General features: G+C 41.9%; 1 protein-coding gene across 1 annotated transcript; it reads right to left on the minus strand.

The window, feature by feature from the left end:
* Window positions 1–2,092: 2,092 nt before the first annotated feature.
* Window positions 2,093–213,790, minus strand: LOC117475418 (cadherin-4-like). Its single transcript, XM_034121602.1, is given in 18 exon segments — window positions 2,093–2,855; window positions 3,847–4,011; window positions 6,461–6,481; window positions 6,483–6,601; window positions 6,695–6,928; window positions 7,680–7,916; window positions 11,535–11,677; window positions 17,098–17,351; window positions 17,860–18,045; window positions 23,136–23,273; window positions 32,262–32,434; window positions 41,614–41,758; window positions 48,843–48,998; window positions 71,111–71,293; window positions 78,984–79,210; window positions 124,990–125,013; window positions 212,407–212,518; window positions 213,622–213,790. Coding segments are annotated over 18 exon segments (2,778 nt in total). The 5' UTR covers window positions 213,676–213,790; the 3' UTR covers window positions 2,093–2,648.
* Window positions 213,791–288,358: the final 74,568 nt, after the last annotated feature.

The following is a 288,358-nucleotide window of genomic DNA, read 5'->3' on the forward strand; positions in this document are numbered from 1 at the left end:
CGCATACCCAATAGAGAGGTGAAGTCCCTCCCTTTCCGGTGGACCTCCATGGGACCTTATTTCGGAGAAAGTATGTATTGAAGTCAATGGTGAGAGAAAGATTATCTTTCGATCCCGTTTGAATTGAGCCACGAATTACACATATGATGTTTGTCAATCTAAAAGATAATTTTGCAAGTCAAAAAAATAAAAATGTGTCACTTTTTTTTGTGTGAAACCGCTCAATGAACTACATCTCCCATCTCGCACCACACACCAAGACGGCCGTCACGTTGGCACATTTCACTTCTTTCTTTCAGAATGAGGCGAAAAGTATTAAAAGAGGTGAAAATCACTCCAAGTCTGGGCGTGTTGAGAGCTGTACATACACACAAGGGGAGTTAGTCGGTTCGTAAGAGCCAGCATGCGGGACCGGGATTCTGGGATTTGTAGTCTTTCTAGTTGCGTATTTTTCATAGTCTTATATTTCAACAGTTTTACGACAAACTGTGACTTTTTTGACATGGAAATTATTTTTGAAGATTGACAAACATCAAATGTGTAATTCGTGGCACAATTCAAACGGGATCGAAAGATAATCTTTCTCTCCCCATTGACTTCAATACATATTTTTTCCGAAATAAGGTCCCATGGGTCGGAAGTAGATGGGCGTGACTTCGCCTCTCTATAGAAGCACAAGTGTTATATAGTGATGTCACTATGTTTCGGAAGTAAACCAAGGAGTCCAATGGAGGCGTTTCAGGCAGACCATTTACATGCACAAAAACCTATTTAACAAACTACAGGAAAGGGAAAACCCCAAAATCATAATAGGGCCTCTTTACATTCCAACATATAGCGGCGTTAAGTCTAGCCTGGTTGAGAAAACCCTTTAGAAATTATAGACTTAATAAACAAATCTAAAGAGGCCCATGATCATTTAAAGCTTGTGATATTATATAACATGTTGCAATTAGCATACACCTAAAGATGATGAATGTATAAAAAAAGAGCACATTTTCAAAACATGTCTTGTTTATTTTCTGAAGCACACATCCAGTATCTAGATGAATGAATAAAATAATTCCAGGACACTGAATAATAGAACAACTATCAGCAGGCATGGCTAATGAACCGTCCACTGTCCCGAGGCCAGAGGCCAACAATCTGTCCGAGACGATACAGAGTGAAGGGAAAGGCTGTGTTTTCACATATAAAAGGAGTATAACAAAGCATTTTTTAGAAAACAATCCCAGAAGAAGAAAATAATAGCAAAAACTGAACAAAACATGAATAAGCAGGCATCTTAAAAAATAATTATGGTTTAACAAAAGACTCAAATATCCACATGACAAATGAACAGGCCAAAAATCCCCTAAGCTCGATGAAGAGCCGGAGAAAGAGCAGCAACTTTTAAGTCATCAATACTTCAAAAATAGGTATCTTACAGTATTTTTCTTTTCTCAGTGTCTTTATACAGAGTATATTCATATAGCTTCCGCTGACTATTTTCACATTCTCACCACATAGTAACAAGTGCTTTGAGTAAAACATTTTTCAAAAAAAAAAAGAAATCATGCACCTTTTTAATAGCCTATAAAAAACGGGAATGTTCAAGGCGACAAAAAAATCGTTCTCAGATGCCTTTTTTCCAAGTCTTTTCAAGTTCCACTCTCTTAACACTGTCTGACTACTCAGATCATGCCGACATAAGCTTTACACTGTGGAGAAAGCAACACAAAACCATACAGGGCAGGCAAGCATCTCAACATAACGGCTCCTAACTCATGAATCCACAGAGGAAAGGCAGGCATCCTCCACTAAATTAGAAAACCCCCACATGTATAAAAATGGTTTCACACAATGTCAGCGTGTCGACAGGTGATGCTTGTGAAAGTCAAACAGAGCAGGTCCTTGGAGAAAAACTGTTATTGGCTTCTTTTAGGCCATAATTCAGTGGGTTATGATATCCCGTAGTCTGCCCTGGTTGTGTCCTTCCCTCCTGGGACTGGGGGTTGTTCATCTGCACCACTTTGAAGGAGGGAGGGAGGGAGGGGGGGGGTGACAGGCAGGTGTGAGGAGCGCAGAGGGGTGGGGGGGGGGGGGGGGGTGAGAGAGAGCGCGCCTCCACTGTACTGCACGAATGGCAACCGATCCTGAGATAGCAGGAGTCTGATACAAAAACACAGCACAAAAGGCACTTTATAAAATGACAGTGCTTCTGTTCTAAGGAAATTCAAGTTGACAGAGTGACAGAGAGTCAGAGAGCGTCTTCCCACAAACATTCTCTTCAGTGTGAGACTAAAGCAAGAGATGGTGTCGTTTTTAAAAATCAAAGCACAAAGTCACTTCTCGTGTCTCTCACGACCGCCTTGATTCGTCCCCAGAGATCCGGGTCCAGCGCGGTGAGAGAACGACAAAAAGAAAGAAAAAAAAAAACGTCACACTACAAACTCGCCACTACAAAATATAAAGCCAGAATACAGTCGCGTTGCAGCGGAGTTCATGTTTGTGAGCTCGGTCGCTGTGAGCAAACCAACGCAGCCCGTGTGAGGGTCTGTTCCTCACACTGCGTGGTGTTCGTGGCCCCTGCCAGTGGTTTTTCGAGGAGCATCCATTCAACCGACCCGCCTCTCCCTCCCCTGCCCCCCCCGGCCCCCGCTCCGCTCTCAGTCGTCGTCCCCTCCCCCGTAGAGGTCGGCCAGCTTCTTGAAGCGAGGGCCCCAGTCGTTGAGGTAGTCGTAGTCCTGGTCCCCTGAGCTGGTGGAGTTCAGCGAGCTGACGGAGCCGGCGGTGGAGCCGCTGCCCTCGTAGTCGAACACCAGCAGGGAGTCGTAGGGAGGGGCTGTGGGGTCGTTGTCCGCTGCCCTCAGACCCTGGAGACATCAGGACAGACACATGACAAATGAAACATATTCAACCTCCTCTCTACAGTTACAGCAACACATTTAGGTCTGAAAAGAGCCACAGAGGAAGAGTCTTGAACCTGCTTTGTTTCTCACAGCCAGCAGGCTCGGATTGCATAGAACTCTATGAGACCCTACTTTTCTTGATTTATTACCCCTATCCCTCGATTTGATTATGGTCTGAATTAGATCAAGACTTTTCAATAGAGTGTGATGTTCATTTTGTAAGTTACGGTCCTATTACAGTACCAAAACAGTAAAGCAGGCTATGCTACCATGCTATCCAAATTAGCATCCCGATTTACAGTTAAGGGAATTATGGATTCACCTTGCCATCTAAGTAAGACAGCTATTTCTAGCGTAAACTGGTAATTTAGTGAACCTAACTGTTCTTCAGATCCATACTAATGTCCAAATATGGTCACACTGGCTCTGAAAAACAAGATGGCGCGGAACAACACTCTTCAAAGTGGTAATCCACAAACCACTGGGTGATGTAACGGTGGCTACATTCGATTATTATATCCAGTCTATGCAGTTACAGCATTCCCTTTGTGTATGGTTGGCCCTATATACTGTATCAGAAAGGTATTTTAGCAACATTGGCTTCAGGCCAGTCATTGTACACCAACACTATCACTGAGATGATGACGTTTCACAGGGCTACAGCAGGTTCAGGTGGCCAGACTGTAAAAGATGCAGTAAACTCGTCTCATCTTGCTCTCCCACCCATTAGGGTTTTAATGCTCCATCAAGGTCTGAGCTGAGCTGTTTACAAGGCACAAACACTTTGAGCAGTAGCCCTACTGACGGGGACAAAAACACTGAACCCCTTTGTGTTGTGTAAACCTCTGTATGAGTCACATCAATGAAGTCTCCGGACACTGCAACAGCACACTGTTCAGAAAAGTTGAGGAAAAAACACAACATGAAACCACTCTCCATCCATTCTTGTACGTACATCGTTAATGAAATCTCCGATATCTCCAGGGTGGGGCAGGCTGGGTCTGACGGGGTACTGTGACTCAGCGATAACGGGTCTCTCGTCCACCCGGCGCACCCCCGCCGGCTTGTTGATGATGTGCTCTAAAGACTCGGGCTGCTGCAGCTGGCTCAGGTCGTAGTCCTGCATGAAGCCCAGAGAGAGAGAGAGGGTTGAGAGACAGCTCATCCATTACTTCCTTTATTGGTCATTTATAACTTGTGTTCATAATTAGATCTTCTATACTCTTATTAACCTTTTTCTTTTGTCTCTAAATACAGCGCTGTAAATGCATTGTGCTTTGCTGAGTTTCTAAGTTGGTACACACACTTTCTCCTCTGTCCACCCTCACACACTTTGATGTGCCTTCTTGTTATGTGTGCAGGTCTCAGGGCTGACCTGCATGAAGCTGTGCTGCAGGGCTTTCTGCTGGACCTTTGAGCTCTTTGGTAAATCTGCACTGCTGCAGTCTTTGCCTGAGGGAATTACCCACAATTCATGGTGTTTTATTGTGTGAACAAGTCTGAAATGCTCAAAAAGCACCATTTTCGACATATGAAGTTGATGTTAAGAAGTACAAAGTGTACTGTGAGCCAGAAATGGTACAGATTTTGAAATGCCTGGGGATATATATATATATATATATATATATATATATATATATATATATATATATATATATATATATATATATATATATATATATAAGACTAGATCTCTTTAACAGTTTTGTGATACATGTAATGTTTTATGCATGTGAAGTATGGGTCTTTTCTGTCATTTTAAAGAGATTTCATCTTAAATGTATTAAAAGCTAAAGTTAAAATGTGGAGTAAGGACGATACCCATAGCGTTTTGGGTGAGAAAAGAGAAAATATGAATTACCGACGATGATATTTGTTCAGCAAATATTAGGGGAATGTAATTTTGTATAGCTTTGGTTGGAACAGAGGTGTGGTAATGTCACACCGCTGAAGCTATCAGTGGAGCAAAGGGGGCACTTTGAGCTCCACAGTATGTTATCATGTGACTTATATCATTACATGTTACTTGTTAGTCGCTTTTATCCAAAGCGACTTACATAGTCAGTACTGTGGACACAGGAGCAATTTGGGGTGAAGTGTCTCAGGGACACAACGACATGCTGACTGCAGTGGGGTTTGAACCTGTGCCCCCCTCATCCGAACACCAACACACTAGTCCGCTGCGCCACACGCCTCCACTTATATCAGGATTTAAAGAGGATTTTAAGTTGAAAAAGTACTTTAAAATGTCTTGTAATCAATGTAATGAAAAATGCCTTGCTTTGCTTGAATGTAAAGACATTGTTGACATATAAAGGAGGGACTGTCCAAATACCTAAAACTCAATCCAGCGACCATCAATTGCTGTTTTTGTTTATGTCAATGCTTTTAGTCCATTCCATAATATAAAGTGGTTAAAAGTAATCTGACATATGAGCTTCAGACTGTGCTCTCTAAGTGACATCTTTGACAGGTCAGAACACACTCTGCCTGTCTGGTATTAAACCTCAGAGGAGCTTCAGAGTGAAAACACACACGGCAGCGATCTGATGGTAGTGTGTGTGGGTGTTAGAAAATAGCAAGAAATAAAAATGGCATAATTAATAATACTTTTCTGGATTAATCAAAGCTGTTGGAGCCTAACATTGTTGAAGGTTAAATTGAGCAAATGTTATGAGATAAGGAGAGGGGGTGTGCAGTAGGCGTAAACTTATATTGCTATTTCTTAGAGGGAAAGGGGCTCCTCGTGTGAAAAAAGTTGAACATCAAGCAGGCAGCATTTTCATCCAAGGCACGAGTTTGTAGGGCAGAGTGAACTCTGAAAACTTTTTATAGTCTAACTCACTTTCATTCTCTACAGACTCTCTCTGCGGCTCAATCTGTCCACACTTACAATTCATTTGACAATTTTGGTAGATGAACTCATTTTCTGTGTTCTATCACATTAATTGATGGCATGGAGCTAGGTGTTTAAAAGTTTCATCTGATATATAACCTGGTGTATTGATCATGATTTTAGACACCGCACTTACACTTCGCTGTAAACTATTAGTAGTTTAGCTGCACAACTCAATTAGACAGGCAATGAATCAGGAATTATTATGAAGAGAAATCTTCTTAATGAAAGCCAAAATACCAAACACTTACTGGATTTTCTTTGTGATATATGATAAAAGTATGGGGTTTTGGACTGCTAGATGAATAAAACAAACAATCTGTCACCTTTGCAAGACATTGCATTGACAATAATGAGAAAATAATTGGCAGATTAGTTGAAATTCTAAATTGCAGCTATAATTCATTGAAACATGACATTGTTTTGAATGTTGTGGCAGGCTGACTAACTGTGCTTTTGTCCTCTTGGAATAATTGTTGGTTGGATTTCACTGTGCATGGCCAAACTAGTTTCCCTACATAAGGATTAATGAAGTTATCTAATCTTATCGATTCACACATTTCTGATCTTCTATAACAGTAGAAGTCAAAGCGTTTTTTCTCAAAGAGGTCACTGCGGGTGAACAGCCTTTTATGTATTTTGTTAATGATGTATTATGGTCTTCAAACGTTACCTGGTCCTCCTCTCCCCCCCCCCTCCTCGTCGTACTTCAGGATGTTGTCCCTGACGTCGTCCTCGGGGTCGATCAGCAGCGGCTTCGCCTGCCGCTCCTTCTCTCTGCGCTTCATCCACACCACAAACAGCAGAACCATGGCTGGGGAAAAAACACAGCAGAAAAGTTTGTTTCGTGATACGCCACACACTGATATAATGATGCAATAGCGCGTAGGCTTGATGCTTCACTCACTGAGCAGGATGATGATGCAGATGAGGATGGCGATGATGGCGCCGGTGCCGAGGCCGGCGGCGGCCACCGCACCCGTGGCGCTGCAGTCCCCGTTATCATCACAGGGACAAACTTTGACTCTGATCAGAGAGCGGTTGGACAGAGGAGGGTTCCCCGAATCGTGCACGATGATCGGGATCTCATACACCGCTGCCTCCAGGTAAGGAATCCTTAGCCTCAGCTGGGTGTAATCAGCTGGGGGTGGAAAAACAGGGGAAAGGGGGAAAAGGGGGACATAGAAGGAAGTGAGTAGGAGGGGAAAGAAGAAGAACAAGGGGAAAATAAGATCAGACAGTGTACTCACATTTTGTTTACTGAAGTTTATCATGTCGTCATGTGCGTAGGTACAAGAAAACGACACGCCAAATAAAAGTTGCCACCAAACAAACTGCACAGTAATCATTCTGACATGCATGTATGCAAGGAGGCAGTAAAGATATATAAAATAAGCACCCAGAACGCATAACCTTCAGCATCTTTCACTCAGTCAAGCTAAGACAAGAGTCTCAGTGGGAGAAGGATCCAGGTATGTGATCAGATTTGTCCTCAAGACAACTGCTGTGATACATCCATCTGGGTGGATTAGGTGACAGATCGGCTGCTCGGGGGACAGAGAGATGAATGGATCTCATTTGTCACAGGCGATAGATCGTACGTCAACACTGGATGGCACCCGCGTCTCTCACTGTGAGCTTTGTGAGACATTTTGTTAAACTTGGACTTCTCTCGCAGCTTACAGCAATCCCCGGTCCCCTGATTGATGTCTCCAGTTACTCTGCTGAGGGCTTTTGCATCCCATCTGTTACGTTTATGGTTTAATTCGGCTGGAGATGCTGAATATATCATTCCCCACATACATCCTAAATGTAACATCACCAGAGTAGGCAAAAACTATTTGCAGTAAGAATGGCAGCTGCAGTAAAGACGATGTACAGCGTTTAATTACCGCTGATCCTGGAGATAGTCCAGTTGCGTCGAACGCTGGCGGGAAAAGAAGGCAGCTCGAAGACGAAGGGCCCCACGTTGGGGTCTGCGTCGGCGTCTGAGGCCGTGATGTTGACCCTGGAGTTGGGGCGCGCTCGCTCGCACACCTGCGCCTCCCGGGGCACCAGCACCGGGGCGTTGTCGTTCACATCGATCAGGTAGATCTGGAGAGTTCCTGTCCCGCTGGCTTGGGGCGAGCCTGAAGGAAACGTGAGAGGAAACGAGATCAGAGGAGGAGATGGTGAGATAATAACGTAGAGATAAGGAGAGAAGGAGGAAAATTGGAGATGGAGCAAAGAAAGAATACAAAATGGAGTTACGATGTTGAGAAAGCTCCAGAAAAAACAATCCTTCAATTTTAATTAGATTTTTCTATCTTATTTGTGTGTGGAAGTGAGAACATGTGGCAAAGAAACAATTGTGTAGACATAAGTTTTGTTTACTGACTGCTGAATGGAGGGGCAATTCTGTGTATATTTCTACAAAGCACCCAGAACAAACGAAAAGGACACATACATTTTGTATTCCTTGTGTTTAGAGCTGGCTGCTTTCTGAGAAGGCTGAGGCGAGACTCGTATGGGAGGGGACACACTCACATAAAGATTGCTGTTATCTGCGCTCTGCAAAGCCCACTGGGAAAATGACTCAAACGCTAACCCTTCAGTGCATCCAGCAACACAAGCTCATCATAACTTATTCAGGGTTTCTCACGAGTGCCAGGCCTGAACAGAAGCATCAGGTTGGGCGACACATTTGTGATGTTTTATGCATCAGCAGCAAATCTCTAATGTGCTTGGATAACAGAACATAACTGAAGGAGAAATGTTGTTTTTCTGCCACACTGTTTCTGTTGCTCTTGGACGACAAGGCGCTGGGAATAAGTGTCTAGTTGTTTTATTTTAAGTGCTCTGCCTGCTTTCAGAGAAGGGAACAGGAAGTTGTTTCTAAAGCTGAGCTACATGGAAACATTTGTAATGAGGCTGACCTCTAGTGTGAGGTTAAGTATTACATATCTTGTGCTGAAAGTGATATTAAAAACAAAATGCTGTCTTTGTTGAATAGCGTACTGTTGGGATGGTTTTCTAGGACATTTCAGATGTTAGCATCGCTCTGGTTCCCTTGACTAAGAGCCAATGGGGTTTTTTCATCAGACTTGAGATTATTGCTGAAAATAAGCTCTGTGGTAAACACAAGTTTATAATACTTAACACGTTTTGCTCAGCAAGTTGTAGGCTATAAACAACCTACATCACTTCTGCATGACTAATGGTGGACTTCTATTAAACTTGATGACATTAGTAGTCTGCTTTTCTGATTGGTCAATTCGGACATTCAAGAGGTTGTTACTTCTCGCTAAAAGATCGCTGCTAAGGATAACAGACTGTTGCTAGGGAGGATCAAGGGACTATATGCAGTCATATCAATCCTCTGAAAGAAGGCCAACACATTATATAGGGAGGCTGTGGCTCAGGGGATAGTGTGATGGACTTCAAATCAGGGGATAGCAAGTTCGAGTCCCACTACAGTCAGCATGTCGTTGTGTCCCTGGGCAAGACACTTCACCCCAAATTGCTCCTGTGGGGATTGGCCACAGTACTGAATGTATGTAAGTCGCTATGGATAAAAGCGTCTAACAAATGACATGTAATTTAACGTCAGCTCTGAACAATGTGAACAGACTTTGGCAGTTACAGAAAACCTCGATAAGTTCTAGAGAAGTGAAACCACTTCTGATCTTAACATAAGATCCCTGAACTACGGCTGAAGAAGTGTGCTGCTCTGTTGAACAAACAGACTGCAGTGATATACTGTGGCCTTGATATCCAGTTGACAACTCCCCGCACTACGGCTGTCAGCGAGCCCAACACACTTCCTGATGCAATGCAGCATGTATAGAGTTTACAGCAGTAGCTCATCAGGGCTGTTTCTCAACTTTTCCCCCCATATCCCACAGTAGCTTGGAGCATCAACTATGTAAAGGTCTGTTGCCCCGGGCCCCAAGGCCCATCGACCGTCTTGTCGGTTATGATTGGCTGGGTGCTTCGTTGCTACATTCGCTTTGCTTGAGTAGAATAAGCAAAGAGAATTTCAATCAAAGTGGAATATATGCCCTTTGTTGACACTGGGCTCCTGAATCAATAGGGAGGCAACACTTTGAGCTTAAGTTGGTGTGCTTCGGGGCAACCGATCCCTCATTCCTCTCTGGAGTTAAAACACCTGTGTCCCTCCCACTTACACAGAGAGCAGGCACCTCTATTTATACTGTAGAGCTTCATCTCCTCAGCTTCCTACGTTGTTGGAAGCTGAGGATGACTCTAAAGACCTTCATTTACAGATCTATTTTTATCACAGAGGGCAGTGAAAGTCAATATTTATGTACAGTATATTATGTATGCTAGAGTATATGCACACAACGCCTTACTCATTCGAAGTCTGCAGGGAATCTGACTGGAGAGTAACACGGCTCTGACGTATATACAACTTCCATTCATCAAATACCTCACTAATAATCTACAATATCTCTGCATTTGTGAAGCTTTGGGCCATAAAATGAATTTAATATAATGTAAAAAAGGGAGTTGGCCTTGTTTTTTCATGAATGAAGCAAAGTTCAGTCCTCTTGTGGACCTTTCCTGTAAATTGCGATGAGTCTTTGTCAGATAGAGAAAAGTACCAATGTGTAGAAATATCTTAATTTGTTTTTTGTAACAGCTAAGAAGGACATTTTCCAGTGTATACACACAAGTAATCCTACACTGTTATGTAAAGTAACAGCACGACACCTTCCTTGAAGCTAAGGACACGATTACGGGGGGTCAGGCTCTTAAATCACCATGCTGGGCTCAGTGGTCGATGACTGTCAGCCAATGGACAATCGCATCGTTCACAGGCCAACCGTAAACCCATATATTATATAATGCATTATGTTTCCTAATGTGATCCTAGTTTTAGTGATCAGAGTAGTGAGGAATATGCCAGATAATATGTTTTGTGATTATCTTGTGGCCCGAAATGCCCACTACCTTCATCTGTAGCCTGTGCAGCACTCTCATTTGGATAATGAATGATGATGAAAAAATATGACAAACAGCTTCCATCTATCAGTCAGATGATGATTGATGTGTTGTAAAACAAACTAATGGAGCTTGATAATAAAAACCAGTGGCAGGGAAGTGTCCCCTGCACCCCCTGACAGAGGGCCTGGTATCCAGTCATTTTGCAAAAGTGGATCCTTGGCAAAGCAAGTTGAGTAACCCTGTGCTATTCGAAAAGTGAGGGGATCACGAGGGTCATTAAAGGACTCATCTAATGGGATAACATACATGTAAAACTACTGGCTATCTTTCCAATGCTTTGGTCTGCTGATGTGACAAAGAAGTGCCAACTCTTTGTAGGGATGAGTATTGAGATCAAAAAACTAAAACTGTTGAGTGATGAATTGATTCTGATTTTGGGGTTGGGCTAAATAAAACAGATGCTATCCCAAATCTTTATTCCTTAAATGTTATTTCACGTTTTTTTCATCTATTACTTTTTGGTGTTAAGAAGCTCAAGGACTATATTATACATTTATTTATGAGAAAAAAAACTGTTATTGAATCTTTTCACCTCTGTTCATAACATTTCTTAATTGTTTGCACAAAATGATGGATGAAAGTATCGATAAGAGTGTGGATAAATACCAGCATCAAGAAGTAGTTCCAGTATCCATAAAATCCCAACGATACCCATCCCTAACTGTATGTAGTCCTGAACGTGCCGTACTGTTAATCGAAGTGTCACAACACACACAGTCATCCTGACTTACCGGACTTACCATTGTCGAACGCCAGAAACGTGGCCTCGTACACATTGTTTTTGACGTACATGGACTCCCGGTCGAGCAGCGCCATGGTGGTGATCTGCCCGTTGGTCCTGTTGATCTTCAGCCAGTTAGCAGGGTCTGACAGCTTGGAGTACCTGCACACACACATCATCAAGAGAGAAAGCCAGATACTTTAGTAACACAAATCCACGGAAACACATCCACATGTAAACGCCCACTGTTACTTGAATTCCAGCAAATTCCTTAATTTGTGGATCCAAAGCACCCATTATCAGGTTGAATGTTCATTACCATAATAAGCAACAATACCAGCCAAGCACCTTTGAAATATTACAATGACATGAAGAGCGGAACATATGCTCACGAGCTTATCATAGCAGCGGCTCATTAGCATGAAGAGCGAGTTAAACCTGAGCCCATGTGCTGAACAGCCGAGCTCTTCACAACTTCACTGCTCTTTGTACTCCCACACCGCCGCCCCGGCAACTCTCATCGATGTCACCGATCGATACGTCAACTGAGTGGAAAGTGACAGTCGCAATTAAAGTCTATAAAACCCATTTACAACTATGACAAGACTTAACAACTGGCTAAGCGGAGGTGGCGGAGGTGGCTCTCTCAGCTCCTAATGACAAATGGTTAATTGAGGACAGGCGAGGAGTCTCACAGGTGGGGAGATGGTCAGCATGGTGACAGGAGGTGGAGGTGAAAGACCAAAGCAAGACAAAGTGAGAGATATCCGAGGCGTGTTTCTGAATGTAAGCGTGGTCGGAGGAAACCGTGCTTAATTAAAGCAGTGCGTTGGAGGCTGGTTATCCAGAGCCTCACAGGCATGGAGAAAGCTAATTCCACCTCCAGCTGAATACACAAACTGCTACACACCAAGCTAATCCTTCAACATATCCTTCACATTTTCTTTCTTTGAAATAAATAGATGAAAATAAATGTAATTTCTAGTGAAGGAGATTGTCATGCAGTGTTAGTCAGGATCTGATGCTCCCCTGCAGGTTAGACTCTAGTGTTCGCACGTCATGCTGCTTCCTGTGCCAACAACATGTCCCTTCCTGCTTTCTTCATGTGCCGCTCGCAGAGCAAAAGTGTCTCACTCTGTCTCACTCTGCTGACGCCTGCCGTGACCTTTAACCCTTCATGTTCTGTTCGGGGTCCTGGAGACTTTTTACATCTCCAAAAACATGCCCTGCGTTATAGTTTTATCAGCTTTGATTCTATATGACATGTCCTTATTTGATGAAAATTGCCTATAAACATGATTTTCAACTGACGATAGAAGATAACGCTGCATTTATTCTGCTTTGAAAACATTTTATTTGGGACTTCCCTTTCCAGATTCTAAGTCTATTTGGATTTCTGTTAACAAAGTTTGATAATGGTTTGTTTATAGGAGGTGTAACAGGGATCAAAACCATGTATCAAAACCATGTACATACTGTAAATGTCAACACAATTGTCAAACTATTTTGTGCTAATCCAAAGGTACTTATTTGGTGTAATATCATGGCTTTGCATTTAGTTAACAATGGGAAGGTTAACCTTATGTCAACCTAACCCGGGGAGTAATTAAGAATGAACTCTTAGCTTAAACTCCATATGAATTCTACCCTTAAAAGGCACTGTGCTGATTCTAACACAAGTGTTGCATTACAAACTGATGGTCTGTGCTTTGACAGAAGTGGGGAGCATCAAGGAAAATACGTTGTTAATCACAATGTGGGAATTGTGGAATAAACCTTTATTGACACTAGAGAAGGCTCTTTTAAGAAGACCGTTTTAGTGAACCTTATTCTGTTCAAGTTTATATGAAGAGTGGTTTATGATGAGTTGACAAGGCCGCACACAGCTGCATTTGATCAGCCATTGCTGGTTGGAAACTTTAACTTCCTGCTGAACCGTAGGGTGGATGCATCCTGAGAGACTCTGCCTGAGGACTGAAGCTCAACAGGCTGCAGAGACCTTGTGTAAATGTCAGAATGTCTCAGCCTACGCTGTTTCGATTTTGACCTTATTTTAATATGTCTCTTTTGAGTCTCCCTACTTCACGAAAGTGCAATACTTAATTGCTGGAGTATTACTGAAATCAAAAGCATAAGCCCTAAACTAAGACCTTTATTACGAGCATATCACTTCACAAAAATGTCATAATTCTGTCGGGTTAATATTCTAATACCAACAGAGAAGCACACATAAATTAGCTGCCACCTGAATCCCATCTTACAGTGAAATCAGCAGGCAAAAAAGGCTCGATCATCTTAAGAGATAATGTAAGAATTTCTGAAAGCTAAACAAATCTCCAGCTGGCTCGGCTCCAAACCTCTGCTAACTCACAGGCCTCTCACTCCTGCTCTGTGGGAGCTGGTGTCTGTGTTCACGTGCGTTTGAGAGTCTCCCGCTCTACATTCGGGTGTCTTTTTGTGTGAGCTTCAGCGAGGGTTCAAGCGAGGTCACCTAAAGGGAATACAGCAGCAGAGATGAGGCTGTCTGAGCATGAGCTGAGCGTCTGCTGGCACGCTGCTTCGGAGAAGAAGACGGCAGCTCTGAGCTCCCGTCAATAAGAAACGCACAGACTGACAGGGAAGAAAGTGACAGGGTCGGCGGGAGCGAAGGGGAGGGAGGGATGAGAGAAAAGAGAGTGAAAGAGGAGATACTTCTCTCAAAAGGCAGAGCAACTCAGCCAACTTGCATGTCTTTGTAGGAATAGAAACCCGGCCGAACGTCTCCCACTACCTCCCTCGCTTTCAATTCAGCACATTTTCCAGTGGAAGAGGCAGTCTCTCTGACATTAAGAAAAATCAATCCCTCCTGTTGCAGCTGCCTATGAAGTGGAACGGTGCCGCTGGACCTCAGTAGGCATGGGGGGGGGGGGGTTTCTGTCACAGGAGGTCGATGCCTGGATGGCACAATGCCCGCTGTGTGTCACCCTGGTTAGGAAGGATGTAGTGGGGGATCAATGAGGAGGAGAGAAGAAGAAGATAGGGATCCAAGGAGGGCAGATACACAGTGTCTGACTCATTACAGGATGACCTCTTCACACCAGTCGCCTGGCAACGGGGAGGTAACCGGAGATCGGGCTGTGGGCGGAGGGTCGGTGGAAAATGTCACGGACGACGGATAAACTGTGGAGAAACTGCTCAGCACTGATTAGACACTGGTGACACACAGATTGAGAAGAAGATACATGTAGTACGCAGAGGGGACATATTGGAAATGCCTCGCTGTAAGATATCTGACCATCAAGGTAGTATTTGGCCTTTGAGAAGCTTCGGTCCATTGTCAACGACCGACTGCAATTCCTTTTCTAATTGTATTTTCTTAAAGAAGTAACCAACAGAAGGTGGTTCGTACTAAACAGATAATGCAGACTGTAGGTGCCATTAATGCCAGAAAGTGGGGAAACTGTTTTTCATTGTTAATATTTTGGCACTGGTCTTTGTTCATAATATTATTACCAATTATTTAGTGATCAGTCATGGGTTGGATTAGTTCAATCACATGGTTATTGGCAGCACTCACGGTAAGTAAATTCACTGGTGAGAGGGTCGCTGTCATTTTTGTCTAACACAACTTTATGATAGCTGGATAATTCGAATGATATGTTTGTGCAATCATTAAATTAAGATTTTGTTCAACGCATTTTCGGGTCTCAACCAGGCAACCAGGTCTGACCTCAGCCTCTCAGAGACTTCTTGTTTGTTCCTGAAGTTGCTACAGTAAGAGCTGCTAACTTTGATGCGTGTCACCTACAGAAAATAAAACTTCTTCACAAAATCCAAAGGTACATCAATAATCAAAAACAAATGATCTCAACATCCTTGAATCTGAAGATTAAGTGGAGATTTAAAGACACAGGGAACATATATTATTTATGAAGGTTTCAAAATCCTGTTTATAATATGTGGTTTGGTGATGCAATAAAGTTATTCGATTGATACTACATTTCCTTCATCATGCATTTTATATTAACTGAGGCTTCTTTGCCTCGTTTCTTTTTATGAAATGTTTTAATGGGTTGAGTGGGAGGTAATTCTATATCCCTTTAACTTTGTGTTAAGAGTGTAATTTGTTTCCGTTAATACTCTATTTAGTTACATTACATTACATGTTACTTGTTAGACGCTTTTATCCAAAGCGACTTGCATACTCAATACTGTGGATAATCCCCACAGGAGCAATTTGGGGTGAAGTGTCTTGCCCAGGGACACAATGACATGCTGACTGCAGTGGGGTTTGAACCTGTGACCCCCTGATCCCAACGCCAAGGCTCTATCTACTGCGCCACACGCCTCCCCAGGGTTAGGGTTAGTTACCCTTAGTTACAATAAAATAAGATATAATTAATATAAAGACAATTTGAGATTAAAACAAATCTGACTGATTGAATTTGAGTTAAACTGGTCGCTCAGAGTGACAAAACAACAGAGAAAAAAGCCCGGCTGCAGTTCTCCTAACATCGTACAGCGATCAGGAAGGATCCATTATTAGCTTGAGCTCTGATGTTGTAACACTGATCATGAAGCAAAGGACAGCTTTGTGCCAAATGAGGATCAGATCCAGTGTTTCATGTTTTTAGCTGAAGAGCTCCTTCAGCCGGTGCTATTCAGAGACATCCAGGAAGAGCGTGGCCCTGCTGCAGTGAGTTATTTAAATGAACTGTTACTCAGGATGTTAAAATGATGATGTGATGCTTCTGTTGATTGGCGCCAAATACTAGTACAGTCATACTGATGTTTACACTATAGTGCTATCCCCTCCCCTTCATTTGTTTTGCCTTGGGATGTGTGTGTCTGTCCTATATGAATGATGGCACTCAGTTTCCCCCCCCGGAGGATTTATATGGTTAAATAATGAAATGAGAGTGAATATTGAACTTACATTCATCAGATGGAAACAAGCAATACTTGTGGGAGCTAGATGTGAACATAATGAACTGTTCCTAACCAATACAATATGTCAGTTTTTAAGAGAATTTCAGCTTAAGGTGCTGTCAAATATGGAGAGCAATCACATTCCTCTTTAATTATCACACACATGTACTGAGCACAGCACACATAGTGAAACGTAGTCTCTGCATTCAACCTGTCCTAGTATAAGGGGCAGCAGTGTGGGTCTGGTGCTTGACCAGGCAGGGCCCCACGCAGTAATATGGCTTTCAAACTACCAGAATATTCTCAGTATTTGGTCCGTTCTGGGACCAAAACCTCTGACCCCCCGGTTCCCCCACAGACTTGGCCCCTGATATGCTGATCAGGACAGTTTTCTTATGTTGTGTCAGTTTGTTGATGTAGGACATTTGACAAACTAGAAGGGTTATCAGTGAGCGTTGACCTCTGCAAAGGCCAAGTGTGCTATCTCGCCATGTTGACAAAAGGGAAATATAGCTTTATTATCCATATTTGGATCTTCTCCAAAATGTAATAATATCTTCCTTAGCCCATGCTATATCTTTTAACCAAGTTCCATGAATATCGGTAGTTTTTCCCATATCCTGCTCACAAACAACCCAACTGAAACCATAAGGTCCTTAGCGTAGTTTTAGTACCTGACGAACTGGTGGATGAAGTGGTCGGGGTCCTGAGCAGCGAACACGGTCAGAGTGGTCCCGGCCGGCACCCCCTCCTCAAAGCGGATCAGCTTGGGGTTGACAGGGAAGACTGGAGGCTCGTTCACATCCTGGACCGAGATGGTGACCCCCGCTGTGGACTGGAGCGAGGACTGGATGCCGCTGGCCAGGTGGGCCTGGTTGGAAACCACCACGGTCAGCATGAAGGCGCGATTCATCTCAAAGTCCACGGGCTAGAGAAGCACCAAGGAGAGTGGAGGGGGGGGGGGGGATGAGTATAGCTGATTGCACGATTAATACTAACTGTGCTCCAATTTGAGTGTGATTCAGTGCAAACAATGTGAGACCAAATCATCAGGCCATAAGACTGTTAAACACTGTTAAAAACAACATTAACTTTTAAAAGAACATCCATAACATTCACCTGTTTGCAACTTATATATATATCAATATTCCAATTACTTGTATATAGACTATTCTGCACTATTTCTATTATATTATATTATATTTTATGTACTTGCACTATTATCTGTTTTATTGTGCTGCACTGTTGGAGGAGCCTGTGACCTAAGATTTTCATTGTCATAACTACACTAACTATGTACATATGACAATAAAAGCCTTGAATCTTGAATCTGCCACCAGAGCAGGTAGAAACATGCAAGACGTGAATAATAATAGATAACAAAACACAATGTTTGTAGAGAAGCCTTAATGATCAGCTTGTTTTTTTTGTATTACCTTGACCACCGTCAGCATGCCCTCGTTGGTGATGGGGTTGGTGCGGATGGTGAAGTGTCCCGAGGGGTCTCCGCTGACGATGCGGTACACAGCGTTCCAGTTGGGGCTGTGGGGCTGATCCCTGTCCAACACCGTCAGGTTGGTCACCACCACATTCACCTTGTTCTCCGGCACCTCCCCTGAAAACTGCAGATGGAGAGGGAGCGGGGGAGGGAGCGGGGGAGGGAGCGGGGGAGGGAGCGGGGGAGGGAGCGGGGGAGTTAACGTTTGGATTATGTAGCTCAAGCAGTCGGCTAATGAATGTTAATACGTTGATTTATTGAAATTATTCACATTTCCTTGCGTCATCATCAAGCTTTTTCTGTTATTATGAAAACAAACCGCTTTTAAGGTCAGGTCAACAATGCTCATTACACAGAAAGTGGTAGCAAAACAAATAGAGGCGAAATTACACAAACAAGAGACCGAGAAGACATCATTGTTTCAATGTGGATAATAGAAAATCATATCTTCCATTATGTAAATGATGTCCCTCTTTTCCACGCCACGTCTTCTCATACGAAACTCTTATTTGAACTAATGGATTTGTTCAATTAAGTGTTTACCCATTTAATTTAGACTCTGTGCATTCACCAAATCTAGCTCTTAATAAGCAATTAGATAAGTACTGTAATTAAGACAGCGGTAGGAATAATCTTTGGCTAATGATCTTCATTATTTTGCAATCTCAAACAACTCCCCTCTGAACTTACTCTGGAGGAAACGTGGTTACAGCAGCTCAGCCTGAAGATGGGTTTACAGCACAATAGTATTCATGCCCTTCTCTATAGGGGTTTATCAGAGGGATGGGCACCCTGAGACACACACACACACACACACACACACACACACACACACACACACACACACACACACACACACACACACACACACACACACACACACACACACACACACACACACACACACACACACACACACACACACACACACACACACACACACACACACCACACACACACACACAACACACACACACACACACACACACCACACACACACACACACACACACACACACACACACACACACACACACACACACACACACACACACACACACCACACACACACACACACACACACACACACACACACACACACACACACACACACACACACACACACACACACACACACACACACACAAAAGAGCTCTCATTGTCAGGCGATAATCCGTGTTTCCTCTTGTGAAGCTTTAACTTGTTTGGGGGGTGTGTCTGCCAGCAGCTGTTCACTTTAATGGCTTCATCACCCGATCCAAAACATCCTCTCTTCCTCCTCCCCTCCTCCTTGCCCACTTTCTCTCCTCTCCCCTGCAGTACGACCACGCTGATAAGCAGAGAACAAATTAAATATGCACGTTCAGTCGCTTGTGTGTGGGCTATTCCATTTCATTTTCACCCCAGGCTTTTGCAACAAACACCACCACAAACTTTCCAGGCTGCGCTGTCAGACGGCCAAATGGAAAAGGCTCTCAGAGGCAAACACAATGGTGCTGACTATAGGGGAGGACGCTTCCAAAATGGCCACTCTCACTAAAATGCAATGTGGACCTGTTGATAAGCCACTAGAGACACAGACTGTAGTTTCTGATGGGTTTTGTGGCTCTAAAGCAGGGGGAACTGGAGTGTTGACAAAAAAGAACCAGTTGTAGGTAATCATTGAACGGGAGCTTGGTGAAAAATAAAAAGAATCATTAAACTTGAATTTGAGCTGCTACAGTAGGTCACAAAAGGTTTTGTCAGGGTTTCAGGATCTAGCTTTACGTGGCTTTATGTGCTTCGTCTGTTTAAACATTCAACAAGGAGAAAATGTTAGGAACAGAGCGAGCTTTTTCAGCAGCATTAAGTGATGTCGCTGTGACCACCTTTAAAGGAGTTGATTTGAGAAATAGTTTTGATATACTGACCATGAATGAACTGAGCAATAGTTTGTATATAGTTTAAATAACACCAAAGTTGGATAACAAGAACAACTTTCAAACTCGAGAAATGAGACCATTCAAGGAGCGCATGAATGCACCATTGGCCTCGTTAGTGTCTGCTTTCAAGTGCCATTGTTCTTCCATTGAATAGTTACATACTGTAGGCCGTTTCTCAATGTCGAGTAAACCTGCTGCAGAGCCACTATTTCAAGTATACTACGTCATCGAGTGGTGCCGAAGGACTGTTTAAATGCATGTTAAATGCCCAGCATTCGGCGCCACTCCATGACGTAGTATACTTGAAATAGCGGCTCTGCAGTAGGTATACTCGACATTGAGAAACGGCCATAGTCTTGCTGTTGAGAACTTGTGCAGACAAAAGCACATTGGCATGGTGTGTGTTAGGGGCACTGACCCTCCCAAGGTCCCCACCATTCAAAGCATCATCATTGAACAATTATGCAAGGTTCTTATTTTATGAATTGTCATCACTTCAAACCCATGTAACACAGGGTCATCATTACATAAAACCCATCTGATGAAAGGTTGCATCATTTCTAATTATTGCTTTTAATATTTTAACTGTCTATAAACACGGCTAGCCTTCAAACGTTTGAGCTGCAGTCCAGCGAGGGTAAATCAGTGTGGTTACAGCGCTGTACAGACCTCCAATTATTTTTGAATATGCATCAAGGTGCACTGCATAGCAAGGGGAATAAACTACAGCATTACTGAAAACTGATTGAGCAAAGGAAAACGTTCCATATCAGAAGGCATAGCTAAAATGAACTAAAGGAGGCCTTTCTTCTTCCTCACGATGTCCTCAGAACAACCACTAATGATACATGGCAGCATTACTTACTTTATACCAATGCTGCTACCAATGAAAGACTGCCATCATCACTTGAGATTACTCTATAGTGTGATAAAGATATAGTTACTGGAAACAGGTGTCTACCCTCTCTCTCATTTTTCAATGTTATGCAGAAATACCAAGATGCTTTTCCTAGCAGTCTGCTCGTTTAACACAAATCAAAGTCAAGAATAGGGAAGCAAGGGAAGAGGAAAATAATCTCTGGCACTCTGCAGCTCTACAGGTGAATTACAAATAGCAGTCTATTGAGGTCTTTAAGCCTGTGTGTGTGAGAGGTTACCATTGTTCGTGGAATCTAAATAACACTTGGTTCACTTTAGCAGGGGTTTGATACACGTAGATACTTTGATTAGGTCAATTGTTGTCTTTATCTACCACATAATAACAAACGGAGCAGTAACATTGATTGGTGTGGCCCATGTGGTGTAATGAATAAAACATATATATTTTATAAATTAGATGCTATATATCAGCTTGGTTTACACCCCCGCAAGCAATTTGACTTAATTAGCACGCTTATGTTTTCTTTATGCATCCCGTAGAGAGAAATGAATTCTTCTCGCATCTGTCATGCACAAATAATTACTGAACTGCTCCAAGACTAGTTGCTTGTGTGGGAAGCATCATGAAAAGTAGAGATTGACAAAGCAGCGGAAATGGCATCTGGTGGCGGAGGAGACTTTCTGTGCCGTGGGAGAGCTGCATCACTGTTTGTGTCTAAGTGAAGGACCACAAACACATTTATACTCATTTATACTTCTGAGTCACACACCGAAATATGGCCAACTGCTACGTTACTGACAGGCTCAGGCGAATTATATACTCAGGAGGGTTGAAGGGAACATAATGAGGCTCTGAAGAAATAACAAACATTTATCACAGCGTGTGTGAACATACATTACCTTGTCAAGGACAAAGTACAATGACGTGTTTCTTTTATGTCTTTTGAACGCTGCATGTCAATTATCTAATTCTCTGGCTAGCGGGAGGACTAGACCTGACTCTCGCTGTGAAGAGTGGTGACGGAGCGAGGCCCACAGACGGGAGACGGAGCAGTTCTGAGCCCTGACAACCGGGGATCTCTTATCAGAGCGGGCGGCTGGATCTGTACTGGCACGCACACTGAGGGCGGCCCCGCGGAGGAGGAGAAAGCATCTGTCTCTCTCTGGAATCCCAGAAATCTGAGCGTTCACGTAAGGGGCAGCTGCAGTCCTGCAGGTCTGTCAGGCCGCGGTCAGCGTTTGTTGTTTTGTCCTGTGACCATACTGAGAACAGAACTTCCCCTGGTTTCAGCTGATATCTCCTCATCAATAAGGATTTTGAATAAGGACCATCAAATCGGAGGGTCCTGCGATTTAATCAGCTTCAGCCTTCAGGTCAGACATTCTTTTGTGCACCGGTCAATCATCAAATTAAATGCAGAGGTGAAATGTACGTTAGAGGCTCTTGAGCAGATTTCTCTTCAGTGATCGTGAGGTTTATTTAAATGTTTGTTCCCTTGTATCTTGTTTTAAATATCTGTCCTTGTAAATGATGCAAATGGAGCTGCTTTGATGCAAGAAAAACTTCAGACCTGATCTGACAATAAAGTATTATTGTATCGTAATAACCTTTCCTAACTCCATACGTAACCACAGACACTGTTGTAGAAAAGTAGGCCAGCTTGGCTTCCTGTCACACCGATGTGGAGGTATCAGGGACTAGGGCCAGATGCCCTGGGCCAGATGCCTGCAGACAAACCGTGGCCCCCAGAGGCCCCACTGGCAGGAATAAGACAGAGAGGAAAGGAGGGAGCAGGACGCCTCCCATCACCAAAACTTATCTCGATGTTCTTTCAGTCACGGTGCCTTTTTCTGCCTCTCCATATGTTGTCTTGCTGGTGTTTCTTTATCTGTCTCTGTGTGGGTTTATATTCTTAATATCCTTATACTGCATCCTTGTCAGCTGTTGTATTTACATTCCCTTCATCTCAATGTTATCCCAAAACACATTTCAGCTGAGCTACTGTTGCGTGATTGTTGTCTTTGACAGGGACCAGATAATGTATTTTCTAATAATATCTGACAGCAATGTTTTTCTTAGCCTCTTCTGACTCAGAATATTATACCCTCATGTGCTACAGTATATGTAGCATAATGGATCTATGGGACAATGGGACAGTGACCTTAAAAGCAGCTGGTACAATAGCGGATACACGGTCAGTGATGGGGTGAAATCCTTGGGGAAAAACCGCAATATCCACTCAAAATATGGAAAAATAATCTATTAAAAGCAAAGGAGTAAATGATAAATATATACGGCTACTCTCCAATGTATAATTAGGAGCTGTTAAATTCATTGCTATGACAGCTGCAAAGCCAAGGCACCAGGAGGAAGCTGCTGATTCTAAGGAACAAAAACGAAATGTAGGACTTACCGTTCTGACTGTCAGCTCTGGAGGGTTGTCGTTGATGTCGGTGATGCTGATGAGAGCGGTGGCTGTGTTTGACAGCCCAAAGTTTAGGTTGCCCTCCATGTCAGTGGCCTGGACGATGATGGTGTACTGGGACACTTTCTGTATAGAGAACAAGAAGCAGAAAACACACTCAGAACCCTGACACAAGACTGATTCAGCAACTCAATATATTTACTATTTGACCATGACGTAGTGAATGAATGATAAAACTCCCTCCATCTACAAGTACACATCTTCCTTTTTTCTACTCACTCACAAATGCTTGGTTTGTACTTCCAAAAAGTGATATTGTTATATTTGTACATTTTCCTACCAATGTCCAGCAACACAAGCTATGCTGAAAGATTTATGCTAAAAAGACTGCGCAAGTGTCGTTACTTAATCACGGAGTTACCGTAACAAATAAAATAAAATGGATATTGAGCAACCAGCCGTGGTTGGTGTCTCATTGACAGTTATTTGAGATTGTATTTATATGTTATAGATCTTTACATCATAACTGAATTTAAGTCAAGGTTGATTTCCTGTTTCATTTATCGTTCCATTCCAAACTCCTCGATAGGAGGAAATATATAATCTGTCCTCTCTCTCAAGATTACATATTCTATATGCAAAAAGGCTGCATTACTTTATGTGGGTATATGTGCGTAGTGTATGACAATAGCCTGACTCACTCAGCGGAACAACAGTACAGCAGGAATCTGTTAGATAGCAAACAGCACACACACATGTACAGACATTCACAAAGTTGCAGGAAGGGAGCACTGTGTTGGTAAAAGGCCCATCCATTATTGCCTAAAAGTCTTGGCTTTCCGCTGTGGGAACAGAACAGGATCATCACTCATTTTAATGGAGGCGCCGCCACTTTAAAATTCGCCACAGTGCAGCGGATAATACCAGGAGGTGAATGGGCCTTATTTAGTCCAGTTACAGTGAGGGGGAGTCAGTCGCCCCAGAGTCTACTGCAGCACAGATATTACAGCGCCATGACAAGAGAAACACTTTCAGCTTTGCTTAGACACAAACCAAAGCTTCAGAGCGGCAGTCCAGCAACGTGACACTGTCCGTGGTGCTGAAAGTTCAGTCTGTCCCCAGACTCACCATAGTAAGAAGATTCTTTATGTGTGTGTGTATATATGTGTGTGTGTGTGTGTGTGTGTGTGTGTGTGTGTGTGTGTGTGTGTGTGTGTGTGTGTGTGTGTGTGTGTGTGTGTGTGTGTGTGTGTGTGTGTGTGTGTGTGTGTGTGTGTGTGTGTGTGTGTGTGTGTGTGTGTGTTTGCTTCCTGACAGTATAAGCCTCTCTGCTTTGTGGTCTCTTTTTCTTCATATTAATCCTTTGGCTCAAACCTCCTTTGTGTCGATGCAAAGAAAGCCAGCGTACGTCAAGGACAGGCCAGTGTTTGGCGCACATGGCCGGCTGCTTTGTTGAGCATCCACAATGCGTCACATTGATGGTATGGTCTTCGTTAGTTGCTAGGCTAGTTTCGCCACATTGACCACACTTTCTATCATGTTGACAGCCAGTGGCACTGATGGCAGGGTCTGCCTGAAGGAACGAGAACAAACCCAGGCCTTTCTTATTATTTAGTCATGGCTTTTTTTCTTCTTCTTTTGTTCTGTTCTCTTCGTTAACTCACATTCTGTTCTCTTTTGATCTCTCGCTATCTTTCAGATGGCATCTTGGTTGCTCAGTGTTCTCCGCCTGTGTCTTCTCTATCGGTCTATCTCTCCGCCTGCCTGTCTCTCTGCCAGTGTATCTCTACATCTCCTCTCCCGCTCTCGCTATTATTTCAGTCGTGAAAGATGCAGTTGATGTTCAGATCAGACAAACCATTGAGGCCATTTAAAACACCCAGCTGGAGCCATTTAGCATCTCTCCAAGTCATTATGAACAGCGCAGACATGTTAATCTGCACCAAACCAGCCCTGTTAATGAAAAGTCAATACTGGCTGTCCTTTATTAGACTCATAATGAAATATCAATACCATCTTCCCTCATAGAGCGCGTCAGTAAATAGAGCCTGCAATGAATGTGACTCTCTGCAGGCTCATTTAGATCCGGTCACATACATCAATCTACAAATACCAGCAGATGGCTTTAGGAAGCTAATAGGCTGCAGCTCTGATGGACGCCTTTTTTCTTTTTGGTCAGGTGAGGAGACATGACTGGAGCGGATCCAGCAGGTGGAGCTGTCTCACTCAGTTAGAGATGTGGCTGATGCGTCCCATCCTGCAGTGTGATATTACTCATCTGAGACTAGTTGTGAGTTTATGGCCCTTCTAGTGCACACACACACACACACACACACACACACACACACACACACACACACACACACACACACACACACACACACACACACACACACACACACACACACACACACACACACACACACACACACACACACACACACACACACACACACACACACACACACACACACACACACACACACACACACACACACACACACACACACACACACACACACACACACACACACACACACACATCCAGTAGCGCTCTAGTAAGTGGGAACAGGTGGGACACTCTTTCACTGGATGTGCACGCACACACCGAACACACACAGAGCCAAGCGCACTCTGCTGTCCAAAAGTGACTGCCCGAACAAGCCAGTAAAAGGCTCTCTAATGAGTCCTACAGAAGTGCTGAACAGAAAATCTCTCTGTTAGATTAGAGTCCAGCGCTGGCAGGAAATGTAGCCCCTTGTAACACGACCAGCAGCAACAGCCCAGTCCCCCCCACACAGGCCGAGAGTCTCACAGTCTTCATCTGCGGGAAGCTATAAGTGATCATAGGCCACAGAAACACCCGTACCACCAGCAACTCCACCAACACAATCACTTTTTGTCTCAGGGACCAAATGAGGTCTTTACCATCCGTGAGACTGGAGAAAGTAATAGGAACCTGGCTTCAGGCTATCAAGGTTAGCTTCTCAACAACTCAGGCTGAGCAGCAGTTAGGGCGGGAGGAAAGAACTGGCTGCTCGTGGTTCGTAAGTAAATGGACTCCTGTCAGACTCTGTCAGAGAACAAAGTACAGGCAATAATGGTCTGAACATGTAAGGAGATGTCAAACAAGGAAATGGAAAGGAGCGGATTGCGGGTAAAATGTGTGCAGTGGTGAATTAATGATATCTGAGCTCAGCGTGCATTTTTGGTTAAAGGACCACTCAAAAATTGTTAAAAGAACAGAGTAATGGCGAGTGAGAGACTTTGTGTGAGTGCTGGCCTGCCAGGCTCCTAGTGGCCACAGTCATTAGCTTGTCACTTACAATCTGCCTCAAACGGCCCAGCAGTGGAAGCTAAAACTGTAGAGACCAGCTGCCCTGCTTTTCCTGACTCAACTCTCTCTCTACCTCAGTGACCCTCAGTGTCAGTGACCCCCACTACAGTTTCACTTCACTTACTCGATTTTATTGATGCTATTCATCTCCATTTCCTTTGATTCCAATCTAGTTCAAATTATTTCAGTCCAATGACACACAATTGGCAAAAAAAAGAGAGTTATTTCCTATGTTTCTCCAGTAAGTACTAAAAACATGCAGGAAGACTGTTTTGTCTCTCTCTCTGGGATGTCTCTCACACTTAGCTTCACGCTGGTTCAAGACTCACTGTTCCCTAGAAGCTTTTCTCTGAATCTCATTCACTCAGATACGTAGGTAGTGTAATATCAATTCCAGATAGAATATAGTTCATTAGATACGCCTCCACATTTACGCAAACAGCCAGTCAGAGTCACATACTGGTCTAATAAAAGCTGTGAGTCACATATTAATAAAGCGACTAGAATCAAAGGCGCAGACTGGGCAAAACGTTCAGTTAATCGTCCAATCGAGCCTCACAATACAATATTTGCATGCTGTTGCCGGACCTGATGGCTATACTTAAAGTAGGAAAATGTCAGTGAGGAGCAAACTATGCAAGCAAGATTGCGCTGTTAGTCAAATGACATCTTAAAGCAAAAGAAGAAGAGCAGCAATCATCTGTAAATCTCCTGATACGAGTAATGTGGAAAGATAACCTTTCTGAAGATGTGCTAGTGGTTCTGGGAGATCTTAGATAAGCCCTGCGGTGCTCTGGACTAAATGTTTAGAACGGCATGCTAACATGCTGATGTTAAGGTTTACTTTGTTCACAAGCTTATTTTAGCATTAGTCATTCGTTTTGCATGTAACTAAATATTAAGAATGTTTTTAAGAGCTAATCACAATGCTAGATAAGAAGTTGGGGGATAAAAACAGTTATCCTACATGCATGTCTGCACACAATTTCTTAGGTTTCTTGCTATGCACCAATATGCTAAAGCAAAACTCTTTGTAAGAGAAAGACAAGAAACCCAATTCTGATTCAGATTCAGATTTATTGTGAATGGTAGAAATCTCCAGCCGTTTCCCAGCAGTTGCTGCAGCATAGTCTGAATAGGTATACAACCATTTGCAGGATGTTACTGATCTGTAAAGAAAAACGTGCTATACTGTAGCTTTCAGATATCGTGACACTGGTGTAATTGGTACACAGCATGCTTTTGCAGATCAAGGTGAAATATTTGTATATAGTTATATTTTTTTCACCCACAGAGTCTTTACAGGCTCCAACATTTGTGGACATATTGGATGAACTATATTGCAAACAGTTGAGATTAAACTCTTTAAAAAGTAGGCAGGTGTCAAAAAGTCATCAAGGGATTGTCCATGGGAAAAAATAGGAAGAGCATAGTATACAAGTTTTATCTTAGGGCAGTTGAACAAAAACCTGACCATGACCAAAGCACCTCAGCATCGTCTAAAAGAGAGCGCTGAAAAACATGGTTTGTACTAGAATGGAACAATTCAGGAAACAATACCCCATTCAATACTGGCTAGGTGCACATAATAAGGAGGACTGGATAGCAATCAACATTCACCTACATGCATCAATATTCTTCATTCAGCAACATGTTAACAATCCTCCATGGCTCTGCTTTCTGGCTCCTGGAGCTTTGGTGCTATAGCAGGGAGTTAACATAACTCAGGGTCTCTGAAACAATAAAGCCTGAGACCCATTTAGGAAGCCTGCTCTCAGCCCGTCTCCCCAGTCGGGCTAATAGTGCCAGGCTGTGGGCACTCATGTCCTTGAGGCAGTCCAGGCGATGTCCTAATCGTCAGAGAGACAGGCCAATGCAGCGCTGGCACACGCCTGGTGGACGGCCTGGCACTGGGCCATTCCACACCATGCCGCGCCAGACTGATCCCATCCAGGGCTCATGGGAGATTGAGACAGCCTGGGGTAATGAAAGACAACAGCTCTGCCTGCCAGTGGAATCAGAGCCATGGAGGGAGGGCACAAAGGGAGAACATCCACGCCAGCTGTGGCAACCTGACATCTCCCGCTCTGCTACCTGCTGCTGCACCAGAGCCGTACTTCATTAGAAATGTATTTCTTCCATCCATAGAAGACTGACAGACGAGTCTATTTTCAGAACAGCGTATGTGCAAAGAAACATACACAACACCGTGTAAACCCTAACCTAAAACTAAAGAAGCCATAAGAAAAGAGAGGCATTTCTGGTGATCCTTTCTCTAGGTCTGATCTGCTTATAACTTTATGACTTAAAAAAAGGTTTGTCAGGATTTACTCTCTTTGTTTCATAGTTATTTTTTTGTATCTTTGAGAAAGATGAAGAGAATAGTATTTGTAGGATCGATTTCTAGTTTATAAATGCGAAGTTGGAAAAAGTAGTTTTCTGTATTAGTTTCTCAACTTTGGCCACACTCAAAAAGCATCCATTTGTTCTTAGCAACACACATGAAATGTACTTTGTGTTTAGTTGTCATGGAAAAATGAAACCTCACCTGGATAAAAACATTAATGCATCCAGTCCTTACGTATTACAAAGAATAGAGATCAGACTAAGTCAATGTATCACTAGAATTATTTTTGCCTCATTGGGTTTCCATATACACCAACACCGCCTGCAATTTAAATTACGTCCCCTCAACCTTTTTCAATGTAATCCATCGCAAATACAGAACAGAAACCCACACCCACATAAAAACAGCCGTTTTAAATCTCATTTAGGTTGTATGGATTCAAACACACGTGTTTGCCGTAGCACAGCTTGTTAGCCGGTGGGCTGGAGCGCAGGGAAGCCTGGGAGGTCAGGGGAGGTCAGGGGAGGAGAGGGGTTGCGGGCGGTGAGCTAGGGAAAATAATTGGTATTCAGCGGTGTCAGAGGTAAGTCATTCCTGACTAACCTCCGTGTACCCCCTGGTCTCCTCAACACGGGAGAACCTGCCTCACCCCTTAATTAGCACATGAATATTCGAATTAGACACCGGCGTGGTGAACGAGGGTGAGCCTAATGGTGAGCAAAAGAGAGTATAAAGTATGTGCTGCGAAGGTGTTCAGTGTCCATAAAGTGAGTATACTTATTAATGAGTGGCAGCGTGGGCACACCACTCACGTTGCATTCAACTTCGTCATATCTGCTACTCCTGACTCTGTGTGGGCCTTACTGCGTCTAAACTACAAACAGAGCATCATGGGAGTGTGTGTGTGAGCGAACACGTGCCCATGTGTCTGAGCGCGTTTGTGTGTTTGTGTTGATGACCTTGACAGCAGGTGGGTGAACTCCCAGGTGTGTCCCAGTTTTAGTAGGAGGATCAGAGGCAGGTGGGACTGAGCTTGGCTTGATGTGTCCAGATTAATGAGCTTTCTCTCACGCACATCAGCTGCTACTGCTGCCGCCTGGGCCAAAGCTGGAAACAGGGACACAGAGCTGGCGCGCATTCACTAGACTCATTTATATTGTCCCACAAATGTACAACGCTATCCTGCCAGCTCAGTAAAAAAAAAAATTGGAAGAGGAAAGAGCATTGATGTAGTGTATTCTTCTTGTAATCTAAACCTGGTTTTGTTCTTGAGATTTCTAAAGTAATTATTCTTCGAATACGCTCGCCCTACTGTGAAAAATTCTGTTTTTATTTTAAGTGTTGCCTGGCAGGGTTTAGTGTCGAGATGGACCAGCGGGATTTCTCAGAATATAAACATTATGAGACACAGTCAACGATCCTTTAATGTCTGTAGTAAAACCAGCCAGCTAAATTACGAGGATGAGATTATCTTCATAATGGTGCCATATGAATTTGAATGTTTTCTTGATTTTGCCAGTTTGTTTTTTGTTAAATAGTACACCACAGAGAGAGAGAGAGAGAAAGAGAAAGAGAGAGAGAGAGAGAGAGAGAAAATAGGAGTTTTGTGTGTGTTTGTGTGTGAGAGAAAGGCTGCAGGATGAACAATCGCCCATGAAACACTAAATCCAACAGGCACCTGACGCATCTTGGGATAAACAATTGTCGACACTGCGTGACCTTCCTCATTAGTGGAGTGAGATGGAAGATGGAGCAGGGACGGTGTGTGTTGTGGTGATGGGTTGGCAAACAACCGCAGAAAGCAACACATCATCAGTGGATGAGACAAAAGACGGCAATGAAGAGAAAGCTCCCGCAACCTCGTCAGCAGAGAGGTGCAGGATTCGTGAGGCCATTATATCTGCTCTGCTTTACACACGGAGAAATACACATAATAAATAATCCTGTCATTTATACACAACACGAGAACAATCAAATGGAAAGTATGAATTTGTTTTGCGATTTTGTGTATTCTGGTTTGGTTTATATTTCTCTGAAGACTGAATGCTGCTAAAAGTTATCAGTATTTGTGAGGCAGGAAACTCTGGAAATAGCAGGTTACTATGTTATAGATCTTTGCATCCAGGCATAGCAAGCTAATGAATACCGGTAAAAAATTACATTATTTATCAGATTTATTTTGAGGATTTGACAAATACTTTGTAAAATTAAGTTGATTTAAATATTTTTTTTACTCACAATTAGATATTTTTCGGTAAAATGATGGCCAACATGAACAGACCCAATAAAGACATTCCAACTAAGACTTTGAAAGCTGACCTCACACGCCTAACTGATTTGAGGTTTCCCTGTTTATGGAGGCACAAGCTGCTGGGAAACATACTCAGAGCTGTGGGTTAGTACAATAGGTCATACACAGCATGACTATAGGTATCGTTATTATATGCTCATTCTCTTTATCCTTTTATTATAAAAACTGTAACCAAGATAAATGTAGCTAGGAGGCTGAAATGAATGAGAGGTCGCAGCGTCATATATTTTCACATTACATGTCACTTGTTAGACGCTTTTATCCAAAGCGACTTACATACTCAATGGCAATCCCCACAGGAGCAATTTGGAGTGAAGTGTCTTGCCCAGGGACACAACGACATGCTGACTGCAGTGGGGTTTGAACCTGTGACCCCCTGATCCGAACACCAACGCACAACCCACGGCACCACACGCCTCCCTTATAAAACACAAATTGTGGTCTGCACCCGAAGGTACAATATCTGATTAGGATTTTCACTGAGGTGTCTGCAGTTGGCCTTGGGTCACATGTTTTGTAAAAAAAAGTAAAGGTTAGTAGACTTAGGGATGTAAGTGAGGAGAGTGCTTTTCATAAACTCCCTAAAATGAAATCTGAATAGCCTATGCAACAAATCTTTAGTCTATTGTTTGTCCAAAACAGTTCTGTCAGGCTAAGAGCAGCACCTGACAGGCAGCATCTCTTTATTTCTAGCACCATCGGCTATAACCCTCCAACACTGCAGCTCCTGTAACATCGCCCATGTGTCCTACCCACAGCTCCCATGGGGTCAGAGTCCGTGTCCCTGCCTTCATTTAATGGCTTGGAAACAGCTAGCCTCCCTCTGTTCAAAGGTACAAAAAATAAAACAGCAGCTGTATCGCATTGGCTACTTATTTGTCTCTCTCCTTATTCCCTGCCTCTATGGCATTACATCCCATAAGACAAATAGGCAGTACATTTAATTGTGACATTTGCTGCATGAGTACCAGAAGCTTCAATTTGTGCTGGAGGGTTTAACCCCTGGATGTATAAACCGCACCGCTGAGTCACTCAACAGTCTCTTATGGCTGATGGGTGAACAGAAGATGATCAAATGGTGGGAGTCACAGGGACACGATGCACACAGCTGACACTGACCTCTCTGTCCAGGCCGGCTGCCACGGTTACTATGTCTCCAGTCTCACTGTTGATGGTGAACATGTTGGGGATGGGGCTGTGGGGGGTCTGCGAGAGGATGCGGTAGCGCACCATGCCGTTAGCGGTGGTCGAGTCGTCCGAATCCGTGGCTGTCGCCTGCATCACAGACGAGCCTGCGGAGAGAAAGTTAGTTTGTTAGAATGATCTGGAAAGTAGAGGACGTACATCACTGCACACGCACTAAAGGAGGTCAAACCAGGAACACAGCAAGACAGGAAAACCAGTGGGAGGCATTCATTAAAATACAAAGATGTGCTTTTCAAGGTCCTTTGCACACATAGATTTAGAAAAATAAATATGGCAACATGTCTTCCGATACCAGTAATGAATTTGTGGGAAATATCAAAGAGAAGTATAAGAGCTCTAAGGAAACTTAGAAGGACAACAAACCCATTTATAAACTCGAAAGTCAATCAGACTTTGCAAATTGCTATGACATTCTCTCTTCTTCGGCGAGCAACTTTTAGAGTCAGGGCTATTACAGAGCAGAGAACAAAAATACAAACAAAACCTGTTAAATAAGCCCCTATTTTAAGCTTTGCTGCCATCTGTATACTTAGTACAGCAAAGTTTCCACCTCTGCAGAGTCCATTTAGTAATGAGCAGCGCTGGTTCTTTTGCCATTTCCACCATCCATTATTTCAGCCTTCACCGTGGCTGCCCTTAATGCTCCGATGCTCTCTACCTATTTGTCTTAGAATCACGGATAAACACTGCCATCGAGGGCAGACAGCACAACGACGGCGAGCAGAGGTTGTGTGTGTGTGTGTGTGTGTGTGTGTGTGTGTGTGTGTGTGTGTGTGTGTGTGTGTGTGTGTGTGTGTGTGTGTGTGTGTGTGTGTGTGTGTGTGTGTGTGTGCAAGGAGTGTATATATACTGTATGTGTGTTTACTTGCAGGTGCCTGTGTGTATCTGTATGCGGGTGCGTGTGTGAGTCTTCACGGCACGTATTGGGGTGAGAGTCTCTGTGTCACCGCATCTTCCCCGAGCAGAATTATTGATTTGCACGAGTTTGTCAGCTGGGCTCACAAATGCGCCGGGCAATTAGGAGCACTTTGTGTGGGAAAAAGGAGAGATCACCTCGCATCCCTCGCAGGGTTCTGTGAAAATGTCACTTTCCATCAGACAGCCATTTACAGGCTGCTGCTGCAGACGGAAAATACTGTCAGCTTGCAGGGGAAGAGACGGCTAGAGCACTAACATGCTAGAATGAGAAGCTATGCAAGTAGAGAATAACTTAAAAGACAGCAGTCTGGAACATAGGAGCTGAAGTATAAAAAGCCTACGGGGAAACAGAGAAAGGGAGAGAGTGGTAATTATAACGCCTACATGTTGTAATTTTAATACATTTCTGGATGGTTTTCTGTTAAAGGGCACCAAAAAGCATCTCAGCAGCTAATGCATGAGCACTGTGGTTACCTCTGTAGGCACGACAGTGGGTGGTGGGTGCCATGCTGAGCAGGCACTACGCCAACAATGTTCAATTATCCCTTCAAAAGCAGTCAAACATTTTCATCAAAAATACAGCTTGTATGTGTACAGCAAAAAACAAGTGTGCTTCATAAATGTAAAAGTCTCAGCTAAAGCAGGAGAGCTGCTGGACTCAGATGTGGCGTTCCCTCATGGGTCAGAGCAGTTCCAGGTGTGTCTATTCCCATAATTGTGTCTAGATGGCACCATCATTCCTGTGACAGCCTGTATGGACAGGATAATTGTAGCCTCAAATTCCATTTCAAACGTCATTAAGTTTCAAAGCAGGATTTGTCACTTTGTCCAGAAAGGAAAAGAGAAGAGTCCGGGGAACGACAGGAAGAAAAAAATAACAATTATGGCTATTCCACCGGGGACAGCGTCAATATATAATCAACCCTTCCAGTCCCGTAGGGGGGGAGAGGACGTGATGTTGGATCACATGTCAGCGCTGCCACCTTTCATTCCAGAGAGGAGGATTCAGTGATATGATGATGGTGTGCTTCTGGATGCAAAGAGGGGTGGCCATGCCTGAAAGGGTTAATCTCTGAGCCTGTTTAATTCCTCTTTAATTTGAACACTAATTCCAAATCCTAATTGCTTTTTCACCCAAAATCGCTGGAGCTGAAAATGTAACTGGTGGCAGGCGCGCATACTGTTGGCCATTTTGCTCACGTGACATGCGATCACCGGTGAGGTCTATCTGCTGCCGAATTAGTCAGCCAGAGTCAACATCTGCCTCCCAATTAAAGGGAAGATGGAGGAAGATGGATAGATGGATAGAGCAGTAACAGGCTGATAGACACACAGATGAAAAGATAGGAAGCAGAGGAGGAAATTGCAAAGCCGAAAAAAATAAAAGTGAGTATGAGAATAGAGGTGAGAGGGTCTATAAAGACCACTAAAAGCAAAAGTACAAAAGGCAGTAAGTGAGCGAGCCGGCAGGGGCTGGGCGGTGTAAGAGGATAATAACTCTCATCAGTGGAGGGAAGATAGAGGTTGAAAGAGTGGCCACGGTACAGTAGATAGAGGGTGAGAAGGAGAAGTAGAGGTTGAGAGGTAGGGGAGGAGAGAGAAAAGGTTGGAACCTGGTGAATCTTGGGGGAAGTGATGAAGGGGAGACACAGGTGTTCACACAAGAGCCTCTAGTTGAGCCCACTACTCCCAGAGGACTCAAGGACACGGTCAAACCATTAAAAAGCCACTATGAATAGGGTCAGGAAAAGGCTGCATTCATAAGTGTAGCAAAGGAAAGATTAAATCAAAACGAAAGCTATGACTGAGGGTCTCCTCCTCTTACTGAAGGAACCAGGGTCTGAAGCCACTGCCAGTGTAAAGGGCAAAGAGCTGCACAGGACTCTGGTCTGTCCCACAGAAAGGTAATAGACCAACTACTGTGGATGGGACGACTTATTTCTGATGTCAAGGGGTCCGATTTCAGTCCATTTTTGGCAGTCGGAGCACTTCCGAAGCTCAAAAGACAATTATCTTGGTTGTTGAGCGACCTGAAAGAAAGATTCTTAAAGTGTGCCCTTCATGAGTGACAACTTCAGTACTCAACCTGAGAAAAAAAATCAGTTCAATGTCTTTTGTGTCTTTGGTTGACATTTTCAACACAATGTCATTAGAGTTATCAGCTTTGACTTGCACTAAGAGAATTGTAGGATCCAGTATTTGGGGGCATGACCCAGAGATTAAAGGTTGAGTTATCTTAACCTCTGCATCATTGAATTTCACTATGCTTAATTAAATCTGTCAGATTATGGAAATCTATTTTGAATTTATAGGAGCACTTTTGGTTAAAAGTCAAACGAAAAATCTCTTAAACTGAAAACCAGAGAGTTTAAAATATGTTCTTGCTTTTGAGTGGCTTTTTCCACATGGATGTCTTGGCTAAAGGTAGAACTTATTGAACAACCTTTCTCTGGGTCTAAGCAGATGTTCACACCTGCAAAATCCCAACAATGCAATATCTTAGCTCAGCATCAAGCAATCCTTTCTACAGGAGGATGTAAACACTATATTAACAGTCTGATTTAGTATAAGTGCAAATAAAGCAGCAACACAAACAACTCGAATCAAACCAAATGAATGTTTGGCTATATAAGCATGTTCCCACCTTTTTGCAAAAAATGTGATTTATCAGAGGCGCAGAGGAGAACTGGTAGCTTTAACCCTAAACCTATAAGTGTGTGGGATTATCCAGAATCCGATGAACACTGAAGATAACTTTGTATCCTTAAAGAAAAATCCAGAGAAGGACTTTTTTTATCTAACTGAGTTTTTTCACAAATGGTTTTCTGTCCAAACTAAATATCCACTGCTGTAGCACTCAACAAAAGGTCAGATGATGTTTTGCCAGCATGCCAAAGGCAAAACACACAGCAAGAGAACACTCAGTGAATTACAGACACTTGTGGAACTGAGTAGTGAAGGTAATAAGACTTTTTATCTACTTTATAACACGTATAGCTACAGGTACAAAGGATTCTGTCCTTCGCATTTCTTGCGTGTGTCACAGACACAGAAAGAGTCCTTTATACTGAGGTGGTAGTGCTAATCGCTGATGCTCCAAAGAAAGCTGCTCATGTGGCCCCGAGGTGTTATTTGGATGAGTTCTATGATATATACTAACAAAGATGAGTACAGTGAGTAACACATTCTCACAGTCAAGGCTGAATGCTGATTGAAATATCTTGGTGCTCTTCCACCTCTGCTCGCCTCCTTCACTCCAGCTTTTTTCTCCCTTGCCAATCCCTAATTACACCCCCAAGCAAGATGGAGAGGGAAAGTATGTTAAATCTCTCAGAAACGGTTAGCAAACTCTTCAGGAGTGCCATAGAGAGAGAGAGAGAGAGAGAGAGAGAGAGAGAGAGAGAGAGAGAGAGAGAGAGAGAGAGAGAGAGAGAGAGAGAGAGAGAGAGAGAGAGAGAGAGCCCCTCTCCCCCATTGGGAGGGCAGATCAACTCTGAGAGGAGGCACTCAGCTGCTGGTTTTGATCATGCTCGCTCCTTTACGGAGGCCTTTTTGAGAGAGAAAGGGAACAACTTGCTGTCAGAGTCACAGAGAAGGGGGAGGGAAGGACATCACGATGCAGATGTTCAGAGTACACTGCAGCCTCAGACTGGCAGAGCTTTTTGAGGAAGTCACGCCATGTGAGTAAAATGTTATCCGAGGACACAAAAATGCAACGCAAGACTTTCTTAAGGCAGTCTTGAAGACTTTACAGATATTCAGATCATTTTGTAGACCTTGGAAAGGCAATTTCATCAATTGTCTTGTTATAACTCTTGAGCCACAGACCAGCGTAGAGTTGTTTTTCTATAATCATAAATGTGGAGTACCAAAACACCCCATGTGCACACATTTAACAGGTTTAGCACGTTTCTCAGGATAATCCTAATTTCACATTTACTCTTCATTAACAAGAGCTGAGTGTGATCAGATAGCTCATTTCGTCATGTACTGTTTAGTAACGTGTGATTACCTGCACAAATACAATTCTATTAGTCACAGGTTTATTCGGCGCTGAGCTGGAGGCAGAAAGTGACAAATGGAGCCGTCTCAGACTGATCCTGGCTGATGGCTTGATGGGATCTCTCCCTACGTAACATCTGGTGATGGCGATAAGTGCTGCTCCCTGTAGGTCTCACTGTTTGACGGCTTTCACTCAGCGCCAGATGAGAAGATGTGTTGTGGTAATGCTTCAGAGCACCTTTGATATGTGGGTCTGTAGATACAGGAGGTGATAGTGCCGTGGATTTACACACATCCCCTCTTTACTTTGCATTTAGAAAACATAAAAGGCCAGGGATTTCCATTTAATAACCATGCACAATATAGCTTTCTGCTGTTTTATAAAATAACACACATATTTAAAGTATATATACATCTTTCTGCTGAGACAGTTTGGATATGTATGGCCTAAATTAAGTTACTAATGGTGTGATGCAGTATGAGACTTGGCTTCTAGCCAGCAGGACATGAATTCAGATATATTTACAAGCCTTGGATTCATGTAGACACTTTCACATTTCCAATACAATACTGGAACTACATATATAATATAAATAAAACAATAATGTGGTGTCTCCATGCAGCTTATTTAACTATTCCTTTCATGTTGTTGATAGGTCTGTCTTGTCTTGACAGCATTAGGAGTTTAGTGAGAACATATGTTTTTAAATTGAGTGCAGGTTTTGATTTTGGTGAAAAACTTAAAATACGTTTTTTTATTATAATACAATAATATGATAATCGTAAGCTTGTGAAATGTTGTTTGAGCTGCTTATTATTTAAACATAGTTTACGATTGATTTCTCTCTGTTCTGAAAGGAATATGCAGTGAATGGTTGCAATACATGTTTTTTGAACACCATGTGACTCAATGTCTTTTGTTGTGAAACTATGTATGGTAATATACATTATAATATTCTTTGATGTTTCACCACAGTCTGAACCTGCTGTGGACAGTGGGAGATAATTGAGATGTTCCAGCAGCATCTCTGGACACCTTCCCCCCCGAGCAGCACCTGTCAGCTGCAATGCTGTGACAGCTTTCACCACACACCACCTGTAGGCAGGGTGGAGAGAGAGTGTGTCACCGGGAGCGACACCTCAGGGATCTCTACGGTCAACTCTCCATCCCACAGAACCATCCAAGCAACTTAGACATGCTGGATGCAAACAGTGGATCTGGGAAGCTCAGCACGAGTGATTACTGCTGTAGTAGGTCAGAACAGAGATAAGTGCCACAACTAAATGGAAAAGCTGCCAATGTGTTCTTCAGGATAAGGTGAAGATTGAAACAGAGAATACCCAAAGAACATGAGGAATCCACAACCCAACAAATTATCCCTGTTATCCCTTCCACACACAAAGGATTGGACTCCTTTGTTTACATCCGTAACACAGTGACATCACAATGTAACCCTCATGCTTCTATTGGCTAGTGCTCCAACACATTGTCCGTGATAGGCTAAGGGGCGGGACATCTCTAAGCGGTTTAAACACGTCACAGTAGAGGCACAAAATACAAATATGAACCTGAAAAGAAGCATAAAATGTCCCCTTTAATTTATATATTTATATATTGAATCTTAAAATGTATGATTATTTTCCTTTCCTTTATGATACAATGTAACAAACGTTCTGGTGTGTTAAGAAAAGTGCGTCCGAATAGTTTACCTAAGTTCTATCTCAAAGTTACTGTTGATATTTGTGAAAGTATATTGACCTCAAACACATATGGTAAAGTTGGCTGTGCATCCTAATCCTTGGTGCTGCTGATTATACAAATGAACTTCAGCAAAAGTGTGTAGCAATTAACTTGAGGTCTAAACTGGGTCCATTATTAGTGAGTAAACGACTTAACTGGCGGAGGATGAATTAAAGATGAAATGGGCCAGAAAAGTATAAAATGTCTCCTTGAACCTACACTGAAGATGAATCGCACTCGTTCTTGTTTTTCTTTGACTAAACAGGCAATTAGGCCACCACAGCTTTCAGCCTTTTTCCCCTAATTAAAATGCATCAATTCAGAGACCAATGACTGCGCAAACGAAGCTCCACACACAATATGCTTTTTGACTCTCAACACCTGACATTGTGCGTTGCACGAGAAAACACTTGGCAGCGATTGCTTAATAAAGAGCAGAGGCATTAAACTGTACACAGTGAAACATATTTCTCGTTAATTGGAACCACAGATTGCCTTATGTTCAAAAGCAAATCTAAATGAAAGACTTTTGTTGTCACATGCTCTCAGTTTAAACTAAACAGAGATTATCAGAGTGAAAAACGAAGAAAGTAGCGTTTGAAATGTCTGGTTGCCCTTGCTAATTAGGAGCTCTGTATATAGACCCACGCTCCACTGAGGACACACGCACACACACACACACACACACACACACACACACACACACACACACACACACACACACACACACACACACACACACACACACACACACACACACACACACACACACACACACACACACACACACACACACACACACACACACACACACACACACACACACACACACACACACACACACACACACACACACACACACACACACACACACACACACACAGTAAATCCAATACTTGTTCATCCATACACACGCACAACACGCTTTCCTATATTGTTTACACATTCCCCCGAGATTTGACTTCGCAACAGAACAATATCTGAACGCCGTGAAGACAAACATGGGTCCTCGGGGTCTGATTGTTAGAACAAGAGTTCTTCCAGTCGAGACATGAAAGCTCCTCGCGCGTTCAGCTCTCGTCTCCGGCTCCGCACTGACCACAGAGCTGTTCTCTGATTCTGCGGGAAGGTCTACATCTCTCCATGCTCCGCAGAATCTGATAATGATGCATCAGGCCAAAGATACTGTGACACAAATATCTCACAAACTCGCCCTCCTCTGAGGCAACCCTAAAACTTCACTGCCCTTTCACAACCTTCAAATGTTGGCTGGACATAGAAATACAAGTTTATTCAAGAGAGATTGAAACATATCGGTTTTCTGAAGAAGGAAGGAAAAGAAAAACAGCATTTTATTGAAGACTAAAGTAGAGTTAAAGAAGTAAACTGCATCATCAAGCTGTAAGAGGCTGTGCATTAAAGTCATATTAAACATTTTCTTCTTGCAATACTTAGTAATTCAAAAACAATGCAATAAAACCTTTTAGTTGTTCATAAATCAGTCTTAAGCACGGCTTCCAATGGATTATTGCATTTTCCGTGCATTCATCTGAATTGTTCCATTATACAATTTAAATGGAAACGATTGTAAGTGATTGCAGGCTTGTATTTATAGGTACTTTATGGGCTCCATTAGGACTCAGACGTTCAGATTGTTAACAAAAAGTGCTCATATTGTCTGCCTATAGCAAATTACTTTCCTGTTCCCTTGTTCTTTTGTAACAATGTGAGCTGTGCTTTTGAGCTTGTGGGTAACCCTGTATCTGATAAATGTAAAACTAAATGTAACAAAACCCCACAAGTCTTTTGTCAAGGCAGTGTTTTTATTAAAATGGGGGTCAGGATACTCAAAACAAGTAATACAGATAAATGTCAGGAGGCGTGAGATGATTAGCAAGAGAGGGAGGAAGATAAAAAACCTCTTTAAAACTCTCGACGAGGAGTCGCGATTGGCTCCGTTTAAAGGGTCATAAACCAAAGGAAAGTGTGAAATGTGAATGTGGATTACTTATTGGATTCTTTCAGACTCAGTGCCCAACAATGGAAAATCAATCTTTCTTTCTCTCTACCTTTGTAAAGGTAACAATGACAGAAAGACTTTCCAAGTATTGTGGGTTTCTGATTTTTTGTTTGCAACTAAGATGCTAACGCTTACCCTAAAACAGATACATGAATCGATATTGACTTGCAACACCAAGTGGTTTGTGATTTACAGTACCCCAAAATGTGTAGTCTGAAGGACACTAGTTTTAAAGATTATGAAAGACTTGGATATCAACAGGTTCTTTCGAATATGCTCAAATATTTCAACGCCAACCTTTTCAAGAAAGTTGTTAAAGAGGACATATTATGCAGTTTTTCAGGTCACAATTGTATTTTGTTCCTATACTGTGACATGTTGACATGCTTTAATGTTCAAAAAGCTCTTTATTTTTCTCATACTGCCTATACTGAAGAACCTCTTTTCACCCTCTGTCTGAAACCAGAGCCCAGTCTGCTCTGATTGGTTAGCTGGCCGGCTCTGTTGTGATCCATCAACCGCTTAGAGATGTCCCGCCCCTTAGCCTAACACTTAGAACAACGTAGAGCTGAAGTAACCCGTACCTGGTTTGGACCCTTCAGCCACGGAGCCGTTGTACACCTGGTTCTGAAACTCTGGTCTGTTGTCGTTCATGTCGATGACGTAGATGTACAGATCGATTGGGTTCTCCACCTGGTTACCATTCATGTCCACTGCATGGGCTCGCAGCTGTCAATCAAGGCACACAAAGACATCTCATTAGTATTCAACACTGAATATGAGCTTGTGTAAATATTCCAAGTGTAGCTCAACTGACAACAGGCTTCTGGTTTGATTGATGTGAAATTCTGCTGTCTGTCTGGACTGAAGCCAACTCAGTCAGTACACAACTCTGACTTTATTCATTGGCAACTTCATTTAACTGGCACATGTTGTGTTTCTAGTTTGCCACAACGGGACACGAGTATCCTGTTGGTATTTTGGCACTGACCACAACAACACAGAGAGGGGCAAAATAGTGAAATGTTCCAGACGCTCCAACAACACCTATTTTGTTGTTAGCACAGCCAGAGGCCTGACAAAAATATCAGAGAGGTGTTTAAGCCCAAGCTGTGACTTATTTTTGTGCAGAGGGAATGTTTGTCTCCGGTTTGTTTTGACAAAGCCAGCCATTTGGATGGATGTCCCTCACTGATGATCTGTTCCTTGACAATTCACAGTGTGAGAATAGACAGTGCAAAGAGGGAGAGAATGGAGAAAAAAAGAGCGGCGCAGGGAAAAAGGCGAATGAGATGGGAAGGACAGGAGGAGAGTGACTGAGCCTTGTGCAAGTAAATGAGAGATGAAAGCACAAAGAGGAAGTGTGGGGGTGTGGGGGCTTGAACAGGGAGGACTGACAAAAGCAATCATCATCTACAGTGGGACGTCTTAATCTCCAGCGCTGCCGTTACACACCCTCCACTCCCCACCAATCTCCACTAATGATACCTAACATAACGCAAAGCTTTGTAATAGCCCTGGAACCAAACTGGGCCCTGTTCACTGCAACTTACATTACCTTTTTCAATTGCAAAGAAATCTATATCCCCTGCCGAAAATGTTATTCAATCATAGCATGGCTTGTTTAGGGGAGTAGGGCTCCCATTCTGGCTACAATTGACAAACTGGCAGCAAAATATTTCGTCTGCCACAGCACACCAGCAGAGGAGGATCTGCCTGCCAGCCTATTTGCAAGAAGTCGTGATGTATTGTGGGCTGACATGAAGGATTGAATGGCGGCACCTGCCTTCCCCGAAACACAACTAATCATGTCGGCTTTTGTGACTGCCTGTCAAGGATGTTTCAAAACATAACCCAACACGGCCCGCTGGAGCATTCACACGCACATCCAAACACCTATTCAGACACATGTTTATGCATATTAACACAGACTTTGACAAAGCATGAGGATACGCACCGGGTGGAGATGCACACAGCCAATCAAAAAGGCCCTCTTTAGCCACTTAATGATCCTCAAGATGCTAGTTTTCCATTGGCTGGAGCACAACAAACAAACATGGAGAGGAGCAACAAACAAACAAGCCCAATCTGTTTCCTCAGCTGCGAACACTGTACAGTGAGGGGTCTGTGATTGTGAAATGTGGGACTGCCTCAGTGTGTGTGTGACTATGTAATAATGATTGTGTGTTTTGTCTTTTCTGCCCGTGGATCTGTGTGTCCCTACTTGCTTTCTCGAATTTCTACATGTGTACATATCTCTATATTTGCGTGTCTGTGTGTCTCTTCCTGTGAGTGTGTGCACTGGAGTCTGTGTATGTATATCTGTGTGCTCGATGGAGGAAATGGAAATGTGATCTAAGGGCCTGGAGGAGTGTGTGCGTCTCGCAGACTGCATTATGTGTGTGTGTGTGAGCCGACATCAGTATTCTGCAGGGTGAGCTTTAGTATGACTGGACCAACCACAGAGGAGAAATACAGTTTGTATTCGGCCCATTGGTCCCCTTACCCAATATATAACCACACATGGTACTTCCAGAAGTCCTGGAGGATTTTATTCTGTATAAGGCAGTTTTATTTCTGCTCAAATATTGTAGCTATTGGTGCTTATACCAACGTATACGTACTTATGTGTAACGATACACCCATTAAAGGGGTACCAGAAAGGACACTATAACGATTTGTTTGTCTATTTTTTATTAAGATGGCAGTGAGGCTCTCTAGAGGCAATGTCTATCAGTTGCATAGCCCACATCTAATGGGTTGTTAAAACATTTAGACTGATTCTAAGAACATTTAAGATCATAAAGTTCAAGATACATCCTTATGGATTTCATGATATTTTTTAGCTTCCTTCAACACCAGCAGGTCAAGTTGATTCCCCTGACACTTCACATTTTAATCTCAATTTGTCCAATATTTTGATTTTATGGGCACATATCTGAAAAACGAAATGACATTACCATCACCCTCAGCTGTGCTTCATTTTTAATGGTAATAAACAAATGTTGTCATGCTTGACATAGGTATAACATGGTGAACAATATATCTGCTAAATATCAGCATGTTAGTAGTGCAGTTCAAAGGAAGCTATAATCTTGATTTATAATTCATATAAATAATCAATATCATGATTTTTCCAATCATTTATTTATGCAACTGATTGCCTCTGCCAAGGAGGTCTGCGCTATAATGCCTTAATAGTTTTAAATGTAATGATGTCCATTAAGTCAAATTAAGTCAATATTACTTATTGAGCGCATAAACTACCCACAAAAACGAAATTATAGAACAATTTAAAGTGGACCTATCATGCTATATTTAAGCAATAGCTCACGACAGGCCGTGGTATATGCTCATTATATCACAGCTAAGGGGCGTGGTTCGACCCGACGCGAAGCGGAGGGTCGACAACCCCCTTAGCTGTGATATAATGAGCATATATCACGGCCTGTCGTGAGCTATTGCTTTTATAAAACGGTTACCAAGTGTGGCAATATGAAAGAAAAATACACACTCTAATTTAAATAGTTTTTATTAGTAAATAATGATGTTCAAAATAAAATAGTCCCTCTGTTGCCTTCTGCACGAAACATAGTGTGAGGTGGTTGCTATGCAACAACACTAACAACAACTAGCGAACATATTAGACAGAGAGCGTTGATCCATTATTTGGCTATTTATTTACATTAATGTGTATGTTGCCGTTTATTGTGCACCCACTGAAAAACTGTCCAGCATCAGTAGCATGGCTTACGTGGTTACTTGTATAGGCTGAGGTTGTTCTAGGCTGTTGCTTGGCGTGGCGAGAATATTGCTCCACTTTCTCCGGTCCCCGAGATTCGGCTTCCAGTAGCTCTGGAGAGAGCTTTCGCACCTGTGGCCACTAACGGTCATAATTTCTCTGCTTTGTTTCAAGACCCGCATCAGAAAGCTTTTGAATGGTGATCCTTTTCCAGTTGGTCTACCTGCTCTTCACGTAGCTCTACATGTCGTCGTTTAGGTGCTTTTGGTTCTGGAGATAGGCACTCCTCAATCCACTCCTCCATAGTAAGACCCCCCCCCCCGGAGGTCGAAGTTAATCTTAAATGTTTTTGCGGACCTTTTTGATTACAGATTTGAAAACATGGTTGCTTGCTTTAAAAGTAGCACAATTCATTATATCAAACCTTGGAAAGTATCTAAATATCCCTGCCCTAATGCCAAAGGAACTGCACACTGAATATGTTTTTGCCGTTTGATGTCTATGTCTGGACCGTTGCGTAAAAAGGAGGGTTTCTGCCCCGTTACTTCTCCGCTGCTTTCTTGTTCCAGTTTGAAAAGCAAACTGCCTGCAGTTTGCTTTTCAGCCCAACTGTATACTGTTTATCTCAGACGCGGAGGGATACTGAGTTGTTGTGAAAAGTAACTTACAATTCTACCCGTGGTATACGCTCAGTATACCACGGCTAAGAACCAATCAGATTGCTTGATTTTACTTGTCCGTTTTATAATATAATAATATAGTGTAGGACCATACCTATATAAGGCATATTTATACTTTTTTTTTTTCAAAATACCAAACAGATCATGCATTTTAGCCATGCCTCATTTCGCTCAATTTGACATTTTTTAGCTCTGTTTTTGCAAGGGCAGATTCTTTGAGAACAGCACCATCTACAGGCCTGGCATATGTACTACAGCGTCTCCAGCGCTTTCGAACGGCAATGGCCGTGGCTGTCTCCTCCTGATTGGTGGAGTTGGCCCAATAGCCGTAGCGCCACCGTCCTGACGTCAGGACAATGTTCAAATCTGGATCAGTTTTTATCAGATCCGTTGCAGCCCCTTTTTTAGAGATTTGGGTATGGAGGAAAATAGAGAGGGTTGTGTTTTCTGACACTTGGTGAGTTCCCTGGAACACCGGGGACACATATTCATGTATAAAAGACGTACAAAAGTGCATTTTGCATGATAGGTCCCCTTTAAGTATAATAAATCTGGATGAAAAATGAAATATATTTTAAGAAATTGTTATCCAGGAAGATTGGGAACAACTTACACCAAACTGATAGGGATCATCTGTGTAAGACAGATATAAACACCCTCACTAGAAACTAAAGAATATGCATTCACACAAACAAGCAAACAAAAAATCACAGACTCCTCATATTTGCTCAATTCTCCTTTTGCCCGGCTGACTCACGGCAGATCCGTCTGACAAAACAGAGGCTCAGGCGAACGCCCACTTCCCCTAACCTCGCAGAGCGCCTCCCCATGGTGCTAGTCTGTCAAAAACAGCAGCCTCGTCTCTCTTTTCACTTGAACCCACAACTAACAAGCAAAGTTTGGCCTGTGAGAGAGCAGTAGTGGGAACTTCCTGTTAAGTTGAAAGAAAGTAAGCAATGGACTACATTTCCCCTGGGTCAAACTCTGGCTGCATTCTCCAACAGCAAATCATACATCCCATCACAAGCAGCACGGGCCCACGGAGTCTGAATAGAAGCCACATTCAACTTGAAGTGCCCTCAACCTAACATGCTGTTTTAACTACAGGCAGTGTCAAAAAGAGAACTGTTTATGGAGAGGCTGTCCTTTCCCAGGGACCAATATCCGCGCTGCTTTATTGATCCCAATTTAGTGGTTGAGAGTTAGAGCGGGACTGTGAGAGGACAAACATGCAGCAGCGACCAAAGCCTGTAAGGTAACAAGAAGGGCAACAAGAGGCTCATCTGAAACTAACTGGAACACAGACACACACAAGTACGGGACAAACCAATCAAGAAGCCAATCATCTGAGGCTTTGTGTTTGTTTATAGTCGTTGCACGTCCCTCACGTGTGCATTGGTGTTTATAATGTGTGCATAGTGCTCAGAGAGTGCGCTGACAGAGATCCACTCTCCTTTATTCTATTCTTCCTCCGAGACAGCAGCGTGCTTTTGAATTAGCTCTATCAGCAGCGCAGCCATCTATCATGCTGACAGGCACGCGGTGCTGTGAGTCTGACACCAGCGCTCACCTCGAGTGGAGGTCTTAGTCTTTGCTGATATTAACTGAAACCCGTAATGTGTGTTTATGAACCAATGGCTCCAGCGTTAACAGAAGTCTCATGTGGTCTGAATTTTTAATTCACACGTTCGCAGAGCTGTTTAACCCCAGGTTCCAGAGGGGCTGGTCATGAATTAAAACCCCCAGCTCCATTCCTGTGTGTGAGTGTATACGCGTGTATACGTGTGTGTGTGTGTGTGTGTGTGTGTGTGTGTGTGTGTGTGTGTGTGTGTGTGTGTGTGTGTGTGTGTGTGTGTGTGTGTGTGTGTGTGTGTGTGTGTGTGTGTGTGTGTGTGTGTGTGTGTGTGTGTGGCGGGAAGTCCTACAGGGCATATGCACTGCTAAGTGTACAGCTGTCAGCCTACACCTTTGAACAGCACAGCTGCAAAGAGCACAAGAACGACATGTGAGGGTGGTGAAGTGAAACGGGAGGACAGGAAAGTGGGGAGCACAAACAGAAAGTGAGGAGAACAGAGAGACCCCATCGTTCTGTCCTGAGAGACACTGCAGGGAAAACATGCTGTATTCAGGCACTGTTATATTTGAGAGTTTGACAATAGTGGGCTATTGAGCTTCCATAGCATAAACGTAGCATATTTACATTGAGGTGTTTATTTTACTTACTTTGGATATTGCCGATCTTAAGATTTGTTCCTAATTCTCAAAAAGGCAACATTAGATAATGCCTAATTTACTTTATTTGAATAGAACATTTCAGAAAACAACATAAATTGTCTTATTTATATAATCAACCGGGGTAATGTCTTGTGATATCTATTATTTATAGATTGTTTACCCTTTACAAGGTATGTCATTTTACAATACACGTCTTTAAAGGCAATTTTTAAAAATGTTTATTGTGTATTTTGATCATACTTTGAGCCTGACATCTCCACTTTAGCAGACATCAAACTTTCCAGTTTCATTTCTATCTTTAGTCTAAAGATTCTCACAGAATGGGTTGTTCATTTATCCTGCATTGCCTTATTTATATTACAATTAAAAAACACAAGGGTATTTTTTCCAATTCTGTGGCAGTATTTCTTATTCATGTAATGATACAAAGAGAATCCAAAATTCCCCATGGTAAAAATATTTGACTAATATCTCAATTAAACCTGACTTTATCCATGTTCATATTTTTTGTTCCAGAAATGCATGCAAATCAGCACATATATATATATATATATATATATATATATATAAGAGACTGCCTCACATGCATAACAGAATACTAACTGTTATTGCTTTTGTGTTAAAGTAATCAACTGGGAAAGTTTCATGGAGTTGAAATCTTTGCCCTATTCACCCCTAAAGTATAAACACATCATGTATCAATCAGCATTCAGCACATGTTCGCTCACACTTGAAGCTGCAGCTGCTCATTAGCTCTGATGGTGAGAACAAAGACAACAGTTTTCCTGCACACCACCTTGGATCTGTCTCTTCTTCCCTCTGTTCTATCCATCCTGCTCTCCCTGCACAGTTAAACCTCAATATAAATGCCAGCTGAAGTGGCTGTGTGTTTTGTCAAGGCATTCAGTGCTGGCTCGGGCATCAATCAGAGCCTGGAGGTGCCGGTGTGAAGGTAGGGCACTGCTCTCTGAATGCGCTCTGACAGGGTCTATTTTCAGCAGGCAACATTAGCGTTGGAATAAAAGGTAAGACAGGGGAAGAGAAAAGGCGAGGCGGCACATTTCCACAGGGGTAATGAGGAGATGATAATGAGATGGACGTTAATGGAGCTAGAGTGGAAAGAGAAACAGAGGAGACGTGCTCGGTTGTTCCTTACATGGAAGGACGCTCTCTCCTCTCGGTCCAGAGGTTGGGTGACGAACATGTTGCCGCTGATGGGGTCTATGTTGTAGATCCCACTGGGGGGCTGATCAGCGCCTGCTCCCGTGATGCTGTAGCGGATGCCGGAAGCTTTGTCCTGATCTGAGCGGATCTGAGAAGAAAAGCAGAGAAACAAGTTTTAACACAGAGGAGAATTAGTCTTTCGAGCAGGTTTTCTGCACTTGCAACAGAAAGCACAAAATGATCACAGACATAAATTGTCAGAAAGAAAAAATGCATTGTGGAATAAAAGAAGAGAGAACTACTGCCATCTTTCTTTTGTGCCGACGCTTTGAACCCACAGCCTGAAGGTAGAAATAGAAAATTGAACAAGGTGCAGCGAGGGAAACAGAGCCACTGTCAGATGCTGTTGTCTGACCTGTTGAATGTGTGGTTTTCTCTACATTCTCAGCTGACATTGAACATTGTTAAAATGACCCTACCGCCAGCTGTGATGGTGTTTCTGACGTCTACCTGTCGGGATGATGTGAAAACGATTCATGCCGCTATTCTCAAACACGTCTGACTAGTGCTTAATATCTCAATGTGCAGGTTTCACCTTTAACACCTCAGCTGTTATTTCTCACACAATTCAGAATGTGACATTTAAAGAGTGATATGTTTTTACTTGAAACAAGTTCCAGTGTGAGCGCCTCCGCCGCCACAGCAATAAAGAAATATCAATACTTTTGCTCTTGCTGACTTAAAAGAAGACAAAGGGAGATGGGATTGAAGCATTTCTTTCTGTGGCATTGATTTTCAGTGGGCTCCAAGGGTACTGTCTCAGCACACAATGCACAACAAGACGTTCATTAAATTGGTGGGTTTGAAAGTGTTACAATTACTAATACAAAGCCAGTCACCTCTGAACTCTCAGAACAGGTGTTATTAATTCATTTATTTAGGTGTTAAGATTAAACAAACACAATATCATTTTCTTAACTGAACTTTTGTTATTTTCTGTATCTATTTCTTTAACTTTCTAATCATCTGCCATTGTGTTGTGTTATTATTGTATATGTTTGTTGCCTTAATTACGAGCATAGCTTTCGACAATCATCTGAGTACAAAGAGTAATTACAGAAATGGTGTTTGTATAAAAATGCCCCTTACGATCCTAAAGTGAAATTATCAATACATTCTAGTCTGAATCCTTTGAATGAGGTTATTTCTCAATCATGGCAAACAACACAAACAATTATTAATTACCGCACACAGCCAATTATGAATTTGGTCATTAGTAACTATATGTTACGCTGTCAACGATATGGTAGAATATAAAAATGACATATAGGGATAGTGGTGGTCTAATGGATAGTGAGGTGGGCTGAAGATCGGATGGTTGTGAGTTCAAATCCCGCCAGGAACACCACCACTAGTGTGCCCTTGAGTAAGGCACTTAGTCCTTAGTTACTCCAGGGAGAATGTCCCTGTAATTGGTCATTGTAAATCGCTTTGGATAAAAGCGTCAGCTAAATTAAATGTAATGCGAGTTGAGACTTAAAGGTGGTAGGTAAGTTTGAGAAACCGGCTCGAGATACACTTTTTGTTATATTCCATGGAATGCTCTTAACATCCCGATAGCAATGAATATCTTAAGTGCTTTGACAAAAAACCATAAAAAAAATGTCATCTGTGGAAGCCGTAGCGCTGTAAAAAGCACGACCAATCATTAGAGCCCACAGCCGGCCCGGCTAAAATGACCGGATGGCCTACCTGCCTGTCAGCCTTCCATCTGTGCACAAACTTATCTCGTGCCCTCATTGGTCATGTGCGCGTTCGTGTGTGTTGGAGGAGGGGCTCTGTAAGGAAGTCTGAAGGAAGGGGCAGATTTTTTCCGGCTGTGTATTTTCAAATTCTAGCGATCTCGAGCCGGTTTCTCAAAAATTACCTACCCCACCTTTAAGATTGCTTTTATTCCTGCCACAAAATGGCTATAAGCAGAAGACAATATTGATATAAAAAAACATGTCAAAGCTAAAACTAAATCACATTTTCCACATCTCAAACACAATGCCAAACTCAGAGCTTTAATGTCAAAACATGCTTTCAAGTTCAAAAGGGTCGCACACTGCAATGGTCTTTTACAGGCCTTCTTAAAAAAAGACCATCAAAGAATCTGTGGTGTAACAGAGCCGGTTGATCATTGTAAAGTATACCTTTAATCCCTACAATGGCTTCCAGTAAATCACAGAAGTGACTTTAAAGCACTGTTGCTTGTTTGTAAATCACAAAACGGGGCAGGAGCAAAATGCATCTCAGATATGTTTCAGCAGAACACACGTGTCGGATCTCTGAGGGAAATCTGTGTGTACTACCTGCTGTCAGAGCCAAACACGGTGCAGCAGCTCTGAGCTGACATTTAGGATCTATTTCAAAAAGAGAGAATATTTCATGTTTTTTGCGGGTTCAGGGGTCGACCCCACGTATTTGGCAGCGACACAGCATGAGGGCCGCCAGCTCTGACCACTGAGCTATCCGGCGGTCCAATGGTTCTTGGTATCTGATTTTTGGAATAACAGAAACATGTTGTTTGATTGCGTTTAGGAAACAAACCTGTCTTATTTTAGGATAACAATTGAGCTATTACAGGATTAGCCAAATACGGGAAATTCTCACGATAGGAAGCCAAAGACCCTGAAAGCCCTTCAATTCAAAATAGGGAACAGAATGCTAGCTTTAGCAACAGCTAAATATAATGATTATAGGCCACTCAAAATGTATGATGACATTTTAAATAATATAATAAATCAAAAGTAACAGGGCGACTGTGGCTCTGTCAACATGTCAACATGTCGATGTATCCTTGGGCAAAATACTTAACCCTGAGTTGCTCCCGATGGCCAACGGTGTGTGAATGTGTGTGAATGTTAGGTCCTAGAGTAAGGTACACTGCTCTGTATGAATGGGTGTGAATGGGTGAATGACATGTAGTATGTAAAGCGCTTTGAGGGGTCGTAACGACTGGATAAAGCGCCATATAAGTACAGTCCATTTACCATTTAAATGATGATTGAAAGTGAGGTCTTCGCTCCTCAACTGACACAATTAGTGCCCTCGTCTCTTCGTAGCTAGAATGTAACGTTTGTTTCTTTGGTAAAAATAGCAATCTAGCTAACCAGAGACATATGAGAGCCGTTATTATTATGGCTTATGCATCTCCAGTAGCCTTCTGTAATATTCTCATAGAAGATACAAACATCACAGGACGAGTACAGAGAAACATATAGGAGTGAAGAATACATTAATCTTTTTCCTAATTGTACTGGAACCAACATACTGATTGTACCACGGGGCTCCAACCGTAGCCAGCTTTAAAGATAGAATAAACCCCAACTGTCCTCAGATGCTTTTAGTTAACAGATCGCATGTTCTTTTAGGTGATTAAATATGTTCTTTTTAATATTTTATTTATTTGAGTTCTTTTACTTGTATTATATGTATATTATATTATATGTATATAATATATTATTATGATCCTTTTATCTGCTCGTTTGTAAAGCACTTTGAACTTCCAACAACTGTATGAATATAAATAAACGTCCCTTTACAACCTTTTTTCTTCTTGTGACCTTCACAGTCAGCCATTGTCTGACTGCTCTTCACAGGTCGCACGTCTACGGGTTGTGAGCAGTTCAACTCTGAAGTATTTTTACGTCCTTTATCCTTATTTAATCTTTCCAGTGAAGTTGACATCAGATGCTGTCTCTTTCAATGCGACTGAACCATCACTATGGTTACAAGTCAGAGGGAATGATCACAGAGTCAAATGGAGAAAAAAGGGTATTTTTTTCCCTGCCCCTATCTTTCTTTCCCCCTCCTATGCAATTTGCCTGGTCTGTGGGGTTGCACATCATGCATGAAAATGAAATTACTTCATCCGTTCAGCGGTGACGGCGGTGCCGGCTTCTGCATAAAACATCTCTCTGTTTGAACATGATACCCTCTCTCTTAATTTCCAACGCATCCCTCCCACTCCCCCAGTGTGGCGCTCCGCTGCGAGCCTTCACACCCGCAATTTTCATTTCCTGAGCTCACTTCACCCGGGATCCATGGACCTCGCCGGTTCAGGTGTAATGTACAGTGTTGGTGCTCCTATCAATCAGCGCAGTCTTCTGTACATGCAATCACTGCAGCGTGACAATGATACTGTATGACTAATTACATTATTATTCACAACGCCCACCATCTGCCAATCAAGTAATTTAATCGTTCACCCTCACCATCAGTGTCATCAGACAAAATAACGCGGTAGAAAACAGACAGTTTGTGCGTTTCAATAATGAGACCATGCCTGAATAATTCTCTTTGTGATCCGTGTAGGAGGAGGACATGTTAAGGCCTCAGCGTTCAAAACAACAGCGTGCAATATAGAGAATTACATTACCTCAAGTACTGCACTTAAGTACCATTTTGGGCTACTTTACCTCAGTATCTTCTTGCTGCCACCACATTTTAGAATCCAATATTGAACTTTTTACTCCTCTACATCAATTTGAGAGTTTTAGTTATTTAATAAATTAAGATAATTAGCTAATTCAAAATATAAATCAGCTAATTAATAAACATTGACATATAAAAGGTTAATATATCCAGCAGCATTTTAAAAGGCAGTATTGTAAAGTAATTCATTAGATTTAAATACTGTACTGAGGTGCAATTTTGAGGGATGTGTACTTTACTTGAGTATTTCAACTTTTTGCTACTTCTACCCAACTATAATTGAGAGGTATATAGTGTACTTTTAATTTTACTGCATTTTTGTAATACCTTTAGTTACTTTGCAGATTGGGATAAATGAATATAATCAACACTTAAAGGTGGGGTAGGTAATTTTGGAGAAACCAGCTCGAGATCGCTAGAATTTGAAAATACACAACCGAAAAAAATCTGCCACTTCCTTCAGTCTTCCTTACAGAGCCCCTCCTCCAACACACACAAACGAGCACATGACCAATGAGGGCACAAGATAAATTTGTGCACAGATGGAAGGCTGACAGGCAGGTAGGCCATCCAGTTATTTTAGCCGGGCCGGCTCAGATGATTGGTCGTGCTTTTTACAGCGCTACGGCTTCCACAGATGACATTTTTTTATGTATTTATTGTCAACGCATTTAATGTATTCATTGCTATCGGGATGTTAAGAGCATTCCATGGAATATAACAAAAAGTGTTTCTGAAATAAATTACATACCCCACCTTTAAATATCACTTTTATTAAATGTTTCGATTTACAAGCTACCCTGCCACATATTAAAGTAATTAAAATAATAATAATAATAATAATAATATATATTATTCTTCAATGGGCCAATCTGCATAATGAGTACTTTTACTTTTGGTACTTTAAGTATACTTTGATGTAAATCATTTTCTACTTTGTACTCAATTTTAAATGCAGTCATTCTACAACTTGGTATTGCTACTTTTACTTAAAGGTAATAGTTCTTGAGTTCTTTTTACCCCGCTGCAAAACAATAAGTTATGTTGGAAATCCCATCTGCTCTAGTTGCAGGAACATACGAGAAAGTAAAATCAATAATTTAAAAAAGATCCACTCCTCAGCATTATTTGTGCATGTTGGTATTTCTTGGGTGCATAAAAGGCAGCGTGCAGCCATGTTTGTGTGTCTGGCAGGTGAGAGCTGCTCTGTGAGCTCAGCAGAGCGAGGATCAAAAGGACCAGCCAGCTCAATAATTAACTCCACTGTAATGCTGGAAACACGTGGAATGTTCACCTGCCACGGCTCTGTGCTTCTGCATCCGGATGTGTGCAGTGGTTGTGAGTGTGTGAAAGTGTGTGTGTGTGTGAGTTTGTGTGCGATCCGTCTCTTCACTGGAACTTCAAAGCTGAGCGTGTGGAGCTGGCACACAGGGAGAAATCGCCCCGAGACGAGACAAAGGAGCTTTTACACGTCATGCGGCCTCTGCTTCCTCGGCTGCTTAGCATTCCACATTAAGGCCACCTGAGACCACATGTCACATTTCCCGGTGTCTCTTAATGAAGACTCTTTATATCAATAAATTGAATAAATGAAGAAGCACGGCTTCTTGGAGTCCTGGGAATCCCATGAGTGACAACTTCTCAATTGAGCCATTTGAATTGAATGCTAATGATGAAAGCTGGGATTTCAATCCCCCCTCTCCCTGTCCATGTATCCATGTTTCCTTCTCCCTCTTACTTCACTACCTCCTGGCAGATAGAACAGCTAATAATCACACTAAAAATAGCGGAGGGAGGCAGATGCAAGGGACTTAACTGGCTGTCTGTCTGCGTCAGATCACAGCAGACATCAGATAAGTGACCTATTTGTAGCTCTTTGAGAGTGATTTCCTTGATTACTGACAACTACTGGGATCCTGTGGGACAAGCTATCAGCCTGCGAAGAAAGATGGAGAGGGACGGAGGCTGAGAGACAGGGAGGGAAAGCAATGGGGAGTGGGGGAGTGGGAATTAGATGAAGAATTAGTGTTCTGGTAAACTCCTCGGGGTGACGCCAGGCACACAAACACATAAAGGGAAAGGAAAGGAATACATTTCCATGTACCGAGCATGTCAGCTGGCTGCCCAATTAGCTCAGTGTGACGTTTCGCTCTGTCCAAATCTCCTTTAATTGATCCAACCCTGTATGATCACCCAATCTGCTTTAATAGATTGATGCATGCATAAACAGGGGACTGATTTATTTGATAGTACTCTCCATTTTTGACTTATTTGCACTGCAGAATGAGCAAAGCAGCATTTGGCGATACAAAGGACAGCCACGTCCACATGGAGCTGCAGCTTTGCTTCCCTGGCAGTGCTTTGCTTCCAGGAAACGATAATCATTCAACCAGGAAGTCATTAAAGGACAGTGTGCTGCAGGCACCCATGGGATCATTAACGGGTTACTGTGTGCTATGGGCTAATGTCACACAATAATGGGAATCTGTGGTTTACACTCTTTGATAGCCTCTTTTATGTCTTGTCCACGCTTAATAGTTGGGGCTTGTTGTAGTCCTTTGGCTTCACCCATCTCTCTCTCTTTATTTTATAGCTCTTTATGGGCTCAGTCACATTACTTTGCCTTTAGGGCACATCTAACACCCCCCACAGGTTACACATGCCCACGCAGAGTCACAACAGGAAACCAGGGGACAATTCAACACCACAGATCTATCCACCACAGTATGCATTTACAAACACTCAGCTATCGTATTATCAAAGGGGCAATGCTGCCGCCTCTTTTTTCAATTGTTCAAATGCTAGAGGAAAAAAAGGTGTCCTCCACTGTAGGTTAAAGATGTGTACATGTCGCACATTCACAAAACATGGGGCAATTGCATTTGTCTTGCAATTTAGCCACAGCGTCAATAAGGTCATGTCCATTTGACCTGCGTTGCAAAGGTCAAATCAAAATGGTGGCTTTCTGCTGAGCTGAAGCAGCACCTGGTTAATTAGTTTGAGAATGCTTCAATAGCTAAATGTCTTGTCCATCTACTTAACATCCTACATATTGCATGATCATCATAAAGAATTGGTTATTTATTGGTAATTTTCACACTCTGTTTGCCTTCATAATGGTTTTAAAATGTGGGTTATGTTAAGGAATAATTCTTCTAGATATCTAACCTTTTGCTCTGTGACGTTTTATGATCTACTCTGACGTCTGTTATCTCCTTTAAGGAAAGGCCTTGGTGCCATATGTGTTGTTGTTACCAGTTTGTGACCGGTCAACTTGTCTGGCACGAATGGTAATTGTTGTGAGAACGCTGAGGCACTTCTTTATCGGTGTTTGTGGACTCTAAGGTGTGAAATCTTTGAGGCCATGAGTGTCGGACGCAGGTGGTTCAGTGTTTCCAGCTGTTTAGTCTACTCCTTCAGATATGTTGATTTCTCTCTGTGAACCAGTTAAAAGGTCTAACATAGAGAGAGGCTCTTCAGAATTGACGTGGCAACTCTCCCGTGAAGTCAGACCCTCTGACTCGTGATTTGTGATGTGAATCCTCCGGCCGATACTCTGAATAAACCCATCAGTGTTTGACATCAAAAGCTCCAACTCTCACCGTGTCTCCTTCCTGAGTCGGTGACTCCCACTGCATTGCTACACAGAAGTTTCCCCCACAGGTTATATTTTTAAATTGAACAGTTTCAATAAAAGAATCATAGTGAACTTATTTTGGAGGGGGGTCCACCATGAAAAAGCAATACATGGTCTTAATGGTCCCATGACCGCATCAGTAGCATGGTCTTTCATCACATACACACATTATTGGCCATCATTAGATTAGATGGATGCCATTATACATTGTAAAACATTAACTTTGTATATTAGTTGATCCTTTAAAACCTTAAGTTCAAGCACATCTCACCTTTCGCCCAAAAGTGAACTTGCTAGCTAGCTTAGGCACCAGACAAGGGCATGTTTCTGTCTGACTGTGACATGGGAAATACAGCCGGAGCAGTATTCCCTTTAATTCTCATATATTCACGATACAATCTTGTTTGTACCCATGATAAATGTATCATCATTTTGCAATCCTAGTCAGAATAGATTCAATTCTGAAGTAAATTGTCCTTTAAAGTAGTGTCTGTAAGAATATAGGAAATCGAGTTGTGGTTTAAATGTAATATGTAGATTTGATTTGTTTTTCTCTTGATTGTTTTATTTGTTTTCCTCTACACTAGTGTTAGATTAATTCTGATTGTTATCTCAAATAGATCTTTTGAGCTTGCGCCTTAATAAACTGGCACTTCTTTGTAATTCTAAATGAATAAAGATGTGTTTAATATGCAATCATATCATAAGTTTAACAGAGTAAATAGAGTCACATGAAGTCAGCTAATTATATTACTGGATGAGACAGGCACTCATGGCGCCTACTACACTTATTACATTTTGGTATAAAGGGTGTAAGTATATACGTTTGAGGGATGGTTAATATGCAGTAAAGCCACATTAATGACATATCTGTGCTGAGGTGCATTATGGGAAGAAGGGATGCCAGACACTCAGGGCACACACAGGCTACGACTGAGCCCCCCTCAGTCACGCTTTAGCTGTCATAGCTGTCAAGCATAATTAAGACAGCGTCTGCCAAATATCTGGATGCCTTTAATAGAGATGCCCGGCTGGATGCCACGTAGACTCACAGGCTGCTTTTAGACTCCCACTCCCACTCAGCACTGCCTGTTTACGTTGGCACGCGAGCATGAGAGACACAACAATATGTTTTTAAACAGGGACTGAAGCATGGTTCTGAATCTTTATTGACCGGCATCTAAAAGGTTCATATTATTATTTTCGGATCAGGTGGTCACAGGTTCAAACCCCACTGCAGTCAGCATGTCATTGTGTCCCTGGGCAAGACACTTCACCCCAAATTGCTCCTGTGGTGATTGTCCACAGTATTGAGTATGTAAGTCGCTTTGGATAAAAGCGTCTAACAAGTGACATGTAATGTAATGTAATTAAAAACTCTGCCTTTTTAAGTTTGTGTGCACATACAAACAAACATGGTGTAAAACAAACCAATCAGAATTGGCTCTCTTAAATGTCACATGAGGGCTCATGGGAATATGAATACAACTCTGTGCATCCCATACCAACGGTTTGAGAACTACCTAAACAAAAGTGTGTCATGTTTTTTCAAAGACAATAAAAGTGAGCTGATTTTTCGGGGGTTGGGCATCAAAGAGGCCCTATTATGCTTTTCAGAGTTTTCCCTTTCCTGTAGTTGTTACATTGTTTTTTGCGCATGTAAATGGTCTGTTAATCCCTCCAGAGGGAGTTTCTCTCCCACACACTCTCTCCCTGCCTGAAACAGCTCCATTTGACTCCTTTGTTTACTTGCGTAACATAGTGACATCACTATGAAACACTTGCTTGTCTATTAGCTAGCGCTCCAACACACTTTTTGTGATATGCTATGTGGCGGGACATCTCTAGGCTGTTGACCAATCACAACAAAGCCGGCCAGCTAACCAATCAGAGCAGACTGGGCTCTGGTTTCAGACAGAGGGTGAAAAGAGGTGCTGCAGCACAGGCAGTATGAGAACAATAGAGACCTTTTTGAACATTAAAGCATGGAGACATGTCACAGTAGAGGCACAACATTCAACCTGAACATTAGCATAATGTCCTTTTTAAGAGATAAAAGACAGCTTTTCAGACAGTGTGAATCAGGTTTTATCTTACAGAAATTATGAGAAAATGACGTTTTGTTTTAACATACTGTAAAAGCTTTGAAAACATGTTCTACTTCAATCCAAAATACGAATATAAACCTGAAAGTGAGCCTCACATGTCTCCTTTAAAGTGGACCTATCATGCTATATTTGAATAATATATTGTAAGGCCATACCTATATAAAACATGTCTGTGAAGTTTTTTTTCAAAATACCAAACAGATCATGCATTTTAGCCATGCCTCATTTCGCTCTATTTGCTCTTTTCCAGCCCTGTCTTTGCAAGGGCCGATTCTGTGAGAAGTCTTCTTCGCTGCTTTTGTGGCAGACTACAGCGCCACTTACAGGCCTGGCATATGTACTACAGCGTCTCCAGCGCTTTCGAGCGGCAATGGCCGTGGCCGTGGCCCAACCCCCCATTCCTCTGATAGGTGGAGAGTTGCCCATATAGGCAGAGCACCCCGTTTCTGACGTCAGAACAATTTCAAATCTGTATCAGATCCGTTGCAGCCCCGTTTTTAGAGATTTGGGTATGCAGGAAAATAGAGATGGTTGTGTTTTCTGACACTTGGTGAGTTCCCTGACACACCGGGGACACATATTCATGTATTAAAGACGTACAAAAGTGCATTTTGCATGATAGGTCCCCTTTAAGTAATAAAGCAAAGGGTTCAAGGGAGCATAAGTTGGAGGTATTCATATCAAAGCACCTAATGGCTGGTTCATCATGGGGATTCAGTTTAAGCAGAAAACTATCATACGTTTTCTCACACTTCTGAACAGGGTTTAAGAGATAAATATATCTAATTTGCTCTTTGATGCCCTCATACTCTTCCCCCTGGAAATTTCCCTCAAGTATTCTGAATTTCCAGTAATTTCAGCTGCAAGATTATACATCTAATTTCTATTTGCTTTACTGCTCCTTTTTAAGCTGCAGCCTGTCAATTTGTGGAACTGCTGGCATGCTATTTAACAGTCTTAAAATATGCTTCACTTTGTTTTGTGTTTTTCCTAGTTTCTCAGCAGGTCTGGCACCTTTGTGAGTGGTTTTAAAGAGAGAAAATGACACTTTGGTGCTGGAATAGACTACAGATGTTCCTATCTTGAGCAGCCTCACTTCAGTGTTACCACTGGGTTTAAAATATTCAGATCTGACAACAAACCTTTGCACTCGTGGCAATGCTGGAATAGCTGCTAACATGAGTAACTGTGGATGGGTAAACTGATATGTTAAACAGCACTATCAAAAGCATCTGTGCAACTGCAAACTACACAGGCTGCCTTGAAAATCGCTGTGTTTGATAATGTCTCATCTTTCCCCGCTGTTATACAGTACGTGTTCTCTCTTTGTTGAACATGAGGGAAATGGCAAAACTACATGCTTTTTAACTTTCTCTTAAATTTCAGTTTTGCATTGCTTTGATACTTCCTGCTGTGTGCTTGTCACTCTTCAAAGCTAACGGGGCACAGGAATTCAAATAATCTGATAGGCCATACACACAGACGTGCAACAAAATGACAGGGGAAGAGACATAAGGCAGAAGATAAAAGACACAGAGACGCTGACAAAAAAGGAAGAAAATAAAGGACCTTACGTTATTTTGCCAGCCTTCAAACTTTCCCTCCTACAAAATACAATAACAACCTTACGAGCGGGAGTGGCGATAAAGAGGGGTAAAATCTGTCATTTAATGGTGTCATGAGAAGGGAATGGTTTTACAAATAGTCACATAGGAGGTCTGTGAAAGAGAATCTGCACAGGGCTCAGCTTTAATATGCCTCAAGTGAGAGCCAGCGACAGCCACCGTCGCACACAGTTATCCCTGATATTCATAACGTCTGGGCCTCGCCACACGGCCATGCTGCTCCATTATGAATCAGAAACCGAATGGGAAATGAACCAAGCTCCGTGGAGATTCTTCTGTACCGTCTCTTTCATTTGACGTCTTGTCCCATTCTGTCTGTGTTTGGGCTGCTGGCTATCTCTTTCTGTCTCTCACCCTCCTGCACTAACCTCCCACCAATGCTCCCAGTGGGAGGGACACAGCGAGACTCCCATCAATACCAACGAGCAAGAGTCTCCACCCGAGGAGCGTTTGTCTGCTCTGGTCCTGACACTGTTACTCTTCTCTACTTTCAAACAGGGTCAAATGAATCCTTGGAGTTCCTGAGGTTACCTGAGGTAATGCTTCTGTGAAGTGGATTTGGATTTAAGGATAATAGAGTGGGACTTTTATTTTAGCTACACAATTCAGAGGGAACAACACTGAAAGCTTTTGGCGTTGATGTTTTTCCATCCTCCAGAGGAGCTATTTTAATGTGATGTATAAGAGGAAAAGACAATCCAGTTATAGGTGAGTGTGAAAAGAGGGAAGAAGCTTAGAAGGCAACATCTGGGAAAGCGGAGGCATCCTCAAAAATATCTCTTTTAATGAACAGCAGAGAGCCTTTTAAATGCCCGCAGCCTTTTCAATAAATAACCTTCAAATTAAAGTTTGTTCTCTTTATAACAAAAATGTATATAAGTCTTAAATCCTCATATGGAGCACAGATATCTGGAGGTTTTCCTTAAAAATGTTGACCGCTATCTGTCTCTTCCCTTTAACTTGAATAACCTCCAACTCCATCCTGTCTGTCATTCGTCGTTACGAAGAATGACAGAAAGAAATTCCACCGCTTTTACATTTTGTATCTACTCTAAAATAGATTAGATGCCTTCTCCAGCGTGCGTGCACACACGCGCACCTCCCTGCCTGCACCTCAGACCATTAACCAGACAGAGGAATGAAATGTAGGATCGGAAAAAGAGGGTAATTAGAAGGAGAACAAATATTAATGGAAGTTAAGAAGTGACTCACAAACCCAATTACAGCATTAGCCAGGCAATTTAGATGAGCTCTGCGAGAGCCGAGAATCCTGTTGAAATGTACCAGCGGTCTCTCTGCATTAACAATTGCATTAATTCCCCTGATTCACAGCGTGGGGAGAAGAATAGAGCAAATACAGCCATTCTCTCCTCTATAAAGAGATTCAGCGATAGGGAATGGAGGAGGCAGAGGCCGGCGTTCTCGTCTTACCCGCCCAAAACTCGCCGCAGACCCCTGGAGAGTCTCAACTCGTTAAATAGCACCATTCTCCTGCTCTACCCAAAGGCTTACCAACACACGGAAGATAGGTAAACCACCATGCACAGAGACATGTCCCACAATGTAATTACAGTGAAGACATGGTTGGCTGCTGGAAGGCTGACTAAAGGGAAAGACAGCGGCATCAAGAGAGAGATATGAAGGGCGGGGCGGCGAGGAGCTTTCTGCAGCTCTGGCACTTTCTCTCTCCACCTACCGGTATTGTCAAATTGCATCCTTCAAACGAAGCTGCTGCCACACACTCCCATCTGGGACACGCGTCCCTGACAGCGTGGCCAATCAGCAGCACCCTGAGGCCAGTTGAAAGCCCTTCTGGTGTGCCTAAGGCTAGTGGGGTCCAACCAATCAGTTGGAGGCCAGGCTTGAAAGAAGGGCCATGCTTGGCTCAGGGAGCTTTCGAAGGCTGCCAATGAGAGTCCAGAGGGGAGCTGGAGAGGCTCGGGGGGAGGCTGCCAGAGGGGTCAGAGTGGAGGGGGCAGACTGACAGTTATTTAGTGAGAGGCTGAGCTTTGTGTCACTCACAGCAGCACACAGCCTTTGTACCGCTGGGCTGGCTCTAATGGGACTGTCACTTTCTAATTGTCCGACTGGGGATGTTCGAGAATGACGAGCACGCTCAAATACAGAGACAACAGAAAGGCACAAAGAGTACACAGACACAAACAAAAAGTGCAAGGATGTTTACACATAGACACTCTTTTTATGCTGAAAGAGAATTGGGTTTGTGGGAAAATTCTCACAAGGCTGAGATGTACTACCTTGAACACTCAGCTAAGGCCTGAGGCTAATCTATATAATACACCTGGTACGTTCCACTATGGGTGCATAATATCTAGATATATTTGCACTACCTACTTTAACAATGCATAGTGCACCTGTTGTCTGCCGTGCAATATTTTATTTTATACACTGTGAACCATGTGCAATACAACTATTTATATACTGTGCTGTTGTATTTTCTGTAAAGTGTCCTTACTGTAAGGTAATTATTATATGTACAGCACTTTGGCTCGACCAAAAATCGTTTTAAAAATGTGCTATATAAATAAAACTTGATTTGATTTGATTTGACACTATTTAAATATATTTTAAACTGCTGCTACTTATGTGCCCTTTTATGCTGCTGTCGCCTTGTGCCAAACTTATTTGTTTTTTCTAAGTATTTTCATATTCTTGTATTTTACTTGCGTAGGGTGGACTAGCAAAGTAAGATTTTCATTGTACGGTGTAACTGTCTGTTTACTGTGCATATGACAATAAATATCTTGAATCTTGAATCTTGAATATTTGCTTTAGACCATAATTGCTGTCCACTACTCTCTAACTTTGTCTGACAGCTTTGTTTGTGCCGGGCAGGTAGTGCAGAGGGTTTTTTGCTGAAGGCTGCTGGCGTCGGCTGGAAAGGAAGTTAATGAGAGAGCTGAAAGTAAAAGTTTGTGGGCCATAAAACTGAAACAGAGAGATAAAAAATCTTTACATTTCTGTAGAGCTGGGGGAACCTGCCGAGAACAAAAGCTACTGTTTTTCAAATTGCTGAGTAATTTATTCCAAGGTTATTATTAAGGAACGGTGGGATAACATTATCTCAATGCTTACAAACGATAGTCCAGTTTTACCTTTACTAAAAGAGATCTTAAAAAGCAGCATGAAAACCTCTTCTTGTACAGTAGCATTTACAGAATTTGACCAACCCTTATTATAGCCATCTCTCCATTTTCAAAGGCCCTATTGTGCTCATTTCAAGGTTAATTTACTGTATGTACTTTGTGCCTCTACTGAGTGGAGTCTACTGTGACCTGTCTCCGTGCTTTAATGTTCAAAAAGCTCTTTATTTTTCTCTTACTGTCTGTACTGCAGCACCCCTTTTCACCCTGTGTCTGAAACCAGAGCCCAGGCTGCTCTGATTGGTTAGATGGACAGCTTTGTCGTGATTGGTCCACCGCTTAGAGATGCCGCGCCCCTTGGCCTATCACGTACAATGTATTGGAGTGCTAGCCAATAGCATAGAAGCAACTTCGGGAGTTTAGCCTTTGCAGAACATTTACATGCTCAAAACCTATGCAACACACTACAGGAAAGCATAATAGGGCCCTTTTACAGTTACAAACCTTCCTAAAACCGCAGCTTGAATCTTTTCATTACAGTTTGTGTTTCAATCATATATTTCTTTTTTAGCTAAACAAGTGTTTATTCGACCGCTCTTCACTTTCTTTAGACTCAAGTTGTTTCTTAGGATTTTTGCATACCTTTGCCTGCTTACCCGTGTATTGAACCCTGCATTCAAATAAAAACGTTTTATTTCAATAGTCTGTTTTTGAGTGTTGCAATTGAGTCATGTGTCTGCTGGTGCTGCCGTGAACCTGATCCAAGTTCAGAATTATAAAAAAATGTGTGCGGAAGAAATAAAATCAATCATTTGCTAGAGCTGAAAACTGCACCTTGCTTTCCAGACCGCTCCAACTACAGAAGTTGTACTCTTGTTGTAGTTTTACCTAGACGGTACTTCTCCATCATGAAAAAGTCAAATATGTGGGACAAGATTAAAGGAAACTTTATTCCTGGAGACCTTGTTGTTTTTGTGGATGAGTCAGCAATAAGAAGCTCCTGGATTCTGGGACACGCTCTGAGGATCGTGTCAGGAGAAAAAGGAGTGAAGGGTGTCCCGATTTAAACCAGAACGAGACACGTCAACAAACTCGGTCTGCTTATGGAAGCTGACAGCTTAACTGACAGAAAGACGATGCACTTAGACTTGATAAACAACGCTTAGTTGAGATGTTATGACTAACTGATTGCATGAACTAAAGCTAAGTAGCTCTATTGGCATTAAGTGCCATCTTATAAGAACTTACAGACTGAATTATTAGAGTCATTTTGAGGTGCTGTAATGGTTATGGTTAATTAAATGATAATCTTTACCTTCTGTCAATACACAGGGGAAATGATTTGTTCATATTGTACAGCTCAGTCATGAAGATTGGGGTGGTTTAGTACGGCATACTTTTTTGCCTTTACTCATGTTTTATTTCTGTTTGATTTCATTGTGACAGAATTATACAACGTGTCACCTGAGTCCCCTGCGTTTACATATTGCAGAAATTTGGGCAAAAAACGTGAGACAAAGAAGAAGCTCTTGGTACAATCGTGAAATGACGGAGACAACTGAACCAGAAGAGTGAGTCACTGCAGAATCCAAACAGCTTGAACCCAATGAATCCACAGACTTCTGCTGTTGCAGAGTCAAACTCCCCATGATATAACACGTTCACACCTTTGAGTATAAGCGCAGACATCTTGTAAGTTCTGACATCATGTCAACATGTCATGTTCAAGACTTTCCCCTCACTAAAGATGAACAGTGTAACACGGGGTGATATGACTCCTGATAGCACTTCACTTATGGACAGTGCTACCAGTCATATCATTCTATATTTAAATGCACAACTTAAAAACTATTGAGAAAGAACATCATGTCTGAGACCACTGGAAATCATACTACCATATGAAAGAGTAACAACTCCCTGCAAATCAATTCGTTTAATCAGACAACAGATGATTTTGAGTAAATAACTACCTGCCGCAAAGAGCATTTGTTTTCAGTTTATTTGTTGCTTGTCTATTTTTCATCAGGATTACAAAGAAATTACAGGTTTGAATTTCATTAAACTTGGAGGAGCATGCTCCAAGAAAGCAGCCGTTACATTTTGGAGCTTTTGTTTGACTTTGCTTAATGTCTTTATTGAACAGAGAACATGCATGAAATACATTAATCTCAAAAAGAGAAGATATGATGTATGCAAGATTTTAGCTAATAGCTCATTTCCATATGCACTCCTCGGGCATTAATCAACAAACACTTAAAACACAGGTAACATGCATGCATCATTTGACATGTATGGAGCGGCCTTGGCGGTGGTATTATGCTATAGGTTAGTGAAGATTCATTTGTTTGTTTGAAGTTCATGCATTGGCCATGCCTTTGTTGTTTGTCCTGCACTTCCATCACTGCTTCCTTCAGAAGAGGAATGTGACTACAATTGCTTTCCAAGCGTAAACATGGTTATAAGTAATTGATGGAAAAACCTTTATTATTCGGCCGAAGACTTTTATTAAGCGTTAAGTGTAGATACATTTTGTCTTGAATAATGTAATAAACTGTACTGGTGTTCTTTTTGTGCTACTACCTGGAAACACCCATACACAAACACACACATGTGCACCCACACACACAAACTAGGCACTAGGGCACTATGAATTTCAATGCACAAGGGATGCAATAAAACTGCAGAGAAAACAAGTCGATCCAAAAAGCGTATTACAAGCTCATTATAAGCTGTAATGAAATACACTGTGCAATATGAGGTTGTAAATAAACCTCCGTGTTTTCATTTTGCGTACCAAGCAAACAGCAGTGCAGACATTACACAATCATTGAGTTAACGTGTTCCCACACACACAAATATGGTATATATCACACATATTAAGCCAAACAATAAAACCAATAGCGAGCCAGGTATTCCTCCTGTTTCTCAAGTAAGTAGCAAGTTTTTATGTTTGTGCAAAGTTTACTTGAGAGGTTAAACATTTGTTTTGGTTTTGTGTGCATATGTTCGCTTTTGATAAAATCCCTCTAAATGAGGAGCCCTCGGATATTGTGTCTGTGACACATTCAACACTGCATTGCACCTTATTATATTACCCATAAGCACAACCATAATGAGCTATTCAAAAATAACGAGGTGAACCAAATCATACTGATGTGGACTTTAATCGGCCGGTTCACCCATTCACCTTGAGACCTTTATTTTTCTACAAGAATGTGAATGTATGATAAAGACTATATTACACATATCATTACGGTTCCATTGAGCTTCATGGAAAGGACATGGAGTCCTGCAGAGACGAGAAGAAACCGCAAACACAGACTTGTGTCTTTCAGCAGGCTTTGGAATCATTTAATAGTAAAATATCTATCCACAACGGGCTCAATTATTTTCAGCTCGTATCGTCCGTTTCCTTGTCCTAACCGTGGGTCAGAGAGGGAGCCAGTGTTTGAGGCCTGGGTAAATGAAAGGAGGGCCTTTTCTCTCCTATGTTCAGACTGCTTTCCATCAGTTGTGCCTCATTGGCCCCAGTGTAGGTGCTGCAGGAGACGGTCGAGATGAGAATGCCACAAATGGCCTGAAACTAATGTTGGCCTCGCTCACCCTGCAGATTTACAGCACTACCCAAAGACTTTCTGTCTTCTCTTTTCTTTTTTCCATCTCAGCCTGTCCCCCTTTCTCCCTTTTCCATTTCCCCCCTTTAGAGTTTCTCAAAATAAGTAGTTTACGCCATCTACATCAGAATCCATTTAAGTCTAGCTCTCCATTTCCGCCGCACTTGCATCTGTCATGTCAAATAGCGTGACAGGGAAAGCTTTGACGCATATTGCATTTGAGCACAATAGTAAATCAATGGCATCAAAGCTGCGCCACTTGTGGTTTGTCATGACTGAATTGCACATGTCAAGGGGAAAATGGCCAGCAGGGGATTGGCACTCTGTTGGTGTGTCTGACTGAGAAAGAGCTTCTTTTTTCTCTTTGTTTGGAGGAAGTGAAATTAGCTTTCAGAAGCTGAACCAGAATATTTCCATCTGAGCCAAAAGAGCTGAGATGATGATGGTAGTACCATAATACGCTGGCACCTCAATAGTGCTATAAATATTACATAATGACAACGAATGAATTAATGAAAGCTTTATGATCATATGAATTAATATTTACAATTAAATCAGCAGAGACTTTCTTTTGTATGTGGAATTGGATTTGCCCAGGATTATTGAAATACCCTACAGCAGCAGAGCCACATTAGCCTCTCTTTTATACTCAGTGACATGCTGGCTGCTCTTTCTCCACTAGCAGTGAATCAAAGAGAAACACCACTACCGCTCCTCCGCACGCCATTTCAGCCTTTTGATGCTTGCTAATTACACTTCGAGGGTTAATTGGATTTTTTCAAACCCGGAGAACCCGACTGTTTGATGGCTGGAGTGTAGAAACACAGGTGAAGATAACTCAAAGAGTTTACCGCAGCGCAGGAGAGATGCTGTGTCCTAAAATGAAATGCAAAAGGTTGTTCTTGGCCGCTTCTGAGAGCAGCCAGAAAGAGCACGAAATCCCCACCGATGTCTCCTCGGCTGCCTGTCAGAACGGAGAGTTGTGTTGCAGAGAGACAGCATGAGTCACAACCCCCATGGTGCACTGCTTTCAGCTACGACCGAGGGCTTAGACACACCTATATTGTGCTCACATACAGTAGCGCTGGAAGACACACACACACACACACACACAGAGAGTACACCTCACCACTCACACGGCCACACACACAAAGGAAGCCCTTGAGGTTTAATCCAACCATCGAACACCCGACATGTGAAAGGGGGGATGAAAGAGGGTCCATTTCTCCAGCAGGGCAGCACAATTAGGTGCCTCCCCTGACACTCCACGGTCCGCTGTGTGTGTGTTTTGTGCGAGCTTGAGTGTTTCCTTCTTTGGTGGAAAATCTGTCCTCTTGCCGACACATTGGTGAAAGGCGATTTCCGTAATCCGGGAGTGTAAGCCTCGCTGTACAAATGGGCGTAAGGGACTTTGTGTGTGTATGTCAGTGTATATATGTGTGTGAGAAATGCCAGCAGAAAGCTGCACGTCTGTCTGGGCGTCTGATAAGAGGCATCGAGTGAGGAGAGTTTAGAGGAGCAGCACACAGCTCAGTGTGATGCCTTCATGGGAAACTTGCTTTAGATTCTCCTTACTTCTAATGTTTGCTGTTATCCACCGGTTACATACATGCATGTTGGGTAAAACCTTTTTTCTTTATTGTGAGAATTGTGAATAATATGCAGGAGAAAATTAAATCCTTTTAACACCCTTTTAAAATATTCATATGTACAGAAACATAGTTACTGTCAGAATACTACTACTTCTACACCCTTTTAAGTCAATTTCAGTAAGAATTAATTATTTATTGCAGTCTATACATTTTAATTATGGCCGTCAAATATGCATCCAATTCTTTGATATTTTTCCCTGTGTGCTGTATTTTCATAATTCATTGCATAATTCAGGGGGGAAATGATGTTGGAATGCTATAATCTAAATCCCTATTGACTACCTTCCCAACGTTTGATGACAATGACTATTTGTACTATAAATAGTGCAGACTTTCCACTGTAGCGCCATTTAGTTTCTCTTTCATATTCAGGCAGCTAATGAAGGCAGAGTGAGTGTCTAACTGGAGGTGAACATATTTTCCTGTCTTTAATCTTGAATCTACACCGTGATGAAGCTGCATATGATGTAACAGATTCCCGCAGTGATTCTGCCCAGGAACCTTTCTTAGTCCAAGCATCAGGCCCAACATTTCATTCATTGCTAAGGTAGGACATTCAAGTTGTTCTACTTTTCATTACAGTATAAGAAGTCTGTATCTTTAGATGATATTACTACAAGATGGAGTGGTTTTAAACGTTCAGACTGCGTTTAAATGGACATGTATAAATAGTTTTTGATCAGGTTTTTAGAGTGTCTCATTTATGTGTCTGCACATGTAAACACCTTATCCTACTTTCAGAAAACAGGAGAAGCCATCATCCTGTTTATGCAAAACCTGAATTTGATTGCCTCAGTACTCCGCGAGAAACGAATAATAATCATCATCATCATCATCACCATCGTTACTACTGTCATACTAACAAGCAGTCTCTATTGTTCATCATTATAATAATATAGTACAATAATATATTGTTGTTGGTGACTTCATAAATACACAGATATTGTGTCTTTTTCCTCTGTAACTTGTAATGTAATGACAGGGAATATACTGACTGAATGTGAACAAGTTAAATTGAAAATAAATTGTATTTGTTTTTCTCATTTTATCCCCCTTCGGTATCATCTGTTTTGTAAATGAACTAAAATGAGTATTACACCCTGTCCAAAAAAAAACTCCTCTCTGAGGATTGAAGTTGTATAAGTGTTACCTATCTCTTCTTTATCTACAGAATAAAGGCGTAAGAAATGCCATGAGAAAAAAATGTAACTAGATGTTTTGAATTGTATGTATTGGATCATAATCCCGTGTAAACTGTCCATCGACACTGTTCATAAACGTAACCCCTTGAATACTGTTAAGCAATGAATACTTCTTCTAATACTTAATGTATTGATATGTGCACATCTTAGTATCAAATCATTAGCATCTTTCAGAGCAAATCAAACAAATATAGTTAACTACTTTGATAACGAAAACACTAAAGCATTTTTCAACACTTATTGATCTGTAAAAGTGTTTGGTCTCCCCAGCCTCAAAACAATATGGATGTCATGATCACCCATCGATTCAGATCTCCAAATGGATGCACTGTGATGTGAAAAACACTTAAGCCATCAATACAGATGCAGGAACACCACACTGAGAGAGAATACTCCTGAGTAATCCATAGATCTATTTTTCTGAAACCAAGTATGAAGTGCATATTTGTGTGCTTTCCAAGCGAGGATGATTTTTTTCCTATCTGTGGCACCCAGAGGCAGAGCAGACAAATCACCTGGCATCAGGACTTAAATCGGAGACAAGAGCAGCGCTTTTAGCCTGCTGGGTGTGCTTGATAGAAAATAGCAGAACGTTGTGTCTCTTGGCCTCATGGTGATTATAAGAAATATGACTCTATATACCCACTCTTCTCCCCTGGCTGACCCAAGTAAAAACTGAGAAACAATAAAAGGGTTGTCTACCTATCTTAGTGTTTCCCTTAGCAAAATCAAGTTATAAAAGTGTTGTCTACCTATCTTAGCGTTTCCCTTAGCAAAATCAAGTTATAAAAGTGTTGTCATGTGTGGTGTTTGATGGAATTATTCAAACTGTCACTCACTCTGACAAGCATGTGAGGGAAGGGTCCTCGGGAGTTTTCAGGCACATTGATAGGCGGGATGACCCAGTCTCTCTTCTGTCGCCTTAGCCCATTGACGGAGGAGCTCCTCTGATGTTTTCGTGTGAACTTGATAACTCGGGGTTGGGAGTCCCAGGCTCTTGACAGCATTTCTTCAATGCCAACCTGAAAAGAAAAACATAAACATTTAATAAGATGCTCCATCTCGCATGTTATTATATTAAGAATGCCATGTTGCTGCGACAGGTTGGAAGATGAAGCTATAAAGTGTTGTAAAAAATAAATTCCCTCTTTTTCCCTCTGCCAAAATTGAAAATGTAATTCTGGATGTCACGCTGACAATGAGCCCGTTTTGGAAGAGCGACAGGGTGACAAACACAAGGACATTTTTCTGAATACGGCTGAATCACATTTCATGAGGCTTTTGGCAGGACACTCTTAGCCTGCTAAGACCACCCCGAGGCTACGTGGCTGGGTTCTGTCCACAGAGGTGCTTTGCTTTGTCTGCATCCCCGCATAGATTTTTATAAACAAATCAGACTTTTTTTAGACTGAATGTAGGAAGGAGACGTAGCTTAGCCACCGTTTCTTGACACACAGGTTTGAAACCTTGGCGTTTTTAACAATCTTGTTTTTTGGATCCAACAGTGACCACGGTTCAATTCTTTAGGTGATGAAAATATAACCCTCATGAACAAAAAAACACACTTTGTAAATGTTAAGGAATAATTCTTCTAGATATCTAACCTTTTGCTCTGTGACGTTTTATGATCTACTCTGACGTCGGTTATCTCCTTTAAGGAAAGGCATTGGTGCCATATGTGTTGTTGTTACCAGTTTGTGACCGGTCAACTTGTCTGGCACGAATGGTAATTGTTGTGAGAACACTGAGGCACTTCTTTATCGGTGTTTGTGGACTCTAAGGTGTGAAATCTTTGAGGCCATAAGTGTCGGACGCAAGTGATTCAGTGTTCCCAGCTGTGTAGTCTACTCCTTCAGAGATGTTGATTTCTCTCTGTGAACCAGTTAAAAGGTCTAACATAGAGAGAGGCTCTTCAGAATTGACGTGGCAACTCTCCCGTGAAGTCAGACCCTCTGACTCGTGATTTGTGATGTGAATCCTCCGGCCGATACTCTGAATAAACCCATCAGTGTTTGACATCAAAAGCTCCAACTCTCACCGTGTCTCCTTCCTGAGTCGGTGACTCCCACTGCATTGCGCCACAGAAGTTTCCCCCACAGTAAAGGTTACATTTCTAGGACGAAACACGGACTACACCCAAACAACACAGTGGTAGCGAACTGTTGTGACCTGGTGTTTCACATTGGCTCCCTTTTTCAGACCTGAAGGTTGCTGCGTGTGCCTATCCCTGCCCTCTCTGCCCTGCTGTAGACAGAAAACAATGTTACACTTTTCCCAAGGAAGGCCTAGCATCAGATAGAACAGGTATTGATGAAATACCAGTGTAATCACAAGGCGAGCAGCAGAGAGAAACCAGAGACTTCTCTGCACTTTTGTTTGGATGTGGATACTTCTTATTTCTAAAGTTGAGGTACCAACTGCATCATACAGCACTGCGGTATTATGGAAAACCTTTATGGGAACGTATGGGTGTTTTGCAATGACTCCCTCCAGCTACAGCTGCAGAGAGAAGATTGTGTTCTAACTCATCTTTCCTGGTGAAAGGAGGGTTAGAAGGGTGTGTAAAAGACTGAGTGTTTTTCCCCCCTATCCTCGATGGTGTCCTCCTGTGTAAGATGGTTGTATTGCTGTAATCCACCTAATCCTATTGTTGTCTCTGCCTCCCCTGTACACACACAAACACACACACAGTATGTGCTGCTGTCACCTGAAGCACAGCTCATCCCACCTGGAACACAGAGAACGTGTGCAACACAAGCAACTCTGGAAACGTCCCCATGCCAAAACAAAGGCCGGCAGTTCATCATATCAATACAGGCTACACCTGCTTTGCCTGTGAGAGAGGCAGAGTGGAAACTGCGCCTGAGCAAATGCAGGGATTACTTTCCATCTGTTTTGTTTTAACTCTTCACTCACAGCTCAGAGGATTGGACTGTCTGGACCTCTGAACAGTCGGGCTGAGTGTTTGCAGCGGGCAGCCGACCGGGTGGATGGTTAGAGGACAGAGAGAGGAACCAGGGGACCAGATGTCTTTCCCAGATAAGATAACTCTCGTTCCGTCTCCACTCATCCAAAACACTCACAGGTACCAACTGGCATGTGGGTGCAGTTAGTCTGTGAATCTAAAGCTGTGTTTGATCAATCGAAACAAGGGAAAACAAACATGTTTTAAAAAAAGAGAGGATAAACAACACTCTCTATGGCAGATGATGATGAATCATTAGGACTGTCGCCATGTCAGTGCATATGGACACATATCTGATAGCACTCCTAGCTCACTCCAGTGTGCTGCCTAATGACTGAGTCCGTATCTGATTTTTCTATCTGCGGAGAAACACAATTAATGAATACTCGCTCCGTACACCAACCAGCGCTCTGACGTATGCAGCCCATCAGCCATCAGGCCCGACGATAACGAGGTCCAAGCATCCGATTGGTCGAGCGCAAACATTCCTTTGGAAATGTTGCCAAAACAAGAAAATGAATAAGAGAGAGGGTGAGGCAGGGAGACAGTGAAAGGGAGACGTCCTTTATTGTGAGCCTGCGTGTGGATGATATCGACGTAGTGGCTGCATGTGACTGTCACTATCAAACAGCATGCCAGATGACAGGCTGTTGGCATCGTGACAATACCAGAATTACAAAGGGAAGAAAGAAAAAGTGGAATAAAGCTCTCCGTGGGCTGCCGTAAATCTCGGTGCTTATTAAGCTTTGGAGATTTTACTGTTTGAATGTGTGTGTATGAATCCAGTTTGTGCATAATGTTCAACCATGCCTGTGTGCACATATGGGAAATCATGTGAGCGGCTGACCTTGATGCAGGCATGTGTGTGAAATAATTCATCAACATATGTGCGGGTGTATTTGTCTGCGTGTGTCCCAGTGTGTGTATGTGCGTGAAAACATGACAAGGAGTCGGTTAGTGTGTCCCCGATGCGCCGGCGGCTCCTGAGACCCAGAGGCAGCGGGGCCAGCTGGCAGCTCCCTGCTCCCAGGCAGGCGGCACATTGCTGAGGCATTCTTTAGGCCTGCAGCCCCCGGCCCTGGAGCTGACATCTGGAGGTTATCAGTCTGACAAACAGGCAGAACTATACATAAAGAGTGTGTGCTCATCTCCCATTCTCTGTTCATTGGGGCTCTGAAACATTTGAAGCAGGTTTTTTTTATGTCTTTTGTGTTGCAGTTCCCTTTGCTGGTTTGCTATGATAACAAAAAGAGATCACAGTGGTAGTCTTCAGAAAAGCGATTGTTCTCCCATGAGATCCTCTTTCAAAAAAATGTAGCGAAGAAATTTTTTTTTTTACTTCATATAAAAAAAGTCTTCAAATTCTCATAGCTGCTATTTGCCCGTTGAGATTTGCAGCTTTCCGGAGAGGATTGTCAACAAAATCAGGCCATAATCACAGAGTTTAAGCACACAGCAGAAGTGCAACCATCCAACCCTGCCGGTGTTGCTTTTCCACGACCAGCAGACCCCAGGGTCCTACGTTCCACCCTGCTGCCGGCCTTCTCCGTAATCTACCTTGAACAGGTGAGGCTGTTTGGGGAGAGTGCGGTAAAAATGCAAATTAAATAAGCACTAAAACCCACTCTGGCAACCAGTCGACTCCAAATCCAGTGGTGCATAACTGATGGGCTGTAAGCTGGTGGAGAAGGCAAACCAACGTGCCATGAAATCAGTACGAGTAGGAGAGCACTCAACGAGAGGCCCTACCTGTGTGGGGCGCGATAGCCTGAATACATAGAAACAGCGGAAAGGGCTCTCAGGCCAAAGATGCTCCACACTTCAATTGCTGTGGTATTGTAAACTGGGAAATTAATACTAAAATGAGCTGGTTGATCATTCCAAGTATGCTAATTCCTGTGAAAACAGCGCAGTGAGAAACTAAGCCAGTTATTAAAATTAAATCAATGCACTCACGGCTGATATACAACAAAGCAAGCAGAGCAAGAGAGAAAAAGCCACTGTATATTTGCGTTGATGCCAATTCATCTGAGTAGAGATAAATCAAGCTTACCATTTGTCACACTACAACAGTTTTCTCCACACATTATCTGTCTAAATGAGCTGCAAATGGAGTCTTTTAAATACCGTGAGAGAAGAGGATATCCTGAGCTGTTTATATTCTGCCACGTTGATACTGCTGACATAGGGTTGTGGTTAGGTTATGCAATTATGATAACCTCCAAATTACTTTCAGAACATTTTGAGGGGCTCAGATAACATCTACTCGCCGTGTGTGTGTTTACCAAACTGGGTAAGACAAACTACATGCAATCGTGTTTGTGTGAGCTGTCGGTTCAGAGCTAATTAGCAACATGTTGCATGCTAACTCGGTTAATTAACTAAATATGGTAAACATTGAACTTTAGCATAGTCTTTGTGAGAAGTTTAGCATGCTGATGTTAGCATTTCACTCCAGGAACTGCTGTGATACATATTCTTGTCGCTGTTCCCAAGTAAGCATGCACCCCAGCTCACTATCATTGTAACATATTAAGAAGATCTTAATATCAAATTATCAAAGTTTTTCCAAAGGTCAAATGTTCAATATATGCTTCCCTGGATCATTAACTTGAAATCACCTTCAGCTTGTAGCCTACTGATGGTGCACTCATATTGGCAGGCAGGAGAATTTTCTTGACTTTATACATTGATATTAGATATTGGTTGAATGGGTTAGTACTATTCAAACTGCATTTGAAATGTGAAACTCTTACTTTTTTCAATTTGAATAGCCAACACAGCCCTTGTGAATATATTACAATGTTAGTTTATATCAAGAGACACAAACTCAAAACTAGGGAGCAACTTTGAGAGGGTGTAGCTCAGGAATGGTTAATTTGAACAAGGTTCAACTCACTGTGTTTGTGTGTCTCCTGTTTTAAATCCAAACATTGAAAGTGTACGGTGTAGAAAAACCTGTTTGCATAGGCCTATGGGAACATATCGACATAGGAACATATTGATGACCCTATTCTGTGTTTCTGCTAACTATTAGTGTTTTTCATCTCAATCGTACTAACTGTAAAACTGAAGAAGCAGGACTAGAGGTCAGCAGGACACAGGAAGTCCACATGGGCTGAAACAACATGTCCTTGTGAGTGAGAGCCTTTTCTGAAAGGCTGTCAGACATTATACCAGGTTACAGATTAAACCACACTCTGCTCTGTATGAAATGGCTTTCCCATTGTTATCAATGTCAAACGAAATGTTGGCTACATCTCACTAAATGTTAATTTCTGCAGCGTTCAAAATATAATAAATAATAATATAATATAATAAAAATAGAGTCAGCCGGAGGAAAAGGGTCTGCCGCTAAACTACGATCACTTAGAAATGACATCCTTCCCACTCAAGTCATAAATAGTAGATCTTAAGACAAACTGTTTTAAAGGGGGATGTTTCAGTCTTGTGGAGGTTGTCACTCAATGTTTCACTCAATTGCTTAAAAGTCATACAGTTTTAATGATCCAGGTCCATCAGAAAAGGAAGTATTGGACTGTATAAACGAATGAATAATCAAACTCAAAGACCAACCAAAGTGCTTTTTGGTTCAACCCGGTCTCTGTATCAAATTATCCTGTAGCACACATTTCATTTTAATAATTAAATGTTTTAATGACTTTGTTCTTAATGAAACAGGAATTCATTTCATCCCTCCTCAGGGCGTACCCACAGATTGAAACTATATTTGACTTGACGCAGTACCAATTATTTATACCATCCGAGGAAAACAAGAGTAGTGTGTTGTGACAGGGACGCATGTAAACAGCGTTCAGGCAGAAACACATACTGTACTGTACGTGTAAAAGCTTGTTTTCAAATTTCCGTGTGATTAGAGGAAACACATTTATTTCTTGTTCAGTTATTGAATATTTCCCCGGCTCCATGATGTGGGGAACATAATTATACAGCGAAACTACATCACCTGGTCCTCGCAGACTCCGGCAGAGTGGAACATTAGCTCAATCAATGTCAATTATTTTCCAGTCTCCATTATTGCACTACCAGGAGTGGGCAGAATTTTAATCCCTACTCTGCAATTGCTTTAGCTACATGCGTTTCAGGCTTTTTGTCATGATTAGAAACATGACTGAACATTAAGCCCAATGGCGTGCAACAAGTAGTGGAGGAAAAATGATAATGGGTGACTCGCTCCAACAAAGTGCAGCTCGGTGGTAACAGCGGCTGTACAGTACATTCAGTACCCTGTGTGGTTTTACAGTCTCTGTTAGCTAGTAGGGCCTCGGCAGCAAATAGAGCCATCTCTTGAATTGTCACGTACGAAGAAGCACTGCATCTTAACTACCGTGCATGCACTGTTGTGAAAATCCTGAAAAATAAGCAGCGTTAATGATCAGATTCATTTAGGAAGCTTCTTTACACGTTCTAGAACAAACAATGAAGCATATCTAATCAGGAGATAACCTACTTTAGCATCAGGGTTTAATAGCATTTCTTACTGAATCCAAATCCAGTTTCAAATCCTATTTTCCAGACTAAATCCTTTTGGAATATGTTAATCAATTATAATTAGGTTACGCTTCCAACACCTGCAAGTAGCTAAAGATGAGATGATCAAAAACAAGTTTCAATACCGTGTGATTATTTAATTGGAAATGACTTCCACACCTTATTTTCACAAGGTACTTGTTAAAATATTAATCAGATGTGCATACATTTCTCCTCAAATTGATGTGACGTGGTCAGCTAGATCACTTCTCGAGAGGAGGGTATCCGCTGTCTTGATGATATACAGAAAATACGTTTTTTTCTCATGTGCCTCAGGAACAATTAGGGAGGGATTTGTTTGTATTACATTTAACAGATCCATGCATAATTATTATTTTTACAGTATTGTATCAGGATGGTTATAAATTATCCTGCTTTTATCACTATCAAAAACATGAAAGACCATTTTTATGTTGTGAACATGAAGCCAATTCTAGAGACTTTACAAAGTTAATTTGTAGTAAAGTTCTGCATTAAATCATATAAGCATATTCTTTGTTTAATATTTAACTGGTATCTTGTGTGAAAACTAAGTGTAGTCTTGTAGAAAATACAATATTTGTCTCTGAAATGTAGTGGAGTAGAAGTATAAAGTAGCAAAGAATGGAAATACTCCAGTAAAGCGGAATTATGTAAAAGATAACACTTAAAGGTGGGGTAGGTAAGTTTGAGAAACCGGCTCGAGATACACTTTTTGTTATATTCCATGGAATGCTCTTAACATCCCGATAGCAATGAATATCTTAAGTGCTTTGACAAAAAATCCATAAAAAAATGTCATCTGTGGAAGCCGTAATACTGTAAAAAGCACGACCAATCATTTGAGCCGGCCCGGCTAAAATAACTGGATGGCCTACCTGCCTGTCAGCCTTCCATCTGTGCACAAGCTTATCTCGTGCCCTCATTGGTCATGTGCGGGTTCGTGTGTGTTGGAGGAGGGGCTCTGTAAGGAAGTGGGAGATTTTTTCCGGTTGTGTATTTTCAAATTCTAGCGCACTCGAGCTGGTTTCTCCAAAATTACCTACCCCACCTTTAAGTATGGTACTTGAGTATATGTTCTGAGTTACTTTACACCACTAAATGTGTTTTAGTAATAATCAACCAGTCAATAAGGTGATTCAATTGTCAGTGTCATCCATATGAAGCTATTCTTGCCCTTCCAGTTGCTCGTGTTTGTGTATTCCTGAATGTGTTACCTTGGTGAGGGCTAAAGGATGAGGATGTCCAGCCAGGGCCAGCTTCACGGTGGTCTCCCAGATGTGTGGGTCATGGAGCGCCCGGGCGGTCACCATGAACTCCACGGGCTCCGACAGGTTCCCCAGCTCCTGCTCGGCGTACACCGACCCATCGGGCCTCACGCCGAAGTTGGGGTCGCTGCTGATGAAGCCCACCTCCCTGCTGCGCTGGCAATCCTCGAACTTCACTGCAGAGACAAACAGAAAGGGAAGTCAGGGCGGTTCAGAAGTAAATAGCAGCACAGTAAGATTTACTCGACGAGGTGTTGGCAAATCCCTGACACATCTGGCAGGTTTGAGATTAACCAGCATCCATAAAGACGTATCTTGAAATATCTCATCCCATCCACTGTCGCTTTTGATTCCCTGCTTTGACGTCTTTGGAAAAACAAACTGCTTATCTGTTTCTGAACCGGAGTACACGGGGGGGGAACCTAATTCTTTTCACATCATTCTTTTTCCCCAAACTAGACGGATTGCGATGTCAGAACAGCATTTCCTTCAGCTTCTCCAGGGAAAGCATGAAGGGAAGGTCTAAAGCACATTAGGCTGACTGGGCCGACTGGGCTCCATGCTTTGCTGCCAGACTCATGAAGCAAAGACTTGAATGACATTTGGAGGGTTCTGGCTGACTGAGACAAGAGAAAGGGAGCTGTGAGGACTCTCGTGTTGGAAGACACACACAAACGAATTCCTGTAAGAGTAATGTAGCGTTTGTGTGTGTGTGAGCAGTAGTGAAGCATGTTTAGGTTTAAAATATATGGTGTTGAATGCATCCAAGCATATTCTCCAGTGACAGCTGACATGAATATACCATTACTACACAAAAAACACAGAAGAAACCAACAAAGTTAGACACAACTATTTCGTAAAAGCTTTCTTTCCCTTGCCAAATGTAATCAACAGTCAGAGTGTCATTATCCCATGATTCACAGCATGATGCAACAATGAGAATGACTGATTTGTTGTTTTCAACATGTCTTTTATCCTAACACAAACACACACGCATTTTATAAATTTGAATCGCATGTGCTTTGATTTTGTCTCCCAAACTCTGGCTGCTGATAACAAGACAAATTGATTTCATAAATCACCCAGGGAACAGATCGCCTGTTATGAGCTATGGCAGTGTGATTTTTCAAAAAATCCAGCGTGAAGGGTTCTGCACAGCAAGCTTTTTATCAAGCCATCCATTTAATTTATTGCCCAGCTTCCTGACAAAAGCACCTCGCAAACAACCGGCTAATAAAGCCTGCGATCTCTTCGGCCGCCGAGACTTAGCGTCACGCAAACACGCCAGCTTGTTTTCAACCTCTGAGTAATTGCACTCGTAATGGGAAGGTTGGTAAACACAGTTTTGACAATGTGTGCGTCTGCCTGCGTTGGCAGATGCAATCCATATTGTCATTAAAAAAATACAGCATTGGAGAACAATACGTATGTGATTGATGAGATTTGTGTGTAAAATGATGGCCTTGCTTTGGGGATCATTTGTCAGGACGGGGGGGGCGATCTAACATCAGGTTTTGACAATGTGACACAGGCCTGCATGAATTGTCCGCAGATGAATTGTGATGGCAGGCATGTATTATGTAAATGACTTCAATTAGCTTGAACTGAGCAGGCTAATTGTTGTCACTTAGACAGGTCTCTTGTGGTGCAGCTGGAGAAGCGAGGCTTAAGGACACGCGCACTGCAAAGCGCTGCTTATGAACGCGTGCGAGAGTGTGTGTGTGTTTGTGTGTGTGTCACTGACTGTGTGTGCAAACGCGTAGGAGTGAATTCAAACAACAACTTGTTCGAGAGTGTCTATCCTCAGCTGGTGCATATATTAATCTGGATGTTAATTCTACAATAAAACCAGCGAGGTCTCCGAGGGTCGGTGTGTTGCCCTGTGTATTGCGTTGCTGCCAGTTGGCATGGGAACACACACATGTGCTGGTGTGAGAGGCGCTGCCACTGTGCAGCTTTGTTAGAGGAATGTATTTGATTTTAGGGTTAGGGCACCGGGCCACCTCTCAGTTTACTATTCACCGCCTACTGGTGTACAGCCGCAGGAGGGGCGGGACCATGATCCTGATTCCTTACACTTCGCAGTGTGAAAATATTCATACATGCTTTGCAGTTCATTAAAAATCCTGTTCACAAAGCATATTCAAATCAGGTGGTGGGATCAGATCTGCCATGCAGTTAAATGGAGAGGAGAGCGGCAGAATGGGGGACGAAAGACTGATGGAGAAACTACGTGTGTGTGTGTGTGTGTGTGTGTGTGTGTGTGTGTGTGTGTGTGTGTGTGTGTGTGTGTGTGTGTGTGTGTGTGTGTGTGTGTGTGTGTGTGTGTGTGTGTGAGAGAGAGAGACATAGATGGTAGGATAAAAGGGGAATGTGGGAGACTCACTCGCAGAGAAAAGATAAAGGTAAATTACTAAATAATTAAACTTTTTTTTTTAAGATCTCAAAAACAAAAGAAAAATCCTTAGATTCAAGACAAGAGTAATGTGTGCAGATTATTTATTGCTGTCACATCGTAATGGAAACAGACACGGGGAATGAACACTGTTGATAACTAATCTGTGCTTATTTGTTGTAATTGCTCTCCGGCGCGTGTAATTCAGTTTGTCATGTTACGCTTGGCAAACCACGGCCTGCTTTTGTACGAAAAATTGAACTTGAAATGAATAAACGAAGACGAGCCTGTAGGTTGACGGCCCTGAAGGTCAGTAAACTAACAAAGTCCTTCATCAATTTAGAAAAAAAAACATATTTTACTGCAGGTTCTATCCATCCTGCCACTGAACTGAACTCCATCACCTGGTCAGCTCATTTGGAGCAGGGCTGAATAGAAGAGACAGGGGAGAGGCTGAGTGCAGGTCTGGCCTCTGGCTATGTGCAACAGCTGTCTACATTCACTGCATTATCTCTCCACATGCACTAGGTAAAGTTATTTTTAAACTGGCACTTTGTATGTCTTCAATATGCATTTATAAAAGGAAATAAAATATGTTCTTCTTCACCAATTCTCAGATGATAAAATCAAACACAAGAACGTTAGTATTTACTGCCAGATATTAGTCATATCCATTCATCCGCCCACTATGAATGTTAATGTGTTAAAGGGACAGTTTGGATGCTTTAAGATTGTATGAGGTACCTATCTAGTGTCGGTATAAGAAGGAGGTGTTCACCCCCCCACACGCAGACAGTAGTATCCATCCAAAAGGAGGCCCACCTCTAAAAATAGGTATCAGTTTAAATGTATGCTATATTTAATATATTTTCAGCACCTTTTCTGACCAGAAACTGAAGCCACATATCCACTTTAAGCTCTTTTCCAAGCCACCAGACTACAATGACAGAAACTGTGATTTTACAGCACAACTTGGGAGTTATTGGTATACGTTAGTGAATCTCAACTAACTCTTAAATCACCGAAGACAAACAAAAACAACAAAAAACGTTCTATTGGGGCAGTGGAAGCAAGCATCTCGTATGTTCCGCGAGGATAATTTACAGTTTTTGTCAATGGGTTCTTGTGGCTTTGAACAGAGCCTTTGTAACAGTTTCAGGTGACTAAGATATGTTTTGCTGACGCCATCCTTCACCACTGTTTTGCTCCTGTGCTGCTACACCTGCCTGCAAACAGGGGCATGCGGATCACCATCTGCTGTTGGTCATACACTGACTATGGAGTAGTTTCTCATAAAACCCCACTTCAAAACATCCAAACTATCCCTTGAAGTGTGTCGGTGTGAAGTTGTCGATGGGTAAAATAAAGTATACCATTTTTATTTTAACAGCGCTAAGCTAATTTTGCCAATCAACATGTCTGGGGTTATTCTCCTCATGAATATTTTATTCATCAACAAAATATCTAACAGCGTTCCCAGCATGCAGCTCTCACAGGGTGAAAAACACTGTCAAGAAAACTCATGGTCTTCAATTTTTCATCACCTCGGAGCAGCCCAGAGCTTCGGCGAGTTTCTGAACATACTTCATGCAAACAGCATGGCCAGAAATGTGAATCCATGTGTTGAAATGACTGTATAACCTTTACTGTAGATAGCACTAAAAACACACATCAATCTGATTCAAAGATCAGTTCTGTTAATTGCCTTCTCCAATAATAGGCATATCAATGTGTCTTTGTGCTTTGCCTTGACTATGGAGGAAAATTATGATTTAAATATTCATTTCTCAATCTATTTTGAATTCTTTGAGAATACTTCCCCAAAAAAAATCCCAAAAATGTAGATAATTCTTGATGAATTACAGTAAATTGGGGCAGTTTTTAACAACAGCAAAAGTATATTAAATCATCAAAACTGAAGCAGTATTTATAATCTGTCATATGCTCAGTACTAATCAAGCATTATTGTCTAGCAGTCCTCGATGATGTTTAACCTGAAGTGAAAAATGCATGCGTTTTGGAAATAGTGGGTATAAGGATGAATAAATGAGACTTGGATTAAACTGACGAAGTTGAGTGAGAGTTGGTAGTAGTAGCAGTAATAGTAAACCAATATTTTGATATCGTTTTGCTGTTTGATAACGCGGCTCTCCTCTGTTTGTGGATTATTTGTACACCGTGGAGGCATGCAAGATAAATGCAGTATTCACAGGTTCAACACAAATTCAAGGTAACTGGTTCATTACTTGATGTACAAATCATCATGGCGGGGGTAAAGTATTCTTTCAAACCACCGGCTCTGTGAGTCTGTGTCTGTGCACACTTTTACTTTTTGTAGCTTAGATAAGTGTGTCTGTCTGCCTCTGTGTTCCTTTGCGAGTTTCTCTGAGTGTATGTGTGTGTGTGTGCATGCTCCCTTGTGTGTGTGTGTGTGTGTGTGTGTGTGTGTGTGTGTGTGTGTGTGTTCTGTATATTTCAGTGTGTCCTGCCATCCACAGCGGTGTTTGGCAGGCTGCTGATGCTGGTGTCATTCTGCTCGGCTGCTCTTCTCTGGACTCGAACACAGCAGAGAACATGCTGTCCAACAGAGCGGCTAGCGCAGCGGCTAAAACAGAGCAGGCAAGCAGCCGTGACTGCCCACCACCAGGTCCTCCACACACACACACAGAGGAAGAGAGACACGCTTATGCTCTTTGTCTCTCTCTGCTTGTAGATCCGAGACAATACCCTAGGGGAGGCCAAAACCGCTCTTGTATGGAAACATTACATGTGCATAATGTATTTGGCAGGCAGTCGCTCTGCTTTGTGCCTCCGCCCACACCATGTTCACCTGTCCACCGCACACGCCTCCTCTCTCCTCCCCTCTCCTCCCCTCTCCTCCCTGCCATTCTCTCCTCTCCCTGTCACCGTCTCCTCCACTCTCTCTGTTCTCCGGTGTCATGGCTACACTGTTCTCTTATTGTCCTTATGTCCTCCCTGTTCAACCCCCCCCACCCCCCGTCCTCCTTCATCTTCCTCTCCCTCCTTGCAGACTGAGGGGAATTTTCTCCCCGGCGCACACCAGGAGGGCCCGTCTGAGCACACGGCCGAGACATAAAAGCATGCAACTTGGTGGTGGGTCACTTATTATCGTTGTTCAAGAGAGCTGAGAGCACTAAAGACCTACTATAAGAACTGCAAGAAAAAGACTTCACATCAAAGGTCAAGACGTGCAAGCGTTTATACACTTGTTAGGTGCTTTTATGATTCTGAAGATCATGTTTAAAGACTTACACAGATCTTTTTATAGACCTGCTCTCATATAACAACCTTTAATATTGTTCTTTTCATGATTCTTGCTTTTATCCTTCATGACTGGCTTTGCATTTCGCTTCTACTGATCATTTGATCTGTTGTTTTAATTAAGTGATTTTCTTTGTGTAATTTAAAAAGGTGTATAAATAAAGTAAAGATGGTAACAGCTACAGTACGATAGCTCAAAAAAGACATCTGACATGAAACAAACTGCACATAAATGTGTTGGTCTGGGACAGAATATATCTATATCCCTAAATAAGTTTAATTGAAACTGTGGATTACTTGGCGGAGGGTAAATGAGTGGGCTGAGCATATGGTTCTAGTTTTGTTAAGGTGCTGTTCATCACAGTTGTGGCACAGTGCTAAGTAAACATTCCTTCTGGTATCCTGCTTGCATCCCTCAAGCCAGCGGGAAAATAAACGCCACCCACTCAATTTGCAAATAACGGTATTTGTGCCTGCAGGCCGTGATAGACAGCAGCACGGATCCCACTGACGAGAAAACGAACACGACTCAAATACTGACATGTAGAAGCTGTAAAGAGTGCTGAAGTATGTCATGTGACTTCAGTGCAGGTACAACCTTACATTTTATAGGTCACCCTTATTTGGCAATTTTATTTGTAGTTTTAATTTTCTAGAATGACTTTTATGCTTTATAAATGACAAATCTTATCTCATTGACCAGTATTACTTTTTTTGGGGTTTCCCCTTGTGTGTTATATAGGAATTTGTGCATGTGAATGGTCACATTGTACGTGGCTAAGGGGCTATTACCGACACATCTCTAAGTGGTTGACTTATCACAACAGAGCCGGCCAGCAAACCAATCAGAGCAGACTGGGCTCTGGTTTCAGACAGAGGGTGAATAGAGGTGATGCAGCACAGGCAGTAGTATGGAGACATGTCACAGTAGAGACACTACATACAAATATGAATCTGAATAAATGAAATGTTAGTGCTCAGATAATCAGCTTCACCCGCTTCATTCACAATCAGCTGAACACTGCATCAAATGTGACTCTTTGTAACAAATTACTAAACCTTAATGTTGCTAGCTTAAAGATCCTTAGTTCCACATGACATACACGCAGAAAACCCACTCCTGATAGCAATGAAGTCAAACATCTGAGTCCCGTGAATAACCTGCACCTTCTCCCAGATGTCAGCTTTGCAGCACCAGAAAGAACCCGACTTGTTTTCAGCTTGACTGTCAAGCATTTTCAAAAGTTGTCATTGGGGAGCCAAAAGGTTTTGATGAACTAAAACAAGCCACAAAAGTCGAACCATGAAGACAGACTAAATGTTTTCACCCGACTGTGACATTATAGCAGCTACCCAAGAGACAGTGGAGTTGTAATATTCTCTCCACCTACGGGAGGCAAAAGAAATGAGAAAAGTTTACATCTTTCAGTGGGCGGTGGAGTAGCAGCGGCGGAGCGGGCGTGATTGGCAAGTAAAGATGTAAAATCTATTTTCAGATGTCGTGATTTATCACAACTAAAGTGCACCGTCTTGCAGATCTGTAGTCAAACCCCGGGCCCCCCCATGCGGTACATCCACAACCCTTGAAACTCTTTTGAAATACAGCCCCCACAGGAATGCTCATAACTAATTCAATTTACATGCTGCTGTTTTTAAAACACTGCAGGTACAATGTGACTTTCCTGAAAAGGCTTATTTTTTCTTCTTTTTTGCCGCAGTTGGAAATGAATTTCTCTGCCTCTGCAGTTCTCTGTTTTAACAAAAGCCCACACAGTTCCCTCTGACAGCTCGCTCTCACAAAAGGAAACCACTGCGACTCAAGTGTGTGTGTGTGAGTTTGTGTGTGTGTGTGCGTGTGTGAGTTTGTGCGTGTGTGAGTTTGTGCGTGTGTGCATGTGTCGCTGTGTGTGCTCAGGCATGCGAGGGACCCTGAGTGAGAGAATTGAACAGACAGTCAGAGAGTAAGAAGAGGGACATGGGAGTGGGAGTGTGTGACACCGGCTCTTTGCATATACGATTGAAACAGCTGATGCATAAATAGCTATGGGTGTCATCGACTTCCTGTGTTCCCATGGGTGTGTGTGTGTGTTGGTGTGTGCATGGAGGTGAAGGTGTTGTCAACCTGTATTTGTGTGCGTCAGTGCTGCTCATGTTTCACTTTTTAAACACCACACGCCTGTTATCAGATGCACTTATGTTGCTGAAGGGAACCATGTCACATTGTTAGTAAACTGTTGTATCTATATGGCAAACATCCACCCACAATGCAGCCCACCTTATCGCACTTTTATTAGATATAGAGAAAGTCTTTCGGCAGTTTTACATGTAAAGGATCATGTGTTGTTGTTTTTCCAAAGGTTGTCTCGGATTATAAAATATTTCCTCACTGATATTCAATTCTATCTACACAACGCCTCACTAGCATATCCCACAATAAGCTTTTGCTCCACGTTATAGCTTGAATCTTGCTGCATTTGCTGCCTGTGTGAGCGTTTTGTTTTTTTGCACATCGCCGGCCCTCCCTCTTATCTCTGCATTAGCCTGCTCTCATGGGCACGGGCATGAGGAGGCTTGAGGAATGAGAAAGGGGAAAGAGGCAAGATAAAGAGGGAGAGCGGGAGCAGAGCAGAGCGGATGCAATTAAAAGACTGGGTCACAGATCGCAGTGCCAGGCATCAGTGTGATTAATACACCACCATTCAGCCCGGGAGCTTTTCTCCTCTGTGTGGATGTCTGTGTGAAGTGTGTGTGTGTGTGTGTGTGTGTGTGTGTGTGTGTTGGGTTTTGTTTGTGAATCCTGTCAGCATACCGCAGCTAGGGGGCAGTGTGTTTCAATTTGGCTACCCTAAGGTGTGGCTAACGCTAACCCTATAGGTCAGGAGTTTCGGTGACCTATACTGACAGGTTCGAAATGATCTGCCCTTGTCTTGCCATAATTCAGATTGTTCAGAAGACAAAAAAAAAATCTACCTATTTTAATAAGAGGTAACATGGAGGAAAGGCAGATTCGGGTTTGTAGATATTTCGACAAACTAAATATTAGCTTCAAACTGTTTTAAGTAAACAATCTTCTAGAGCAGGGGTGCCCAACCAGTCGATCGCGGGGAGATTCCCAGTCGATCGCGAGATGTGTAGAACAACAATATTTTGTTTTATCGTTAATGTCCTCTAACATAATCTTCCTGTGCCAGAATAATGCACTTGAACGCATCAAAGCTCTGTGATTGGCGTGACCCCATGTGTCGGGGTGTGGCTGGTGGGCAGTGGGCACTAGTTAGCTGACGTTGTCCGTGTCAACAGGAGTGACAGTCCGCACACACACAAGACCGCAATTATGGCAGAAGCAAAAAAGCCCAAAATATATCATTTTCACTGCGAGTGGGAGGATGATTATTGTTTTGTTTATTCCAACAGAGTGGCGAAGTCACGCCCATCTACTTCCGCCCCATGGGACCTTATTTCGGAAAAATAATGTATTGAAGTCAATGGAGAGAGAAAACGTATCTTTCGATCCCGTTTGAATTGTGCCATGAATTACACATATGATGTTTGTCAATCTTAAAAAATAATTTCCATGTCAAAAAAGTCACAGTTTGTCGTAAAACTGTTGAAATATAAGACTATGAAAAATACGTAACTAGAAAGACTACAAATCCCAGAGTCGCGTAAGTGATGTCACAATTGTTTTCCTCCACTAAGAGATAGCTAAGATCAGATAGATTCTATCTATATGGCGCTGGCTAAGATAAGATAACTTTAACAAGATGCCTGAGTGCTTAGTACCAGGTTGTTATTACACCAGCAATGGGTCTTGCTCGTTCTTTCGCTTCCCGTCTGATGAAAGGACCAGCAGTGTCTGGATCATGCTAGCTAGTAGCTAGCACGTTAGTTAGCATTACAGCCTTGTCATTTTTATTAGCCTTAACATGAAGTAACATTAAGTAACCCAAAATGTTAAACAGTAAGAGTAGTAGTCATATTTCGTGAAAGAGTACTGTCACCGGTGTGATCATTCTATAATATACAATTTAAGCCCGGGGGAGAAATGCTAACGCTAACGCTAGCTTCGACGATCTTCTCTACTTCATGCTATCTGCACAAATGGTTGACATTAAACATTAAAACGACCAGGCAGTTCAGAGAGAATCAAAGGAAGGCAGGCAGGCAGCTTTGCATGACATTCTTCAGGACGTGTTTCATTGTGGTGATAGTGAGGGTAGTCAATCGTTTTGTTGACAAGACAGTAGTGACGGCCATCTTGGTGACGTGTGTTGTTGACCAGAGATGTAGTTCATTGAGCGTTTCACACAAACAAATGTGTTACTTCACAGTTTTAAGACACATTTTTTTTTTTTTGACTTGCAAAATTATCTTTTCAATTGACAAACATCATATGTGTAATTCGTGGCACAATTCAAACGGGATCGAAAGATAATTTTTCTCTCTCCATTGACTTCAATACATAATTTTTCCGAAATAAGGTCCACCGGAAGGGGAGGGACTTCGCCACTCTATTCAAAGTCCATCTGTCTCATCTGCAATGCGAGCGTGGCTTTACCGAAGAAGGGTAATTTAGAGCGGCATTTCAAAACGGTGCACAAACGCTACGAGACGGAATTCCCTCCTGATTCTGCCCTACGCTCTTCTGTTCGTTACGTGCATATGTATATATATATATATATATGCGTATGTGAGTTAAACATGTGAACACATAATTATAAGTTTGTGAATGTTCATTCATAATAAGTTGATGAGATTGTTTCATTTAATATTTTAAGTTTTGTTTCCCATGGGAACACCTTCCCGTTGCACGTCTTTGTTTACTTCCGGTAGCCTATGTATTTTCCACCCTCCGCGGACTGGCCATCTGGTAGATCTCGGCAGACTGGCAACTTTAGAAGTAGCTCTTGGTTCAAAAACGGTTGGGCACCCCTGTTCTAGAGAAACTCCATTCAAAGCGTTGTTAAACTTTACACATGCTCGCACTGTTGTGAACTTTAACAAACACCCACTATCTTTGATTTCTTTGTTTGCATGCCTTTTGGCTGACCATCTCCTCAGCAGCAGCCCACTAATTTCAGACCACGCAAAGTCAGTGAGTTCTGGCTCCACATCAATCCCCCGTCTGCCGAAAACTTGCATCAAGGCAGCAAAAACAACGCCTTGAAAATTCCACCAATTGAGCCGATGGCCGCTGCCACAGTGTTATGCTAATGAGAATTATTTTTCTTTTTAACACACAGCTAGCTGCGCAAACATATCAACCGATTATTTCTCTCATTTCTTTCTTTCGGCTCCCACTCACCAGACCTTGCCTTCAAGGCTTCCCCTTCGATTTAGCAGGAGCAGAGAAGGAGCCGCGCTTTATCACAGCAATATCTTTTTTAAGGAGGTGAAGCGAAGACACTGCCTCAAGGCTACCAATGTCTGTTCTCTCCCCGTACAATACAATAATTTCACATAGCTCAAAGCGAGGTGGTGGGACCTCAGGAGGGCCAAGTGACAAAGAGGCGAATGTGAGCAAACTAGGGCCAAGGATCAGGGGACAAAGGGGACGTACATATCCGTGACTCTCACTCGACCGTATAATGACTGTAATGAAAACCCATTACCCTCAAGTAAGTGTTTTTTTCCAACTGTAAATCCTATTGCCCATACTGCAGTGAACACATTGTACAATGCACAGAACAAACTTTTAGATAATAGTTAGACTTTTACCATAAAACTGAAAGAGCAGAGATGATGGCTAAGTACACGAGTCCAGTGCATAAGGCAGGGCCCAGTCCGTGTCCCCTGTTTATGACTGCAGCACTTCATAGCTAGTTATTTTTAGCTTCTCTTGATTACCCTGGGGACTGGCCTTAATAAATACTACAACACTAAAAACAGCTTTCTCCCCCTGCCCCTCCTTCGAGAAACTGAAGACTCACTCACAAAGTAATCAGCTTTTAATTTTCTCCCCCTTCTTCCTTCCTTCCCCCATTTGATCTCTCTCCCTCTCAGCTCTCACCATATAACTGAGCGGCCTGTTCTCTCCACTTCGTTTTATTCTTGTCTCCATCTTTTACTTACCCTTGTAATATTTGCATAAAAGTGTTTGCATCCTTCCCCGGTGATTGTTTATGTGCTGTGTTCAGCATCTTGATTTGATTCCCTACAATTGGCCTAATTAGCATTACAAATATACACTTAGAGAGGAACAGACATATCTGTTATGCCTGACAGACTAATTTAAGGGAAGAGCGGCCGGAGGAAAAGGCAACAGTACATTTGTGTGATAAAAGGTGTATCAGTGCGTCTCAATAATGAGGTGTCTTATCCGAGTCGGCTGAAACTACTTTCCCCACATTTATGTAAATCAGTGATTGGAGTGTTTGCTTTAACCGAGCAGGAGCAGCATACTGAGCGGCTGACAGTGGCGACTTATTGGATGTTCAGTCGTGATAAAAGGTGTAATCACAACAAGAAACGTCCCTCTTATCTTCTCTGGCTCCCTTTCTCTACAGCCAAGATCATGTCTTCTAAAGCCAATGATTAGACTTAAGACAGATCTCCTTCATTATCCGTTGCTCTCATCCATTTCTCTCTAATCCTGTCTCTACTCCGAAGCCCCCTGGGGCAAGCGATAGGCCAGGGCCAGCTATTAGTCTCTCGGCCCCGAGACCAGGGACAAACCTCCTCCGTATTTTCCCTGGGAGGAGATCAAGGCCCTCTCAGAGGTCAGCTACACCGACTGCTACTTATAATTGCTTTCCTGCATCTGTTTTTGACTTAATTTGGGTATGCACTTGCATTTTGAAGATATATCTTTTCCTTGCCACCAACTGGAGAAGACTCTAGTTTTCTACAACTGGCACTAACATGGACAACTCTGAACGCACCCAAGACTCATTGAGGAAGCATTGAGTTTCGATCACTCAGAGGCAATATACAGGTTGCATATAACCACATTATTTTAGCAATGTGTACATGCATGTGTCTGGGGCCACAATGAAGGACTGCCTACTCATTTGACGCCCTCTTTGTTATCTGAAGAACGTTCTTATTCACTCCAAGCTTCAACCTCCTGGTCTGAAAACTAAGTGAAGCCAACGCAGAATAACCTTAAACTTGTATTCTTACTAAGGGCCAGCAGGGGGACTTTAAATGTTGCAAAAATGTAGTCCTATTGTATAAAAGTCTATGTTAAAATGAACCAACTTCTCACTTGTTTCGTTACCTAAGCTAACATTTTCCGAATGAGGTTACTGTATAGCAGGGGTCGGCAACCCCTGGCACTAGTGTGCCACTGGTTACGGTGCCGCGGGCCAGCATTGGCACCGTAACCAGTGGTACACTAGGAATAAGTGGAATAAGTGTGCAAAATATTTAAATTGTATTTTCGGATCCAGAACGAGACCGCCGCCAGAGCGCGTCTCCCCGTTACCTGCAGAAGGAAGCCATGCACGCAGCGCAGCCCCGCTCTGTTTAACTCCAGGTGACTTTCTGCCGCTTTCCTCCGTGGTGCAGGGCTGATCGTTTCACCACGGAGGAAAGCACTTCACAAATTGCAGTACCCATAAGGAGCTGTACAAATGCCGCAGTTTTTGCGTGGCTGTGTCTTTAGTTGAAAGCCCAGTGGCGATCTGCTCATCTCTCATTGAAATAATATGCTACAAAGGGGCGGACTGGCAATCTGTGTGTTGAACTTTCCTGTCGGCTCCCAGACCGTAGTCGAGGAGGGCAGAAGCAACAAGCTTCAGGTTCAATAACCCACTTTAGCTTAAATGACTGGAGAGAGGCGAGCTCTTCTTGGGAGGCCGTTGCATTTATTTAGTTATTCTTCTGTTTCACAAAATACATCACAGACCTCTGTTTTTCTGCTGCCTCGTTTCACTTCCAGAAACATACACACGCTCCCTCACTGTCGCTCTACCATCCACACACACACATGTACATGCCACACCCCTCTCTCTCTCTCTCAAAGGGACAGCGATCTCATCTTACTCTGCCTGACCCTAATATCATAACATGTGTGTTCTGGAGAATCACAGAATGGACGATCGTCCTTATTATTATGCCGTTTAAACCAATTATTTAAATGTGTTTGTTAAATTCGGAATTATGTAAGTTGTGCTGACAGGTCCACACACTGCTTCCCCGCAGCGAGGCTCCCCCCGCCCTCCTGTTGATAGTTCACCAGCGTCAAGCTCCTCGGCCCCCCCCCCCCCGTTGATCATTCCCGATCGTTGGCACGCTGATAACAATTAATTTTTTTAATGGCACTTCATATCAAAAAGGTTGCCGACCCCTGCTGTATAGGCTCAATCACTCTTTTTCAGTCTCCTTCAATGCAGCAATTAAATTATGATCCCACTTAGGGCAACACAGACAGGTTGTGCTTTAGGGCGTGGCTACCTCATGATAGGCGTTGTCCGCCCTGGGTACTGTCCGTGTTTTCTTCATGTTTCTCGATTAGTGTGGGCTCCGACCTCTCTTGTCACTTCCAAAAAAGTGGCGACGGCCAAAACATGAAACTAAAACGGTAGTCCACAAACCAATGGGGGACGTCACAGTGCCGGCATCCACTTCTTATACAAAATCTATGATTAGTGCCAGCTGCAGTTTTATATAATGTGTCCTTGAAGTCTGAATATTTTTGAAAAGCCCATCGAGATGAATTATAAGGAATAGACCCAAATTGTTTAGATGTCTTCTCCTTTTAATTTCTGGCAAAATAGCCAAATGAAGTGCATTGACGTCTTCAGATGCTTGAAAAGAATTAGAACTAATGTACGTGTGTGTTTCAATAAAGAGCAGTACAGTGTTCTATCACAAAGGGTCTCCTGATAAACACTCTAAAGCCAGGTGTAAACTGACAGTCTTAGAGACGTCCACTTGTGATTGGATCACCAAAGAAACATGATGATGCCAGGTTTGAACAAGGCGTCGTGCAGCCAAAGTGATGTTCAAGTCATAGATTCCTGCCATGTGAAACTGTAAAGATCATTACACTGATCGATAAGCTAAGTTACCGATCAATGTAATTTGCATCATGATTGTCAGGAAGCACACACCAGTGGTTAAGGTTGGTTCCTCCAGCAGGCGAAGGCTATAAAAAGCCGATGAGGTTCAATCTGAAGAGCAAAGCTACATGGACTACAGGAACAATTTGGTGTGAGCAGGGTGCTGATGTTGTCATTATGAAGATAATTGCTACTCAAACTAGTAGCCTTGAGCCATGTGGCACAGCGTTAAAGTCAAAACAGGAATCAATGCAATCCGCTCCAGGCCTGAACAGGGAACATTGAAAGTGTCAAGCCCTCGGAAGCCGCAGGAACAATGTTTGTGAGGACACACGAGTGAAAGGGATGCTGCAAAGATGCCAAAGAACAAGCTAAGAAAGGGGGTGCGGGGGGGGAATCATAGACTGTATGGGGAAAATCCAACAACAACTATAAAGCGCAAGATATTCATTAATCATTTCGTAATCTTATATCAATAAATAAAGAATCTAGATTGTTAAAGGAGCATTATTGATTTAGGGATTAGCTTATATATACGGTATATAGTAGATCAACTCTAGTGTCAGTGTTAGCTAACTGTTTCCAATGTACACATCTGGTAAGGACAAAGTTGGCCTCCATTTGGAGTCAGGTTTTCATAGATGAAAGTCCAATATTCAATCTTCATTAATATCTGTTTTCATTCTGTCTTGGTGCTGTAGCAGTAGCAGAATTTTCCCCTATGAGATTATTGTTGCAGAGAAAATTCAACAACGTTATTAGAATGATATTTAATGACAAAATAATAATATTGCGGTCCTGCCTGGGTCTCGTCATGCTGCTTCCCTGATGGCTCCCACAGGATTGTTGTTGACATCTTCGTGGATTCATCTTCTTATTATAGACACATGCATTTCCAAACATTTGGTCTACCTACGCTGTAAAATGTATTATCTCTTCGATTTTACACACGGCATCTATTGCACGTCTGTCCGTTCTGGGAGAGGGATCCCTCCTCTGTTGCTCTCCCTGAGGTTTCTCCCATTTTTCCCTTTGAAATGTGGGGTTTTCTCTGGAAGTCTTTCCTTGTACGATGTGAGGGTCTAAGGACAGAGGGTGTCGTTTTTCTCATACTGATATTCTGCACAAACTGTGCTGTTGTATTTGCTGTAAAGTGTCTTTACTGTAGGGTATTTTTATTATATGTACAGCACTTTGGCTCGACCAAAAATCATTTAAAAATGTGCTATATAAATAAAACTTGATTTGATTTGATTTGATATTGAAAGTAATGCTATCAGTGTAATTACTCTGCTTTTGTGCCTTTTTCGTCTCTTTTTTGGCAATATATTAGATATATTTGTGTGGGGCATTAAGGGAGGGAGAAAAAGAGACAACTGCAAGAAACATGAGTAAAGAAGTACTGGATTATTTACACTAGATTATCATATGTGCTTTGTCAACATACAAATATTTAATTTCTTAAATATGACAGTTATCTTCATCACAGCTGCTAAATGTTTCTGCTGCTACATTTTCACCAGCTTGTTGCTAACCATGTGGCCTTTCGCTTGTGTTTTTATACATAACAATGTTTACTAAAGCAGCATTAAGTCATCTACTGCGTATACATATAAATCAAATGTACAGTGCATTGCATTTTAAAAAGCAGCATGTTGAGAACTAGAGGCAGATAACATGTATTAATAACTCTGTCACACCATACTGTAGCTAAAATATTTCCTCCTGTGGAACCAGCCTTTTGTACAATCCCAGTTTGAGATATGCGTAGGTAGGTTAAAAAACAGAGCCTCTCAGAGTGCAGCCCTCCCTTAAAAGCATCAAATCTGTTTTTTCTTTCAGCAGCTATTTGCTTTGAAGTCACCCTGGCCTGTTCCAGAAAATCAATTAAAAGCATGACTAAAACATTTGCACCTAACATTTTCCACTTCCCTCTCTTTAGAGTGTTTGATGTCCCCCAATGCCTAACACTGCGTAAATGCTGAGATCACAGAGATAGTGACTGGAGGATTCTTTCAAACTTGCTCCCTGCTTTAAGAGAGGCTCTAACTTAAAGTGAAATGAAATTATGAAAAATATCAGTGGACTCCTGCAGTGCTGTTTTCTCGATGGAGAAATTGAGCACACCTCAAAAGCCCTTGAGACAAACGGTGCAATATTATGCGCTGTGAATGTTCTCGTTTGTCTCTCAAGTCAGCAGAGACTTTTTCCTTCAGGATGATTTGTAAATAATAGGCGCGTTCACACCAAGTACTTTGCCGTATTTAGTGCTGGCACTTATTACTCCAGGGCATTTAGTACAGATCGCGTTCACACCGGAATAAATTCCATGAGGGAAGATTACGCAAATGAGCCGCTGACATCACTTCTTCTTCTGCTTTGGGTTCACTGGCAGGCCGCAAACAACTTCACGGCGTATACTGCCACCCGGAGTCCCCGGAGTTGGGGACTGGCTTCAGTAGAAGCTGCTGGGACTCCCAGCAGCTTCTACTGAAGCCTTCCGAGTAAATCGCCAGAACACCGACACCTCCTCATCTCCACCGCACCCATGTTTTATTTTGTGTTGCCATAAGTTAGTCTCTCTGCGTTTGTGCGCTGGGCGAATGCTAATGCTAATAATGCTAATGCGAGGATAATAAAATGGCGGCTCTACAAAACATTTCAGAGTTGTACGGGGCGTGGTTTGCAATTCGCCCAGCCAATCAGAACTGGGGCACTTTTTTCCCCCAGGAAAGTACCATCTCTCAGCAGGCACTAAAAATGGGGGGAAAAGTTCCCGAGATGAAGTGCTCTTTTTGGTGTGAACGCGACATAAGGGGTACTAACGGAACTAAACGTGAAAAGTACGGTGAAAAGTACTCCGGTGTGAACGCGGCTATTGTAATGCAAGTGTATTTTGTCTACATCCCCTCTGACCCTCCTTACATTCCCTATAAAAGTCTCCTGGAGAGAGTTATCAGAGAGATCTGCAGTGGTCCTCCATATGAGCATACGGCTGTCGCTTAAGTGGGCACTACTAAGCCTTATTGTCTGCTAAAGATGTAGGAAGCACAATGGGAGAGGCCGAATCTCAGCGCTCAACTATCTACCGGGGGGGAACGGGAGGTCGGTCCCCCCCGGGCCATGGCGCCAAAACCATTATTCTTATCACTGCAGGACAACTCACCGTAGGGCAGGAAAAACCCTTCTGAAAGGTCAAATGAGTGTGTCTCTCAGTGTGTGTGTTTACCCCCCCCGCCCCCGTCGCCTCTCCAACACCACACATTTCTGAATTTCTCATTAACTGATAATACATCACTCATGACCTTGTGATAAAAATACATTAGCTGGAGACAAGTCATTAATCTATAAAGAATCAGGCTGTTTAGGTTATCAGGTAAGAATGGGTATACGTGTTATCGCACAAATAATGGGGAGGCTTAATTGCTCTTCTTAAGCAATGCACTATATGAAGTGGAAGTGTTTTGTGCGTTGTGGAGCAAAGTTGAGTTCATGACGTTCGGCTGTCATCGAGCGATGTGGTTTAGGATTGGCCGGTTTGCAAAGGGGAGGAGATATCCGCTGACCAATAGAACTGAACAAAATGCAGGAAGACAGCTTGGTCATTGCTGCTGTTGAAGAGACAAAGGTCACTATATGGAAGTTGGATTGATGCATCGCTTTCATGCAGTTTAACGATGGATAGGGTTCTATAATAAAACGGTTTTTACTCGACCAAAGTAGAAACCTTCAGTGAGTCTGGATTAGGGGTTGCAAAATTCACAGAATATTCAAGGAATCAAACAAAATTCCCCCTCCAAAAATTGAATAAATGGAAATAAAGAGGTAAGCTTCTAAGGCTGTATTTACCAGGTCATTTGCAGATAGAAATACGTAATTTTACTGTGTCAAGCCAGCCATGCTACAATGCTGGCTGTGTGCAAACAGGGTTTAAAGCAGGGGTGTCAAACTCAATTTCATCGCGGGCCACATTCACATAAAGGTTGCACTCAAAGGGCCGGTTGTAACTATATAAATATACATAATATATATATAAAATGATGTATTATATTACATTATTGCCTCTGAATTGGATTATTATCGGATAGGATAATAACTTAGTAATTAACTACGTCTGAAAGCAGAAGTCCAGGGCAAATAATTGCAAGTCTCTTCAGTGTGCATGTCACAAAACGAGATGCATTGTGGGACATGTAGTTTATGGGCAACCTGCTTCTGTAAAGTGGCATGTAACCGTATAATAAACGTATTATATTCTTTGCAAGCTCTTGCGGGGCCACATAAAAGGAAGTCGCGGGCCGGATTTGGCCCCCGGGCCTTGAGTTTGACACCCCTGGTTTAAAGTGATCAACTTATTTATGATTTTTTTTAAACAAAAAGCAAAAAAGTAATATTATTAAAGTTGTATTATTAAAATATATTGGAATATTCTTTGTATATTTTTTTCATTAATTTAATGTGGACTACAATAAGAGAGAAACGTTACCATTCCACAAATAATTATAGTACAGTGTTCACGCTGTTTACCTGGCAACTAAAAGCTGTTTTCAAGCTTGGCAAAACGCTTCCAAGATATTTTCTGGGTCCCTGGAGAGGTCGGCAAAATGTAGTTTTCACTAATGCTTAAGCTTGGGAATCTAAGACCCAACCAGAAATAACTGTACTGAATACACAACACAAAAGCACACCACAGGTCGGTCTCCCAAAGCAGGATTATTCAATTAGCAGTTCAATGGCACTGAATACAAGGCTGAGTGGCTCTTTCTACTTCAGTCCTTGGTTCTGGGTTTTACTTTATTCAACTAACATGATTATCCTGCTACTTGAGACCGGCCCCTACTGAATGGAAAACAAAAAGAAAAAACACATCGCCTATGACTGCACAATAAAACGCTGCCTTAAAACGATAGTCAATGCAGAATGTTCCGAAAGCAACAATGTTGACTAAAGTGATATGTGCAAATGTTGCCGGTTGTGTGTTAAATAGAAGTTAAGCTATAGAAAATCTGCCCATGCTGTCTCAAATGTCAGTGTTAAATCATAAGCAGTTTTTAGCTTTGGTAAAAAAGCTCTTAGCACTTAGTAGGAAGTCCATCCCCATGGAGAACTTATAATCAGCTGCTATGTTGTAGTCTCATTTACAAAGTGTTTCCTACTGTTTGCAAATATTCCACAAAGCTTCAGGGTTAGACTACACACAGTATTGTGCGAAATATAAAAATATCCGGATTATACATTTGATACCTGCAAATCACCATGTAAACAAAGTCTCTGGTGGAGGAGTCAGCCCCACTGCTAACACAGCTCCAGGGTTTTAAATCTCAAATTAATTGCTCGGCTTTATGTGCACGCCATCTTCCACGCCTGAGTGTGACTTTCTTTGCCAGCTTCAATTTGTCGACGTAGGTGTTAAACTTTCCAAATGGAGAATGTTTCAGGCACTGAGCCTGCACTATGCTAGCCAGCAGCAACGCTCGGTTCATGCGCTGTGGCTCGCTTTACTGTAACGTATGCTTGGACTCGAGCTGTTTTGCATAACTTTTCGCCCCGCTACAGGCGGAGAGGTGACAGTGAGGCAGATGAGGACATCCAGAGCGGTGTGAAGGATGATGGCAGCCGCTCCCCCAGGCCACGGTGATGGCACTGCATCGATCCAGCCACTCCGGAGCTTGAAGTGCAGAGAGCCTTTTGGCTTTGTCAGCACAGTTCAGCTCAGCGTTGCTCCAACTCCCCTGATCACTGTCAGAAACCCAGGAGGAAAAGAAACGGAGAATAGGAGGAGAAAATGCTGATGGATCCGGAGGCAGACAGGCGGCGCAGGATTGGCTAAATAACTGCTAACTACTCACCAGGCACTTCTTTATCATTCTCTAGCTGTTTCAGGCAAGTGAATGTTTACTGTCAGGCAGGGGAAAGGAGGAAGACAGAGTGGGGGGTTTGGAGCTATTCCTCCTTCATCCACCTCCAAACACAAGCACCTGTTAGTGCTATTCAGCCTGCCAACTGCTTCTCCGCTGAACTTAATTCTGCTAATCCTCTCACATATTTACTCAGGTGGAGGTGTGCTGGCACCACTGAAGGTATTTTGTCTTCAGATGGCCAGTGTTTGCCTTCGGAGGTGATTCACTTCGTACACTAGTTTATATCTTATGACATTAATCTTTCAAGTCACCATGGATGTACCCAGAGACGTTCTGCTCTCTCTCCGCTTACTGAATAGAGTCAATAGGAGCCAGACCTTGGACTCTGAGCTTCCGGTTTTATTGTTACCGCTTTCAGTTTAAGTTTCCTCTAGAAATGAGTCACAGTACCGGCGACCAGAGAATCTGTAGAATCTAAAAGCACAGGCCTTGGCACGAAAGAGCCCTTGAAGTGCACAGACTGAGAGATTGAATTTGGTTAAAACCTCACGTCATGGGGTGAGTCTGGGGCATCTTGAATATCGCAGTGAAGGTTGAGCGTAGAGTTAAGCAATTTGGCCCTGAGCCTTTTAGACGCTACCACGCTCAACAATATAAAGGCTTCCAAATATCTTTGGAAACATAAAAGCAAAAGGTTGACATTTTGGAAATGTGCTAATTCCCCTTCTTGAAGAAAATGAGATAAGAAAGATGATTTCACCCACAAATATGTAGGCAGCAGCTTGTTAGCTTAGCTCAACACAAGGAGTGGGATCAGGGAACACAGCTAGCCCGACTCTTTCTAAAGGTTACAAACTTCAACTAACCAGCACCTCCAAAGCTCACTTATTCACATGTTTGTCATTACTGATCAAATCAAGACATAATGTGTTGATAAGTGAGTGTTAGTGCACTCCGTTACATTACACTAACTTCTAACTAGCTCGATGATTTTGCCATAAGCTAATTATACCTCAGGATTTTTGAGCACCTTAAAGTGACTCGTGAATTTTAGACTTCACTTTCAAAGAGTCATTGTATCATTAAAAAAAACATTTAACTGTAAAAACTAACTCAAATCATTATTTGAGGACTTGTAAAACTGAACTTAGTCTTTCTGCTGTGCACGGGGGAAAAAGCTTTCATTTACCCCATAACTATGTGCGTGTTCAGCAATAACGGCACAGTGAAAACCATTAGGCACAATTGCTATGTTGGCATGGGCACCGTTAAGGTGGGATAAGCACATTTCTGCACACACAGGGAAATGTGCAGGTTGTCAGATGTGGAGAGACGACAAATATCCATCTATGCGTCGACATTATCAAGCTAGCTTGTTTTAGGCTAGAGAAAAAAATGTGTTTCTCCGGGGACCTACATTACGATGCGGTATATATAATTGGCCTATTAGAGTGCCTGCACATACACCTACAGTACTGCATGTTGTTAGCATCACTCAATGCTAATTCTGTCAATCAACATGTTTTTAAAATTATTTTATAAGTACATTTTTGTACAACAATGTTAGATATCTATGAGCTATAAATGCACTAGTGGATAAGTTGTTCATAAAAGCTAGTTCATAGACATCCCTCGATGTAATAATGGAACAACATGGCCTTTCCCTCTGTTGTATTCTGAATAAGTATTTCCAATGAAAAGCTTGCCGGGAAATGTCAAGCCGGCTGTCATTAAAAGGCACGGTGACATTTTTATTCCATCTTTCAAAGCAGTGATTCCATCTCTGCCAACAGAGGCCCTAATCTCTGCTGCGCCCCAACAGACAGAAGCAAGACAGATTAACTCAATTACTCTTTTACTTGAGTGAATGACGGAAACAATACAATTCTCATTTAAGTCTAATCCTGCGTGGGAGCAGCCGAGGAGGAATATTGCAGGTGCAGGGAAGGGGAGCGTGTGAGGCTCGAAAAATGAATTCTGAAGGCAGCCGGCGTGTTTGCTCATCTTTTTTCATGCTCTCTCTTAACCACAGTCAGAAAGCAGCATAGTGAGAGAGACAGCAGGCGGGAAGATGGAGAAGAGGAGATAGGGCAAAAGATGGGCAGATACACATGATGGAGTGACAGGCAGGAAGGGAGTCAGGCAGAAGGGGAGAGGAATGAGAGAGACAGAATTGGGTTTACAGCTCCAATATGTCAGAGTTAGTTTGCAGGATGAAGCAGCAAAAAATCGACCAATTTCCACAGTGCTGACACACCCGAACTAATACCCTGCGCGGGGCATTACAGTCAGCCTTGTGTATGAAACATGTTGTGACACATGTGGCTTCTGTATTGTCTGCAGCATCTGTTGCAGGGACACAGATGGCAGCGGCCATCCTCACCACCGCTACGCCTCATGGGAGATGTGGTCCGTGATGACGTTTTACTGACAGTGCGGACCATCTGTCAACACATGACAGACAGTTTTTTTTTTTACTTCCTCCTCTCTCGTAAACGTGGATCACGAGGGGGTTGGTCGTGGAAAGGCCGTCGCGGTGTGAAGGATGGATATTTGTACGGTAAGCAGTAAAAGGTCAGGGCTGGGTGCTCTGTGGCAGCAGCATCAGTGAAACCCTGCAGCAGTAACAGCGGTGAAACCCCAGATCCTCAACAAAGCTCTGTCAGACTGCAGGAGAAAGCTGTCAGTGCAGACGCCTAAACCTTTACCGCCCTTCCCTCTCCCTCACACTCACTCTCGCCTTGCTCTGACTCATTGTGTCAGCTCTTCAAACTCTCCCTATTCTCTCCTGCCTTAAGCTAGATGCAGAGAGCAAAAGGGAGAATGGGTCCATCTTTTGCTGCTGTAAACAAAAAGAAAAACTCTTTGTGTGGATTCTTCTATCCCCTGTCTGTGTGCCACATCACACTTCTCTCTGTTCCAATGCAAGACGGAGTTTTTTCCCATCCTTTTTCCTCATTTACTGCTCCTTTGGTTATTCAAAGATAAAAATAAATTGAAGGACGGGGAGATAATGAAGATATGATGAGGACAAGGCAGAGACAGGGATCCAGGAATATTGAAATTGACTTGAGCAGATCCACCGCTTTCTCCTCTCCACTGAACGGGCTCATTAAAAATTCATTGCTCAACTATGAAAAGAGCGGACGTCTGCATCTTGGCCGGACTGAAAGACAGACAGCGACGTCTGGACTGTCTGTGGCTTTGGTGTGTACCGTCATGTCTGGTTCTGCAAAGATTGACTTTTGGGATTCAGGTCTAGACAACATAAAGGATTAATGGATTAAACAAAGCAGCGTCATCCAAAAAAGCCTGTACACATTTGCTCTGCAGCCAGTCTGTTTTTCTTCTTATGGTAGACGCCTAAAGTTTAGCTTTTATCATTTTACTCAAAACCACAAATGCCAAAGAGAAAAACAAAGTCATTAGGATTCCTTATTTGAAAACAATCAACTTGATGGTAAGATATATCAATAGTTAAGTTAAAAATACCTCACAAAACACATAATGAGGCATCCTCTGGGAACCATGAATGTCTTTAAAAGAGTTCATGGCAATCCATCCAATTGTTGAAAAGATATGAAAGTCCAAGCAAAAGTGGTGGCCATCCTTGGAATTGCTAGAATGGTGATGAATGACAGAAATGTGCATTATATAGAGAGAAAGAGTGAAAGAAACTGAAAGCCCTTCACTCGACTGTCAGTAGATTCAGACTAATGTGGTTTCAGTAATGAGAATCTACTTATACTATATTGGTAGAAAGTGTACACGGTAATAGTATTCAGAAATATTTGTTGCAAAACCTTTTCAACTCTTCCAATGCTGTAAAGCAAACACATTATCTGCCTCCTGTGTATGAATACACAAGGACGTCTGTATAAATCCACACAAAGTAGTATTCAATAATAGTTTGCCTGCACTAAACATTAAACATTTCTGGGGTTATATCGACTGTCTGTTCTGTTTGTGATGTTCAGGTGGAAATGAATAAGTGGTGTCCTAATGAACCGGATGAGTACTTTAATAAGAGCTGTATTCAAACACTTCTTTTTCATACCTCTTCTTGAACAAAATCACCAACACGTTTTTAAAGTCATATTGTATTTTATAATAAAACGCTTATGAAGATGTTCCCAAAAACCACAATGTTTTATACCTAAAGTATTTGGATTTTTTACATTATATTAAATGTGTACTCTTCAAATGTTGCAGAAGACTTAATGCAGGAACTTACTGTTGAAATGATCGATATAGTTCTTCTATTATTACCTCAACCGAGAAGGTTATGTTTTATATTATGTCTTTTATATTGATCTTTTCATGAGTCTTTGTATGAGTGTGTTGAATCGGCCCTGGAAAATGTTGGAGCAGATCTGAATGACAGTGCAGATACTGTATACACTTTTATTTCCCACTGTTCTTAACATTGCGTCATAGGTTATTTACTGTAGCCTTGGTTAGTTTCTGCCTTACAATTATTTGTTTTCAGTCCTGTCAATAGTTAGTTGCGAACAAAAATGCAAAGGTGAGAACATTGCCACATTCAGTAGCTTTGAGGACCGATAAAAGGAAGCAAACACTTCAATTACATTGGCAAAATGAGTGAAAAGAGACAGTAAAGTTTGGAGCCGGACATAACTATGAGCTATACAAACTACACTTATATTTAGTTTAGGGGAACATTACCCCAAGGTCTAGTTTGAGGATATTTCCAACTACTGCATGATGTTGTCTTCTTACTACGATTCTACAATCTTTTCAAGTGGGTTTCAATCGTTTGTTTGAGTATTCATATAGGGTATGTTTTATTATCCTAGAGGGAGCTAGTTAGCAACCAATCTTTTTTAGACCCAGTTTGTTTTTCTTATAAATACCGTTTTGAGTTAGAGTATTTTTATTTTCAGGGATGATGTTTAGTCCTATTTTCCACTGGTACACAACTGATGATATCTGTTAGCTCATTGTCAATCACTGTTATAACAGAACAATGCTTTTACTGAAGTTTGCAATTTTTGTATTTACCTGCTGGCCTTCAAGATATCTAAGGTCCACCCATCCATCCGTCAGTCCATCCATCCATCCATTCAACCATCCATCCATCCATTCAACCGTCAATCTATCCATCCATCCATCCATTCAACCATCAATCCATTCAACCGTCAATCCACCCATCCATTCAACCATCCATCCATCCATTCAACCGTCAATCCATCCATCCATGCATCCATCCATCCATTCAACCATCAATCCATTCAACCATCAATCCATCCATCCATTCAACCGTCAATCCACCCATCCACCCATTCAACCATTCAACCGTCAGTCAATCCACCCATCCATCCATCCATCCACCCACCCATCCATTCAACCGTCAATCCATCCATCCATCCATTCAACCGTCAATCCATCCATCCATCCATCCATCCATTCAACCATCAATCCATACATCCATTCAACCGTCAATCCACCCATCCACCCATTCAACCGTCAATCCACCCATCCACCCATCCATCCATCCATCCATCCATCCATCCATCCATCCATTCAACCATCAATCCATCCATCCACCCATCCATTCAACCATCAATCCATCCATCCATTCAACCGTCATTTAGGCAACGCTTACCCAATGGGGTCAATATTTGTAGTCGCTACCCAATGATCACAGCTGAGGGCTGCAATGTAAATTGACTCGTAAATGACGGGCTTTGTAAACGAATATAGTTTAAGAAAGTAAACATGCAACAACAATTGATATACAGGCTCATATTATTACAGTAAACATATCAGGATCACTCTAAGTAGTCATTACAAATTATGTTGTGTATTATTCTTAACTTAGAATTATATGAGGCTTCCAACATATTTTTCAGCAAAAAAGATTCCTGATGCGAGAGTAAATTAGATCTTTATAACAGAAAATAAAATAACAAGACAAACTTAATAAGGACTTGGAGTTGTTCTGTTTCAGTAATAAATGGATGCAAAACATTCAAAGTAATGACCTAGACTCTTTAATTCAGGGGAACTCAAATCAAATACCAGAGTGTAGCATCATCTGTGGGTGTATGATAAGCTACTTGTTAGGGTAACCCTAACCCATAAGCTAAAGGCTACAAATTGATTTCAGTCAAAACTAGTAAAACCACCTAAAAATACATTGCATTAAATCTGTTTTTGTAACTGGCCTCCAGCAGTTGAGTATTGATTGAGCGCTAAGTCACAAATAAGTCTGCATAAAATGAACATCCCTTTGCCACAGCGATGTTTGGCTGCTGCTCTGCTCCATCATTCTGCACACAGACACACCCACACAAACTACAGCATCAAAGATCATGCCTCTATGCCGATGATGTTATAACTTATCGATTACGTGGAGGGTGTGCTCATTATGTGCTCGAAGCTAAAATATCATGTCAGCTATATTGACCTTCGCAAATGCATGAAAGCAATAGATTTACATAAAATCTTTGAAAATCATGTTAATCTGCTCAGAATGTGTTGAATATGCATGATATTGGAGCAATGGGGTGCAACATCCTGCTAGTAGGGTGGCAATAACAAAATATCCATGTCCAATATTAAGATCATTGGACACCAAATACATGCTTATTGGAGTTACTGGCGGTTACATTTAATGTGTACTGATAGTAAAGCATCCACAGAGTCTTAGTATACTGCATTAGTCACACCTATGGCACGTTAAAGGTGCTACATTCAATATTTGACAACACACTGTTTCCTGAAGGTCAAAACTTGTGAAACATTTGTAGAGCAGGAATGTGTGTCACCCTTGTGCTCAGATGTACACAAACTAATTTGGGTAGAAATGTGTCATAGCACCACTTATGGTCACAAATCTCACGTACAGTACCTTGAATGAATTGTCGGATTTGGACCAAAAACCAAAAAGTCGAGACATTTTTGGTGCGACGATGCAGTAAAGGAATAATAGCAGGAATGGCAGGATATCAAAATGCATTTGTATTACTGATTTAATCATTTTAATTAAATTAAAATGTGAATAAAATAAAATAAACTTTGTCTAATTTGTATTTTCAGTTAAAAAATAAAAGATTGAAATACTTGGTGTTTCAAGATTTAATTAAATCTGAAACAATGTGATCATTATAGATTACCTGGAATGAAATATAGAAGTAGGTGAAGTGTTTCAAAAAATACACTTTACATCAGGCTTTACTGTTTTAACTTTCCAGTGTATGTCGTGAAGCAATTATAAAAGATTATCCATCCATCTTTAACGACTTTATTTTGTAGATCACAAGAAAAATCATGCTGGAAATAATTATCTAACATAGACAATGTGTTTATGCCTTCCCTAACCATCACTGTGTTACCTTTGAAACAGTGATGTCGGTGACTTTATACAGCAGGATTACTTAGAGAAATAAAGAGAAAGACAGCATGAGAGAGAGAGGGTTGTATGGTGAGGAAGAGAGAGCGATCATGTATAATTTAAGGACAAGTGGTTCTCCCCTGAGACATCGCTGTCAGTTAATAGGTCACAGTTATTAACGCAAGAAACCGCCAAAGCCTGTGCAGTGCATCACAGCGCTTTGGAGGCAACAATAAAAGGGAAAATGAAAAGCAAAGAGGACATAGAAAGGCGGGGAGGATTAAGCAAAAAGAGATGTGGGTCGGAGATAAAAGAACCGGGGAGGGTGAAGAAAATAAAAGGAGAAAGCATGAAAATCAGCAAGGACGCTGGGGAGCTGGTGATCAGATAAAAATAGACAGAATGAAAGAGGGATGAAGAGGCGAGTCATGTTCATGCTGAAATGTGCACTTCAAGACCTTAATAGTTCACAGAGTCGCTTCTAGTGTAAAACTGAATAAAATCATAGGCATTGTGTTAGTATGAAACTATTCTTTAAAATACCTTCATTTGTATTTATCTAATTTGACTTTTGACTTCACAAAATTTCACAAATTATAAAATGATGCGCTTCTAGATCAAACTATTCTTCATTCCTGTACACAACTTAAAATATGCAACCACAGCGTCCCTATCGAGAGAGCTTCCATTTTGATATTATTTTGGCAGCACATTAACTGAAAGCAACACTATGGAAGGTTAATATTATCACCGCAGGATGTTCTCACTCCCAACACATACTACATCTGAGCCAGTGGCCTTATTTTGTAAACTATGGTGCTCCACATTCCCCTATAGCGCCCATTATGCTCATGCAGGGCTGCCTCTAGTAGTCATGTGGCGAGAGTCAAAGAGTAGGATGTCGGGATGGATGGGCCAAATCCATTGTTTATGTCCTGTTTGAAGTCATTCAACCATGTCTTACTTTAACTTAATCAAGTGGTAACATAGCTAAGGTCACGAATATCTGTAAGGTTAGTCACAAAACACCTTGAAACGTGTGTACTGTATGTAGACACGATCACAACCATAAATACAGCCAACTACAAACACTTTCAGAAAACTACGACACACAGCATGCATCGTTCAGAACAGCACACAGCGTGTATATACAAATAAACATGTTAACAGTATAGGCTTGCGCAAACTCCCGTTCTCAACTCAATATTGGTAGCATTGTTAAAATGTAAGATTCATAAAAAAATGTGACAGTCTATCGATAACACTTTAAAGGAAATATGATATCATCTTCAGGTTTGGCAGTTGTTTCTCCCTGTTAAAATGATATTTATCATACTGTAGGTGACGTACTCAGTTGGCCTGAAACTCAGATAAAACGGTATAAATATTTTACACCTTATTGTACTATTTATTAATTAACTAGCATAAAGGCACCACACACTGTCAACACATGTTAGGTTGTGAAGTCAGTATATTTTGACTTGTAACGTGCAATGTGATTTGACTAAACGAGAGAAAGGAAAATAACACTAGTAAAGAATAACTGCATAGAAAGGGAAAAGCATTAACTCGTATATATAAACATTGTCTCATTATTGTCGTGTGTACACAAGTATCAGAACATTTGTAGTGATTATGCAAACCTCACTATTTATGCCTACACTAAAGAAACTGTTTGTTATGATTTCCTCATGTTTCATTAAAGTTGCGCGACAGTAACAAAGGCTAATTGTTGAATTCAGGTAAGATTAGATGCAGTAGCTGAAGCTTCATTTATTTGATGCACATTGTTTATTATGACAGTGACCTCAACGAAAATGAGGCAGGGAGAGAAGCACATGGTTGCAAAAATGTATTTTATTCCAAAAAACAGAAAAACGAAATATTCAATGTTAAATATTGTGTAATATGGCAGTGAACATGTTTTTGTAGATGGTGGGTTGAATACAGTACACATCAGCTTCTATTAAAAACTAACATACGGTACGTAATCTATATTTGGAACATCTGATTGTTTTTTTTGCTAGTTGGTGTACACTAGTATTATTTGCGTTTATGTTGCATGTCTACATCAGAAGGAGCAATGGGGGCAGTACAGTGGTGATGCATATGTGGAATGAAGCCACAGTATATGTGCACATTCTTGACCATATGACCATTATTGTTGAAATTGTATAATCATAAATTCATGTCATGATCCTGACGTGCTCGGGCAAACCTTTTCAGTCAAATATATTTTATTTTCTTATGAGTCCCTACAGGCTATGAGACCCCAGCTAACAATGGCCGCCCTGAAAATACAAAAGTATCTAAATGTGTCATTAATGAGATCATCACTGCTGCAGTCTGTGGCTGATCTCCAGCTCATCAGAGCAGTATAGGAAGCCATGGGTTTGTGTGATCCAGGCTGAGTGTGTGCACAGCAGTGTGCGGTGTTGAGCTAATCACTTAACGGGTCCGCTGAGGGAGCGTGCCTGCAGAGCGAGAGGCAAAGTGTGTGTATGTGTATGTGTGTGTGTGTGGTTGTGTGTGAGAGTGAGCGCAGTGAGGATGACAGAAGGATTTTGGCAGAACCAGGTCACTCTGTTCTACCAGGTGAATTTGTGTGTGGGTGGACAGGATAAGGAGGTGTGTGTGTGTGTGTGTGTGTGTGTGTGTGTGTGTGTATGGCTGCTTTGTGTTGTCTGAAAATGCACTGCCAAAAAGTATTTTCATCATGTTAACTTTTGAAATGTTTATGAAGGAAAAACATAGCTACTGAGAGCTTTTCACAGAAATGTTAGCAACTCTGCACTAATTACAGATGCACAAAGAATGATGACATCGGCAGACAGATTTTCCCAGCAAGAGATAAGAATATTGTGGGTCCAATTAGATTAGTCAATCATAATGTTTTCTTCTGAGTGTGTTTGTGTGTCAGCAGGATTATGGGTAAAGTACTGTACTTGCCTAATTTTCATGAAACTGGGTGGAAGGGTGTAACATGAGCAACAGACCCCATTCAATTTTGGGGCGGATCCTATCATGCGGCAGGTACATGTTTCATTTTAATTTACATTGCAGGTAAAAGCATTTGGGCTGCATTCATGTGCTGTCAGCAAAATCAGAAAATGATTTCCCAACTGCAAACATTTATCTGAAAGCCCCCTTGAAGTTGAAATGAGTATGTTGTTTCCACACAACCACTTAAAGCTGGTGAACATGTGCAGACGTCAGAAAAGCAAGTTTCCATCTCTGGAAATGGGACCAGCACATTCATTTTTATGATGCTGCATTTAGGTCCCTCTTGTGTTCATAACAATTATCATCACATTGTGACGACCTGACAGTGTGTCGGGTTGTTTTCTACTTCCAGGAGAGTGGCAGGTAGAATAGGGAGAGTGAGTGTGAGTAGTAGCTTATTCAATATTTTGGTTTATCTTTTATCCGATGCTAGCTCAGAACCACCAGAAGCCCCCATGGTGCACCAGTGCTTATTTTAACTCTTTGCCAACTTTGTTTAAAGCAACTGCTTTTGATCCCTACAGGGAAATGCTTGCATGTGCTTGCAGTGAAATATAAATTAGCTGCTAATGTGGCCCACTGTGTGCCCAGGCAGTGATTTGATGTGATGTGAACAGTGTGCTGCCTAATGAGTGTCTCAGGAGGAGGCAGGTACATGTCTTCTGTCCCTCCAGCCAGCCCAGAGTAGTGCCCTCCTCTCAGCATCATTAACTCCTACAGTAACCATGACAGAAACACACGCTCTTGGAATGAGGTTAAGTGACATGTTCATGCGTAGAGACTACAATAACACGCAAAGTAACATAATGTGTCAACACAGAGACTCACCATGATGAAGATGATTTGTAAGAAAAACTTGCATGTTTATTTAAATGAAGAATGCTTTAAAAATTGCACTATGATAACATTAAAGATGCATTGAAGCAAATGAAAAATACAAACCTACACTTATCTTGGAAGGTGATGATGAAGTACTTAACATCATATTGTTAACGGGTGACTAAATAATGAATTGTTTTCGTTAATGTCCATACAGGCTGGGACTCAGGAGAACAGCTTTTACCGTTTGATTAATCCAGGTCAAGATGCTTAGGAACCCTGTTTTTGTTTGTTGCCCTAAAGGGTGCATTTTTATTTTCTGCTTCAGACAAACAGCCTTTCATTTATCACATCCCGGGACTGAAAAGACACCTGTCGCATAGCTGGCACCAGAGACAAACAGGAAAGGAGAGCCTGGGGGAAAACGAATGTTCAGTGTGCTTCGTCCTAAATATTAACCAGCCGCTTCCTGCTCCAAACCTGCTGATGGTAGCCAGTTCTGGAGAGGGGGGGGGGGGGGGGGGGGGGGGGGATGCGCCCCAATCCTCAGTGGACAACACTACCCTACTTGCGCGGAGGTGACCCCCATGTGTTCTACACGGCCCTAACATTCACCATTGTTATTTATGAGCTTGCAAAGGTGTCCTTTTGCAGGGAGACCGTGCGCCACCTGTTTTAGCAGTAGGTTAAAGTACAGTGCAGTGTGTTCTGCAAAGGTGACACTGCAGGTGCCTGAGTAAAACTAAAACTACTTTGCAAGTTTTTAACTAGGCTGCAAGGTCTCATATTTAAAAAAGTGAGATTTGCATGTCGTTTTGATTAAGAATCGGGTCTAGGTGCAAATTGAACACTGGTAAAGTATTGTAAAAGTTCAAGCCACTAAGAAACACCCATAGTCTAAATGTGCCTTTTGGGATTTTGTCAAGGTCAGGATATCACAATTATAGTATCCATAGAGTAGTCAGACAACAATTCCACGGTGCTGTTAGTCATGAGAAAGAGTGCATATACAAAAGACCCATAAATGCTGACCAATCAGAGACTGGGCCTTTTTGGGAGTTTGGCTTAAAGAGACATGACAGAGGGTGGATACAGCTAAATTCAGACAGACAGTATGAGAGAAAACCTTTTTATTTTTTTTACATTAAGCATATAAACATGTTCTGGTAGAAACCCTTAAACATTTTCCATAAAATGTCCCCTTCATTTTGAAATGTAGATGTATTGATATAAGTGCTATGAGGATAATCAAAATATTGTCTTCAAATGCTTTAAGATAATAACCATTATAACATTATAAAGACAACAGTATAACATTCTCAACTACATTTCAGCTTTACCATTATGCTGGACTATTTCTTAGCCAAGCCTTTGCAAAATCATGAGTTGTTTCTCTCTGTTTCCAGTAAGTATGTTAAGCTAAGATTACTCAACTCTAGCCAAAAAAGAGGATAAACATGTTTCTAAAAATGTAATACAATTCCTTTCAAGAGTGAGAACATGGAGAAAAAGCCCATAATAGAGACTTGAAGTACAACTATTCAAGAAACCGCCACAAACTGTGACCAGTGTCTGGTAACGGTGGCTGTTCATATAATATTACGTTTACAAAGAATGGTATGTGCCACATGAAGTGTAACACAGCAATTTAAAGGTCCCTATTATACTGTTTTTCATCAATATATTATAGGTCTCAGATACAACACGTGTCTCTGAAGTGTTTGGATCCAAACACCAAACAGATCATTGCATCTCCCATAATCCCCTCTGTTTCAGCCCTGTTTCAAAAGCTGATTCTCTGTCTGTTACTTTAGATGAAAATACCTTGGTTGGTGATTGGCTAATGGTTACACAAGCCAAAAAAATCGTTATGACATCATAAAGTGGCCAAAATCTGATCAGCTCATTTTCAGACAGGTTTTTATATAAATGGATCAGGACAAAAAGAGAGAGAATCTTTTTTCCTGAAACTTTCAGAATCTCTTTACACAGAGGGGACACATGTTTATGTATAAGAGACATGAAAAAGTGGATTTTGCATGATAGGTGACCTTTAAGATTGTAAAATAGTCCATAAAAAACCATTATAATGATTTCAGATTTTCTTTCATTATAATGATTTGAGTCTTTTCACTCGCCTCACAAAATCCCTCTCTTTTTTTAATCTCTTCTAAAGGCTCAAAAATAAAATACTCTTCTTTGGAATTGTTATGCACTCCTGGCTTTATGGAAGCAGGTGGGCTTAGGCGCGAGATTCAGGTGCAACAAAGAACAGGGTCCTTTGCAGAGACACCTTGAGCATCCCTTTAATGCTGATTCTTTGATTTTCTTTCTCTAAAGGAAGGTTCCCATTTAGGATAGCAGTCAAGCATAGAATTAAGGATGTAATCAGAACTGAAGATAGCCATCTGCACTGTATTTGTGATTAAATGGAGAGGACCTAGGTTGGCAATTTCCTTATAAAGTGCTGTTATGCTGAATAAGGGCCCTTGGGGTTTATTATCAGTTCTTTTGAAATTCATGGCATTCAGGAGAACTACAACAAAGACCTACATCAGTCAGCAGCCACGGAGCTCTCAGTCTGGCCAAGGATGCTCCGGGACGAAGGCTCTTACCCAGTTTATCATCACAGACGTAAAAGCAGCTCTCTGCAAGATCTACTCCCCTTTCTTCATTCCAATTTAATAATGTCGAAGGCCATTTCTTTAAGCATTCTTAGTTGGGCTTGTATTTCAGAGGTAAACCTGATTATACTAGCTGGAAATGTACACGTACACTAGGGTTTTCACAAAGTAGTTGTCAAGTCCACTGTCAAACCCCCTCGTTGACCATGCGGACTAATCGTTCATCTGTGGTTTTAGCACAGTGCAGTAATAAAGCAGTGGCAATGCATTTACAGCAGCTGCTGTTTTGCTGTGGGTAGTTGCTGAGGCAGCACAATGCAGCAATAGGCAAAAGAAAAACATGTGGCTGTACCTCCCAATCAGTGACGTGCGGTGAGGTTCATGGCTGGTGAGGCACTGACTCTTTCAGAGTCAGATTTACAAATATTATAGCCTATTTTGACCTTAATCGAAATATTCTGTTATTTTCAAAAGCTTTTTTAGTCTGATGCTATGATTAATTTTAAACAGACCGATCAACAAAAGGATACCCAACATCTAAATATTGGATTGTTCTTTCTAAGTAAGATCCCATTTTCATTACAGTTGTGGTCTTACCTTGACTTGAAGATGAATAGAAGTCCATGCTATCCTTCTGGACAACAATCTCTATTACTGTTTTGTAAAAGTCCTCCTTATCTTCCTGTAGTTTCAAAAGTCGAGTTTGTTGTTTGCGGTAGAATAACAGTAGCAACAAGAACCTGTGGGCTCACGTGCGCCCCCTTCAGTGCGGCAGAGGTTATGGCTGCCTCCCCTGGTGCTTTTTTCATTGCCGTTGTATATGTGTAGCGAGCCTAAATATCATATATACGTGAAATAAGTTATTTAGAGACTATGGATGGCGAGGATAAGTGTAATAAAGGGATCTACAAACATTACATTGGTGACCTACAGTGAGATGGGAACAGGCATGCGCTTAGGGTTCGCTTTCCAGCCAGTTTCTGTGGGGTGACGCATTCTGAAGTGAGGCAGATCTCATCTGTGCCTCACTTACCCCACAGTAAATGGCTTGAGCGCGCTCACAAAATAAGTGGCCGCGCTAAATTAGTGCCCGCGCTCCAGCAAGTTACTGTGGGCTTACGAGAGGCAGAGCTCGTGCCTGCCTCACTTCTCATCGCTCCCGTAGCGGAGCTCGGCAAATTTGCTGATTTTGACTATAAAATGCGATTGGAATCATACAGAAATCACATTTACACAAGATCAGTGGAGACATTTTATTATTATTATTATTTAGTTTTTCTTTAATTGTTTTTCCGTTACATTGGAGTATGACAGGTGAGGCTCTGCCTCCCCTGCCTCCACTGACTGCACGTCGCTGCTCCCAATGCTGGACTACAATTAACCCTTGTGTTGTGTTCAAAAGCTGTTACCGTTCATGGTGTTCGCGGGTACATTTTTGACCCATGATTTATTGTCTGACCTCCGTTAGTTAATCCTTTACTGGTTGTACATTAGATATTTTTGGCAAAAATTAATCATTGTAATTGGATAAAAAAAAAAATGTGTTATACATTTCACAATTAAATCCACATACAGTAGTTGGTGATGACCACACACACACACACACACACACACACACACACACACACACACACACACACACACACACACACACACACACACACACACACACCTGTAGGAGTACATACATAATAAGAGCAGACATGGTCAATGGACTCAGAGTGAACTTCTGCACCACTTCAAAGCATCAAGGTTGAGCAGAGGACTCTGTTTCCTACAATGAAGAGGAGATAGTTAATCTAGCATTAGCGCCTGGCTTCCCATGAGGAAACTTCATGATTCAGGGAGGTGAGAAGGGGTGCACACATCCTCTCTATCTCTCTTATCTCTTAGCCCCTCCCTTTTCTTCCCATCTCCATGGAGATACAGACACATCACAAACAGAGCTTGAATGAAAGGGGCATCAAATGGACATCGATTTCTGATAGGGAACCTTCCGGATCTACTTTGGGCTTGGCCTAAGTCACATCTGTGCTTCGGTCAAGGACACCAAGCAGCATCAGCTGGTCTGACTCTCCCCGCCATGCAGGCACCAAATGGAGCGCCGCGGCAGGCCACAGGGATCAGAGAGCAGTGGGATGCTCCTTTCATCTCTTGGGGATTAGCACTCCCATAGGAGAGAAGTATACTTGTGTGTATGTGCACTGTGTAACACTCTTGCAACAGTATCTCCCTTTTGGCCACAGGCTACACATTTCCTGTTTCTGCTGCATGCTGGGAATCCCCCCCAAGGCCACAAATATATGGAGGCTCCGTAGGCAAGAATGAGATGAAGGAGAAGACTCTGTCCTTGGGCGAGTTTCTTTAAAATAAACATGAAACTCTGTTTGTGCGCCGTGCCCTCATCCGCAGCAGTGGAAGGTATAGGCTGAGTTACACTGTTTATTGATTATATTTTAAATATTCAGCATGTAACAACGGTTAAAGCTCCCCGTTATGTTTCCAACAAAGAACCCATTTGTACGAAGCAGCTAACACAGTAACACCAAAAATGTGGACATGTGCTGCAGAGTGCTATACGTGGTAATTCTAGTACAGGCATTAAACATGCATGGAAACAGTGAAGGCTCCACTGGACTGTATCCACTCTTCTATTGAAGCATAGGCCCCAGGGGGGGGAAAGGTGAGGCAAAGAGCAAAGCCATCTGGGAAACAGGGATTGCGTGACAGTTTGCGGGATCCTGGATCATCAGCCACTTCACACTAAGCAACACCTTCAGCAGCAGCACAGAGGAGAGAAAAAGCTGTGACATTATTGTATTTCTCCCTCTTCATCTTTACCCTCTTCACAGCAGATCCAGACACACCTGAGTAAACGACCCGCTCTTCCCTTCCTTCATTAATTTCTGACACTGATGGCAACTCTTCACACGCTGTCAGGAGAGAGTGTCTCTGTGTCTCACCTTGCTTCTTTTGATGTCACTACTAAGAATAAGAATGACTCCTGCTGGGCTCTGCGTCCTGGAAAGCAAGAACCAGCACTCAGCTCTAACTCTTCAAAGCTGCCTGTCTGCACATATCGAGGTACTTAGTCTCACCATGGAGGCAATTTAGCAAGATTTGTGTCCAATTACAACCATCCAAATGTGAATACATCATATCGTATTGCCCACTTACTGAATAAAAAGTTGGACAGCTTCCCTTGGGTCTTATGTGAAAGAGCGATCCTCTCAGTTTTGATGACAGCGGCGTTTTCTAATTGTTTTGTCTTACTCTATACATCACCCACTGAAAATATGACACCGTATTCACAGCTGACAACTTCTCCAATAGAGTCTGATTTCAGTAAAACAGCACCAGCCAACAATGTTCTTTTTTTTTAAAACAAACCTGGCCCTGCCTGCGCTGAATGCCCTGGCACAGACGTCCAGCAGCAGAGCGCCAGCCTGAGCCCGGACAACAGGCTCTGGGCAGCAGGCAGCGGGCAGCTCATAAATGAGTAATGGCAGTCACATTAACATTCGGTGGTAGGGCAGGCTAAGGGCAAGAAGGAGGGGGACCAAGGGAGTGCAGGCTCTGTCTTATAAAAAGGCAGCTGATTAATGTTTGATTTTAGCTGGCCTCATTCTTCCCCTAGCACAGTGCAGAGCTCATCTACAGAGCGGGTTAGAGCAAGATAGATGGAGCTGTGAGTGGGGCACAGAAAAACTGTTTGTACAGGTGCTGTTTGAAAAGGTTGAGCCAGCACCACGCTGTCTTTCCTCTGGCCCTTAAATGAAAAACATCAGTGGTGCGAAACAGTTCAGTCATTTCAAAATGAATTGGGGCATTGATACAAAAGTGCAAACACATGATATTGAAGGATGGGAGCTGGTATACAGTATTGGTTAAGTCCCCGATACGAACTGTGTTACAAACCTTTTTCATCTGAAACAGCTTAATGGTGATTTAATGTTCAAGAAGGTTTTTATTTTTTTTCTCATACTGCCTATGCAGCCTCTTTAATAAAAATGTCTAAATTACATTTTTTGAAACAAGTAAAAACATGACATTAATGCCAGATATTTCTCAAAAAACAAATCTTGTTTGACAAACACTTACTAAAAATGTTTTTGGAACAAAATCCATTTTAAAATGTCATCAAGATCGCTATAAGCGGGTTTGTGTCGCCTCAAAATGACAACATCAAATATTAAAATTGAAGCTGAATTTAATTTGATCACATATGACCCACATCTGAATTAAAACAATTGCCTGTGATTGTCAAAATAAGGAACATGCTTTGAATCACTCAGAGAAGTCAACATACATGAAGCAGCCTAACTGGCTAAATTGAAAGATTAAGAATTTAATCAAATATTCTTAAATTTCACAATGCGGCATCTGTACAAACACCTCGACAGGTGGTCAGATTCAGTGTCATTTGAAAATATTGGACATAATTCTCTGAGGATCCATAGCGTATTATCTTTAATTATAATATTCATAAAAGGCCATATGCTGCCCCGTGTGCCTGACTAACAGGTGATTGTTAAATGTGCTTTTTGGAATGACGTGAGGGAAAATTGTCGCAGGAAAGTGATTCTGACAAGTGCGTGACTAGGGAGCAAAGGAAATTAGACTTTGTCATAGGTGAGAAAAATACGCCTCTTCATACTTCACAGAAAACGTTTCATTTTTCTTTTCCAGGGAGAATACTTAACAGAGAGTGTCCCAGTTCTCGCGCTCGCGCTGTAAAAATCTGGTTATACTTTGCATTACATTGTAGTTCTGGAGCTATTTCAGTGTCTAAGCCCTCAAGATAACAAAAGTTGCCTAAATATTATTACAGAAAATTCTGATGTTCCTTCCCTCAACAATTAATACTGACACTAATATGATATGCTAAAGCCGGTTCTCTGGTTCTTAAAACCAAACACATGTACATATTAACAGAATAGCTGGAATACCTTATTGTATTTACAGTATCATTTGTGGATTGTTTAGCTTTTATCTGCTGTTTAAGAGCAGATAAGCGATAATTAGACAAAGGCATTATGTCACTAATGAAGAAAGCCCCAGTGAGACCGGGTGAGCTCTATACTAAATGTTCCCCCTTACAGTAAGTGGGGAAATTCACTCACCAGCAGTGGAAAAGGCAGTCAGAGAGAGTTTAAATTATATTAATGTGTCGAGCTAGGGTTGATTAAAGTAATTTGGTAACATAGAGGGAAGTGCAGTCAGAATAGCCGTCAAGGAAACAGGAACTCAGCAGGTACTGTCAGCCAGGATGTTGACATGCGCCGCTTGAAGTCAGCTCCAGCAGTAATCTTATAGAAGTGGCAGATTAGTACTTATAACATAAAACGTCTGACGCACGCACTCACACATATGCACAAGTAGGAATGCAGCATGCTCATTTGCACACACAGTGCATCCTCACAGTGGCAAAGTAGTCTGTGCGTGTAAGGAACACCGAGAGGTAAAGTTGTGATTGACAGGCAAATCGTTCCTGCTGAGATATCCATTTGACAGAGAAAAGAAAGAAATGCAGTCGTTAAAAGCCAGACGCGGAAGGCGCCTGCGTATACTTCACATGAAAGCACATTTAAGTATTTTGTTCGCCTGTGAGAAGCTGAGCATCAGAGGTGAACTAGAAAAATGAGGCTTTTTTTCTAATTTTTAAATGAAGAAAATGAATGCTCTTTATGCAAATCTGGGTGCCAATCAGGTCTGTTTGAGGGCCAAGACTCGTGCGAATGTCAGCTCCATACTACATTATAACACCGCCCAGATCTTGAGATATGATATGGTTTCAAAGCTGCACTCACAGCTCTGCCAGGGAGGGAATAAGGGGTTATACAAATTGCCTTCCTTTTTGTTCAACATACATTGTAATTGTACTGTTGGTAGCAGGAGGTGGCAATTGCCTTTAATAATGGTCTCTGCACTCTAATTTGTGTAGGGATTTGCCCGGACCAGCTCGGTCTCGAAGGCCCTTAGCGCTTTTGTGCCTTGACGCTGGGAGAGGGAGAATGATATGCCTGGAAGTACCGAGCCGAGGTGAGATACAGCCAAGTGATGGAGCTGGAGACAGAAAAGTCTCCCACAGCGGGAGGTGATAATGGAAGGGAGAGATACTAAAGTGTGCTTTGCCATTTCCTGTACCTCATAATATCGTGTAATGTTGGTATAATTAAACCCAGGAAATGTGGCTTCATTAGTCCCAGTCTGGGTGATAAAATGAAGTGAGAACTAATTGGTAAAATACACACCGCGGCTGAACTAATAAAGACACGGTATGAAGAAGGACGCAGCTGCAGAGATTGACATAACATCAAAAGCGTGACAAAAATATGATGTTGTTGTGGCAGCCAGGCTATTTTTCTGTTATTGATAGAATGTTTTTAACAATGACCGAAAATCTGAGGGGGATTTATAGTACATTTTTATTCATATACCCCTGTAAAGTTGTTGGCGTTTGCAAATTCACTAGCTATTATACATTGTTCATAGTCTACATATCTATACATATTTACACAAAAAACAGTCTTGTTAGGGTTTAATTGAATATTTCTTCTTAATTAATTTGGTTTTACATGTTCATAGTTCACTATTCCTGCATTTTACTTGCACTATTATTTCATTTGCACTATTTTATTATCTTCATTTTTATCCAATCTTAAATATATTGTACATTGCATTTTTGTACGAACCTGGTACTTGAGGTTTTCAATGCCGACAACTACGCTGAAACTGTTATCCATGTGACAATAAAGCCTTTGAATCATTGAATCTAGCTGGCTTCATCTACAGTATGGCATTGTTATGCTAATTGCTAGCTACATACCATTGCAAAACGTCACAACAGTCTAAAGTGTATCTTAGAAGATCAATAACTGTGATGGCGTGATGAACAAGTTTAAAAAGATGTTTTTTGTTTGGGTTTCTAGTGGTCTCTGTCACTGCGGAGACACAAATCATTATTCTGCTTTGTGTGGTATTGACATAAAGAGTGACCACAGTCTGTTTTATTTTCTCTCGTTGCCTTTATAAATACATAATCTATACACCTGCATATTAATGCAACCCCCGCTGGCAGTCGGAGATGTTAAAATACATGGGACAATAGAGTGGTCTGACATGCACAAAAACCTGTGTATGATCTGCTCTGAAATACCAAGCAGAAGCACAAACTCTCAGCCTTAGCCCCATTTGGTTCCAGTAAGTTTCCCGTCTGCTTTCATCTGCATCACAAAAAGAGGCCTGAAAAAACGGATCAAACCTTCTTTTTGGGAAAAGACAGAATTGTAGCCATTAGGCTCTGTGCCTCTGCCGTCACTTTGTAGGGAAAGGCCGGAGCAAAGCTTGTTTCCATTCAACAGGGAGAGTTGGCCAAAGCCACGAGATCAAGCAGTTCCCAGCTCTTTTTTTGTATTGAGAAATACTTGAGATGCCTCGATCGTTTTTGGAAGATGGTGTGCAAAAATTCTGAACAGAACAAGATCTGTATGTTTTCCCCTGTCTCCCGCAGGTTTGACAGCATTTTTGAGGAAAAGTTAAAAAATGTAGAAATGGTAAGTCTTAAATTGGGTGGAATATAGCAGCTCCTCGCCGGAGACAGGATGCCATTTTTATGCTTGTTTGTTTCCTTCTTCGCTTCGTTCTCTCTTTGCACAAACTCTTGCACAAACCATCTGCCATACAGGTCCTGTGTGACTTTACTTCAAGAGCTCTTAGTGGCTGTCTTCATCAGCTCAAGATCCGCTGCAGAAAAACAGCTTTAATTGGTACTGAGGGGGAAGAGAAGCAGAAGGGGTCGCATGCTTCACCACATTTGAAGGTAAAATGCTTTCAAATGATCAGGAATGGCATTCCACACTCCTTCTCCTCGGCAAAGACATTTAGCGCTAACATCTCAGATCTTTTTTTAATACATAATTCCTTTTGTTTAATAAAACACAGCCAGCTTATTAGGTACTCTTTAAATGAACACATGTTTAAATTAGCCCCATTAGGCAAGCTGTGAAACTACTACTGCCTTAGTTCACTTTACGGAGGAGCTCTCAGGTTCCATGCAGGTAAATCACCTTGTCGGGCTCAGATTGCTAACTGTAATATATCAAGCTGCCCTGTCAATATCCCTGAGCCTTGAATTTGCCCTCCTAAGCAGTGTGCTCTGCAGCTAGAAAGATTGAAACAGCATATGTCAGAACAGTGTTCAGGATCTCGTGTTGGGCTACATGGGAAAAGGAAAGCCTACAGCCATCAGTGCAGTCTGATCCATTCCAGCAGGCAATTACGCCATTTCACCAAAGCCACTAGGAAAGCTTCACTTCAATTAGGCTGACAGAAATGGCCTCTTTGACACATAAGAGGAAACCGGGGATGCCCCCCCCCCCCACTCCCCAATCCCTTCTCTTCTCTTTGCACTGTCAGGGTTCTGTGCTGCTCGTGTTGTTTCAGAAGGGCTTTGAGACATTAGCTTGTGTTGTTGCTGTAGCTTTGGAGACATTTCACAGCCCATTAGATGCTCTTTCAGCCCCAACCAATACTCAAAAGCAGAGAAAGAGAGGACAGGGTGGGGTAGACACAGACTGAGGGAAATAATGGACTGTACACTGAGCATTTCAGTGGGTGCATTTGGTGCAGGAGTGTTACATGTGAAGATTAGAAAATATAATACAGTGTACTTCTTGTGTGTCAGTCATCCACACCAATCAGAAGTGCTGTGCTCCACATGTACCAGCCATTGTTAACCAATCAGAAGTGGCCCATGATAGAAGGTGATAGATTGGTCCAATCACCTGCCAAGTATTTTTGAAATACTTTTCCAAATGGCTTCCAATGGAGCTTTCCTGATGGTTTGGTGAAACAAACCATCTGAGTCAGGTTAGTAATGCTCCATCACATGTTCTACATCTATTACAGGGTGAGTCTTAAACTGAAGCTTGACTTTAAAGCAACCCAACGGAAGTTTAATGTAAGTTTAGTTCTTTCACTCGTAGCTCGGGCTGCGGGGGTGCTAGAGAAGGGAGCATGTTGATGCGACCTTCCTAGCCGGAGATATGGCCGCATTTTACAATAAACTTCCGTTGGGTCGCTTAAAAACAAATATCGCAAATCGAATCGCAATATTTGTCAGAAAAATCGCAATTACATTTTTTCCCAAAATCGTGCAGCCCTACTCAGTGTGAGCAAAACAAGCCCTTATTGGCTTCTGTGCCAAGAGTAAATGGCAAGATGATACCATTCTCGTGTACAGTAGCCAAACTAATAGCACGTTAGCTTTTTTTAGCTTTGGACAGAGCCTATAGCTTTTTGCCCCTCTTTCCACTGTCTATGCATGGGTAAGCTAAACGGCTGCTGCTCACAGAGAGAATATTGAAATCAAATGTCTCTTTTATATTGCAGCAAGGAAGCAAGCAAAAGATCAATCCCTAATTTCCCTAAAAAATGAAGATTCAGAGGCATGGAGGCATGGAATACAATAAGTTCTCCTCAAGAATTCAGCAAGGGAAACAGCTGGTAAGTAAATTATAATCAAATGGTCCTTTAATGGGTGTAGAATTCCTTAAATGCAGTTCATTTTAGCATTTAGGAGGAATAATGATGCTGCAATTGTCTTTGTGAATTGAAATTAACTGCAGCAAACTACAGTAAATCCTTGTTAATGTATCCATTTAAATGGTACAACAGATGCTAAACTGTACTGTTTATAATAAAATCCCTTTTGCCGTGATAAAAAAAAGGAAGCATGAAGCCAGTGGTCAGAATATTGTAGCCTAATCAGCAGTACATGCACCGTCTGGTTTATAGTTTGCCGATGTGCACTGCGGTTTGACCGTGACAGAGTTAAGGAGGTTTCCTGTCCAGTGGATGGGGTTGAACAATTTGCACGACTGGCAGAAAAACCATAATCAATCCGGAGACTATAGATAAGGGCCCTAAAACCAGCCAACCGCAGCGTTTTCTCTTATCGCAATTACACCTTGCCCTCCTGCCTCAGGTAGAGCCAATTAAGCCGGGAGAGGATGCGGTGGCAGCCACTTCACATGGAGGAGGCCTATCAGACGACTCCAAACACACCTCATCAGTGTGGAGGGGGCGGAGAGGAGCCTGGGAAGCACAGGGAGGCCGTTGTGCACTGCAGGTATGTTTCTTCCACAGCCACATGTATGAAGACAGGATTCGGTTGGCGTGAATGATGTATGCTGAGGTGAGTGATGAGCGGTCTGCTGGACGGCTGCCTGCTGGCTGCGTTTCATCATGGGACCAAGGGCACACAGACCTCCAGCACTGCGTCCTCTCACCTGCTTTTTAATCCATTCTTTGCCTTCCTCCTCTTTTTCTGGTTTGCTTTGTGGGACATCGCTCACATTATGCGACTACTATGCAGCACAGGAAAGGAGGTGTGGGAGAACTTGTGTGTTTTAATGTGAGGGTGGTTACAAAAGGCAAAGATGAGGTCAAAATCAAGGACAACCCCCCAGGATGAATACAAATCTTGGCCCTATTGTGACTTCTTATTCCCTGGTATGTATTCAAGTTGAACTGGAATAGAGGGAAAAGAGCCATACTGTCGCAACTTGCTAATAAAACATTGATCACAGCAGCTTCTCTGTGCCGCGGTTCACCGTGTCCCCCACCAGCAAATGGGGGTTAACCAGATACACAACTATAAATCCTCAAAGAGCTTGATCTGAACCACAACATTACACTTTTCCTCCCTCTCGCCACTTTGAGGTTTCAAAAGAGCAGACACACAGCGTGTGGTGTTTTGTCTACGCCGTGTGAAGCCACCACACCAATTTAGCTCAACAATTTCACCCCAAAGCAGTATCCTTCATGGAGCCGAGAGAGAGTTCAGCGAGATCACTTCTTCTCTCTGTGCCATACTGAAACTCTGATGAGACTATAGGCACACGAGTTATAGAAAAAGAGAGGCTGCCACTGGTGCCATCACGCTGCTTACAGGGCGAACCAGATGTCTGGCCAGGGCACACACACACACACATGCAAAGTGACAGTGCAAGTGTTGCAGACAGACTATCTCTTTAAACCTGTTTGATGAAGTGATTAAAGTGCTCCTCCAAGCACAGGAAGCCATTAATAACAGCATGACAGAGGGGAGCCAAATTCAAAATAAAATGGGAGGAGAGTCTGCCTCAGTGGGAGAATCCATCTCCTCTCTATTTAGACTACATGGATATGCACTAAAGCTGGAATGAGACGAAGTGAAAAGGAAACCACTTATTGGCTCCATATTGAATTCTATTGGAGTCAAAAGGGGGTAAATTGACTAAGTAGGTCGAGGCAAAATGCATGCAGGGAAAATATGCTATATTCAAATTCTGATTGGCCACATGGGTCTGTGGATGCTGCTTTCATAATTGCCTCCACTTGATGTTTTCTCTCTGCGTTTCAACATTGGCCGTGACACGCAATGTGATGGAGAGGAAAATAGCTTCCTGGTGATTCAAATGATGTGCGCGGCTCGACGCTCCCCCACTGAGACAAACATCTGAAAATGGTTCCTTCCACATTAATGCCAACAGCCAATCCGCTGTTGGCAGTCCACGCACAGACGGCTCTAAATCACGGGTGTGTGCGGCGGCGGCGGTACTTACCACGTTCACTGGACAGGGTGGTATCTGTGAAGAGAGGAAGAGAAAAAGGGCAAGGAGAGGAGAGAGAGAGGAGGATGATTAGTACATAATAGGCTTCAGTAAACGTGGCATTGCAAAGACACCGTTAAACAATGGAGCAAAACAGATCCATTTCTGAGGATTAATGGGCAGTCACATGCAATAGCCGGACAGTGACACACAGTATACAGAACACAGGGATACTATTGGAGAGAATTTGCTGTCACTACCGCCTAGTCGCTCACATTTGTCTCTGTCTATTATCAAAGGCAGCACCATTTAACCAGAATGCAGTTTGTTTTCCCTCTTATACTTCTTGTCATTGCCTCAAGCAGCGGGATTCATCATTATCTTCAAACGCTTGTTGTGATGTCTATATTCCACTTGTGCTCACTCAAGAGAATTGCGGGATGTTGCATATGCATATTGAACACACTTATGTACATCGTCATGGGCGGTATTTATTCAGACCTTGACTCCACAGCTGGGTGACAGAGAGAGGAGAGGCAGCTCTCGTCTTCTCTCTTCTGGCTGCCTGCCCTTCTCATGTCCTCCAGCAGAGTTGCTTAGTCAGATTTGATCAGAAGTCATCTCTGTGGCTCCAACTTTGCATTTACTGCTTACATTTCTTTATCTAAAAGCCTTAAAGCTGATAGAGACCTAGAAAACTGAGGTTTCAGGATTTCATGAAAAGGTTTGAGTTAAAGGGGCATTTTAGTTTGTTTGAATGGGGGTTGTTTGTGGTACTTATCCACACTCAGTGTTCTACCTAGTAAATTATGCTCATTTTCAGGTTCATATTTGTATTTTGTGTCTCTACTGTGACATGTCTCCATGCTTCAATTTTGAAAAAGCTCTTTATTTTTAAAGAGCTTTGGTTAACTGCTTAGAGATCACGTACAATGGGTTGGAGCGCTAGCCAATAGACAATCAGTTTTACAAGTGTTACATAGTGATGTGCAAGGGAAGACGTTTCAGGCAGGGAGAGAGTGTGTGTAGGAGAGTAACTCCCTCTGGAGGGAAGTCTGGGATTTTAACATTTGCAGACAATGTACATGCACAAAAACATACAGTGTATAACACACAGGAAAGAGAGAACCCAACAAAGCATGATAGGGCCTCTCTAAGTGTACACTATATTCATTATATTTCTACCTAAACGATTTACCTTTACGATGGACAACTAAAGCTGTCATTTTGCATGCTTTAGTCTAAGTGACCAGACTCCATCAATAAAACGAGTCATTTTAAAAGTTGAATTTTCTAGTCTACCGCTGCCTCGATCGGACTGTTTATTTGTGTGATTTTGGTGAAACCGAACTCTCACAATAACACAAACAAGCTGCTGCATATCCCACATGGTATCACCACTTGAAAGGTGTCATGAATAGTTTCTCACACACTAGCTATGCTGGATGGAGCTGTGTTTCAGTAAACAACTATTTCCTCTTCTCGCCTGTCTCATGTGTTGCACTTGCGATCAGGAAATAATGCACAGCTTGAAAGGTGGAAGTAACTTTAAATGCCTGCTTTCAACATACAGTATGGACTAAAACATATATATTTTTGTATTTCAGGGTCACTAAAATATCAACCAATTGCAATATCTGTGTCAGATTGGGTTGGAGTACGGGTCAATTATAAGAGCCTGGTGTAAGGTCTTAGAAGCTTGTTTTGCAGCATTTACTGGAGGTTGATTGATTATAATAATATCAGCAAAAAGCATACCCTGTTAGAAAAGATGTATCAGCTGAATCCATTAAGTTACAGATTCTTTTCTTCAAACATGTCTTATTTTTCAGCATGTTTATTGATTTTCTTTACAAAATTGGAGGCTCAATACAGCTCTTGGCATCTTTAGATAGTTGTTGTGATCAAAATGCACAAATGCCAATAGGTTTAGCTTTTTTCCCACTCATGTCTGGCAAGGAATCCATTCAAGTTTATCTTACATTCCCAGCAACTTTTTGACATGTTTACAAAAAGCAAACACATCACTATCTAAATGAGAGTTTTGCTTGTAGACAGTATTTCCATTCCCCTTTCTCAATATATAAAGGCACCCCAGTCTAGCCCAACAGAACTTCGCTCCGCACATGTTCAATTATTCATCTCCCTCTGTCAAGAATTCAGCCTTGCTAGCAGTTGCCAGTATCCCCTACAACTTGGCAGGCAGGCTCATATTGGGCATATGGTGCAGAGCGGCGCTGCTTTTCCTCCTCTCTTCAGTTGGCGCACACACACACACACACACACACACACACACACACACACACACACACACACACACACACACACACACACACACACACACACACACACACACACACACACACACACACACCACACACACACACACACACACACACACACACACACACACACACACACACACACACACACACACACACACACACACACACACACACACACACACACACACACACACACACACACACACACACACACACACACACACACACACACACACACACACACACACACACACACACACACACACACACACGTTTTGTAAGTGAGACCCCCCCCCCCCCCCCCCCCCCATATTCAGTTGCTGGGCATTCGTCCACAACCTCTTTGCAACAGGTTTCCGTGTTTTCAACAATAGCACTGTAAATGCTGTATCAGCTGAATTAGGCACAATTAACAAATCACAATTACAGGCGACACAACATATTGTTATTTAATCGTCGTCTTGGTTTCAATTTGAACGAAAAACACATGGTAAAATATATTGCACTATTGTAGAATTTGTAATCGTTTGAAAAAGAGCATCAGTAGAAAAGGGAACTTTTATTATTTTGTATTTTATCGGAGCCTTTTGTGTTCATTTTAATGTTCAATTTGTTCAATAACAGATAGTTGGAAATAGTTTTCTTTCCTTTTTTTTTATATTCCACAAGCCATTTTTTCTAAACCAATTTGGCAGTATGATAAAAGGAGCGGCACACAAGAAGAACTGAGTACACTTTAATATCAGTTATTCTAACAAAAGTAATATAATTATTGAAGATGTTTCTCAGATTGTGAAGCCCAACTCTCAAACTGTAAAATTTAGTATTAGGTTTGATTCACTTCTATCAGATGGCAATCCATCTTCAGGTACCATAACCACAAAAATGATTTATAATTTCTACCCCCCGCCAAGGACGTCATATTTTCATGTTGGTTTGTTTGTTTTGTCTGTTTGTCAGCAGGAAAACGGATAAGTGGCTGCCACCATTTTAATGAAACTTTTTGATAGGGTGAAGACCGGTCAGGGTAAGAACCCATTTTATTTTGGAGGATTGATCAAGAGGGCTCATCAAGAAACGGGTCAACAAATACCCAGGGTCCAGTCTAACCATCGCTGACTCCTTTTGATGTACTTCTCAATTGGTGGACCACTCGTATGCTTTAAAACAGAATGTAATGTTATCCTTTATTTAGACTGCAGGCACTCAGAGTTATGTTTAAACCGGACATATTATGCTAATTTCCAGGTTCCTTTTTATATTTAGTGCCTCTACTGTGACACGTTTCCACGCTTTAATGTTCAAAAAGCTCTTTATTGTTCTCATACTGCCTGTGCTGCAGCACCTCTTTTCACCCTCTGTCTGAAACCAGAGCCCAGTCTGCTCTGATTGGTTAGCTGGCCGACTCTGTTGTGATAAGTCAACAGCTTAGGTATTTCCCGCCCCTTAGCCTATCACGTACAATGTGTTGGAACGCTAGCCAATAGAAGCATGATTGTTACATAGTGACGTCACTATGTATACAGTATTTGCTACTATATACTATATGCATATGTTCCCCATCCAACTGTTGCAGCTGGATCAACTGATTCATAGAGCATTTGCGAGTAGATAATTTACACATGCAAGCACAGTTAGAATTATGACACCGTACACATTTTTCACATGAGTACTGCACTGACTACAATAAGATATAAGGATAGATAATAAATACCATGTAAGCCCTCCTGAGAAATTGGTTCTAACAATTTCCCTTTTCTCCAAAAGAATAGTAAATCAGCAGCACTGAAACAAGTCCTCTGCCGGTCACATGGATGATCTCCTGCTGCTCGGTCATCTTTGCTGAACAAATTCAAAATTCAGACACACATCTAGCATTCTGGTCTGAAGCACTCTATTCGTTTTTCTTTTGAATGTATACTCTGACCTGCGCTCTTTATGAAGCTGCTGTGAAAATAATGAGTGAAAGCAAGTGATGATGCAGACTCCCACATATTACAAACTCATCCAAAATGTAACCGTTTCTCATTCAACTCATCAATGCCATGAAAATAGAAGTGGTTTAGCTCCCACAAAGTGTTGAATTACTGAAATGAATGACTGAATCAATGCTTTAATTCCATACGTTTAGTATGCTGACCTGTTTAAAGAATGCAGCACTTATTCAGAGTAAGAGGGCCACGGTGATAGCTGCTCCTAATATTATGTTGGACATTATCTCAGTCCATAGAGGCTTTGGAATCAGATGGTCCCTGGATTGTCACAGGTTCAAGTCCCAGCACGGACAAAAAACATTTTTTGCCACCAAACCCACAACTGCCAGTGTAAACATGACATGGTAACATCTCCATCAATGCATGAGTTTGTGTAATGTCTTTAGGTCCTTTTTGGGCATGTGTGTGCTTTTCCCCTAGACTTTCTTCAGCTGCCAAACAGCTCTTTTTGTTCTAACATTGGAGCTTTGTGTGAGACAGTTTTTACAGAGCTGATGGAAATCCACTTTATTCACTTCCTATTTGCTGCTACATTTGTAACATTGGCTTTAAATGGTCTTGATTGTAAAATGTAAGATTATACAAAATGATCTGGGCAGCAAAATAAATCACTATCAGGCAATAATGTGATGAATGCAACAAGCTTATCTGCGAGTTAAAAAGACATGCACAAACACATGCTGAAAGGCGGTTAAAATATTCACAAAATCGCACACACACACACACCACACACACACACACACACACACACACACACACACACACACACACACACACACACACACACACACACACACACACACACACACACACACACACACACACACACACACACACACACACACACACACACACACACACACACACACACACACACACACACACACACACACACACACACACACACACACACACACACACACACACACACACAGCCACCTGCCATGTGACGGAGTGCGGATTGACGTGAACGCGTCTGCTTGCCTGCAGATGCGTCCTTATGCCAGATCTTCTTGTTGCCCTTGTGATGACTAATAACCGGAGAGCCTTTTTCAGCTAATAAATAATACATTTAAGAGTCTAATCAAATTGAACAAATGAGTATGTCTAGAAAACTATTAATCAGAGAGCAAACGTGTATTTACAAATATAACACTGGCACAAACAATCAATTATTCATAAAGTGAATGCTGTGTAAGTGGGCTTCTTCCCGGGTGAGATGCTGCCATAATTGGAGTGGGACTACAGGAGTGCCGGCTGGTTAGTGTGTATGTGTGGGTGCATGTGTACCCATGTGTTTCTGTGTGCTCTCTCTTTTTCTCTCTCTCACACACAAACACACACACAGACAGACACACACACTTCTCCCCATGCACCAAACTTCCCCCAAACACGACAAGTGCAGGCAGAGTCGGCTCATTACTGCCTAATGAGTTGTCTGATTAGTGCCGAATATAAAAGCCTTATTGTCAAGCGCTGTATGTTTATTTTGATTAATTATTGTACTAAAGTGACTGAACGAAAGCACAATGACATGGAGCATTAACGTTTTGCGGTAATAGGGTCCTTGTGGAGCGAGCGATCATATACTCAACCCTCAAAGCGACGCATAAAAACATGCCGCTGACTGAAGAGCTTTTATATTAGACTATCAGATAGACACGTGTTCTCAACATGCAATCTGACCTTCATCTCCGTATGATAGCATCAGGAATGCAGATCCAGTCCTGCAGACACTATGCTGCTGACTCTGGAGAGGGTCAGTGATTCTTTTCTTTGTAATGATTTTCTTTCAATTATATTTATTCGCAAAAGACGTGCCTGACGGATTCATGAGCGATGTGAAAAGTCGCAATGCGTGTGTCACTTCCACTCAATGTGTGTATCCTTGATAGGCAAAGGTGATGAAGCTTGTATTACTGCATGGAAACTCATTGGAACAGTTGTTTTATGTGAGTAAAAGCTGTTATACTACAAAATACAAATAATATGTTACATGTGGAATCTTTACACTATTACTTAAAGGGGCCCTATTATGCCCATTTTCAGCTCCATATCTGCAGCACCTCTTTTCACCCTCTGTCTGAAACCAGAGCCCAGTCTGCTCTGATTGGTTAGCTGGCCGGCTCTGTTATGATTGGTCAACCGCTTACAAAACACCCGCCCCCTAGCCTATCACATACAATTTGTTGGAGTGCTAGCCAATAGAAGCGCAAGTGTTACATAGTGATGTTCACAAGGTGGATAGAAACCTGACTAAATAAATGCTAATGCTGCTTAATGTCTGTTGGATGCATAAAGAAGCAACTGTTGGCTAACCTGATGATATTTTATAATTAAGAATATGGTTATCTGCTGCATGTGGCCAAAAATATCACTCAATGCAGGTTAGAGTGAAATAGAAAGAGTTATGTAATACCAGCAAGGTATTAAATGTAATGCGGATAATACAACATATTAGTCTATAATGGTGGTCGATAAATATTTAGGTTTTATTGAGTAGAAGACCAAATGCACCATAACAAAGGGATGGATGGCAAATGTTTTAAATAGTAGAAAATGTGATTCCATGACTGTGAATGAGGCCCTATAATTCGCCTCTGGTGCTCTGTGTCCTGTCTGTGAGCAGAATGCCTCTGGGATCTTCAGAGGAGGGACTGTATCGCCTGGCCTGTTGCTCTGAACACACTTAAAATCAGAGGTAATGGGGTACTCAGGAGACTGCTGTTACACACACCCAACTGCCAATACACTGTAATCACTAAAGGCCCCTTTTCTTCAGAGATAAGTACTGCTTACGTGCACTGCACTCAAAACAACACAGCTGCACTGGATCTTGCGAACATAACTCCGGGCAGTCGTTTCACTTTTTTTGGTCCACCATGAAGATCACATTTCCAAGGGACAGTATTCCTTAACATTACATTACATTACATGTTACTTGTTAGACGCTTTTATCCAAAGCGACTTACTCAATACTGTGGATTTACTACATTATGAATAAATGTATGTTTTTGATTGTTAATTGTTTCAGAAATTCACTTCACCGGTTTGAAAATGTTGGATTCGGTAGCCACAGCAATTGTTAATTCAAAAAAGTTGTCTGAATTTAAGATTGCTAGACCAGACAACTTTCTATGTTCACTGAACATAAAGTCAAGTTTAAACAACTTTAATAACTTTGTTGGTACTGCTCAAACTAATAAGTTGATGAGACTTAGGGTAGTTAGTTCATTCAGTGTTTTATTGACTACACAGTTTGTCAATTGAACTAATTATTCTAAGTTTGAGACACTTAAGGGTGAGTTGAGATAATTTGAGAAAAGTTGTTGAATATTTGTTAATTTGACTAAAAAAAAGAAGTTCACCGAATGGTTTACTTGCTTTATTTAGAGTCCTGTGAACTTGGCTTTTTAAGTTGGAGAAACGTAATTGAGAGTTGACATTACTTGATATCCTTTCCTGGCCCTAATCAAAATGTTAAGGCAACAGGGTTACAAATGATTTTAAGTTGAGTCAACATGTATTTGTTTACAGTGCAGGAGCAATTTGGGGTGAAGTGTCTTGCCCAGGGACACAACGACATGCTGACTGCAGTGGGGTTTGAACCTGTGACCCCCTGATCCGAGCACATACGCACAACCCACTGCGCCACACACCGCATCAACATATTGATGTAATATTGTGTCCTATGACAATTTACAACTTAAAATCTTAGATGAAGTGTTTCAGTGGTCTTAAACTTGTGACTTTAGAAGGTAAATGGACAGGATAGAATTGTAACCTTTAGCCTTTTAGTTGGTATAATTATAGCAAAGAAGATAGATAGAAGAGGCCAGTTAATGACTTATGGGTGCCTTTGTGGGATAATGTTCTTCATCAGGGAGGCAACAGAGGACACTTCTCCTCGTATGCCCCACGAACAAATGAAGCGCTCCCTTTGCTAGTTCTTTAGGAACATCGTTGACGAGAAGGATAGCTTGCTTAAGTAGTCTTGACAATGGTAATAAAAAGATCTTAACTACCTGATACAATGGGGTATTTCTTTACTACTCGCAACCAGACGGTATCAAGGGCAAGTCCATTTTCAGCAAGCGGTTATTTTCTTAGCTCAGGCCGTAAAGGTTACTCTGTGAGTGTGGAATTAAAGTAGTGAACGCAGGCTCTAAAACCTTGGTGAGGTTCGGGCCGAGGCAGACATTCTTCTCATTGAATTAGGCTACACAATACATAAAAAGGCAACATTTTAAGAGTTTATTTTTGTTCTCAAAATAGTATTTGCTGCTTAAACCTTTTACAATAATTGAAGTTTCTCTCCAAATGTGTGCCTCTCACCTTGTAACTTAAATCAACCACCACAGCAGCATGTGTTTTGACATCACCGTCTTTGTTGCAGACTAGCAGCAGACTTGGTGAGATTTCAGCACAGGAAAAGGATGTACACATTCACACATCACATACCCGGTCACAATTAACAGATCTATCTGTTGTCTCTCAGAAAAAGCTCAGAACAGACTGTGAGGTTATTTCAAGAGACCTCAAGCGATTCAAACTTTTAATTGTTCTGCATATGGGAGCCTGTCAGGATGTCATCTATTCATTTCCTCAGTTAGGTGTAAATGAAGACAACCATACCAGTCACCTTTACAACAATAGAATAGAATGTATCCATAAGAGTGACTAATTAGCTGCAATTTGACTCTTTCTCTTAAGGCTGTGATCCTGAGACATGAGGACTACTTTATTTGGCCAGCATTGGTCTTGTTATTACAAAAAAACATCTTTGGTTTTGCAATTTAATTTAGAAAAATGGTATCAGCTCTTGTGGTGAAAGACAGAAAAGACAGTAACTCAATAAAGAATCAACGGAGGGAATACTAACAACATGAGAAAACAGTTCTGTCTTTATTCATCTGGAAAGACGAGATGGAGGCTGGTGGCAGGATACAGTTGTTCTGGTGTGAGTCAAATGCTAAGAGGTTAGCGGTGTGTGAATAAAGAGTTTTGTATATTGGAGGGACCAATGACCACATGTTAAACACATTTTTAAGATATTAAGATATTATGAACAAAATCACTGAACATGACTTATTTTGCTAAGAATGATCTGATACAACCGGCGGCTCAGGAAGAAAGCCCACAGGATTATCAAACACAGCAACAAACTGTTCTGTCTGCTGCCGTCTAGCAGGCAGGACAGAAACCACCAGACTCAGAGACAGTTTCATCCCACAGGCCATAAGGCCATTTAACACCTGAGCTGGCGCTATTGTTATTTTAATTGTTGATTTTTATTGTTTATATATATTTTTTTTTAAGTATTGTAATTGCACTGTTAAGGAACCTGTGATCTAAGTGTTTCATACTACACCGTAGTTGTGTATATGTTAGGACAATAAACCTTTGAATCTTGAACATGTTGAATCTATGACGGTTGCCATAAATCATCGGTCATACTCCCCACTGTTTTGCAAAGTGCTCGCATTAATGCATGCTGTATGCCGTTGGTTAGACCCTAAATACAAAATGGTTCCGGCTTGTTCCGAGCTATTTGTGCTTTCTCTCAGCGAACATTAAAGCTCTTTCCCTGGAGGCTGAACGCATTTAATGGGGTGACTCAACCTTAATGTTAATGTGCTGTAGGTAGCAGGCGATTAATTGTTATAGCCCGGTAGGCTGGTTTCATCTCAGCATGTAAACACCTTATATGCGAGTGGGTGTCTGTTGGCATGTATTCATATTCCTGACACCCATGTTTGTCCAGTTAAAGCCAGCCAAATCCACCTCTGCCTGATGATTAAATCAAAATGAATATGTATGCACAATGCTCACTCATAAACACCCCACTGGTGTGAATCTGAATTTGCAATGTCGAGTTTTCTCTGATTGCAGCATCCCCACATGCAGAGACAGACACAGAGGCAACAAAAAAAAGGGCGGATGGGGGTGGTGTGTCCCTGCTGTGATGAACTGGTGCTGACACAGCCAGATGTTTAGTTAAAAAGCAGAGCCCCGACGTGGGATGGAGGGAGGAGTTGACAAGCGCTTCGGGGCTTTAGGCAGCCGAGTGCTCCTCTGTAGCCGCCTATAGCATCTCTGTAGGCAGGTTGTGTGTGTGTGCTTTATCTCATGTCATTTGCATTTAGCTGAGTGTGCACGTCTGTGTGTGTGTGTGTGTGTGTGTGTGTGTGTGTGTGTGTGTGTGTGTGTGTGTATAATCACCTTGTAATTCAGAGTAAATGAAGGAACAATCAATTTAATGTGTGCTTGTGCCTCCGTGTCTGTGCATGTGAAGAGTGGTACATTGAACATATGTCTGAACCGAGGTCTCCTGTCGTGGTTTCCTCTCTGTGGACTGTGTCAGAGCTGCAGGGCGATGCACTGCACAAGCAGAACACACACACACGCACACACCTACACACACACACACACTGCTGACTAAACGCTTCCACTAGCATGCGTTAGTCTGATCTTCGTCGGAGAGCAAATTTCCAACGGTTGATCTTCTGCCAATTTAATGCTGTAAGAGAAGGCATTTAAGAAGCAATAGGCAACTTGTTGTGGATGTGATCACATTACCAACCGATGGAACATCCCATCATCATCATGATCATCATCACCACGATTATCATCTTCATTAGCGTCTTCTCTGTCATTGTGTTCCTGCTGGCTCAGGATATAGTTAGTGACAGAATGTTCGTGCAGTAAACCTGATAGGCAGGTAGTGTAGGTGGCGGATGATTGGGTAATACAAACACATTCTCACTTTCTTTCTCCCTTTCCTTTCCTCTGTCTCCACTGCCTGCTTTCCCTCCACCCATACCCTGTCCTCTTCTATCGAAACTAATCTAATTTCCCAGTAGCTTGAATTAAATAAATGTCTGTCATTAAGACCAGTGAAGGATGGGCGGGGGGCCTGGGGAGATCAGGAGACGGGGAGGCTGGGGAGGACAGGAGGGGCTAAGTTAGACCCACAGACGCTGGGAGGGAGAGGGTGATGGTGAAAGGAATAAGTGGACGCTGAAAAAGCGGCTTTACAGCTTCTCTCCCTTACACTTTTGTCACACGCAATAGGATTTGGTGGGGAAAAAACAAGTAGAAATAGCATCTAAACTGTTATGATGAGAGGAGAGGAGACTGCACCTCTGCGGCAGCCAGGCAGTCTCTCTCCATTTGCTCTGTGTTAGCTTATCACCCTCTCCTGCACCCCCACCCCAGCTCCATGCAACCCCATTTAACCATCTCACCAAGCAACCAACCCGCCTCAGCTATCTGATTTCTATTGACAACCAGCAGGTAGGTACTGTGAAATATCTCAAATCCACCTGGGACTCATCCTAGCAGTCATATCTGTCCAACATGTGACTATTAGAAGGAGCTAAAGGCTGCCATCAATCCCTTAGGTGTCTATTTGATGATCCCCACATGGGAATACTTCAATGCTAGTCTTAGCTAAGCTGCCGCGCTATTTTAACAATCTCCCTTGGGTCTGTTAAGGGCCTATTATGTGTCTGTTGGAGGAGCTCTGCAACACATTATGAGATGCATGTCGATGTGTAGACACTGCTTCGTCAGTGTTGCCATAGTGTGATGTGAAGCAGGTTGTTTGGAGGCGAAAAATGGCCACATTAGCCATCTAACCGACCCTATGTGCTAATACGCTTCTTGATGACATGCACAGAAAACGAAAGACTGTGTGACGCGCTGCAACTGGTTGTTAAACGGGTCCATTCAGACGTGAAACGACTGGTGAGAGCATTTTGACAGGTAGGGGCACATGAATGGCTGTCATCAAGCCTTTTTCCTGAAGAAACACTAGAGAAATAAAGTCAGACACGTACCTTGCTTTTTTACAGTGACCCCTTTAAGCCTCTAAAATGTCAATGGTCTATAAATACACCCTGAATGTCATTGATGTCGATTTGTGGAGCTAAATACTTTGTTTTATAGTCAGTAAAATCCAGAATGCATTCAACTAGGACTCTGTTTTTGAATGTGTTTATCTGTACAACAAACTTTACGAGACACCTTTATGAACAGCCCTTTCAACGACTTGTTAATGGAATCGGAGTGCAATCATTATTTGTATATAGACATCCTTTGTGTCCAAGTAATGGTTGAAAAAGGGATCTTTGAGACCAAATCTGTTCTCTTTCCCAACTTGACACAGAGGGGACCCATTGGCGTCATTAATACACGCACTGGGTATGGGTAAAGAATGTGGTTTGGTTATGTAAAGTACAATACACTTTGAGTATTTTGACATGAACGTGTCCTGGGCAAAAGTCCTTTATTTGTTCTCCGAAGGGTTTTTACATTCTTGTTACTTGAAATGCCTCACATACTGATGTCAAAGGGTTTCTACAGTTTCAGACACCTAGGGCATTGCCATGTGTTGAGATATGAGTCCTGTGAATGGACCAACACATGAAACCAAAATAAATATAGCTTGAATTTGGTTTTTATATCAATGTGTTTCAAGTGGCTCATCATCGATTTCTTGATTTCTTCTTTTGGTTGTAGTTCGAGGAAAATGGCAAACCTGAGAGACTCAGTGACATAAGAGGTGGGGACTGGGCACTGAGACAGTAAGAAGGTCAAACGGTGCACTTAGAAATGTGAAAGCATTAAGTGGACAGAGAACACACTTTAAATCTCTCTCTCGAAGGTACCAAGGTAGCACTTAGGGGCATTTGCTTTCAGCACTTTGCGTGGCTTGCCCAAATGTTTAAAATGTGTGTATGTGTGTGCAAGTGTGTGTGTGTTTATGAGAGGGCTTTATTGCTTACATTAGGGTACTACATTGTTTAGAACAAGGAGCACTCAACACCCAATTGAACATATACCACTCTAATACAGTAAAATAAAGCTAATGCACACTATGGTACAATAATTCAGTCCTGTCGTTTTATAGCTCCTTTTATACATCTTCCCATACCTTGCATTGACAAAAATGCAAGGCAGTGTATGTTTTATTTGTATTTTAAAGAAAAGGTCCATGTTTTCTTTTCTGTTTTTTCATTACTTGCCATTGTATTGTTTCAATACGGGTATCGAGATATTAAGGCAGGTATATGCAAGGGATCATTATTGTAACAACATTAGGATAATGTTATGTGACATAATTGTCGTTGTGTCTATGGTTGTGTTATGTGGTATTTTAAGTAAATGTCAAATACATATTTGGTACTTATAAGAAAAACAACTTAATTGTGAGAGAGTTGTCATGACTCCCTAAGGGCTGTTACCTATGATGTGGAGGAAGCATCGGTGCAGCACCAACTGGAGTTACCACCAACTAGTGCCTAGGATATTACAACAAATATCCTAGGCACTATTTAGTTCATTTTAACATCTACATGCTACCACTGGCTCAGATAATGAAAATCTACACAATAAGTTACCATAGCTATGTGGATGACACCCACATTTACATACCCATTTCACCAGGAGATTATGCCCCAATTCAAACACTGAGTAAGTGCATTGAACAAATCAATGACTGGATGTGTCAGAACTTTCTCCAATTAAACAAAGATCAAACTGAGGTAATGGTTTTTGGAGCCAAGGCAGAACGTATAAAAGTTAGCGCTGAGCTTCAGTCTGCAATGTTCAAAACAACAGATAAAGCCAGAAATCTAGGTGTAGTCATGGACTCTGACCTGAGTTTCAACAGTCACATTAAAACAGTTACTAAATCTGCCTACTATCACCTAAAGAACATATCTAGGATTAAAAAACTAATGTCACAGCAGGATTTGGAAAAACTTGTCCATGCTTTTATCTTCAGTAGACTCGACTACTGCAATGGTGTCTTTACAGGTCTCACTAAAAGATCTATTAGAAAGCTGCAGCTGATTCAGAACGCCGCTGCTCGAGTCCTCACTAACACTAAGAAAGTGGATCACATCACTCCTGTTCTGAAGTCCTTACACTGGCTTCCTGTGTGTCAAAGAATAGATTTCAAAAATACTGCTGCTGGTTTATAAAGCTTTGAATGGTTTAGGCCCAAAATACATTTCTGACCTACTGCTAAATTATGAACCATCCAGAACCCTCAGGTCTTCAGGGACTGGTCAGCTTTCTGTCCCCAGAGTCAGAACTAAACATGGAGAAGCAGCATTCAGTTATTATGCTCCAAAGATCTGGAACAAACTCCCAGAAACCTGCAGGTCCGCTGCAACTCTGACTACTTTCAAATCCAGGCTGAAGACTTTTCTTTTTGCCGCTGCTTTTAATTGATATATTCACATCTTAAACGGCACTGTAACTTTTATTATCTTTGCTTTTAAATGAGTGTTTGTAGATGTCATTTTATAATATGTTTCTTAATGCTCTTAATGTCTTTCATTTTTGTAAAGCACTTTGAATTGCCTTGTGTTGAAAGGTGCTATATAAATAAACTTGCCTTGCCTTGCGAATATGATTCTTCCCTTGTGTTCATTCATCAACAATAAAAAAACAATAACCCTTCATCCAGTGTAAGAAATGTAAATGATGTGCATTCGACAATGAATGTAAGCCCCTTTTCGTTTAGTGAGCATGACAACATATTTTTGTGGCCAGAGCAGAGGTGGCAGTAATTCACAAAAAAATGTTTGCTAACAATGGCTAGCATGAATTAAGTATTTGAGTAAATCAAAAAGAGAGTCTGAACATGTGTTGTGTTTCAGAAATAGAGAGAAATGTTTCTAATATTTTAGCCGTCTTAACCGATAAGGCGAAAGTATTAGCAACATGCTCTCCCATGAATAGCTTAGCTGTTAGCAGAAGACATTTTCCTTTCATCTATGTAACAAATCAGCCAACTTTGTGAATAGCTAGAACTTCAAATCTACTACTCTGAGGTATGCGTCCACTATTTCTTTTATTTTGCCTTCAGCTAATACTAAAACTTATCATGATGTTGGCATTAAATGAGTCTGTGGGTGTTTCTCAATCGCGAGGAACGCTTGCTTGGTAGCACATGTCTGCCGAGCATCTTCTTTCAGAAGCGAGCCAAGAATACTTCCTGGCATTTGGAAAACAAAGAGTGGAACAGGCTAGCAAGTGTGCAGGTGTGCATAATATGAGAGGCCCCGCCTTACATTTTCCGCCACAGATTTTGGAAATTGGTCCGTGCGTAAAGCATTGTGGGGATTTTAAGACCGCGGAGTCTACGCATGTGGAGCCTCGATATTTCTCCAAACGGAGTACGCCGGGCTCGGTAGATTTCCAAGTATGCTGGAGATTGGAACAGTACAGTACTTCGGCGGCACTCGATGACGTAGTATGCTTGAAATAGTGGCTCTGCAGCAGCTTTACTCGCGATTGAGAAACACCCACAATGTGTGTGTTGACTCAAATGTGGAATATTGTTGTAAACAAAAACAATTAGGGGTTACCTTCAGTGTTTTTTCACCAAATGAGGTGTCATTAAAAGGCAGTGCAAAACAAATCTGTCAAAGCGTATTCTCTTAATAGTTTGCAACACAACAAACAATGTCCACATGGTATCTGACTTCCTTTCTTATATTATGAGTTTTCTATCATTCTTTTTCGAACTCTGAATTTCCCCTGTTGTTTCATCTTTCTCTCTCCCTTTGCTCCCAGTTCCTTAGTTATGTTCCATATGTGCCGTATTTGCATTTTTACAAGATGACAATGAACAACAAACACAATAAAAGTACAATGCAATGATTCCCTCTTCTAAAGCCCACATCGAGAGCAGATGGTTGCATTCATACAGTATGTCATGCTGTCATCTGTCTGCATGAGAGCTTTTCAATATAACACACCATGTGGAGCAAATACCACTGTATGATGCACTGTATGATGAGATGCAGGGAAACTGTACAATTCCATCATCTTCCCATTTCACTCTTGTATAGTACCTACGATCTGATCTACTCCTATGCAGCTGCAGAAAGTGGCTCAATACTGTGCCATTTGTAGAAATACAGTTGTCATCATGTGGTTCTGGAGTGACACTTAGATACAGATATGAAAACTCATACTTTTCATTTGATACACATATTTATTTGATGCAAACCATGCAGCACCGGTGTGCCATTGTTCTGCTCCTCGTAGGATTAGTTGGAAAAATCGAACTTTTGCTTCCTTCTCTGTGTTCAGGAGACACAACTAAGATAAAACCCACCCCAGTGAGTAGAACAGGAGTTTGTCTGCTCCCATGTCTATTTACTTCAGCTGTTCTACATTTCAGAAAACACCGTGTAGACTGCAGCGGCATTTCTGAATACTTTGCGGCTTCTTTAGTAGCTACAGGTGTCAAATCTTTTATTTATTTTTTGAAGTTTGAGCCAAGTAAACTTGAATCATCTGATTTAGTGTGTCTGGGAATGGATTGTGGTCGTGAATGCCCTTTAGATTGCTGGATAGCCGTACACAGGCATTTATGCATCAACACAGGACAATCTGAGGCAGGCAAACAACAGCTCCAGCCCATCTAATAACAGTGGGGCTTATCAGCCGCCTCTGCCTCCTCTAATTTTCATCAGTTTTGACAAGCCCATTAAATGAATCTGGAACCAAAATAAACATGTTTTTCCTGAGTTGAAGTGACAGGCAGTGATCACACCGTCCAATGTCGGAGAGAGAGATACGACGGCTTTTAATTAAAAGTGCGGCCATGTGCACAAACAGCACGGACATGATAAACAGGAATTTTGCCTCCAGCACACAAACTCGTGCGAGGATTGTTGGACAATGTGTGATCAAAGACGCAGCACGTTACTGCTGTTGATGATCATTGACACTGATGCTCGGATGTTCTGGAAGATCCACAGTCAGTGTTGGAAGAAGGATTAAAGAGCCACACTTCCTCTAATCCTCAACCAATAGGAATGAGTTTGATTATCCTTATTCTTGAGTTGTGTGGTTAGGACGGTTGACTTATTTTCTTGTGATTTAACGCCGACAAGTTGTTTCGCAATCATGAAAAGCAAAACTGTAGCTTTAGTCCCGCAGTTTGTGACGTGACAAATCTCCAGTCTTGCAGTATGTTCTCATAAACAGGCCCTGTGGGAAACACGCTTTAAATCCAAATGAAACAGAAAAACACTAGTAGAGACTTTCCTGTTAGTACAATTGGCAACGTGTTGGTATACAGAGTGTAGGTGGTGATAATTCTTTAAAAATGTAAGCTTACACTGGCTAGCCTGGCTGTAGTACTTGAGTACAATCAAAACGAGAGCCTGACAATATATGGTGTTTAAGAGAATGAGAAAACATGTTGCTATTATTTGAGTTGTTTTAACCGGCAAGCCTAGGCTAAACTATTAGCAACATGTTATCCCCTTAATAGTTTAGCTGTTAGCCGAAACGTTAATAGAAGGACACCATTTTCTTAATGGCTCGAGCTTCAAAGTTACCCTGAGGTAAATCGTGTATATGTGTTTTTTCTTTTTCTTTTGCCTTCAGCTAACACTGTAACGTTATCTTGATTTCGGCAATTAAAATGTTCTAGTAATTCAATTCCCAAATCTAAACACTACGCTAAAGAATACTTCTTCTATAATACAGTAGGAATTAGTTTTATTGTCCTTATTCTTGAGTATATTAGTTCTGTGGTTACAATACAAAAATTCATGATGGACTTTCTTTTCCTTTGATTTAACGCCACTCAATTGTTCCGGCAATATCAAAGGCAGAACTGTATCGTTTCCACTCGCAGTTCGTGACATCAAATCTCCAGTCTCGCAGTAAGTTATCTTAAATAGGCCCAGTGGGAAGCAGGCTTCAAATCCAAATGAAATAAGAGAAAGACAGACGAGCCTTTTGAATTCTCAGTGGACGGCGCAGGACAATAAGCCTCCAGGGAAAGCGATGTCAGCACTCAGGGCCATTGACGGTCAACACCTATTTGCCTCAGGACATCTTTATTGGTGTGCATTGTCATCCAGTGGAAAAAAAAAAATAAAACCTACAAAAAGAACCCCCCCGTGCACCAGCCGTACTAAAATCAGTTTCCATGACAACGGCAGTCTCCAAACTTTAAGTCATTTCTGTCACAGAGGCTGACACAGGCTATCATTTCTTTTTTTACCTCATCTCCGTCTTGCCTATACTGCTTTAAGTTTGACTTTTGCCTCCAGTTAAGGTTTCTTTTTCTATTACTGCTCCATCGTCCTCCTCCAGGTTTGTCTCGTTTTCCTTTCTTTGATAGCCATTTATTTCTCAAAGCTGCGCCCCTGATGTTAAGAAACACAAGTAAAGAAAAAGAGGCCCTGAGTGGCTACAAGTTAAGTTTCTACTTTCCCAAAGGCAAGAAGCAGGTTCACGACTTCAGATTTTTCCTCTGAATGACTGAGTGGGTAATGAATACAATGCAAGCATTTGATCTGCACTGCCGGACTTGCTCTGGACTCTGAGATCTTTTTTTGAGAACTTTACAAGATCATTTATTTTCATATGTTTGCCAGGGGTGCCGCCTACTCGTTGAAGATTTGTAGAAGAAACATAATATCTGGGAAGTCAAAAGTGTGTTGGAAAAGAGATATGAAGAAGAAGACGACGGTGAGGAAGGGAAGGCAAGAAGGGAGTTGAAGGTCCTCGGGCAAATATTCCTCTTTTTTTTCTTTATCCTTATTTGCCCTGCTCTGAGTAAATGTCAGACTGCGCTGGGAGCTGGCAGGAACAGCTTATTATAACAATCTGAACCTGAAGCATCTTGCCCCCTCTATGCCAGAATGCACGAGGAGTAAAAATGGAGAATATGCTGCAGTCATTTACATGTTGTGAGTCTTTGCCAAGGCAGTCTACATGACCATGAGCAGGGCAGAGGCTGTCCAGCTCTGAACCTGCATTTACAGCAGGCACTTGTGTCCCGTACGATGAAATGAATCATTACCACTGCAGCATGAAAGAACATAATCTGGCCCGCTCCCAGCTACTCCCTTATGGGGACTGATTTGTGATCGCGTCTGAAGATAGACTGTGCATTCAATCAACAACGCAGCTTTCAGCTTTTTCGGCCACCCTGCTGAAAGGCTTGAGGGATACAAGAGATCAATAGAGATAAATTAATTACTACGCTGCCAAATGGGACTGCTGTGTGGCCAGAGTTACTATAGAAACGCCAAACTGTATGGCAGGCCACAACATGATATTGAAGTTGATATCTGCACTGCTGCAAACGGGTCCAAGGGAAGTCTTGGAGTCCTGCGTGACAACCCATGATCATTTGCTGCTCCACTGACATTAAGAAACACCCACTGCTTTCACGCAGAGGAGAAGTGGCTTTCAGGAAAGAAAGAAAGGGATTATTTTCAGTAGAAACATTTTGATATTGAAGCAAATGAAGCAAAAAATAATGCTGGATTGCCACAGAGGTTTGTGTCTCATTAATCTGAGTGCAACACTTATGAATTCACAATAGGAAAGCAATTAAGACAAGACGTAAGCGAGACGAAAATAGGGGCAGATATGATGAGCTGCTGTGGCTCTTATCGCCGCCGTCCACTCCCCCTCGGCTTGTTTCTACTCGCCCGCTGTGCTGGTCTGCGAAACGCACTTCCTCCTGACACGCTCATCTGTAAAGAGTAGCAGTGTGCAGCTGCCCTGCCTGCCTGCGGGCTACATTTGCTACAACACTAATATCATCCAAGCAACCAATGAATTCCTAAAGAGCACAATCAAGGGAGAAACAACCCCTGCCGCTGACATGGCCCTGGCACTTGCCTCCCTTCCTGCTACTTACACAAGCAATATTCCAAGTTGTTGTTTTGCCTCCATCAAATGTTCCCATTAAAAGTGGCATTTCATCTAAATCAAGCCCCTGGGGTAGGAAGCAAGACAAAAGGCAAAGGGAGGTGAGGGATGGGGGGAATTCTCACGTACAGTTGCACGCACAGACTCAGAGTGTGTGCACGCCGGCCCGTGTGTACGCCTGCAGCCCCTAACTGACTCCATAATCATGGGGAGTGCCATTATTTGTAGCCATCAGAGCAACATCAAAGCAATTACATGTGTCTCTGCATTCAGTATGGTTATTAAAGCAAACAGCACAGCCATTTATCTGAGATGTGTAAACATCCCTTTCTCTCTCTCTGTCGACTCTCGTGCTGCCGGCGTCGCACCGATGAAATGAACATTCACAACTATACAAAAGCAAGGTGTGTCTGTGTGTTCGGGGGTGTAATGTGTGCCGGCGAGGGGTGGGTGTGGGTGACTTCAGTGGGGCTCACAAGACATGAGAAAAAAGCTCCATTCTGCACGCACTGCATATGAATGATTGTTCACTTGTCACATTGCCACTGGAGCGAGAGACTGAGAGAGACACCAAAGAGGGGAGGAAATGAGTGCATGCAGGGAGTTAGGGGAATAGAATGAGCAACAGCTCTTGACCAAACACTCCTCTTTTAGTAGCGTTGAGTCTGGGAAATATTCGTGCCCCTCAGGCATCAAGTCGCAGAGCTCGGCGGGACTTATCGAGGTCCAGGCTCTTTTAACAGTTTGAGAACATGCTGAACTCCCCCGGAGGCCTCACCACATTTCACACCAGAAATGAAAAACTAAGAAATAATATCAATACCGTACGGAGAGCCAGACACTTGTGAAAAGCAGTCTTGCCTTGAAGCGCCAAGGATGCATGCAAGTGCCGGCTTCTGCTATTTGCTCACGTTTGCCGAGTATCTGCCATATCTGAACAATTATAAAAACATTTAAGAAGAGTGGTCGACGCACTCTTCACAAAAAAAAATATATTACTTCTCTGTGCCAATCAGCTTGACTCGCTTGTTTCTATACCCACACATTCTTTCTTAGGTTCGTAAAAGTCTATCCCAGCATGTATTTGACAAAATACAGCACAAACAGTCAATGCGGGGTGCCAAATTCACCAAATAACACATTTTTTGAGTGTGAGAGGAAAAAAACCACATGTGGGTAACTCATGTGGAGACCAAGCAGAGAATATGAACCTAAACATGCATTATTTCACATTCGGCCTCTTGGGGGCAGCTGAGCTAGTCGAAAACACTGACATAAACAGCAAACTGTTGCCTATTCTTAAATCCAGTAGACAAACATTCATTCTTGGCCCTGTTTCTGGTAATATCGAGACCCATCAGCTATCAGTCTGCCAACGATGAGCCTCGGGGGCCAATATGTATTGGGTTCCTGTGTAGCTAATGGATATGACTTCCTTTTATGTGCATATTTTGCAGTTCACTCAGCAACTCGATAGGCAAAAATGGAGTAGGAGTTGAGAGAACGACTACAATCGGATTGTTTTACGATGAGTTTCTTAACTAATAAAAAGCCAAATTAACATCAAAGCCGATGGGTTCAAAAATTGTATTTCTGTCAATGTGTACTACTTATTTTGCTCTAGACAAGGACTGTTTACCTGCATACAACCAAAGCTCCCTTAACACTAGAACCGCCAATCGGGTCAATTTGACCCAGAGCTGTTTTTTATTGTATGTAACTTTTTTTCAATAAAATATTAAAGTCTCCCAGTCCGTGACTTTTCCTGAAAGTGTGTTATGTAGCACCCTATGTTGTTAAAAATGGTCAATATGAAGTCAGATTGAAGAAATCGGCAAAACAATTGCCATTTATACCTATTTCCGCCCAGCGGGTCATATTGACCCCACCCTTTTTCATATAAACATGACGTGTTGCCATAGCAACGCCTTTTGTCTACTGCGGTTCCTTATAGATTGAGAGATAGATTGAGAGAGAGAGAGAGATAGATGGATAGATATATTGATAGATAGTTATAGATAGAGAGAGAGAGAGAGATAGAGACAGTCTGTAGTGAAGTAGTGCGCTCCCGCTCACGGGAGACTGCTCGCGCTGCGCTCCGCAGCAAACAGCTGTGGGGCGAGTTGAAAGTAGGCTACGTTATACTGGCCGGGGTGTCTAAATAATGCTTCCGGGCCAGCGGGCCATTTATAATGTCGAGCCCTGTAACATATGAAAAGCTGAGAGTCCACAGATTCTATTGGTATACGTTTCATCCCTGTGCGATCAAAACTCACTGTTCAATAAAAGAAAATGTTACCTTGAAAATCAATGCATTCTAATAGCGGGTCAATTTGACCTAGGTGGCGGTTTTAGGTATACAAAAACCTCTGGCGGTTCTAGTGTTAAATATGACTGGACAACTAGCAAAGACCATAGTACTTCCAATCCCAACATCTTGTCCCATTGTAATCAATACAAACTCGGTATGTAGACTCTTGTCAGGCTACCTGCTAAATAGGACTCCAATATGTACTACCAACGACTAATGAATGTATCTGATTTAACACATGCTACTAGATACTACACTATGTTTTTCCAGCTAGTAGCTTAATTTGTCTGCCTGATGTTTGGTGCAGAGCTCTAATATATATTATCTGACTGCAAGCAGAGGTGTGGGACTGAACCGAGTCAGTACAATAACAGCACGTCAAACCACAACAAATATCTTAAGATTCTAGTTCTTTGGGAGTTCATCACTTTCCTATATTGTATGTAATGTATAAGTGCTTGGATACACTTGGATAAAGTGATTCTGACTTTTTTTTCCTTAGTGTTAGCCGGAGCAGTTTTTTAAGACAGCCCTGTAGCCTTAAACTCAATCCTGATAAAAGCAGCTGACAAGGCTTCTACTCAACATATAAAATGGGTCATATACTTTATATAGTGAATCATTGCGTTGAGCAATCACAGTTGTGACAGTACGGTAGGTGACAGCGTTGTGTCTTTCTCAGTAAAGTCGATCCTGAACACATCACTCGTGCGTCTTGGAAACTATATAGACTGTGTGCAGAAGCAGTGGGGCGTTAATTTACACGTCTGCCATGACCTTTACCTTCTACCTTAATGAGATTTTTATCGATTCACTTTCCTTGAGAAAATAAATCAATCAGAAACTCTATAAAAAATTGACACAACACCCTGAATGCATCAATGGTTATGTCTCAGACAAGTCAATTGCAAGTATAATGAAACATCTTATAAAACAGCCAAGTTATTATGCTTGCAGAGCAGTGTGTGTGTGTGTGTGTGTGTGTGTGTGTGTGTGTGTGTGTGTGTGTGTGTGTGTGTGTGTGTGTGTGTGTGTGTGTGTGTGTGTGTGTGTGTGTGTGTGTGTGTGTGTGTGTGTGTGTGTGTGTGTGTGTGTGTGTGTGTGTGTGTGTGTGTGTGTGAGAGAGAAAGGCAAGAGGAAGGCTGAACTCTTCACCCGTCGTGCACCAATTAACCTAATCTTCACATGGTTCATTACCGATTGTGCGGGATGAGGACGATCGATACGAGTACTTGTTTTTTTTGTTTATTTATTTAAACATTTATCACAAGTTAGTCGCGGATAACAGAATGAAAAGAGAGGAAAACAAACTAATTAAAAACCAAGGTAAGGCAAAACGAAAGGTGAATCTAATTTTGTCAGATATTTCCAGCAGCGTGGAAAAAGTCAGCGGAAATGGAGGTTTAAGTGAAGAAGCTCTCTAATACCCCTTTATTAATTAAAGGACGTGTCAGCATATTCGTAGATGACAGCGGCTATAAAATAAAATTCCCTTCATCAATTATTCTGCGATTATTTTTATCTCCTCTGAATATGTTCCACAGTAGACAGTGAGCTAGTGGTATGCAGAGCTTGTATGTGTTTAAGTGCATGCACACGGACATCCTGGTGTACCACGGTATCCAACTGTGTGTGTGTGAGTGTCTGATTAGACAAACAAAGGAATATTTTGGAAGGCAAACGAGTGGGAGCTCGGCAATTAGGTGTTTCAATTCCACTGATTGGGAATGACAGGGGCAACACACTGTGTGAAGCCTCACACACACACACACACACACACACACACACACACACACACACACACACACACCAACACAAACACATACACACACACACATTGGAGCTGCTTCATTTACTGCAATCCCAAATTGGATCTGATAAGCAATTAATGGTGTAATTGGGCGTTGGAGAGGTTGTCTTCTCCCTGGAGTCTCACTGGTTCCACTGGGCGGTCGAGTGGAGAGGGAGGGATGTGTAACTGATAGTGCTGGGTCAATAGAAAAAAAAACTCTTTAAACTGTTAGCAAGCAGAGAAGTATAATGACACAAGTCCAGAACAGGGCATCTCAACTAATGAGAAAACATTTCCTTCTCTGTCCTGTTCACAGAAGTTTGCAGGTGGGGCCATTGTTGTTGCCCTAGAACCATTCAGAGCATCAGATTTGGAACCAAAAAAATGTGGTAAGGAAAGCATAGTTTGTGGCACTACTTAAAGTGGAAATAGAAACGTTTTTGATTGAACTTAACATTATGAAGTGCATGTAGATTGCACGACGTAATGGCCATAGCATAATGACACCATCAGAGTTTAGATCGGTTCCCTTTAAGCCTCGCTTTCACTCTGCAATTCGGTTAGCCCCTAGGTACAATCTAGGCAAAATTAAGTGTGTAAACATTGTACAAATGAAACGGGAAGAGGACTGCACTTTTGATTCCATCGGTAGCTATCGGTATTTTACTATACTCTTTAGCAGAACCGAAGGACGATGGAAAACCCAAGTAAAGTTGGAAAACTAAATGTGATGCGTCCTGTATTATTGGTAGTTGCTTTGCTCTAAGGAAAATGTTGTGGATGTTTTTGCATGAGCGGTTCTAATAATAATGCCCCTTGTAAACGCTATGGGTGCAGTCCATTTAGTCTTTAATTACAGTCCATTTACTTCTCAAATTTGTGACTGTGTAGTCATTCACTTTTTTCAATCCGTTGAAGGCACAGAAATGATACTTCCTGTACCTTAGAATTCCTGCACCTAGATATTACACGGAGGAACATGACAACCAGTGCAACCGTCCGTCGGGCTCATTGATGCGTTTTTAATAGTTTTTCAATTTGTCAGCTCGACGTTACAAAGGAATGAGCCTTGGCTTTTCAGACAGCACTTGTTGTTAGTACACATTTATTCTTGTTTTTGTTCTTTTCATGGCGTTTGTCGACAATGAGAAAAATAGGTCCTTCAATACTGAAAATGCTTCAGAAAAAAACTAAACAAAAACAACTATGGTGAATAAAGAATGTGTTTCTTCTAAATGTTCTCTATTTACGATCACAACAATAAAACCCAAGTGCTTTTAAAAAAAAAAAAAGCTGTCAGTCACAGGAGTCTTTCAGAAATATGGCAATAATCAAATCAGTTCCCCTCTGCCTCTGTGTCATGGCCGCCACATAAGAGCTGGTGATTGATGAAAGGCGCACCCCAACATGCCCAGCAGCACCGGGCTGTACATTCATCCCCAGGCATTCTTAATGGAATTGACCTTGTACTAACCCCACCCACTCTTTCACATTTGTTTTGTTTTTTTTACTTCTGCCCCCACCTCCTCTAATCCTCCAGAAATCTGAATTCTCAAAATAGGAAAAAAAAAAAAAAATGACTTAAACCACAGATGTTGCCCCCTGCTGCAGCCGTGCTGTGTTTCAATGAGTCAGCAGAATTATAAATGCACAGTTCATTATTAAACTATCCACAGTCCCAGGCACTGTTCCAACGGAGAGGGATATGTATTCTTCTTTACGCATTGGAGAGCCATCAGCTCTTCACATGCTCTTTTTCTGGCTCTCTTTGTCAATGTAAAAGGTGCTATATCTTCGCATCTTACACACACACTTTGACATGAATGCTGAAGCTCATATTATATGATATATGGACCCATGTGTAGACCCACATGAAGATGGAGTGGTTGAATTCAATTCATATCGGACACTGAACCTCCTGCAGGAACACTTGTGAAATAGATATTTCAAAGAAAAAGTATTTTTGATATTGTTTTGTTGTGTGAGTTGGTACTGTCAGATAAATCATACAGAAAGTACGAGACAAAAGTGAGATAACAAAAAATGTTGCCTATAATGGAAAAGTCATGCAATGCCACTAGTACATACAGTATATAGTAAATGTGTTGCTGTTGGGATTTGTCAAATGACTACATGAACCTGTGTCTGATTGCTCTATTAGATGTCGTCATGGCATTTATCTTTCCAACAAAACCTGCGGCACAACATATTGATCAAAGAGCTGCAGATCCTGCTCAATCCAATACCGGGATATGTGGTAACGATCTTGTTATGAAACTGCTTCCTGGCTGGGATTCCTGACTTCCAATAGCTGTAACAAGCAGAATGGCCACACTGCATTAAGTCTCATTTTTTCTGATTCACATTTTCTGGAGGAGGTGTCCACAGGAACAGAAACATGATGATACTTGATGTGCAGAACAAATTCCCTAGCCTGTGGCATGTCAACCGTGTTTCCCTGGAGATCGGAGGAGAGGGAAGTCTAGACTGGCCCTCAGAGAGAAGGAACAAGGGAGCAAGAAAGACGAGAGACAGAGAAAGAGAGCTGCCGGGTGAGTGTGGAGCTGCTTTCCAGCTGAGATATTTGACCACGATGCTGCGATGCCTTGATGTCCTCTATGCAGGCTTTTTTTCTATAGTATTCCCAGCCGCATGTTTTCTGTAAGCTGAAACACCCACAGGTGTGCTGCCTGCATGTTAAGCATACACACTAGGACATCTTCAAAGCTCTACTGAATTTGCCTTTCACATCACAAAATGTAACAAAATATCTCCCCAGGAGAGCTCTGTGAGCTTGTATTACACCGGCAGCAACAGCAGAGAGATGCTGAGCTTAGGAGTGGGAGAAAACATATCCAAATGTGATTTTGAAAGGATGAATATATATTTGGCTGTTTTGCGATATTGAAAATCCTTCATATCCGTAGCTAGGCAGTGACTAGAGATGGAAAACATAACAAAACGCACCAGACAATATTTTAGGTGTAAAATCTAAACAGAAACACAATTTTTTTTGGGGGATATTCTTGCCCTGGATTTGACCTCACAGGCAGCCCCCAGCCATAGCAACCTAACTTTTAGGTTCTGATATTAGTCTCAGTGGTTAAGTTTAGTTACCCAGGGCAACACTTACACACATATTTCTGCCTACATATAACATTGTTAGCAGGAACGCTCAGTGACCTAAGGTCTTATTGGTTTTTCTCTCTGTGCCCTTTTCCTCTTATCTGACTAGTTTGGATTGTCTCCGTTGGCATTTTCTGGACTCTAAATATTGTATTACTCCGCCAATACGTTTATGTTTTTGGTTTGGTCTGTTTTGTCAGACTGTGAGCATTTTAACGGAAAAAAGCCTTCCCTGATTTTCGTTAAACTTAGTGGAAGGAGGTAGCATTGGCCAACGAAGAACTCTTTAAGTGTTGGCATGGATCCAAATCAGAGGGAAGATACACGCATTACTTCATACTTATGGAAAATCATTGGCAGAGGTGAGAGCTATCCCATTATCCTCATAGTTCTAAATTAATTTACACTCAATTTACACTGATTAATTAAGTAGATACGTCAGGATGCATAATATCACTTTATAACAGTGCGATCTACTAATAAGATGCCAGGTATTTAATATGATATTGATTCTAATTAAGGTACAACTTCCTTAGATTCACTTTATAGTATGATGTTGTACACAAAGGCAGGTTGCTCATCCGATTTTGCAGGTGTATTCAGGGGAAATGGACAGGAAGGATTTGGGGAAGATTCAAAGCCACGATGTCATGCGTACACAGCGAGCATTTAATCCCTCTGAGCATCCGGGTCCCTTCCTTCCTCCGCTCTCTGATAATAGTTTAATTTGAGGTAGGAATGCTGATGAGGTATCCCACTGAGGAGGATCTGAGGATAAGACACCACCTGCTCGCATGGCACTGATGCCCAGCTTCCCTTCTTTTATCCTACATGTTCCCTTCTCTCTCTGTTCTTCTCCCTTTTAAGTCCTATCATAGATTTGCAGAAGCCTCCTACTTTTTCCCGCATTTCTCTCTGCTTATCTTTTTTTCAACATCTCTGTTTGCCTGTCTCTTGCCCTGCCCATCTGCCTCTTACTTTATTCTTCTCTCTGCATCCCCCTTCTCCCTCTCCTCCTTCTCCTTGTTTACCAGCTCCTCCTTCAGACCAGACATCTGAGCCAACAATCAATGCCATTTCATTCCGGTGAGGGAACAAATGGAATTCCAGCTGAGAGCGTGGCAGCAGGCGGCGAACAAAGGCTTTTCTGTGATGCCTCTCCCCTCACTCTGCACCAGGTCTCTCCCCTCACTCTGCACCAGGTCCCTATCACCTCCTCACACAAACATCTACACAGGCCCATTGTACATGGAGGCACACCGTGACATTTACAGAATGTGGAGCGGCACATGCTAGTTACCTGGAGAAGAATGGATGTGGTAGAGATTGTGTTGTCCAAATATCACTGCACATGGTTAAATATTCAATCTCAAATTCTCTCGGTTATTACTTTGTTGATGGTAAATAAATATGTTTCATACTCTGTAAGGGCTACGATTAACAATTATTAAAGGGGCCCTTTTATGCTAATGTTCGGGTTTATATTTGTATGTTGTACCTCTACAGTGTTTACATGCTTTCAAAAATGTCCCAAATTGGGATCAATAAAGTACTATCATATCTTATCTTATCGGGGACCTATCATGCAAAATGCACATTTTGATGTCTTTTATGCATAAATATGTGTCCCCGGTGTGTCGGGGAACTCACGCAGCGTCAGAAAATAAAACCCCCTCTCTTTTCCTCCGTACCCAAATCTCTAAAAACGGGGCTACAACGGAGCTGATCCAGATTTGCGTCCGATATGACGTAATATCGGCATTGCAGACCCACAGCACTATCAGAAACTGTTTTGGACGGAATATCGCTAACACTCAGAGCTAACCTGTACTGGAGAGCATGTGTGTGAAGAAGCAGGAAATAAAAAGGAACTCACCTTGTGGTATAACCGGCAAGAGAGAAAGCCTTTGAGCTCCATACTGTTTCAGAAATAATCCTTGATAATCCATGATATTGCGTTTCATCACCGCAGAATCTGCTGGTAGAATCTCCCGCATGAGCTCAGCCCCTCCTTTTTTATCAACATTTTCATAGACATGTTTTTTATATATTTGTATATATCTGAGACCTATGCTATTGCCTAAAAATAGCACGATAGGTGCACTTTAAGGCTTTATTTTTCTCATACTGCCTTTGCTGCAGCACTAGTAAACTGCGTAGAGATGTCCCGCCCCTTAGCCCTTAGTTGGAGCAGTAGCCAATAGAAGCATGAGTGTTACATACATTTCTTTAAAGACTGCGGAAATGTATTATTGACCTTCATCTGAAATGTAATAAGCTCCATCTTCTAAATAAGATCATGTGATATGATTAAAAAGCTCAAGATCTTGCTATGTGATTGATCTTGTGGTGAGATAATGACCTCAACAGCTGTTTCAATACGTCAATACAGAACTTCAAGTATACATTTGTTGTTTCGAGTTAGAGAAACTCAGACAATGTGACAAATGTGATGCTATTGGCCTCTCACATAGCCATATGGTCTTGAAAAGCCATTAGAGTTCTGAGAGAAATAAAAATAAAAAGCAGGGATGATAAGAGCATTGATGTCCGGTAGCAATCGATTGGCTGTTAGCCTGAATAGACCTCCTCCAGCGATTGCCCCAGCACCAAATCTCTGACTTTTTATTATCTCCTTGACTTTAATAGTGTGTCCCTTTGTGAAGCAACATCAACTGCCTTTTGTACACTCTGGTCTCCGTGAAGCAACCTTGTCGTGGTTATGCCTAATCTAACTTTATTGGTTTGAGTAATAGATCACTGCTTGTGTTGAGTTTCTCTAGTACTCTGGAGGAAAGTACACCATAGCACAGCTGTAAAAAGAGCAGTGTGGAAACCAAACGGCAACGACCTTTTACCTGTTAAGAGGTAGATTTCAGAGAATATGTAAACAATTATTGTATTATGTTACTGTGTCTGATCATTACTAGCACTGCTTTTTGCTGAGCTGTAACTATTTAATCTCTGGGATAAGGTGTATGGTCACTGAAATAATTTGTAAAGATGAATGAAAATTGAAAAAAACACGTATTGACAGTTTTCTGCTGTGTCCACCTGGAGCTGCGGCTGTCAGTGATGGTTCTGCGAGTCGGTGCGATTGACTCGCCTGTTTCTCTGCCTGACAATGGGAGATCAGAGTTGATAAAATAACATATTAATAACTGCCACCCTGACTCAAAGCTCCAATATGTGTTTCATTAAAAACAAAACCGAGAGGTGCCAACCAGAAATAGCACTAAATCGAAGGAGGCGATAAGAGAACATGCCTGACAGAAACAGTGTTACAGCTCGTGACACTGTGTGATCACAAGATAGGAGAACATAGAGTCAATATTCTGCGGCGTGATTAGACTTAATGTCAAATAACACATTCTTTTAAACTTTCACAGTGGGTTTGATTGTGCGATTTATTAAGAACATACACGTTCAAAGAAAACTTTATACATAGAAATATATAAATACGCTGGAAAATAATTGGTAATTTGGCAGTATCACAATATTAATTGGTAAGTAAGAATGTAGAGTCTTGGTTGAAAAGACCTATGGTCTCCAATATCAAGACGATCTTTTGTACCCCCTCAAAATTGGAGTTTTCTTCTTTTCTGTGTTTTATATTATTTAAATCTGAATATCTTTTGGGTTTGGACTGACACAGGAAGACCTTTTAAGACATCACCACAGACTTCATGCAATTTGGATAGAAATTTTTTCCCAATTCTTTGGACATTTTATTATTTATGAATTCATCTTTTCTGAATCATTATTGATTGAGCTTTAATTTAGGCAGCAATTTCATATTTCTTTGTTAGTGTTAAAGTGTTGACACAATTTCATCATTAACCAACATGTCTTGAACAAGAATGGACCAGGATGCGCCATGAAGTCATTTTGGCATATTGGTCACACTTGTTCCTCACTCACACTGATCCAAAGTAGTGGTTTTCTTGTAGAATAATCATTGAAAAATGTGCATTGCTTTAGCTACATGTATTTAACCCCCTCTGTTGAAGTAAAAACTATATTAAAAAAAAGATGCTTTGACAACCTAAAACAGGTCGGTTCTACAAAGCATCACTTATTGTCCCTTAGCAACTTGCTAACTACCTCTTTATTTACTCAAAAAAAATTAAAAAATTAAAAAATGTGTCAAAGAAACAATGCAGATACAATAGAAATATGTTGGACAAAGCACTGGTGTGACTAACTAGTGTTAGCTTGCCAGCTACATAACTTGTCCAACAACAAATCACTACGTTACCAAGCTTCTAGCAACCCTTATTTCACTTTGACACAGGATAATGTATGTACCAACGCCTGATGTAAACATTTAAAACATAGCAAACAAGAAATCAATAAACATGCTAGAAAACACATCATGTTGCTTTTCAAAACCTCAGCACTCAATGACTACTACGCACAGTCCACATCCCCCCCGTCTCCCCCTAGCTTCTACTACTGCACCTCACTATCTGCCAGCTGCATGGGGCTCCCTCAGGCATCGGCCTGCCTGGATGTCTGGCCAGCTGTGGCTATTCCCCTCAGCAAAAAGAGAAACAGTGGGGGAGAGATAGGGATAAAAGAGGCATAGGGAGAAGGGAGTTAAAGAGAGAGGGAGAGTGACTGACCAGCTGTGAGAAGCTATTTCCCTCTCTTGTAACCCTGCACAATCTATCGAGAGTAAACCCATAAAATAAGAGGTTGGACACACCTGAACACAACATGTGGACACACTCACACGTGAAACATTCACAACACAGGAGAGTGCCATGTGATACAACAATTGAACAGTTCCAAGATGCCCGATGTGGCTGAATAAGCACAGTGAGCGCGGCCGTACTCGGTGGAATTATTAATGAATGCACTGACATTTATTTTAATCGCCATGCCCGGGTAGATGCTGTCGAGCACCGTGGGAGGTGTGAGAGAGAAAAAAAGTGGTAACAGATAATGAAAAACATAATGCATCAGCATACGGTGTGTTGTGCAAAGGATGGCAGAAAAAAGTCGGTGATCCCCGAGGGAAAATTCAGCTCCATGCTAGAGCCCAGGAGGTCCGGCTAACATTAACACACATTACACGCTAGGCCAGACTTCCAGCAGGACACCCATCACATGCTGTTAGCATCCCTGCTCCTTTTACAATTTATAATCAGCTGGACTGTAGGGTTTAGGACTAGCTCTATGTCAACATAAAGCTGGTTATGTTTGATTTATGCAGCTGGATGAATAAATTTAAGCTCACATAAAAGAGATTTAAATCGCTATAGGCGGTATTGCTGCAGGTTAAGCACATTTTCATTTCCTTTCTGGCTTCTTCTACCGCATATATGTCAGCAGCATTGCGGAGATAGCATTAATAAAAGCTTTTTAATGGCAAATGCTTCAAATATTTGCATAACATATTACAATGGCTGTGGATTAATCCGCCCCTTGATTTAAATTAGTCACATTTAGGGATTCAATTAAATCACCATCGCTTTGCAAGTTGCATTAAGTGCAATCAACAAGGGGAATGGAAAATTATGTTTCCTTTAACAAAATTAGCATATTTCATTGGCACTGCTAATGTATTCAGCTCCTTGGCAAAGAATGTGCTTACTCGCCTCCAACTGCGAGACACAGCAGAGAAAAACTGTGCCACACTTCTTTGTGTTTTCTAGATGTGATTTTTTATTGAGAATACATCATCCAAACACATATATTTAGCCGTAATTTTGTAAGTTTTAAGATATAACATGTCCAATAATATGACATTTATCATCAAATGTTGCCACGTCCTGTGTGATGCATTCATGGTGAGATTTAGCTGTGCCCTTTACCTCCTTCACACGTACGTACATGTGCTAGAAGGGCCCACGTAACAAGTGTGCACATAAAGACATCTGTGACTCATGTGTAAGTGATAGGGCAGTGTGTCATGCCTTGGAAAACTCTGGCACGTTTTCCATAAGCTTTTAAATATGCAGTAATGGTGACAGGCGAGCCAAAAAGGTTGTCATGTCTCTGTCAAAACCAATTAAAATCCTCATTCCTTGAGTGCGCAGACTTATAGCATCCCCAATCACCAGCACCACACCTGTGCCTCTGATACGCCTGTAAGCCGCACAGTCGTTTAAACTGCGCCCATCCCAAAACTTTCTCCCTCCTCTCATCTCACCTCTCCCTGTCAGCTGGAGTCCACTCTGCACTAACATCCCCATCCACAAAGCCCCTTACTCACTGTACTCCATAGACAGCCCAGCTGACATTAAGGCAGATGGATTTTCTCTCAATCCGCTTAAGACATCAGACGCCGAGTGACTTTGTTCCATTTTTTTAAGAAGCATTTTAATACTGCTGCTTTCATGTCTGAGTGCCTTCCCACTGCTACAGATATTGAGTCGGAAGACTTGCGCATGACAGGCAGTCTGACATGGTCGAATTAGAAGCAGTGAAGTGCCTCTAAGCCCCGCCTACCTACTTCAGCTTGATGGTCCTAGTGTCAAAATGATATCTGGTGAAGGGTTTCTATAGAGTGGGGAGGCTGGATGTGTAGTATAGATGTAGAAGAAATCAATCATATTAGGTCTGAAGTCTCATTTAAAGAGGCAAAAGACACGGTTTTACTTTTATTATGAGGTAATGCTAATTCCGGAACGTTATTGGGGTTTCCAACGTTTTTTTACTTGTGGCCCCTTACCCAAAAGAAGAGCTCTGTGAAGGGCCACTACATACATATGTTTATTTTATATACATATATTTATGTCCCTGTATTTTTATATTATTACTGCATAAAGTACATACATATGTTTATTTGATATACATATATGTATGTCCCTGTATTTTTATATTATTACTGCATACAGTCTTTATTCTACTGTACATTAATACATGTTATATTTAGTTTTTAATTTTAAATGTAAAAAGGTTCACTTACCTTCATTTTACTTGCACCATTATGTCACTTGCACTATTTCTTTTTAAGTATTTTGTATGTGGCATCGTTGGAGGATCCTGGGAATTAATATTCATTTTCATTGCCAACAACTGCACTGTAGCTGATAAAGCTGTTGTGATAAGGAAAATAATGCTTTTTAAATCTTGAGTCTGGTTGAGTTATTTCCTCGTTAATATTATGTGATGGTTTGAAAAAAATAATTCGAGACCAAGAGAAAGTTAACTGTTCAAACATACAGTATATAAAGAAAAACTCCAAGGGAATTAAAATAAATCAGTGAAGCAGAACATTGTTTATCTTCTCCTCGACTCCATAAATGATTATTCTACTCCTCAGATGTATCCTGCGATCCAAGGTCAGAACTAATCTAGATGACCCACCACCACGTCCAGGAGCGGTTTCCTGCTCACTTGGATGCTTTTCAAAGTCCAATATTTGAATGAGGTTTGTATTCACCCAAGGGAACCATTCTGTATGTTAACTATGCTGAAAAGTTAATGGAAAAAAAATCTCCCCGAGCAGTTTGTGGTGGTGAAATTCACAAAAGGCTCCTCTTCACTCCTCAAACCTTATCTGTCCAGACAAAAGGGACTTTCTCTTCTCTTCCAGAACTTGAATTTCTTCCAACACAGAGGCCAGCAAATCCAAACTTGTCACTTTCTGAGTTTTTTTTTCATTTGGAAGGAGGAAGGGGAGAGTAGGAGTGGAGATATGGGAGGCCAGGGACGAGGCAGTTTGTCTGAACTGAATGTGTTTTCGGTGTTATCACTCTGAGTGGCTGAGTTCCTCTGTTGGCCTGATAACACACTGCCTCTCTCCTTCCCTTTCTCACTGTCTGCCAGAATAGCTGTCATTCCGTGTCAACACAGCTCAGCTTCGCAGTGAACAAAAGTCAAACGCTATCCACGATGCATGGTCAGAGGTCATGTCTGCTGTACCATCTTCTCTACAGCGACCATGCGGTGAAAATTCTCCAAGGTTATGAGCACTGTGGTAAACTCAGTGTGACACAGCCATACGGTTTCTATCCTATGTGAAAACTGAATATCTTACTGTGGTTGCTAGAATCATTGGTAGAAATGAAACCCCCCTGAGGGAAGGAGCACACCATGACATCTCCATTACTTCAATTCATGTAACATGCGCTTGAATCACATAGAGAGTGATGTATAACCCTGGCATGCAACATTCATCACTCTGTGTGACAGCTGCAAATCACAGGCATGGCTTAAACAAAATCTGACCTTATCAGGTAATCATCATTTCTCAAAATATGGGAAAATGTAGGAAAAAAGGAGATCAAAAACAGAGGAAAGGGTTAACGTTGTCTTTAGCTTTGTAGCTCCTTCTTGTAGTGAGAGCACAAGATAAAATGCAGGGCATAATGCAGGGATTAGGCTCATAATCAATCAAATAGATTAGAAGTGGTGACAACAGCGCAGGCAGCCGTACCACATAGGGTCTGCAGTCAGTCCGCAGGAAGTGTTGAATGTTTTGGCTGTGATTGGCTACAGAAGGGGGTCTGCAGGAGAGCAGCAGCACCGCAGTCAGTCCCACGTCGTAAATCATGCTCCCTGCTTCTTTGGATTTAAATCGAGCTCCTCTTTTGGGCCTTGACTGGGTCCCTGGGCTTATTAAAGTCTCACACTGGGAGAATAACCAAGCTTGCTATTCATCAGAAAGGCCTTAAAAAAGAAATCTAGGCCAGAATCTTTTCATTTGGATTATCCACTTAGGTGTATCCTCTTACACAATCCACAAGAAACCAGTGCACATTTGCAGCAATGCACACTGGCTTGATGTGGAAAAATCACACTTTCATAAGGTCACATGAGAAGTCAAAGGTGTCATTGCGGTAACACATTCAGGTGAAAAGATGTACCCTCACACCTCAACATCATGTGATGATTAGTTGTGTGTTTTTGCCCTACGAAAGAAAAAAGCGTAATCAATGAAGACGCTAACATAAACTGAAATGTGTAGCGGACAATTACCAGGCTAATAAAAGCAGACAAGCAGCGGCAAGAAAAATTGTAGCGAGCAATTAGTGCTCACACTACACCTCCACACGTTCACCGTCAAGTGCGAGTAACAACAAAAGATTGAGGCAGAAGCTTAGACGAAAATAACTACAACTATCTGCACAGTGAATAGCATGGACATTAAACCTCCACAAGCCCCGGCTTTAAAACGTATGGTGCTCAACAAAGCCAATCCTATTTGAACAGCTGCTCTTTTTTCAGATCAATACAGATGGTGCTCTTAAAAAAATCCAATGGTCACATAAAGACACAGTGGGGGGCTCTTTAACTCGGGGGCATTTCTTGAAAATGTTACTGGAGAGGCACATTACCCTGTCCTGCATGCTTAGGATAGCTCCACTCTACTCAATGTGTCACTGGCAGTCAGAGATAACTCTCTGAAACCACTGGGAGCACATCTATCATGTCACACAGCTATTTTACATCCGATTACCCTTCCACTCTGCTGCTTTTTTGTAATTCATTATGATTTCATAGTGTGGGGTGGTGGGTGATTGGCCGATACATTAAGCCATAAAGCTCGACAGGGTTTGACGGTAACGTGGGAGATTGCGGGCTATTTATCAGCAGTGAAATCCAATAGCCTTAGATATCCGATAGCTTATCATGTAGATGCAGCAACTAGGTTTACCCCGGTGAGAATGCTTGTGGCCATACATAAACACTGGCAGCCTTACATTACTGACGCTGGCTTAAGCCTGATTCTGCCCTGTCAGCAAAGCCCAGAGGACGACTCTCTGCAGTCTCAGTAATAGCAGAGGAACAGAGGACTCGGAGATCTTAAGAAATTAACTTGGTCGGGGTGTCCTGACGCCTAATTGCATATGTTGACTCAATATTATTATGAGACTGATTCCAACCAGGAGTAACTACATCAGGTCGTAGTATAACCAAGGTGCAACCTCCCGGTCTCAAAAGTGAAGCCAAGTGCCTTAAACCTGCATTATTTCTAATGGCCAGCAGGGGGTCTCCAGGTTGCAAAAAGGACTCCAGTTGCATTGAGGTCTATAAGAAAATGTACTATTTTTCACTTGATTCATTAGCTAAGTAAACATGTTCCCTATAACTCCATTAGGCCTGCCCTCTCTTAGTCAATTAGTCAACAAATTGGTCGTTTAGGCATTAGTAAAATAAGATGTCTCTTCTTAATGAGTCATTTTTAAAGACGTTTTTCTTCCGGTTGCAAAAAACCAAGATGGCGACGACCTTAATGCCAAACTCAAGGCTTCAAAACCGTAGTCCACAGACCAATAGGTGACATCACAGTGATTATGTCCACTTCTTAGAGTCTATGTTAACTACGTCACTCAGCAGCGTAACTACTATGTATCTCTTGCTCAATCTCTACCTGTGTGTAATAATAAATCAGTTATATCAACCAAAATGTTTTGACCTTGTTCACCTCTATCTTATACTGTTTTGTATTTATTGCCCAATAGTGATTAGAAATACCCAGGAGTGCTTATCATCACACCGCAGAGCACATCATATAGAAGGGACCACAATAAACCCTCATGATCAAATCCCCTGATGACTAATCTCAACATGATTTTAACAACCACACACTGTCTGCCGGTTGTGCTGAATAGAGCTGTTTCTTAATGTGTAAGGGCCTATTGATGCTGCTCACATTGATTTCTCCTGTCTATTTATTTCTCCTTCATGCAGAGTCTCCTCCAGCCCAACCTGCGCCGGCTGATAAACACGGGGCGTCGATGCGGACCGAGGTGTTGGGATTAGGCAGGGACATCCTTCAAAAAGGTCTCTGTCTTGTTCACAGGGGAAGGGTCAACGGGAGCACGGGGGACGGCTGAGCGCGCCCTGAATGTTAGCCGAGGTGACAGGTGAGGAGTGGCAGGCGATAAGCCCACCATGGGAAGGGCACCCATGCTGCTGTGTTGTCAGAGATAATGAGTTCAAAGGCAGGCCAAAGGTCAAACAAGAGACATGCGTGTGCGTGGATGCAGTGCTAATCAAAGTCCCACACACAAATAAGTCACCGGCTGGAGGCAGAACACCACAACTTTACAAAACAGAAAGGTTTCTTAATTACATTTCAAACACAGAAATATGGAATCACACAAAGAAGATGGCCTTGCCCATTTATCCGTAGAACATTTTACAGCAGGTGCATAACGTAAGCGACCTAAAACAGCAGATCAGGATAATGAAACTGTATTTGCAAATCATTTAAGTCGTTGTCAAATTGTGCTGAAATTATTATTATTATCCAAAAACTAAAAACAACCAGCAGAGAGAAACTCAGGGGCTTTTTCTGAATACAAAGTCAACCCACAAAGAGATATATCTAGCCTTGAAAGCATTTTTGTGACTATATAAAATACTGCTGTTTGGTTATTTTGGCTAATATTTGACATGACAAACTCTGTAAAACTGTGAGTGGGGTTTAATGAGCACGGTGCACATTTTGCAATTACTCTTTCAGAAGGATTTCAACCCTTATGTCTAAATATAAATGTAGAATAAGGGCTGCAAAACTAATACATTTTTAATTGAAATTGCAAAATGCAATATCGAAACTGCAATAAGCGCAATATTTAATAAAGTCAAACTTTGTGAAACCTCAAAAATGAAGTGTTATGAAGCTGCAGAGAAGTCATACAAACAGAACTCTACAGACTTAATCAAAAATCCTTGTTTGGTACAGATACTCTTGAAAATGTAATAAATGTTTCAATGATCATTTGAATATTAAAAGATCATAATTCCCTTTAATATTGCAAATCAAATAGCAATTGCAATATCAGTCAGAATAATATCATTTAATTTGTTTTTTTTTCAAATCTTGCAGCCCTATGTAGAAATCTTGTAAAGCTGCACCATGATATTGTTTTCAGGCCATTCACGTGTACAAAAAACACTTTTATGCACGTGTTCTGTGGGCCAAAATGTGTTGAAGCCTGAAAAAACACTTCTGACACATTCACTGGGAGTATACGGGAACACAGTATCCATCTCCCCGAAAACAAGCGCAGAGTATCCGTCACGGACATCCGGCCCATTAAACTGATTGAACTGAGCTGATGTAACTGGCCATCCTTAAAGGCCACTCGACAGGGAGGCCTTAAATAACACTGCTGATACTGTACTTCTCCTGTTCATAATGTATTCATGGTGCTCCTCTTCACTCCACGCTTCTCCAGCAGAGCACTTGTCTCTCTAGTCACCAAAATCGCAAAGATGAGTATAGAATAGAATTGGGAGGGATGAAACCCTCTTTAATGGTCACACATGCAGAGCACACAGCACACACAGTGAAATGTGCCCATCCTAGTACCAGGAGTCTAGTACCAGGAGTCTAGTACCAGGAGTCTAGCACCAGGAGTCTAGTACTAGGAGCAGTGGGCAGCTATTGCACAGCGCCCGGGGAGCAATGGGAGTGAGGGGGGAAGGGGGGTGTCCGGTGCCTTACTCAAGGGCACCACGGCAGGGCAGGAGGTGAACTGGGACCTCTCCAAGTAGCAGTCCACACTGCATATTTTAGGTCTGGTAGGGGACTTGAACCGGCGACCCTACAGCTCCCAGTCCAAGCCCCTACTGACTGAGCCACTGCCGAGTTCGCACCAGTACTTGCATCTACTTTCTGTTTTGAAAGACCTAGCTGTGACCCAATTCTATTTACCATCCCTGGTAGTAAGGCCAGCTGGATGAGAGGGAAGTAAAGTGTATAGTATTTCAAAACAAGCTCTTCAGACATCAATGCAGGAGTATAATGCATTATGCCAATCTGCTAGTGTTTTTCAATGAAGGTGCGTGGACATGGTGGGGCTGGCTGCTTGACAGGCCAGTAATTATAGATGCTCCATTTGAGCTATCACTCGCAGGTAATGGCAGAGCTGTCACACTCATTGCTCTGATGATACACACATTCATCAACACAACTGTCTGGGATCTCACTACACACAACTTTGTCCCTCGCACAATACGGCTGAACTATAACATGCAAATGGGAAAGTCAGCGTGAAGAGAAAAAGCAGTTTGAACCCGACAAAATAATTTGCATGTGCCAAATAATTGATCACACATCTGGACAGTGTGGTATGCAGTTAGTGACAGATGTTATTGTGATTTTTTTACTCTAAACTTGATTTCGACAGATGTGTTACACCTTATCTAAAATGGTTCTAATTAACCACGAGGACCATTAACACTCGACATAGAAACTGTCAGAAAAAGATGCAAAGCAGATGTTTATTACAGTGCTGCGAAATAAACAGGTTGCATGAGTTACGTGATCATTTTCCCTTAGAGTGCACACTTATCATTCAAAGGGATAATAAAATGTTTCCACTGTGGAAGTGGTCATAGCTTTTATGGGGTTATTCAGACAATAGTTGACATGTTGGACGGGGTAATGGAGCCTTTGAGTAAATGGAAGAGAATAATGCATCCTCTGCTGCAGTGCAGTAGCTCAAGCAGTGTGGTATAGACGGCAAACATGTTGTTTGATGGGGAAACGCATACAAAAGTCAGTATTTTGGAAAGAACGCAGCAATATAGTTTATTTTTTCCCCCTCAGCAAAATGACTCGAGCGAAATGTGATGAATTCAGCCTAAGATGGATGTCTCCTCAGAACGAAGACTCCTCTGCTCCGCTCTACTTTCACAACCAATATTCAAGCACCACCACACTACTCTCTAACCCTAGAAATACAAAAAGGAGGGCAGGGTTGAGAAATGAAAAATCTGTGAGAGTCGGAGATGCTTGTCCCAGCGGAATCAGAGGCACTTTAAAGCATCAAACAGTAGAGGTGATTCTCACACCCGGGCAATTTGAGAACAATCAGTGCAGATTGCCGAGGTGCTCTCTCTAGCAAGACCCAGGCAGTGCTACCGTTGTTTATGTCAGCGGCACTTAACATGGTGCTATAGAGCTCTTAGGAGAGCAGGAAAGTAAATGCAGGCCCGTCATGGATGAACTCGGATGGAGAACAGGCGGAGAACAGAACAGGGTTGAATAATTCCAACAAAACAAACACCTTTTGTCCACATATTAAAAATTGACCACAGAGGTTTTGGTCGATTGCCTCAATGATGTGCTCTGTTGCCCGTGTTCTCAACCCCTCTCAACACTTCAGTTTCCAGACAGCCGCTCCTCAAGTAATCCATCACGATCAATCAAAACACAAATAGCTATTTGACGTCACACCAAAAGCCAATAAGCTGTTAAGACACTGTATAACAAACAGAGGCTCCACATTTAGCACTGCAGACTGAGAGATCTATATTCTCATCATCAAAACATCTCAAATGTAGTGTTTTATTACAACCAAGGGGTTATTTCCTACATCAAGTAGGCCCTGAACTCATCACATATGTGGAAAGAGGCCAGGGCCATGGGGAGTAGACGGAGAAGAAGCTTTCACTATCTCCCAATACCTCATTTTGTACACTGACCAGGGCATTAGAAGCTGTCAGACTGAGTTTAACTCGGGCAGGTGTCCATTCACGCAGCACAGGATACTTCATTTCATCCATGAGTGAATGGGCACCGGCAGAAAAAACCCTACTGGCAGAGGGGAGAGAGGTTCACAGCTGAGGAGATGGAGCTCTATGTGTGTGTGTGTGTGTGTGTGTGTGTGTGTGTGTGTGTGTGTGCTGTGAGCTAAGACACATATTTTTTTGTGGAAAGAAACCCTCTAGGTTGAGGTTGGAGGTTAGTGTCTGGTCTTTGATTCAGCTGTGGACCAGGGAGCTAAATGACCATATAAAGCCCCGGGCAGGCCTGCAGACGTGATTGCATATATGTATATTTCTGTATGTATTAAACGAGAGACGAACTCCTCACGGCTCTGATCCCTGATTATGTCTCAGAATCCCTCTCCTTTTGAACACTCTCAAGTGCTCTAAAGCTTCAGTAAGTAGGATTATATAAGAAGCAAGCACTTGAAGAAAAAAAAACCCATTCAGTACATTTAAAACCTGCCTCGTGTGAGGGCCTTAATTATAAATGTTATGCGACTACTTAGGTAATCACGATTAAAGATGGTATGAAGAAGACTATAGCGTAGCAACTGCATCACTTGCAGTAAATGGCAGAATGTACACAGGAACTGAAGTCCTTACTACAGTATACCTGCAGTATGAAACCTCGAGTTGAAATAATCAGGACAGAATTGAGTAGAATTAGAGCTGGGCTGCTAACATTAACAGATCTGGAATCCTAAAAATGTTTCTCTTTTTAAACTAAGGTAAATAAATCACATTACCAAGTGTGACCCCATCATCCAAAATTCCAATGTTGGCATTATTCAATTGCATGGCATTGGGAAGCGGATGCATCGGTGCAAGAGACATGCTTTGCCCTGACTGGAAACCACTGGAAATCAGTAAGAACCATCACGACCACTGCTAATTCGGTGTTATCCTAATCCATGTGTTACGACCCCCTCCACTCCACTAGGGGTCTCAGCCTGTGGGTTCTGCTTGTTTGTGTTTCAGGTGATCAATCTGATGAGCCACACCTGGGCCGTCGACATAACAGACCAACACCATCCCATACTGCGGGGCACTCTTCTGTTGGACACGGCCGCGTCTTTGTTTCTACACATTTTCACACACCCATACACGCAATCATTACTGATGACTGACTTCCACGTTTATTAGGTTTCTTTGAAGACCTTTGGTTTTTGTTATATCTTAAATAAATACGCTTTTTGTTACACTTAACTTGTCTGGTCTCCCATCTTTGTTGCAGCCTATGAGCCGGGCCGTAACACATGACAAATGGCAACTGCACTCGTTCACTTTAGGTGTGGTGAAAACAGAAGAAACCATGAGCCAGTTTCTTGAAGTTGCACAGGAGTGGGAGATCAGACAAGATCCCCACAGGAACAGACATTGCTCGCTGTAGGATAATGCCAGTGTGAATAATACTTTACCAGCATATGTGTAGCGCACATTATGGAGATCACAGCGGCTCTGAGTGACAGCGGCTTTGTCGATGCTTTAGCTAGGTGTCAGAAAACTGGTGGACTGCATACCAATGATTTCATTTGAGAGAAATGACAGAAACACTGTGATACATTTCTAATTATATTTGATTTATCTCCCTCCGAAATACAAAATACTATTATTTTAAACAGTTTGAAAATGACATGAAACAGAAATTCAAAGCTATTAGGTTTGCTGTGATTTGACTGTATTAAGTGTTTCTTCAGGGCCTTTCACAGGTTCAACAGTGCCTTGTATAACCTAACTAGAATAGCAGCGACTCATTATAAATGTGATTTTTGTGATTCACTCCGTGTTTATGTCAGTTTGCCCCAGAGCTGTGTGATTCTCTTCCTGCGAACATAAACAGTTACACACTGTCAGCTGTGAGAGTTGCCAAAACTTGGTTATCACTCCGTGAACTTTAACAGTAAAGTTTAAATGATTAATGTCAAAACAGTGATAAAAGTGCATGCACACATAAGCCAAGGCACTGTAGGGGAGATTTCTCGCAGCTACTCCAACTTTTTCATTTACAATTTCACATCTCATATAAGGCACGAGGAAGAACAGACACCCGCTGGTTGGTGTCAGTGTCAGTGTCAGTCCGCCCCCCCCCCCAGAGCCATGACAGCTCTCTGCCTTTTGGATCTCCTGATCGCTCCAGCTTCACAATTTATATTTAAATTATACTGATGCTAAACTCTGAAAAACAGCAAGTCTCCTTTTTGAGGTTGCTATGAAGCAGTGAACAGCTACTGTTAAGGCAGGCTGGTGGTTTGGGGATTTTCCAGGACGGTCCAAAGGTAAATATTGAATTTCATTGTTTTCGCTGTAAAGCAGCATGGGAATTATTAATCTGGCGCTTTATTGTCTTGTCAATCTGATCACTCGTTAACAGAGTGCCGGTGTAAAAATGAGTTTTTGTTGGCAGATATTGTGGACTGACCCACTTCTTCTCGCTGTTCTTGTTGAAATTGCGGACCTACTGTAGGGACTGCAAACTGGTATCATTAGTAGAACCTGTGTGTGTGTGGACGGGCTAGTATGGATGTTCAGTAGTCTGTTTTTCAATCGTACCTACACACCCCAGACTAACTAACTAGGTGAATGTGATGCGCCGGTGAAGATGGCCGCATCGTCTTCGTGCTCCTCTCCAACTTTGCCCATTTTCGTATTTTGTACATATTTCTTTTACTTTTGCCGTTTTACTTTTAACATGGTTCGCAACATGCTAGCCGACCGCACCTACTCTGCCATACAATATAGCAGAGAGGAACTTTTCCAATTGCGAAACTTCGTGGACAATATTAACCCTCCGACAGACAATGGAGATTCACCATGGCTACCTGTTGCTGTTCTACCTGAGAGACGCAAGAAGAAGACAAAGCGGGGATGCCGGGCCGGGTTGCTGGTCAAACTGAGAAAACGTGAGAATCGGCCCCCTCTTCCGAGTATTCTTCTGGCTAATGTTCAATCCATTGAAAATAAGCTAGATGAACTCAGAAGCCGGATTGCTTTTCAACGGGACATTAAGAACTGTAACGTGTTAATTCTCACTGAGACTTGGCTCAACCCCGCTATCCCGGACTCCGCTATTGTCCCTGACGGATTCTCTATTTTTCGTCAGGACCGGACTGCAAACTCGGGGAAAAGTAAGGGAGGCGGTGTGTGTGTAATGACTAACAACAACTGGTGCTCAGATGTGAAGATTATTTCATCGGACTGTTCCGCACAGCTAGAGCACCTCATGATCTCATGTCGGGCCTTCCATCTGCCGAGGGAATTCACATCTGTTGTGATAACAGCAGTGTATATCCCGCCGCAGCCACTCGCCGACAACAACACGGCACTCGATCAGCTGTTTGGGTTTATTGATAAAACCGAGACTTCACGGCCAGATGCGGCGTTCGTTGTGGCCGGAGATTTCAACACCGCCAACATGAAGAAGGTTTTGCCAAAATATTACCAACACATCAACTTCCCGACGCGCGGGGGAAACATACTGGACCATGTTTATTCCCCTTTCCGGAATGGATATAAGGCTCTCCCTCGCCCTCCCTTCGGCAAATCAGACCATATCTCACTACTGTTGTTGCCTGCTTACAAGCAGAAACTTAAAAGGGACAGACCGATAACAAGGACAGTACAACGATGGAGCGAGGAGTCAGATTCAGCACTGCAGGATTGCTTTGCATCCACGGATTGGAGTGTGTTTGAGGACAATAACATCAACACACACACGGACACTGTCATCTGCTACATTGGGAAATGCATCGATGACGTGGTACCGAAGGTTTCTGTACGGACATTCCCAAATCAAAAGCCCTGGGTAAACGGTGAGGTGCGCGGCAAACTGAAAGCGCGCACTCTCGCGCACACAGCGGGAGATTTGGAGGAGTACAGGAAGTCTAGGTATGATCTCCGGAGAGCAATAAAAAATGCAAAGAGACAGTACAAAGAGAAGGTGGAATCTGACTTCAAAGGCTGTAACACTAGGAATATGTGGGCGGGACTAAGGACAATGACTGACTACAAAGGAGCAGCGGGGGGGTGCTGCGGGAGTGTCTGCGTGCGCATCTCTCCCAGATGAGCTAAACAGTTTTTTTGCACGCTTTGAGAGCAGCCAGGCTGTGGAGGTACAGAGGGACCAGGAGCTACACTGCCCTTTTGTTTTAAATAGGGCAGATGTGTGTAAATCCTTTAAAAGGGTTAACCCACACAAGGCTCCTGGACCTGATGGCATCCCTGGCCGTGTTCTCAGGGTGTGTGCAGTTCAGCTGGCAGAGGTGTTCACAGACATCTTCAACAGGTCCCTGCTGCAGTCTGTAGTCCCCACATGTCTTAAACACTCCACCATCATTCCTGTCCCCAAAAAGACAATCATCACCTGCCCCAACGACTACCGCCCAGTAGCACTTACCTCCATCATAATGAAGTGCTTTGAGCGGTTAGTCAAATTATTCATCACCTCCTCCCTCCCTGAATCTCTGGACCCCCTGCAGTTTGCCTACAGAGCAAACAGGTCCACAGACGACGCCATAGCCCTCACCCTCCACACTGCCCTCTCACACCTGGACCCGAAGAAGAGGAACACATATGTGAGAATGCTGTTCATTGACTACAGTTCAGCATTCAACACCATTGTGCCCTCCAAGCTGGCCATCAAGCTCAGAGACCTCGGACTCAACAGCGCCCTCTGCGACTGGATCCTGAACTTCCTGACGGGCAGACCCCAGGCAGTGCGGGTGGGAAATATCACATCCTCCACCCTGATTCTCAACACCGGTGCCCCTCAAGGCTGCGTGCTCAGCCCTCTCCTCTACTCCCTGTTCACCCACGACTGCGTGGCCACACACAGCTCCAACACCATCGTGAAGTTTGCTGATGACACGACCGTCATCGGCCAGATCACAGACGATGACGAGACGGCATACAGAGAGGAGGTCGAAAACCTGACATCTTGGTGCCAGGAGAACAACCTCCATCTCAACATCAGCAAAACAAAGGAGCTGATTGTGGACTACAGGAAGCAGCAGGGAGAGGGACACGCCCCCATCGCCATCAATGGGACTACGGTGGAGAGAGTCAAAAGCTTCAGGTTCCTTGGGGTCCACATCACTGAGGACCTGACATGGTCTCTTCACACCACCACCATCACTAAGAAAGCTCGACAGCGGCTCTTCTTCCTCCGCAGGTTGAGGAGGTTCAAAATGGATTCCAGGATACTCTGCAACTTCTACAGGTGCACGATAGAGAGTATCCTCACTGGCAGCATGACGGCCTGGTACGGCAGCTGCACCGACCTCGATCGTAAGGCTTTACAGAGGGTGGTGAAAACTGCACAGCACATCACCAGGACGGAGCTGCCATCCATGGAGGACCTTTACTCCCAGCGGCTCAGGAAGAAATCACTACGGATTATCAAAGACCCCCCATCACCCCAGCCACAAACTGTTCTTTCTGTTGCCGTCTGGCAGACGTTACCGCAGCATCCGGGCAAGGACAAGAAGATTCGGAGACAGTTTCTTCCCGCGGGCAGTGAGACTGTTAAAAAATTGAACTGTTGAAACAACTTCAAACATTCAACTGCTACTCAGTAGTATGTATCTAATACCTAATATATATATATCATTCCAATAACTTGTATATAGACTCATACTGCACTATTCCACATCATAACTTTATTTCATTTTTATAACTATTATTATTTTTGTATTGCTCTTGCTCTTATTGTTATTATGTTATGTTATTATGTTGCATTGTTGGAGAAGCCTGTGACATAAGATTTTCAACTGCATAATTACTCTGTAGCTATGTCAGATTGACAATAAAGATAAAGAAAGAAGAAAGAACACATAATGTAGGTGGTTTATTTGTTTTCTTTTACTTGTATTGTGTAATTGACAAAAGCCATGCTTCCCCTCAGTTACTGTTGTTACTCTGCCAAGCTTTCTGTTCTGCATTTTTCAACAGTGGCAGATTTACCAATCGGAATTCTTTGTTATAAGCTAATTGAGATCATGTTAGCAATTTGTGTTGGTTGAAAAAAACCTCTGCGGCTAACTCTTTTTGAACTTTCTAGAAGGATTGTAGATCAAACAATTGATAGAATTATGATGACATTATTATATGAAACCTTTACAGCACCATAGAGATCACAGTGAAGGTAAACTACACAGTGGCTTTTTCATGCTTTGTCTGTTGTCACCTGTATCCTAACAAGCAGGGTTCGAGTTATAATCTGAGCTTTATGGGGTCTTTAAAACTAACAGCAGCAGCCCTCTATGCTACAAACTTAAATATGAAAAGGTTCAACTACGCACACACACACATCTCAGCTTGCGCAGCACGCTCACAGGCATAGATTGAGCAATAATTTATTGCGCACCTTGGAGGTGAAGTGCAGGCATATTGTCATTCAAGAGAGAATACGATGCGCAGTTCTTTTGAAAACATGTTTTTCTTTTAGCCTATTTACCTCGTTAAAGTAAATAATACTCATTACATTGACACATGCATTATTTGTGATTAAAATAATGATTGTTGGTAATGTATTAGCGACCCCCACAGATGTATGATTTCACCGCTTTCATGGGAGCTCAGACCCCTCCTTATGGGAGCTCAGCTCCCATTGGCTCCCACATAACTCGAACCCTGCTAACAAGATAATGTTACATTAGCCAATAGCACTGTTAAAAGTAGGGTAGGTAAGAATGGAGAAACCAGCTCGAGTGCGCTAGAATTTGAAAGTAGGCAGCAGAAAAAAATCTGCCCCTTCCTTCAGACTTCCTTACAGAGCCCCTCCTCCAACACACACGAACGCGCACATGACCAATGAGGGCACGAGATAAGTTTGTGCACAGATGGAAGGCTGACAGGCAGGTAGGCCATCCAGTTATTTTAGCCGGGCTGGCTCAGATGATTGGTCGTGCTTTTTACAGCGCCACGGCTTCCACAGATGACATTTTTTAATGTATTTATTGTCAAAGCATTTCATATATTCATTGCTATCGGGATGTTAAGAGCATTCCATGGAATATAACAAAAAGTGGTTCTGAAGTGAATTACCTACCCCACCTTTAAGTAGCGCTATTGTTGGTTGTAAGACAACATTCATTGGTAAGATGGGTCAAAACCTTTTCAAATACACAATAATATGCTTTATATTACATATCTTATTTCATATTGGTATTATGATTGATTTTCTTTTGATATGTTGATTCTGTGTGGCCCTTGGTAGTATATAAGACAGTCGGGTGGTGTAGTCTTTGTGTGATATTGGTGCTCTTCATAAAGCTTGAAGCATCACGGCAGACTTTTATCACTCTGATCCAAGAAAAAATGGCGCTGATTCTCTGAGGTGAAGGGTCATTTCTTTGGATAAAGTTCTGTCTACATCCGTTTCTGTATTCATGTGAGCTAACATCACAGAGTTTTTATTTTCTTAAAGCTCTTTGGAAAAGTAGCCATGTTCTATGCATTTGATGCAACATGCACTGACCCTCAGGTAGGTCTGCTTAAAACCAAAGCTGCCCTCCGCTACAGAGTTTCACCTGAACACACCGCCTCCTGATGCCGCCTCTACTGCTGCCAACACCGAGGCATCTCATTTATCATCAATCACTTCAAGTTTCCTAGATACTGATCAGTCCCTTAGATTTCCCTTCAGGGGGATTTGCCCACTTCTCTTCGCTGAACTTGTTGAAGGCTCTCTGGCTCTCTTGCTCTCTGGCACCACCAGGCCGCTCCTGACACGGCTTCTCAGTCGGATCTAGGTCAGGACTTTGACTCGGCTAATCCCAAACACTAAATGTCTTCTTCCTAAGCCCTTTTTAGCAGATTGAATACTAAGGATCATTGTCTTGTTGGAACACATTCAGCCCTACTTTACGTCTTAGAGCAATGGAAGTCCTTTTGTTCAAGAGTGCTGATGTATGTCGAAGACTATATTCAGATCCACAAAGAGAAAAAGAAAAGCTCCCACCGTGTCTGTTCCACAACAATGCTTGAGAGTCGGTACTGTAGAAAGACGTTTGGATTTTTGTCAAACATGTCAGTTTGGACCTTAACCACACAGTTTAATGATGGACCCAGAGCAGGATGTTCATTTGTCCCAGGTGTTGTTTTTCATTAAAAGTTCTCCTTGGCTACTCTTGCGTGAATGCCGTTTCTATTCAGTGTTCTGTTTGTTATTGATGGATGCACAATGACATCAGATGCACCAGTGGAGGCTGAAGGATCCCTCAGTCATATTCTTTTGTTTTTATTTTGCTACTGTTTTGCGTTTTGCTCTTTGTGATTTTCTATTTCCACATTATTTTTCTCAGTGGACTGAAAGGAGATCAAAACGTTTTGATATGGCTTTATAATCTGCCATCAGAGAGGAGAGGTCATCTGAAGACATCTTCAAGCAAAAATCATAGTTTTTATATCAATTACATAAATTAACGTTTTGTCTTTCTTGCAACAAGAAAAACAAATGAATCCAAAAAAGAAAAGAAATCTAAATGAATTCTTGCTGTTTTTAAAATCATAAAATGTCATAACATTAAGAACAGTAAAGCATAAGCGACACCCAAGTTCCTTTTAGAAGTATGATTATTTCACCAAAATTGTAAAACCTTTAAAAAGAAATATTAGACTTCATGATTCACTGTATTATACTTATTGTTCAACATTCAAATTATATATCCACTGATTGCAAATGTCAAATTTCTCCACATGTATAATCATCGATGACGCAAATCCACCATGAAAGAAACGTTTTTCACCACAGCTATGCGTGACATTTTCATTGTTGTCTTTATTTTCTGATTTCCCTGCATTGTGTGGTTGGCCTGACCCCCCCCCCCCTCCCCCGGTCCCCCACAGACGTCAACATGACAACCACTTAAACTACAACCTATTCTGCCTCTGCCAGGGAGGCTGCAGGCGGGTCACACCCAGGTGATAGGTCTTAGTGCTCCATCTCATTCGATTTTCATTTTTTCTGCCTGTGTGCGCTTCACTTTTTCTGACCTTCCCAGTCCATCCCTCCTGGCCTCAGACTCTGTTTTGCAAACGCAGTCAGGGGGAACGAGCGTGTCTGTCTAAGGTCAGCAAATACTGCAGCGCAAAACCTCACAATCATTTGACTGCTTTCCTAATGGCTGACTAGGGGTAAAAGATTATGTTCATATAACATAATCTCATAAAAAGCTAAACCGGAATAGGCTACAGTGCAGTACAATATCAGTCTTTTCCACTTTTTATTTTTTTTGTATAATGTTTTTAGCGACTGTGGGGCTTTCAATGTCAGTCAGACAAGTCCAACACTTTAGTCAAGGCTGAAATAGCTCAGCGTTTATTGGATAGATTGCTAGTTATGTACAGACGTTCATGGCTGACCTTTCACCAGGCTAGCAACACTGGCAGTCACAAAACATTTCTTAACCACTAAATTATCTCAACACCTACAAGATAATTTGCCATCAAGTTGCATTATACCATCCCCTCGATCCAGATTTGAAGTGGAATGTCTGGACAACTATCGAATAGATTGCATTAAAACATTTTATTAAACATAGCCCGCAGGTCAAAATGAAAATGTTTCCTATATTTATGCAGAGTAATGACCACATTTCCTGCCGTTTTGACTTCTGTTAAGGGCTATTAATTCATCTGAGCATGCTGTCACTCAAAACTAAGAGAATAAAACTGGCATTTTCCTTGTCAGTGTGCTAGCATGACGGTAGCATTCAGCCCAAAGCATCGCTATGTAAAACCTCACAGAGCCTCTAGCATAGCCGTGGATTATTTGGATATGAATTGCCGGAATCAGTGTTCTTGTACTTTTGAAGCTTTAAAAATGTGGATGTTTTTGTCTGAAGATTTCTTTTGTATTCCCAGGAGTTGGTAGCCTTTCTCCAAGACAAAAAGTAGATATTAGCCTGTTAGAACACGTTTGATCTTTCTTTCTTTCCTTCTCCTTTGTACAACTCGTCTGAGGGGAATATGAGACACTTTAATCACAAAGACGCACAGGAAATAAAAGGCTGTACATGGATGGAGAGAACGGAGCAGAACAAACAGATGAACTGAGGAGAAAACAACCAGGTCAGACATGTGAGCACTGGTCCGCCTCTCAGCAGCCAGCCAGCCAGCGGCAAGCTAACGTGATCTGCATCTCAACGGAGCGCAGCACGGCACTTGTCCTCTGGCACACTAGCAGCTCACCACCTCCTTCAAACGGAGCTGCCCGGAGAAAGAAGGAGCCTCTAAAGCGTCAAGGTCAGATATAAGGTCTGGATGGGGAATAATAAACTTGTTTAAATTGGCAGCCTTGTGCCCGGCCTGGACAACCATTCAATTAGAGATTGACAATGCGCTAATTCAATGCTAGATCCGAGTGCCTGATTGAGTTTGAATTGTTGCTGCTTCTGGGATTATGAAACATGACAGGCTTTTTATAAGGTGTAATTAACGCTCTGATTTTAATGGGGACATGACAGATATGAAATTGGTTTCAGATCTCACTGTCGAGACTGAGTGTTGGGGATGCTGTTGGGTGTGTGAAGTGTTTAGATAATGCCTTTTGATTTTAAAGACTATACAAAAAGTCTCTAAAACAATTGATTATAATTCTGTTAACAAGAATCATTTATTTAGGTAGGCTAAATCCCTGAGGGTCTATTTAATGATTGCAGTGCAACACAAACAAAAACAGGTTTACGTGATTGGTGAGGTGTTCACCACAGAAGAAATCAACATGTATGTGCTATTCAAAGCCGTTAAAACTTAAAACACAACCTCCTCAGCCATAATGATGTCTCGGGGTACCTCTTTTTTATATTCATGTTCAGCTGAACAGCTTGCAATAGGGCCTGACCATATGGCTCAAATGCAGAAGCAGCTTTAACAAAAAAGAATCCTCGGCAAAGCGAAAAAAGGGCCTGTTTTCTCTGGCATTGGAGTAAGAAAAAACAATTATAATGAGTGTACTACTTGATACTGCACCAACATTAAAAATAAAAAGCCAATATTAAAAATACATCCCGGTTTGTTCCTATGATCTATATATTGATGATGTTTGCGGCGTGCACACTGGAAATGTGGTATTGGACTGCTACAGCTTTTCATCCGTCTATCATTCTCTTCTCTCTTCCCTGATGTTCCTCTTCATTGTAATTCTAAGGCAACACCTGAAACAGCACTTATGTGCAATCTTCCGAGACACATACCCTTCTTGTCCCATCTCTGTGAGCACAAGCTGCAGCCATCTCTCTGTCTTTCTGTGCCATAAATACTGGCAAATGGAGTGTACAACAGCCAGTAAAAACCAACAATTAGCAAGCCCATCTCCCTGAGGGAGCGGCTATCAGAGGTATTCATGCCCATCGACCCATCTCTCTGTGCACTTTTATATCAAAGACAGAGACGGATGGGAATACTGTAATAATAACTGTACAGTATAATAACTTTGTCTATGGCTGTCATATGTATTACATGAGGCCGGATATGAGTAGAGCCTGTCAGACGATGATGGGACTATAGCGAGGATTGTTCTTGTCTTTTTGTGCCATCTAACATGACGTGACATGAGGTGACACTATCGCTTGGTTATTTGATGGATGACTTTGTCTCAGTTCATTTTGGGGGCACAGAAGTGTGGAGACACCTCTCACTTGTCTCTACTTTCTACCCGTCTACCATAGCAAAACACGTATCCTGAGCCATGAGATGATATAGGTTAAACTGGAGTTACAAGATACTTCTGGGGCCCGATAACTCCAGGAGACACACAGCAGATGGACAGGAAGGTAGACAAGCAACACTGCTGCTAAATCAGCCCTGAGAAGAAAAATACACTAAAATGGATGCTCACCTGTTGAATACTGTTTTACTAAGTTGCCCTTACAGTGTGGTGATAGCATGGAAACCTCCCCTCAATGGAGATGTATTCATAAACAGTCCCGACAATGTATTTGCTTCACTGCATCCGTCTAATGCATTAACATGTCAGGGAAATTACATGTAATTTTCAATTTGACTCCTCATGAATTCTAAGGTCAGACATCTCCACACTGCACAAATGGAGCTTTTACATTTTGAAGCTGCTTCAGTCAAACAGCAAACCAAATTATCAAGATTATACCCGAGAGTGCTTTTTAAAACACTCGCTTAATGTGTTGGCCTTCTGACTCTGGAAAAGAAAAAAACACCTTTCCAAGTCACTTTGATTTCAAATGGGAGCCAGGACATATCGTCTTATTATAATTATTCTCACAAACCAACTGCCTAAGTACAAAGCCATTAAAAGGGTTTTGCAAGTCTAAAATGTCAGCTAATTCCCTGCCATGTCATGACAATGTTACTGATCTGATGCCATATTAGATCAAACACTGGTGGAAAAGAATCTCATCTGCATACTTTTGATGGTCCCTCAGACAAATAGATTAACCCTAATACCAACCCGCTGGAATGTGAATGGAAAACAAAGTTGCTTCCATTTTCTCCCCAGAGGGTTCATGGCTGTGGGGCTGCGGCTTGTCAAAAACAATTACATCCCCTGGTCTCTGGGAGGGCCTCCTCTTAATTTGAACTGATAAGCATCTCGTTGCATATTAGCAGAGAGGCCCAGCGGTCATCTTGCTCCCCGCAGATAATGGACTGGGCCGACAAACAGCATTTGTCAGGGACAACCACTTACCTGGGTCGTGCACGACATGCTGAGCAATGCTAATAATAGCCACTCAGCCAGACTAGCAGTTAGCAGGCCGTGAACCCCAACCCTGCGGTGGCCCAATCAATAGTTATTTACTCTCTATTTCCTTTCAACACAACTGAGTAAAAGATGTATTGCTGAGCCCCATTTCTGTTGCTTTAAGGCTGGGTCGTGGGAGAAAAAAAAAATGTAAGTGCCTCCTGCTTGATCAACTGTCGCACCCCAGCTTCTCTCGAGCACGAATGTTGATTTGAAACTTGCATGTTTGCTCTTCATTCCATGACACACAGTGGAAATCCAATATAAGTTTACAGGAGCATAATGAGAGTAACATTGCATAAAGAGCTTAAGGGAAATATGCTAAAACAGCACATTTCTCTTCATCGGGTGGCAGTTTATTTGTTTGCCACAGGCTTGTAATATCCTGGCAAAGTAACTAACGTCCATCTCGTTTCACCTCCCCGCCCCGTGCATATTGACTATGAGGCACAACATTATTACATGGAAAACAGAAGATAATTTTGATGGATGGACAGATAGACAGATTAGTGAAGACAGAGAGAGGCTGCCAACAAGAACGGAAGAAATTATGGAGTTAAACGGACCGGCTAGCTAATGTTGAAATGGAGATCCAGCCAGAGAGTTGTTGATGAGTGCAGTGAACATCAAGACAAGGAGGGCGCGTGAGACGGAGGGAGAAAGTGAAGTAACAAACACAAAAGTCTGGAGGAAAAGACAGAGTGATTAATTCCCGCTCATCATCTCCACTCATGCAGCACACAGGCAATAATGGCATTCATTTGGCTGGCAAGTCCGCTCGAGTGGGACGTTGTTTCCTTACGGCCGCGGGTTGGCATTACCCAAGCACACTTATATCATTAAATCACTCATTAGTGGCGGCATCAACGACATCATTCGATTTACAGAGCAAGTATCACTCCCCAAGCAAACAGGTGAGTTGCACAAATACAATTACATGGCAACAATGACTTCAGGGTGGCGGAAATTATCAAGGGAACCCGCTGGCTCTCTTCCCGCATGAATGCACATTGACATTTACAGGAAGAGTCCTACTCTCTAATGATGTGGGACTTCACTGTGAACAAGGATGCAGCTCTCTACATTGATCTGTATTGTTTATTTTACAAGCCAAACACTTTCACTCAAATCTAAGTGTTCCCGATAAGACCAAGCAATTTGAATGCAATTGGGATATAATATAAAGACAACACATTTTTTGAATCAAATGTTGTTATACCTTATACTGCTAACTGTGTGAAAGTGGGAACAGACCAAAGCAATATCAATTGTATATCAAACCACTTATAAAGAACCAAAGAACGCACTCTTTGATCAAATGGTGTTGCTTCAAGACAAATTCAATCTTGAAGGTTTCCAAAAGTTGATTAAAATGAAAAAGAAACCATTAGGGAGGAATAATGCAAAAATAAAAACATGAAAATAAAATGGACGAACTGGTGTATAGGGGGTAGAGAATATCCTTTTGTTTTGTTTAAGTGAGATTGAATTGTTGCTGGGATTTTTATATTGCTTGATTTGCTTGATTTGCTTGATTTGGGTGAGATATCTATTGTACACACTGGGGTGGAAAGGCGGAATATTCCCATGTAAGAGTTGCATTCATTCGATTTACAAAAGGTAATAAAAATAGGGGGGAGTACCTGATAACTATTTACTACCTTGTATGTTTCAGACTTGAAATACTTAATTATGTTATATATGACAGGTATATTTATCTTTTGCTGTTTATTTACATGTTTTTACATGTGCGTAGTTAAATCAAAACTAGTCTGAGGACATCTGCGAATCAGCAGAGTTGTTTTGACAGAATTAAAAAGCAGAGGACAGTACAAGCTGTTCCTATGTGTGACTCCCTGACAGTTCTGTTTTCACATTAAAAGTGTTACATTTCACCGCCGTGTCTCAGAAAAAGCCATTTGCCAGAGACGGTTAGATCAAAGCAAACAGTGTTAATGTCATAAGCAGTTAGAGCTGCGATACAGCAGACAGTCCATGAACCATCCCTTGCTTTAGAGAAAGAAAAAAGACGAGAAGACAAAGAAGCAGAGAAGAGAAGGACACAAGCTGGATTTTATGTTTGCACATTGCTAAGCGTCTTAAACGAAATGTGTTGTGTTACTCTGTGTGTCGTCCTGTAAATGCATGCGTATCTAAATATGTCAGAGAGACTGAATAATGCGCATATACTGGTGCCTTTGTGCAGACGAATATTACCCAGACAAAGTATAATAGTTGGGCGAGAATACATATTGAAACTGAGTGATTCAGGAATCCAGTGTAATGCTGGGGGCGGGGGGGGGGGGGGGGGGGGGGGGGGGGGAGTTGGACACATTCCAAACAGCCTTTACTCATTTGCATCTGAATGGTCCCCACCATTAGTATGGTAAATATGCTGTAACACACAATAAGCACATTTAAGAGGGAACACGCACTAAATTGGGATCAAGAATAGTTCCACAAAGTGTACCACAAAAAAAAGTGTCTCTCCCCCACACAAGAGAAGCAAGACACACAGACCCAGTAAAGCTTGCAGAGGCCTTTTGTACCTGCATTTCATCCTGCTCCTGAGGGGCGTTTGCCTCCCCTCTGTGTAAGCAAAACTGACATCCTTTATAAAAGATTTATGAGCCAAAGATGCAAACGATAGAGCGTGAACTCCCTTGGGTGAAGCCTCTTCCATCTGTGAAGGATCACCTGTTCTTAGGTGGGCTTAAGCGCTTGTTCCCTGCCGGTGCACTAACAGGCGTCCTGGCTGCAGGAGGATGTCAGTGCTCAGCCTCCTGGCAGTGACGCAGCTACAGCAGCAGATATTATGGAGTTCTCAAGCTGCTGACAGAGGCTCCTACTGTCTGTGGCGTTGCTTAAACACTTGGCCAGAGGCGAGTGGAAGGTAGCGGAGAGAAATCTGCCTTTGATGGGAGAGCACTAGAAGAGAATTATTCAGACGTCTTCACCAGGGTTTTTAACTACCCATTGACCTGGGAATCAGTGCCGCTTTCAGGACACTTTGCGAGAGGTTTTCAGAGAAATGCTACAAATCAGCAAAAAGGAGATCTTTCAATAAAGATGGGACCACAAGGGAGTACAATACACCAGGGGAAAGGAATGTGTGCTTACTGTCAAATGTATTCAGGAGCATCTGGGCATATAGGATGTGTTCACGCTTGCAGTCGCAGCAGCCAGTGGCTCCCATGAACTTGACTATATTTCACACATAAGGTATATAGTATCTGCTGGATGTTGTTTCAGTTCGATACGTATGAGAACTGCTAGAACAGGAATAGGGGGTGATGTGACTCATAACTAGATAATGATAGTTTGTAAGGGATATAAGTAACGGCGACCTGCAATCAAATGTGCACTTTGTTACTGTTAGTAGAGAATACATTCACTGCAGTTTAGTTTGCACACTTCAAAGACAAATCTGATAATTGTAAGCTACTATTGGGTTCACAATCAAAGAAAGTGTTCCTATTAAGTCTACACTTTTGTCTATACTTAAACACCTTCTCTCTTGTCCACACAAGCTTTTCCTCTACCTTTCTTTAATGTGTCTGTGTTGTGATAGAGTTGGCATCACTTAGACTGAAGTTCATCTTCAAGTCCAAGTTTTTATTTCATTGTTCCCAAATTGGGGCCCTAAGCTAAATGTTGTCATGAGTCAGCATTAATCATGTTCGGCGAATCACTTCAATGTCTCGAATATTAGCACAAGTATACTGTAGGTGCATGTTGAAAGTCGAAACACAGAGGCACCATAGCACAGACTCGGGGTGTTTCTCAATGTCGAGTACGCTTGCTTGGTAGCACATGTCTTCCGAGTGTCTTGCTTCAGAAGCGAGTAAAGAATACTTCCTGGCATTCGGAAAACGAAGAATGGAACAGGCGAGCAAGTGTGCGTCATATGAGAGGCCCCGCCTTACATCTTCCGCCACAGATTTGGGGAAATTGGTCCGTGCGCAAAACATTGTGGGGATTTTAAGACCGCGGAGTCTACACATGTGCAGCCTCGAAATTTCTCCAAACGAAGTACGCCGGGCTCGGTAGAATTCCAAGTATGCTGGACATTGGAACAGTCCTTCGGCGGCACTCGATGACGTAGCATGCTTGAAATAGTGGTTCTGGAGCAGCTTTACTCGACATTGAGAAACACCCCCGGTGTACCAAACAAGAAGCAGAAGTGGAACAGCTCCTCCTGTGCTGCTGCCAACTCCACATAGAGAAGTGATGAAGGCCGGGGAGACGCCAGCCAAGCCAAGCGGCTAAAACAATTTGTAACTTCAACAGGATCTACAGTGGAGGATGAGTGCAGAGGAAAGCTTTTACATCAAAACTCAGGGATCCCCAATAGGATTACAGCTCTACGCCTCTTTACAGCCCCACCACTGGTCCGAGTGGGATCAACTCTTCTGGTTAGACGGATGTCCCGGCAGCGTTCAGTCCGGGGTTTATAGTCATCTGTTACATTAATGTGAGTGTGTGTGTGTACAAACACTGTCTCCCCACCTGCACTCATTTTGCTTCGTTCTCTGCCTCATTCCACTTGTTATTCAGATAAATGAATAGCTAAGCACTGTTGCCTTGACTGAGTTGTGCTCCTGGAGAGGCGCATTCAGCCAAGTCTCCCACAGGAGAGGGGGGCCACTAAAATAATGGTGTGCTTTGTGAGGGTATTCTGCTTCATCTCCCTCCCTCTCCCTCTCCCTCTCTCTCTCTCTCTCTGGTGGCCTCCCGGGGCACCTCTCCGCACCTTCCACCATCAGTCTGAAAGATAAACTCGCCCTGCTATAAAGAGGGGTCACACTTGTTGCTTTTATCAAATTTCCTTTTCATCCCTTGTATAAACGTGATACTCCTCGCCCCCGCCATCCCCCCCCTCCAGGGCTGCTGTAAGCTTAAACAATGAGAGCGGCTGTCTCCCAGAGCTACTCGCTAATGTGGAGGGAGAGTATTTAGTGTGTTCAGACACATTTAATTGCTGACCTTGTTCGCACGCCACGCCCCTGGTGGTGTTTTGTCCCTGGTTTATCACGTTTGCTCAGCAAGGCGAGGAAAACAAGAAAAACTGAGGCGGTTACAAAACGCTGACCTGAAATACAGATGCCTCATCAAGTGGGATTTCTAGGTCGTATCTAAAGCACTACAGGTAAACACTGTTTACATGCAAGTACTGCTTTGGATTTACACCAGCTTTTTTAGGCCACTTCAGAAAATCTCTGCTTATACTGACCGAGAAAAACAACTGAAAAACAAATGAATTTATTTATGTTCCCTTTCTATTGTAAGCAAACAACAAAGCGTGTACTAAAGAAAATGGGCTGGTCACTGATGAGCGAGATGGGTTTTGAACAGTCATTGGAAACAGTTTGGAAAAGGGCTGGCACCTTCAAAAAACACTTGGCAGGTGATTGGATAAACCATCTGTCATTAAATATCTTACCCAAGCCCGTCAGGAGGAAAAACATTGAGAATAGCCGTCGGTGCCGTTTGTTGCTCTTCTTTGATGAAGAAACACTCTTCAGTTCTGATCAAATTCATGCTATTGCATCAGCTATCATAGCATCTTTAGGAGGTTATTATTTTTGGAATAACAGTTCCATCTCTGTGTTGCGTCACACACACCTAAACCCTCTCCGTAGCCGCAGGAGCTACTAACAGGACGCTGATTGGTCCAGACATAAACAAACGATTGAAGACTGACAAAATAGATTTTTTTAGTGAGATCTCGTGATAGCTCGAGAATCTGTGCAAGTATGTCCTGGAAGTGTCTTCTCGGAGTCTCAGCAGGTTATTTCCTGTATCACCCTGCTTTTAGGATTTTTTAATTGTGTTTCAGTAGGGCAAGGTATCGTGTACATCTGGCATTCACAATGAGCAATCGCACAGAGAGTTGGAGGTGTCAGAGAAAATGGCTGCCGAACACTTTTGCCACAGAGCGCCTGACATTGAGTGTGAAGGCACATGCCGTCGTGAGGTGTTTTTTTTCTTATTCCTCCACTCTGCAAAGTGTTGAAGTGGTGCTTTGGGTTGTTAAAAACACGGTCTTCATACGGATGACAGAGAAAGATATGTGTTTTAAAAGGTAGTCAGCTTAGTTTGACGATACTTTTAAATCATACCCCATAAGGGGGACGTTTTTAGCTTGTGGAAACAATGCAAGTCTCAGACAAAAGGGGAGTTTAGGTCTGATAAAGGAGAGAAAATTGGCCAAACGGTCATTATCATGCCAGACAGCTGAAAGAAATCTCCTCTGTGGCCTGAAAGAGACTAGTGTCATTACCGGGCTATGCTTTGCAAAGCCATCAGATCAGGAAGAAGGTGGGAGGTGGGAGCCATTATCCATTTGTTAATTGTGCAGGCTAGTCATTACTCCTCCACCTTTGGCCTTATAGGTTTCAGAGGAATTTACTATCATCCAGTGACAGAACTAGTTTGATCTGAAAAGCAATGCAGTCAATAAACCTATTCAAATCCATTGTTTCCCCCATGAGCCTCCCATTTCTTTGCCTTCTCTTTAATCAGCTCCTTTATTCCCTTCCCGTTTTCTACCATCTTTTCACCACTGAGCCTCTCATTTCTTCAAAGAACCCTCCACTGGTTTGACACCAGACAAGTTCAGTCTATTTATCACAAGGAGCAGATTAGGAAGGAACACTCCAAAGTCCAGACATTTTTTTTGTTGAAAAATACAATCTAGATTCTCGAGGAGTGGAGTTTGTAACACACGTTTGTGTCAGGGTAGGGGCTTATGAAAGATATGATCAAGCTGCATTATGGGAAATATAGGATATGGTGTTTTTGAATCTTAACCCATTCAAGGGAATAAAAGTCTGGATATCTTTGCCTCAGCGCCATGGATTTTGATTTCTTTTATCTGTCTTCCTGTAGTCTCCTGTCTTTATAAAACATTAACACTAACTCACTGAAATATGCCCTCACCTTCGTCCACTCCTCCTGCCTTGAAAACTCTCTTTTGTCTCTTTCCCTTACCTTCCTCTGTCTCGCACTACAGCAGCTGACTAGAGAACGGAAGACAAAAGGGAAACAGCAACCCTGGTGAGTAATGTCTGAGCTAATCAAACATCATCTCTCAGCTCATCCCCGTTCCCTTAACTCTACGAGTCTCTTTCCTCTGTTCCCTGTCCTTCAGGGGCTCCTGACTGAACAAACCAGTGCACCAAGTCCCAGGCTGAATCTGTAGGGCCGCCCCCTCTTCTCGAAAAATACCAAATGACGGTGTCACTACGCATCTCAAGTGAAAAGCTTTCTCACACACATACACACTGCTTCAAACCTCATCTGAGATGCAGAGTCCTAAAGAGGGCAGCCGACAGTCCCTTTATATATTTTCTTTAAAGTGGACCTATCATGCTATATTTGAATAATATATTGTAGGGCCATACCTATATAAGGTATATTTATTCGTTTTCTTTTTCAAAATACCAAACAGATCATGCATTTTAGCCATGCCTCATTTCGCTCTATTTTGCTCTCCTCCACCCTGTCTTTGCATGCGCTGCAGCTGACCACGCCCCCCTGCAAAGGAGGGGGCCGAGTTACGAGCGTCGTGTTACAGTACCATGCTGTTACCATGCCACGGAAACCTCTCATTCCCCTGATAGGTCAGCTCCGCCGTCCTGACATCAGAGAAATGTTCAAATCTGGATCAGTCTGGATCAGTTTTTATCAGATCCGTTGCAGCCCCGTTTTTAGAGATTTGGGTATGGAGGACAAGAGAGAGGGTTGTGTTTTCTGACACTTGGTGAGTTCCCTGGAACACCGGGGACACATATTCATGTATAAAAGACGTACAAAAGTGCATTTTGCATGATAGGTCCCCTTTAAAGAATCCAATGTGTTTATCTCATGTTTGCATGCATGTGATTGCAGCTACAGTATAAGAACACATTTATAGCAGCATGCTTTATCGTGTAACATTGGGACAAATATTATGAGGGCTGATACAATATTATCACAATACTTACATCACGATACGCCATTTGCGCGATTTCAAATGTTTGCAATAAAGTGAGTATTGGGATAATTATTAATGTTGCAATTATTTACTGTTTTTAACCTCAAATGTTTTGTCAACATCGGTTTTATCTAATAAGATAAAGCTTTCTGCGCATTTCTGATTTCTTTCTTAAATTTCTCCATTTCCTCTTCCTTTGACAGAAATGTAAACAAATGTAATTAGTATTTGCAATATTTATAATTTATCGAAACTCAGTGTCCATGTAACAAGACAATAATGCCACACAAAATGCGATACTACCCCCTCCACCAATAATAAATATTCGATTAGCCGCAGTTAAATACTTGTATGCTATTTGCATTGCTGTTGGGATGCTCCGACATTCCCATTTGTTCTCCCACTGATCTCATTTAATGACTTCTGATTTAATGAGTCATATCTCAACTTTATGAATCTCATCTAACTTCAAACAATAAATTGTGTCCCCTGAAGATTTTCCCATCACCTACGAGAGTGTGTGTTAGTGAGTGTTGCATTGTGGGCAGAAGCGACATGCAGCGGGGGGGGGACAGGTGCTACAGGGTAATCACAAACACAGCAAGCTTTTAATTATGCTCTCTCATAGGAACTGTTAATGAATGTGAAGCTCATGCAAATAGCAATGTGTTCCCACTGTGTCCGCTACACACATGTGCAATCAACCGCACTCACACACACACGTACACACACACCAAGTGTAAAGGAGTGGGATTGACAACAGATAGCTCCGGTGCAGAGCTTCCTCCTGGCTCGGAGCAGAGAGGACTCTCCTCTCAATCCCCACTCTTGTTCTGCTAATAACACAAACAGAGACAGCAGACAGTTGCCGGCTCAGCCTGGGCTCCTTCACCTGCTGATACCAGAGGAGGCACATAACAGGACGTAAACAGGATTTAAGGTGTTGTGGTTGGCGCTACAAAATAAGCCTGCAGGTTCTTTATGGTCCACGGCTTTCTTTCCTCAAAGCTCGACCTGTCTACAGACTCTCCCTTTGAGGGTTCGGGTGATCCTTCCTTCTCTTTTTGAGGCCGTGTTGCTCCTTTCATCCTCGCTGTGGGCTGTAATCCCTGCCACCTCCCACCCTTTGGGCTCACCTCCTAGCAGGGTCCCGCCTGACACGGATGGAAGTGCTGATAATTGATTCACTGTGGATTCCCCCCTCGTATGATATTTGTGCAATTTGTTCTCCTTTCTGTTTGTATGTGTCGTCTTTTGGCATGTGTTCCATTTTTCATACGAGTGATGGATAAATTATTGCTTCAGCTTTTCAGCTAAAGCTCAGTCTGGGAGAAAAACAGCAGCAGTGTGTCCTCCTGTCTGCATGCTGGTTGTTCTCACTGCGTTACAATCTGTCCCTCCATGTCTTCATCCCTGTGCCTCCATCTCTCTGCTCTATTTTCTCGCCCTGTCCTCATGTCATCTTTGTCTCTTGGATCAGTGATATAAAAAAAAGACTATCCAAGCCAAGCCGCAGACTTGAATAAGGCATAGAAAAAGGCTGCAAATCGGATTAGGGCGGAGGGGAGGGATCCTTCTCTGTTGAAAATCCATTTTGTGGCAGGGTGGACGTTGTATGTACAATGACAGGCAGGACATACATTTTTCTCAAAGAGGGTGAGGGTGACAAGCAAAAAAAAAATGTCTGCATAAAAGAGAAAGCTTTCATATGGAACGCCACAGCGGATGATCCTGCAGTTTCTGAGAAATGTCCCACATTCTTTGCAGTCTACTTATTATCCAAAGACAAGATACAGAGAGATGGAGATGAATGTACTAAAGACATTGATTAAATATATAGAGCCTTATACCTCTATACCACATGGGTCAAACTCAAGGCTCGGGGCCAAATCAGGCCCTTGGTGGATTTAATTTCGGCCCGCAGGATAATTGTTAATTACTATTAGATCTGGCCCGCCGGTATATTGCACGCACACCTTCACTCAATCCTGAGGGTTTCCTCAGCTCAGAGCCTGAGCCCAAACATTGATGAACTTGCACCCAAGATGAGATGCCAAGTATCTGGCTTGAACTAGCATCACAGAGCAGCACACTGAGTTTAATGGATGTTTCCTTCTGCACTTTCTTTCTTGAGACAACAGGGCATGTTTGGTTTTTTCTTTGAGGGGAATTGTTTTTTTGAAGCTGTTGTTGGCCTGTGGAGAAATGTAATCCTAAGAAATGACTCTGCAGATAGAGCCATAAGAAATGAATGCAACTGATTATTTAATGTTTAATGTTGTTTTTATAGGCAATAATTTAAGCTTTGTTAGTTCCAGGTTTAATATGTGCAATAAGTTCATTTCAATAAGTTCTGCAATAAACATTGAACCAGTCCGGCCCTCCACTAGTACCCATTTCTTTATTTTGGCCCACTGTGTATTTGAGTTTGACCCCCCTGCTCTACACTATGGCATCAGGATGGTGTTTGAGTTCAACTGATAATAAACTATAGCGCCTACATTTTTGGAAATGAAGGAACAAGTTACCCAGTGCTCATGCTCTTTCTTTAAAAGTCTGACCCGCTGACTTCTTTTCTAAGCACGATTTTAACGGCATGAACAAATGCCTCTGTAGTCCTATTTAGAATTCAATTTCAGGTTCATAATTAAAAATGGACTATTAAATAACTTCTTCCAAAACAAAGGAGGAGCTTCTCTCAGTGAAACACATTTTAAAAAAAGGGCCTCCAGGTTACTGGACTGGTACATCCTACTTTATCTAACACCTGTTGCCTTTCTAAGAAGGACCCGAGTTCTACATATCTACATAATATATACTGTATGTCACTTTCATCAGAAGTGGGCGACCTGTCCATCTTACTCTTAATCCATTATAACTCCTAAAAATCCACCTCTTCCTCTCTGGAAGATGCGCTTTATTCAAGTGGGTGTTGGTGAAACCCCCCACATCGAACTGTGGACTATGTGTGCGTTAGGGTCCGTGCTTATAGGCGCTCTCAGATTACATTTTAGGGAGAAACTTCTTCAGTTTAATAATAATAGTTGCTTTTTCAATTTTCTGTTTTTGGCAGCTCAAATTGACAATAAAAAATAGTGTGTCTAAACTGTTGTTTATATTGGAAATGATAAATACAACGCCGTCGACAGCAAGTCTGTTGTTAAAAGCAATGTCGCAGGAAAGAGAAAATATAAAAAAATGGTTTGTAGCGTTTAATTATAGTCCTTAGAAACAAAGAAAAACTGAATTTGCCTCATAAAATCTGAATATTCGGGTAAATGTGGGAATGGCCAAAACATTGCATCGATGCAGGTCTGATTAGGTTGGTTTAGATCTTTCAATTGCATCTGTTGATAATAAAAAATCCATAACATGATTTATCTTTAAGACTTAACCCATTCTAATAATAATTCTGTGTTGGTGTGTACTACATCTGACACAGTGGCCTGCTGAGATACATATTTTCCATAAAGACAGGCACAGGAGGATATGAATGGACCCCTGTGGACTCCATTTCTACTATCCGTTACTGTTTCTGGCTATCCTTTGGTCATTAAGTGCTATATAAATAAAGTTGGATTGGATTAATGTCTGTCCGTGCTTACAGAGCAGGAGAAATACCCACCTTCAAAGCACACACTGTTACTTGACGTGATGCAGCCCATTATCACCATGGTGGTGCTGTATGCTAACAGTGCCAGCATTCAGAGAGTCACATTAAGCGATATTACGCATGGCATTTCAGAATGAGCATCCTCTGCAGAACATGTCAATGGATCATGTGTACGGAGAACAAGCGCATCACAGAGAGCGTAAAACAGGAAGCCTGCGACTCGTCACAAGTTCACAAATTCAGACGGTTGATATTTGGGTTGCGGGCTGAGATGCTCCAGTGCCCCGCCGAAGCTGAGCAGGCTCCAGTTGATAATCATCTGCTTTGTGGCGGGCAAGCAAGGGGAGATGGAGCAGATGGCACTAGTTTTATATCGCAGAGGATGCTTTCTCTGAATAAGGAACGCTCTACTGAATGCCAAGCTCTGTGGGAGAGGAGAAGCAAATTGAAGCCCTCCCGTGCTCCTCATTGGGGGGAAAGGGCTATTATTGGTGTGTGTGTGTGTGTGTGTGTGTGTGTGTGTGTGTGTGTGTGTGTGTGTGTGTGTGTGTGTGTTCCAATTTCAGAATGACGGACAATACTGCTTGTTCATTACTGTCCTGAGCTCGGGGATGGACAATTCATGCGGGACTTTCATGACCTCAGTTACTCATCCATTCTGCTGCAGCCCTCACTATCTCAGCCTGTCGGGGACATGCCTATGATGATGGGAAGTGAGTCTGTTGTTCTAGCAAATAACCATGAAAAACATTACGGCTCCAATTTAATTAAAGGCGAATGAGTTAGTGTTTCAGTTACTGATGGGGTTTACAGTGAAAGAAATTGCAATCCACTCCCAGCTATGCCTTGATTCACCGACATCGTGGACGTTATGTACACCGACAGTGACAACTACAGTTTAATCATGTAGAATCCAAACCGTTTTCTTACAGAAATGACTACGGATGGTCTAAATGTCACATTCAGTGGCATTTCATCGAGTCGCGATAATGAGAAACCAGAAGGAATTCATTTCATAGTGCCCCCCCCCCACCCCCCCCCCACCCATAGCCCATTTGAATGTAATTATGAAAAATGTTGGCAGAAGTATAATTCAAGTTCAACACAGTTGACCTTAATGGGCTGCCAGAGAGATATCTGAATGAAGTAAGTTACTGTTAACGGGATATGTTTATGCAGGAAGGAGACCGGGGGGCGAAGGGTCAAAAGGTGGCAGTGAACAATAGAGAAACAGAGCAGAGTGCATGAAGGGAAAAATGAGGGATGAAAAGAGGTGGGGGGGGGGGGGGGGGGGAGTTCAATCCAGGGAGAGTCACGCAGAGAGAAAACTGTTTTGACGGCAGACCTTGAATTCAACATAATGTAATATCATTATGCATTCATTAGTAAGATATACATCATTATAAAGCAACCATTTCTTCTTAGAAAGTGGCAAAGCCACATGTGAGATATCAGGTCTCTGAATGTGTTTTACTTTTTGAATTAGGCAGACCTTATTAATTAGAACATCGTAAATTGTAAAACAATTGTTTAGAGAAAAATTCAATTAAAGGCAAATGTTCTTATCGTAATACTAGTTAAATGAATCAAGTGAAAAATAGTCCATAAGCAGGAGCCCAGCGTTTTGTCTCTGCACCTCTGACTCTTCTTGGTTTGTTTTCTTCTATTCGCCGCCGGGCTCCTTCCCATTGCCTCTGCAGTGTCACTCACACCATCCACCATCCTGCTGTCCTGTAGTACACACTCCTCAGTGCAGTGCTCCCTATTAAAGCGTCACAGTAATCTGTGTCATCTGTGACTCAGACATCCTCCTCCGGAGATCTCACTGTTATCATTTGTTATCAATGGAGCCCTCTGTGTAAATGGAGGCAGACTGTGGTGCAGTTTGGATCCCATTTCACACATGCAGCAATCAAACCGAGGTATCTGAGGCAGTTTGGTCTTCTGTATGAAAGAGCTGCAAGAATCAATATCGTCTGATTTAGAGATTTGCAATTGACTATGTTAATGCTGCCCTACATCATGCAATATGTGATTTACACGGCACTGTGCAGATTCATACAAATGCAGCAAGGCCATCTGAGGAGCAGGCTGCCATCTTTCTGTGCAAGACATGGACACTGGCGCTGGCCAGCATAAATGATTGAGTTGGATGTCAGGAGTAAAACTCTGGCCAAGGGGCCACAGCATCCATGCTAATGGGCTGATGGAGCCTAATCTAAATAAGTGTGAATAAAAGGGCTTTTACTGTGAGTGCTCACATCGAGAACAGAGAAGCATGCTGGAAATTGCTTAATCTTAATCGAGCACGAGACGGGACGGAGATTCAATTCATTTAACTTTCACCATTTAGCTTTTACCTTAATGTCAACTGGCAATGGGAGATGTACTGTATGTTGGTGAGTGGGAGACGTTTCACATGCATCCTGTGTGTGCACTGGTTGTTTGTTTTGTAAGTCCTTAGTCTCCCGAAGCCCATCTGAGATCAATCACTAGGCCGAGCATGATGGAGAGGCCTGTCAGAGCTCGCTGCTGTGGCCTTGATTCAGTAAAACAAATAAAATAGGCGCAGGCATTACAGAAAGGTTCAACGCAGGCTTGACAACAGACCACACCAAGGAGCATTCAAAGAAAGGGGTGAATAATGAGGAGGGGGGATACATGTCAAAGAGCAGGACAAGAAGAAAAATGATGATGTATAGAGCTATAGGAAGGCAAATGTGTACAAACAATAGACAGTGAGATGGAGAGGAGCATATGCACAGGAAGCAGCAGAGCGCCGCTGTCTGCCTGCGTTAGCATAGCTCAGCTCTTCACCCCGTCTCTCCCCGACAGCATGTCATCAGTGCAGCCCTCCTCTGTTTAAGACCCCGCTGAGGATGGTGCAGTGTGTGGCCATGTGATGAAAGGGAGGCTGTGAGATATTTAATGCAACTTCCCTTCCCACATCCTTTATATTCTATTATGTCAGGGCGCATCAGCGCAGTGCCAGCCTGAATAATACCTTTTTCTCTGATGTTTGTGTCGGCCGTGTAACCCGTGCACGGCAGCAGCGATCCAGCCGCATTTACAAGACCGCATATGACAACGCCGCATAGCTCTCTCCCCCGACAGAACACAACCTGAGGAAGCCATTATGCACCCCCGCCAGCACTTAACCTTCCCCCAGTACTTCAAAGAGACGTGCGGGAGAAGGTAGCTCGGAGGTGAGGCCCCCCTGGGAGGCCCCTGCCAGACCCCAGACCCCACGCTCAGCACCGCCAGATATAGCAGCGAGCTCACACATCAAACTACTTCCTGTGGCTCCACTCCGCCTCACACTGAACGTGTGGAGGAGATGATGGCAGACACCCTGTTGGCCAGACCGGTCAGATAGGAGCACAGGTCGGAGGTCACCACCCGCCTGAAACTCAGATGAATCATATGAGACGTTACCTTTTCTTTGTCTCAGTGGGAAGAAGAGAAAGTAGCGAAGGGAGATTTAAGACAAATTGCAACAGCGGTGTATTTCTGCCATCATGAAGGAAAATGTTCTGCTCGGTTTCTCATAATGATGAAAAGTTTTCTTCTTTTTACAGCTCTTATTTTATTACAAGAAACTGTTTTTCTTATAACCACATTTAAAATAATCTTGATGCAACAAGGTGGTTTAAAAAAAAACTCTCATGTTCTCATTTTAGCAAGAACAAGACCGAGTTGAGGCCTAATGAAAGGACATTGTATAGTCTTATATTTCTGACACATTAACAATGACTGATTTGAATCATTCAGATAAGTGGTAAGGTTTGAAGCACAGCAAGAGTGTGCCATTAAAGAGCACAGAAATGTTACCTTAATAAGAGTCCATAAGTTCTCAATAGCAAAAAGTTCAATTATTGTTCATGCAAAAAGACGCATTACTGTCATAAACTTGCTGTTGTTACTTTATGTTGGTGTGTCGTTTTAATGACACATTTCTCCATAGTATCTGTTGGTGTCATAACAGTCAAATAAGAAACATATCATTATACTATGTAAATATCTAATGACAAAAAAACTCATTAAAACCAGAAAACTTCTGCTTCTCTTTAAGAACAGATTGTATTGCGGTGGTGGCACTCGTGTGCTGCCGTACAGCTGGAGCAAGTTTGCTTGTTCTTATGAGTGGGAGGTGGGTTGACTTGTTGCCTTCCTGCTCCATGTGAAAATTGGATTCTGGATTCACATCCAACAGAAAAGCAATTTGTGCTTGACTTCTCATCTTATCATTTTGCATATTTCTTTCAGAATAACTGACTTTTGATCTTACATTTGCAAAGCAGAGAGGCCAACATTTATTAGGAAAAAACAATGTATAAACACGTAAAAAAAATAATGTTTCTCAAATGTGTATCTGTTATCTGCAGACCCCCTGGAGCCCTCTTGGGTATCAACCTCTATAAATCATAGCGACCAGTTTCCAGATCGTAAGGACGCTTACAAGAGAAAGATAATTAGAAAAAAATGGTGCCAAGGTGTTCGTTTACACAGAGCCATTTTAAAAGCTGTCATTGGAAACAGTTTGGAAAAGGAAAGCCATTTCAAAAATACTTGGCAGGTGATTGGATTAACCATCTGCCAATCAAGCTCTTTCCGAAGCCAGTCGGGAGAAAAAAACGTATTTTCCATCGAGGAAACTCAGTGCTGTTCTTTGCTCTACTTTTAATAAATAAATACTGATATTACTGATCCTATTTCACACACTATGCTTTCATCTTTAAGACGCACCAAGGTTGTTGGATAGTCGACTATGTGTCGAGTCAGGCGCACCTAAACCACGCCGGTAGCTGCCTGTACTATTTACCAGATTCTCGTGCGATATTTCAAAAATCAATGCCATGCAAGGTTAGGCAGGCACAGCTAAACACTAAACTCTAAGTGGAAAAAGCTTTAAATCAAGAGTGATTAAAGGGTCTGCTGTCAGACGCAGGGGGCACTGTAACCCTCATTGATCTGGGGTGTGGGGGCCAACTTCAAATGTAGTGTTCACAAATAGCATATCCTACTTGTGCCTTTATATTATGACTTCAAAATCAAGATGATTAAAGCGCTTCTTGCAGGCATTTATTTGTACCTCAAATAAATATATCTGCTTTACAGTGTGCATACACTTAACGTAAATGCTGTCAAGATGCCTACAATGGCTCACGGAGGCACACGGATATATGTGAATGTATGTGCTTAAGCAGTTTCTATAGCACTGTACCAGTAAACCTGACACGGAGCTCCTCAATGAGCATAAATCTCAGAAGAAGACGATGTGTGAGTGGCAGTGTTTACAGAGAAAAGCTGTATAACACCACAACTCATGTGCATTTATTAGCCCTGCGGGTGCATTCATTACCGATTCAGTCCTGACACAACACACTCATATTTCTATCAGGCACATGCTGCACCCCTGGCAGTGATATGAGGAGGATCCCGCTTTAATCTAACTGCCCTCCAGCTGCATCTTCATCTCTGCAGTGTGAGTGTTGCTGACCCCACACACACACACACACACACACACACACACACACAACGTTTCTCACTGGATGAAAGGCAACGTAAAGAACAGCTCCGCTCCCACACACAGCACCAGTGGAGGTGTCATCTCATTTACCTAGATTTACATTTCATCTGTGTGCTATTAGCATAGGTCACACACTCTGCGCTTCACTTACACGTGGGCTGTTTGCTATTTATTAAGGTGCCATGTTTGATGTGTGCCGCGCCGTTAATGATCCAAGGCGAGGTTTTTATAAATACATAATGATGTTTACCATGAGAGTGGTAAGATTTTCTCATTTAAACTTCATGATAAAACCAAGGTTGTTGGCTCAGGAGGTTTTCAGATTTGATATTTAATCACGATGGCTCAGTATCTGCTAATGGAAACGGCTGGAGAATTAGAGTACACGTTGGCGTGCAGCGCCACATAAATTGGGAGGGACGGTGGGAGCATGTCGTCGCCCCGCCATGGAGAGCTCCATGTGAATGGATGGAGGGTTGGCTCATCTGCAGTGCGCCGGAGTCTCACGGCTGGCAGGGCTCCAGTCCTCTGCTCGCTTATTCATCTCTTTCTCCCACTGCCAACACACTCTCACACTCACACACACACACACACACACACACACACACATTTGGCATACCCTCAGCCACCAGAACAATACCACTTGATTCACACAATGTCATTAATCTAAAACAAACCAAAATTCAGAGGCACCACATGATGGCCACAAAAACAAATTATGCTAATTGCCATTTCAAAATCAATCTCTTCAGCGAGATAAGCGCAGTGCGATGTACAATCAAAGTCCATTAGAGTTGCGGCGCGACACAATTCAAAGTCCACTAAGGCTGATTACCAAAGGGGAATAGACTAAACTCAACATCCCAAAGAAAATATTCAGCCATGAGTAAATAATGCATACAAATGTGCCACAGGTTCAGAAAAAAATGCTATGTAGATTTGCCAGTTAGGTGGTTCAGGGTGCGGAGGAAGTAAATAAATAATCCTGTTTAATAATTCATTGAAATTCATGTTGCTTTGCCTCCAGCCTTGAGAGTATTTGGAATGCAGCCTACAAGGGCCCAGCTTCTCACTTGTGGTGGTGTGATTATCGGAAATGGGGGGAAGCATGAGTGCAACACACACACACACACACACACACACACACACACACACACACACACACACACACACACACACACACACACACACACACACACACACACACACACACACACACACACACACACACACCACACACACACACACACACACACACACACACACACACACACACACACACACACACACACACACACACACACACACACACACACACACACACACACACACACACACACCACACACACACACACACACACACACACACACACACACACACACACACACACACACACACACACACACACACACACACCACACACACACACACACACACACACACACACACACACACACACACACACACACACACACACACGTGTATCATATGTCCTATAAAATGGTGAAAAAGGATAGTCCACTGTCAACATCTTATCCCCTGTATGCTCCATTTCTCCCTGGAACGACAGATACAATCTCTAGTGTGAAGACAAGTTCACACAGAGCTTCAAGCGGCTGTATACACTGAAGCTGGGAAAGATGGGAACGCAGGCACAGAGAGGACTGCAAATTGGATCTAAAAGTCTTCGAAGGGGAAGTGAGGGGGGAAATAAAAAAGAGACAGGAGGAGAGGAGGAGGTTTAAGGGTAGTGATCCATGTGTGATCCATTACTGATGATGTCTTTGCTTGATAGAATTACTCCAGCAAATAAAATGATCTTGTCTTGCTCTCTGTCAATCAGTGTGTGTGTGTGTGTGTGTGTGCGTGTGCGTGCGTGTGCGTGCGTGTGCGTGTGCGTGCGTGTGGTCACTGTCCGAAACACTCACATCTTTACCTCTCTCGAAAAACATTTCAGACTGCAGCAATATGTTCGAAACAGAACTCTGAATTAATGCTTTTTTTTGGCCGATTACCATTGTGTGGTATATATTAACAATGATTACTTTAACTCATTCAAAGAGTCTTCTAGCCCCCTTTAAAATTGCTCTATAAATAACATTTATAATTACAATATTTAATGCGATAATTTGTCTGTGCATCTGTTACCATCCCGATTCTTTTTGGATGCAGTTCATTTGGTTAAAACGTTGTGACTAGTGGATGTAGCTTCTGCATATTAAATATGTGAAATAACTGGAGGGGGTGATAATTACTGTGAAAACAGCATCTTCAAGTACTCGCAGGGTGCAGCTTATTTTTGGCACCGCTGGTCTCTTTAATGCCTATTAAAGACATGAAGTTAGCGATTCCTTCACATTTTCCCCTAGTGATCCTTTTATTTTCTCCTGTTGGCTGCTGAGAAATTAATGCGAAGATTTGATTTCATTAGAATAAAGAAATACATGCTGTGAATTGGGATTAAATGGCTGTATTCAAATGTTTACTGGGATTAAGTAAAATAACTGAGTATTTTTGGCATGTGTGCTGCCTCCTGTAAATTACATTAGTGTTACCACAACTGATTAACACTGAAGCAGGAGGCTCATATGCAGTTGTTACAATGATTTAATTGGCTTAACCTTTCAGCTGGCAGCAGTTTCTTTTCATTTAGTTTTCAAACTCACACTTTACCTGTGTGATAAAAAAAAGAAAATTAGCGGGACGGATGTGAATGAGAGAAAAAGTGCAAAATATGTTAATTGCATGTAACATATTCAGCATTAAGGTTAACAACAAGTGGCGTCATCAGATCTGCAAAAAGTAAATCCTCAAAAACCACGGGAACAAAAATGCAATATCAACATAGAAATTGCTGCAAATACATTGTAATTACCTCAGATTAGCACTTAAGAAAAGCCATGTGCCATCAGAAACTGTCTTATTTTCCATTTTCATACATCATAATGGAAATTGAATGATGACAACGGAAAACAACGCGTTTCACAATTCCTCAATAATCACCTCCAAATCGGCATTTAACAATGTGTTTCAAGACATGGCAGTTTACCTGGTTATATGTTACAGACGTGCAGTCAAGGCTTTCTGGAGTGTCCATGACATCTATGTAACGTCAGCTGTTCTAACTAATGGGCTAAAACTGTAAATTAAGCTAAGCTTGTTTGTGAGGCTAAGCTAACAGGGTGTAACAGGGCATCTAATGGCGCGTTTCCACTACACAGCCTCGCTCGGCCTCGCTCGGTATGGCTAGGCCTCGTTAGGACTGGCTCACTTTATGGCGCATTTCCATTACAGTTTAGGAACTGGGGTAGTATCTATAGTAACGCAGTGTAGGCGGAGCCGTGACGTCATCTTCAATGAGAACCCCAGAAAAACAACACAGCCGTTAGCTGTTAGCACTCAGAGCTCACAGCTCCTTATATATGTTCAGAAACTAGACAAAAGTTAAACAAGTACAAACCACAGACTGTCTGTGTCATGGTGAATACAGTCGCTGCTTTATTTATGTCTGTATAGGCCGTTGTTGTGAGTGTGGACGGTCGGAGCATATACTGCGTTAGCTTAGCCAATCTCCATTTAGAAAACACGCATTTTAAAAGGTTTTTCCCCTGCCGTCTGTCTGCAGACTTGACAAAGCATTAATTCATGGTTTTTACTAACCGGTATCAGTATGTTGTTACTTCGGCATCATTTTGAAACGTGTATTACAATTAAATCACGGTCAAATATGTCCATCTTGTTGTAGTTGTAGCCCCCTTGCCAGCGATGCTCTCTCTAGTTTAGCATACTCAGCCCGACTCAGCCTCGTTGTCTCTGGCCCTGGACCCACGATTTTATGAGGCCAGAAAAACTGTGAATTAGGACCCGCTAGCCGGAACTAGGCCAAGTGGAAACGCAACCAAAGACGGGCCGCTGACGTCACAGCCCTCTTAAACCGTGCTCCGCGCTGTAGTGGAAACGCGCCATAAGAATCAACTATCAGTTGGAGTAAACACAGAAGCTTTTATTAAGGCTGTTTTCGATAAGTAACACATTACAGCTGTAATGTGCATCTGCAGCATGTTTCTTCAACATTTGGTCAGTAATTGTTCTGTTATCCTGCACACGCTGTACACACACACCATACAAACTAAACCGAATGACAGAGGTAATAGTAATGTGTGTCACAGGAAGCAGCATCACATAGCAGTGAGAAAGCACTCAATGATAGCGTGAATGAAAAAAGCATCCATTTAGCCCCACTGTAGACTTTTGACAGACCAGCTGTACTCTTTTAACATCCACCAGCCACATCCATTAAGTCTATTAATGCTGACAACCTCAGTTTCCACCCTATTCTGTTCATTCAGCCATTAGATGGTTTTTTTGGTTTACTATTATTGTTTAACTATTTGATTCCGATGCGGCTATAAAACGAACTTTGACTCCAACACCTGTACAATGACGATCCCCGATAGTACGCAATTGCCATGGAAATAACCTCTGTACACAAAACAACCCAAAGCCAAGTCCATGTTTAATGCATCTGTAAATGTCCCCCAGCTGAAGGTAATTCTGAACACTTTAGCACACAGCGTTATCCAGTTGTTCATGTTGATCACACACACAGGCCATCTTTCCAACTCCTCCTCGTGTTTCATCCAACATGCTGCGGGGCCCGATGGTGGAAGAGGCTCTTGTATTGTTGCCAACATCCACCCTAGCTCCACGATAATGAGCTCTACGGGCCCTGAACCCGACCTGAGCAGGAAGAGCTATTAGTTAAAAATACCGGGAAGAACCATCACTGTGGTCAAAGCATCTCGTGGTGCTTCAATAGTTGAATATAATCATGGAACGGCATAACAAAAATGCAAATCAAGCTGTGAATCACTACTTGAAATCAGAAAACCCGGCAGATATATCTACGGATGGTGGATGTTTATTCATGATAGGTGAGTTATACGCAGTAGTTATGTGGCCCTGCAGGCCAGCAGAGCTTATTCAAGCAGGACGTTTAACTCTCGGCTTCATAATGATACTTTTTAGAGAGCTGTTCAAAGCTTTCCATGTCCTCTGGTCAGAAAATAGACGGTTAGATTAGAAATGACTGCAGCATGTTCAGCCGCTAACCTGTGGGCTGCAAATCAAAAGCCTACATGCATCGGTACAGACATGAGCCATTGTTATGCTAATTCCATCAGCATAACAATCGCTCTGCTTTTAACAAACGCAGAAACCAGCAATAGATGAGCGCCAAACTACAGAACTGGTGTCGAACATCTGTCATGTTTCGGTGGCAGCTCTGATGTGTCATCATTTGGGTTAGCCTTGATGTTCAGATTGGTTTACACGGCTATAAATTTGACGCTGCATTTAAATAGGTGCCAGGGCCATCATTCACTCTGCCACAGCCGTGTGGTTGTAATCATGATGACACAGTAATATAGCATCCGGTGTTTTACCCTGGCTAAATTGCTGTTTATGGCAATAAGAAGGCGTTCATTCCCAGAGGCCACAGTTAGTCAGACTGCCTCTTATTGTTTTACTGTTGGGTTGTGGTGCAGAGCGCAAACACTGTCACCAACACCGCCACCACCACCCCCCCTGCTCCTCTGTTGGTTCTCAGAGCTATTATTTTTATCTGAAAACCTATAGAGGCAACAGAGAGAAAAGAGACAAGAGAAAGAGCTGGAGAGAGGGGGAGGCACACAGAGAGTGGAGTAGGGGAGGAAAACTGTGATTCTTCAGAAGCTCTGATCGATGCTACCAGCATGTGTCTGCGTTGCACGTTGCCAGCAAAACGGAGGGCTCTATTGATTTGCTCCCATATTTCAATCAAAAAAAAAGGGGGCCCTCAACCCCAGACGTACCTCTGTACTTCTATGAATTACCAACCTCTTACTAAATAAAGAATAGAACGCCAAACGTCAAGCTTACGCATATTTGAGAAAAAAAACCCTGTTCTTGTTATCCAGGGACTACAAAAGACACTTTTATGTGTGCAACTGGGACATCTTTGGCATGGTAATGATGCTCGATGTGGAAATGTGACTGCTGTCGGCCGATGGCTATAATCTTCTCATGGGTATTTACAGTGCGCCTCGATCCAATTCATGCACAAATATGTCAAGAAGTGAGCAGGAGGTACAAAAAGAAAATAATCTCTTTTTTGTTCCCTTGGCAGTTTAACCGTGAGCACGTTACCCGGCAGAGATCAGAAATACAAAGGTCTCCAAGTGGATTATTATAATGTACACCCATCAGGAGGTCAAAGCTAATACCATAATGGCACATTTAACATTTGTGCAGATACCTACAGGGGCCTGTGCTACTACGCATTAACCTCTACGCAAAGCGTGTGTATGTGCATGGGGATACAAGCTGTGTTTGTGACCTGCTCTTGTACGAGTGCGGCTCTAAATATGAATCAGACGAGTAAGTCATGCTTCGGTTTGTGTCGTTGTTTTGGAGGAAAGGATTCATAAGGGAGTCAGAGGTAGTGTGATGAGATCTCGCAGGTTTCGAGAGAGAGAAAGTAACAGATAGATAGACGGATATTGTGTTCATGGTAAACAAGTAAGGTAAGCAATAGAAAATGTAAAAATATTAAATTCTTAACTGACATGGAGACGAGAGGCGACAGGAAGCAGAACGGATTTAGTCGTATCACAAATCCACGGCGTGATATCTGTTGTTTATTCTGGTCAGCAAAGCATATTTACAAATTTGTCAGCCTCCCACAGACAAATCTGCATCACAACAGGAAGGAGCATGGTCCTGTATTGTGATTTCCAAATCAGCCATCTGAAGCCCAGCCAGCTCTTTCAAACAGACCGTCTGCAGAAAGTGCGACTGACTTTCATTTGCTGTTGTAACAATCGTTGTCACAATGCTGCCAGATTTAGCTCCAGAGGTAACACACATTTAGATGAAATACACAGAGAATGCTTGTTTAAAACATTGGAATAGGATTAAAAGAACGTCTTCCCATCAATTTCATGGGAGATTGAAACACAAAAGACAATCTGTGAAAAAGGCAAAAACACAAACACAGAGATTGGTGAGTTTTAAATGAAATGCAATGAGATGAGCTGCATCAGAACTAGTTCCCAGCAGTGGGCATCACCAAGTGACTGTGCCTGAGCAATAAGCCTGCACCCAGCCCGCTTTTTTGTTCAAAATAGACAGCAAATTGATACAATCAAATCCAAAACCCGCCATAGGAGAAGCAATTTCCCCCCTTTTTCCATGATGGAGGCAGGATTTGTGTTTCTATTTTCTTTTATGGTGCCATCGTTTCCCAAACGGTTTCTTTTATGTGCCTCACAGCACGGTGAAAAATGGCAGAGAGGCTGTATATCTTTCCACACCAAGGCTAATCGGCGGCACACTCACAGGTTATATGTTGCTGTACTGTATGTGTCAGTGTAGCTGTATTCCTTCATTAGCTATTTAAAAAGCGGTGAATGGCAGCTATAATAAAAACAAGCCTCAAACTAGAACGCCATTTAAAGTCTGCAGACCTTCGCCATGGCCAATGGTGCATTCAAGATCTCCTTGGATGGTCCCATTTGGAAGCTTGGCAGTCATTCTCCCTTCTGTGGGGTGTTCATGAGCTTCAAGTTTTTGAAACAACATGGATACTGCAAAGAGGATGTGTTGTACTTTATTGCCGAGGGCGTTAAAAAGAACGTGTTGTTCTTATGAGGGCACTCAGGGAATTTTCCGAGTTGGAAAGTGATTTTTCAGACATCAGATGAAATTAATTTGCCTCGAAATGAAATGGAAATGAAACATCATTTGTGTATCTGCCCAGTCATTTGGATTCATTCAAGTGTTTAATTGATTCTTCCTTAGCCCAAACATGGACAAACAAGCAAAGCTGAAAACGCAACCCCTAGGCAGAAGTAATAAACTTTCATAGCCCTATAGACGTTTAACTAGTAGGACAAATGTGAAAGTAACAATATTAGTTCTAATGTATTGAAGTATTGTCCAGTACATATCATAATGCAGTCTAATGAATTCTACTAGTTTGCTAGTCAAGCAGCCCGCTTGTAAGAATGGCGCATTCAAGATGGCAAATAATCTGATTTTGTACAGAAATTATCAATGATATGAAAAGCCTCCTGCTGCTTCTATTTGCAATTGAATAAACTGCACATTTCTTTCAGTCTGTGGAAAATGTAATTTTATAGTTAAATCTGAGTGAAAATATTTCTTAAACCCTGAGGCATTTCGTCACGGCTGCTGAGGTGAAACCGGAGCCTCTGATTTAATAATGAAAGTTGTTAATATAGGGATACAGAAAACCTTCATTCCTGTTTGATTGACATGCTGAAACATTATAAACAGGTCTCTCTCTCTAACACTCTCTCTCTGTGTATCTCCCTCTCTCTCTCTCTCATCCCTCTCCTTTGCTTACTAATGAGCCGTGAGATTGACAGCTGGATTACTGGGCTGGTGTGTAATCCTTTAATTTCTCCATTTAAAATAATCACTCTCTGGATGGAGCACTGCCTACAAACACATGCACACACAAATAAACACACACAAAACACAAACTATACTGTGTTTTTATACATTAAAAAAATAAGTGTTTACGCATTCAACAAAAATGAAGAAGAAAGAGTGGTTAAAACAAGAGTACGCCAGCGCCCTGATCAAATATAGATTCAAGGCTGAACACATCCAAAGGACCGAGTAGAGCACAAGCTGCTCTCTGGCAAGGGACCTATTTGATATTAGAGTTGGAAGAACAAAGGCATCTTGACAGTGTAGTCTTTTAATTAAGGCGATAGTATAGCAAAAGCCCCGTGGCTTTAGAAACGGTTGTACAGTACGATACAGAGCAGCCCTCTGGAGATGCATTCAGCAGCTTAGAAGAATCTATGTGTTGAGTCAAGACCAACGTAAATCATTTTGATTGGGCCATGTTTTTCATCTCCTTCAGCGCCGCAGACGGAGGATATGAGTGTTGGAGAACATGAGAGGTCAAGTAGCAACACAAGGTCAAACCGCTTGGCCATAATTCATCAATAATGGGAGAGGCCATATGTCACCCTGAGCCCGAGACTCAGGAATGAAGAGGGGGTGGGGGAGAAATACTAAAAGAATGAGCAAGAGGGTATCTAGGGTGAGGGAGATCTTCTTGACATGCTCTCAAATGTGAACATGGTGATCAGTTTGTGCTCTCTGCCACATTTTTGATGGAGGGTTAGTATTAGTTGGGCCTCTCTGCATTCAGTGGGCGCATTACTACAAGAAATGTGGCTCCAAGTATTCCCAAAGAGGTCATATTTTTATTTTCTTTATTAGCTGTTTTGCTAGCTTTGCCAACGGTAAGAAACACATTTAGGAATCACCTACAAAGGAGGTCATATTTTCTGTTTCGGTCTGTTTCACAGAAGGATTACCAAGAAACTACTGCCGCAAATTTGACGACAGTAGGAGGGTTAAGCGTAGGCCAAGGCAAAAAGCATCAAATCTGAATTAGATAGACACACTATCATCAGTTAACATCGCAAGATAGGGTATTAGCCTTGATGGAGGCCCTTATAGCTTTGTTAGGAGTTGGATGGTGATGGCGTGTGAATTTCACAGCTTCACAATCAGTGTGGGAGTTTCTGGTCCAAATTGCTTTTTAAGCCATAATGTCAACCTTTTCATTTCTACACGTTAAAAAAATAAATGATTGTGAAAATGGTTGTGGAGATTACAAAAGTAAAAGTAGTAGTAGTAGTGTACTGTAGCACATTACTTTTGAAGCAGAGCAATCAGCAAATGAATGTGATGAATTAGTAGTGTGTGGTGAGGGATGATTACAGGTTTCTCTAGGTCTCAAGGAGGAGGAGGCTTGGATGGATCTGAGGACAAAGATCCTCTCCAAGTGCCTGAGATCCACTCCAGTGATTATAACATACCCAGAGTGCCACATTACAGATTCAGAATACAGTCTAGACCAGCTTGATGGAGTTCAACTGGGGAACCAATGATCGATGAACCACAAATGTGTTTAATACCAAACAACACAATACGTCAATTATGTATTTTTATTTCCCAATGTATTTTTTTCTAAGAGGAAGAAAGTTTGGCAAGACTCAAACTTGCAGCTTTGAATTGTCAAAATTCCAGACTGATGATAACATAAATAGAAAATGTGTTCAAACTGAGCTCCTCCACATTATTTTACAACAGGGGTTTGAAATGAGCTCTCTTCTTTTCACTTTTCTTTTTCAAGGCTAGTGAAGATGAAGTGCTATCTTTTTTATATTAATTGTAATAATAATGTTGTATCCAATAATCCACCCTAAATGACACTGAAATGTTCATTGTCATGACAATACAAACAAGCAGGATAATACGCAAGGGAATCATTTGAGCTGAAGAAACACCACTGCAACACTGTAGACCTGTATTCAGATGTAAATCCTGCAAGCCTAAAGAGGGGGCGGGGGCTTTGTAATGAACTGGTGCATTGTGGTTTACACTTACAGCTAAGAGGTGAAACAGAGGTCTTCCGGTGTGAAAATTATTCATTTCTGCATTGCAACAAAAAATCCAATAGTCTTAATCGAGGCCACCGATCGTTAAAGGACACCGAGATGTATAGCGCTAATACACATTGATTTTGATGGAGGGCAGCCAATTAAAAAAAGGCATTCGATAACAAATGCAAATAGTAATCACAGAATACAAGGTCATCAATGGTAGACGTGGGGGTTGATTTCCTCCAATATTTGCGTTTTGCTACAGTCTTTGATAGCATATACAGAGAGAGGCATCATCAGGAGTTAAACCATCATTTCAAAGAAATATAAAAAAACATTTTCACTTAAATTCGCCCTTGTCTCACCTCCAGAAATTGCAGTAGAAAGTCTTGCGCTCCTGCTTCAACAAAGTGTCTTTCTTATCCGTTAATCCCTTGCCAAGGACTCTCTTTTTTGGCTAATACCATCAGAAGTGCTTCTTCCCCTCCTTATAATGACTCCATGATTCAACCCACAGCCGGCAGCTCTCGCAGATGCAATCCGAGGTCTGATAATATCGCGGTTAGCGTCTTCAGAAGGTCAGAACATAACACAGGGCACAATTAGCTCACCTCGGTGCTGTCAGGAAATGTGGATCTACTGCATAATCTCAGCCAGTGGAGTGAATACAGAGGCCGTGCAGGGGCTTTGAAAATGCAGCAGGCGGCGGGTTTGTCTCCGACAGCTTCTCACATATATGCACGGAGGTCAAGATGAATCATGCTCGTGTCTCGGTGGGCACCAGATGGGGAACGCAATGAAACTATCTGAGTTGTAATGAAACTCCATGAGAGCATATGCCATGACCCAGAGACCGACCATCACACGGGAGTTAAATACCAGTACACAGCGAGAGGAGCTCAGTGGAGATCAGAGCACTAGAACTAATACAATTCACATGGACGCCTTGACAAGAGGAAATAGTATTTCTGCTGACAGCCGGTTTGATCAAATTCCCTTTTTTTTTTTAAACGTACTACCGCTACTGAGGAAATGACTAGAAAACAAGATGAAAAGGATTCCGCTGTGGCATGTACTGTATCTTCGGTGGCCTCACTTGATTGAATTGGCTCAGCATGTATGTCATGTTGTAGGGAGTTCGATGGATATAGCGGCGGAGCTTGGTTTGGTAAGAAGGCAGGTGAGATAAAGAGAAATGATGTGGCTCATCTTCTGTACCTGTATTCTATCAGCTCGCCACAGACTGCAGGTCCCGGCTGCACAGATGAAAGACTCTCTGGAGGACAAGAGAGACGTCCCTGAGTCAGAAGGAAAATGGCATCCCGCTTATCAAATGCCTGGAAACGTAATCCCAGCCCCCCCAGCCTCCACTCAGTTCTTGGGCTGGACATACTTATGAAAGCCCTGTCAGTTTGGATAGTAGGTTAGGAGTCAGGAGTTCTCCACAGCACAGCGAACACGGAGCTGGCTGTTTCAAAGCAGATATGGCTCCTTGCCAGATTTTCCTGCTGTAGTCTAATTGGGGTCATGTTACAAGTCATTTTGCATGTGTAACTTTTACAGATGGATTGAACAATAGCAAATCCATGCCGAAAGCGCAAAGCTGGCGAAGCCTCCTCAAATTAATCTTTTAGATTAAAGGAGAGAGTGTGTGCAATTTTTTAACTGCAGTAGAAAGACCCAATTTTAAATTAAAAGCCCTGAGATGAAGGAAGCGAGAAAAACACACCTAAGTGAATTATTTTTTCATGGAGCGAGATGATCTCCTGTGATTTAAGAGACAACAGATGGAGTGAAAATAAAAATAGAGCCCATTCTCTTGGAAAGGGCGGTGAAGGGTTGAAGTGGCAGAGCACAGGATGTTGTAAGCTTGGTTGAAGAATACACGCATGTTGTGATACTGTCTGTCAGAAAACATTAAGGGATCATCACTAGGTTATCTCATTTACACAACAAGTGTCACTTAGCTCATTTCTAAAGCCCCAAAGCCCAATTCTCTCCAAAAACAAGGATCTCCAATCCCTTAAATCCATCAAAGTCATTTTTTTCGTAACATAATCTGGGCGACATGAAGTAAAAGATGCAGTGAGACAGACAGAGCCGTGTTGTTCCCTGTCTCTCAGGACTGGAGAGGGGCAAAGGGTGAAACTCATCACTGCCGTCTTTTCAAATATGCTTTGACAGTGACTTAAAGAGACACTATCCTGACTGAACTGTGTTTCAAATCAATTTTTTTGAACCGAGGCCACATCCCCTCGTCCGTGTTCCTAGGTGTCTGTTCCGGCTCTTGGAGCGAGGTGATGGTTTACACAGCGATGTGCAATCACTGGAATATTTCTTTTCATGGCTTATCTGCCCACAGCGGGAATCTGCACGGACCGCGACTCAAAGCCCGGCTGTCTGCGCGCCTGTGTGCCACAGCCCCCCCCCCTCCAATCCTGACCCAGCTCCCAGACAAACATCTCCATGGGAGCATGCGATGATTTATTCAGCACAACTTAGCGGCAGCCAGAGATTTGTGACTTAGTTAAACAAAGGTCTTTTATGGTCAACCTCAAAGCTATAACAGAGTTTTTAACCTATAAAGCAAGCGAGCAATGACAAAAAGGGGGCGCTGAATGATGCATTACGATTCAACAATGACCTTTCAGGTTCTGAACACTCCTCTGTACCTACAAGGGGACACAATAGAAAGGAAGCAAGGACGACAGCTATTTATTCGCAAAATGTAGTGTTTTTGATACCTTTTTACTGTCATTAAAATCACTGTTGACCATATTCAAAAGACGTGCGGTTTTGATTTTGAATGTTGCCGCAGTGGTATTGGTATTCATTTCCCACTTTCCAGAGGAAGAAATCTATCTCCAAGTTAATATTTTAAGATAGCTTAAAGCTGTTGTTTCCACTTGTGAGTTGGGACGCCTTATGGGTTCCAATATAAATCTGCCGAGTCACAAAATGTAGAAAGAAAAAAAAAGTCAAGCTTTTTTCTTATGAGAATCTGGAATTTTACATCTTGAGGCTTTATTATCATAAAAAATGAAACTAAGAAAAGAACATCATGCTCTGTTCTTACTGCTGAGTGGATATGATTTGGGTATAAAGAGTCACAAGGAAAAGGGAGAAGATTAGCCTCTATCAAAGGCTTGAAAATCACTTTCATGACTGTTTATTTGTGCAGAATGCAGATACAATTGCAGGTAGGAGTGCCCTTATAACCTACAGTGAAACATGAAGTGCAACATCTCTTATTTCTGTCCGGCTGATGACCTTTACTACACGTCACACCCAATCACTCTCTCCGCTCATGTCTTACTGTCTAGTGTTTACTTTGTCCCATGGTGCTTCATTTAAGGTAACACCAGGCCTTGGTTAAAGGTCAGCAGTAATGGAAAGTGTGATAAAACACCAGTATGGTCCTATAAGCACACATAATGGTACATGGAGGCTCAGGTAACAAGAGCACCAAGGACTCATTTTGAAATCTCATTTAACTTGGAAAGGTGTAACTGTCAGGACTGTCCTAAAGTACCCACACTAATCAAAACTAAAAGATAGGAGAATAACAACTCCCCCTTCCACCTCAGTATGAAAAGCGCTGTGCTCCACACATTGTTCAGCCTCTGGAAACCCTCAGCCTGGTTCACTCTGCACCTGCTAGTCCGCAGCTCTTTAGTCTCTCCCCCATCGCTCACTGTCTCTCTGTCTCCAGGGAGACAACAGCCCCGGCCCACAGCGGCCCAGCAACCCCTTAGCCAGCTCCGGAGCATCCCAGACTCTCCCTCAACTCATCCCCCCACATTCATTCTTCTTGAAAAGTGACAGTTTTGGGTTATACATATTGTGGCGTTAGTATTAAAGGCTTCCCCCCTGCTTTGTATCCCACTGTACTGAACACAGACCTTCAGCAGAGCCACATTCATCACTGCACGAGGACTTACTGTAAGCTGCCCCTATGCGACGAGCCAGTTGGGAGGACAGAGTGGCTCTCAGATTGATTTCCACAAAGAACAAACACGGAGACAGACAAGATGAAACACTGGAAGGGGAGGTAATAAGGGATCAGAGCTGGAGCTGATGTAGCACATAAGGTTAATCACATTGATGCAGTTGAGCTTGCTGTAACCTTTTTTTTTTAAAAGCTAATATGTACACCAGGACTCAATATTCCCCACCAGGCAGACGTGGATGTAACACAAACGTGGAGGAGAAACCCACATGCATTGTCCATCTAGTCACATATTCTCCGTTAACATTGTTTGGCTCAGGAAGGACGGCTCAGCCTATTTCAGAGCAGGCGGACGCCTCGAACCCCCCCGAGCCCCTTCAGGCAGCCTCGCTCCCCACTGACCGGCTGCACTGTCCTTGTCAGCCTACTAAACAACAAAATAGCCTCCAGAATAAGTCAATTGTTTTGCTCGCAGCCGGAAAACAGCTGTTACATTGAGAAGGCCATTTCCTCCTGGCGAACAGCTTTTCACGTATTAATGGACAATATTTGGCTATAAAAGCAAACCGCCAGGGGAGAGCTGGGCTTATTGTACAAGGCGTAGAATAGGTTGGAGGAAAGAAATAGGAACTAACTTATATTGTGCCCATATGACAAAAACTAAGTTGTACTCCTGATCCTGGGGGTCACTTCCTTATTATAGAGGGTTGGATATAATGTTGTAGAAGCACATCCAGGTAACATAAAGGTTTTGCTCATCTGTCAATAATGTGGCTTGGGAACCTAGGATGTCAACGTTTTTGTTTCCCTTATGGCAAGGATTCACTAACAAATAAAAGACACACTGAGAAAAACAAAACATAATTCCAAATGGCAGGAAATGAACCTCACAGTAGACTCGGCACACTGCCTTTTCTGCAAAGAAATGGAGCGAACAAAAACAGAATTGAATTCTTGACTCAAAAAACTGAAAGAATAAAAGAGCTGAAACATGTAATACACCGAACAGTGGGGAGTAAAATAAAAGTGTTGGGCTTCCAGCTGAAAACGTGCTGAGGGAAGAACAGGCCGTTTAAATCTGCTTTGTCTGCTCAGTCAATCAAAAAAGGAGGAAATGTTATTTAAATGCAATCAGTGTAATTTGGGTGTTCATTCATCAATGAAAATCAGTATCCAATGATGACTCCGGAACAGAATGCATTACGCACCTGCTGTCGTTTAATAACATCCCAGGAGTTTTTCAACGCAAGCTGCATCACAACTGCTGGAACATATGTAAGTCTGAGCTCAAGATGAGCTGCTTATGTTGCACAGCCACAACCAGAGTGTTCTTAAGGAGTGATGGAGAGCCCCGCGCCATAATATATGTCCCGGCCCCCACACACGCATAGACACACACTTCCTCCCTCAATCACACTATGAGGTTTGGTGACACATCAGGGCAGAGGTAGGAAAATATCAGCAGTTGGATAAGTGAGATCCAGCTTACCTTTGAGGATGCTCTGGCCGTGCAGAGAGTCTCTGGAGACTATCACTGTGTAGAAGTTCTGGGAGAAGCCTGGTCTGCACGGGGGTTTGAGAGGCGGGCCTGCCTTACTCCCCTGAGGGATAAAATGAGAGGGGCTGTTAGGCATCGACAAATTGACTCGCAGCCACGGGGTCACAAGCTGATCTGGCAGCCTCAGACTCATATTGAACCACACAGTCTCTCTGGAGTGATTTGCACCACACTTGGACCTCCACTGTGTGCTATAATAAGCGTCATTATCCCCGTTACAGATGTTACCCTCATGATCATCATATTTTGATGACACAAGTCGTGATAATGACGTCAATGAGCATAAAGATGATGACTGTTGCTAGCAGGAAATGTTTAATCCCAACACATCCATACTGCATGCTGGCTGGGGTGAGAGAGAGGAAGCAGAGAGAGTGTGTGCATGTGTGACAGAGACCTAATGCATTGAATTACACTGTTGATTTATAAGCATATTTGCAGGCACACAGTTTCTTGCAGCAGGCATTTCATTCACAACAGAATGCACTTACAGCGATACATCTCATTCATCACATCAATTTATGTTTTTAAAAAAAATAAGGAAATCTGGTGCACTTCGCTGCATTATACAGGCAGCCCAATATTTCCCTATCCACAACAAACTACTACAGCATACATTTGGGAAATAAAGCTGGCGTTAGAGCATTATTCAAGTTGAAAACATGCAAAATGTGGTACTTTAAAATGAGCTCTAACCCAAATGACCAAGTCGTCAACTAAGCCATTTATCCAGTAGAAAATGAGGGATGACAGTGCGTAAACGTGCGTAAACGAAGTTGATCGCAGCCAACAGAAGGAGAAGGAAGCCCCTCCACAAAGCACTGTCCTCTGCAATAATGCACTGCAGTTCATTTAGCAGAGAGGATGGGGAGGCTAAGGAAACAGAGTTGTCTGTGACTTTTTTCACCCCCCCAAAACACTTATGACAAAACCTATTCTTGACCTTAAACGTCGCCGAGTGAAGCTCTATTACACTCATCACGCTGCCTTTAGCGCAACGCTGCGGGGGAAAGTGAGCCTGTCTCTCAGACACTTTCTGCAGGGCTCAGGCAGCGAGAGGCAGAGCACAAAGTAATCTCTACAGCAGTGCAGCACTTCCACTGTACGTTAGCCGACAAGACGTGTGGAGAAATTAACTAATCTTACCGAGGATGCGCCCACAAGTAAGGTGCACGCCAGGATGACGCAGCCAACGTTCATCTTTGCAAAATCTCGTGTACGGAAAAAAGGAGGAAAAGATGAGTCTGCTCCGCCAAATACAGCTCAGTAAATTCCCGGAGCCCTGTTTCTTCTTCTCGGGTGCTGAGTGAACGACCGTCCCTACTTGTCTGGCGCAAAAGTGCCGCTGAGACTGAGGTGCTGCGCTCCGTCCGGAGGAAGCCGGTGCCCATTGGATGACAGCGTCACTACGACCCCTCCTACCGCGCGGAGGAGCAGCAGGCAGGGCAGCGCGCGCTATCTTCGCCTCAATTGAGTCCCTGTGATGATGCCGCGTGCACTTCTGGGATCTATTGGGGAGAAAAATGCATTTTCCTGGCAATTTAGATTCATATTTTCACTTCAGATTGAGCAAAAGGCGAGTACGGCGGTGTGAGTGACAAGCAACCATCCGAGGCTTTTCATGTGTCCATCAGCTAACTGGAGTCTATTTCACACCCCAGTTACCCCCTCTGCCCCTGATCCGCGGTATGAGTATGCCAAGAGCTGAAGAGTTATGAGCTTTTTATTAAAGCTGCCATGATAGACCACTGCGGGATAAGAATGTAAGCTTCAAATGAAATAAAAGCCCAACGATTCAGTAGCCTGTGAGATGATACAGGGAATATGTAAATGGTGCCAAAGCATTTGGTCCAATATTCAGCCGTTTATCTTTATAATAGAAAAGGTGTTAATAGTTTATGTTGATGAATTATTCCATTGTATTGTTATGTTTGACACATTTGCTGTTATCTTAATGCCTTGATGTACAGAAGAGGATAAGAGCCACATAGAAAAAAAGAAATCTGAGATCTGACCAATAAATGTAATTCTGACTTTAACAAAAAAATATAACTTTTGGTCGGATTAAAAATAAATCCCTTTCCCGTATTAAAGAGTTGCTCCTTTTTAGACTTTTTATATTTATTTATTTTTAAAATACAATTCAAGACATAGCATTAAAACGTGTTCAACCCAATTTACAGTAGACTCATTCATTTACAGTTGCCGTACAGTTGTCTCAATTCAAGCCTGGCAAAAATGTGAATTGTGCCTTTAACTGCTCTCACAATTTAATAATGTTGACATTTCCAAAGCCTCAGATCAGCGGCTCAATTTCCATATCTGAGAGGTCATGACAATTTAATCCCATCAAAAGGAATATGACAGTATTGCAGTGTCAATCACCACAGCCCAGTGTCTGCCTGTCACTGCCATTCACTTGACTGCTTTATTTTCTACACCAACTCTAACAATACTATACAAAAAACTCCTCCAAAGGATTTGTTTCCCTTTGTGTTCCTTCCCACGTCTGAACACGTCGATCGCGGGCAGCTTTTCAGTAGCTCGCCGCTCGATTATCGATTATAGCGTAGTAAGGTTGCTTCTTGATTTTTCGGCCGCGGCTGGACAATAACGTTTTTTTATTTTAGATTTTTTTCTGTCACACGAATATCACATTGGTTGGTCGGTGACGCAGAGATCAAGGAACAGACGTGACAGCGGCACAGCGAGTCGGAGACACCACACACGGAGCAGTCTGCTTTCTCCACCAACACCAGTCCAGATTGAACCAACAGCAGAATGACCGGCTCTGAATCAGGCCCTGTCGCTGCGGCTCAGAGACACACAGGGAGGGATTTGTGTTTTTTTTAAAACACTCGTTATCGTCATGTCAAGTTTTTGGTGGATTGAATCAAGTCTTGGATTGCAGAGTATGAATGTCCTCTTGCTATTTTCAGTTGATAAATACTTGTGTAAAGTTTGTGAAGGCAGGAGGAAAGCTTCCGCGATCACCGTCTCCTCTGTTCCTCCAAACCCCGCCCCCTCCCTGAAAATAATGAGTGACAGGCTAATAGTAACTTGATAGAAACTTTATTATTCACTTAATCACTGATTGAGATATGATGAAGCTAACTTAATCTCATACATTCATGGGATGTATGTAACAGTAAGACAGAGAATGTAAGTGTGCACCCACGTGCACTATTTTTGTTTTTATAATGCTGTTGTAAATACTCCTGTTGTCTGCTGTGTTCAGACTTAAAGGTGGGGTAGGTCATTTTGGAGAAACCAGCTCGAGATCGCTAGAATTTGAAAATACACAGCCGGAAAAAATCTGCCACTTCCTTACAGAGCCCCTCCTCCAACACACACGAATGTGCACATGACCAATGAGGGCACGAGATAAGTTTGTGCACAGACTGAAGGCTGACAGGCAGGTAGGCCATCCAGTTATTTTAGCCGGGCCGGCTAAAATGATTGGTCGTGCTTTTTACAGTATTACGGCTTCCACAGATGAATTTTTTTAATGGATTTTTTGTCAAAGCATTAAGATATTCATTGCTACCGGGATGTTAAGAGCATTCCATGGAATATAACAAAAAGTGTATCTCGAGCCGGTTTCTCAAACTTACCTATCCCACCTTTAAGTCATGTGTGTGATGCCACATTCAAGACATTCAGTGTCTTTTTTTTTTAACAGAAGACCGTTGCTAGAAGCTGCAGCTAGACTGCAGAAGTATTCGTTTTTTTGTTTTTGAGGATGGAACAATTTCACACACAGATATAGGGAGGCTAGACCTATACAATTGATTTATTATGGTTTATAATTTAATGTCAAGACGAAGAAGAAGAAGAAAAAGATGGCTGAACAACTGTTCAGTGTCAATCCTGTGGAGATCTCCAAAATAATGTTCAGTTTAAGTCTCAGCAAAACTCACAACATTTCTGGAGCCTTGTAGACCCAGAAAACGATAAGAACATTCACCAAGCAGCACTGAAAATGTCTGCTTTATTTGGTTCTGTTCTACAAATCTTTGTCAAGCAGCTTTTTCTGACATGAATGAAATCTAAATACAGAACAAGACTGACTGATTACCATTTACAGTAAATGACTCTATTAGAGTGAACCTAAGTGTGTACACTCCAGCATACACCTCTATGGTGGACTCCATGCATCGCCATTCATCTCACTGACTGTAAAAAAAGAGTGAAATGATTGTAAGGTGGTGATTAAGGATTTATGTGAATTCTCAGTGATTACTATGTGGGCCGTAATAATGTGTGAGACATTTTCGTTTTCTTGGACCTTGATGTGAAGTTAAGATTTGTGATAAGCTTTAGGTATTGCAATTTCACACGTGTACAAAAGGTTGGAGACCCCTGCTTTAAACGGTATCTTCAAAATAAACAGCTTGAGGCTGATAATTAGGAAGTACTCCTGATCTAGCTGACTACAGCTCAGTGGTTGTTTCTATCCAGAGGGCAGAATTGTTTAAGGTCAGAGATATCAGAAATACACTCTTCTTCACTCATCTCCCTTCCGGACATTTTGCTTTTATAATACCCTGGAATAAAACTTGGCAGAGAAACTGCATGACAAGGATTCAGAACTCACGCCTTGTACAATGACTAATAAATATAGTCACATCTGTGTATGTGTCCCTGTCATTTCCTCACATGGGAACAGCTGCTGACAGGAAGGAGGGTCATAAAGGAAAAGAGTTCCAGTGAGAAATTGTCTGAGTGTGCTGAATGTGGCACGTCCTCGAGAGAAAAATACTCCATCGTCAGTGCTGCTGTATTTTCCTGAAGCGATAAGGCCTTTAAACCTAACTTGTAACAACAGTACAGTGCAGAAAGTGACCGTGGCCGAATGCCCCCTGATCTCCAGCGTCGGCCTCCACAGCACAAACACAATGCTATTCATTAAAATGATTGTTTTTCTGAATTAGTACCCAGAACGCCCAGACTCATTCTCTGCTCAGTAAACTCTGCGTGGCTCGAAGGTACCCTGCCAGTTTCGGAACCCAAGTAAATTATTTCTCTCAAGTATCGAGCATTTGCCTAATAAAAACACCATCTGGGCACTTGAAGTGAATTGGTTTAAGGCTGTGCTGAATTATTAAACAAATCTTGCAAAATGGGTCCCAGTTCTCTTTTCTTTTTCGCGAGTAAAGACGTTACAATAGGAACACCTTACAACGACAGGCTGAAACATTTACCATTTGGTTGAATGGCTTCTTCTCAGGGAAGTCATGTCAAATAAAATATTTGTCATTTATTTGTTCTTGGTTTCTCTTTTATTTCAGCTTGGTTGGATGCCACAGGCTGAATTTATGATGTACTGTAAGAATATTTTTAATTTATTTTTGCTTTGAGAAATTTACAACAGCACCGATTTGTCTGTATTTTATTTTTCACCAAGGCACAAAATGTGCCAGGGCTCATTGGGAATGTAATGATCCCGGCTGCATAAATTAGGGACAAGCAGTAGTCGATCCTTTAGGTCTCATACAGGCATAATTAGGGAAGACATTTATACAAGATATACTTGTTGCTCGGATTTATCCCCATCAATCCCTGCCTACACATCTGCGTTCCAGCCCACGCTGGTGGTGGTGCACTCGCTATCATTCAACTGATTCATGCACACCCCATTTATGTTTGTGTCTACTGCCACTTAATGGGGGCTGTAAATGACAAATGTTATTTATTGGTTGTGACACTTATTGAGTTGACCCTTCCTCTCCATAAAGAGTGACCTGGTTTGACTAGAGCATAACCTGAGTAACAGTTGTTTTGATGTAAAGCCCTATACAAATATATTAATGACAAAACACACATGTCCATGCTCTGGTGAGTTTTCTGATCTGAGGGTCTTCGTTAAGGATAAGGAACCTTGGTTGTCATGGTTACTGTGATATCCACAGGGTGAAGGTTTGGGAAAAATCTTTTTTATATACATCCATCCACTTCCTTGTCGCTCTTTAATAACATGACTTCCTCCTTTTTTTCTAACTGTAGCTCGGTCAATCGTTCTTTGCAAAATGTCTACTTGTCAGATAATCAATTTTTGTGATTTTTGTGATTTAATGGTTACGAGTACAGTTCCTGCAGGGTTTCTCCAAAAACCACCAATATTCACTGGTTGGTTGGGTTAATCTTTTACAAAGAGCTATCATATTTGACACCTTAAGAAATCTACTAAAATGCATCTTATTCTGTATTTATTCAAGGCTAACTTATGATACGTGTATATAATCCATCATATCTTTTTCAATTATATAAGTAGTAGTATAAAAACTAAGTGGTGGTTTGATAGTCTTATTAATACCTCTAATATATTTTTGACTAACATGTCATGAAGCAGATCCTAATTATACTGTAGGTGTTGAACAGTTGTATCTCATTACCACTACTGAGAACCAGATCCTCTCCAGTCACTGTTGAGGCATTTTATTTCTCTGTGCCTTTGCCTGATCAAACTCTAACCAAGGAGAATCTAATTAGTAAAAGGAAGAAAGAGTGTTGTTCGTACACTTTTGTAGAAATTGGCCTCCACACATTTTGACAAAATAAATGCAGCTGTGGCCCATGAGATTGCCGACCCGTGCAGTAAACATGCCAAATAGCCATTAGGCACGACACTTGTGGGAATGTGTGGGAATGTAAGTCTCCCTGAGCAGGTGGCACCTTGTATGGCAGCCTCTGCTTTGTATGAATGTGTGAAATGATGACTTTTAAATGTAAACATCCTTTGAGTGGGCGCAAAATATCTAAAGGTGGTTGATAGTTTGTTATAAGTGCTATCTACACAATTAAAAAGGGGTCCTATTATGCTAATTCTCCAGGTTTCACACTTGTATTTTGTGCCTTGACTGTGAGATGTTTATATGCTTTAAAGTTCAAACAGGTCTTTATTTTTCTCATACTGCCTGTGCTGCAACACTTATTTTCACCCTCTGTGTGAGTGTTACATAGTGATGTCACTTCGATAGGGTCGTAAACAAAGGAGTCCAATGGAGGCAAAACCTAAAAACCTATATACCACACTACAGGAAAGGGAAAACTCCAAAAGCATAATAGGGCCCCTTTAACAGCTCGTTATTGGTCTAATGTCATCATCATGTCATCCCTGTGAATGCGCAGTGGGACACAGTCTTTGCGTGTGATGTGAACTTTGCTTTGAACAGACGTATCTACAAGGTGTAAGAGCCACACGGAGTTCATCTCCACGGCTCACAGTGATGCCACTGATGATGCAACTATTGCACCACTGTCAACTGAGCGGGGAACAGTACGACTTGCCGTCAATGTGAAACTTTCCTCACTGCTGACCAAGGAGAAAACTTCACAGACACTTCCAGAGTAATGTGACACCACAGAAAAATCAACCAGACTCCCCAGAGTCATCCACGCTCTCAGGCAGAGAGACAGATAGCAGCATTTAAAATGAGTACAAAGAACGGCGGAGATATTTGGAAGGTTTTCAGTTTGCTCAATGACACAGGTGATTCAAAGGAAAGAATGTAACAGCTGGCACTGTATCTAACAGCGCCTCTTTAATTATGTTTGTCACTATGTAGTAAAAAGAGAGTTTTTCTACACTACGCAACTGGGCTACAGTCGTGTTTTTGTTTGCAATACAACACATTATGGGAACAGTGTGTTCAGTATTGAAAGGTCAATATCAGTGCTACCTCCCAAATATTGTTTGATCCTTTGCAAAATACATCTTCCATATAGTGAGAAGCATTCTACAACAATAATTGATGAGGGATGTTTCCCTGAAGAATCAGGCTGACACATTATTTAGAGTCTGCATTTCAAATTGATGAACGCAGAGAAAGTGAAAAGCTGCAAAACAAATTCTGCCCAAACTCCACAAACTCTGAATCCTTCTCGTCCAGGAACTGCACTTTTGTTTCTACCTGCTCCTCCTGAATGAATGAAATATTGATGACAGAGCGCAGGAAGCAAATGATCCGTCAGTGAAAGACCAAAGCAAACATTTACTCAACACCTAGAGAGGAGCAAATGATGTAAAATAAATAAAGAGCAATTTCACCCCTGATCTGAGTTTTTAATATAGCTAAGATTAGATCATATTTCTGTTCCAGTGAGCTTCAAACATATTTAGGTACTCAGTGCAGCAGATCCTCCACAGAGAGCTGACTCTGGATTGCAGAGAAAAGGGAAACAACCATTTGTTTTTGTTTATATGACAATTCATTAAAAAAAGACACTGGTTGCACAATTAAAAGACCATCAAGGAAAACACAACAAAGACAAGATTTATTTCCATTTCTGTCCTTGTTGTAGAGCTGTGTGGGTGCTCGTACCTGCATGTAGCGCAGGGTTTCCCACACATAGACTATACTTGGGCGGGCCACCCAGGTATATTAACGGCAGCCCAAGTATATTTCGCGACCCATTTAGTTTTTCGTTTTTGTATTCGACCGCGACCACGATGCCATCTGCGATCGATTGACTTGTGGACCATGATCCCTCGCTCTACGCCTCCTGTACCCAGTCCCGGACTGGCTATCGGGAGGACCGGGGGGTTTCCCGATGGCCAGTTAAGTGGCCTGCTGGCCTGAGGATTTTTTTTTTTTTTTTTGTATGCATTGTGAATGCAACGCTGCGCAAATGTGGGTCTGCCTCACACAGGGTGACTGGCTGTCTACATGATGTGGCCTGCCGACATGGCCACTGTCATACAGATCATAAATCAAAGCTCTTGATTGGTCTCTGGGTGTTTCTCAATCTCGAGTAAAGCTGCTCCAGAGCCACTATTTCAAGCATACTACGTCATCGAGTGCTATTCCAATGTCCAGCATACTTGGAATTCTACCGAGCCCGGCGTACTTCGTTTGGAGACATTTCTAGGCTGCACATGTGTAGGCACCGTGGTCTTAAAATCCCCACAATGCTTTGTGCACGGACCAATTTCCCCAAATCTGTGGCGGAAAATGTAAGGCGGGGCCTCTCATATGACGCACACCTGCACACTTGCTAGCCTGTTCCATTCTTTGTTTTCCGAATGCCAGGAAGTATTCTTGCCTCGCTTCTGAAACAAGTGACTCGGAAGACATGTGCTACCAAGCAAGTGTACTCTACATTGAGAAACACCCTCTGTGTGTCATCGTCAGGGATAACTACAGTACAGCTCAGGTGAGGTAAAGGACTCTCTGAGTGTCTGATAGTTAACGTCTAAGTTCTCAGTGGGTCTCAAACAGTTTGGTCACCATTTATGTAAACACATATTTCCATTTGAGGGGGTAGTGATTAGTAAAATATGCATGAATAAAAAAAAATAGTCTTTGCTGCTGCCTCAAAGAGGAGCAGGGGGGAGAGGAGGGAGACAGGAGAGGCTGATTCAGGAGCACAGACGCACAACTATAAATGAACCAAAAATAAATAAATAAACAAGTTTCATGTTTTTTCATATTGGAAATGGTATGTTATTGGTTATGGCCATGATTTTATGATTATTGAAATGTATACAGTTCTGTTTCATATGGGTGTTCCCATAGATCTAGTCTCTTTATTTTCCACTCAAAATGCACCAGATTGATGCATTTAACTCCAAAATTAAATAAAAATCTTACCGGGGGAGCATGCCCCCGGACCCCCCTAGAGGATTTGAGGTCCACCCCCACTTAAAATCACATGGATAGGTTCCTAAATACATTTACCATTTTTTTTTAAATAGTAACCCATGTCCATATGTTTATTTGTGGGTAGTAGATTTAAACTATAGGGCTATCACTCTGGGCCCTGCCTGTACCTGTTCGCTCTGTCATCGCGTGAAGGGTCTGCTAACAAGCGACCAACTGAAAGGTTCATGTTAATGTTAATGTTGTTGCACGTCACAAAGGCACGTCACCTGGAATAAGCTAGATGCCACAGGTTTCCAACTTTTCCTAAACACCGGGCCTCATTCACAAATGTTCTTACAAATAGATGTCTCCTTAAAGCCCACTTGCACAGTTTTTACAAAGATAGTCTTAGTTGGGATTCGTTTCCAGGTAAACACATCAGAACTCAAAACACACATATTTGAATTATTATATGTTTGTGAAAAACTATTGGTTATTGTATTTGTATCTTTTTTAGTGAGCCACTTTATATCTACTGACAAAATATGAATGTAGTTTGTTTTTCACTTGCTGTATTATACCGTGCTTCATAACTAATATCGTTTTTACGTCAGGTGCCCCGCCCTCCTAAGACTTCATTTTGAGCATCCTTCACTTACTTTTCTAACATTTTTTTTTTCAATTTCTGTGGGTGCACGAGACCCAGCAGTCTGAGGCTCTTTTATATGAATTTGCATGCCGTTACCTTCTATTAGGATTAACTGGCAGGACATTTTAATATACAAGGACATTGGGGTTTATCATTAAAGAACACAGGTATGATCAATTCTGCAGTTTAAAAACACTTCAAGAAGCTGGCGTAGGTTTTTTGGGACCTTTCTAAACACATTTAAAAACAAACTTAGGAAGATATTGATCTTGAGACTTTCTGGACAATGACTTAGATCTGGCGTTCACATTTCCTAACATTTTGATATTAGTACTCCCTTCAAATGTATTTAGAAAGTCTTGTTAAATGTGTGTTCAGAGAGAAACAGAATTGATTCCCAAGGTGTAAGGAGGGTTTGCCATACACTGATGTTTGATAAGCCAATGTGTCACTTTTGATCACAGACTGTGGACCCGAAATAATGAAACAAGGCCACGGGATGTTCTTTAACACAGAGGGATGAGCCCCTGCAGATTTCTGTATCCCTAACCTTTTGACTGCCATTTCAATATAGCATGATTGCCTGATAGGTGCACGGAGAGTGGGTTGACGGTGATGGATGAAGGTGGATGTCATTTGATTTTCATTTGAACCGAAACATCAGAATCTACTGCGCCTAATTAACCTCTCTGTCCGTTTCCACTTGGCAGACTTCCACAGCTCAGACAAAAAGCTCCGAGCAGCTCATCCACAACGTATTTCATGCCCAATTTATATTCCAGGCATGAGTCACATGTATAGATTTGTTAAGAAATGTCCACAGAGTTAGAGTACACCGCATGATACACACTTCTATAGAAATACATTTATACAGCAGTCATTTCCTTTTTTCAATTACAATAGTGTGGAGAAATGCAATCGTTGCCTATTATGCTCCTTGGCAACATGTTCTTAGTGTAAGAAGCATTTCATTGAGCCAGAGACATGTTGTTGGATGAATGTTGGAAAGACAAAGCAAAGGTCAGAGAAATAAAAAACAGAGTAAGGCATGTAGTTCGTTTTATAGTCTTTCTAGACGGCCACATTCATGATAGAAAGTTGAAAAAAAAGGGGCACTATTATGCTTTTTGAGGTTTTCCTGTAGTGTGTTATATAGGTTTGTGTGCATGTAAATGGTCTGCAAAGGCTAACATCCCAGAGTTCACACCAGAGGGAGTTTCTAGTGGCTTCTAGTGGCTTCTAGTGGCTTCTAGTGGCTAGCGCTCCAACACATTGTACGGGGGCGGGACATCTCTAAGGGGTTGACCAATCACAACAGAGCCAGCAAACCAATCAGAGCAGACTGGGCTCTGGTTTCAGACAGAGGGGGAAAATAGGTGCTGCAGCCCAGGCAGTAAGAGAAGAATATAAAGCCCTTTTTTAAACATTTAAGCATGTAAACATATCAAAGTAGAGGCATAAAATACAAATATGAAACCTACAAATTAGCATAGGGCCCCTTTAAGGCATTCATGTATTTTAGAAAGCATATAGACTGTTTAAAAGAGCCCTCAGTTGATTTCACATTGACATTCTTTAACATTGTCTTATTCAACAGAGATAGATAAAAGGAACAAAAAACAGAACCACAGATCTTTTTTCTTCCTTGTCATAATCTGATATCGACCACTAACAGTTTAGTTTGGAAAATCCTGTTGTGTTATGCTAGTAGCGAGAACATGTAGCCTTGAGGAACTAGCCTCAAGCAGAGAAGAGGAGCGAGCCAATCTCTTTTGTAACTCTACACATCAGATTTCTCTTTCACAAACTTGCTGCATTCAGACACAATCGATGCAAACCCAAGTGACAATACTTCAGGCAGTTTATAGGATTTGCCACATTCCTCTGTAGTCGAAAAGGTTTTATACCACGTTTGTTCACATGTGCAGCAGTAAACAAACTTTGACGTTTACAATCTGCATTGTTGAGAAGCTGTTCTCTCGGTGAGACTGTATATGGATGTGCTGAATACATCAGCTGTTTTGTGTGTGTGGGATATTTAAATGTTTAAAAAATATTCTTGGGAAGCTTGCCTCTAATGGCACTATAATTGCTCTTATTACACACTGTGTAGTTGCATTAGGCAAAGTCATACTCGCTTAAACAAAGAAATGCAAGCCCAGCTTTTACATGGCTGCATTGTGTACCATTACATGGGGGGGTTGGGGGGGGGCTTAATTAATAAAAGAAGCAATCTTGAGGGAAGTTCTATTCAATAACGGCAGCCCCACAAGTTTTGAACGGTCTCCGGAAGAAGAAAAAAATGCAATAACACGTAAAACTGATGTGTGAATAATTCAGAAGCAGAATGCATAAATAGTGGATTAGGCTTGATTTAATTATGTCTGTGTGAAAGCAGAGCCTGGCGTTAAGCAAACAAACACAGGCAACCGGAATGAAGCAGTTCAGCACCCGAGTGGCAAGGCCTTGCAAAGGAGCCAAAAGCGAGGCTTCTGTGGAGATCAAACGCAACCAGCAGCATTTAACTAGGGCCAGACCGAGAGACAGGTACAATAGACTCGGCTTCTCGTTTTATTGTGGCGTAGAGAATTGGATGTGATTCTCTCACAGGAGTGTAGCCAACCACATTTTCATGGGAACATCATTGTATTGTTTACTTTATAACACAATGTGCGCGCATCAGGTGATATTTATTTCACTTTGATGGAAAACCAGTTTACTATGCGATGCTGCTCTTATGAAAGACTTCCATAATGTCGAATCTACGCCTTTTATATAGTTGGAAGTATGCAAGCCTGCTGCATACATTTCCAACATTCTTTATCTGGGGCAGGATGCAGTCAGCACATTGGCCTTTATTGATTTGCTGTAAGCAAATATTAGAAATGGAATATGAATAGCCGCATTACCATAGAAATAAGTCTGCACGGGGGGAATATGGTCACAACATTAACATCTTCATGTGCACTCGTGATTCTCAAGCAAAAATTGATCACATCACATCATTCAGAGCTACTATTTGGACCAGGATAAGACTGCAGTTCATTTGCGAGTGGCACGGGCCTGAATGAGAGCAGGTGTAGCAACCTGAGAGGGATATCAGGAGAAATGTGGACTGATGCAGAGTTATTCTCTGGGCAATGGAAACCAATATGAGGGGCCAACAGTAAGCTCCGTCTACCTGGGCTGAATGGCTGATTGAGTTCGGGTGGAAGAATGGGACTTGGTAGCGAGGAAGGGAACACCCCTTTCATCCAGCCATCCACTTCCATTACAACACACCTTTGAAACCAGCAGCACATAATCACACCTGAAACCTGATCAGAGGAGGAAAAATTGCGGCTATTCACAAGTTGCATTATTCAAAACTTCCAGCCATGTCCACATTGTGCACACAATGCATTCATAGATGTAAAAGTTGGACAATTTGATTTATGCTAATGTACCTTCACTTATATTGTTGTCCTTGCATTCAATTTCCCCCGCTTCTATAGTGCGAGCGTTGCCATCTTTTTAGAAACCACGTTCTATTTGCAAATGAATGGATTCCTCATGTCAGGAGCCTCCTGTAGCATCTCCCATTGCCAAGACGGTTAAAAGTGTGTGAGGGTGTCGTACATCTTACCCTATTTGAATTTGCACTGCCCTCTGTGTCTCCTTCCAGGTAGAGATATGAAATATTGACTGTTCTCATCTGGGCCTGCAGCCTCCACCCCCCATTAAAGCACCACCAACCCCCAGCGGCTCTGCTATCAAAGTGCTGGCGCAGCAAAGTGGAGAGAGGAAGGAGTGGAGCAGATATATGGGGAGGGGTTAGCAGCAAGGCAGGCAGGCATGAGAGAAAATATGTAAATCAGTGAATGAGGGAGCAGTGGCAAATGATGTGTAAACAAAAAATCATGTGGGGGGCTATTAAATCGATACGACCTATTATAATTGAGAGAATAGGAAAATGTTCATGGTAATAGAAAGCCAAGAAAGGAAGAAAAGTTAGAAATCGGAGAAGGGAAAAAAAAACCTTCACCAAGAGTTGTAGCACAGAGGGTGTGACAAGACAGCTGATTGTGCAGTTAGTGGTAATTATACACCCCAGTCTGCGGTCGACTGCTGAGTGACAAATAGTCTTCTTGCTGTACTTTTGCCGATCTAACCATCTCTAAAGCAGGAGGGGAGCTCCAGTGCAGAGGCTGCGGCTGGAAAACCATTCTGGGCGTTTCAAAAAAACATCCTTAGTCTGTCATTAATTTTTTTTAGTACAGTACATTCAGCAGCAGAGACAAAAGCAGTTGTTAGCCAATTATCTATGCCCAGGCTTTGTTCCAATGGAGAATTAAAGGGGACAAAGGTACAGCTCCAATGGCAAGCCCAATGACAATGACAGGATATCGCCCACAGAAAGCAACACTCGAATAGAGAAGAAAAATAAAAAGTTGACAGAAATGAGAGATGCATCATCCTGGGAAGGAAACAGTGGAAGTGAGAACAGCAGAGTTAGCAAGACTGCGGCTTCAATTCTGTGTTTAATACAGCCTTAGCTTATTTTCCCATGATGAAATCTCAGCAAGGTAAAACTATGAAAAACGATTGTCTGTCACATATACTGTATCCTGATGGAATTCCAACCAATCACTAATATTATATTTGCAGAGCTCGGAAGAATCAGGCATTTTCCAGCATGTATTACATTACTGCTGTAATAGAGTTGATATTCAATTAAATGTCAAAATGTGATTTTTCAGCTGGTCCCATTGTTGAGACTTTTGAAGGCTGCCCTTGTTGCAGGTCAACTAAATAGGTTTGTTCAGTTTATTGCTTTAAGACATGGGGAAAGAGACTGTTGCTGTGATTCAGAAAAATAGCATTTTATTATGAAACTAATCTATTTGCATGGTCTCGATTTTTTTTAAATCTTTTTCCCCAGCATGCGGTAAGCACTGTTTTCCTCTGTGTTTATAATTAATTCAGCAGATGTAGAGTTCATCACTAGCTAATTCTGAATAATACTCATTCTGTGATATGAATTCCAGCTGTTCTGTTCCTAGTATTCTTTTTAAAGATATGTTTTTTTTTTAATTTAGATTACATTTTTTATGGCTGATTATCAAGATGAATGCAATTTTGTGTGTGTGTGGTGTGTGCGGTGTGCGTGCGTGTGTGCGTGCGTGCGTGCGTGTATTGCCTTAACTCAACCTACATATGTAAATGAACCTCCCCTGGACAGCGCTGAAATAAAACCATAGTCCAACTCCTTTATCATGTGTGAAAACATATATTGAATGGTTCACACTTTTGGACTAAATACAGAAACTTCTGTCTGGCCAGCATCATGTTATAGGAGAAAGGTCCTTCAGGCAACAGCTCGGTGTGCAGGGAGTGTTTGGTAGAGCGGCAGAGAAATATTGACGGAGAATTCACACAGCTGTTGGCAATCAGTGCAGGGGGAAAACTACAAGACGATTGTCAAGTTATAGTTAATGTACAGTATAGGTTTCAGTTTGTCCTTGTATACGCACAGCAACAACATTCCTGTTTCAATGTGTATGCTAATAGGCCATACAAGAGGACAACATGAGAAAAGTTCACATAGCTGATGACAATAAGAAGTAGATATATCATATAGAGCTCTATAGTGCTCACGTAATTGCAATAGGAAACTTAAAGACCATACTGTAGGTATCAAACTAACAAAAACAGAAACCTTGGTTCGTTGTGAAAAGTCCCTTAGTGAAATATTAAATATTAAACATGGTACATGGTATCAGTGTAACCATAATAATAAGATGCATGGCAATCCCTTAGTCCAGAAGTCAAGTTCCAACAATTGAGAACTAAAACGTTACTTGTTTCAACCCATGTACCCTGATGCGGAATGAATGGATTGTAACAGACAGCGCTCTGTTCACTTGAGTGGCACAAACTGGACTGGACAGGACTTCCGCCTTGCTGTGGCAGTATAGGACGCCCAGAAAGCAAAGATGTGATAAATGGCAGTAATATTGACTGAATGCCATTTGGGTGTTGGCCCACAGTCATCGCTTACTGGGACACTTAATGGAATTGAACCATTGTTAATGACATTTCCGTCACCTGTGTTTACAAATCACAAGTCAAATTCCTTTTGTGAAGAGGTCTATTGTCACAGAGACATTTTTTTTTTTTGTTTACAAAGAAAGTAACAGCCCTGAGCCAGCACCGCCCGGAGAAGTGGTCTAACATAGCTACAGTAAGTGTTAATATAAGTGGATTAAACCGGCTTTACCTATAGGCTTAGACAATAGCCATGATGCTACTGTAGCAATCCCTACTTTGGCAGTGTGTCAGGTTTTGTCCTTGTCTTAGACCTTCGAAGAGTTGGGGAAGTTTAGCAGAATTGCACCTCATAAACTCATCGATAAGTCCTTATCCTTGAAGCCCTTTCTCTTTCACTTCGGAATGACTTATACAAATATCCTATGTAGTTTGTTCAAGTACCGTATGTCCTCAAGTGCTGCAGCAGCATTCCTGATTGCATTTATTTTTTTCCCCACACATAGTCAGATACTCTCGCACTCTGCTTTCAAGTTCTTGGAAGCAATCAGTTTTAACAGACACAGGAAGATTTTTTTCAGACTGTCTATTTGCGCTTAGACACAGTTTGTCATCTTGGTCTCTTGGCAGAGGATTCTGTCCGTCTATTTTAGCAGTGAAAGCATCAGGAAAGTCTTTCCATTTGTTTTCCTTTCCACTATGACAACACACTGTGCACAGATAGGACTGAATTTAACTAACCATAAACGGGCTGTGTCCAAAACTTTACTTTTTAACGCTCTGTTTTACAGTACAACATTTATAGTGTTGTGAGTTAAATACATGCACCACATAGCTGTTCTTTTAACACACACACACACACACACACACACACACACACACACACACACACACACACACACACACACACACACACACACACACACACACACACACACACACACACACACACACACACACACACACACACACACACACACACACACACACACACACACACACACACACACACACACACACACACACACACACACACACACACACACACACACACACCACACACACACACACACACACACACACACACACACACACACACACACACACACACACACACACACGTTGTTTTACTAAAAATAAACCTTCATTTGAAAATGGTCATATAAACGGCACAGTCTGCATGGAGTTAACCCTCATCCGGAAAGTATCTTTTTCCGATAAAGAAAAGTGGGATTAGTCAATATTATTCAGATTTTATGAACATTCTTCAAACGTATAAAAACGCATTTGAAAGAATGAGAGGCTGGGGGAGAGATGCGAGCCATAAAAAAAAGCCCACATTTCTGGTTAAAAGGAGAAAGATCTCTACTTTCAAAGAGTATGACAACAGGTTTTTGGATACGCCCAAAAAATGCACTGCTGACTGGTGGTTTAAGGAATTACAGTCTGAGTTTTACATAAAAAGGAGTGAACACGGCTGCATGTCTATTTTTCGGAATAAGGGCTTAAACTTAATATTTCGGGGATGTTAATGTATTCAATGTTAACCTGTGAATTTGCTGCCATTTGCTTTGTAAGTCTTGGATGATATTTTATTTTCTTTGTTGCGTGATATATTCATCAATAACTTAATGTGTGTCTGTAATATTGGATGTGCCTGCGTGGTTGTTGCTGGATGGCCCACACTCTGCTTGTTAGTGTGAGGTTGCAGGTGCAGCAGTAGGCCAGGCTGTCCTAATTTGGGAGGATTGGTTCACGTGCTGGCACAACAATGTGGCTTCAATAAGGAAACCGGAGTATTTCCCTGCTCTGTGCAGCCAGAACTGGCAATCTTCATACCCAGGCCGGTTTGACCCACTGTCAGGTGTTTATAGAGACATCACTTCATTAGCTGTGGATGATGCTGGACACACATAAGGGCCCACCATCTGCTCCCCGAGCCTCGCCAAGGTTAAATATTCTCTTGGCCAGATGGAGACGAAGGCGGCGGGAAATGTGTTAGCAACAATTGATAGGAAAGGTTGAGTTGGAGAACAGTAATGGAGGGGAAAAAGCAATAATACATATGCCCTTTAATATACTGAGGGCTACTGAATTATAAAGACGGAATACAAGAAAAAGCATTCATGCTGTAATCGCTCACTGGAAGAGGAAACACTAGGTGAAGGATGGCTTCATACAAATGTGATACATGCATACATGGGTTTTTTGTGCACTAGCTTTTACCAAGACAACTACTTCTGCTGTATGTTCTTTAATATTGAATTTGAAAAAAGGTCAGCTAAGTACTTAGAAGGCAATATATAGATGCCATTATCCATTAAATACATGAAAGGTCCCCTATTATACTGTTTTTCATCAATATATTACAGGTCTCCGATATATACAGAACATGTCTCTGAAGTGTTTGGCTCCAAACACCAAACAGATCATTGCAGCATCCCATAATCCCCTCTGTTTCAGCCCTGTTACCTTGGTTGGTGATTGGCTAATGGTTACCAAGCTAAAAATCGTTAGAACATCATAAAGTGGCCAAAATCTGATCAGCTCATTTTCAGACAGGTTTTTATGTAAATAGATCAGGACAAAAAGAGAGAATCTTTTTTCCTGAAACTTTCAGAGGGGACACATGTTTATGTATAAAAGATAGAAAAATTGATTTTGCATAATAGGTGACCTTTAATGTTGTTGAATGCATCCTGATGTCATGACTTATACCTTGAGCATTAAAGCCGTTGGGCCGTATTGCTTGCCGACAGAATGGAATAAACAAAGCATTAAGGCCAACAGGTAGGCCCCAATGGAAGTCAGTAATTGTGGCGGAGATTCTCTGCACGTCAAACGCTCACCCCAACACCGGGGTCACCTTAGGGATGAGGGGATTGGCTAATTCGGCTAATTACCCTGGCAGATACTGATGAGTTCTTCCATTAGCGGGGTCACCCTCTCTTCCCTGGGGCCCCGATGTGAAAATGCAATTAGAGATCGCTCCGACATCAAATTCTGTATGTCTTCACTCTGACGTGTCTTATTTTAGACGATGCGCCGAGATCATGCCATGACTCGAATAAAATGGTGTGGGAGGTGGTGGAGCTGTGCATTAGGCCAAGTGTTATTTTAAATTGCTGAAATATGGACACATTGTGAAAAGGTGCTTTTAAAACTGATGATTCTGAAAAGTGCTTAAGGGGAGAAAAAGACATCTCTCCTCCTCTGAGGAGCCAACTGCTTCACATCCATCTTGTTCATGGCTGTGTGAATGTTCCTGCTAACAGCACACCTTTGTGCAGACTGAGCCGTCGAGAGACTCTCATCCTGCTCTGAATGGACAGGATCTCATATTCAAGGCCATTATGTTTTAGGGGTGAGGGAGATCAAACATCAAATTACCGTAGGCTGATTTAAAGGGCCCATGTCATGGCCATTTCCACTGATCATAATTACATTGTTGAGGTATACTAAAATAGATTTATACTGTGCAATTTTCCAAACTCACATTGGTTTCGCATACAGCATCTCTGTCAAGCATGTGTATTCAGCAGTATTCACTTTCTCCACTAAACGACTCGTTGGAGCTCTTGCCCCCCCCTCCCTGTGAGCCTAGTGTGCTCCGATTGGTCAGCTCGGCCACTCGTTCTGATTAGTCAACCACCAGAGAGGCTGCGCCCATGTCAGTGCTTTTCCCGGCTGCTCTCAGCGTAACATCAGTCTTATCATGGCGTCGGTACAGCGGTATATTTTATATACATATATATTTTTAACTGTTGTTATAGAAGAGTGTGACGGCCTCAGGGCCTTTGTCTTACGGTGGGGTGGAGCTGAAGAGGGTAATCAGCGCGATCACGGACACCTCCGTAGCCGGTGCTATTAATCCCAGCGGCCCGGAGTCTCTCTCCAAAGCGGCTGCAGAAGGACGAACTGAGCGACCCTCTCCCCTCGACCACCTGTCTCTGCATTTACTACAATAAATGTGCCGTGGTTTTGTAAACTCGTGTATGTCTCCTTGTCTTTCCGTTGTGGCCTACGAGCGACTCTCATAACAAAGAGTAAGTTATTTTTACCCGTTATAAACTACTACTGTTTGATGAGAAATCAAATCATGGTTTGCTATATATGAATTCAGGGAAGAAAGGATAGGCCTACTAAGTATTTCCATTAAACTTTATTTTTAGAAATGTACAAAATGAACATAAATATACATATATACACGGTATATCATCCATTCCTCCTCCTCGCATCTTGCCTGCGCACAGTCGGTGCGGTGCCTTTTAGCACCCTCAGTAGTAGTAGAATCCCTTCCCCGTCATGGATTGTCCGCCAGGATCTGGCTGGACGAAATCAAATGCAAATCACAAAATATTAGAGAAACTTAGTTGTTTTAGATTCGTTAGTAGTAGTTGTGTAATGAACAGCTTGCCTGCTAATATGCTAACCTAGCTTTGTTTACCTTGGTAGCTAACACGATATGAACGTTAGCTTGGAGGAAAGGCAACTATAATGCAGTGTAATAAAACTACTATGAACAAAAGCTAGTGGTTCATATTAGGCTAGCAATAACGTGTTTATAATTGCAATCGTATACGGGTATTCTGCTACGTTCGGTCATACAATGTAACTTGCATGAATACATTGTTTTGCGCTAGCATACAGCTAGCCTCGTTAGCTACATGCAGTATATGTACGGTCACAATGTACGGTAAATCACAGTACAGTATACTGTATGAGTATTCCGTGTGTGTGACTGCAGACATTCTCCTGCCATGACAAACATGTAAGGCCATCTGCTGACATTGTAGTTGATATATTTAAACGCTAGCAACGTAGCATCACAAAAATGTTTTTCTGACCGAAACTAGCTCTAGCTCCGTGTGTTAGATCGCTACGCCAGCTATAATGTAATTACGTTTCGCGACTGACCGGCAAATCACCCGGAGTATACTGTCAATAGGTATTTTGTGTGTGAATGCAGACATTCTCCTGCTATGAGATACATGTATGCAAGGCCATCTGCTGATATTAGAGTTGATATATGGAAACTCTAGCAACTTAGTTAGCACTGTGTCAATGGCTTAGCAGTCCAACACAGTTTACACATTTAAACAGTCTTGTTTGATAAATACACAAATAACAATGCAAACTTACAGGTTGTATACCCAGATCTTCCCCTGCTCCAAACGGTCCAAACAAGCTGTGCATATCCGGCCTCAAACTGGGCAATGTTTTGGAAGCTTTCGTCTGTGAAATGCCGGTTCTTCGAACCTCTGGAGGAGGAACACGACGCTGCTGGTGTGGCCATAGCTCTTCGGGATTGGTCCATTTCGTTCCGGGTACCGCATGACATCAGGCGGTACCCGGAACTAAATGGAAGACTCAAATGGGCAGTGACGTATCTCCAACGAGGCGTTTTGGGGAGGTATTTTCTGTGTTAGAGTTTTACTCGCTACAGGGTGTACTTTGAGGGTTTTGACTCTGCACACCGTTTACATGCATAAAAACCTTCATAACACACAAGGGGACGGGTAATAACCGGAAAAGCATGACATGGGAGCTTTAAAGCCATTTAACTGTCGCTCTCGGACACAAAGGAGCCAAGCAGATCTTTTTTTCCTGGGACCTGTATGTATTATAATGTCTGAATTTCAGCTGTCGTCTAAGCCCTCATTAGAAACACTTCCATGGCAACCGTCGTTTCCAGTTCTGGTAAATGTGTGCACGTGTGAAGGAGGTAGAGTTTCTCTTTGTTTGCGTGCGTGTGTGCGCTTGTATGCATATGTGCTTTTGTGTTTGTGAGTCTGAGGAAAAGAATGCCGAGGTAATCTGCTGATCTCCTGACCGACTTCGATTTACATGAAAAGCAATTACAGACGAGGCTGAGGGAAGTGTCTCGTGCCGGAGAGATGCGGAGGAACGTATCGTGGTGAAAGCAGAATGGAATGGATGAGTGCCGAGATGCAGAGCAGTGGATCATCGGAGGGCCTGCGTGCTTTGATAAGACTAACAGTTCCTTTTGAAAGAAAAACCTTCGCCTCCACAAGACACTCTCCTGCTGCGAGAGATCACAACTTAAAAAGGGAATTCATGGAACTCCGCCCGTTATATACCTTTATCTAAATGGATTTCTCTGCTAAATCAGTACTAGCACAATCTCCCTTATTGATTATTGCAACAATGAATTCACAGCTTTTTTGATGAATGTGGACATTTCAAAGCAGGCAGTTCTAAAGACAGTAAAGAATCTGAAGAAAAAAAAGGAGCAGCACCTTGACTACCTCAGGAAGCCACAAATGCAGTCTGCTTCAATTCATCACCGATATACTCTTTATAAAAGCTTTTCAACAAGAAGGTCTGGCGAGACATTTTTTGCACAGCTCTTAAACATGAAAAAGCACCTTTTTATCCGTGACACCTTGAGAGATTTATTCCATAAAGCCATATTCACCTTCGCGCACAAACACATGTATTCAGATAAAAACTAATCAGCGGGGACGAGAGGCTTCTTTAAACAGCTTTTAAAAGAAACAGAAAGCCTCCATGCTGGTATGATGTTCCCCCAGCAGGAAGGCGGGTGAGAGCTGAGGGTTAGAGCAAGGGGGTCAGGTCAGAGGAGCAGAGAGGAGGAAATGAGTGGAGACAGGCGGTGCTCTCTGCGGTGAGCCGGTGACACCGCCTGGCCTCCTGTCAGGCCCGGTTTGCTGGCTGTCAGGCAGCAGCGCGGGACGGGACAGGCAGGTACAGTAGGGCCCCCGAACACGGAGACAAGTGGGGGGGGGGGGGGGGGAGGATGTTTGAGGGACAGATGAATTGGTGTATGCAGATCTATGTCAGGTCAGGGAGGAAGCCGTTTCTGGGACTTCAAAGGACAGCAGCTGGTGTTGGGGACTGGAAGTGACAGGTGAGTGTAAGGATATGCATAATGAAGCTTACAATGTTCTACTGAATCTGCAACAAAGGCTTTTTGTTCTGTACAGTGATGCAGGGGTAAGGGGAAAAGAGTTTGAGCTTTCATTTCAGCCCGATTGAACTTTGTGGAAGGGTGTAGCGTGGGCCAAGGAAGAACATGTTCAATTGTGCAGATGATCTGAATCACAGGGCCGATATACCAACTGTGGGAAGGGGATTTGTGCTGCATTTTTGTACGGTTGAAGAAATTGTTCCTCCTGAAAATTCAGGTGAACAATTCTCAAGTTGGAGGAAAAAGAAATGGTCACATGAAGCGCTGAGTTGACGTGATATTATGCAAATATCTGGCAGACCAGAGTATATGTCAGGTTGATAGCTCTGACAAAGAATATACACCAAAGATCTTCTTTGTCCAGTCAATGTTACAAATCTAAGCTCATGAACAATCCAAAGTCAGAAAGAAATCATTTTCAATTGGAAGTTTTGAACAGTTATCCCTAAAAAACACAATCCTCAGGTTTGGTGAAATTTGCTATGATTTCTAATTCAGATTTTTATAGCAGACGTAAAAGATGTTAAAACCCTATTCTGCATACAGTATGACGTTTATTTGACCCCACCTTTTGGATGGAAAAGGATTTTGTTGTTCTAGTGTGGACTGGGACTTTGAGGGGTACGCTGGGTCCTGCCAAGATGCCCTTGAGCAACTGTACACTACCTCTAAAACTAAATTAATTGCAGTGTAGATGTGTGACAATTAATTAAAAAGTTCAATGGGAAAATGTCATGTCTATTTTACAAGCAAACTGGGTTTTGGATGGGTTTACCAACCTCTGTATTTCACATTTATTTAGTTATCTTTTTAAAACACTGTTTACCATCAGGGGTCTAAATATTGTCTCTGTATAGCTTTTCAAAAATACTATTTCAAAAAATGTTGTTGAAAGCCCCAATATTGATTTGTCTGCTTCATCTAGTCACTTTGAGAGAAATGTGCCTCGGCTCCATAAAGCCATGTGTTTGAGTAAACTGCAGAAGTGAGCCTCCAGTCCTCCCTTTGGTTTAGGGTCAATACATTCACGAAATGAAAATCATCCCATCTGGTCACCAGGGGAAGAGATGGTGTGAAAATCGGACATGTTGTATTCTGTTTGAGGCTTGCATTAATCCTCAAGTCATCTTCAAGACTTCTCCACATACAGTAGATAAATATTGAACAGTCGAAGCAGGGAAGACACGCACGCACTGTATACAGCCAAACTTGTTACACTCCAGTGGGCGCGCACACGCTCCTCACACGCTCCTCACACGCTCCTCACACGCTCCTCACACACTTGTACCATGGATGAAAGCTGATATCAGGCCCTGTTTTCAGCAAGGTGAGGTAGGGGACATACTGTCAGAGTTCTTTAACACCACAGACCTGACAACACCACAGGCTGAGAAGGTAGACAGCTTCTCCCCATACACGCTTCAGCTCCTTTTCTCTCCTCCGTGCACACTATTTCACACACAAACACACACACAAAATCCCTGACCTCTGTGGTGTGAAATGGAGGGCCGGGGAGGGAAGGGAGGGGTGCAAAGTAAAGCGAGAGAGCTGTCAGAAGAATGCATCCAACACACACTTGACAGGACGGAAGTTCAGATGTGAAGCCCTCATCATGCAGGAGGAGCACGGGGGGGGGGGGGTACGTCTCAATTCAAGCCATGCGGCAAGCAGAGCTCAAATCAAGGCTTGATCGCTGTCGGAACATCTACTGCTGAAAACATGCCCATCAGTGTTGATACTAGGACTTTTGTACATTCGCTTTTACAAGTGATATTTCAAGGGCTGTCAATGTTAGCACATTTATGTTCAAGATTAATCCCGAAACCTTAAAGCATTGAAAAAATGTAAAGGAAGTTAACTTTGTAACCAAGTTTGAGAGCAGAATCTATTTGACCATGGATTGCATGAAGGTAAAAAGGCAAAGAGAAGCAAAGGAAATACACGTATTTCACTGAAAGCTTAAGGTTGACCCCTGGACATCAGTAAGAACCATCACTACCTCAGTGTAATAGCAAACCTAATCAATAACAAATGGCAACTGCACCCGATCCCTTTCAGTGAAAACAAAAGAAATGTTTCTGAAGAATGAGTCAGTTTTCTGAAGTTGCAAAGGAGTGGGAGATAGAGGGCAAGGTCACTGGATGGCCTACCTTGCCTGTCAGCAAGGTCACCACTGTAGGAACAGATAGAGCTCACAATATGACAGCCAAAGCAAGAATACTGACATAGTACTGTAGCACACATACTGTAATACAGAGGATGATCACAGCGGCTCACCGTGACAGCGCTTTGGTGATGATTTAGTCCAGTTTTGGAAAATTGCCGAACTTCATGTTAATAATTCAGAAATCATGGCATAATAAGTTAAAACCCCTTATTTTCTTACCAGTTTGTAATGTATTTATTTTTTACAAATGCACACGTGTTTTAGATTTATCTACCCTCAAAATATATTAAAAAAATATTTGAAACGTGTGGTTAATCACAGATTATAATTTAGATGAATTGACAGCACTACCTTTTTTTCGTTTACAAAGACTATGACAAAGTATAATCCTCAACAATCTTTGTTTCCCCAATGACTAAGAGAAGACAAATACAAGATGGCACTCAAGTCATTAACAACAACTGTGAAAAGATATTGTTGAAGACAAAAGACTAAACTATAATAGAAATAAAATATAAACTGTACCATCGAAATATTGACTGTTTGTATGTTTGTGTTCTCAAGGCAGCAGTTCTGTGTCCTCTGCTAAGCGTTATCTAAGAACTATACAGGAAGCAAAACATTAACATGGAAAAGGACTGGGGGAAAGTTCATATACTGTAAAGTTAACAGAGACACAAGAGGGAGAAAGAAAGAAGCAAGTTGATATAGTGTGGTGCAGGAATAACTCCTAAATAATCTAGTTCCAATTTGGCACTTCAGGTTCCCACATCTCTAAGTCTTTTGTTGGATTTTTTAATTGTGGTGGCAATATATGTAGATGTTCCTGCTGAACAAAATGTATAAGTACCATTAATGTTTGTTTGTCACCGAGCTTGTTTTCTTCAAAAATCTAAACTCCAATGGAATAATCCCATTGCTTTTTTGAGGTAGCCCTTGCAATGTTAATGTCCTGGTTATTATACAACAATGTCATTACTGCACCACTCTATTTTGGCTAGATACTGATATAAATATGATGATAAAAAGTCACAATGACATTTGACAGAGGACTAAGCCAAAAATATCTGACAAAATGAACACAAGCTGTTATTCTCCTATTTAAAAGTGTAAGAACATTTTTGAAGCGTACATGAAGTTAACTCCTAATAAATACTCTGCTGGGAGATTTGTTTTTGCATAAACGTTGAACTCAAGCAACGGACTGCTTAGTCATGATTAATGGTATCCAATCAGGTGTCTGCGCACTAGCCTCTCACCACCCAGGGGTGTCTATGGAAATCATTTTCATATTGTGAAAATTGATACCCACTCTCTTCCCTGGCTCTGTACATCTGACCTAATCAAGTACACAAGATGAATATGTGCTGGTCATGTGACTGGGTCTTGATGGTGTTTACGTTGTCTCTTTGTGCATTGCAAAAGATGGCTAATAGGCAGTGAGTTATGGCAATAATAACCAAGCTTCCTTATAATAAGGTAATCAATTCAATCTACTGTCAATTGGCCCAGATTAATGCTCCATTTTAGCCCCCACAGGGGGGCCATAATTGAAGGTTTCTGCGACTATTGACTTTTGTTGAGTAAACATCTGTTCTTTCATATTCTTTGTTGAGTGCATCCATTAATTATAATTGTACCCAGTTAACAGAGTACACATTCAGAGGAATAAATCGGGATTAAGTTAGTTCTCTGATGAACGAGGTGCCAGATTCCTCTCCCACATCAATTGCAATCACTTTTTATTTCCGACTGCACTACTTCCCAGCACTTAATATTCCTCAGCGCTAGTATTCAGTGTAAATCCTCTCCAGCAAATGAACTCCGGTCTCAAGGCAAAGGATGAGATTTTATTACCAAAACAATCACACAAACCACCTTTGCACAATAGATGCCCTTTGTTAGGCCCAAAGGATTTTCATTGAACACACACATGCTTGGCCTTTTCTCTCAATGGAAATGCTGCATCGCTGCCCCTTCCGAGACCCTCTGTGGTTCTGCGGGTAAGGGTTGCAAATCATTTGTAAAAGCGAGAGGAGAGAGAGCGCAGAGCTCCTCTCCTGCCTTCAGAGTAATGCATCCCTCCCTGAGGACCAGAAATCAGAGGATGGGGGTCAAGCAAGGATACTGAACAGGGCTTCAGACAAGTCTGAAGTTCAGGATATCAATGCTGACGTGAAACCACCAAATTAAATTCTGTGCAATTGAATCCCTCTTTTCTGCGCTCTAAAACTCCCTCTCTTTCAAAGCAGGCAGAGAGGAAAAATCAATAGTGTATGTATTGATATTAATGTTCAGCATTATGCGTCTAAATGAAATCATAGCAGCAGAGAGAAGCATAAGGCCTTTATTAACAACATGTGCTGAAATCAAATTGTCTCTCGGGTGGCTTTTTTCCAGGTAAACCAAAGTGCCGTCTTGCGTTGTTTACCTCCGTCACAACAGGGCTCTTTTCTGGAAAGTGCTGCACTAAACTTGAAGTGGGAGTTAGCAGATGGAAAAGCTAAATCCTACTCATTGTTTTGTACATTCATGTCCTTCTGGCTCCTGGTTCATAATAACAATCCCACAATGCTTTGGGTGGAGTGCATAAGGAGAGCTGAATGAGCCAAACAGCCTCCTGCTTTTACTTTTAATGTGTTAGTTAGTTATATGCAAAGTGGCACTGACAGTGTTGCCACAAAACAAACTATTGAATTAGTGTACATGAGCATAATGCAAATTCCTGTATATTTTTCTGCTCAACAAATATCCCAAAATGAATCTTTTTAAAGCACTTTAGCAGCAAATGGAGATGACAAAACATGCATGACAAATGCTTTTAGACGGCAGCTCTGTGAACCGCCACTGGTGCCAGTTTTGCAAAAAGCCTGACGACAGGGGCGAAGACGGTGTATTTAATTAAAAGGGGATGAAAGAGAGCAACATTTAAATAAATTGTAATCGAGGCAAGACAAACAAGCTTGGATGCATGTACACGGCACTTAACATGCGCTGGAAGAGAGTAGGTTGGTGCCACACACATCGATGTAAATACACATTTTCTCAAATTATTCAGACAATCCATTATCCATTCAGTATCAGAATTTAGTTAACCGCTTCCTATTCTTTTTCTTCTTAATGTGTATTTTTTGTTTATGTTTCATTGTGGATGTATGAAGGCTTGACGAGAGATACTGTGGGGTTATGTTTGCTTGACTGACAGCTGTCACAACTTATCAAACTGAGCAGTGAAGGCGGCCACCTGCTCCGTCCCGGCTGCTTCTCATGCCAGGCAGGTAACATGTTTACAGCTCGGCACTTGGTGTAGGAGAAACACAACATGATGCCAACTATCTATCAACATCAACAAGTAAAAAGACCGTCATGCTCATTTCTGCCACACATTTTTACAAAACTCGTTAATAGACCAAAGAGGCTTTAGATAAAGTGAAATACTATGTCACAAGACACAAACGCAGTCTGCTGCTAACCTTTTTGCTCAATTTGAATCTCAGTTTTGTTTTTAGTGAGTAACAAGTTAAGTGTGTTTGCCTTTATATTCGTTAGTAGTTCCAAATTGTCTACATGTGTGCACCATTGGTCAATTATTTGACAGTAAACTCTAAGAAGCCTGATTTGACGGTGAAACTCAATGTTGAAAAGTTGCTAAATGTTGGTTATGAAAGAAAGGAACAATGCATTCTGGCTACAGTTTAGTATGGTACTGAATGTACATAACTTAACTATTTATTATACATTTCAGCCTACTAATAATGCTGCTAATATATAAAATGTGAAAATCAATGAGATCTAACCATAGGAAATCAGAAAGACTAAATGTATTATCCAGACCACTCGCATAATAATGAAGCACTTTCAGAGCGCTGAATATATATTTAATATATGAACGATTCTCTCTAAAAGAATTAGACGTGGGAAGCCTGTAGAAACAGCTGTTTGCAGATTCTCTTTCTACATATGAAATATATATTTAGAGCCACAAAAATCTGTCTTTTTGTTTGCTGATTTCTTCCGCTCCTTTTTAAGTATAAGGATATAGCTTTCCATGCACACAACAACCAGCATCAATCAATGAGCAGAACATGAGTGACAATCAGTCGGTAATGTTTGGCAGGACAACTCCTTATATGAGAATGTATTTTAATAATAGAATGGTTCCTTGTGATCAAACCTGTTAGAGAAATATCACAGGTCACCGGCTTGAGCTTCAATAATCAGGATCCATGTATTTATGATCCTCTCAAGAATGGAAGTAGTCATCAGAGCATATGGTACAACTAGTTCCTGAACAGTGTCCTTCACATGCTGATATACAAGAGAGAGTTACACAGTCACAAGATGGAGGAATACCGGTTCAAAGCAGTATTCAATGTTTTGTTCAGATTAGCTCCACGTCAGAAATGAACATGCTTGTCATATGTCTATCTCCATAGAGACTGAATCATCATGTTAATCACATAGCTATCATATGCCTAAAATAGTCCTGCTGCTCTTCTAGGTAATCATACATCCTGTTACGTACGCAGCTACGTAGGGCCTTTGTTATCATGTGTACTCTCATATCTGAAGAGTACATTCAGTATTTCCCCAACAGTACCTTATAGGAAGCAGAAAGTGAAGCTGCATTAAAGATGTTGAGATGAATCCATGTGATTGATGTGACCTGAGGATGAAGAGGTCTCCTCCTCTTCCTCCTCAGGTCCACTGTCCATTAGGCCTTCTTCAGACATGTGTTGGTGCTTATGAAGCAGGGTTTTCAATATTCAACTCAAATCTGAATAATAGCCTGAACTTGTCAGGCCTGGATGCATTTAAATATTGAGTAGCCTTCCATCATTTCTTTCCTGCGGCCAGCTCTTGAGATGAAAGGTAAGAGAGTGGAGAGGCCAGGCCTGGTTAAGCGATTTCAAACTGCTGATATCTGCATCCCTTTGAAAATCTAATGCATCGCCTTTGTCATCGAGGGCTCCTTCTTTGATATTTCTTTCTTTTTGTCACCATGCTGCCCAGCCTTCTGTTGCGTTATGGGTAAACCTGCTCCAATATTGATGCCAAGTGACTGTATTTTCACGTGCATTTGATCCCGAGAGGCAGAAGCAAGACAGTGCTACAGGAAATTAGCATAGAAGAATAAAATATACTTCTGTAAGTGAGAGTGACAGTCAGTTTTGTAGCCGAAGTGATGTATACTGCCTCCTCAAGCTAAAAGGAGCAACATCATCAACAAAGACAGCGATATATTGGTTTGAAAAATGAGTTAACTTACACTGCATTTAAATAGCCATCAACAACAAAAAAACATTGACAAAATAAGGCTTTCAGTAAAATAAGCACTAGACAAATGGTAAACCATTCAGAAGCCCATTATTTCCTGTATGAAAGCCGCTGCATTATGTTTCTCTTCTCATTAATTCAGGTTTCCCTTTAATTTACAGCCTGTCTGTACATATTGGTTACACGCTTTGCAACAGAAGTAGATTTGGGAACTGGCCAGTACTGAACTTGCTCTAGACTACACCGCTAATGAATGGTAGCAGGACCTACCACTCTTAAAAGATCAAACCACTTTCTTTGGTGCATATCTTTGGCTCATTATTACTAATGATGTATACTTTACAAGCTGAACATTTTCAAACTTTACTTTGCGAAATTCTCATACTTCATCTCAGCTATTTATGATAATGAACTTACCAGAACATGCTTGAAATGGATCATCAGAACAAGTCTGCCTACATGTCTGAAGCGCCTTTTCTCTAAGGAGACAATGCTACATTGTGAAATATAAGATTAGATTTTCAGATACAATCTTATTGTAAAGTGCAGGTACTTAGACAACAAGAAGAAGTCAAGTGCAGATACATGTCAGAATAAAAAGAAATGTATAGAATGTAGAATAACAGATGATATGAATACTCTTGTATCAACAGTGTAACAACACGTGAAGCCATTACAGTTGGCAGTGAAGGTATAAAGTCAACTAACTACCTCAAATGCAGGTGGAAGTAGAAGAAATGCCAAGTGTAACACAAAATATGCAGAATTATCAGCTGGAGATAAGATATGGTGTGTACACAAAGTATTATATACAAAGGTGCCAAAATGATATAGGAACTTTGATGAAAACGTTTCCTTTTATTTACAGGCTGAAGAAAAAGTTCTGAATTTTGTTAAGAAGCGTTATGACTCCGATTTGAAGTATTGACCCAAAAGTGGTTTAACAAATTCCTCTTGTTTATCTCCAGTACAAGGGGGATAACGAAACAGCAGCATTGCTCTGGGCTACCGTCAGCACTCAAACATCCAGCTTCACTTGGGGAGGAGCATTTAGACACATTTCTTATTTTGAGGCTTTTTTCAGAAAATGTACAAAACCTAGATGACCACAGGCACTGACAGTAAAACTGTGTAAACTTAAGAGAAGTTTATCAAATGTTTTAACCAATTGTGTATTGCTGTCAGAGCATTTATTTTAGGATTGCCTTAAATAGTGTTGTAGACAAGGCTCCAGCTCATCCAAAATGACTGTCTGCTCCATAATCAGAGGGCATGGCAGCAATCCTAACACGCCATCTGGGGTCTGGGTGCAATGATTTCCTTAATGATGACCTCGGCATGGGGAGGCTAACGGGGACAAGCAGCAGCGGGTCACCCTGCCAGGAGGAGGGCTCACCAACTCCCGTGAAGTCTGCTGGAGAGCTGCCTGTGGCCATTCTCCTGGCTGGAGGAACCGTGTTAGCAAAAGTGACTGCATGCAAGTACCGTACTGTCATATCAGGTGTGAAGGTGTTTTTCATGTGTGTTTTCACAGTGAGGAGTGGTTAATTGGCGCCTCCAGTGATACTGGACACGGAGACATATTGTCAGAGCTGTGAATCCTCACCGGAGCTGACAAGGCAGACTTTATTCTGAGACTTCAGATTGGACTGAGCGTGCCACTGGTGCTGGTCAGAGAGTGAAAGGAGGCATCTCTCAGTGTGGGCCAGCTCTCACTGGGCCCGTTTCCTCTCTGGTGGTATATACTCTACAGTGACGTGCGGTGAGGTTCATGGCTGGTGAGGCACTGACTCTTTCAGAGTCAGATTTACAAATATTATAGCCTATTTTGACCTTAATCGAAATATTCTGTTATTTTCTTCTTAGAATCATTAAGCAAGCTTTTTTAGTCTGATGCTATGATTAATTTTAAACAGACCGATCAACAAAAGGATACCCAAAATCTAAATATTGGATTGTTCTTTCTAAGTAAGATCCCATTTTCATTACAGTTGTGACTTGAAGATGAATAGAAGTCCATGCTATCCTTCTGGACAACAATCTCTATTACTGTTTTGTAAATTACTGCAAGTTACTGTGGGCTTACGAGAGGCAGTGCTCGTGCCTGCCTCACTTCTCATCGCTCCCGTAGCGGAGCTCGGCAAATTTGCTGATTTTGACTATAAAATGCGATTGGAATCATACAGAAATCACATTTACACAAGATCAGTGGAGACATTTTATTATTATTATTATTTAGTTTTTCTTTAATTGTTTTTCCGTTACATTGGAGTATGACAGGTGAGGCTCTGCCTCCCCTGCCTCCACTGACTGCACGTCGCTGATACTCTAACAATGCCTGTCATCAGAACAACTCTTTCTTCAGAGCAGAAGATCTGGCAGATGACTCCCCACGGCACGCCATGCCATGATCTACACATGCTTTGTCAAACCGCCTCGCTTCAGACAGATTGTCTTAACTGAAGAGCTTTGCACCCGCCAGATGCTTTAGTGAAGTTAATAATAAGAAGAATGTTTTTCATTCAACTAACTAGAAAAAGTCGTATTTGTATGTGTTGGTAGGAGTTCAAGACCTTGAAATTGATAAAGCCGCTTCTTAGAATCATTAAGCACATTTCAAGAATGGTGAGCGTGTGTGGGCAGTGAAATCCAGTGGAACATCTTTTCTTTTTTTCTCAGCTGATTTGTTTGCCGTTTTCATTCAATTGATGACCTTAAAAGTAAATGTATTCAAACTGTAAAGCTGTAATAGTTTTGAATTTGCTGTATGATAGTGTATGCAAACACAATAGTGTAAGAGATGTGTTGGCAAGCAATGTCTGCACTGGGTATTTGAGGAGTCCAATGGAGGCATTTCAGGCATTGGGATTTGAGCCTTTGCGGACAATGTACATGCTCAAAAACCTATAAACACACTACAGGAAAGGGAGAACTCTAAACAGCATAATAGAGCCCCTTTAATTAATATTATTTAGACGGATGGGAAATTACAGAAACTAATTTCATAAATTGTTCCTATTCTTTGAATCCGTTTCCCCAGTCTCGCCCCCCACTTCTAAAACTGTCCCTGGATGTAGCTTGTCACATTACAGCAATCTTAAATGTATCAAGATCAAGCAAAGACATCATAATAATCTGTATTCCAAGTATAGAAGAACATAAAAAGGTTTCCAGGGACTGCTGTGCCTACCGTCGCCATTACCACCACTCTGACTCCATTTTCAGAGGTATAAAGTAACTCTACGTTCTCTCCCAAAGGTATTAAAGCCTGCATAAAAATGCCCCGTTGCTGGCTGCCAGCCGTGATGTGAGCGTTCTCTTTCCCCTGGTGCATAATGCAGTTGCCACAATAACTCCAAAGCAGCAAGCCCTGGTCCACACCCAGCTTATTCACCATTTGTTTTCTCTAGCATGGATGCATTCAGAACACACTACCACTCCAACTAAATGAGTAAAGAATCGATACGCTGTTGTCTCCGAGATCGGGATTTAGCTCCAATTAGATTCAATGTTGAGGTGTCATGCTTGAGATTATTTTGTTTTGACAGAGTTGGGGAGGGAGAACGTAATGAGCAGACATGTTGAATGAAAGAACCGGACAACACAGAGCACAGCTTCGGGATTATCACTCACAGTAACTGGGTAGTTTTGCTGAAATGGGAGATTGTTGACATTGATTTCCTCCTCTGGAGAAAAGTTCAAAGAGGGGACGAGTTTTCCTTTTAAGCGATATTGGTGATGTCTGCTTCTCTTTTTAAAGAAACAATTTGCACTGACAGCTGATGATTTTATGTCTACTCCGTACTCTCCTCCGTACCCACCACTTACATCTCCACCACTCTTCTCCCAATGCACCATGGCACAGTCTCTATTACCTTCTTTCTCCGGGCACTTTCACTTGCTATCGTCTGCGCAGAAACAGCAGACTACAATCATTTCATTTTTTTGGCCTCGAGTGAACAGTCCAATTCCCTGTATGGATGGTGACCATTACAGATCAGACAGCGTGCGGGGAAATGCGTCACGCTGGATTGTCAGCCCGGAGAGTAACAGGTGGACACGTGACGAGTCGTTGAGTCTCAGCTCTGTCCCTGTGTAAGGAGCGAGTGCCCGAGGTCAAATGCAGGCAGTGACTGTAGAAGTGTAGCGGAGACAGACAGCGATCATAACAGGCCTAATGGGCAGGACTAATGGTGCAATGGGCTCCAATTACAGGCTTTTCTGACAGCTGCTCACCACCACTCCAGCTTCACCTGCGCGGGGAGCGCCCGGCAAGCGATGGCCAGTTGAGGACATTGTTAGCTCGCGTAGAGTTATATCCCCGGACTCGCCGCAGGAAACAATGGTCCACTGAACACAATTTAAGGGCTTCACTGTGCATGGAGGAGGGGGCTGGGCTTTATTATCTGATTAAGAGAAGTTGAGGTAATATTGGGTCACAAGATTTTTCTCTTTAGGCTATTTTATGAGTTTGTTTCAAGAGAGGATTCTGTTGTTCCCTGCCCATTCGGATATTTGCAATGCTGAATCCAGAGGCACGTCATTCTTTAGTTAATATGGCTGGAGAAACCGACAAAGAGCCATGGGTTTACAGCGGCGATACATCACTGGGTATTATTTTCCCAGAGTTCTAATCAAAATATTAATTGTGCTGCTGTGCTAGGCTCCCTGGCTTCAATCCATCTGCGAGGAGTACATTAAATAAAGAGTAGGCCTCGGAAAAACCCCGCCCGCTTGTGTTCCCCAGCATTATGCACACACATTTATCTTCAAGGAGGGCAGCTTGTCCTGCTAGTGAATTACTCTCCAGCGCTTAAAGAATATTCATTCACTTACTGCCGGAGCAACCTGTCTGCTTCCTGCCCTTCTAAATGGCTGTGGATCATTATCAGTGATAGAGAGGTTCTTTTTTCCCCTCTCTGTGTGTTGGCAAGAGCTTTGTTTACAGTGTGTGTGTTCCACTAAACACCCTAGCTCAGCATTTGTGTTGATGGATTAAAGCTTGTTAAGATGGCAGAAGCTTTTTGGGCCATCAGTGAGGCACTTCATTCTTCAGCACATTAATCATTTATTTTGGTGAGAGGCAGAATTGATAAAGGAAAATCCCTGTTTATTTAAAAGCAAAGTGAGACTAGGCAAGAAAGATGAGACTCAACAAGAACAGTTTAGCCAGAATGTTTAAAGCTATTTGTATGCAGCTGCAGGCTTCAGCCATTTTCTTTTTTTCTTTGCAATTTCCACTTTATTGCACCTGCTGTTTTCTTGTTAGCCCAGTCCCAAATCACAGCAGTTACCTTTCTGAAAACATCAGGCCTCATACTTGGGGTTGGGTATCGTTTAAAGAGGACATATTGTGCTCCTTTTCAGGTTCATACCATTGAAGAGATAAGACTATAGAAGACTTCAATTTCATTTTTTTCGGCATGCTGTGTGAAGTACACCACATTCAACTTCGATAGCGTACCACTACTTGGCATTGTATTTGAAGAACGCTTGGGTACGCTGAATCTGGGCTCAGGGGGATTGAATGAGGGTATTGTTTGACTATCGAAGTTTTGATACTTTGATACTATTTTGTCCTATAGGTAACTTTGGTTAATTCATGAGTTTCCTTACATTTCACAACCTGTTGAATGAGTATTGTACAGAAGGGGGAAAACACCTGACTTCATAATTATTATGCCTCAATCTTATTTTAAAAAGCGTATAAATCATAACCAGAATAAACTAAGATAGAAATAAATACAACACACGTAGCATTTATCTTCACAATAGATTCTATTAGCATGCATTTTTATTTGATACTCAGAATAAGTTATCATGGCCACAGTTGTTGAATCTGTCCATGTGACATAACCTCAATTATAAAAGTATGTGTCCATCTCTATCATCGCTCCTTGACAACAATGGAAACAAGATGCCCCGTGAGGTTTTCAGATACAAAATGAAAAAAACCTAAACAAAGCTTCTATTCACATTCAGTGCTACTCATAGAAATGCATTGGACATATCCTTGAACTCTAACAAACCGGTTGAATGCCTTCATGATAAAACATCTGAATCTTCTTTAGAGGTGCAATGTGTAATATATGGACAGATATTCTTTGTTTAAAACATTCAACAATCTTTTTCAACAGAATGTGAAGATGTTGTTTTTTTGTCAAAGGCCTTGTGTTGTGTTGTGCATCTAACCCCTGCCCCTCCTGATTTGTAATAACATTTGTACCTCAACAGGCAATACCGAGTCCCTGTAAAGCTGCCCGAGGGCTTGGTAATGACGCTGAAGGGCATGGCCCCTGGTGAGTGGCACAGTGAAGATGGTTGAAGCACTTGGAAAGCGACCTTCATCATCATCATCTTAACCACCTACTTCTGGAAAGACATCATGTTTCGACGGCAAAAAAAGTGATACAATAAGAAGCAAAACTAAATCTTAACGTTAGCATGGCTTCCCACCACGAAAGTAAAGAGATGACGATCAAGGTTAGGCTCACAATTCTCCTAGACTGGTAAGCAGCAATAAAAAAAAACTTTCCAAAAAGGTGTCCTTATATGGTTTTGATGCGTCCGTTTTTGTCCAACCTCACACTTGTAGATCAAAAGTAAAGTACAAATCGGGACATAGGTTTTCTTACTAGTAAAAATGTCCCCTTTCCTGTAGTCTGTTATAAGTTTGTTTGCATGTAAATGGGCTAAGTTCACACCAGAGGGAGTATCTTTCCCCCCCACTCCCCCACCCTGACGGAAAAGCCTTCCTCTTTGTTAACCTCCGTAACATAATGAAACCACCCTGTAACACCCGCACTTCTATTAGCCAGCAGTCCAACACGTTGTGCATGATAGTCTAAGGGGCGGGAAATCTTCAAGCGGTTGACCAATCACAAAAGAGCCGGTTAGCTAACCAATCAGAGCAGACTTGCCTCTGGTTTCGAACAGAGAGTGAAAAGAGCTGCTGCAGCACAGGCCGTATGAGGAATATAATGACCTTTTTGAACATTACAGCATGGAGACATGTCACAGTTGAGGAACAAAATACAAATATAAAACTGAAAATTAGCATAATGGGGACCCCCAAAAATGTAACGTTTTTGAAAGCAGAACCACTTATCCTTAAAATAATTGACAAGCCTAACCACTAGCTAACTTCCCCATATATGAATATACAGGGGTATATCTAAGCAGATGATACAGCATATGAGCCAGACATCTCCATGGTGGATCTTTGAGAGCTGACCCGACACTTCCAGCTCAGCCTTTCTCGCCGCAAACTGGACCTCTGAATGCCAATTATTACTCCACAGATAATATCTGTGGTGACCATGTGAATCGAAGGTTCATAACCACATTGAACTTGAACCAGCATTAGCCCCCCACGAGTAAGGTTATATACATACTCAATATTGCATTTCAATAGTCTGACCTCAGCAGTTGTGGTTAGACATGCCAACTCTCCGAGCTCAGCAAAAGACTTCACAGCATTATGAAAGTCAGTGGGTCACACAGTGAAGAGACATTATTCTCATATTAAACAGCGCCCCGTAACATCCAACTCAGACCATTTGTTATTCCACAGGCACACTCAACACTGGGTGGTCTGGTGAATACAGACACATTTTCTTCATTCCTTGTTTTCCCTCTTTAAAATGCATTGGTACTCCTGAGTGGCCAGGCTGGTGTGGAACTGGAGCACATAGGGCAGCATGCAGCACACAACTGCATCCCAAATGGGCTGTAATAGTGCGGGTGATTATTTTTGTATAAGTACCCGTGTTACTGCATATTTGAATGTGTTATGTAAGCGCTCTTAACTAAAAATGAACATGATAGCTCAGAGATTGTGTTATTTTTGCCTCTGTGCTGCAAGCCTGTTTGCTCTTTTCCTGTCCGTGGTGTCAGTCATCAGGTCCAAAACAATACTGGAATCATTCCCCTAAGACGCCTTGGAAAAGATGCTGAGAAATAAACCTCAGATTGGCACTACTCATTCCCTTTTATATCTTGTGTTTGCTACATCAGGGACCTCTCCTCCCATGTTGCATAGCTTTGTCTGATAGAGAGGGAAATAGACAAGTCTTTTCCTCCCTCTTCCTCCCTCTATCTGTTTTATAGGGAGTCTGCAGAACTCAATTTCCATGTCATTTAAGGCCTGGTCTAGGGAAGAGTTGTAGTCCGAGGTGTAAAATGTGCCCTTACCTACCCTCTACACACCATTCCACACACATTTATCTCTTCAAGTTTTTCAAACAGTCGTTCACTGCCAAAAACAGGTCATAATGTGCACTGTATTTCAAACATATAGAACAACAACATATTTTAAGGTTGTTTGTTTAACCATATAATTTGATTTGAACATCTGTGGAAACAAGGATGAACACTCTTAGACACTAGTAAAGCTGTCATTGTTCGAGCATAAAAATATGGCCTCTTGCAATTTCCATAATTCAAGTAGAGAAACAAGGGCACAGTTAAAGTGAGCTCCTGTCTCTGCAGCGAAAGGCTTTTTAAGTATTGAAGACCCACCATATTTGTTTTAGTACATGTTGTACAACTCTCATTTCTCTTCTCTGTTGCCACTACATATTTGACAACCTCTCACTACCCCAGAGCAAATCTAGAAACAGCTGTACACGTTGCTTCTCCCCTTCATGATAACTCTCAATCTTTAGCATTTATAATGGGTAAAAACAATAAAAACTTCACGAAAAATAAAGAGTTAAGAATAGAATATAACACACTTTGATGCAGTTGTAAGCAATAGAAGGACACTTTGAAGGGACTGTTACAAAATGTTGTTAACCTTACTTTCTTAGCAATAGTTAGTTGAAAAGATTGAAAACACACTAATGTATACAGTTAATAGGTGGTGCAAGCAGCAAGTTAGCTTGGATAGCCTGTCCCTGTTCTCATCAGCCTAACACAGGGGTGTCCAAACTACGACCATTTTGAATCGGCCCTCAACAAATTCAAAAAGTACAATGGAATATGGCCAACACATGAAACTTGTGCTTGTCTTATATTGTACTTCTTAACTAGAAATGTAAACATATTACACAGTAGTATTCATGTGTTAATAAGAACACTTTTCAAATAGGAAAATCGTTCTAACATATCTTAGTTGATAAGAAAAAAGCCCAATGACTTATTTACATAACAAGCTTGAAATACACCCTTCCTATTTCTCCTTATTATAATCAATCTGAGGCTTCTGCTTTAAGGGATGAGCTGCTAACACTCACAAGCATCATTTACCTACATTTGATTGATTGTGCTAACTTATAACTCTTATGAGGCTATATACAGTATACACACCTCTAGTGAGCGGCCCATTACTTTTTCTGTATGTGGCCCTCGGTGAAAAAAATGTGAACACCTCTGGCCTAACAGAACCTCTAAAGCTGTTGAAGCATCCAACACAAATGGAAGGATTATTATTGTCTGTATTGTTGTTCTTGGCTTGTCACAAAAAGCGGTCGTGGACTTCACACTCGGCAGGTGTGCTGAGGAGCCAGGAAGTGCAGTGTTTAGTGTGAGCTCTACTTGACAAATGTGTTTATGTGTTATGGACACAGCAGGTTGAAATGTCCAGCAGGGCATCGCCAGCCGACAGTTGTATTCCCACAGTCATGATACCGAACTGTACATGCAAAGCTTTTTATCAAGGTTCATACATGAAGCTTTAAATGTCTTCAATATATTATGATACAAATAAAATCCTTAAAATGAATTAAGGGACTTTTCTAATTAAATGAGGGGTTAGAGAAAAGAGGAAAGCTGACTATTGAGTGCAATCTTCTATTAACTTACTCCGAACTCATCTACAAAAAGTATAATACCGATAGAATAAATGTGGACGTTTTTGATATATACAACTGTGAAGAAATAATGGCTTTAAACAGAATGAATAGACATACAAAAAAAGAACTGCGCAGCATTCAAATGTTGATTTATATTCATTGTAATGAAAGAAGCTTTGATTTGACTGCTTAATACAAATGATGCGGATTAAAGAATGTGTATTTCTTTGCTCTGGGAGTATAAAATGTAACTTACATATGTATGCAAATATGTCTGTCGGTTTTGGTTGAACTGAATGTTCAGGGTTGGCAAGTTGACAGCACTATAAAGAAAAATATTACAACCACAATCACAAGCTCCCATCCTTGACAGAGTTAACTAGGCATAATGTGTTGTACTGTTTTTATAGAAGATACTTAACTACTCTGTCATTAAATATACTGCTGTTTAGAGCATGATGGCTACAGACGGCATGTAGGCGTAAAAGCGCTCACACATTTATCCACTTCTCCTATATCCTGTCAGAGTCCCCCCTACATATCAATCGCTAAGATCTTGACGTCCTGTAATGCTTTAGGTAAGGTATGACAGGGAGAGCTGTGTTTGTTAAAGGTGCTGGAGCTGCAGCAGAATGATCCAGAACACAGTGTTCTCATTATGTTCACTGGAAATAATCAGAGTATCATTAATTTGTCCATTTTCTAAAATCATCTCACAGTCACTGCAGGGATTGTGCACGCATTGGGAGGAAGGCGAGGAAAAGCAAAAGCAGCACTGGGCTGTGTTGATTTTGGTTGAGTTGCCCTTGGACACATTCGCCTAACAGATAAGAGCTGCAAACAACATTTCCAAAAAAGCACAAACATTCGAAAAATGTCTTTTAGAATCTTAAAGCTTAATTCAACCAAGATTCAAGATCATTTTTGACATGCATACAGTCAGCCAAGGAAGAGACTAATAGGAAGTGGGAGTCACTTTTAATGGTAGCAGCTTTATCTGAAATAATGAGCCATGGTGTTTGAATAACTTTGAAAAGCAGCCATGAGGGACACATCTCATGCAGCATTCATGTCAAAACAGCATTAGCACAATTACCAGTTTGTGACTTAAATAGTGTTGACGTCAACAAGCAGGTTGTAATTAAAGCTGTGAAAGCTGTTTATAATGTGTTCTGCGGCTCAAGAAGAGCTATTACAAAGTTTGCAAACAACTCTGATAATGTCATCAGTCATCTCAGCTTGGTGACTATAAGAGGAAAGATGTGTTAGAATCTGGGAGTGTGGTGTTAAAAAGAGGTGAGAATTTACCAGGCAGGGATGGTTTCATTAAGAAAATATGTCCTGTTGCATTATGGGAAGTGTAGGATCATGGTGTTTTGGAGTTCACACATCAAACTGCATTCTCAAATATGTTTCGAGGGAAAAGGTTTTTCTCAGGAATTTCGTTAAAAGTGATAAACGTTGTAAATTGACAAAAATAAGACAAAACTAGTTTTTTTTTGTAAATCATCTTTTGGCTTAAAATGAGCAAAACGTTATTGAAGTAACAAACGTACATTTAAAAAAAAGTAAACGGCGACTTTTGGTTTCACCAGGGTCAGGAACAAAGTAAAAAAATGATAACGTAACACAGGACATATTACTTTTGAAGAAGTTTAGTAGTTTTGTAAGACAATATTTAACCAGGTTGTTATGGATGCACTTACACTTTAAAGGAGAGTTAGCCTTATTTAAATGATCTTAGTGGTTTTCAAAGTGTGAGGCGCGCCTCCCTGTGGGGGGGCGCCAGAGAGCTTCAGGGGAGGCGCAGCGTGAGAAAAATATATCGAGAAAAAGACGAGTAAAGTGACACTTGCACACTTTTGGCTGTCTGTGGAGACCGAGTTCCCCCACCTAGCCAAAAAGGCTGTTAAAGTGCTCATTCCCTTCACCTCCACCCAGGGGCAGACTGGCCATCTGTGTGTTCTGGAGAATCACAGAACGGCCGGTCGTCAGCGGGCCGTTGACAGCCGGCTCGGTTCGCTTGACGGCCGGCACCGCCCTTTCTTTTTTATGTTTTTTTAAACGGCATCATTTAAGTTGCGCTGACAGGCGACAGAGGTCCGTTCAGCGGGACAGAGGTCCGGCTGATGTTTAGTCCCAGTCCGCCCCTGCCTCCACCTACCTGTGTGAGTGCGGGTTTTCCGCATTGACTTTGATCAAAAGCAAGTACCGGTCAAGGCTACAGCCAGAGGATGATCTGCATTTATTCCCGTCTACATTGCATCCCAGCATCATCCGCCTGTGCGCATCAAAGACGCAGACTCATTGTTCCCACTAAAGTAGGGGTGCGTGTAATAAGGAGGCAAAGTTGACGTTCAGTGTGTTGCCGGGAGCATATAAGGATTTATCCACGATGTTGAAAATGTTAAAAAAAAGAAAACATTTTTTTAAAAACAAAGATAAAAAGGTTTTTTTTTAAAAGTGATTGTTTAATGTTTTAAGGAGGTGACGCTACTCAGCCAATCAAATTGGTGCAGTGAGTGAGTCAGCACGATAGATTCAAAAACAGAGAGACGAGACAAGAGGAGAGAAACAGTCAGAGTCATTTTAAATGGCGTGCTCAAAAAAGAGAAAGGTAGACAGCGAAAACAGAGCATTTAATTACATTTTCTCCTACTGGACCTCTTTGAAATGCAATTGAATACCCCTGCATTATAGCAACAACAACCATAATAATAATAATAATAATAATAATAATAATAATAATAATAGCAATAATAATTGGGAGGGGGGGCTGTTCTTATGTTCTCTGAGGGGAGGCTCACCTTCCCACACTTTGAAAACCCCTGTTCTAGATGACAAACAATGGCATTTAATGTACCTACATTTTCAAAGACCTGAACTTCATTTAAAAAATGATGACGCTTTTAGTCCCGGTGAGAAAAGTGCTGAGTGCTAGATACAGGTTGACTTTAGAAAAGGGGACGTATGTTGCAGACGTGTTGAGCTGCAGTGATGGATACTGGTAATTATGTTTAGTTATCTCATTTAACCCTACACACATGCACACGTTTAATTGCCTGGAAAAGAAAAACCCAGCTCAAGTTAATCTGGATCTCATGTGAAGGAACCTAAAGAGTGATGGTGCGGGGCTCCCTCTCTGCAGACGGGGCGTGGCTGCTCCAGAAGCCCCAGGGAGAGGAGATTAGTACGACTCTGATCTCTGCACCAAAGAAGCATCATCTCAGTGAGGGAGCCACAGTTTGTGCACTTTATATGCGTATATGTGTGGGAGGGTGTGAGAGAGAAATTACATTAATCTCGCACTGAGTAACAAGAGTAGCAGTAAAGAAAATACTGCCAAAGCTAAAAGTAGAAGCACATTTCCTATCTTTCCTTTTTGCACAGTAGTGATTTAATGCAAAGCTACAATAATTTTCTGTTTGTGCACCAACATATGTGATGATACCATGAATGTGTATTTCATACTCTGGCAGTTTTCAGGACTGCTATATTTCAATTTTTGTTTTATTCCATCCTAAATGTATAAAAATCGTCACAATCTCATGTAAAATGTTGTGAGTATAGATTTTACATGAGGTTATCAGAAAAGTAAAATAAACCTTTATCAATGTACAAAGGCCATTTCATTTTGGGCATGAGCAAAAGCAAACAGAAAGTAGACGTGTGTACAGGAAGTAGACGTGTGTACAGGAAGTAGACGTGTGTACAGGAAGTAGACGTGTGTACAGGCAGAAGCGCACGCAAAAGAGCTGTTTGTTGCGGAAATAATATAAAAGTAACAACTAAGCCACATCAATAAAATGCAGCTTTCCTTTTGTAAAGGTGAACATAATTATTTTCAGGCATTTTCCGAAAGACCCTGAGATATCACAACCAGCCAAGCTACAATCATTGTTACTGCCTTGCAACCTTTTGCCATGGTTGGGGATGCAGGTTTCCATCATTGAATGAAGTTGGTTGATCCCCGATACAACATCCTGGTTAGGAAATACCTTATGTCTAAAGAAAACCCAAAGCTGTGTACAACAGGACGGCTCCGTAGTAACTGCAAACAGTGCGGGTTTAACAAGATGTATGAGGAGAGTGAGAATAACTGAAGCTTATTAGCTTGTATCAGGACATCTTATTGGTCAGAATTGGCGATACATGCGTGCGCTCTTGAGATGGTCCATGTAGCTGTAGCAGCAAACAGACAAAATATCTGAGCTCCTCAAAAAAATATCTTATGACTGGCAAGGTCCGTGCTGTTATTACGGACAATAGGTACAATATGGTCTCAGCTGTGAACGCCACTGGATCACATTCTGTACTTTTGACACACTGCAAATAGTTGTGAAGGATTCCATTAAGACCGACACGAGTTCGGTGTCAATCCTGGAGAGATGTGCTGCTATCGTTCAATTCTCCCACCAAAGCATTTCAGACAAGCTAAGAGAAGGACAAATTCAGTTGCAATTGCCAGAGTAAAGACTAATCCAGGCCAATTAAGTATTGTACATGCAGGGGAGATGCTATGAACAACAACAAGCTTTTATATGAGCACTTCGTCTTCTTGGGAGAACATCTAGTGCTAGATTAAAGGAGAATGGTTCCGCATCAGCCATGTCATCCTTAATGGCCGTTGAAGAGGCCATTAGATCAGTATGTAACCATTCTTAAAGCCATGTCTCCAAACAGCAACCTTCTGCAGTAGGCTAACAATCAGGCTATGCAACCCAATGCCACCGGAGCTTTCAAAAGATTGCACCCTGCACTTTTATGGACTAAAGCTCCAAAAGTATTGTCTTAAGCAATAATGGGAATTCATAAATAATACAATTGTGGATCATTGTTGAGATGCAACCCTTGGAAGTTGTGATGGACAGGCAACAACCAATGAATCCTTCATTACTGCATCAACCGTCTCTATGGAAACAGCCTTGTCAGTACAGAGGTTCACTAGGAGCAAACGGTGAAAGGAACGGTGCAAACCATTCAACATCCAAGGAGGATTATGGCAGGAGTTTGATGTACATCTAATGGATTTGCAGGGAACACAAATGTATACGTTGAAGAGAAAGTGATCCCAAGGAGGGAGGGCCGTTTGCAGGAGGGAAATGAATCAGAGATGTCCAGTGCTCAGCAAAGTGGCAAACATATACATTTGAACTGTTCCAGCAGAGAAGATGGTTTCTAAGGCAGGAGAGACAGGAAATCAAAGACAAAATCAGCTTAAAGTTTTTAAAAATAATACAAAATATGTTTTCTTGAACACCACTCGAGATATTGATGAAAAATCTAAATGAAGTCAACTATAGGCAGACCTGTTTATTTGGAGATTTCTTTTTAGAGGTTTGCTTTATATATAGGAAACTGAAGATACTCTGAAAAACAATCATGGCATATTTAAGGAGATGAATGAATTTTCTTAAACGAAAGTGTAAATCAGCATGTGTATGTTGTTGGTATTTTGATTTACTCTATAATATTTATGATCGAAATATGTTTGTATTAGTGACAGTGGCAGCTGTTCAGCTCTTTGTCTCTTATCTTATCTTGGATGAAAGGAGAAAGACTTGCAAAATGGAAGATAAGTTCAAGGTAGTTAGTGGGCGTTAGGTAAAGGTCGTTGTATAGCAGGGTTCTGAAGACTTGTTTTAAACCAGGCTTTATTAACAGCTGTTTATTGAAGAAATTAATGCCTTCAAACCATCTTTGATCTTGTTTTATTTTAATGGAGATGTTGTTTCCCAGGCACTTAGGCAATCTGCCAAATCGTTACTTTAAACATCCCTTATGGCCAAGAATTGAAATGCCTAATAAGAAATCTGTATACTGTAAATCTCATGATTATTATTAGCAAAGATCTTAAGTCATGCAGAGTCATCTTTAGGGACACAATTACTAAGAGTAAATCTCACTTATCGTGTGTGTGCGTGCGTGCGTGCGTGCGTGCGTGGCCTGTTTGTTGCAACAGTGTCAGTCTGACAAATATAACTGCAAAACATTTTGTTCATATTGGTTTTCATCTAACTAATGAATTTATTTACATCCCACTATCTTTTGAGTGACATTTTATATTAATTAAATAGGTCTGTCTTATTTCAATTTATTTGTTGCTTTTAGTATCCGACTGTGTTTACTTCTGTCAGTATCTGCAGCCGCCCACTCATCTTTGATCAGTGTAATCAATTTACATACATATTCTCCGCAGCATGTGTCGCTCCATATTGTATCTGTCTAATGTAAAGATCCCCTCTGTTGTCTTTGTTGTTATGGCCATGTATGTCTAACATCTGATCAATTATTAATCAAAGAACACATGCAACCCTTTCATAAATAAATTGAGCAATTTGCACTCAGCGCCATGACACGGCCGTCTGCGGCTAGCCGGGATTCATCAATAGATCATGAATCGACAAACATCGGTGGCCAGTGTGATCGTATCTCTGCGATGAGTGATGGCATCTCTCGCGCAGGAAATTAAGAGAAACAATAACCAGATGGAGATTCATGTCATGTCTGCGTTTTATTCCGAGGGTGAAGGATGCGACGGTTACAAAGGACTTGTCTGCTTTCATGTCAAATAAATACCTTGTTATTAAAGTGAGGAATATAGCAACACACAATGTTTACATTTCTACCCTTTTGATAAACTCCCAAAACTTTAAAGTTAACTTAATTCAGCTGCCTAGCCAGTGGAACTGTGTTTTACAAAGATAAAGACACATTTGAAGTTTTCTGACAGCCAATTTACAGCTAGTGAGGAGGATTTTTTTTAAACCTTACAACCCTGCCATAAACTGGACGAGAACATTTCTGTTCTTTGATAAGCTTCATGCCTTTCCTCTGCAGTCACTCTCTTATTTGTTTATTTCATCACAGACCCTCTCCGTTTACTGTTTTTATATCATTCGAGGCCCTCTATAGACTAACAGCCATAAGAGTTACATGACTCTTATGGCTCCATTTTCCCCTTGAAATGTTCTACAGAGGTAATGTGATGATTAAAATGTCTTTATGAATTCACATAAAGTGGAATATGTAATCCTTTAAGCTTGTTGGCATCATTTAATTGAGGGGTATTCTGCTAATATCGAATCTAACAGCCACTACTAATCTATCTACATTTGGATAAACAAACTTTCATCTCCTCAAACAGAGAACATCCTCTCAGGCGGATCAAATGTGCTTTCTGGACTGGAAGAATGGGATGACCGACACTCAACTGCGCTTGTTCCTTCAGGTCCAGCACAGCTAGAGCATAGGTTCATCAGCGATAGAGAAATGAAAGAACCTGACATTTGGCAAATGATTCTGCATCCAAAAGCATCATTGGAAAGGTCTGTAATAATGCATATTTAATTATATTTCTCAACTCATGAAGGTCACTGCTGGGGAACTCTTCCCATAGATCAATACGTCTGCATGAGCTGGAAAGTTAATACGATCGCTCTGCCTCCGCAGAATGTCTCCCTGAGCGCTGATCGCCATGATTTCTGAGGATTTTCCTCCATAATCATTCATCTGCAGTTAATACAACTATCACACAGCTTGCAGACTTCTTCAGGGAAAGACACTTTTTTTCTGAGTTGCACTGCAGATGAAACTTGGATTGAACATTTAGATAAAAACATGTTTTCTATATCTCTACGATCCGTGCATTCCTAGCTAGAGGTTGTGTACTTTGCTGCGGCGCAGACACCGATACAGATTCAACTATAGCACTGCTTCCTGTAAACATTTTTAAAATAGATCTGCAAAGCTCTTTCGATGGCCTTGCTTGCAAAGTGCGACTGCCATGGCTCACGTGCCGGCTCGTTTTCTTTGCAGGCAAAAAATGACCGGCTCTGTTATGAGAGATGGTAGTCATTCCTCCTTTCAACGCAGTGATGTATGTTTCCTGTGCACAGTGGGCATGAGCTACCTATAGACTATAGGAGGGATCAATACTGCAGCTGGCCGAGCTTGCATCCAAATAATTCATCTCCAAGACGTGAAGAATGGAGCGGCAGCACTCTGTCAGGGGCTCAATGTCCCCCATCATGATTCCCACCCCTCCACCTCGACCCTGACTCCCACACACACCGCTCGCATCACACCAGTCCTCTTTGACACAGGCTGAGAAATAAGATCCAGTGCACTCCCAAGGTCACCGACGCAGTCTCTCATGCTCCTGTGAAGATGCGATACACTTCACACCGTCTCGGAGAGTTAAATGAATCTTCAAGTGCAGATGTACAAGGGAGAGATCCAGCGATGTTCCAGACTTGACAATAAACAACATATCAGATGGTGAAAGAGGTCGAAGATATTGATAGCTCGGTCTGCTGAGGCGATGTGCCGTTTCAGATTCCCAACAGCACCGCACATGCTTTTAAACCCAAAGTAAACTTTAGAGTTTTTTTTAATGTCAACAGTGTTCAGCAAGGCCCCGAGGACGAGCGTCACCCAACCTCAAACTAAATTATGAACCAGCGAAGAGGGGAAAGTGTCTGCTCGCTAGAAAATTTAAAAGAACACCAATGCAGACTGGGTCCCATGAATATTGTATGCCTCAGTCCTTGAGTGCAAAGTGCAACACATTATTTAGTCTCTAATGGTGTCAACTTCTCCTCGATGTGAATGTGAGCTGCCTGTGTAGCAAACTCAGAAATCTCTCTCTCTGAATTGAAATGTAACGAAAGCATTGTCTCTTTGTTAGTCGTCTCAATGAATGACTGTGCTTTTAAAAGAAGAACATTTCTCAACGTTAGTTAGAGGCGTCTGATTTCCCGGGCACACTTTTTCTTCTTTTAATTAAAACATTTGGTGCTGCGGCAGGTTGGAACGGCTTCTGAAAAAGCGGAAGGCATACGTCACAGGGAGGATTATGCGAATCTAACTCGGGAGAGGAAAAGGTGCTTAACTGTGGAATTACAGCTGAAATGAGTTTTTAATCGTGCAGTTAATGTTGGGGAAATGTGAAGCCCAGAGACACTGCAAATTGCCTCTGTGAGGGATAAGACTCCATAGAGGGAGCCAAGTGGACAGATTATTTTATATCAGATTGCATCTTGGTACAGACAATAGAATCAAGTGCGTTTTAGTAGATATGTTCACCTCCCTCGTCTCTATAAACTCATTAAATGCTATTTGAAGCATGATAAATGTATGAATAAAGTTTGCGAGGCTCAAACTCAGGACCTGCTTAAGTTGCAACTTCTACCTTTTTGTAGAATATGAAAGCCAAAGGTCACATGGACTCATTAGCCACAGCTAATCCCATTTCAGTCTTTTAATGCTTGCATGGCTTCGTTGCAATAAAAGCTGCCTCCCCCTTATTTTGCGCCCTCACTGAAAGAGCAGGAGAGCTGAATGTGCTTCCGTTAATGAGATACTGGTTATCTCTATAGCACACTGCCTCCCACCCTGTCCCAGCACTGCATTATTGTGCATCAGAGAGGAACTCTCAGTGTCATTAGTGTTGAAAGAGGGTAATGGAGCAGAGGCTACCCAAGTTTCATGGGGGGGTTACCATGACCCAGTAGGAGTAATAGGCCAGGATGGAGAGGTCTGATTATGAGGGATCTAGTATGTATAAAATACAAAATGGAGAATCACCGTGCGCTGGGCCCCTTTTTTTTATCCGTCTACATCGGCACCTCTGTTGTTTCCCCGACTCAGACTGCAAGGAATCTGGGTGTGACCCTAGATAACAACCTGTCCTTCACTGCAAACATCGCTGCTACAACCCGCTGCTGCAGATACACTCTTTACAACATCAGGAGGATACGTCCCCTCCTGACCCAGAAAGCGACGCAGCTTCTGGTCCAGGCTCTCGTCATCTCACGCCTGGATTACTACAACTCCCTCCTGGCTGGTCTAACTGCATGTGCCATCCGACCTCTGCAGCTCATCCAGAATGCAGCGGCTCGTCTGGTCTTCAACCTTCCTAAATTCTCCCACACCACACCGCTCCTCCGCTCCCTTCACTGGCTTCCAGTAACTGCTAGAATCCACTTCAAGACACTGGTACTTGCGTACCATGCTGTGAATGGATCTGGCCCTTCCTACATCCAGGACATGGTTAACCCATACACCCCAGCACGTGCACTCCGCTCTGCATCGGCCAAACGGCTCGCTGCACCCTCACTGCGAGGGGTACCCAAGTTCCCATCAGCAAAAACACGTGGGTTTGCTATCCTGGCTCCAAAATGGTGGAATGAGCTCCCCATTGACATCAGGACAGCAGAAAGCCTACACATCTTCCGGCGCAGACTGAAAACTCATCTCTTTCGACTCCACTTCGAGCAATACAATTACTAACAAAGCACTTATATACTAACAAAGCACTTACAGTATATACTAACAAAGGACTGGCTTATCTAAAGCTAGTTGAGTAGCACTTGAAATGTTTTGGCTCTATAAAACCTGATGTACTTATATGATTCTGTTTTCTTCAAGTTTGTATCTTCTTGGTCGAATGCACTTATTGTAAGTCGCTCTGGATAAAAGCGTCAGCTAAATGCAATGTAATGTCTGCTAAATGAATGGATCAGGGTAAAAAATAAAAAATAAAGTTCTCAACCTGAGAAATGTCAAGGATCATTTGCAGCTTAATGTCAGAGTCCATCTTTGTCGGGAGCACACCTTGCTTATGCATAAATGGATGATGAATACCGCAGTGATTAGAGATTCATCTTTCATCGCTGCGGCCATTAGACACCAAAGTTCCCAAGAGCAACAAGTCAAATGGTTTGTGTAATCTTCGGCATGGAGAGCTCGTTTCCTTTTTAATTCAGGCGGAGAAAGCTGGAGAGAGCGAACCCTGTGATTGTAATTCCCCAAAGCATTTCATTATTTCAGTCTGTGTGATAAGATCTTTAATTCCATTTTAAATAGGTTTATATGTCCATCATAAAATACTCCCTTGTGGGTTTAATTATTGCTGTAAGATAAGAGACGCTAAGGGAAGAGAGCAGGGACCAGAAAAAAAGAGCAAAAGTCATTTCTAAAAGGATGGAGACACAAATGGTGTAGCTCGGTGTCTGATGGTGTCCTTGTTATTGCTTATCGCTCGTGACATCACTTCCTGTAGCTTTCATTCGTTTGGGCCTTATCTTGTCATCTATTCAGCGCAGACAATGGAACTGCAGCATGTGCTATGAGCCTGACACAAAGAAGCTTATTATGGGGAGATTAAGTGTAATCTAAACATGTTCCTGATTCAAGGGGCTTTTGACACAACACTGTAGATGTTACCACCTCTTCGTAACGATGGAAACATTCATCTATGCTTACAATGTCCATGGTTTCATGAGCGTCACCATTTGCAGTAATCTTCTACTCTTTTTCCCTTCAAATTACCATGTATATGACGTTTATTTAATACACAGGAAAAAACATTCTATTAACCAATAGACTCTGTTCTCATTGCCAGTAGACAAGTATGTATTCGTGTCACACTCGACATTTCATTTTTCATGAAGGAGACAACCTAAAGAGTGAGGAAGACAATCCACTTACGGCAATTAAAGTCACACACTCAGCAGCAGCAACACATGTTTCGTCCTGGCCAATCTTCATCGCTTACATTCCAATATCTACAGATACTAGCGCTCAGACGTTGCAGCACTTTTTCTTGAGGCAACCTTGTGCATCGACATGTGCTCTAGTCACTTCGACAATTGAGATAAAACGTGATTTGCAACAATCACCCCTGCCTGCCTGCCTGCCTGCCTGCCTGCCTGCCTGCCTGCCTGCCTGCCTGCCTGCCTGCCTGCCTGCCTGCCTGCCTGCCTGCCTGCCTGCCTGCCTGCCTGCCTGCCTGCCTGCCTGCCTGCCTGCCTGCCTGCCTGCCTGCCTGCCTGCCTGCCTGCCTGCCTGCCTGCCTGCCTGCCACACACACACACACACACACACACACATCTCTGTGGCGCTGTCACCTTCAGGCCACACACTCTCGCTGCCTTAAAATTGCTATGTCAACCATAAAATTACCTTCAATTCAAATTCACTTCAGCTACTTGGCAATTCCATTTCATCTAGCACAAACCTATTTCAGAGATAGAGCTACAAATTCTATATTTTCATTATTTGTATCCTCTTCTCTAAAGAAGAGAAACGGCTGGTGGTTTGAAGCCTGGAGAATGTTAATGAGAGGTAAAATGGCTAATCTCTTAATCTGTCTTCTTTTCCGCCCATGATGTTTTTGAACTATTATCTTGCCGTGACCTCCATCACTCCCACGTGCACGAGGTAAGCTGCGTTTACCCCCTTCATCTGCGGCAGGAAATGATCAGCTCTGAGTGTGTGCCTGAAGTGACAGAAGTGAGATATACTTCTTAAACTTCGCTGGCAAACTAAACTCCTGTGCTTAGAATAAAAGACAAAGAGTGGGTAGGCACCGTTCTCATGAGAAACAATACCTGCGGTGACTTGTTCCTCTACTCCGACGATCTTAAATCAGCACCCCCTGAAGTCTGAACCAGAAGAAGAGTGGGAGAGTAGAAAGCCTCCGCGACTAAATAACAGTTCCTCGATGATTTTCTGTACTTCTGCAAAAGGTTACAATTAACAGTGAAGATCCTCTGAAGTTTGAATTCCCCCGACTGTATTGATTAGGTGTCAGCTGAAGTCAACAATACTGACGGGAGTTTTATTACTCCTCTTAATGAATGATGTTTTATTAATGGCCGTGTAATAAGATTGCCTTATCTCAATGAAAGCCATCAATCCCCTGCTGTGCAGCACTATGAAGACTCATTAGGCGCCGTATAGATCGTCTCTCTAAACCTGCAGGCCTGACGGAGCGGCGCTGTAACCTGCCTGAACACAAAGCAGTTCATTCAATCTACTGTAAAAAGTTAAACCAGTGATTAGCAGATCATTATAAATGGCATGATTCATCTGACGATATCAGTTCGCAAAGTTCTTTAGAAGCAATTCAATAAAAGAAAATAGATGAAGTAAAAAGAGTTAGGAAACACACTTAAACCCCCCTAACTGATTGTAGTACCACTTTCATGGTGCTTGAGAGCATTTCAGACTAGCATTCAAAGGTTTGAATCACTTGACAGTTGACACAAAAGCTTGAGAATACAAAGCTCTATTTTTAAAGTGCATGCTTTAAGGCTGGAGAAACACTAAATGGAAGCTATTTAGTATGAAGGGTTTGTTTTGTACATAGCGAACAATAAGCAGTGCCATGGTGAGTGCTAAAGGATATTTGCAAGGGCAGAGTGAGACAAATATTCCTCTGAGCAACAGTTAAATAAAAGTACAAGAAAGCTGAACTTATTGGTACAAGAAAGTAGAAGTTCGGCATCAAAATGTGTTCAGAGTTAAGGAGGAAAAGTTTCATATGTCAGTGTGAACCCTAACGCCTCAAACAAGCTAGAATGAACAGGTGTGTCTATTTCAAAATGTACTCTTTCATAATAGAAACAGAAGGTATTGAAGGTAAGCAGCTCTATCAGGGAATATCAGCCGAACATCAAGTGGACTGACAAAGTGTTGGAAAGCCCTCACGTTGATGTGATTAGTTGCTCACTTTGTTTGTTAATATTACAAGTTGTGTTCCTTAATGTTGGGAGGGGCTTGCTTCGGTAAATGTGGGCGATATGTTTACCATCCGTTTTGTTTGTTACGTTGGATGTGAAAACGAGGGGGCTTTTTCCTCCCGTTTGTCTCGCCATTCACCTGCAGTAGATAACAGCTGCTTATGGCTATGTGTAAATGCATTAGGGTGAATGTGTTTATATAGTTATACACTTGAAAGTGTGATTGTGTAATACTTGAATATCTCTGGTAGCTTGTTAGCCTCATGTTGAGCTGTGAGATAGCAGTAACTTTGTTGTGGATATGTCTGATTGGTGTCAATTGTACTTGTTTGTTGAATTTCCTTTGTTTGTATTATTGTTACAGGCCATAGCGTAACCCTGAGAACGCCTGTTTGGGGACACAGCTTGACTCTTACAAGCTGATTAGCTGAAGAACCCATCTTTACATCAAGTGTAACCCTCTTCAGTCTATCCACTGATTTGACTGAAGAGAAACTGCTTGCCTAAATATTTAGATCACAATTGAATGTTAGTGATTTAAAGATGCTGGAGGGTCACGGCTTCTTTAGTGGACTGGGAACACATTAACAACAAAGAGTTAGTGGAGTTCTCCCTCTTATTATTTCTCTTTTGGGCCCCAAACTATTTCAAATGTAAATAATACAGCAGAATTAAATAGTTTGTATCGCTGTTTAAAATGCAATTACTAAAGGAAAGAGGAAAGTTATTAAATGTGTTGTTGATCTTCCCATTTTGAAAAGAAAATCTGCTATAATTAAAACTCACTTGCAAATTACACTTTAAAGACTTTTCATGTATTCGTTGATTATATTCTATATCTGAATGCACTTAATTGACATGTTGATCTTATACTATATATGATGAAAATCATATCATATTTTCCACATAATTATCTACACCTTCATAAAATTGCATTTCAGTGTCACAACATGTAATTTAGAAAAATAGTTAAATAAATGTTATACTGTATGTGCTTTCGGGAAAAAAAGGCTCCCAATATAATAGTTTCACAAGCAGAAATTAAGAAAGCCAAAGATTTTAAAGCTGGAGTCTCCTCATCAACATTTTATAGCAACGATTTGATCACAGTAAGTGGTGTGGGCTTCACTGACACTATGATGCCTGTATTGTGACAAACAGGACGTGGTACAGGAGGCCGGGTCAATAGAAACCATTTAGCTTGATCAAAAGCCATGTGACCAGAAAACACAGTATGCATTACAGCTGCGCCAGCTCAAAGGAATTCATTGTTGAGATTTAGTTTCATAGTCCCACAAATACATTAACTGGTCGCTCCACTTTGACCTTTAACCGGCACAGAAACATCCAGGGTTCTTTCATTGGTGTGGACGTTAAGAAAATATGTTCCCAGCCCTGGGGGTAAAGGAGGTGGTTCTCGCATCGGGTGAGAGAGTGGATGGAGGTGGTTGTCTGACAGCTCTGCTGAGGTTTGTTTTTCTGCATCCATTCTCCTTTTTGCTCCACTGCTGTACAGCACATTGGACTCTGTCTCTGAGGTAAAAACCAGCGGAAACAATGACAGCCCCTCCCCCGCGCCCCTCATCTACCAGAGGCTTGACACGGTCCCTAAAGATTGATCTCTCCTTCACGTGGGCCTGACACACTGCGAGCTGTGGCGAGGCTTGTTTAACAGACGCCATCCTCTCCGCCAATAAAAAGAACCTTTTTCCCCCTAAGGCTGCTCGGCTTATATATTAGCCATAACTTCTTTTTAAAAGCAGGATTTATAGACCCCTCAGTGGGGATATATGACAGACCGAGGTGAATTAATTATTCCAAAACAATTTGATACATCTGATTATTAATTCTAGGACACGAGCGCGCTTAGAGCAGAGACTGCTTGTAAAGGTTGGATTTATCATGTTGACATTTTGCTACAGCCAGTCCCCCTCTCTCTCTCTCTCCATCTCTTTCTCTCTCTCTCTCTCTCTCGATGCAGTTGTTCACAGCTCTGCCCTACACTTTTTTTTGTTCTGCTGCACAAAGTGGCAGAACACAAATATGCCCTTTTCATCTGTCTTCTGCCTCTTTCTCAATGAGAAAGAGGCAGATGTTTTAGTAAGAGATTACAGCGAGCACACCGACGTGCTGTTCGCACACACCGGATGTTGACAAGCGTACTGGCGTGCTATGCATGGTGGAGCACGCAAATGAAAGGTCAGGCACATCAACATCCGTCTCCACCCTCAAACGGCGGAGACACCGGCCTAATCCAGCTGTACGCAAGAACAACAGAAACTGGAGAAAGAGAGAACTCCAGTAGATGCATCAATCTGAACGCATTAGAGAAGGTTAAGCCCCTTAGTTTGTTCAGCAAGCACTCGACAGTAGCTATGCACTCCCGGCTGAAATGAATGCAGCAGAAAAAAGGAAAATGTTATCGTACAGGCTGCTTAGAGATATATTTAGAGGGTTACATTTGTAAACAGCGTTTTGAATTGCTAACGTACTGACAGCAGCAGGTCACAGCATTAGACCAAGCTTAGGAGGCTTTCAGATATGCAACAGTAGTTTGAAACAAACAGAGGAAGTGTAAGTTGCTATGATTGGTTACTGAACAGACCCCCTGAGTCCTGGGACCCCGGGGTCTTGACCTTAACCTAGAGACACAGAAAAGTTTGGATGTTACTTTTTTTCCTGATAATTTTGAACATCTGCCACTTTAATATTACAAAGCATCCTAAGGCTACAGTAACATATTTCAAAAAGTAACACTAGTCATTTGAATCAGGATGAAAAGTAGCTCTGCTTTAAGAACATCACATCTTCAGTGGTTTCCAGTGATGTTCTGTATAGAGCCTTGTATTGTTCTATCTCTGTGCAGATGAATGTCAGTGTGGATCTGCCTCATGACGGAAGGCAGACTGCCTGTCTTTATTTCCACAGTGAAAAATATACCGAAGATCAGGTGCAGTTTTTGAACCAACACCTGAGATTATACTGCAGCAAACTTCAGCTACCAGCAAGAACAAAAACACTACAATGGGACACATAATAACTGGAGAGAATCAGAACTAGCCAAATGAGATGCAAAATGATTCTGTATTTTGTTCGTATGTGGGATGGGGAACATTTACATACATGTTCCCAAGGGGCCCATTTTCTGTAATGTTTTGTTTAGAGCCTTTTAGTTTATAATACTATTTATCTGCAGATGAATGTCAGTGTGGATTTGGTGGAGCAGGAGGTAGACAGCCTGTCTTTATCTCCAGAGGCAACGTTCAGCTGCAGTTTTTGAACCAACAGCAGCATCTGAGATTAAAGTTCACCTGCAAAAGTCACTGAGGAGACTACCAGCTAGAAGAAGAAACACTACAATGATACGAAGATGACTGCAGAGAATCAAAGGACTGAAGAGATGCAGAATGACTACAAAATGACACAGATGCATCTTTTTTTAGACCGAGGATCTCGCTTCTATGTTGCAGGGGTGGGACACATTTTACATGTTTGTGCCCAGGGGCCCATTATCTCATAATCTGCCAATGGCGAGGCCCCAGTGTTACCAACACAGACACATTGCAACATGACAAGTGACCTTGAAAATGAATTTCAGTCTCACCTGGATATCATTACAGAAAGCCAAAACACACACAATAGCCATTTCCCAGAGCTCTGAGTTTCATTACACATTAGTTTCTTCACTGTGATTTTGGCAGGCTGTGTATGTGCCCTTGATGTGATGAGAAATGTGAATCTCTACACAGGACATACAGCGTGTAGCACTGTGCTGCCCTCTCAGACTCACTACTCCCTCACAGTCAGGATTTACATCCCACCTGAAACATTTCACTCCCTCTCTCTCCTCTCTGCAGCTTGGTGTTCACATACTCCCTTGCACATGAGCAGGCTAAAAGCACTATCATTACTCCATCAAGCTCTTTAAGCGCTCGATCTGACCCATTAGAGTGGGCTGGTGGGAGTAGAGCTGTGAAATAATGATCACTGAGAATTCTATAAAAAGAAAACTGTTGCGAGCATTTGTTAGTCACAGCGGAGGAGCGATTAAGGCAGACTGATTGAAAGTGTCCCAAGTGAGCGGACGTGTCAGACTGTGAGAAAAGTTTCTGCGCGGGGCGTAATGGGCCAAAAATCTGCTCCGCTCGGCTCCTCTCTCTCTCCTCCACTCCGAGGCGCTCTGCTCAATTAATCCGGAGCCTCCAAATGACCCTCGAAGGTGACTCGCTAGATAAGTGCAATTACATTGGAAACAAGGGTGCTGCCAATTAGTCCTGAAGTCTCCCTCCATCTTTGCGGCGGAGGCTGAGCACGTCCCACCGGTCGGCCTGTTTGTGACTTCATTAGCACCGTTCTAAAAGGGGAAATGAACGCCTGGCCTAGATCCCACCTCTGTGCGCGGGGATCAACACCGCATGGCATGTGTTTGTTTTTTAGATGACGTTGAAAGAGGAAAATCCTGGAAACGATTATGTCATTTTAAACTAGGGCTGAAATCAACGATTATCATCCTTAATCTGCAAAAATACACTCTAGATTAATGAATGCACTATAACATTTCAGAGAATAGCGAAGAAAGTCCGGATGTCCAATATCCCAGTTTCAAAGACAATGAAAGCCCAAGGTGATCTCTTTGAAGGTAGTGTTTTGTCACTCTAAAACCAACAAATATTCATTCAAAAAAGTCCTGCAGCTCCATATTTGAGAGGCTGAAAACTGTATTTTCTGACATTTTTGAACAATAAATTACAAATCAAGAAATAAATCATTAATATTACAAATAGCTTTAATCAAACTCTAAATCTGTTCTTTTTATTTTATTATAATAGTTTTTATATACCATTGTTATTATTACTAGTATTCTATGAAGGTTAATTTGCTTTAAATGTTTTATTTGATAGTTATTTGTTTTAATTTAATTTTTCTATTTTCGGATTTCAGGCATACACTGTACTGAGACATGTTTTTTTTATACTATATGAGAACGAAGTTTCCTTGGTGTTTCCACAAAGTAAAGTATGGACCAAAGACGACAATCAAAAGTTTGCAATGAACTTTCAGTTGGCATACTAATCGTTGCTGCTCTTACTCAAGCCGTCCACACATTAGTGATCTCTGCACAGCCAGTCGACATGCTTTCACTTATTTTACGCAGAAAGACTCAGGGAAAGCAAACTGATGTGTCATCATGCCTAGAAGTGATGATGGCGGTGATGATGAGGATGATGATGATGATCCAGTGACAGCAGAGAGGAGGTTTCTCTCCTCATCCTTCCTCTCTCTAATGCCTCTTTGCTCGTCTCTAATTGCTCCCCCATTGTTCCTTCCTGAGCAAATTGTTAATGAGAATTTCCTGCTATGTAGACGTCAGGGTCTCAGTCACTTGTTGTCTGCCAGCGCGCAGCCTGTGAGTAATGGGTGTGACTAATGCTGCTTGGCAGCTTCCACTCTCGTCCCTTCCTGCCATCTGTCCCCTGCCACCCCTCTGGGTGCACTGGGGTGCTCTCAGCAGGTCTCAGTAATCATACACACACTCGCACACACTGACATGCACAAGCAATTCCAAACATTTGACATCATCCAAAAACTGCATGAAGGATGTTTTCCAAATCTGTGGGTTTCACATACACCGTGCATTCTGCATCAAACGAGTCACCTTCACAAGTTTACCAACTAATTATTTTCTTTCAAGTCTGCTTTCACAAGAACTATTTTGGTCTGTGGATTGAGTGTGCATGTTTTAGGACTATAGAAAATCACTTTTCAATGCATCCGAGGAGAACAGACCTCTTCTTTAGGATAAGAGATGGAGTAACTGGGTCACATTACAAGCTCCACTTCGGTGGAATCAGCTTCCAGTTTGTGTTCGGGCGGCAGACACCCTATCGTTTTAAAAGTCAGCTTAAGACCTTCCATTTTGATAAAGCTTATAGTTAGGGCTGATTAGATTCAGCCCCTAGTTTTGCTGCTATAGGCTGGCTTAGACTGTCGGGGGGGACCTTACTTCTTCCTTCTCTCTGTCTGTAACTAAGTACTCTGATATTCCGAATAACCCAGCTTCCCCCAAATGTCTTTGTGGTGTCTGTCGCCGGGATCCTGAGTCGTGGCTGAACCTGTCACTGTGGTCCTGCCTGACTCTCATCATACTACTTCTCTGATGGCTCCCACGGGATTGTTGACATCCTCGTGGATTCATCTTATTATTATTATTATTATTATTATAGACACATGCATTTTCAAGCATCTACCCATGTTTTAAATGTATTATCTTCTTAATTTACACACGGTATCTATTGCACGTCTGTCCGTCCTGGGAGAGGGATCCCTCCTCTATTTGTAAATAGATCCTAAATCCATTCGATTACACAAAAGGTTGAATGTGTATACTGTAGGATTACTTAAAAATCTGAAATATATCACCTATACTAGAAATATTTTGTTCCAAAAATGTTCAATGCAAACTAAATTAATTTCGCATTTACAGTTGGTTAATTAAAATAACCCTAAACACAGATCTGGCTCAGACGTACCGATTGTATTCTACGACACTGTTTTAATCATAAAGCCTCAAAAAACACAATAGGAGCAATTACTGTGTCATTTCTCACCACCTACCTACGCTTAAACTCCTCTAAATGTGTGGAAATAAACACACCATCCATGTGGCGATGCAGTGACAAATGAGATGTGTGAGTGAGAGTGGAGGGTAAATGTATCCAGGATGTCCGTGCTGGCTTAAGATAGGGAGAAGAGTATGAATCTCATTACAAGGGCCCCTGGACCTGCCCTGCAGCCAACTGAATCACTCTGAGTGACTTTAAATTGGTGTCCAATGAAGTAGGAATTGATCCTTGGCCCTGTTCTGGTTCTCTGAGGCAGTTGGGACTGTAATCTTCTCAAGCTGCAGCTCCACTGGCATCTGTTGAGTTTCCATACAGCCGATGTAACTTTGTAATTGGAAAGAGATTCATCTGCAGAGTAAAATATTTGCCTCTCTGTTGACACTAGAGGTGTTGACTGATTATTTCGTTGATTGTTTATGTAACACACTGCGGGGGAAATCAGAGACAAGCAGCTTCTGATTTCTTTTTGATTTGAAGTGTTTCAAATTAACGTAAATAAAATGCATACTTATATGATCAGCATGTACAACTAAATGAGAATAAGGCTAAGGGCTTGACAATGAACAGTGCACTGCTCCTGGTATAGTGGGAGATGTCTCTGAATAGCAGAGGCACAGTCACCCTCATTCAGCCTGCCAGTCATTAAATGATAACAGCCTACTAACATATTAAAGTTAGAATTGTAAGGTCTCATTGTGCATCCAACATGACAATCGGTGCAGGTATAAGTCACCGTATGTTCATAAGTTGTATGTGTGTGGTTGTAAGGATTTAGTTGCTTCTAGTGTACATTATTCAGTGCAAAAGTGGTTAATTATTTAAATCAGCCCCTAACCACCAGAATTGATAATATCGGATTTAGACAAACAAGGTTGACCTGATATCAATACCCTATTGAAACCCAATAGAGACCTTGAACCGTGCTGAATGCAGCCACTGAACCAACATGTTGTATGTATTCAGGGTTAAAAGCAGTACATGCAGTTGAAAGCTACATTGAGGCCTCAGAAGGACAGTGTTAACAAAAACAATGTTGCAAACAGATGCAAATACAATGAAGATGCTGGAACACTGGATCTGATGTCTCACAAACTGAAGGTTTGAATTGAGAGGCTTGGCCAAGGAGAAACAGAAGATGAGTAATACAAGCTAATACAAGTGTGCATTCACATTCTAGGTCACCAGCTATTCTGTAGCTCAGCCATTGTCCATCCCTATTTATCTTAAGGTAGTAAGCTTCTCTATCTGAAGAGGAGTCATATCAGTGACTCTACTAATCTTAGTCAAAACAATCTATGAAAGACATTGTATCATCACCGTTTCAAACTTTCTATCTCCTTGATACTGTATACCAGAGAACTCCAGTCAGACCACCACTCGCACAACAACACACACTACAATATCACTGTGGTGGTGCAATATATACTATGGAACAATGATATTACTGGCTGCAACTACTACTTTTTTTCACTACCGAATACTGTTACTATGTATGCCTCTTCTCTTTAACGTCTACATGCTACCACTGGCTCAGATAATGAAAAACAACAAAATAAGTTACCATAGCTATGCGGATGACACACAAATGTACGTAACAATTTCACCAGGAGATTATGCTCCAATTCAAACACTGAGTAAGTGCATTGAACAAATCAATGACTGGATGTGTCAGAACTTTCTCCAATTAAACAAAGATCAAACTGAGGTAATGGTTTTTGGAGCCAAGGCAGAACGTATAAAAGTTAGCGCTGAGCTTCAGTCTGCAATGTTCAAAACAACAGATAAAGCCAGAAATCTAGGTGTAGTCATGGACTCTGACCTGAGTTTCAACAGTCACATTAAAACAGTTACTAAATCAGCCTACTATCACCTAAAGAATATATCCAGGATTAAAAAAACTAAGGGTTAGGCTAGGTTTCTTCTACAGGAACAAGTCCTGTTTCTCGCTCGAGGCCAGAAAAAGGCTAGTCTCTGTGACCTTTTTACCTGTGCTGGACTATGGTGATTTGATTTATATGAATGCACCTGCTAATTACCTGGTCAAGTTAGATGCTGCGTATCACAGTGCACTGAGATTTGTGACAAACTGTAAAGCATTAACTCATCACTGTACCCTGTATGCAAGGGCTGGTTTGCCTTCGCTAACTGTACGGAGGCTCAGTCACTGGTACATTTTTATATATAAAGCCATGTTAGGGAAACTTCCATCCTACATCTGCTCCCTGATCTCACGGCGAATTGTAAGTGGCTACTGCCTGAGATCGCATGCTGTGGTTTTATTAAATGTGCCAACTGCTAGGACTGTCTTAGGGAAGATAGCATTTAGATGCGCAGCTCCACTGTCCTGGAATAGTCTGCAATTGAAATGGAAACTGAGCAATCTGGTGCCACTAAATGTTTTTAAAGCTCGGTTGGATGCTACTGAATCGGAAGCTGTTGGTACCTGTGCATGTGGATAGTTATGTAAATTGTAATCCCTGTAATGCTACTGTATGATGTCCTTTTGTTGCTCTGTTATGTTTTTAATGTTTCAAGTGGAACCTACTTGAGCAGGTCTCCCTTGAAAAAGAGATCAATGATCTCAATGGGATATAACCTGGATAAATAAAGGTTTTGAATTGAAATGAAATGAAATGAAATGAAATGAAAAGACTAATGTCACAGCAGGATTTTGAAAAACTTGTCCATGCTTTTATCTTCAGTAGACTCGACTACTGCAATGGTGTCTTTACAGGTCTCACTAAAAGATCTATTAGAAAGCTGCAGCTGATTCAGAACGCTGCTGCTCGAGTCCTCACTAACACTAAGAAAGTGGATCACATCACTCCTGTTCTGAAGTCCTTACACTGGCTTCCTGTGTGTCAAAGAATAGATTTCAAAATATTGCTGCTGGTTTATAAAGCTTTGAATGGTTTAGGCCCAAAATACATTTCTGACCTACTGCTAAATTATGAACCATCCAGAACTCTCAGGTCTTCAGGGACTGGTCAGCTTTCTGCCCCCAGAGTCAGAACTAAACACGGAGAAGCAGCGTTCAGTTATTATGCTCCAAATATCTGGAACAAACTCCCAGAAACCTGCAGGTCCGCTGCAACTCTGACTACTTTTAAATCCAGACTTTTCTTTTTGCCGCTGCTTTTAATTGAACTATTCACATCTTAAACTGCACTGTAACTTTTATCCATGTATTTTTTCTTTTAATGTTTATTTTATTATCTTTTCTTTTTAATGACTGATTTTAAATGCCATTTTCTTAATGTCTTCCATTTTTGTAAAGCACTTTGAATTGCCTTGTGTTGAAAGGTGCTATATAAATAAACTTGCCTTGCCTTGCCTTGCCTACTATAAAAAGGTGTACAAATAACATGTAATACTCTACTTACTACTTACAGTCATCTGGCAGCGAGTTCATTACTTTCTATTTGTTCCATTAAATGTGTACTTGTTTGATTTTTATCTTATGTCTTATGTGACTATATTGGTGAGAATTACCTTACACAAAACAGATACGGTATGTGACCTAAGACCTACTGAATGGTTCCTAACATTCAAAAGGACAGTCTAATGTCAAAAATATGTATAAAGTATACCGTTTGAATACTCATGTGTATTTCCTTTATGTCGATGGGAATTAGCTAAAGAGTTACTAAACATTGAGAAAAACAATGTTGAAAGCCAGATTTGTTAGGATGCCGACATCACCGCAGCAGCACACCCACAACAAGTATAGTCCAACCTGTCCCTCCACCCAAGGGAGAGAGGGCTCAGAGCGTTCAAGTACAGTACACAGCCTAGAGAGGTGTCGAGGTCCTGTGAGCCCCCGTCACCCCTGGCCTTTCCAGACTGACCTAGAGGGGACACTACTGACCCAAAGTGTTGATTCTGCGGGCAGTTTATAAATATATATATGGTAAATGGACTTTGAGAGCCACTTGGGGTTAAGTATCTTGCCCTAGGACATGTTTACTGCAACGGCTGAGATCACCCCAATATATGTAGAAGTTGTGAGAAAAGAGTCAAACAACTTCTATGACTACAAAAGGTGGGACTCCTTTATTTACTTGCTAAAAACTTTACCCTCAACATCCTATGTTTCCATAGTAACACTGATACTGTCCAACTGTTACTGTGTTATATCACAGAAAAGGCACATACGTGAAATGCTAGTAATTAAGCACAAACAATGTTAAATGATGTCCTTAAAGTCCGAACATAGGGTTTGTTATGAAACCTAGATTTGAGATGATTTATGGAAACACTGGATGAATCATGGAAAATCTAAACTGTCTGAGTTTTTGTATCAATAAGCAAAAAAGTGTATTTCCAATCACCGTCGATGTGCCTATTGTGCAAGAATTCATCGCAATGTGAATGCAGAAACAAGATATTGTGCAGATACATCCCATGATGCATTGCTTGCATCCAGTAGAATAAGAACAAGCTTAACTACAAAAAGAGATATCATAAAGACAGGGGATTATGTGATGTATGAACTAGTAATCTTAAAGCGTTCCCCTTCCTTTTCATTGAAATTGTTACACAGTGAAATACAGTAAATAGAAAGATTATATTCCCAACCTTATATGGAACACACAGACTCCGCCATGCTTCCACAAATGGATTTGCTATGGATATTTTCAGGGTCACTCTGTTGGTCCATAATCTCATTTGGAGTGAATGAAATAAACATATCCGTGGGAATTGGACACAGTTAATTCCAAAGGGTGCAAATTGATTTTCTGTGGAGCCGAGTATGGAGAGCAGTAGTGGGGCATGAAGACCTCCATCTCTATCTGGCAGCTTTCACTGTATGGAGTGGTAGGTTCGAGTTCTTGAATGAACCCTCCTTTTCTTCATCGACTTTAAGTTTGAACTTTGTCATTGCATTTTGTAATGACAGCATTTATTTTACTGCTCATCTGGGCTCCAGTCGTTCATTAATGCCATACAAATGTCAGTAAAGAATGTAAAAAGGACTTTTTTTTAATAGTTACAGTAAAGAATTTCCTGTGCTGCCGCTGAAGGGGACACATCGATGACCAAATCAAACCTTCGGTAGCTTAAAAGGCTCCACAGTAAAAGTAGAGCCTGTTAAATGACTCTGCATGATTTGAAGCATTACAATGTGCTTTGTGTGATGGCTCTCGTGTTCAGGCTCCGTCTTTGAAAGCTCCACCAGGCCCCGACCCTCCATCTACGACCAATCTGTTCACTGCACTTTCCTCGACAATATGAATCGGCACCGCATTTCAAACTTATCAGCCATTATTATTAGACTCATTGAAGGCAGGCTGCTATGGCAACTGGTCCAGAGGAAAAGCATTTCTCTCACCACAAAAGGCAATGGCTTTCATGCTGCTTCTACATAACATTTGGTTTCTTTGTTCAGGTTTCTCATGTGTACAGCTAGATGTAAGGTACCGTTTCTTTGTTTTTTGTAATTACCAGATTGAATGCATCTATCCATTCAAACATCGCCCATTCATTGTTTCGTAAAGCTCCACCACATCATTATAAAATTGTGTTTGAATAGTTTTCTGTTCATACTAAGCTTTTAAAGTCTGTCGATGAATTGAAGCTGAAAAACACACAGCGGCGAGTTTATGACTTTATAATCTCTCTGCATACACAATCCTGTGGAGGAGAGCTGAGGCTGCTTCCTAAGTTGCTGCAATCAATAGTAATTCAGCAGAAGCCAGAGGGAAGAGAGTTAATTATCTCGCGGTTCTCCGGTATAATTGAACAGATGTGTTTTGAAATTGGTCACCTCACCATTGCAACGCCAGTGGTAATATCCTCCCACACCGGTATGGTCTGCAATGCAGAGACCAAGAGAGAGAGAGAGAGGGGAGAGAATTACTGTACAGCCTTTGTGAAATACAACTCAGCTAGAGCTCACAACAGTCCACCCAAGAGACTGCTGGGAAGGCAATTAACCTTCGACCTCCCTGAAACACTGGCCATACGCCGGCTGAGACTAGCTAGCGTAAAACTTTTGACCTTACAGGACTTTGATTTGCAGCAGTGTGAGGCTGTTTTGAATTGAGTTAGCTCAGTCCCGTCATGCATCATTCATACCCAGAGCCTGCTTGGCTTTGGACACCCTGTGGTCCCCGCACCACCTCAGTTCTCATCTGTGTGGGGCCCTCCAGCCAAAGGCTGCTGCTGGTGATAAGGAGATGGCAGGGGCCGCACCTGCCGAGTGGCATCTTCCCACCATCACGTCTTCCATTTCATTTCCCTGCTTTAAAAGGAGGAGACATCAGGATGCGCTGGCCCCAGGCTACGACTGCACCTCCTCTCCATGATTCACTCTCATCTCAGGCCAGCCGCTCCCTCTTCTCCTCTCCTTTTCTTTTGTTAGTCAACACTTAACATACTGCCTCTCTCCAGAACCTACGGTGATGGCTGCTCAGGAATCTCCAGGTTTAGATGAACTAATAAAACCCCCTTTCGTCACTCAAGTACTCACAACACCTATGAGTCACTAATGGAACTCAATCAATAAGGCATGCCCACGGGTCACAAAATACAGTCATCAGAGACAACACAAGCACCAGACCGAGCTATTCACATTTTGTAGATTCTTCCACGGTGGAGATTTTTATTTACAATGTACAGGTAGTATGTTCATTTCAGTGAATAAAGATAAAGGAAAAAGGTTAGCAACAAAGAAATGAAATATACAAAGAGAAGTATGTATAAATAAATCAGATCAGTATCTATACCACTTTAAAATTCTGCACTGGAGTGGAATTTGGATAGCTGTATCGCCTGAAAGCAAATTTCAATTAAATTCTGCTGAAAAGGAAGACCACTTATAACAGGAATTTACAGAGGAGACACAAAATGCTATTTCTTTTTTTTCGGAATACATTTTGCATTACTTCACATATATGGTCACAGCTGTATACTGTAGTATAGACAGTGTTTGGCCTTGCACAAATTGCCTTTTCATTGATCTTTCTAAAATCATGGAGCAGGTGAAGAGGAATAAACAAACTAAAAAAAGCCACTGTACACTTCAGTAACACGAACAGCAGGCAGACAGTTGGCAACTGGTGAACACAGTGGAGCGTTTAGCAGATAAAGAGCCAGATATTTCCCTCAGGAGTTGGCGGGGAGCAAAACAACAAGAGGGAGAGTGAACGCTGGACTTCCCCTGCCATCAGGAGGCAAGGAGCACACGTCCAAAAAGAAAATTAATTTAGCAATTAACTTGCTCAATGTGTAAATAAACTTTATTAAGTGATCAGTTGTACAGTAAACCTTTTAAAAGGTGGATCACATCATTCTAGTTTTGAGGTCTTTACACAGGCTTCCTGTCTGTCAGAGAATTGACTTACAATTGAGAGAGAGGAGAATGGTTCGGGGCCAAAATACAGTACATTATGAACCACGAAAAGTATCAGGTCGCCTGGGACGGGTCTGCTTTCTGTCCCCAGATCAAAACTAAACATAGCGTTCAGTTATTATGCTCCAAATATATGGAAACACTACCAGAAACCAGCAGGTCCGCTGCAACTCGTAATGCTTTTATATCCAGTCTGAAGACTTTTCTTTTTGCTTCAGCTTTAGATTCAATCTAATATCTATTCATTACTTGCACTGTCATTTTAGTTATTGTATTTTATACCTGTATTATCCTATTTGATTTTTTCTTTGTTTTTAAATGGCACTTTTACAATGTGATTCTGTTGCACTATATTGTAATGCTCTTAATGTTTTACCTTTTTGTAAAACACTTTGAATGCCTCGTGTGCTATAAAAATAAATGTGCCTTGTCTTTTACCGCTACCAGAAGGTGGCCGAAAGAATGACTTGATGAAAGAAAGTAGTTATTTTAGTGGTTCATGAGACATTTAGCCTATTTATATGTTGTAATTAGAGTGCACTTAAGGCATCATGAAAAAAAGATCCAGTCTACCATACTGTAAATCCCCCCTGTGCTATATTCCACCTCCACACGTCAGTGAGGCACCCGGCTGCCAAACCACGAAGCAGAACTACTCTCCAGTCAAGTGTGCCGCTGTGTGTACTTAAGATGGCTTTTGTCATTTAAAAGTGAAGCAGCTTCTGCATTTTCCCTCTATCCTCTTCTTCATCACCTGTCTCAAGTGCACGTCCCTCCTCAGGCTCTTGGTAGGCCGGTCATTTGAAGATATTGCTCAAATGGGCTATTGAGTTGTTGTCCAATTCAACTTAAAATGTCTCTTTTTGACTTGCACCAGCATTCCAGAGTGTAACATAATCCATGTGTGTGTAGCATACAGAGGAAGAGGAGTTTGTTTTGATCTCAGGTTTTAAGATGACGGCATGTGTCCCCTCTTCCTTCCAAAACCACAAAGTCCCTCTCCGCTGCTGCTGCTGCTACTACTACTACTACTACTTCACCTTCCTCAGGATCAGGTGGCGTTGATAAAAGCTTTCAGAGAGGGGCTGGGGACGTGTGGGCGGAGAGTATGAGATGATGCAGGGCTAATGCACGTTCAGATGTTTGAATGCACAACGCCTGATGATGGAGAACCTTCGAAAGTCAACTCCCAAGGTCATTCTATCATTATTTTCTTATAGATTTTCTTCTCGTTTTCATGAGCTGGTTTGCTTCCATTCCTGCTTTTCTCATTTGTTCTATCTCTGTAAGATTCTCTCATACTCATACGTTATACTCATTAGTGATTTGGCCCCATTCATTCCCAATGAACGGAACGACCTCTGCAGTGGAGTGGGGTGACATATTGTGTTAAGCACCGAAATGTAATGACTTTGTATGTGTTTTTTATATTTAAGCGACTACATATGACCTTTAATCAACACATCTCTGTTTCTTACTCTTCCTTCTTGTATCCATTCCAAGTTGACGCTGTAGGGTAAGAGAGTGTGAGCTGGAAATAAACAACAGACATCAGCGTAATTATGAGAGGCTTCTCGTGTATCAGATGCTTCGCTCTGTTAATTGGTGATACAAAACAAAATCAAACAGAATCCACAAGATGCATTCAGGGTATCCTATATCCAGACAACAAATCCAACCATAAGCAGCAGAATAAAGAGGCTCTTTTTCTGTGAACTAACTCTGTTTTCCCTTCTCTCCCTCTCTTGACTCCTAATAAGTGTGATCAGAGCTGAATGGCCTAACAGCCTGACCCTCATTATAACCAAAAGTAATAAGGATAAGACACCAGTGAACCAGGCCTCATTAGGCCTGTAGCTGGAAGACTCGTCGAGGGTCATCACCCGAGACGTCTTAGACTGCTCCTGACACTTCTGCTTTCACATTGTCTCACAACTACCACAAAGCATTGTTCTCCAGCTAACGGCATCACAATTAAATGGAAGGAATTATTAAAGAACTCTGTGATTTGGGATATCCTTTGCTCTTCACTGCTATTAATATGCTATTTCTACTATTCCATACAGGCTGCTGGACCGTGCACCAGTTAAAAAATGCATGATGCATTGCAACTATTTTCTGTCCTGTTTAACGCAAAGCCCTGAATCGATTAATTTAAACCATGCACTCCGTGAGAAATGACAAGCAGGCATGCCATAAGACAAGTGACTGTTCTCTGCTTCCTGGTAATACATTCAATAAGCCATACCGTCTTTTAACCTTCAATTCTGACCACGTGTGCATACTTCTTTTGTCCGATTGATTTAATTATAGACTGGATGACTTGTGTGTGTCTTGCAGGTCAGTGACAAGGAGATGTTGCTACAAGTGGAGCTCCGCGGATGAATTCATTCATCGAGTGAGCTAGACTGAACATTTACTGGGAAATGTAAATCATTAGTTAAACTCCTCTTGCAATCATTTCCTGCTAGAGTAACTTTATGTCCCCTCGGGTACGCCCAGACCGGGTTAAAGGGCCCATGTGATGCTTTTCCGGTTATTACCCGTCCCCTTGTGTGTTATGAAGGTTTTGCTGCATGTAAACGGTCTGCAGAGTCACAAACCCTCAAAGTACACCCTGTAGCGAGTAAAACTCTAACACAGAAAAGACCTGTCTATGCTGCCCCAGAACGCCTCGTTGGAGATTTCTCTTTTTCCATTGTTTTCTTCCTGGGTTCTGTGACGTGTGAACACCCAAATCAACAACAAATGACCGGATTGGCCCAAATGGACCAATCCGCGGAGCACCTCACACACCAGGATCCCTTGGCTAACTAACAGGGAGTCCCATTGACTTGCATAGAGCTCCCTGAACGCTGGTAATAGACGAGTTGGGATCGCGGAGAAATGCTCTCCGCAGACCCATTCTCACAGCGTTATAAACCTTTTTCTTACTCAATATCAAGCCACACTTATTGTTTTTACTTCGGCTGTGAGTGTTTGTGTGTGCTCAGGATGAGTTTCGCTTGTTCTCGCTGTATCGCCGACCCGGAAACCTGTCCGTTCCTCCCAGCAGCTCGCAGCAGCTCGCAGCAGCAGCAACGAGCCTCCCAACGTCCTGACCAATCAGAGCACACTTGGCTCACAGGGAGGGGGGGGGGCAGGAGCTCCAACAAGCCATTTAGGACAAAGAGTGAATACACATACTTTACAGAGATGCTGTATGAGAAACCAATGTGATTTTGGAAAATTGCACAATTTAAATCTATTCTAGTAGACCTCAACAATGGAAATATGATCAGTGGAAATGGCCATGACATGGGACCTTTAACAAAACCACAGATCCCTTGTTGCTTGCCTCTTCTTTCTTTTCCATCTTACCTGATGGATCTCTGAACTCCACCATGACTGTTCGGAGCAAATGCAGCGAGCCTTTCCTTCAGCAGAGACACAAGAATCAGCCTAAGATAGCTGGGTAGCGCCACGGCACTGACAAAGAGAGACAGAATGACAGAAAGACAACAAGCAGCAGGAGCAAAGAAGTAGCTGCCGAGCTACAAAAGAAGAGTTGGTTTTCTCTAACCAACACCATCTGAACAACGCACAGCATAAACTGTATCAGTCAGCCGGCTCATATACAACTGACAGAATGACCAGAGCAGGCAGTACAACACGGCTACATTTAAGTTGATGTACATGTATTTTTTGTATGTCAAATAAATATTAGGTATTCCAATATATGACAAATGTAGTATGTCAAAAATAACAGCATCCTGTCGCATTTTGCAGTTATGCACCCAGCATGCTTTCCTGGTTATTTTGACCCACAATTCTTTACGCAGCAGATATGAGCAAAGTTCAAGACGCCATGTTTAGAAGTAGTATGTCTTAATAGTATGCATACTGTATAATAGCCATTGATATGCTTTGGTTGTAGTTATTAATGTAATCATGAGACGGGTGAGGGTTTTTTTTTTCTGAGGAAGCTGAGATCCTTCCACGTGTGCAGCAAGATGCTGGAGATCTTCTACCAGTCTGTTGTGGCTAGTGCACTCTTCTTTGCTGCGGTACGCTGGGGGGGGCAGCATAAGAGCCGGTGGCACCAGCAGGATCAATAAACTGATCAGGAAAGCTGGGTCTGTCATCGGCATCAAGCTGGACTCCTTTGAAGCTGTGGTGGAGAGGAGGACACTGAACAGGCTGTTGTCCATCATGGATAACCCCACCCATCCTCTCCACCTACAGCTGGACAGTCAGCGGAGCTCCTTCTCCAACAGACTGCTGCAGCTCCCCTGTCACAAGGACAGATACTGGAAAACATTCCTGCCCACTGCAATAACTCTGTACAATAAATCACCTCTGGCTGGAAGAGAACTCTGCTCCATAGTTTCTCTTGTAATAAAACCACGTTGTACATTTTACACATATATAATCTGTTCAATATTTAATATTTAATATTCCATGTCATATATTTATGTATATGTATATATAATATCTTGTCAAATTCAACATGTATATTTTCTATTTCAACATGTATATTTTCTATTTTATTTTATTTTATTTCTATTCTTGTTTATTTCTAGTTTTATTTTATTGTAAAATGCCTTGTCTTTTATGCTGCTGCAACAAAAACAATTTCCCAAATTGGGATCAATAAAGTACCATCTTATCTTATCTTATCTTATCTTAAATCGATGAATTGGCTATTATTATCGCTATTCCAATGTGGTGCCCGAAAGTGAATTTAAAAAGTGTAATTCTGTTATCCAATGTAAATCCTTATTTGATTTTCAAATGCCTTTAATCTGTTGCATGTAGAGAGAGCACCAGAAAGAAAATAAATATGTGTATTCATGAACCCTCAGCAGTTTCAGCTTTATTTTTCAATGATTTTCCAAAAACATTCATTCTCCTCAAGCGAGGTTGCTGTTCACGAATTGCATTTTACAACAAAAGTCAATTTGTTTAAACGGTCTAGCATAATTGTACAACAAACAGACCTTGAATATGGATAAAGCGAGCATAATTCCGGGGCTCTCCGGAGACACATTTGTCTGACCGAGAGCAGAGAGGTATTTTAATAAACAAGCCTGTACGGTGTCCTGAGCAGAGCAGCTCTTAACTTCAGTTTAATGATGTTGAATGTTCCAACAAGACTATTTCTGAGTGTCATAACACAGCCTATTAAGGGTCCAGCAGGGTGATCACAGGTCAGAGAGACCCAGGGGACTGTAGTTTGAAACCCATTAGACCACATTATGATAGGATGAACATGACTTCAGCTCTTAATGCAACAAATGATTGTTTCATTATCAATCAATCTGTAATGTTTTGGGGTGTATCTATTCATCTAGAAAACAGATAAGGTGAGGTCATCAAATGCCTTTTATTGAATCAACTTCAGTTTTTTACAAGGAAAACTGCACATTTGTGAAGCTGGAACCTTAAAATAAATGATTGAATGATCAATAAATCAATGATAAATGTTATGCCGATCCCCTACTGATCAATTCATCTCCAATTAGTAAAGTAAACAAACAATACATGTAACAGTCCTGGCTTTGAGCTCCTGATGAATGAGGTCAGACGATGTTTTTAATGAATCGGTAATTAAATAGGTTTACTTAAAACAAGGCTTGAAAATCTTGTGATGTGTGAATAATGTATTTTCTGTTATATTGATTAAAATGCTGTTATAGATCTAAAAATAGGTCGATAAAAAGGCAGAATCTCAGTTTCAAGGATCTGTCCATGGTGCTGAAGTGTGGTTTGTGCAGCAGTGAAGCGGTTGGCTTGTTGCCGGGGACTACAGGTTTGTGAAGCTCCCGAGTCAAACATTCCCATGTGAGTTAAAGCATCAATAAAACTGTGGAAGTGTATAAAGTGTCATATTTTATCATTTTTACCTAAAGGTCTGAGGACCAAAATGTCATCAATAAAGTAGGAGAAAGTGATTGACGAAGAAGGACAGGACTTTTCGGCTACTGTCACAGAGACGCAGGGCTCACATAAATTCAGCCCGAGTGCTCGTGTTGGCAGGATGTGCGCTTCACACGGTAAGCTCAATAATCGACCGAGTGGATCTCAGCTCACTCTCAGAGGACCGAAGCCAATCCTGAAGTGACAGAAGTCAATGCAGGTGCTCAGTGTTGACACACACTGTCCAATCAACAACATTCATCCAATATTCTTTCTAAAGATGTGCACACAGCAACATGTCTTAGTATGCTTGTGGGGACCCTTTATTGATTATCTAGCATAGAGGGCTGCACAATTAATCGAAATGTTATCAAAATTGCAATCGACTAGTGTAATATTGAAATAGCAGGAAGCGCATGTGAGAATACTGTTTTGATTGTATTGCGAAGCTGCAGGGATATTCAGGCCTACACAAAATCATATTGTACAGACTAAATAAAGACATATTTGTTTGATACTCATATATCACAAAATATTGATTATTTATATAATATAGCTGTAATTATTCCTCTTGTCCATAATTTCCAAGAACTGATTTCTTACTTGTGCCATTTCAATGTAACACATGAGGGCCAAAATCAACAACAATACATTATAATCTAAGCAACTAAGCAATCTACAAAATCCCTCTCTGTGTTATCGTCCCACCACAGCTTCTTTTAGGGGAAACAAAAACAGGTAGACAATTGTGTTGGCATGTATAGCCATTATGGTCAGATAAAGATATATTATGTTTGACCTCCACCAACAAGGTTATGTTTTCAGTTATGTTTGTTTGTATGTCTGGTGGATTATAGATAATGGACAGGAAGGATTTTAATGTAACATGGTGGGAGGATGTAGTAAGGGCCAAGGAACAACACGTTACATTTTGGAGTGGATCCGAATCACAGGGCCCTTCATATATATTGACACTAGAGAGGTAGTGGAAGTGTGGTAGACACAAATATAGAACCTACGCTTGATAAGGCTAAGGCCTATTTGGAAAAGGCTATGTAAAATAGATGTTATACGAACATCCTTAAAGTATCTGTAGGCCTTTCGGTGCTTCTGAAGTATTTGATCTGATCTCTTCGTAATCCGATTGGACCAATAATTATTTCAGACACAGACAATATGGCTTCTCTATGAGTGGTGAAACTGGATACAAATATACTAAGGTGTAAGGTGCATTAATACCCACAAAAGCAAGCTTCCTTCCGTATCTACACTTAATATAACATGCTGTTTGTCTTTGCCTTTTACATGGTTACCTACAGTATTTTCTAGGTCCTTTTTCAATTGTGTTACGTTGAGTAAAAGCAGAAATATAGCTTCTATGATTATCCAGTAAACGCGTTTCTTTGAGCTTGGCTACTTCAATGAGACCAACAGATTTGTTAAGGGCCCTTTTAACAATTTGTAAGCACATAATTGGCCCCCTACCATTAGCAATCTAAGGAACCTCGGGTAATAAATCAGAAGTGCTTCCATTGGTTCAACCCTGCAATTATACCAGTGTTAAAAATAACTTCATACATCATTATTCTGTTAAGAATTTGTTCTTCAAAAGGAAACCTGCAGATGTGAAAAGGGAGATTGAAAGCAGCAGGAAGACAAGAGAGCCTTCTTGTTGGAAAAACTCTAAAGTGCCATATGCGTACAGTATCTAAGCTCATACATTATGAGATAGAGATGTCCCGATCCGATCACGTGATCGGGGATCGGAGCCGATCACGTGATTTTCAAAAGATCAGAATCGGGAGAAAAAAATCGGGGATCGGGAATTTTTTTTTTTTTATAACATTTTTTTATTTTATTTAATGTTACAAAACAAAAATGACCATGTTCACGTCTTAAAGTCATCCTGAGGCCTTAGTTTTGGTTTAAAATGACACAACATCATGTATGTGTTGCTTCTTTTGGGCTTGTTTTCATAGACCTGGTTGCTTATTTCTCTCAAATCTGGCAACAGAGTGGGCGCAGTGTC

This window comes from Trematomus bernacchii, unplaced genomic scaffold (genome assembly GCF_902827165.1).
Source record: "Trematomus bernacchii unplaced genomic scaffold, fTreBer1.1, whole genome shotgun sequence".
Lineage (NCBI taxonomy): Eukaryota > Metazoa > Chordata > Actinopteri > Perciformes > Nototheniidae > Trematomus > Trematomus bernacchii.